Source organism: Canis lupus, chromosome 11 (genome assembly GCF_011100685.1).
Source record: "Canis lupus familiaris isolate Mischka breed German Shepherd chromosome 11, alternate assembly UU_Cfam_GSD_1.0, whole genome shotgun sequence".
In the NCBI taxonomy this organism is placed as follows: domain Eukaryota; kingdom Metazoa; phylum Chordata; class Mammalia; order Carnivora; family Canidae; genus Canis; species Canis lupus.
Window position 1 is genome coordinate 65,665,244 of NC_049232.1, and position 247,950 is coordinate 65,913,193.

The 247,950-nt window shown below is 38.3% G+C and overlaps 1 protein-coding gene, 1 long non-coding RNA gene and 1 pseudogene across 4 annotated transcripts; 1 reads left to right on the top strand and 2 right to left on the bottom strand.

Moving 5' to 3' along the window:
* Positions 1 to 8,549: 8,549 nt before the first annotated feature.
* SVEP1 (sushi, von Willebrand factor type A, EGF and pentraxin domain containing 1) lies at positions 8,550 to 190,231 on the bottom strand. Of its 2 annotated transcripts, XM_038553085.1 has the most exons (48): positions 189,701 to 190,231; positions 163,938 to 164,193; positions 160,553 to 160,729; positions 134,083 to 134,241; positions 132,863 to 133,042; positions 123,851 to 124,030; positions 116,757 to 116,954; positions 114,029 to 114,147; positions 111,386 to 111,515; positions 107,901 to 108,008; positions 106,381 to 106,512; positions 105,586 to 105,780; positions 104,124 to 104,245; positions 102,186 to 102,294; positions 97,846 to 98,010; positions 97,077 to 97,310; positions 95,020 to 95,181; positions 92,665 to 92,826; positions 86,761 to 86,922; positions 86,292 to 86,383; positions 85,074 to 85,170; positions 82,899 to 83,012; positions 81,756 to 81,869; positions 80,615 to 80,816; positions 77,765 to 77,922; positions 76,740 to 76,941; positions 74,555 to 74,730; positions 71,492 to 71,616; positions 70,382 to 70,505; positions 69,439 to 69,609; positions 68,305 to 68,478; positions 67,736 to 67,855; positions 65,833 to 66,009; positions 64,988 to 65,072; positions 64,159 to 64,350; positions 63,064 to 63,231; positions 46,416 to 47,088; positions 42,052 to 44,840; positions 39,450 to 39,675; positions 36,825 to 36,980; positions 28,506 to 28,569; positions 26,724 to 26,897; positions 25,350 to 25,526; positions 21,620 to 21,790; positions 20,000 to 20,095; positions 18,091 to 18,186; positions 13,626 to 13,719; positions 8,550 to 8,935 (listed from the first exon to the last, which is right to left on the bottom strand). In XM_038553085.1, exons 1-48 carry the CDS (start codon positions 190,229 to 190,231, stop codon positions 8,914 to 8,916), a joined length of 10,710 nt encoding a protein of 3,569 aa, XP_038409013.1. In that variant the 3' UTR covers positions 8,550 to 8,913. The 2 variants fall into 2 exon arrangements, with proteins under 2 accessions (XP_038409013.1, XP_038409014.1); XM_038553086.1 differs by lacking the exon at positions 67,736 to 67,855.
* Positions 13,259 to 13,357, bottom strand: LOC119874075 (annotated as a pseudogene).
* Positions 190,232 to 190,343: 112 nt separating the features above from the next.
* LOC119873976 lies at positions 190,344 to 192,309 on the top strand. Of its 2 annotated transcripts, XR_005367150.1 has the most exons (4): positions 190,344 to 190,779; positions 190,927 to 190,953; positions 191,107 to 191,235; positions 192,046 to 192,309. It is a non-coding gene; the product is annotated as an uncharacterized LOC119873976 (long non-coding RNA). The 2 variants fall into 2 exon arrangements; XR_005367149.1 differs by having other exon boundaries at positions 190,344 to 191,235.
* The last annotated feature ends 55,641 nt before the right edge of the window (positions 192,310 to 247,950 follow it).

The following is a 247,950-nucleotide window of genomic DNA, read 5'->3' on the forward strand; positions in this document are numbered from 1 at the left end:
TGACACATGTTAAATATCCCAACTCTTCTGAATATTGTGGCTTATGTTAAAATCTACGTTTAATTGCTACATGCTACACTGTTACATCTGGGGATGTGGTCAGGCAACTCCGGTCAAGATTTTATTAGTCCTTAAGGCCTTATTCTAATACATAGATCAGAATGCTGAACACCAAGCCAGTGGAACTATTAGAGGAGGGCCTCTTGTGCTGTGCTGGTAGCAGTGACACTGGGTAGTAGGGTATGGGAAAATTGATTGTCTTGGCAACTTGATAGCAAGCCACAAGAATGGGCCAAGAATTAGAGTGCTCTTCAATTCCAATTCTGGTGCTTGGCCGTGCAGTTATCTCAATGTCATTCTTTTTTTCGTGGAAGAGGTTTAGGGCCATCAAAATCCATAATCCACAGAATTCACCTGTCTAGAGTATCGGCAACATTGCATGGTGACTAATGTTGTCTGTATTTCCTCTGAAGAGCTCAGTATTCAGTATTGTAATGTTTCCTCCAGTCTAGTCTGGTCGCTTGGACAGAATGTGGAGTCAGGAAATAACAGAGCTTGGGTTACAGTCCCATGGATGGTTAGTGTAGTAATGGGACTCACAAGGAAATGTACTCAACTGAGAAAAATTGACTGATTCAGTGAATTGTGCGAACACTTACTTATTTGTGAGACTTTGTCATCCTCACAACAACAGCCATCAGAGTAGGTCCTATTATTGTTTACATTATGCAGATGAGGAAAGAGAGGCTCTTGGACAGGACCTTGTCCAGATGATGTGGCTCATAAGGGGAAGGGCCAGGATGTGAATGTGGGTGGTTCAATTCCAGAGCCTGTGCTTCTCTTCACTGTATCCATAAATAAGAAATAACTCTTGCCATTCTGGAGACTCAGACACATAAACTAGTCAGGATATAAAGAGAAAATTGCCTTAATAGATATGTGTACAGAGTGCCCAGAGGATGAAGCAATTAAGTTCAGAGATCTGACATGATATGAAAAGTGACCATGAGAGTGAGCCAGCTACATTTTCATTTTAGAAAGCGACTCTCTAAATGTTCTAGAACTTCACACTGTGGTTTCCTAGACACCAATGCATTTGCCTGTTTGTGGATTGAGCAGCAATACCTTCTCTCCAAGTCTCAGGAATATCAAACACAAGGCTCTCATCAGCTACTAGCCAATAAATGTGATGTAAACACATTGGTTGTGAAGAAGAATTTCAACCACACCCAAAGGTAGAGAGGACAGTGTAATGAACCCTGAGGATAACTCACTCAGCTTCAGCTCTTAGCAGCATTCTACTGTTCTTGCTTTAGCTGTTCCTGCCTGACCCCCACTTTTTTTTCCTGGGGCATTTAAAAGCATATCCAAGCATCCATATATTTTCACTAATAAACACTTCAGTATGACTGTCTAATATACCAAGCCTTAAAAACATAATGAAAATACCACCAGCCCAACCACTGAAATCAATGATAATCCCAAATACTCATCTGATACTCGGTTTGTGTCTAATTTTTCCTGATTAATTAATGCCCTTTTAACCGAAGAACTTCCACTTCTTCTGTGTACAATAGAGGTAGACAGTTTTCCCTCACAGTTCTATCCTGGCATATTCCTGAGGAAGGATTTCAATTGCTAGGAAATAAAAATGAACAGTTTTCATAGATCACACATCCACATAACTTTATGTAATAAGGTTAAAGCTGCTACGTAGATTGAAAAATAAATGCCTTGTAATGATGGAAACAAAATAGCATGTGCCAAGGTGAGTACTGCTGAGGCAGTGGCTACAAAAATCCTACTGAAGTATTAGCACATTCTTGAGATGCCAAGGTTCCATTTCTGTATTTTTGGATTTACCCAAGTTTCCAGGGTAGCAAGCTAGGCAGTGTCTTAAGACCAACATCATGGATGATTTTAATATTTTAATAGGAATAAAAAGGATTGTGGGGTGTGTGTGTGTGTGTGTGTGTGTGTGTGTGTGTAAGACAGCTTCTGGATATATCTGACCTGTTGTTTCTCCTTTTGAATCTTATACACATTGTATATTCATTCTGTAGGTGGATAGAACATTGGTTTATCTGTTCTACTCATTGGCATCGTTGACTAGAGGGAATATTGGAGTAAGAAAGGGCAGAAGTCACTCTCCCTATATCCTATGAAGTTGACTTTGGGGTGGAAGCAATGGGGTTTAGGGCACAGTCCATGACATTCGAGAACCCAAGAACAGCGTGGGGGATGGTGATTACCCTGGTGGGGGTTAGGTCAGAACTGGGAGTAAGAACAGTGACACAGGTGAAAGGAATGACTTGTGCCAAGGCCTGGAGATGACAACATGGGCATTCAGAGAACTGAAAAGCCATTCATCATGAAGTCTTCTCAATGTGGCAATTATGACTTATGGAACATTTTGGGCTGCCCTTTAAACATAGCCTACAGTTGTTTGGTGGGACTCTCACAAAAACCAAGGCTGCTTTGTGATTAGGAACATTTTCTCTTGCAAACGCCAGAAACATAGGCTGTCATAATAAACTGGGACTCGATCCCAGGACCCTGGGATCACGACCTGAGCCAAAGGCAGATTGCTCAACCACTGAGCCACCCAGGTGCCCCAGCATTGCTTCTTGGTACCTCAGTTTTCCTAAGGTCAACAGGGAGCTTTGTAGAATTAGCCAAGAAGGGTTGGGAAGGGGCTAAGGAGACGGAGGATGTGAACATTTATCCAGCCACTGGTTAACACAAGGCATCCATATAACTTCCAATTCTAACAACTTTTTGAGACAGCTTGGGAGAAAATATATTTTAAATGCCAAAGCAGCAGGCCGACAACTATTAGGTGTGCAAAAATGAGTTTGGAAATCTTTCCCCTTTGATTACATACTTCAGAGAGTCTCCACAACAGCTCTCAGAGAGTCTCAAGCAACAAACGCACATGGTTTTTGCTTCTTTTTTGTGGTTTTCACCTTAATCCATTCATTCAGGTTTTTCTAGTTTGTCAGTTCACACTCTTTATTGCCTTGGCTGATCGGATACACTTGAACTTACAGAAGCAGAAGCCAGCTTGAAGTACTCCACCGGGAAAGCAAAAGATCCAGTGGACATAATGAAAGGAGGGATCTCAGTGATTCAGAAGGGCGAGGATCAGGCGTGTAATTAGACAGGTTGGGACTCATGAGGGTGGAGGGAACGCACCAGAAAAATGTGTTCTGTGAGGGGTGGGTGTGATCAGCATCTCTCCCCCAGGACAGCAGTCTGTACTGTAACTCTTAGAGACACCCAAGCTGCCCAGCTCTGTGTGGGTCTCTAAAGTAGTGAGGCTTCGTTTCACAAAACTCAACAGGCCAGCAAGGTTCCACTGGAAGAGCATGTATTTTTAAGTGGCTTTGCCCACTGACGACTGCAGCTAGGAACATGTAGATGGGTGGCACTTAGAACACGTTTGCAACCTTGCATTACTTTTAAAACAGTCCATTTCATTCAGGTGCCATCCAAGTCTGCATTTGGGGCCCGGGTTACCTGGAATAGCTGATTTGTAAGATCATTAAGGAGAAAAAAAAATGGAAGTCTGAAGTTGTTGTCACTGCCTTAAGATCAGAGGTAGGAGGGAATCATGAGTAATTAGGTGTAATCCCTTAAAAAAATAAAAGAGTACTGCTGTCACTATGTTGGTTGCTAAGGAAGCATAAGAAAGTAATTCTGATGTAATCTGGCCTGTAAATTTGCAATCTTGTGTCAGTCTCTTACATTCAGTCTGGAGCATGAAGCACAAGGATATACTGTAAAAATACACTTAACAGTCCCAAAAATTAATTTGTTAAATCCTTCAATTTGATCATCAGTGAATATTTTTCCCAGGTGCAGAAATGTAGCTCAAAATTTATATATATTTCCTCTGGGTAGCAGTTTCCATCTTTATATTAACCTAATGATCACCTTAATCTGAATTCTTCTCTAAATATTCCTGAGAAAGTGTTTGTTTTTTGTTTTTTTTAAGATTTTATTTATTTATTTGAGAGAGAGTGTGAGAGAGAGAGCAGGAGCAGGGAGAGGGGAGGGGATGGGGCAGTGGGAGAGGAAGAAGCAGACTTCCTGCTGAGCAAACCGGACATGAGGCTCCATCCCAGGGCCTGAGGTCAAGACGTGAGCTGAAGGCAGACTCTTAACCAACTGAGCCATCTAGGTGCCCCTGAAGAAGTGTTTAAACAAAACTTTATGAAGACAAGATCTTTCAAATTATGCCAATGACTACGCCAGATTAATTAGGGTAGATAGAAAGATGACCTATGCATTAGTGTGGGGCTTTTACTTCAATTAATTTTTATGAATTTAAGATTACTTTTGATGAATATGAAAATATACTTATGAATATAAAAGTAACATATTTTCATTGAAAACATATTTCATTGAAAATATATTTCAAAATATTGCTGTTGGTCCTTGAACCGTACTAATACCTTGCCTGAACTTCTATATGTGACTCTGTTCTTTAAATATTAACATATGCGATAAATATAAATTCTCTGCATGTTTCAGCAAAAAATTAATAAATAAAGGAGAAATTTGTATAAGAGATAAAAATTTCCCAATGTTCCATGTCTTGGGGAAAATCATTGAAAGAAAGTTTGGCAAATCTCTTCCTATGCATACTGCATATGCATATTCTAGGCAATAGAGAACACGCTATAAGCACTTATTTGTTGTTTTTTTAAGAGTTTTTATATTTAAGTAATCTCCACACCCAATGTGAGGCTTGAACTCACAGCCCTGAGATCAAGAAACACATTCCACCAACTGAGCCAGCCAGGCGACCCCATAAGCACATTTCATATACTATCTTCCACTGAATGTTATGCCATAATGATTTTTCATGTTATTAAAATTCTTTGTAAATATAATACTTAATGGCTTCATTATATTCAATCCTATATATATATATATATATATATATATATATATATATACCATGAATTCCATAACCAATTCCAGGATTTTTAGTCATGTAAGCTGTTGCTAATTTTTAATACTAAAAATGCTGTTGAGGTCTTTGTAGATAAATATTTGCCTCTAGGTCAGATATTTAAAAAAAGATTTATTTACTTACAATGAGAGAGAGAGAGAGAGAGAGAGAGCACCTAAGAACACATGAGCAAAGGGAAGGGGCAGAAGGAGAGCAAGAGAATCTTCAAGCAGACTTCCTACTGAGCGTGGAGCCTGACATGAGGCTCAATCCCAGGACCCTAAGATCATGACCTGAGCCAAAATCAAGGGTTGGGTGCTTAGCCAACTGAGTCACCCAGGAGCCCCTAAGTCAGATTTTTTTTATGGGATTGCTTCTCAGACTAGGAATTACTGAGGTAAGAAATACACATGCATATTTTTAAAGCTTGTAATACATGTTGCCAATTGTTTTGGAGAAAGGTTGTACATTTCCTAGAGAAGTTCAAGAAAATGATTCTATTTAATAGCCAACTGCGTATTATCTTTAAAACAAATACTACCACCACCACCACTAAAAATCTTTGCCAATTTGGTAGGCAAAAATCTGTATTATTTTAATTTGCATTTCTTTTATAATTCATGAGACTGCTCCTTTTTCTATCTGTATTTCTTCTTTAGTGAATTGTTTGTGCATATCTCGGCCCCAAACAAAATGTTTTCTAATGGTTATCTATTAAATCATAATATTTTAGAATATTGTTATTTTGTCATGTATGTTTTTGCTTGGTTTTAAAATTCAGTTAATGGTAATTTTTGACTTGTGAGAGAAGTTTTCACATTTTGTAGTCAAATTTATTTGTTTCTTTTGCAGATTGCTTAAAATTTTATTTTCAAATTATTTCTGAAGTGGACAAATCTGTGGTTTTTCATATATTCACAAAGTTGTGCAATGATCACCACTGTTTAATTGCAGAATAGTCCATAACCCTCCAAACAATTCTGTACCCATCAGCATTTACTCCTCATTCTCTCCTTGTTCATCTTCTGTCCCTGTAGATTTGCCTATGCTGGGCATTTCACAGAAATGGGATCAAACAATAAATGACCCTTTGCATCTGGCTTCTTTCACAGAGCATAATGGTTTCAGGGTCCACAAGGTTAATGTCAGTCTTTGTTTTTTGTCTCCTCCTGACCATGTTTGGTTTTGCTACATCCTTTGTCATTTTTGAGAAGCCACAGGAACTTAAGATTTATTTGGACACAGCATACCCTAACCCACTGACTTCAGTTAATTTGTAGTCAGCTTCTACTAAGCATCCTGGATATTAGTTTGAAAAGAAAAGCCTCTCATAGAGCAGTACCTTTCCAGTATGAGTTTTATAGATTTTATTGAAAATGGATATTAAAAAATAAATAAATAAAAAATTAAAAAATTAAAAAAAGAAAATGGATATTAAACTTTGCTGAAAGTTTTTTTTAAGCAAAAAAATTGAATTTATGCATACAGACTATCACACTGATGCCTTTGTGATTCTTGTTCCATCGTGCACTATTTAAATTAGTGCAGCTTTGAATTGTTTTGGTTTTTAGTAAAGTGGGCCTTTTCATTATTTTTCTTTGAAATATTTTAATTTTCTACTTTTCCTCCAATGAACATTAGAGTAAGTAATTTGGTCACGCTTCAAAAAAAATCAAATATGGCAAGTATGACTGGAATTAAATTATGCCTATAATTTTATTTGGGAAAAATCAACTTCTTTAAGACATGTTATTCTCTCATTGAGGAAATGGCAGGCTTCTTGTGGTTTGAGCATTTACAAATGTTTATACATATGATTTTATAATATTCTTCCTTAAGGTCACATGTATTTCTTATCTATATAATACATACATACATACACATACATACATACATATGTATGTATATATTGATATTGTGAATAGGATTTTTTTTTACTATATATCCTATTTATAAATGACATTTAGGAAAGCTCTTTTTGTATACTTATCTGTAACCACTCAGTTTATTTGACTCATTGTTTTTAAATGAATTTTCATGCCTTTGGGTTTTCATTTTATAAGGTATATCACCATACCTTTTGCCAGAATAAAAAACTGTGCCTCTTAATTTTCTCATTTGTATACCTTTTATTTATTTGATAAATTTATGTATTACTACTTTGGTTAAAACATCAGTGGAGATAGCTTTTTTGCTTCACTTCTGATGTGAATGGGAAACATTTAATACTTCACTCCAGGACTAGTTATAGTTGGTTTGAAACAGATATGCTTTAGTATGCTGGACGAACACCCTTACTTCCTTTTTAGAAATTTAAGAATTCACTAGGAATGTATGCAGTCCTGAAAATTTAAAAAGTAACATTCTTCAGTTAATTTTGGTATTGTTACACTGTGACTCGCATTTCCAGATATGAGATGTCATTTGCAAACCTCATTTGCATGATGCTTCACTGTACTGTCTGCATAACACTAATAATTTGACTTACTATGAAGTAAAGATCTTTTCATCTATTCAAAGCAACCCAATACAAATTCCACTTAGTAGGTACATTTTCAGAGCTGAGTTTTGTTTTCAGATGCAGTAGCTTTCGCCAGCTTAGATTTTCTGGTACCATCTTTCTTTTTATTACTTGGCTTTCATTTTGTGATTTTATGATGATAAATGACAAAGGTCAACATAGTTTGGAGGCTGATGGGACATCCATAAGCTAAATAAAAGGTATACTTATAAGCATCTAAAATTGGTCAAGAGAGTGAATGTCAGGAGACAGAAGGAGAAGTCAACGGCTGAGGTGAAGGGCAGTGAAGACAATCACTAGGACAATCAAGATCTTTTTCATTGTTCCTGCATTTCTTCATAGTGTTACAATGCACCCTATGTCCTATTTGGGAGCTTTTCTCCCAGGATCAAGGTGAGTTGATTGTGATTTTTCCTATTTTAAACACAATCTAGTGTTTGGCTTTATTTTCCAGAAGTCTGGGGAAAGTATCCTGGCAGAGGTACAGTGATGGAGTTAGTAGGGACTGAGGGGCAGCCTCAATTCTTTTCCACAAACACACAGTTTTGGGCAAATTCTCCCCTTTGCCTTTTTCCATCCCTTTCTCTGTCCTGCTATTCCTACCTTCCAAAGCAGTGAGGTGTGGGATTATGACACAGTAGTGGGCTCTGTATTAATCTTCCGGTTCTTGCATTTCTTATTCCACCCTTGAGAAGGAAGGGGAAGCACTTTGTTTTGTGAGCCATGATCATACTTTTTTCCTCCATCCACTAAGGTGTTTGCCCATAGCTTTCCAAACGCTGGGAAAGGAATTAGCCAGGATGCCCTCAGCACCAGGGCAGCATTCTGTGTGGAGGATAAGGTCCAATAGTTACCCACTGACTAAATAAAAGGAAACCTTTATTGTTTCCCATTATGTAGAGAAGATGGAATTGGAATGAGAGGGGTCTCCTTTATTGTGATTTGTGATTTCTTGGTACCCTGTATGCTGCATGTGATCCTGCATTGTGTCGGCAGCATGGATGAAAGATCTTTATCCTCTTCATTATTTCCTGGACATCTCACAAAATGGCACTATCCAGCCAAATATGATTTAATAGCAAAATATATTTTAATTGAAAAATCATTTTAAGTAACCGAATAAAAATGTGTAGCGGGAACTTCCCCAGTAGACAGCAGAGTATGTACATTTTGTGAGTGGAGCAGCATCGATTTAATATACTTTTATTTAGAAAATACAAGCATATTTAAAAATGGAAACATGTAAGAAAGTATGTCACAAGGAATAACAAAATAGAACACAAAATACAAAGGCAAACCCCAAATAACAAGTTTACCAAACAAAACAAGACCCAGCACCGTGTTGGAATTTCTTTGCATAAGTTCAAGGATGCCCAGGACTCCCAGGAAGAGATGATCCTGCCTTTAGGAGAGCGGGTTGGCTGTGCAGTTGTTAAAACCCAGTCCTCCTTTTCCTGGAACAAAAAACAAAGAGATTCAACAGAAGAACTGAACCGAAGAGGTAATAGTTTAGGGGCTGATTCAAACAGGATTGAAAGTCTCAGATGCCTGGGCATCATCCATGACATTGTTTTGTACGGATGCGGGTCAGAAGAACACGGAGAACACGTATCATCTTACGGAAAGACCCGAGAATCAGCAGAACCTGAGTTTTGATCCTGGCTCAGTTTCCTGTCTGATAATCCTCTTATATGTAAAACGATGAGTTTGGACTTCAAATCTGAAGGTCCCTTATGGCATTAACAGTTAATAATTTATGGCATTTATTTAGGATCAGTTTTCTGAAGATACACATGGAGATCAGAGGAAAGGCGCTTTTTTTCTGAAAGATGGAACTACCTGGGAACAATACTGGGTCGGTCTTACTCATCAGCAGAGCAGGTAATAGGTTGAGGGAGTTAATGGATGTCACAGGGCGTTTCACCACCAGCAGCTACTGCTGCCTGGAAACTGCCCCATCTGTGAACAAGCTTTATGGAGCATTGTTTTTTTGTGCCTGTACTCAGTAGGAAGGATGCAATCTTGTGGGAGAGAAGGAAATAAAAACATGCTTGGAAACATTTACTGTTTTGATTTCTCAGAAAAGCTTTCTCCTCTTCCCATTTCAGGGAATCACATTCCACCTTTCTTTGTTCATGGAATCTTCAGCCTCCTTTCCCCTTTCCCCAAAAAGTAAAGATTTTGACAAAATGACTCTTCACATTAGTACAGAGTAACTCAACCTAGGACCACAGTTCACTAATCCATGGTGGGCCCTTGAATAGATCTGGAGTAGTCAGTTCTTCTCCTGGAGTTTTAAACTGGGTCAGCACTCTATTTCTGTGGATGCTATGGTATGATCTGTAAAATGTGGAAGTTGTAAGCAGGTCGGTCCTTCCACTTGAACCGAGTAGCAGAGAAAACCACACTGCAGAGGATGGAGCAGGCACTGGAGAGAGGAGGGGAGATGGGCAGTGGAGGGTCTTGGGTGGCTTTCAAGTCTTCAGTCTGGTCCTACTAATGCTTAGGCATCTCACGTCTTTGGGTTCAATGCACGGTCCTTCTATTGGGACAACATATTCCTTTCTTTAATTGAGCAAGTTAAAGTTACGGTGAGAGAGTCCTAACTAAGATGTTTCTCCTAGGATAATCGCTCACAGTACAAGGAGGCAGGGGCTTACCCAGTCTTCTGGGTTGAAGATGACCTTTCCTTAAATGTGGGATACGCTCCCGGAGCTTATTTTGCTGAACATACACATATGGATTCCTTTATTGAACTTTTGCATAAGAAAATCTAGATTTTTCTTCTTTATTAGTAGACAATATTTTCACAAAAGTTAATAGTTATCCTTCCCCTAGTTGAGAAAGAGCTCTTATGGGGAGTATTTTGATGTTAGGGAACCACACAAACAAACTCTGGAGGTCCTTTTCTTAACTACAAGATGGAGTTGAGTAGAGAGTCTAAAATTATAAGAATGTTATAAATACTTCCTGTTCCTTTTTGAGTCACTGCCATTCTTATTCCTTCTATCTTTTCTTTTTCTCTCTCCTTTTTTCCCCAGAACTTCATTCCAGCTTGATTTTCATTTTCTTCAATTCTTTCAACTCTGCTCTCAGGTAAAACTATCATTTTTATCTTGGAAGCTTCTACATATATAATCCAAATTTGCTCTTTGGGTTTTTTTTTCTCTCTGCAAAGGTGGCATATACTTGAGATGATACGGAGAAATTCATTGGCATGTGACTGACTTTTTTAAAAATCAAGTTTGGACTTTAATAAATTTTTGTCTTTGCAAGTTGACTCTGATATTCTCATCACAATGAAATAAAAGGAAATGGAAAAATTAGAGTTGTTTTCAGTTAACTAAATTTCCCACTTTTTAAAGGGAATATGAAAATATCCATTTGTTTTTAATGACTATTATAAGATGAAAGTAAGCATACATAATACAAATCTAAGTGATGTAATACAATAATATATAATGAAAGTCTCAAAATAGAGCTGGTAATATTCTGACATTTCAACATTTCTGAGGACGATGTTATAATATTGAAAATATTTTATCCATTGTATGATGTAGTATGTCTGACATTTCCCAAAGTTTAAAAAAGCTTAAATGTTGAGAGAGAAGAACAAAGCTAGAAGCATAATGTTCTCTGATTTCAAAGTATATTACAAAGCTATGGTATTCCAAATAGCATAGTGTTGGCATAAAAAATAGACACATAGATTGATGAAACAGAATAGAGCCCAGAAATAAACCCATGCATATATGGTCAATTGATTTATGACAAAGGAGCCAGGAAGGTACAGTGAGGAAAGAATAATCTTTTCAACAGATGGTATTGGGGAAAAACTGGACAGCCACATGGAAAAGGATGAAACTGGACCCCTTACTTAAACCATACATAGAAATTAACCAAAAATGGGTTAAACACTTGAATATATGAGCTGAAACCATAAGACTCCTAGAAGAGAACATGGTTGGCAAGCTCCTGACATTGGTCTTGGTAATGAATTTTTTTTTTTTTGATTTGACAGCAAAAGCAAAGACAGCAAAAGCAAAAATCAACAAGTGGGTTTACATCAAACTAAAATCTTTTGTACAGCAAAGGAAATCATCAACAAAATGAAAAGGCAACCTACTGCATGGTATCATATATCTGATAAGAGATTACCATCCAAAATATAGAAAGAGCTTACATAACCCAATAGCAAAAAAAAAAAAAAAAAAAAAAAAAAAAAAAAACCACCCTTAAACCAAAATCAAAAAACAACCCAAACAATTTGATTCAAAATAGGCTGAGGATTTGAATAGACATTTTTCCAAAGAAGACATACAGAAGGCCAAAAGGTACATGAAAATATGCTCAAGGTTATGCTCAAGATTAAAAGGCAAGGTTTCCCTAGATGAAAAACTCAAATACGCTCAACATCATCAGTCGCCAGGGAAATACAAATCAAAACCACAACGAGGTATCACCTCACAACACTTAGAATGGTTATTATCAAGAAGACAAGACATAACAAGTTTTGGCAAGAATGTGGAGAAAAGAGAACACTTGTGTTCTGTTGGTGGGAATGTAAATCACCAACAGTGTACAACTATGCAGAACAGTATGGAGGTTCCTCAAAAAAAAAAAATTAAAAATAGAACTGCCATACAATCCAGCAATTCTACTTCTGGGTAATTTTCTGAAGAGAATGAAAATATTAGCTTGAAAAGATATATGTACCACTATGTTCATTGCAGCATTATTTATAACAGCCAAGATATGAAAACAACCTAAATGTCCACTGATGGATGAACAGATAAAGAAAATGTGATACACACACACACACACAAATACTATTCATTCATTAAAAAAATGTCATTTTGCCATTTACAGCAACATGGATGACCTCTGAGGGCATTATACCAAGTGAAGTAAGTTGGACAGAGAAAGACAAATACCATATCTCACTTATATGTGGAATCTAAAAAAAACCCCAAACAACCAAAAAAACCCTCTTACAGATAGAGAACAGATAGATGGCTGCTAGAGACAGGCAGGGGGTGGGGAGAGGGTGAGTGAAATGAGTGAAAGGAGTCAAAAGATACAAACTTTCAGTTATAAAATTAATAAGTCAAAAAAATAAATAAAATAAATAAGTCATGGGGATGTCATGTACAGCATGGCGACTATAGTTAATAACACTATATTGCATATTTGGAAGTTGCTAAGATAGTAAATCTTAAAAGTTCTTAACAGAAAATAATAACAGAAAACAATAACAGAAAAAAATGTTATTATGTGGGGTGATGGATGCTAACTAGATTTATTGTGGTAATCATTTTGCAATATATATATATATAAATATCAAATCATTATGTTGTATACCTAAAACTAATGTAGTGTATATCAATGATACTTCGTAAAAAAAAGTTTAAATTATTTTTAACTATTTTCCCTTAGACTTATTTTTGTGATAATCTTTTCTTAGCCATGATATTTATCTGGTTAGAAATGAGAAACCAATTGACAGACATATTTTTACATAAGTTTCTTTAGTCAATTAAATACTGCATATACATATACTAGAAATATGAAACAAGATTTTTGACTTGAAAAACAAACATTCATTGTCAATTTCAATACTATTTTTTTATTGTAATCAGGAATGCAAATGAACATCAATATGATGTATTGAGTTTATTATTTATTTTACATCCTTACATATGAATGATGTAATATTCTGTTCAAGAGGGCAGTTAATTTATTTGTTTAATTAACCCCTTTTTGTGGAAAATTATGAAATGTTTATGGAATGTTTCATGAATTTGCATGTTATCATTTTAAAGGGGCCATGTTAACCCCCTCTATATTGTTCCAATTGGAAGAGTTGGAACTGTTCCATCTGGAAACAGCTGTTCCATCTGGGCAGTTTACGTGCTGCCCAGATGAGTACAAGATTATTTATTTTCGAGATATCACTTTGTCAATTCTTAACGAATATTTCTTTGTGTTGGCTCTAGTTCAAATTTAGAGGATCTGAAAATGGACATTTTTGGATGCAAACAGCTTATACTTAAACTAGAGATACCTTCCAGCTTTTGGGACAAACTTAATTTGATTTTTAACTTCTTTACATTATAGATAAACATTCATTTTTAATTGCCTTACCTGGAGCAGTCATGTCCTGTCCAAGCTGAGACACAATGACATCGGTTTGGTCTTACACATTTTCCACCATTTAAGCAGGGAGACTGGCAAACAGCTGGGATGAAAAATCCATGCATTTACTTAATTAATACTTAGCAAGTTGGAAGATGTCCATGAAGGCACACAGAATAAGATATGACTCTGCTTTCTGTTCCAGCCACTGCTATTCCCCATTGACCATTTGTATTACACATTTCTACCACTTTTTTGACCTCACATCATTATGTGACACCATCTCCCTCTTTCCCTCCAAGCTAATCCATTCTCATATTTAAGTCCCAGGCTAAGTCCTACCTATGTATTGAAACCTTTGCTGATAACATTAAATCCATTGATTTTTTTTTTCATTTAATCTGTATGCAACCAATTTGACATATACAGTTTGAACTGCAAATTTTTCATATGTTCAATTAGATTATATAGCACTGGAGAGAGCTAGCAGTGAATTCTATGACTGAGTCATTACACCAGACATCAGATGCCCAGATTATCTAAAATAATGAAAAGCAAGAAAGAAAGAAAGAAAAATAGTAGATGATTCAAAGCCCCTTTGTATTTGCTAGAAAACATATTTCATGGCTTTTACCATCTTTAACTGGAATTATAGAACCTGGAATAGAGTTAAAAATCAGCCACAGATAAAACCCTGAGGGAACACCCAAAGATTTACAATCTGGACATCTTTCTCACAAATCCACTGTGTCATAACCACACTCTTCAACTGCATGAATTTACTTGTTAAAAAACTTGTAGATGCTAAAAACTGATGAGGACCTAACACCCATGAGTTTAACATCTCAAAGAGAAGAAGAACTTCCTCGTGGAAGAGAATAAAATTCCTGTTGAAAGAAGGCTGGAAACAGGAAATGTTTCAGCCTCATGATAGCTTGGAAAAGTAGGTTTCCCTAGATGAAAAACTCATCTTTGGTGAAATATAAATAAATATCATTTCCTTAATCACTCATCCATAAAGCATGGGGAAAATGTCAGCAAGTTCCAGAAACTTGATAAGCAAGCACTGGGTGGGAAGAGAGAAGACAAATGTAAAACCCATCTTCACTCTTGGAGTAACTTTCTTGGGGGTTCAAGAGTAGCAGTGGGTCAAAAGAATGTATGTATTTGCCACAAAATAAAGAGGAAACTATGAAACAAAGCAAGATTAAAAAGCAAAAATAAAACCCAATCATTGAAAACTCACTCTCCATAGATTCTGCTTTTTAAAGATTTATTTATTTTTGAGAAAGAGCACAGATGTGCGTGCCTGCATGAGTTGAGGGAGGGGCAAAAGGAAAGGGAGAGAGTCTCAAGCAGATTCCCCCCTGAGCATGGAGCTCAGTGTGAGGCTTGATCTCACAACCCTGAGATCATGACCTGAATTGAAATCAAAAGTCAGGTGCTCAAGTGACGGAGGCACCCAGATGCCCCACTCCTTTTTAATAGTGTGATGATTTAGTGGTTCCTGACTGTACTAACAAATTCATTTCACCTCTTTGCCTAATACCTTACTACCTTCCTCTTTCCCTATAACATTGATGCCCCCAATGTTCCTTTTGGGCTACGTGCCTTCTGCACCATCTTACACTTTTCTCCATGAATGTTTTCCAGGGATGACTTATGTATCGCTATCTTCAATCTAGATGTATCTTCTGGGAACCTAAACCCAAACTAAACTATCAGACCTCTACCTTATATGTTTCACAGGCTCCTCAAACTCAGCACGTAGCTACTTAACTCCTCATCTATACCTTCACATCTGCTCCTCATGAGTTCTCGGTTTCAGTAAAAGGCACCACTCCCTAAGGTGCCCAAAAGGTGTAATCAATCTTGATGCATCTCAGACTTTTATTCCCACGATAAATCTATAACCAAATAGTGAGTCACCTCCCTAACTTCTCTCAAATCCACTCTTCCTGGTTATCATTTTTTCAGACTTCATTACATCTTGCCAATGCTGCTTTATTAACTTCCTAAGTGGTCTCCCTATTGTATGTCTTGCTTTCTGCCATTTTCCATACTGCTGCCAAAATTACTTTTCTAAAAGAAAATCTCATCACGTGATTTTTTTGTTTAAAACCTTTCAGTGGTTTCTGTTACTCATAAGACATAATTCAGGATCTTGACCTTGGCACACAATGCATTTCCTTCTTTGGCTCTGCCCAACTTTATAGCTTCATTTCCAATCACACCCCTACATTTCCTCCATGGCTTCAGTTCTACTATGTTGAACACACCTGTGTTATGCTTCCATGCCTTTGACTAGAATGATCGTCTCCTGGTGACTACTCTTGTTCTTCTTCTGATTCTATGCTTATGAAGACTTCTGAATGTCTGTGCTGGGTTAGTATGCCCATATTCACTGTTGCCATAACCCTTTTTAGAGAATTTAATTAACCTCTAGTTATCTCTTTATAGGCCATTCCACATCCTTTCTGCTTCTCTAGATTAAATTCCAGAGGGCAGGAACTCCTGTTTCATATGCTGTTTTATGCTTAGTGTGTAGGGTGTGTGAGTAGGATACGTGCTTAGGTAGCTGCTATAAGAAAGGAACATTATGTGGCTCAGTGTCATTAGGGAGCTTATGCTAATTAGGGAGTCAAGGAGCTAAAAGAAATACAAATAAATGAGATCAATGGGGCTTTAGACTGCGTGGTTGTACCTAATTGTGTCATATCTATAGAAATGGAATGCTAGAAAATAGATTATTGTGGTATAAAGCAGGTTTGGAAACCAGAAGAAACTTAGGCAGGGCACCCAAGTTTGGAGAGGGAGGGGAAAGAGGGAGACCTCAAACTTGCGCTGAGAGATGGGGATAAACAGGGAAGCCCTCACTGCAGGGGACAGCGTGTGATTGGCTGGACAAGAACTGAGTTTTATCAGTTTATCAGAGGTGTGTCAGCCTCTGCAGAGCCTTGGAAGTCAGAAGAATTTGTGCTGAAAACTTTGGGCTGGATGTGGAGACCACAGGGAACCATTTTAGGTTCTGAAATAGGGCAAAGAGGTACACCAAAAGGAGTACATAATGATGTTTAGCTTGGAAATAATAGATACAGGAAGATTAACCGGTAGACTCTGATGGTGATCCCAAGAAGAGATCTTCTACTAGCTGGTGATAGCGGGGACACAGCAGGATGGAGGAGGTACTGTGTAGAGAGAAACAGAAAGGTGCTGACGCTGGTAATCTCAGCAGAAGGAGTGGGAGAATCAAGGATGCCTCCACCTGGAAGAGCAGGGCCACCACCTATAGTGTCAGATGACTGGGAAAGGGCCAGACTCCTTTGCATGTGACTTCAATTAGGGGAATGCAGATAAAACAGCAAAGCTGATTTGTTACAAACACTAGATAGAGTACTTTTAGGTTTCAAGTAAAAGCTTCTCATTTAGCCTCCAGTAGATCTTTACTTTTCTACATTCATGGATGGCTGTTTCAGCTTTAGGTAGGGGGACTACACAACTGGTTTTGCCTGTGACAGTACATTTTACTCCCATTTCCTTAGTTCACCCCTTTTGCTTGCAAAAATATCCTAGTTTGAAGGCTAAATTATATCGTCACCCAGCCTTAGAGCTCATGACAAGCTCTGGGACCAACATGCCTGTTCTACTTGGTTTCACCCCACCAGAGAGGTGGTATAAATATTGTTTACAGGAGGGGTGGTGGTATGTTGGAATTAATCTCAAATAAATACAGCAAGTTCTATTCTTTTAACAGTTGTCTTAAAATTTCAGACTTTAAAAAAGGTTGAAACCTATCATTTTAAACTGAATCATTTCTTTAACATGAGAAACTTATCATACACAGGCACTATGCTAGGTACTGGGTATCTAACGATCACAAAGAGGTATCCCTGCTCTCAAGTGGCATATAATCTAATGGGAATAAGGACAGATGGATAATCAATTATTAAACTGTAGAAGAGCAGATGTCTTATTTGAGATAGGTAAGGGTGTTTAGGGGGACGTGTTTATCTCCCATCAATCAACAGTAGTTTGTTACTGTTGTCCGTGAAGGAATTATCTCTTTGATGAGATTTTCACTTTAACTTAGATGGTATTTATGCAGAGCCTTGTTCTTTCTAAATAGTTATGACAAGTTAGTAATTCGATTTCATAGAGATTAAAATAAATATTCTTCTGAACCTCTGTATGTTTTCTCAATGTTCTGCAAAGAGCAGATGATACGAAGAAGGCTGACAACTGAGTTGACTTAGATGCGTATCTTTGGTTCATGGCCCAGACAGGTGTCTCTGGAAGCAGCTATAGAGTCCAGCATTGAGACTCTCATTCAAGAGACCATCTTGAGGAATTCTTGGGAGGTTTTGGCATCTTTTTGTTTCACTGCTACCTGTGAATCTGAGTCACACTCACCAGTGTCCTCTAGGGCCTCTTGGAGCCAAAGCAACAAGAAAACAAGCCCGGAGAGAAGGCCTACCTGTATGACAGCGGGACCCCGTCCAGCCAGGTGGACAGTCACACTGGTAAGGGGCTACACAGCGACCACCATTCAAACAGGGGAGAATGCATATTGCTAGAAAAGATATATATTGAAAAGGATTTAATCAAAATACACTCAGATATGTTCAAGTGTTCAAAAAACATTTTCCAGGAAGATAAAACCCTCAATGACCCACTAGAGAGTCTCCCTGGCTATGTTCTGTTTATTCATCAGTATCATTGGAAAAACACCAGCAGGAAAGTAAGGATGGACCTTTAGCCTAACAGAATGACTCTAGTGCCAAATGCACTCTTTTAGAGAGGATATACCATAATCGACGTCTGCTAAGTGCTTTGCTCTCTCTTCACAGAATAATCTTCTCCATTTATTATCATTTCAAATTTCCTTTTCAAATTACATGAAATGCTCAAGAGGGTTGGCTGTCTCAAGGCTTCTTATTGTCTTGAATTAAATGTAAGAATAGGGTCAGATGGGTATCCTGGAGGCTGGTTTTGGCAATACATTAGTATCTCCATTAGTAGTGATGGGACACCTCACCCTTCATTTCCTTGGAGCAGTGGCACTTACAGCCTCCAAGGCAATCACTCTTCCTAGAAATCATTGAGCTCTTTAAAGAGGAATAGTCCGTTTAAAAGGAGTGAGATTGTCTATTGACTTGCCACACAATGTACGGTTCTCAAGCCAATAGCATTGGCATTACCTAGGTGTAGGCTAGAAATGCCAACATCTCAGGTCCTAACTCAGAACTTCTGAATCAGCATCTGCATTTAAAATCTCCCAGATGGGTTGTATGGACATTAAAGTTTGGGAAGCCTTGGTCTAATGCAGGAGGGTGGGCACATGCTCAGTGAGCTAAGCTAGGCCTGCTATCAGGGTCCTCCAGGGTAAATGTTTCCCTGGTCTTTGGACTCTTAGCATGACAGCAAGTCAAGTTTGGGAGTCCTAAATGGGAAGGAATGATTAGAGAGAAGAGGAAGGAAAAACATAATTTCTCTTCTTTCTTAATCCCTGTGAAACTACTTGTTTTCATGAGTTGTTAGCAGCCTCAATTTATTTCCATTGCATATTTTCCTTTCCAGATTAGTTGCAAAAGCTACACTCAAAACAGTTTTAGAATGTCTTGTAATGTGTCTGGCCTTCAAAAAAACTGATACAGACCAATGGGCATCACACAAATGACTCTTAATGTGATTTACACACACCACTCCCAAAGAAACATGAAATCATTTTATCCCCATATATATTTTTAAAGATACTGAAACAAAGTATAGTTTAGACATTAAAAACACCCTTTTAAAATCACTTATTTTCATTCTCCTGAAAGTTCAAATTCAAATGTATTTTTATAAGGATCAAAATTCCATAATAATTTACTAAGCATTGTGTAGATACCAGAGTGCCAACTTTCCCTGTTTTCTTAGTTGAGAAGAACTACCCCTAATGAAAAAGAGTCAACAGTGGGCTGTAAATACTAGAGTGTGACCCAATGCCGTGAATTTCTCCCAACCGCAGCAATGAGCAGCGTGGTACATAAGTGGGTCTGAGATAGGGAAGATATTGGCTGGGAAATCCTCTATTATAAGTTCCTTCTCAAGAGGATTCTTGGAAATTTGTGACAAAAGGCATTTGGCAATGGCTCTGGATGGATCTTTATAACTGTATTTGAAAGGTCATTTATATTCTAGATCTTTTGCAACTAATTGACATACTCAGATCAACTTTAGGCGCTCTTGTCGGGTCTGCTACAGGATTTAAGCAAATCAATTCCTTCTAATAGTAAAGCCAGTTCCTAGTAACTTCCTCGAGTTGGCAGCTTCCAGGCAAATTATCAGGATTCAAAGTAAAATTTAAGGATATAACATGTAAGGTTTGAGGATAGACTCACGCTCTTCACAGAGGCGCCCCATCCAGCCATCTGGACAGGAACAAGCATTGGGGCGTTGGCAGATACCTCCATTCTGACATGGGAATCGACAGACAGCTGGAAAAGAAGGAGGATGGATCATAAATCCAGGGAATTATGGAAGAGTATTTGTCAGAAAATAAGATTTCTTATTCACATTTCATAATATTTCCTTGAGTCAAGCAAAGAAACAAAAGCAAATCTCAAGATTCAGAAAGGGATAAACATGAGAGCTCTCAGAAAGGGGCATAAACAAGCTTGGGTAGTTCTGAGAATATGGTTTTCCAAATTTTAGTAATTTGGGGATTCAGGGCAGAAGGGAACAACGTGGTTTAGACAAAATGTAAGCTCTTTTGGTCTGGACCAGGGGAAGTGTCTCTTTCAGCAGAGCTGAGAATGCCCTTCCAAAGATGGCCTTTGATGGTCAATAGCTCTTGGGAGCTGCCACCGTCATTCATTGTCTTAAAATAAGCAAGTGAAGAAACAAACAAGTGAGCAAGCAAACACTGAAGTCTCATTTGGCTTCTGTTTTTAAGTGAAGCTTGGGCTAGTCTATGAGGCTGTTACGTCCTCCCTTGCCCTCTCATGAGGAGGTTGTTCTCTTATATCCCATGTGTTAGTGATTTCATTTCTCATTGTTGCTTTCAGACAATTAATCTCCCTTCTCCTGCAAACTCTCTTGCCTCTTTGAGGCCCATGCCATTTGTTCATTGGTTTTTCTCAATTGTCCCATCCCCCAAGGGTCATTAAAGGCTCTGGCCTTTTTACCCCAAATCCAAATCTGACCATTGTTCATGTGGACAACCCACTCAACAATCTGAGTTTTCTTTTAGTTCCTTGTTATATTTGTCTTGTTCACTAGCATAGCTCTTGACTTTCAGTAAATATTTGTAGAATGGAACAATCATGATTTGTAAGAAAGAATTCTATTTTATTAGAACAATGTAAGTTTTAGGACATACTAGAATGGTTCATTATCTATCTCTTTCAATTTTGCAGAATTTGAAGCACAGATCCTTCTTCCCCCAAGAAGATTTTATTGAATGCACACACAAAATTCATTCTTGGGTTTGCAAATTCAATACACCAAGTGAAGGGACAGTAGTGCTTATATAAACATGGAGTGCTTTTCACCAACCCCCAGCATGGCCAGGGAGACCAAGAGGTAGGCTTCATTTCCCTGGGACTGGACAGTACCTCTTGTCTCTTACATTGCCCATGGGATGGACTACCCCATCTCCAGTGGGGTTAAAGGTCTGTTCAGAATGAGGATGGAACTGGAATCTGCTGAGACACCTGAGTATCCCAGAGGTACCCTCAAGGCTCAGACATGCTGCAGCTCCCCCTAGCAGTTGGAGAGTAGAACACTATGAAGAGCCATGATTGACTCAGGAAGGAGCCATATGCCAGGTCAGAGTTCCCTATGAAAGCTTTCAAAACTCAAACCCATAATAAAGTTAAGGAAAATGACATAAATGTCAAAAGAAAATTTAAAGCCACGGAAAAATAAAAGAGCATGCATACAGTTATTGGCTTTGTCAGACTTTCATATGAATTTCACTACAGCTTCACTGAGACATAACCATGCAAATATTTCCTTACCTCTGCAAATAGGAGGTGATGTCCAGGTTCCATTCTCTAGGCAAATACTCCTTAGGGAGCCCTCCAACATGTATCCACTGTAACATGAGTAGGTGATCATGTCCCCATACTGATAATGTATGCCTCGAGCAATCGCATTTCCTACATGAGTTGGTGGACCACAGGATATTTCTACAGGAAAACAAAACCACAATGAAGTCTGTGCTACTAACTCAGCCAGTGGATAGAAGAGAACACAATCTCAAGCCAAAGACTGAATTTATTTTAAGAGCAAGGATAAAACACATAAAGGTACCTTTTTATAATAACTAAAAGATACTAGGGATTAAAAGCATAATCTGCTCCTGTTTAGAAAAATGAGATGTGCACGATCAAAGGTTTGTCTTCTAATTCAAACACTGAAGCTGCGCTGCCATTTTTTACTCAGCCAAGAAGTCTCTAGGAGCCCAATGAGCTCTTGTGGATTGCCAAAGAGATGGCTTCCGAGAGAATGTCAATGCAGGAAGCTTATCAAATTAGAAGGGGAGAAGCCTGGGGATTATTTGTAGTCTATTGTTTTAGAGTGAAGATCATGAATTACAGTACTGCATATTCCATCAAGGCTGTTTTATTAGTGCCTAGGACAGCACCTGGCATGTAGTGGGCTCTTGATACATGTTTGAAAAATGAGTAAATGAATGAATATTGTCTCTAGCCTGTCCATACGCAGTTTACACACCTTGGTGAGACTTATGACATTCAAGGTTTCACATCAGTCTCCTTCTTTTCAAGACCGTGAGGCAGTGACTCTTCGCTTTTGCAATGTGTGAGATTGAATGATAATCCTCTTTTAAAAGCTACATGTATTGTATATTTAAATAAAAAATCTTATAACTAATTTTGCCTTGAGAAGCCCTGAAATAACTAGAGTTATTCTGGGGTGGCTCACAAGACAAGGACTGGATTGGAGCTGGGACTCCAATCAATATCCAATTTGTATAAATGTATGATGATGACTCTCCATGAATTGGCTTATAAAAGGTCACTTTGTGGTCATAATAATATTTTAAAAAAAGATTTAATTTATTTATGAGAGACACAAAGAGAGGCAGAGACATAGGGAGAAGCAGGGTGCCTATGGGAGCCTGATGCGGAACTTGATCCCAGGATCCAGGGATCACAACCTGAGCCAAAGGCATATGCTCAACCACTAAGCCACCCAGGTGCCCTTGTGGTCATAATACTACTAAGAACTTATTTAAAGCGATGACTGATGTGTATGATTTTTCTAAATTTTCTTTTCCTTCTAAGGTGATTATAAACACCAATTCAGTGAGTCAGATGTCAAATATGTATTACTGCCTACTGTCCATCAGAAACTGGAAAGAAACCAATGAAGATAATGCTGTCCCTTTGCTCAGACAAGTGGAAGAATGATGAACAACTTCAAAAGAGCTGTCATATAGGCCTGGATACTACACTATAGGAAAATCAAGGTGAATGCAACTAATTATGCTTAAGATTATCAAGGTACAAATCACAGTGAAAGTGACATTTGAATTGGGCTATAGAGCTTGAGTGGATCAGAAGGAAAGAGCTTCCAGCTTGGGGGAGCAGCATGTAGAAAGACTGTGATAAGAGGATGCCTGGTTTCCTGAAGTGATCAAAACACAGATTTCAGATCACCTATATGGGAATCACCTTGGGTTCTCGCTAAAAAGTGCGAGAAAATTTTGGGAGTTTCTAGTTTATGAGTCTGCATCTTATCTACCTTCCCTAGGTGATTCCCATATGTGCTAAATTTTAATCACTGATTTGTAAGGATAAATATCAGGATGAGGTGAAAAGAATGAGGTAATTTGTTGCTCTTGTCCCTCAGGGAAGAGATTTTCTTCTAAACCGGAAGCTTTGTGTTTAATAAAAAATGCAAAAGAGGGACTGAGGAAAGCAAACAATGGTAGAAATTGTCTCCTTCTCTCCAAGGCAACCCCTGAACCTCTCAAGAATATTGAGGAATGGGGCACTTGGGTGGCTTGGTTGGTTAAGCCTTCCACTCAGGTCATGATCTCAGGCTCCCTGCTCAGTGAGGAGTCCACTTCTCTCTCTCTCTCTCTCTCTCTCTCTCTCTCTCTCTCTCCTTCTGCTCCTTTCCCCCACTCGTCTTCTCTCTCTCTCTCTCTCAAATAAATAAATAAATAAATAAATAAATACATACATACATACATACATACATACATACATACAATCTTTAAAAAAAGAAAAAAGGAAAAAAGAATATTGAGGAATAATCAAACATGTACTCGAGTGCATGTCTCTTCTTGCTCTCCCTTCCAGTGCTCTGAGTGGTACGTCTTAGGGAGCCGAGACCAATGTGGGGATATGTGTGCAGAATCAGGCCACTTGGCCTGCGTTAGTTAGGGCTGCTGGTCAAAGCTTACACATACATAGTTCGTTCCACTTCACTTGGAGTAGATTTTATAAGGCTAAAAGTATAGTATACATTTCCTGGAGTAAGATCTAAATTCTAAACTGTAGTAGGCTGCTAGTTGAAAATTCAGGCACGTGGGCTATTGATGTATGTCTTCCTATCAAAAGACATTGCTAAGATAAATACACTGATTCATTTATTCTTCAAAACAAACCTATAACATAGGTATTGGTGCTATTAATACATGAGAGCCCTGAGGTTCAGAGAAGTTAGGGCATGTCCATAAGTTTACTTAAAAAGTTTTGAGGATAGGATTCAAACCCAGGTCCTCTCTGACTCCACAATCCCTATGCCCTTCACATGCACATTTCTTTACTAATTGGAGCGCAAATGTTCTGAAGATGAAGGCCATCGCAGGCATGGTATAGGCTATATAGCCCAGTGCCCTGCAGCTGGTTAGACTCAATGAATATTTGTTAATTTTTTCCTACAGAGGGAGTTGTTTGGACTACAAAGGAGCCAGAGGGTAGGATGTTGGGCAGAGCAGATGTTTTAAGTGATGGAAGTGTGTGTCAAGAGACGTCAAGAGTAATCACAAGGCAGCAAGAGATGCTGCCATATTGTGTATTATGTACCAACATGGTTCTAGCCCAGACTGGAACCCAAATTGTGGTTCCAGGACCTATATCACCAGCAGCAACACTTGGGAACTTGTTTGAAATGCAAATTCTTAGGCCTCACCCCAGACTACTGAATTAGACTTTCTGGTGGTGGTTGGGGGGGGGGGTGCAGAAATCTGTTTTAAACAAGCCCTCCAGGTAGTTCAAGTTTGAGAACCACTGTGGAATAATTTTTGTATTGCAAAGCATCCACAGCCTATTAAAGGATAGTTTGGGATTCTCAGAAAATGAGAAAAACATGTACTTTATTTTATTTAAAAAATTTTACAATAATCTCCACGCTCAACGTGGGGCTCAAAATCATGACCTCAAGTTCAAGAGCTGCGTGTTCTACTGACTTAGCCAGCCCGGCACCCTGGAAAAAATATATTTTAGATTTAATATTTTGCTCATTCTTAGAAGAACATATTTTGAAAATCTGTTCAGTGAATTCTGGCCAGATAGGTTTTAGCCAACTTCTGGAAAGTTTTTTCTTTTTATATTTGGAATTCAAAGATCTTTTAAAAAAATTATCAACATAGAAGCTGATAACCATGACAGAGATCTAAATATCTACATTTAAATTACTTGACTGAAAATATCTCACAAGGAAGAATAAATATTCTGCACTAATGAAATGAACTGGATTCCATCATTTACTTACTTTCACATTTGGCATTTGTCACCGTCCATGTCTCATCGGGGTTACAGGTAATGATGCCCCAACCCTGGAGCAGGAAGCCTTCTCTACACTTGATGGACACGTTCTGATCAACATAAAACTCCTTTTCAGAAAGGACAGCATTCTCAGGAATCACAAAAGGAACAGGGCATGGATTTGCTGTTAAACAGGAAAAAAAAATGCTTACTGATATTCTTCTTCTCTTCTTCATTTATTTCTCTAAAGATAGAGAACGATGAGCCCTGTAGGAACTGGGTTCTCAGTGATGATAATATGAGGCTTAAAAATACAGAACTTCAAACATTAAAAAAAGTAAATGTGTTTTATAGCCACATGAAATTATCTTTAAGGATAAGATCGGATAAGATCTGAAAACCCCAAGTTATTCAACCACTAACACATTGTCCTAAAATTCTAAGATGGTAAATTAAATAGTTGTTTGAAATATGGCCCAACACTGGGAAAAGAAAAGGTGTGCCAGGAATCAGGGAGTGCATCAAACATCCCCTTAGTTTTTGAAGAATATTAAGAAAGCATAGTAAGTGCTTCTCATTGTCACTTTACTTTCTTTTACTGAACATCCTTCAGAAGGATGCCCCAGAACATCCTCAGACTTTTCTATGTGACTGAATAAAACTTCAGACTCACACTGCTTAAAAAAGGGTATTATAACTTAAATTGTGGAGTTTGTGAGGCTTGTTCATAAAAATGGATTCATTTTATACATCTGAAGCAAAAACAAAATTGATTATAGTGCAAGGATTTCTTAGTGCAAGTGTGTGACACACATATCAACATATTTCAGAAGTTTTGGTTTTTCTGATTTCCAAAGAAGTATTTATGAGTGAAGCAGATGTCAGCTGAATCCTAAAGACACAGTTACTACATTATAATACTTTAAATAACACCAGGGCACTCTCAATTTAGATCTTGCATGTGAATATTGTTTTCATTCTAGTGCTTACAACTAATTATCTTCATTCACTATATTTATATATACTTTATTATATTAAAATTCCATGTAAATATATTCTCTCTTTACCCTTTTACATCTTCAATCAAATTCATTATACATTTGCGTCTAATTTTTTTCATTAAGTTGCATTTTTTTTTTTATTAGTGCCTTGGACTATCTGTAATCATCCAAGGAATCTGGTGAAAGCTAATTTGCAGACTGGATATTCCAGATAACGTGAACAGATTTTAAAAACACCCCATAGTATTTGGTTTGAATATGCACAGATAGCTTTCTTGGGGCTAATTTCACTCAGAGGAGTTTCCTCTAGGTTTTAGACATCTGGGAAACGAGTCAGGAAACTGAATCTGATTAAAACCTCTCTTAGAGTCAACACACACGTTTGCAGAGAGGATGTGGGTGGCTCCAAACTCCGTGTCCGGTGCAATGTATCTCAGGTGCTCCTTCAAGGCTGTACCCTCTGTTGCAGGAATACACTACCCTGAGTCCAGCAGTCGTGTTTTCAACTTCGGCTTTCCCATTCAGAAACCCAAGCGGAGCTTCACACCTGGTCTCTAGAAAGAAAAATGAAAGCCTTGTATGAAATGCTTCTTCCAATCCTCTTTCCTCCTTCTGCTACAATTGCTGGAGGTACTTAATGCATCATATCAAATATTAAAGCCTACTCATTTGTGAGACACAGGGATATGCTTTGAATCAAAGGAGGAAAAAATCCCCAGCATGGGGACACCTGGGTGGCTCAGTGGTTGAGCGTTTGCCTTTGGCTCAGGGCTTGATCCCGAGGTCCCAGGATCAAGTCCCACATCGGACTCCCTGCAGCATATGTTGCTGCCTCTCTCTGTGTTTCTTATGAATAAATAAATAAAATATTTTTAAAAAAGAATTTAAGATTTCTGTATATGTAAAATCAAATCATTAATCTACCCCAGAAGATATGGTAAAAACAACAATGAACAAAGATTTGCAGACCTCAAGTCTTACTGCCAGCCTTGCCACTAACTTAATTTATGATATTGGACAGGTCACTGTACTTCTCCTCGTCCCTCTATTTACTTACTTAGCAAGAGAGATAAATCTAGCTGATCTTGACTTAGTCCAATCTAGACTGGCTGACTCATCTAAGAGGCTGCTTAACTAGATAATTTAAGAGGCCAATTCTAGTTTGAAACTTTGATAACTCTCCCAGGATTATTAAGAGAAAAAGGTTTAAAGCCCGACATTTTAATAGGCTTGTACACTTCAACTAAATATAGCTGATCCTTGAACAACATGGGGGCTAAGGGTGCCAACACCCCATGCTGACAAAAATCCACAAATAACTTAACTTTCCCAAAACTTAACCAAAGCTTACTGTTGACTGGAAGCCTTCCTGATAACATAAACAGTTGATTAACAAATCTTTTGGATGTTACATGTATTATATACTGTAGTCTCACAATAAAGTAAGCTTTAGAAAAGAAAGTGTTATTAAGAAAATCACAGGGAAGAGAAAATAAGTTTCTAGTACCATACTGTATTTATTGAAAAAACCCCACATGTAAGCAGACACGCACAGTTCAAACCTGTGTTGTTTATGGGATCAACTATACATTGTCTCTGGCAGAGGAATCATATGGGCTATGTGTTGGGAATAAACTCATATGGATTAACTCGTATTTTGCTAAATAAACTTGGATGCTCTCATAAAGTGAGTGAATGTAAAATTCCACAAAAATGTGACTTTCATTTATTTGACAGATGTGACAGCATCACTTTAAAAAAATGTCAGCATTGGATGGTACCATCACCAAAAAGCAACAGTGCTAAGCCTTCTAATTTATAATTATTTGGGGGAAAAAAACCACAAAAAGAATGCAAATAGTTAACTAATTACTAAACAAAATCTTTGCCATTCCAGAGTCAGTAATCTTGTGTTCTATTTCAATTTAATCATTCATTTCTACCACAATTTTTGATGTAGATGTGTGGAATCTACATCAATTTTTGACTCTTTTATTAGTTTGGTGCTCTTGAGCAAAAGCCCAGAAAAGATTCTCATACGGTTTATGGAGATGATTAAAATTTTTTTCTGAATTAAAAAACTGGTTTATAAAGGAAATGTGGCCACATTATTATGTGTTCTCAGTATTGTTTTTGGGACTGCTAAATGTCATTTGACTTACTTTTGCACGTTGCTACCTCTCCACTCCACCTTCTGTTCTTCTGACAAACACGTTCCTTGTTCCCCTGTGAATCCATGAAAAAAAGGGTATTTTCAAGATTATACCTCAATAATGGGAAGATAATAAGGGAATACAAAGTAATCTTAGCTATGAACCTGAATCTCCCGGCACTGGAATGCTAAATAAATTCATTAAATAAATAAAGTTTAAGGGCTAGGCTTAGATTTTTAGAAATGCTTTCATCAAATTACTTCAAAATTCATACCTGGGCTGACCAGTGTAATTAAAGTACAGACTTGGTTTCACTTTCTATTTAAGTGACAACTGATTATAACCAATACCAAAGATAGATGAGGAATGTGTCTGAAATGTCAAAGAGGTATATTTGCTTAGTAAATTTTAAAAAATATCTTGGATTGAATTTATTTTTTTTATTTTTATTTTTTTTAAAGATTTTATTTATTTATTCATGAGAGACACAGAGAGAGAGGCACAGAGACACAGGCAGACTCCATGCAGAGAACCAACATGGGACTTGATCCTGGGTCTCCAGGATCACACCCCGGGCTGAAGGTGGCGCTAAACCGCTAAGCCACCAGGGCTGCCCGAATTTATTTTTCAATACTTGAAATGTGCAGCAAAGAATGTGTTTTGGTTTTTTTACACCTTTGAACATGAAACAAGTCAAGGTATCTTATTGGTATGAGGACTGAATTTTTTAATAATGTAACTTATCCACGGAAGATAAACTTATTAAGGGTCCAAGCATTTAAAATTTTAAATATTTGAAGTAAAAGTCTTCCTAAAATTTACTTCCCTGCCCCCTGAAATAAAGTAAAATGAACAGAACTTACTTGAAAAATTATTTACAACTATTATTCTAAATATATTTTTGTATAATTCTTCAGTATCTCATAGCTCTTGGTGGTTATATAGGCTGTTGACCGCCCCCTATAATTATTATAGGCATATATGAGCTAAGATTACTCATATATGAGCTAAGATTACTATTCTTTGACTTCTGGGTATAATTTTTATGAGTCTTTGTTTCTTCCTTCTTTGCTGTTTACCTTTTACTATAATCATCAATGTTCCTACATAGTCAGGGAGCTGGTTTTAATGGCTTGTCATATACTTCCTCAAAATTAATAAAAAATAATCTACAAACTAAAATAATACATTTTGTGCATATTTAAGTATATAAACAGTAAAAGTATAGCAAAAGTTAACAGTGTTTATCTCTGGATGAAGAATCCTGATAAACTCTATTTTTCTTTTGCATTTTCCAACCTTTCTATAATCAATGCATATTGCTATTTTCAATAAGAAAAAAAATAATGACTTTATATTGAGAGACACATTTACTTAATTGATTTAATTATTTTCTTAGGAAGTCAGGATAGTAACCCTCCATTAAAATCAATGGAATCTTAAAAAAATAAAAAATAAAGTCAATAGAATCTTTATAGGCAAAGATTTATCAGTAGTTAAACTGACAGCTCAAAGAAAATATCTTTGAATAGAAGAATAATGATGAGAGGTAGAAGATAAAACCAAAAGAGGCAATAGCTCTTTTTCAGACATCTTGCTAATGTAGAACACAGTTTTAAGACAATATGATGTCTCCAAAGGGCTCTGAGCAATGAAGAAACAGGTTAACAAAATTTGCGTGTATATATTCATTTAAAATCAAGCTCCTTAATACATTACTTAGGATCTAATCTTTTTAAACTATATTATAAAATTTAATGTATTTCATAGTAGATAAGGAATTTAAAGCATGGAGAAGAACTCAAACATGAAAAATATAACAGTAGAAAGAATAGTAACAAACTCCCATGCAGCCATCACCCACTTTACAATGTTAATTCAAGGTCAACCTTGTTTCATCTAAGCTGTTCCTTTTTCCTAAGAACCCACATTATTTTGAAGCAAATTCCAGACATCAAATCATTTAACAGTTATTTCAGTATGAATCTCCAAAAGATGAGGGCTCTTAAAACTATAACCACAATAACCAATAACACTATCACAGCTTAAAAGGTAACAATTCTTTAATATTAATAAAAATCTTGTAAGTAGTCAAATTTCGAATTGTTGCATACATTTTATAATTTATTGCTTTATAGTTCACTTGAATCAGGACCAAAACATAGTTTATGTACCTTTTTAAATAAGTACCTTCTCTGTATTTCTTTCCCTCTTACCCTGTCAACTTATTTGTTTCAAAAACTAGAAAATTGGGTCATTTGTTCTGTAGCTGTTTCTACAAATAGAATTTTACTGATGGTCTCATTATGGTGTCACTTAGCATGTTCTTCTGTCTTTGGTACTGGTTGTTGGATTTAGAGGTTTGATAGGATTCAAATTCAATATTTCTTCTTTTTGGCAAGACTTTTCATATGGTATGTTTTTCAATCCAGAGGCACATAGTGTTTGGCTGTATCTATTTTTTCTAACACCAGTAGCCATGATGATGAGGACCTAAATCTGCTAGTTCATCAGAGTTGCAACCTCTGAGATTTAAATTCTATCATTTATTGACTGAAATAAATTACTTCTATAAAGGAAACTTTTCTTCATCTACTACTGGTTTTGTCATCCAGTTAGTGCTGAAAAGACAATTTTTCCCCTTTCATGATCTTTTATCAAAATAATGAATTTGTTCATGAGCCTCCTCTCATAGTTACCAGCTAATTTTCTTGTGTCCCTATGAATCTGCTGTTAGGGATGCCTGGGTGGCTCAGGGCATGATCCCAGAGTCCCAGGATCAAGTCCCACATCAGGCTCCCTGCGAGGAGCCTGCCTCTCCCTCTACCTATGTCTCTGTCTCTCTCTGTGTGTCTCTCATGAAGAAATAAATAAAAATGTTTCTTATTTTTTTTAAAAAAGAATCTACTGTTATTCATGGCATATTTGATATGTTTAGTCCATTAAAATTATTGCCTTATTGAAGCCCAAATGGTCTAATGTTGGCCTATGGGAACCTTATCCAGTTGGTTCCCAAGTCTTTTTAACATGTAATCTTCAATAAGTTCCCTAATATCTCACATGACAAGCTTTTCTAGGCTAATATTTTATATTTCATGTCCCAGACCTGGCTCTGGTTATTGCTGCAAGTAATTGGACTTATATTAAACAATTATTAAATAATACAAAAATTACTTTGTAATTTTGTAATTACTTTGTATTCCCTTATAAACAATATTTTTTAAGGTTTCTAAGATGATTCTAATAGGTAGCTTAGAATGAGAATTATTGCTATAACATTTCTCTCAGTTTTGTAGTTAATAGGATATTCCCAAATTTTAAGGTAAATTATCTACTTCCTTAAATTTAATGACCCATCTAGTTACTAAATATTAAATTTAAATTCAAAAGTTTAAATTTTGTAACACTTCACTTCTTAACAAATTGCAGGATTAGTACTCTCACATGAAGAAATAAATTTCAAAATCAGAAAAATTCTCCAACTGCAATCAACCATTACATTATCATACTTCTTTTTTTCTTTTCTTTTTAACCTTCTAAGGAAATGAAATAAGATCCATACAAGTCTAGTTCTAGTTTTCATGGACCTATCTTATGACAATCCTCTGAATGTGTGGTCAGAAAACAATGAAATGAGTGGTCAGAAAACAAATTACTGATAACGAATACTTCTGCAAAACCCACACTTAAATATAATAACAATAAAAGCAGGAAGAAGTTGCCTGAAAAAACAGGTGATGGCATTATAAAATATGAATAAGCCTCTCAAATTTCAAGTTTGATGATATGATCAGTGCTTCAGCAAGATTGACTCCAGATAGGATGGGAGCATGGCAGTGAAGTCGGAGGACGCTAGACTTACCTCATCCCACAAATACAACTAGGTAACTATCAAATCAAAATAAATACCCCCCAAATTAACTTGAACATTGGCAGAACAATCTCCACCACTAAAGGTAGAGAAGAGGCCACATTGAAGAAGGTAAGAAATGCAGAGATGCAGTTTGGGAGAGAAAAAGATCAAGGCCACTGCAGTGGGGAAGGGGAGCTGCAGAACAGAGAAGGATGAGCGACAGTCTAGCACACAGGGGAGCACATGGGGAAGATAAATCTCTATAGCAATTGGCTTGGAAAGCAACAGGGCTTGAGTTTCATGAGTTCTGGCAACCAGTGAGGCTTAAAGCCTAGAGTTTTAAAGATCAGTGTGCTTGGCTCTTGAAGAGCTTGGAGGGCACTGGGGTTGTTCTTAGAGAGAAGGCAGGCAAACATCCCCAGACATACAGTGTGGACACAGTGATCTGAAGAACGCCTGACACACACAGTGGGGAGGTTAGTTGCTCATTTCAGAGTGTGTCTCAGAGAGGTAGCATTCATGGAAAGACTACTCTGGGAACAAAGGAACTGGCAGGCACAATTTCCTTCTCCCACCCCTTCTGCTTCCTCAGCAGAAGCGCAGGGGTACCTGCAAGCACCAGCACAGTTCTGACACTTACACCAAGCCCTACCATCCCACATTCCAGAAGAACTGCCCTTCCCAGTCACACTTGGCTGAGTCCCAGTGCAGCGGGCTCCCTACCCTAGAAGATCAGCCTAAACCCCTACCAATACTGCATCTCTTGACCTGGGAGTTTTCCAAGGCCTCAGTTCTGGTGGTAGTGATGACAGATCTCATTTCACAAACATACCAGAGCAACCTAGTTAAAATTTGCCACATTTAGGCCAGGGACAAACACTGTCCACAATAGGCAAAGAGAACCTCTATAGACCACTGGCCTGAAGGATAAAGCAGCCAGGATACAAAAGCAGAGCACACACAGCACATATTGGAGATACTCTCAGAAGTGCCAGGCCGTGGGGAATAAGGGACATTACACTGCAAGGCACTATAGGAACACTTCCTCATAAAGCCACGACCCTCAAGAAGGAGACATAGATGACTTTTTTTTTTAACATAGAAAGGAAACCCCATATGGCTATCGATGGATTTTTCAGCAGAAACTTTCCAAGCCAGAAGGGAATTGTAATATATATTCAAACTGCTGAATGAGAAAAATCTACAGCAGAGAATACTCTAGTCAGCGAGACTATCATTCAGAATAGAAGGAGAGATAAAGAATTTTTTAGACAAACAAAACTAAAGGAGTTCATGACCATTAAACCAGCCCTGCAAGAAATACTAAAGGGGACTCTTGAGTGGAAAGACCAAAAATGACATTATGTAGGTAGGAAACATAAAGCAATAAAGATGAATTTTTTTATAAAAAATATTTATTTTGTGAGTTCCTTAACTCACAGGCTGTAAAATATGAAACCATATACCTAAAATGTGGGGATGGGAGAAGAAAAGGAAATGAGTTCAAACTTAAATATCCATCAACTTAATATAGACTGCTATATGCAGAATGTTATATGCAAATTTAATGGTAACTACAAGTCAAAAGCAACTGAGAAATAAGCTAAGAACAAAGAGAAAGAAATCCAAATGTATTGTTAAAAAAAAATCAGCAAAACATGAAAGAGAATTATGTAAAGGATCAGAGAAAAACTTCAGAAATAACCATAAAATAAGTAATAAAATAGCAATAAATACTTATCTATCAATAATTACCTTGAATGTAAATGGACTAAATGCTCCAATCAGAAGACATAGGATGACAGAATAGATTAAAAAATAAGACCCATTTATATGCTGTCTATAGGAGATTCATTTAAGACCTAAAGATACCTGCAGATTGAAAGTGAGGGGATAGAGAAACATCTATCATGTACCTGGATGTCAAAAGAAAGCCAGAGTAGAGATACTAATATCAGAAAAAAACAGACTTAAACAAAGACTGTAACAAGAGACAAAAGAAGGAAACCATATAATAATAAAGGGGACAATATAGCAGGAAGATATAACAATTGTAAATATTTATGTGTCCGACATGGGAGCACTCAAATATATAAAGTAATAACAAACATAAAGGAGCTAATCAATAATAATATAATAATAGTAGGGGGTTTTAACATTCCACTTGCGTCAACAGACAGATCATCTAAACAAAATCAACAAGGAAACAATGGCTTTGAATGACACACTGGGATAGATGGATTTAACAGATATAGTCAGAACATTCCATCCTAAAACAACAAAATACACATTCTCTTCAAGTGTACATGGAACATTCTCCAGAACAGACCACATATTAGGTTACAAAACAAGTCTCAACAGATTAAAAAAGATTGAAGTCATACGATGCATCTTTTCTGACTACAATGCTATAAAAATGGAAGTCAACCACAAGAAAAAAATCTGGAAAAACCACAAATACATGGAGGTTAAATAACATTCTACTAAACAAATGAATGGGCCATCCAGGAAATAAAAGAAGAAATAAGAAAATAAAGGGAAACAAATGACAATGAAAAAGCATCAGTTCAAAAGCTTTGGAAGCACCAAAAGTGGTAGTAAGAGGGAAGTTTATAGCAGTACATGCCTACCTCAAGAAGCAAGAAAAATCTCAAATGAACAATCTAATCTTAAACCTAAAAGACCTAGAAAAAGAACAACACACAAAACCTAACACCAGGAGAAGGAAGGAAACAATAAAGATTAGAGCAGAACTAACTGATATAGAAACTAAAAAAACAATAGAATGGATCAATGGAACCATGAGCTTGTTCTTTGAAAAAAAAAATCAGTAAAATTGGCAAATCCCTAGCCAGACTTATCAAAAAGACAAGAGAAAGACTCAAATAAATAAAATCATGAGAGAGAAGAAATAATAACCAATACCATAGAAATACAAACAATTATAAGATAATTTTATGAAAATCTGTTGGATGTAGAGATTACTTGAAAATAAAAATCTTAAAAAAAAGCTTCTGTACAGTGAAAAAAAACACAATCAATAAAACTAAAAGGCAAGCTACAAAATGGGAGAAGATATAGCAAATGAAATACTTGAAAAAGGGTTAGCATCCAAAATATATGAAGACCTTATATAACTCAACACCCAGAAAACCAAATAATTCAATTAAAAATGGGCAGAAGACATGAACAGACATTTCTCCATAAAAGACATACATAGAAGGTCAATAGGCATATGAAAAGATGCTCAACATCACTCATCATCAGGGTAATATAAATTAAAACTACAATGAGATATTATCTCACACCTGTCAGAAGAGCTAAAATAGAAACACAAGAAACAACAAGTATTGGCGAGTATGTAGAAAATAAGAACCCACTTGCACTGTTGGAAAGGCAAACTGGTGCAGCCACTGTGGAAGACATTATGGAGGTTCCTCAAAAAATTGAAAGTAGAACCACCCTAGGATCCAGCAATCACACTACTGGGTATTTACCCAAAGAATACAAAGACATTAATTCAAAAGGGGGGTATATACACCCCTACATTTATTGCAGCATTATTTACGATAGCCAAGACTTAGAAGTAGCCCAAATATCCATTCATTGATGAATGGATAAAGAAGATGTGGCGTACATTATAATGGAATATTATTCAGCCATAAAAAGAATGAAATCTTGCCATTTACAGTGACATGGATAGATCTAGAGGGTATAATGCTAAGTGAAATAAATCAGAGGAAGACAAATACCATATGGTTTCAATCATATGTAGATTTTAAGAAACAAAACAAAGGAACATAGGGGAAAAGAGAGAGAAAGAGAGAGACAAACGAAGAAAGAGTCTCTTAACTACAGAGAACAAACCAATGGCTACCTAAGGCGAATTGGGGAGTGGGGAGATGGGTGAAATAGGAGACAAGGAATAAGGAGTACTTATCATAAAGAGCACTGGGTGATTAAAAAAAAAAAAAAGAAAAGGAACTTAAAAAAAAATTAACTGCAGCCTTCCCACCAAAGTAAATAGGGAGACATAGGTGTTGCTGATGGGGTTTATAATATTAATTATAAACAAGGAGTGGAAAAAAAAAATAAACAAGGAGTGGTCTTGAGACCTAACTTGGTATTTGGCTAGAACTGCTCTGAGGATTTTCAGGCCACACTTGCCATAGGCCAAAACACAAGTTTAAATGGCCAACTAAAGTAACAGAATCAGTCTTGTGGCTGGTATACTAGCTTCCTCTTCCTTTTCATGGCTCTGCTGTGTGTTTTTGTTTTTGAGACTTAGTTTGTTTTTTAAAATTATAAGGCACTTTAAATGTTTCTTGGAAAGTGTTAAAATATACAGTAACAAAGTACAAAAAATATTTTAGGACCAAAATCAGAGAAACAAACTGGTGCGAATACTAAAAATTCTCCAATGTATATATGTTGGAAAAACAAATGAATTCTAGCTAAACAATTTGTTCACATACCTGTAATTCATAGCCAGTTTCACACTGATAAATAACTGTGCTTTCAAAACTGTATTTACTGCCAAACACAAACCCATGTTCTGGACTTTCAGGTTTCCCACAAGAAACTGGACTGCAAGATTCATCAGAAAATGGTGGTTCCCAGGTTCCATCAAGCTAAATGACAAATGACAGATTAGAAGTTACATTAAGGGGTTAATACATATGAACTGAGAAATTTGCAAATATTGGCATAGCAGAATAATCCCCAAAATGATGGTCAAAAGAAGCTAGAACTTGGTTCTACTTCTGATACATGTTATCTGTGGCCTGAAAAAACACACATTAATTATTAGATGGCCTCATTAATTATCACTGAACAATTTTAGACATTTCTCAAGCACATAAAATAAGCATTTTCTTCCTAGTAGAATCCATTAAAAAAATCAAGAATACCAAGGAGTTGTTTTCGTTATGATGAAGGACTGGACGGTTGACACAAATATTCCATGACTGATACGAATGTGTCCTTACATTTCACTCTACTTCCCCAACACCACAGTCAGAGTTAACATCTTTCAGCCTTCTGTTTGGGGAAAGTGAGGCATAACCAGATGTTTCCCTTGACTGTTATTTTCTTGCTAGTATTTTTTTGTTTTCTTTGAGGAAATAGTACATGAGCTGGATAACAATCTAAAACAGGACATTTATTCTACATATGATGCATAATTAATTTTATATATCTGTCTGCCTCATATTTTTTTTTTAATTTTTATTTATTTATGATAGAGAGAGAGAGAGAGGCAGAGACACAGGCAGAGGGAGAAGCAGGCTCCATGCACCGGGAGCCCAACGTGGGATTCGATCCCGGGTCTCCAGGATCGTGCCCTGGGCCAAAGGCAGGCGCCAAACCGCTGCGCCACCCAGGGATCCCGTGTCTGCCTCATAATTAACCATTCCCCTAATGTTGGAAATATAAGTTGAACCTAACTTTTCAATATAGAAATAATACTTTGATAAATATATATTTCTGCATAAATTATTCTGGGCATTACTATCCACTTTTAAAAACTATGTAGTATTGGTTTCTTTTGATATACCCAGGATCTGTTTCGGTAAATTTTAATTTTTCCCTATAATGGCTACTTCATTATATCAGAATAATTTATTAATGATTCCCCTCATAGACTTGTGATGATTCCTTTATCAGGATGTACTTTTGATTTATTTCTTCCATTCTACTATTTTTCCTGTCTGCCGAATCTATACCAAAACCACACTGATAGGACCTTTGTAATTCTGTAATATGTCTTAATTTCGGGAAAGGCTGGATCTCATTCAGTATTTACCCTTCAAAATTCCTATTAATCTTCTCATCCATCTATTTGTTCTATGAAGTACAGAATCATTTTGTTGTAGCAAAATAAAATATTTCTAGGCACTGAACAGAGTTTTAGAGAATTTCTGCATTTAAACACTTAGAAAGGACCTATTCTACTTTTCAGACTAAAATTCAACCTAAAACTCAGTTGTGTGAGGGTGAGGGGTTATATCTTATTTGGAGAAAGTAATAAGGGTTGTTAAAAATAAATTACTGAGTCCCCCCCCCCAAAAAAAAAAACCCCAAACCAATAGCAACACACTAACCAAAAAGAAAAAACAACATAGTTACCAATATGTCAGGGTCCTACAGGGGACATATTTAAATAAAGAAAACAAGTTGGGGTAATAGGTCATCACAGAGCCTGTCAATATTTCAGATGGAATTCAAAAGAATGTTTAAGGTAAAAGTCATTTCTATACCATGCAACCTGTCCCGCCTTTCAACTCCTCCCTCCCCCAACTCCAGCACAGAAGACTGTATCAGTAATTCATTTTATTTTTCTTTTTCTGGTCCATCTCATGGAAGCAAGGAGAAGGTGATGTGTTAGGGATGGATATCTGCTCTCTATGGTGATTCAGACACTTTTCCCTGCTTGACTTTCTAGTTTCTTGTTCCAACCATACAAGACACATATTATTATACACAGTTTTATATATTATTATAATTTTATGTATAATTATACATTATTATATACAGTTTTTTTATATACAATTTTTCAAATAAGGAAACAAGGCTCAAACATTTTAAGTGACTTCCTTAGAGTCACACAAGTAGTAAGTAACAGAGACAGAATTTGAATCCAAGTTACTGTTTCTACAACTTTTGGTTTTTTAACTAAAACTGGAAACATTTGGTATCAATCAGGGCTCATTTCCCACACAAGGATACTCTTTACTAAACAACAACAACAACAACAACAACAACAACAACAAAAGGACACTCTTTACTGCATTTATGTGTAGACAATCTAACTTCTGGTTAATTTTTCATGAATATTTTGTTATAGATATTTTAACATTTTATCTCACGTTGGCACTTTTCACCTACTCTTGGAATTTTCTTAAAAATAGGAATATTGAAAAGAAAGATATGTTTTGTAATATTTCTACCAGAAAACTTCTCAAATTCTTGACATGATTGGAAACTTGAGGCATTTTCCCCCTTTTTTGGATAGCAAGGTACTGCTGTGGATAAATATATGTATATATATTTAATATATATAAATGAGTCAAAGGTACATGTCCTAGGACAGAGAGTCTTACCTGGCACGTTGATATGTTAACTCCCTCATAGATATACCCTTCTGCACACGACACAGAAACTTGCTTATTCACACTGAAATCATCCCCCTGAACAAGTATGTGTGCTATATTTGCTGGCAGAGGACATTTTTTAGGGCTGCAAGAGATCCTCTCAGGAAACCAACGACCATCTTTCTGACAGGTGAATGTATCTATATCTGTATCCATCACATAACCTTCCAGACATCTGTAATGGAAAATCAAAATGAGTGACCTAGAGAGTACGATGTACTTGGTGACTTATCCTGGATTTAAGATGCTGTCTACAAAGTTTAGTAGGCATTGTATGCGATATATTAAAACTGATTCAAATGTCAAGGGAATGGCATCACCACGCAAAAACACCAACATAACAATGACAAGCAGATCAGTCTTAGCTGTCCACATTAAGGTTTAGCCAAGCCTAATGTCGATTTAAACATCCTTAGTGAAAGGGAATAAAGGGAAAGGAGAGAAAATGAGTGAAAATATCAGTGAGGGTGACAAAACATGAGAGACACCTAACTCTGGGAAATGAACAAGGGGCAGTGGAAGGGGAAGTGGGCGGGGGGTTGGGGTGACTGGGTGATGGGCACTGAGGGGGGCACTTGGCGGGATGAGCACTGAGTGTTATGTTATATGTTGGCAAACTGAACGCCAATAAAAAATTTTTTTAAAAAGAATACTATAAAAAAAAATGTTCTTGGCAGGAGCAGCCTGGTGACTCAGCAGTTTAGCACCACCTTCAGCCCAGGGCATGATCCTGGAGACCTGGGATCAAGTCCTACGTCGGGCTTCCTGCATGGAGCCTGCTTCTCCCTCTGCCTGTGTCTCTGCCTCTCTCTCTCTTTCTCTGTGTCTCTCATGAATAAATAAATAAAGTCTTTAAAAAATGTTCTTGAAATTATTACCCTTGTAGATTAGATCAACATTGAATTCACTTTTATTCTGAAAATAGCTAACAGTTCAAAAAATTCTAGATGTAGTACAAAACAGACTCAGATACTAATGAGAATATAACAATTAATATTTATTGAGGATCTACTTTGTGCCAAACACTGTTCTAAGTCCTTTATATAGGGTATCTTTTAATCCTGAGTAGTAGATATTATTATGTAACAATAGTATTTGGTGTTCAAACTCAAATCAACCTGGCTGTAGAATGTTCTATGATTTTTAAAGCTCGCATTTATTTATTTGGCATATGTTTACATGGAACTTATTAAATTCCAGCCACTGTTCTAGTGCTCCACAAATATTAATTCACTTATTTCTCATGTCAACCCTATGAGTAGGTATGTTTATCTTGATTCCCATTTGGTTATCTTGATTCCCATTTGAAACTGACATCAAAGACACTAAATAACTTCCCCAGGAAGCAACAGAACTGAGATTCCTGCCTAGGGATTCTGGTTCTAGAATCCATGCTTCCACTACTATACGACACTGCCTTTTAAATTAAACCATTTAGCTAATTAGCATTTTTAAAGTGTATATATATTTTTTAAATTTCACAATTCACTAAGCTAGATAGGAGTCACATGTTTCACAAACTTGTAATCTGTTTACTACAAGCAAAGATCTAAAACATAATCAAACATGACAAGGCATAGCAAACAGGGGGCTCTTGAGAAACAGGTGATGTGATTTTTCTAGATACCTCACACATCAACATCCAAATAGAAAACTGAAAATGTATTTCAAAAGCAAGGGATAATTTTTGTTTTTCTTCTCAGTGCATGAGCAACCGGTCTTCAGCTTTCTGATCATTGATGATACTCCCTTGGGTCTCCTCCTTACTGCAATTAGGAGAAGATGAAGGTAGGCCTAAAATGTCCACAACAAGCATGTTTAAGAAGAGCTAGTGAATTATTAAAATCTAAGAAGCCAATATGTGAAGGATAATCCATAATTCTTTCCAAGATGTGACTAAAATCTACATTGATTTAGAGGGTTGAGATATCTTACGGGCATTTATTCCAATAAAAATTTAATTTATAAGTTTATTCCATATCTCTAATTTCTTTTTAATAATGCATTGTAGAGAGGGAACTTTACAGCAAAAATCACTATTTGTGCATTAGTTTAGTTTGTTCAAATAGCATAGGTTGGAAATTCCCTTAAGATATCTTCCTATTTATATTGATCAATGAAAGTATGTGCCTTTTTGACCTGAATTCTTTAGTGTTTGCCTTATTTCCCCAATATCTGCTTGTATGAATATAACCATAAAGTGATATCATTAAGAAATTTACCAGCATGACTTTTGAAAGGAAAAAGAGCCTGATGACTTAAAAGATAAAAAAGCCAGCTAGAGGATCTCACTGTTTCATGAAGGTCAACAGAATATGATAATCATAATTATTTTAGGAACTACAATCTGAAAATGTAGAAATTTATTTTTTGTAGCCAATGGATTTCCACACAATTATGAATAGAATAAGGCCAAGTGTTAAAAGCTTCAGTTTTTGGAGAGCAGTCTAGAGATGGTATTTTCCCAATTAGCTAAGTTTTTGACCTAGCACTTTTTATTTTACAATTCTCCTGCCTGCATCTTTTGGAGACTCTAGAGCCATGGTCTTACCTGAGTTTCACTTTACTTTCGTAAACGTGTGCCTCTCCAGTTGCCACTGCATTGGCGACAGATGGTGGGGATCCACAGGATAAGGGCTCACAGGCTGGATAAGGCTGGCTCCACGTCCCTTTCTCTGTACAAACCAGATCTGAACTCCCTTGTATGACATACCCAGATCTGCAGTTGTAGGTTATCACATTTTCCTCCAAAGAGCCACTCTCACTGATGAATGCATTTGGTATCACTGGGGGAGAACCACAAGAAGTGTGTTCACAGCGTGGGAAGCCAGAGCTCCACTGATCATTGGCTTCACAGGTGATTTCAGAAACTCCATGGAGCTTGAAGCCTTTGAAGCACTGAATCTGGGCTACCTTTCCACAGCCAAAATCTGTCCCATTGACAGCTCCATTTTGAATTACTGGTGTGGAACACCTGCAAGGCAGGCAGGAAGGTGGGCTGCCACTCCAGGAGCCATCAGAAAGACACCTTCGTGAAGGACTTCCATAGAGCTTATAACCAGGAAAGCACTGATACTGTATATGCCCTCCATGATAAAAGGAGAAGCCATTAGGAAAGCCATGGGGAGGATCTTCAGGAGGGCCACAGTTGACTGGTTTACAGGAAGGAAACTCTGCATCCCAGTTGCCATCTGACTGACAGGTGAGTTTTGGGGCACCATGCAGCATGTAGCCATCCTGACAGTGGAACACCACTTCCTTTCCAAATCCATAGTCCAGGCCGTCCATCACTCCATTTGCCACTTGTGGTGGGGTGACACATCTGACAGGCACACAGATGGGAGTGGTTCCACTCCAATGTCCATCAGCAAGACAAACACGACTCCTGTCTCCCTCAAGGAAGAACCCTACATTGCAAGTATACTCAATCTCCTTTTGGAATGTATATTGGTTTCCTTTCACCTGGCCATTGGCTGAGATTGGAGGTGAACCACAGTCCACAGGACTGCAAGTTGGCTCACTCTCATCCCATTTATTATTTTGTTGGCATGTTCTCCTCTCAGGGCCATTCAACACGTACCCAGGATTACACTGATAGTACAACACACTCAGGTATGTGTAGTTACTTCCTTTGACAGAACCATTCATAATTGGATTTGGTTTTGGGCATGAAATGGCCTCACACCTTGGGGAAGTACCACTCCATTCTCTATTCTGTAGACAAAATCTCATGTCCGAGCCCAGTAGAATGTGTCCAGGTTTGCAAATATACTGTACAGCATTGCCCATAGTAGTCTCTGTAAAATGCAAAAAGCCATTTTCAGGAGCAACTGGTAAGTCACATTCAATTGAAATGCAGGATGGTGCACTGCCATTCCAAGTTCCATCTTCCTGGCAGATCAGCATAGGGCTCCCTAAAAGTTCATATCCTGGATTACAGGTGTATGAAACTATGGTACCATATGGAAAGTTTGCTGAATGTGTAGCAGGAGATCCTTTTGTGTTTTCCCAGGTTGCCACTGCTGCCATATGATGAGGAGGGCGAGGAGTCAGATATGGAATCTCCATCATATCTTCTTCTTGGTCAACATGTCCCTGACCATCTTTGACCTTAGTACATTCTCCAAAATCAATATGAGGAGGAAGACCACAGTCTACAGGTACACATTTTGGTATGGCACTTGACCATCCCGACTCTCCACAGGTCTGCATGGCATGACCAGCTACCTGCCACCCAGGAAAGCAGCTGTAGATGATCATGGCCCCATAGCCGTAATCTGCACCTTCTACAAAACCATTTTCAATGGGTTGTGGGGGATTACAGTGGATGGCACTGCATGATGGGACATCCATATCCCAGTCACCTGTCTCCAAACAAGTCAAGGCTTTGGGACCCTCAAGCCTGAAGCCTCGGCGACAGGAGTATGTAATGGTTTGCCCATAGTGCAGGTGTGTGTAAGAGAATTTGCCATTTGAAATCTCCCTGGGCTTTGGGCACTCAACGGGTTTACAGGTGGGTTTTCCTCCAAGCCATTGACCATTTTCTCCACAAAGGATGGTAGTATTTCCGACCAACTCAAAGCCTGGCTTGCAGGTATAGAGAGCTGTGCTGAGATAGGCAAGACCTTGTACATCGATGATACCATTGAGAATTTCCTCAGGGTGGGGACATTCCACTGGGACACATTCTGGCAATGGAGAACTCCAGGTACCATCAGCTTGACAGGAGGTGGTGGGATCCCCTCTTAGGAAAAATCCATCCACACAAGAATACTTGACAGTACTTCCAAAATGAAGTGCAGAAGAAGGAGCAGGGACACCAAAGGAAATGAGGGGAGGTGGGAGACAAAGAACCATCTTACAAACAGGAAAAGAATCATTCCATTGCTGTGATGGCAAGCATTTCAGGACAGAGGGCCCCTGAAGGGCATGTCCCTCTTTACAAGACAATGTCACCACTCCTACTTCAGTAGCTAACTCCTTTAGGACAAGCTGGTTTTCCAAGAGAGGTGGCTCTGGGCACTTGGCAGGCACACACTTCTGGTTTAGTTTCTTATTCCATTTGCCAGATTTCTGGCATGTCCAAGAATTATCACCAATGAGCTCAAAACCCTCATTACAGAAAAACTGAACCTTGGATCCTACTTCAAAATTTTCTCCTTTCATGTAGCCATTCTGGATTGGGGGAGGTTTTCCACAGTTAAGAGGGACGCATGACAGTGGGGATTCACTGTGCCAGTGGCGATTGGCTTGGCAGACAAATACAGGACTTCCAACAGATTTGTAGCCTGGATTACATTGATATCTCACTTCACTCTCAAAGATCCTGCCAGTTGTATGCTGTATAATAGGGAGAAAACAATTAAGTATAATTTGTAAAACAATATAATTAACTAAATACATTGAATGATAAAAAGTAGATTAAAACGCCTATGTTAAGACAAATCAGTTAAGACATAAGCAAATAAGGATTTATGTTTTTGTTTTTTTTAATAGGTCTACTCTACTTTTAGTGAGTGAAAAGGATGGGTCAAATTAGGTAATTCCCACTACAGAAATGTTTATTCTTGGGCTGAGCCTACAATAAGTAAAAGATAATCGTTTTAAATTGATGATTTGGTGGATCACTACCAAAAATTATAAGTTAGTAAGTTCAAAAAAATCTTGCTCACCAAAGCAATGCTCTAGTTCATTGCTTTAACCACCGAAAAGGAAACATGCACATACAACGTACATTTATTTGTTAATATTGTTTTAAAAAAGCAAATAAAATATTTTTCATGGATATATTCCAAAGAGTGCTATCAAAGTTTTGTGTTCATTCTTAACACAAATTTTAAAATTGTGGCTATAAAGATGGGAAATTAAAAAGCAATATTTTATCTTCTAACCAAAAAGTTGATACTCAGGATCTCAACATTTAAATAAATAAGTAACTAATATGATTAACAGGTCATTTTTAGGCAGTACCAAAGATGAATTAGTTATGAAAACCTTAAGAAAACTTATCATGGTAAAGGCTAGCTAGCTTGCATGCTATAGTGAACTTCTTGTTCTAGTGGACATAATTCTTTGTTTTGTTCACTTATTTATTTCTTGGGTACCCTACATACATGTAAGTGCCATGCCATCACAGACCTAATCTGCATTGTTAAATACTAGTTCTCCACTGCTTACCTGGCACCCAGTAGGAGCTACAGAGATATTTGTTAAATGAACAAATGAAAGCCTACTTATCTATATATACGCTCTTCCAGTGGAACCCTACTACAGCAGAGCAAAGATGTGAAACAGCAAGTGTTTACTGCTGTTTGAGAATATAAAGGAGAAAAGGTATTATGTATATGTGGGTTTTTACATAGTATTTAATTAGAATAGTGTCTCTTTCAAATAGCCCTTAATTTGAAGAAACATATTAGGCACATGTTAATGCGAAAGGAGTAAATGAAAGTTTCACCCTTTGTCCTGGTGAAACTACCTTTAGGTCTGCTGAAAGAAAACCATAAAACTGCATTATAGTTAATAGATGATTCACCCCATCTTTTGTCTAAAAATTAGAAATGATACCAGTTATCTCTAGGTTCCATTGGGCCTTAATTTCTATAAAATATACATCCATCTTGGGATGACTTCTATATAAAGGAAAATAATACTGTATTAAAATTGGCTCATTCTAACTTCATAGTTAGGGCTAAGGTAGTGCTACAAAGCACTTCAACCGTCTATATGCTAGGAGAAGGTAGAAAGCTATAGATTAAAAAGACTTCTCTCTAATATTCACCAGCTAGAGGTTTAGCCACTTCTGTTTTTCAACAATTAATCTGTTCAGTGTTCTGCCTCTGAATCCCAGGTTAGCCATAGTGGTCTGGCTGTCAGTGATGAGAGCCATGGACCTCTTGCTCATTAGTCTCTTACCTCCAGAAAGCCATTCTCAACCTTAGGCGGTTCGTTGCAAGACACAGGGTGGCATGTAGGTGTGGGGCTACTCCACTGTCCTGTAGCTTCGCAGGTGCTCTTCTTCTCCCCTTTGATGTAGAACCCCTTGTTGCAGCTATAAGCCACCATGGCCCCAAAACTGTAGTTTGTTCCACTCGCATAGCCATTCATGATGCTTGGTGGCTCTCCACACCGCACGGGGATGCACTGGATGGACATCGGGGAAGGGTTCCACTGCCCACCTTTCAAACACTCAATCTTTGCCGAGGTATTCAGTACAAAACCTTCCATGCATTTAAAGCTTACAACTGACCCTGCTGCAAATTTTGCTTTGCTCACAGATTCCAAGATGCTATAGGAAACAGATGGAGGTTTTTCACAGAAATGAGCTATACAATGGGGCATGGCCTGACCTTCTGGGGGAACCCACTTGCCCTGGGCATTGCAAAGGAGCTGGGAATTGTCTGCCAAGCTGTAACCATCTGAACAATAGTAGAATGCAATGTCTCCAAATAACCGATGGGCAGTCTCTGGAGAGGCATGTTCCACGTTGGGGGGCTCATCGCAGGAGACAGCCAGACACTGCTGGTTACTTCCATTCCACTTGCCATTGGCCAGGCATTCAATGGTGTCGGGACCAGCAAGGGTGTAGCTATGAGATTGGGAGGAAAGGAATAATAATTAAGTAAAATATGTTTGTATCTTCGTATATTCTTTTTATTTTTTTAATATTTCCAACAAGGACTTTATTTTTTTATTCTTTAAAAATAAAATAAAATAACATTTATTAAGATGGAGGCATAGCAGGAGAACTCTACAGGCTCGTCTCATCCTTCAAATACAATTAGATAATTATCAAATCATTCTGAATACCCAATAAATTGACTTGAGGATGGATAGAACAAACTGTACAACTAGAGGGGGAGAAGAGGCCATATCAAGGAAGTGCAGAGACATGGTTTGGGGGAGAAACAGATCCTGAGTGCTGTGGAGGGGAGACAGCATTGGTCTCAGACAATGGTGAGAGAAATGGGAGTGCTCAGGGGAACTCACACAGAGAACACTTCACCACAGCCATTGGCTGGGAAAATGAGAGGGGTTGATTTTTTGTGAGTTTTTGTAAATAGAAGGGCTTGAACACTGGAGTTTTAAAGGCTGGCAGGCTTGGCTGGTATAGAGACCTGAGGCTGCTGCCCTACTCCTGGAGAGAAGGTAGGCAAGCAGCCCAGGAGTACGTAGCACCATCTGAGGAACGCCTAGGTCACATGGGGAGACTGCTCTTCTTGGAGAACATCTGTGAGAGGTGGCATTTGCAGAGTTGCCTCTCCAGGGACAAAGGAGCCAGCAGGCTCTATTTTGCAACCCTGCCCCTCAGCATAAACACAGAACCACCTGTGGGTAACAGCACTGTGCCGACACTGGCTGCCTGACCTTCTTATACCAGGTCCCAAGCCCCTGTGCTCTGCCAGTATTGCCCTTCTTGGACAAGTGTGCCTCAGTGCCCACACAGCAGGGAGGAGAGAAAACCTGTCGACCCTATCTACACCACATCTCCCAGCTAGAGTTCTGCGAGGCTTCAGTTCTAGTGGAAGTAGTATCAGGGTCTCATTTAACAAACAGACCAGAATACAGCTAGTTAAAACTTGCCACACTCTAGTTAAACTGCCCACTGCACACAAGGAGAACCTCTGCAGACAAGAACAGAGTAGCCAAACACAGCAGCAGAGTGCACACAACACACAGCAGTGACAATCTCTGAAGCACCAGGCCCTGGGCACTATCTAACCATTTCTTCAAAAAGCCATTACTCTCAAAATCAGGACACATAATACGCTTTTTTAACACAGAGAAAAAGACAGAGACTTAAACAATAATGTCAAGATAAAGAAGTTCATCCTTAATGAAGCAACAAGATAAGGTCATGGTCAAAGATCTAATTGAAACAGATGTCAGTAATATGCCTGATGGAGAATTTAAAACAACAATCATAAGGATACTTACTGGGTGAGAGAGAAGAATGGAAGGCTTCAGGGAGGCCTTTACCACAGAGATAAAAGAGTTAAAAAACAATCAGAAATGAAAAATGCAATATTGGAGATTGGAAACAGGATGTAATGAACACAAGGCTGGAAGAAACAGAGGTACATATAAGTGATATAGAAGATAAAATTATAGAAAATAAGGAAGCAGAACAAAGGAGAGAAAGAACAACTATGGGTGATGAGAATAGACTAGGGGAACTCAGTAACTCCATCAAACATAATAACATTCGTATCACAGGAGTCCCAGAAGAACAAGAGAGAAAAGGGCACAGAAAATTTATTTGAGGAAATAATAGCTGAAAACTTGCCTAATCTGGGGAAGGAAACAGCTATCCAGATCCAGGAGGCAAGAGAGCTCCCATCAAAATCAACAAAGACAGGACAACATCAAGGCATATTGTAATTAAATTTGAAAATGCAGTGATAAAGAAAAAATCCAGAGGCAGTTAGACAAAAGAAGTCCCTAACTGGGATGCCTGGGTAACTCAGCAGTTGAGCGTCTGGCTTCAGCTCAGGGAGTGATCCTGGAGTCCTGGGATCAAGTCCCACATCAGGCTCTTTGCACAGAGCCTGCTTCTCCCTCTTCCTGTGTCTCTGCCTCTCTCTCTCTCTCTTGAATAAATAAAAATTAAAAAAAAGAAGTCCCTAACTTACAAGGGAAGACCCATAAGGCTAACTGCAGATCTCTCAACAGAAACTTGGCAAGATAAGAGAGAGTGGCGTGATATATTAAATGTGCTGAATGAGAAAAATCTACAGCCAGAATACTCTATCCAATGATAGCAAGACTATCATTCAAAATAGGAGGAAAAAAAAATAGAAGGAGAGATAAAGAGTTTCCCAAACAAACAAAAACTAAAGGAGTTTGTGACCACTAAACCACTCCTGCAAGAAATATTAAGGAGACTCTTTGAGTGGAAAGGAGAGACCCAAAGTGACAAAGAAAGGAACACAGAAAATCTTCAGAAACAATGACCAAACAAATAATAAAATGGCATTAAATACAAATCTATCAATAATTACTCTGAATATAAATTGATTAAATGCTCTGTGTCAAAAGACACAGAGTGTCAGAATGGATAAAAAAACAAGACCCATCTATATGCTACCTACAAGAGATTCATTTTATACCTAAAGATACCTGCAGATTGAAAGTGAGGGGATGGAAAAACATTTATCATTTATGATGCAAATGGACATCAAAAGAAAACCAGAATAGCAACACTTATATCAGATAAACTAGATTTTAAACCAAAGACTGTAACAAGAGATGAAGGGCCCTATATCATAATAAGGGGGACTATCCAACAAAAAGATCTAACAATTGTAAACATTTATGACACCAGTATGGGAGCTCCTAAATATATAAAATGGTTAATAAGAAACATAAAGGAGCTAATTTACAATAATACAGAAATAGTAGGGGACTTTAACACTCCACTTATATCAATGGACAGATCATCTAAACAGAAAATCAACAAGGAAACAATGGCTTTGAATGACACACTGGAACATACCAATTTAGCAGATATATTTAGAACATTCCATCCTAAAACAACAAAATACACATTCTTTTCAAGTGAACATGGAATATTCTCCAGAACAGATCACATATTAGGTCACAAAATAAGCCTCAACAAATTAAAAAAGATTGGTCATACCATGCATCTCTTCTGACCACAACACTATAAAAATGGAAGTCAACCACAAGAAAAAAATCTGGAAAAACTACAAATACATGGAGGTTAAATAACATGCCACTAAACAAATGAATGGGTCAACCAGGAAATAAAAAAAGAAATAAGAAAATAAAGGGAAACAAAGGATAATGAAAAACATCAATTCAAAAGCTTTGGAAGCACCAAAAGTGGTACTAAGAGGGAAGCTTATAGCATAAGAGGCCTAACTCAAGAAGCAAGAAAAATCTCAAATAAACGACCTAACTTTACATCTAAAGGAGCTAGAAGAAGAACAAACAAAACCTAAAACTAGCAGAAGGAAGGGAATAATAAAGATTAGAGCAAAACTAAATGATACATAAGAAAACTAAAAAATCCCAATAGAACAGATCAGTGGAACCATGATCTGGTTCTTTGAAAAAAAAAAAGAATCAACAAAATTGGGCAACCCGGGTGGCTCAGCTGTTTAGCACCTGCCTTCGGCCCAGGGCATGATCCTGGAGACCCCGGATTGAGTCCCACATCGGGTTCCCTGTGTGGAGCCTGCTTCTCCCTCTGCCTGTGTCTCTCTGCCTCTCTCTCTCTCTCTGTTTCTCATGAATAAATAAATAAAAATCTTTAAAAAAAAGAATACTATATAAAAAAATCAATAAAAATGATCAACCCCTAGCCAGACTTATCAAAAAGAAAAGGACTGAAATCAATAAACTCACAAATGAGAAGGGAGAAGTAACAACCAACACCACAGAAATACAATTTAAGAGAATGTTATGAAAAACCACACACCAACAAATTAGACAACCTGAAAAAAATGCATAAATTCCTAGGAACATATAAACTACCAAAACTGAAACAGGAAGAAATAAAAAACTTGTACAGACAGATAATCAGCCAAGAAGTTAAATCAGTAATCCAAAACTCCCAACAAACAAAAGCCCAGGACCAGATGGCTTTAGAAGTGAATTCTACCAAACATTTAGAGAAGAGTTAATATCTGTTCTTCTATATTCCAAAAAATAGAAAGAGAAGGAAAACTTCTAAATTCACTCTATGAATCCAGTATTACCCTGATACCAAAACCAGATAAAGACCTCATCAAAAAAGAGAACTACGGGCCAATATTCCTGATGAACATGGATGCAAAAAATCTCAATAAAATACCAGCAAATTGAATCCAATAGTACATTAGAAGAATCATTCATCATAATCAAGTGGGATTTATTCCTGGGCTGCAAGGGTGGTTCAATATTCACAAATCAATCAATGTGACACAGTAAATTAATAAAAGAAAGGATAAAACTTTTCAATAGATACAGAAAAAGCATTTGACAAAGTACAACATCCATGATAAAAACCCTTAAGTAAGGGTTTGAGGGAGCATACCTCATCATAATAAAGGCCATACATAAAAGACTCCATGGCTAATATCACCCTCAGTGGGGAAAAACTGAGAGCTTTTCCTCTATAGTCAGGACAGATAGGGATGTCTTCTCTCATCACTATTATTTAACACAGTACTAGAAGTCCTAGTCACAACAATCAGACAACACAAAGAAATGAAAGGCACCCAAATTGGCAAGGAAGAAGTCAAACTGTCACTATTTGCAGATAACATGATACTTTATATAGAAAATCCAAAAGACTCTACCAAAAAAATGCTGGAACTGATACATGAATTCAGTAAAGTTGCAGGAAAGAAAATCAATGTACAGAAATGTGTTGCATTTCCATACACCATTAAAGAAGCAGCAGAAAGAGAAACCAAGAAATCAATCCCATTTGCAAATGCACCAAAAAACCATAAGCTACCTAGAAATAAACCTAGAAGAGGTAAAAGATACGTATTCTGGAAACTATAAAACACTTATGAAAGAAATTGAAGAGGATAAAAAGAAATGGAAAAACATTCCATGCTTATGGATAAGAACAAATATTGCTAAAATGTCTATATTAGCCAAAGCAATCTATAGATTTAATGTAATCTCTATCAAAATACCACCAGCATTCTTCACAGAGCTAGAACAAAAAAATCTTAAAATATGTATGGAATCACAAAAGACCCCAAGTAGCCAAAGCAAACTTGCAAAAGAAAAGCAAAGCTGGAGACATCACAATTCCAGATTTCAAGTTATATTACAAAGATGTAATCATGAAAGCAGTATGGTACTGGCACAAAAATAGACACATAGATCAATGAATAAAACAGAAAATCCAGAAATAAAATCACAATTATATGGTCAATTAATCTTTCATGAAGCAGGAAAGAATACACAATGGAAAAAAGGACAAATGGTGTTGTGAAAATTAGACAGCAACATGCAGAAGAATGAACTGGACCACATTCTTACACCATACACAAAAATAAATTCAAAATGGATTAAAGACCTAAATGTGAGACCTGAAACCACAGAATTCCTAGGAAAAAAACATAAGCAATAGTCTCTTTGACATCAGCCATAGCAATATTTTTCTTCCCTTGGGCAAGAGAAACAGAAGCAAAAATAAATTATTGGGACTACATGAAAATAAAAAAGCTCTGTGTAGTGAAGGAAACATCAACTAAAAGGCAACCTACGGAATGGGAGAAGATGTTTGCAAATGACAAATCCAATAAAGGGTTAGTATCCCAAATATATAAAGAACTGATATAAATCAACACCCCAAAAAACAAATAATCCAGTTAAACCACGGGCAGAAGACACAAATAGACATTTCCCCAAAGAAGACATATAGATGGCCATACACATGGAAAGATCCTCAACATCACTCATCATCAGGGAAATACAAATCAAAACTACAATGAGATACCATCTCACACCTGTCAGAATGGCTAAAACTAACAATACAGGAAACAACAGGTGTTGGTGAGGATGCAAAGAAGGGGGAACCCTCTTATACTGTTGGTGGAAATGCAGATTGGTGCAGCCATTCTGAAATATAGTATGGAGGTTCCTCAAAAAGTTAAAAATAGAGCTACCCTCCCATCCAGCAATTGCACTGCCCTGTATTTACCCAAAGGATTTATAAAAATACTAATTCGAAGGGATACATGCACCCTGATGTTGATAGCAGCATTATCAACAATAGCCAAATTATTGCAAGAGCCCAAATGTCCCCTGACTGAAGAATGGATAAAGAAGACATGGTATATACATAGACAGTGGAATATTAGCCATTAGACAAAGAACAAGATCTTGCCATTTGCAACTGCATGGATGGAGCTAGAATATTCTGTTAAGTGAAATAAGTCAGTGAGAGAAAGACAAATATCATAGGATTTCACTCATATGTGGAATTTAAAAAACAAATCAAATGAACATAAGGGAGAAAAAAGAGGGAGAAAAAACCAAGAAACAGACCCTTAACTATAAAAAACAAACTGATGGTCACCAGAGGGGAGACGGGCGGGGACATGAGTGAAACAGATGATGGGGAGTAAGGAGGGCACTTGCGATAAGCCCTGGGTGTTGTATGTATGTATTAAATCACTAAATTCTACATCTGATACTTTCATTGACACTACTTACAGTATGTTAACTAACTGGAATTTAAATAAAAACTTGGAAAGAAAAGGAAATATTTACTGTTTGAATCCTGAGCTTACTAGTAAGGATCAAATGACCTTCATTTAAGATACAGAAATGCATCCTGATATTAATATTATGCTTGTTTAGAAAGGGAAGTGGATTTAAAGTTTTTTGCTATTTAAGGATCTCTAAAAATTACTCACATTTCTTTAAAAATAAATATGACTCAGTATACATTTAGAACGTCATCTGTCAATAGATGGTTTTAGTTAATTTCATCACTAGTATTTGAAACAAAAGCACTAAAAAAAACATAGGTTTCCCACACATAACTCATGCATTTACTTAAATTCAATGAAATTCAAAGCAATGATTGTAATTCTAGTCTTCTGTGTTTCCTAAACCCTTACCCAACTGAGTGTTAGCATTTCGAGCTGTGTTCTGTGTATGGCTCTGCTATTCAACAAGGATGAATCAATTTAGCTTAATAACTCTCAGTCTTTCTTTCTGCCTTTGACAGGTATTTTCCCACAGAGGGTGATAGATTGATGACTTGCAAAAATCTTGAATTATTCTCAAGTGCTCTTGCAATGCAGGAGAACAAAATATTACGATATGTAGTATTAGAATAACTACATGTGATTCATTCTTGATTTGTTCTCGCTTTCTTACTGAAGAGAAAAATGACAGAATTTTAAAGGAATGTCTAACACCTGAGCCATCTGTCATTTTGATACTAATGAAGGATAAGGGTATTAAAATAATTTGGCACCTAATTTAATTCTGTTAAGACATATTAATTTCTTCATTTTACAGATGAGTGAATGGTGGTTCCACAGGCTAATAGACCTGTCCGGAGCCACACAGTTACATACAACTGAATTAAAAAATCTGAATTTGATTTACCAGATTCCAACAATTATACCTTTTCCTTGACATTGTTCTGTTTCCTTCCTTTTATCTTTTTAAAATGAGATGGATCATAATTTGTGGGTATCCTGTGGAAACTGCACTGCAGAATCACCTAGTACAAATTATTTGACCCACCTTTCAGCAAAGATTCTTATGTCATTAGTTAGCAAACATTTCCCCTAAGGTTCCTTTTAGTTTTATAGGGGATCTGCTATGATAAAGAGGTTGGAGTTCATCCCCCTCACTGGCCAGATTCATGAGATCCACAGGAAGCAGACAGATCAAGAAAATAGAAGAGCATCAGCAGAAACGTGTGCATGCATTCTACCTATGGCCATATATCCTGCTTTGGACAGAAGAGGTCTCGAAATACTCATAGACATCCCTGACAACTATGTGCAGTCTCTAATTAGGGTCTGCTGCAGGTTCATTGTTAAGGATAAGCTCTGCTCTTTCTATTAGAATTCAAATTTAAGAAGTTTTTAAATGGTTTCTGTCTAGGAGGATACAGGAAGACATACAAGATGCTAAAGGCATCATAATCTTATTATTAAAAAATCCATTATCCCAGATTCTACTGTTCCTGTATAGAATGTGCTCTGAGTAGAAGTTCCATTTATAGAGACTCTTGACATTTAGTCTTTCATTAAATAATTCTTAAGGATCATGCTATGGGCTAGAGTCACTTCCTTAGTGCATAATGCAAGGCTAACGCATTTGCTTGTTTCCACATCTATGTCCATCCTGCCCTCCTTACCCCACCTACTGGCTGCTGCACTGTGGGCCCCTTTACACCTATAGCAGTTGCTTAAAGAGGAAATGATTAATTCTATCTGAAGAATGGAGAGGGAAAGAAAGCCTTCCCTGTGGAAATGGCTTTTGAGGAGTCATGAGATAAGAAGAGTAGAAAAGTCATGAGATAAGAAGAATAGAAAAGAGAGGAAAAGTATTTTTCAAGACAGAAAAATAACATGAACAAAGAGCTTGGAGTATGATATGGCTGGGGCATAAGGGGAATTTACAAATAATTAGGAACAGCATCTGAACACCTGAACAAGGAAGTGGCAGTCACTAGGATTTGTGTGTTTTGACAGTTGTGGTGGTTGATGGATAGAGATGTGGCAGGCACAGGTAAACTGGAAATAGTTTTTGACAGCTTCTTTTACAAGGACTCTCATAAGATTTTAGCAGGCAAAATGTCACTAGAACAGAAAGATATTTAAGTGGTTTATTAACTGGATGATCCAAAGAATACTGGTTAATAGAAATAGCCTCGTTGAGAGTTTCATTTCTTATGAATGCCATAAAACTGTCCTTAGACCCCACGTCCCATCAGTTTATAAGCAACACATAACTATAGGGTGGGGAATAGGGTGTTTACGATCCAGTTCAATGTTCTAATCTTACAAGGTAATATTTAACAAAGATAAGACGGAATGTACTGCATATTCACAGTAAAGAAAAACCACACAAATGAAAAACCCAGTTTATCACATGAAAGACTTTGGGTTTAATTGAGAGTAAGTTGAATGAGTCAATGGCGGCATCTTGAAAGGGTGACTGCATTTCTAAACTCATTTATTTGGAAAGAGAAGATGAAAAATGAAATAAATTAATGCCTCTGTATGTGTGTATATGTCAGCCCCTAGATGTGGCATTTTTATCTCTGCTATATTCTAACTTGCATGTGTCAATGTGCATATTCAGCTTTGGGTACTGTAATTGAAAATGGCTCAGCTGGTTGGATGTCTGCTGTCAGCTCAGGTCATGATCCCAGGGTCCTGGGATTGAGCCCTGCATTGGGCTCCCTAATCAGCAGGGGATCCCACTTCTCCCTCTCCCACTCCCCTTGCTTGTGCTCTATCTCAAATGAATAAATAACATCTTTCTTAAAAAATGGACTACAGATCTACTGGAATAGGCTCAGAATGATTCTGAGAGGAACAGACTCAGAGTCATGTTCATTTATGGGAAAGAAGTACAGATAGGAGGCTGAACTGGCTGAAATGTGTCTCCCTGCACCAAAGTGAGAGATCATTTCTCAGTCGGGAGCTGTGGGAAGGGCTGGGATCCTTCACAGAAGCCTCCCAACTTGGCTCTACTGATTCATTTGTAGAATCTCAGGATCAAGCTGTGAACTTGAATGGCTGGGATTTCACAGGTACAGAGAAATGTACACTGAGTGATTTCAAGAGGTAGAACCAGAACCTTAGACTAGATGAAGTACTCAGTTAAGATGGCAACTAAGGGTTATTAAAAATAACCATCTTCCAAAATGCATCAGTTAGTCTTTGAAGGTGGTAAAGAAGTACATATTTTCCAAATGACAAAAAGTGAGGAATTGTTAGCTATTGCCTAGATTGAACTATGACTGGCCTCTGAACCAAGTGCTGTATTATTTCCTTATGTTAGACATCGCAGGGTGTGTTACAATATCTGCAGAACATATTTCACCTGCTTATTTGTTTAAAAGAATCATTTGAGGTACCTAGGTGACTCAGTTGGTTAAGTGTCTGACTTTCGGTTCAGGTCATGATCTCAGGGCCGTGAGAGTGAGCCCTGAACTGGGCTCCACACTGGGTGTAGAGTCTGCCTGAGATTTGCTCCTTCTCACTTTGCCCCTCCCTGCTCACAAAATTTTCCTCGCTCTGTCTCAAAAAAAAAAAAAAAAAAAAAAGAAAAAGAATCATTTAAAAAAATGATAAAGTTTTGTAGAGATGATGACATTCATCCTATAAACATTGGCTACCAAAGCAGAAAAACTGGAACTGGTACAAATCTAAAATGCTGGAATATTTAATTTTATTCTGTGGCATTTTGTATTCTCATTCAAGAGACACTGGGAATGCTATTGCAGACTATTATTTAAAATCAGGCCATATAGGGGCACCTGGGTGGCTCAGTGGTTAAGCATCTGTCTTCGGCTCAGGTCATGATCCCAGGGTCCTGAGATGGGGTTCTGCATCAGGCTCCCCACAGAGAGCCTGCTTTTCCCTCTGCCTATGTCTCTGCCTCTTTCTCTATGTGTTTCTCATGAAGAAATAATAAATAAAATAAAATAAAATAAATAAAATAAAATAAAATAAAATAAAATAAAATAAAATAAAATAAAATAAAATCTCCCTTCAAAAAAAAATCAGGCCATACACATTATAAAACAAATTGTCCTATGCCATAACTCCAAAGAAAAATGGCCCATTGATATTACAGTGATACTACAGAAGGACATATTTCAGGATGAACTTGCAGCAATTCATTAGCATATTTCTGGAATAATAATGAAAAATTCTTTGAAAATGGGCAGAGTAATCTTCAGATACAATTTTCAGTGATTTGATTGACACACTGAGTGGAAGCCAACTAATGAGCATGTGGGAAGCTTTATGAGAGAGCTCCCCAGTGGATCATCAGCTCCTCTCTTTTTAAAAGAACCTTCTAAGAGCCTTAAAAGAGCAGCATACTAGATATTTAAAGAGTTGCAACTTAAAGTAATGGAAAGTAGATATCAGTGTCAGCAGTTAATTCTGTTTTCAGCTAAAAATGATTGAAAAATTTATCTTAGTACATTCAGTAATTGCATTTAAAAATCTACATTTAAGAAGAATCAAAGGGGAACCTTCTATGAGGGTTTTAGGATTTTGATGACCCTTCCTTCCCTCTGAGCTTCTCACCAAGAGAGTAAACACATAAGGATGAAAAGGGAAATGGGAAACAAGTTATCACTTTATTAATTTGGGCAAACAGCTGAAAACTTCCAGCCCTGTGTTTTGGTAACAGGTAAAGGTGGAAGGCCAATTTTAGGGGCAGGAGGTATACTTTTTGCTTTTCTCCTTCCCTGGCAATTATCTTACTACTCGTGTCTCCTAAAGTATTTGCTCTTCCAACCTGAAGTTGAGAGCGATTCTTTTCCCCTTATTTCAAGGGAAGGTCAGGGCAAAGCACAACACCAATATGAGAAGAAACAACATTGGGACCAAAGTAAGAATGTGTGTGTGCACATGAGAAGCAGGCTGGGGTGGCTCACAGAGTGTGCAGGGCAGTGGGAGTTGAAATGGCTGGAGAGGCAAAGAGGCCCTAATCCTCGTTTCAGGCCAACAGCATCTCAGGAAGCCAAAGGAGACGGCAGGTCCATTGCACAAATAGGCCCATTGCACAAAAGCCATGACTTGAATACAGTGATCCCATCCCAGAATAGAACAGACACAGAGCATGTTGGCCTACACCAATCAATTCCTTAGGGGAAAAGAAACAGAAAAGGAGTGAAGAGAGAAAACTAGTTCTGGCTATACCATAATCTGAAAACCTTCCCTATATCACACTTGATGAAACATAACAAGTTATTTTAGATGCACACATTTCTTTAGAAATAAAGAGGAAATTAACAACAGAGAAGTGAGCCTGTGATCCAATGCTGTGACTGCCATCGGATTAAACGGAGAAGGGAAGAGGAGATGACAGGAAATAAAACTCTGGAGTTGAAACAGATTAATAGCTGAGTCTCTGGCATGAATCTGTGTTCTAGAAAAATACTATCAGTTTCAGACAAAGATTTATGCTGATTCTTACTGGAAAAAAATACATAATGGATATACTTCAGGAAGCAGAACTGTTAAACTCCAAAGGGTGGGATGAGATGCAAAAAGCAACGGTGATGAAGAGAGATTAATAAACCTGCGAATAAATCTAAATAAATGCTGGCTATATTAAAAAATGACTAATTTGAGAAGTTGTAAAAGAAGAGGAAAGCAAAATATAGATGGTGATAGGATGTTTATGAAGAGAGAGAGGATAGAAATTTGTGCTTTCCAAGATATTTGAGTCGTTCAGGAGAGGCAAAAATATTCAGTATGACCTCGGGGTAGGATGATTTCTTAAATTTGAAACACACACAAAATAAAATATAAAGAAAACAACTGATAAATATCAAGTACTATCTCATAAAGCTTAAAATATTCGTATTTCATGACTCAACACCTTCTACTCTGGGTATGTGGGCCAGAGATGGTCTTAACTTACATGTACCAGGAGGCATGTGTGAGAGACATTTATTTCAGAACTTTTACATCAGCAAATAAGGTAGAAACAAATTAACCTTCTACCAGTAAGGAAATGGGTAACTTACAGATAGCTCATTCTTCCAAAGGATACCATAGAGCAGTTAAAAGGAACTCTGTTGATTTACATGCATCCATAGAGAAAAATGTAAAAAAACCCCACAAAACATGGTAAACTTCAAAAGGATAGTACAAAGCCGCCACATATACAGCAATTAAAACACAAAAATCAATAGAAAGTTTATGGAGACATAGATATGGAAGGACAAAAATGCACATTTGTTACTTTGAGGAGGATGGGAAGGTGGTGAGAATGGCTTCTTGTTTTATTTGTAATACTATATTCCTTTGATAAAAAGAGAGCTAGCAGAACTATGGCAGATATTAAACATGTGCTTTTCCCTCAAGAATGGATGCCCAGGGGGGTGCCTGGGTGGCATAGTCAGCGATGGGTTCGACTCTTGGATTTGGCTCAGGCTGTGATCTCAGGGTCGTGGGATTGAGCCCTGCCTTGGGCTCCAAGCTCAGCACGGAGTCCGTCTGAGATTCTCTCTCACTCTCCCTCTGCCCCTCCCACTTGTGCTCTGTCTCTAAAATAAATAAATAAATCTCAAAAACAGAAAAAAAAAAGGATACTCAGGTAACTTTAAGTAGAGATTAATTAACTACCTTTTCTGTGTTCCTATATATTTCAAATGCTTCATTAGCTATTTGGCCAGAAAAAAAGAGGAGTACAAGGGCTTTCTTTCTAGTCCGGCCATCCTCGTAGCACCCCAAAGTGGAGTAGGGATATTGCCAAAGGGCGTCACTGTTCTTCCTCTCACTAAAAAGTGTTACTTCCAGAAAAAAACAGGGAAATTTTCTCTTAATAGCTATTGATTTTTTTTTTCTTTTAGAACAAAATGTAGGTGGCACTGATTTGCAACTATAGATACTCTCTACTAATTTGAGTAGTTTGATTAACTATTTAAGAACTCTTAATTCGGTTAACTATTTAAGATAGTTTCCCCTTAAATTATTAAAGTGTCATCACTGTATATAGCAATAATGATGACAGAGAAAATAAAGCTATATATGTACCTAGAACTCCATGGATCTATAAAGCACTTTCATAAGACTGTTCTCATTCCTTTTAACAGGTATGTGATTTAGGAGGGTAGATTTGGTTTCCATTTTTTTGATGAGAGAAAAGCTCCCACAGAGTGCCTGCCTGCCGAGACCAGAAGGAATATGCAGGATAATGTGGTCTAATACCTCAGGTTGGAATACTATTTATTTTGCCAAGCTTCCATTATTATAGTAGGGAGCACATAGGATAATGCACGTGAAAGTTCTCTGAGAATGGAAAACCCTCTATAAATGTATGGACTTGTAATTTTAATTAGTGCCTTTAGTGCTTCTTTTAATAAAAAACCCTCTTGTACAACATAGAGACCTAACATTAGGCAGAACTGTAACTCTTTTGATATATTTTAGGTGAATGATTTGTAAAGAAAAGAAGAAAAATATTAATTTGTATCTATCGCATGATCTCTAATATTAAAAATATATCTAAAGACAGAATTCTGAGAAGAAACATAGTCTAACCCCACTGTTTATCTTTGGATAATGTTTTAAAAGATATCTTCCATTTTCTTGTTTTATATGGTGATAATGCATTCCCTGTTTAATCAGAAAAAAAATCCCACAGGTTGTCAAGATCTAGCTGTTATCTGGAACATGTATAGTTGATAAGACTTCACCAACACTGAGATGACTAATCTCAAATACTCTTGTGCAGTTCGGAAAGTTTTATTTTATTTTTTATTTTTTTTCGTTTGGAAGTTTTATATGGTGATAATGCATTCCCTGTTCAAGCAGAAAAAAATCCCACAAGTTGTCAAGATCTAGCTGTTATCTGGAACATGTATAGTTGATAACACTTCACCAACACAGTATCTCAAATACTCCTGTGCAGTTCGTTGGGAAGCAGTTTTTAAAGGAGTCAAACTGTGGGGGACAGATAGAGATGGAGCCATCAAAAGCTAACTCCTGCAGTGACATTTTATTTACTTATTTGATCCTAGTACATTTAACACACAGTATTGTTCTATCAGTTTCAGGTGTACGTACAAGAATTCAACAATTCTCCACATCACTCAGTGCTCCTCAAGATAAGCATACTTTTAATCCCCTTCTCCTATTTCACTCATCCTCCTCCAATTTAATATTAAAGATTTCTTTTTCACTTCAGAAGGTGTTAAGATTTGGGATTTCCATCAACTATTTAACCAAGTGTTTGACTCTCAGAAGCTTTTTGCAAAAAGACAAAAACAAAAACCCCCCAAAAAATGAACTGTCGCCACCTGCTGGCAGTCTTGTATGACCGGGACTGTCTTCTATCCAAGTGAAAGGAACTTCAACTCTTATGATAGAGTAGAAACTACCCTCTCATTTGGGCTTCAGTCATAATAATGGCAAGGTTGGTTGAATTAATGAAGGCCTTTTTTTTTTTAACCTGGGTAGGCCAGGCTTTATACTAGGCATTTTATTTCTCACAGTATCCGTTAGTATGAACCTTTAATGAAATTGTTTTTATATAGTACACTCGAAGCACAGAGAGGCTATACAATTTTCCCAAAGCCACACAGTAAAGGACAGAGCTGAGCTGTAAATCCTGAAGGTGGCAACTCTCTGCTAGTGCTGCTTCCAACTATGTCAAAAACACCTGTGGTCAAATCTGGAGCACGAAAGCACTATTCATGGTGAAAATATTTGTTGAAGAAGCACGGGGGTTGGGGGGGCGGTGCAGCGGGAATCAATGAAATGCACATCAGGGGTCCTGGGATTCACTTACTCTCACTTGCTTATCACCTTCTTGAGACAAAGCAGACCACCACCCCAGGCCCCCCCTCCCCTTTCTCTGCACCTCGTAGGACTTTTGTAAGGATCGAATGAGACGGTGAGTTAGAAAGCTCCTTGTGATCTGCTTCCTTGCTTTTCACATTTTACCTCTGAATGAAATGAGATCATTCAAAATATAAAAACCTGAATTTTATTATCTTTGTTCTCCTGTGGACACGTCATCTTTAGGTTATGACTCAGAGTCTTGCCTTCAGTTTTGCAGAAATACACAAATGCCTAATCAAGTGTCCTTTTTTGCATCTTTAAGTATAAAGATGGTTTCCACTGCATTGCCCACTGTCCCTTATTCGAGGCCTACTGTGATAAATTACTCTAATTCCAGGAAAACACTGTCACCACAGGAGACTATATGCTCCGTCTCCGCTGTCAGGAAATAAGAGCATAAAGCTCTCTCTGGCTTTGGAGGCCAGGAAACCTGATCTAGTATTCGACGGAGCCCATCCCCATGGTTAGGGGCACGTCCATTCCCTGGGGCTCCCAAGGCTTCTTTCTCCTGCAGGGTCACTCACCCTTCTTTGCAGGTGTAAGTGACAGTGTTCCCAAAAGTGAAGTTCCTTCCGGTGATGACAGCGTCTTTGATGGCCGGCGGCTCTCCACAGACAACAAGATGGCAGGTAGGTGGCGCTCTGTCCCAGCTGCCTGAGGCCGAGCATTCGATGACAGAAGGGCCCTGTAAGCTGGGAAAGAACGGCTATTATCCACTGCCATGGAGCTGATTCTATCCGAGCAAGGGAACCTGAGCAGGCTCCAGAGCGTTTCCGTCAATGAATGGGCTAAACCCACATCACAAGGGCTGCAAAATAAAATGTGCTCCCTTGGGGGTGCAGTAGGGCTCCAGACCTCACAGACAGAGCCCCTGGGTGAGAAGGGGTTAATAGGCTGGTTGGGATCCGGTGAGAGCAGAGAGACATCCAGGAAGTCACAGTGGCTGAGGTCAAAGGGCACACTGTCCTTGTCCTGAGCCTGGGCACCTGCGCTCTGTTGCTCATGACTCTGACCTCTGTTCTTCCTTTCACTTCACAAACCTCGCATCCCAGTGGCGTGGCTTCTCCACCTTTGTCTGCCTACCTGATTCTGACTGTTATGTTTGACTTCCTCTTCACTGCATCTGTTTCACTTCAGATCCCATTGGCCAAGTTTCTGACTACAGCCTGTCCCTACTGTCCCTTCTATTTGAACACACACACACACATACACCCATGCATACACTGTTGATCTAATCAACCTCATGCGGTATTAAGAAACTGGGCCCTTGCCCTGATATGCTTTTTGCAACATCCCATGCAATGTTCAGTATAAGCATGGTAACTTATGTACCAAAAAAAAAAAAATCCAGATATTGTAGTAGGCCTCACAAACATGTTTTTGCTTTCGTGTTTAATGACTAAATGTTTATAGTGACTCAACTAGTGCTCCCAGAGTCAAAGTTAGCTGAAATATTTCCCTATATAAGCTGGTCTTCCTGAAACATACTAATTTGAGAATATCTTTTACATTTAGAAACTTGTGTCTAAAGTCAGCTAGTTACATATAAATGAAACCTATTGAGTAAGTAATGAGTAATAGGGTATTTTAGAAGCTTGGCTGGTGTCTATGGACATTACCTGTATCCACTCTCACATGAATATGATGCAGTAGAAAGGTAGGTAAGCCCACTCAAAATATATTTCCCATTATTTATGCTTTCAGGGCTAGAACACTTGACCAGTTCACATACAGGAAGAGAATGACTCCAAGAACCACTAGCAAGACAGGAAGATTCTTTAGCACCATTCAGAGTATATCCTTTATTACACCTAAAGAGGATAAAGGGAGGTTACTGAATATAATTTGCTTTATTTTGCATAATTTTATTAGTGCCAAGACCTTTAAAAATGTTGAGAATTCACACTTCACAATTTATTGGAAGAGTTGTTTCTTTTTTCTACTGAAATCATGCTTTAAAATTATTGTTTTTCAAGGTTGAATACATCTTCCCCATAGGGACCTTGGTGAGTGGTAGGTAGAAAAATTAAGAATTTGGCTTGCCTCCAGTTTATGTCATGGATTAGTAGCTGCAAACAGAAAATTCTGAGTCTGAGAATGTTCTGGTTTGGTGTAAGTACTTGAGATAATGGGTCTAGAGCCAAAGCTCCAGCTTATAACCAAGAATATTCCTTAGTTTGCAGGACCTTCCTCCATTGCATCCATTCTCAAAGCTCCTCAAGGATGCTGGTGACAATAATAAGGAACTTGTCAGAGGATTTAAGGATTCTACATAGGACTATCACCATTAGGCTATGGAACTTGAATCCTTCATCCTACACATAATTTAAGTAATTCCATATTAATTAAAAGCCATCCTCTGAGAATCTTCTTCTTTCTTTCAGTTTTATATCACAGCCTGCATGTCATCAATGACTTTTACAATGTAGTTTTAACCTTCACACTTACCTATATGTTACTTTACTGCCATAGGTAAATGATGATACATCAATGTCACCATTTTCTGGAATAGCTGGGACACCACAGAAAACAGCTACAAGGTAGAGAAACAAAAGAAGTATGTATTGCTTTTTTCACAGTGTGCACAAGAAGCTTTTTTTTTTTTAACCATAGTTGACTTTTTATTTAAAAAAAATTACAGGGTGCAATTTCCAGCATATTTTATAAAAGTACTGCCTGTATCAAACCTTTATGTCACTATTAATTCCAATGAAGAGCTGCCTTTTTTTTTTAAGGTGCTAATTCCAATTGATGGATACATGGCCTTAAAATAGAAAGTTTCCATTATTTATCCAAATGTCAAAATTAAGATTACCGAGAAGTTTATTGCCTTATGGCAATAATTTATTTTACATAAATAATATTCTTTATTAAAAACTATGAGGTCATCCTGTTTAAAACTTTCAGGGTAATTCACAGAAAATGGATGTATTTATTCAAATTATACACTGAAGCGCTGGGCTATTGGCTATAGACATTTATAAGTAAAGCAGCTCTGTAAAGAAAGAAGACACACAAATGGATCTGCCTTGATATAATATACATAATTGAAATTAATGAAACCTGGAAGACCAATATTGTTATACTATGTTCTGTTAGGATCTTAAAGAAGAAATCACACATTTAGTAATCCAAGGGCAGCTCTGGGTTACCTTGATTGCCTTTAAAAATGAGCCTAAGAGTTGGGTTTTAAATACAAAGAATATTGATACAACCTAACACGTGACATGTCTATATCTTAAATGTTTAGTATTGCCAGACACCCATGAACATGGGGAACTTGTGAAACATACCTTCACAATATGGTAACAGATCACTCCATTCTCCAGACTCTAAACATGTGATTTTGGTGGCTCCCACCAGCTGGTATCCTTCCTTGCATGAGAATGTGACTTTGGCGCCCAGTGTATAAATCTCACCAGAAGAGTAGCCATTTTCTGGATTTCCCGGAGCCTTACATTTTATAGGTTCTTGAAAGAGAGGACAAAGTTTTTGTGGGACAATAAGTGGGTGTTCACACAACCATGCAAGGTCTCATAGCAAAATAATTTCACTACAGTTAAAGTACCAGTTGAATCTTGTGGGAAAAAAATAAAAAAAGCTTTTGAAGGGAGATACAGGAGGGTTTGGGATACACTGGACATTAGAGCAGAACATACATTTAACAGGCATTCAAACTACAATATTTTGAAACACAATGACTAACAAAAATATACAAAATTTATGTGGCCGAAAGGGAGGTGTTTATTGGGTGGTGCCAGGGCATTTATTAAAAGAACTTTAGCTTCTCCTATCTCCCCTCACCTTCACGCCTACTTTTTAAAAGCAACTGGCTTTCTGTCAAATTGATGTAAAGGCTGTATCCTAAGGAGATGGAAAAAAATTCTCAGCCTGCCTTTCTAATCAGACTATGAATCAGAAATCCCTACTATGTGCAAATTTAGGGGTTGGTCACCACTTCTACGAAGGGAAGTAAGTTAAAGGGATATTTAGGACTAGAGTTGGATATGAGTAATTATAAAACTTGAATTATCAAAAAGGGAAGATATATTGATTCAATCTTTCTGAAAGTAATTCTGGCCATATGAGTCAAGGACTTTATTTGTATTTATTTATTTATTTTTAAAATTATTTATTTATTTTTTTGAGGGGGGAGGAGCAGGGGGAGAGAATCTTTTTTTTTTTTTTTAATTCAATTACCCAACATATAGTACATCATTAGTCTCAGGGGAGAGAGAATCTTAGGCAGGCTCCACACCCAGCACGGAGCCTGATGCAGGGGTCAATCTCACGACCCTGAGATCATGACCAGAGCCAAAATCAAGAGTCAGATGCTTAATATACTGAGCCACCCAGGCACCCCATCAGTCAAGGCCTTCAAGTATTTTTTTTTAAAGATTTATTTATTTATTTTAGAGAGAGAGAGAAAGCGCACACATTGAGGGAGGTGCAGAAGGAGGGAGAGAGAGAGAGACAATCTCCAGCAGGCTCCGTGCTGAGCATGGATTCTGATGCGGGGCTCGATCCCACAACCCTAAGATCATGACTTGAGCTGAAATCAAGAGTCGGCTGGTTAACCAACTGCGCCACCCAGGCGCCTCCTCTGCCAAGAACTTTAAATGAATCCTCTCAAAAAGTGAATGCCATTATAAGACTTGATTTTGAGAATTCGTCTTTACTTTCTATTTTATGGGAGTTGCTTTCTCACAATAAATGCAGAATGACATCAGTGAGTTGAGAGATGGCCTGTTTGATCAAAGTTATCACAAAATATAGAGACGTGATATGGCAAGATGTCCATTTCTTTTCAACAATAGAATTCTGTGTGGCTGAGGCAGAAGAAACACACTGATGGTGAAGTATCTTTTTTTTGCTCTGACTGAGGCCATAGAGGCCAGTGATTGTATTTCTAAATCCCCTCTATGATTCTTGTACTATATGGACACTGCTTCAACTTTCTGGTGATATGGTTGGTTCTCAGTTTTTTTTTTTTTAGAGATTGGGAAGTTGGGAAGGGCACAATGCTAATTTAAAGCTCCTTTAGTTATTACTTATGTGTCTTTTTAAAGATGGTTTATCTTCTCTACCTGCCCTCTGCACTTGAAAATGATGTCTTTTTAAATAACATACATTTGAAATAAATATATACTTAAATAAAAAATTAATAAACTTCCCAATGATACATGTACTAGTTACCTGCACAGTTTTTACCATCTCCTGTGTAGGGTGGGATACATGAGCAAATGTAGGATCCATTTGTATTCAGGCAGGAAGCATACTCACTACAATCTGACCCAACTGCGCATTCATCAACGTCTAAAATGAAGATAGCTTACAGGTAGTGAAGTTGATTGATTTTTCTTATGTATCAAATACTTGTTTTTACTCTTAAGTCATTACATATTGCTTAACGTATAACACCAGAGATATTTTCATATAGCAAAAATAAACTATACTCTAGTAAATATAGTAGTCATGATCACATTGCAGATACACAATAAAAGCTGTTATTCTCCCACTTTATAGGTGGGTAAGTAGAAGAACAGAGATAGATTAAAAATAGTCTTGGTATCGAGCCTGGTAACAATTCTAAATATTCTTGGCACATCTAGAGACAGCTGCTTTGTCACAGTGGCTTGCCCAGAGCTTACTGGGATGAGATGAAGTTAACAAAAGAATGTCACAAGAGAGCCTCAGGAATTTGGGATGATTGTCTCCCAGGGAGCTAGAATAAACCCAGACAGTACTGCCAAGATTTATCTCACCAAGGCATGATGGTGAAATGCCATTCCAGCTCCCGTTGTCTGTACAGAACATCCTTGAGTCACCCAACAAGTAGTAGCCATTGTTGCACTGGTAGGTCACTGTGCTGCCAGCATGGAAGTCCTCAGCTGAGTAAAAGCCATTCTCCAAAGGGGGTGGCACCCCGCAGCTAATGCCTGTAACGTGCAGGAAGAGCACACCTACATTAGGAGCGAAATGCTCCAAGGACGTGTGGTTCATGTTAAGCTAGTAGTTGAGTTAAATGGGACTTTTTCATTGGACACGAACACAGATTGAGAGCCCTGGAGGGGTGGAAGCAGGCCGTGGCCGTACCTGTGCCCTCGGCAGCTAGCAGGCTGCCTGGCTCAGAGTGGGCACGCAATTCATGAATTAAAAACCAAAATATTTATGAAGGTCCTGCTAGACACTGTCATAGATGCTGAAGTTACAGTAATGAACCCCAGAGGTACACGCCTGCCTTGGAGCCTACTGTCCAGTGGGAGCAGAGAAACAAGCCACAGGTGAACACATATGTCAGTGAGCATAAACACTACGAAGAAATGTTGCTATCGCCCAACCTAAACAAGCAGTCTCCTTCCACCCAGGCCCTCGCTTGGGATTTTCCTCCTTTGCTTTATTTTTCTCCATAGCCTTTACATCTGGCCCTTGTTCTTATTTATGATAAGTCATATTTACTCATTATTTTCTGTCCCTCCTGTTCCTGTGGAAACTCCACCAAAGAGACTTTCTTCCAACCGCTGCATCACTAGAACATAGGTCGCTGTCTAGCGATGTAGCAGGTGGTCTAAAATCGTTGGATAAATAAATGAATGGATGCACTCAACTCAAGAGCTCTTCTCCTGTGTCCCACCCGGCCTGTAACCCATCTCTCTTTGGGCTCCGGGCCCCAGTTCAGTCTTCCCTTCCCATGGCAGTTCCCTGTTGCATGTGGGGTGCAGCCACAGGGCTGGTCTCCTCATCACCCATGTTCCGCATAGAGAGGGAACTGCTCAATGAGTATTTGCCGTGTTTACTACTGCGGTGTATCTAGCTTTTATCTAGCATTCCTGAAAAATGTTCCTGTGGTGCAACAACTGTCAGGAGCTACTGAAATGCCTTCCGCAAAGGCAGCTCACGTTCGCAGTGGGGGAGTGGTTGTGTCCACTGTCCTTGATTCAGACAGTACTGCACAGGGTTCCCAACCATCTGGAAGCCTGGGTCACAGAACAGACTGATTTTGGAGCCTGGCTTTAAGTCTACCGACGTGGTTCGCAGGTGAGGTATCAATCCTTCTAAGGGTGGGCAATCTGCAGGCAAAGAACACAGGCACAGAGCTTGTCAGTGTGGCAGCATCACCAGGTCAAGTCTCAAATCACATGTGGCACCAGCATGTGAGCGCCACTCTACTGCTATGCTACTAAGACAAGGCGGCATGTGACCAGATCACTGGCGAGCAAAATTGCGAGAAAAAACTATTTGAGTTAACCACTTTTCCTCCTCATTCCTCAGAAGTCAGCTGAATATTTTCTAAAAAAAAAAAAAAAAAAAAAAAAAAAAAGTGGTATTTCAGGAATATTGATGAAAGATACTTAGAAGTTATCAAAACCCATGAATTCTAGGACGTCTTTAGAAATTTCTTCAAATACATTGGATTTTATGATCATTCAGTTTGATTATTTAGTGCGTGGACTCTACCATCCATAGCTTTTCTCTCTATGCTACCTGCCTCTAGATGGCCACTGGGAATTACAGGGTTGCAGGTACCCCATCTCACACAGATTAGGGCTTTCGGGGCATTTGAAAAATTAACCATATCCCTCTTCTCATCCTATTTTCCTAATCTGATTTCCTCATTGTCCAAGTTTCTTCCACAATTTTGTACTCTCTAATGCAGCGTTCATTTGAGTATTAAAAAATAAATCCTTTGGGTAAAGGTAAAGAAAATGTGAATTAGTGGTTAAGCAGCAGGCTGACAGGCACACACTCCTTGACCCACAGGGAATTCTGAACTGTCTCTTTTTTCACTAGAAAATCTTGGGAGTAGTCAAGAGATGCCAGTTTACAGAAGAAAATTCTAACCAGAACAGAATATGCTCTTGTAATTTATCTTCACTTTTCCCATAATTCCAGACAGGAAATCAGGCCAGGCTAACACATTTCCTTTTTTGAGTTCCTCTGGGCATGAGGTAGCCAGTGATTTCACCTGAAAGTGTAAACACATGTCTTTAGATACACCTTACTTGTTTCCATATGACAGAGTTATTATATCTTAACGTAGTCCTATTGAAAACATTCACAGATCTGGGGGTGGGGGTGAAGGGAAGGTGGCTTTTGAACAGTATGGTTTCAGGAGTAACAGATAAGTCTCTTCCCTCCCCCTCTCTCCTCCACTTCCATCATCCCCTCTCCCAAATAGGTCAGTTGCCAGATATTCTGAAATTCTCCACATAGGATTTCTAAAGTTCTGCAGTTTAATGAGGTATTGTAGATGTTCCCTACTCCTCATTCTCCTGTCTTCTGCCTCTGATGTAGAGGTGGGTAAACTGAGGCCTAGACAAGTTCTGTCCCTATAATAATAAGGGCAGACATTGAGGAAGCCCTTGCTGGGTGGCAAACGAGACCACTGCTATACGTGCCATGTTGTGTGTGATCCTGTTGAAACTTCACTACTCACTATGCTATCTGTTCATCTTTCACAGATAAGGAAACTGAAGCATAGAGGGATGGAGTAAATATGTTCAAAGTCATCACTACAAGGCTGTTGTAGAACTGGGATTTGAACTCAGGCTGTTGCACTCCAGCCTAGCTTTAACTGCTGGCCTCTCTGTCACTCTCTAAGCATGATCTTGCACCAGCCCTCAATTTCTGCATCTCTAGTCCAAGGGATTTGAACCAGTATCTCTCTCATTCTCTCCAGCTTGGAGATTAGTTATTTACAATTATCCTAAAATAATCATATCCAACAAAATTTAAAAACAGCACCAAGAAACAGAAGAGGGGATTCATTGAAAGCAACCTTAGGTAACCTCTGCCCAGCTTAGTCTATGACCATAGCATCAAATGATATCGGTGGTCAAGTCTGAAAACCCAGAGGTTACAGTAAGATACGGCAACGTTAGTCTGTTCACATTTTTACTAGGTTTGTACCTTTGTATCTCATTACTGTCATACACTGAAAATGGAATTGACCTGCTGTGGAGACAGGACATAGTCCCAGAGGTTCAGCTGGCTTATGGAGCCCACAAAAGACTCAGCTGGGTTGAATCCTTCTCCTTTCTGGTCTTGCTCTTGCCCAAGAACTAATGCACCACCACCTAAAGAGAGGAGACAAAGGAGAAGGAAAACTGACTTCGTTGTCTGTTATTCCTAAAATGCTAACTGAACGGAAGCATTGGCAATATAAACGTACCAGGGAAAATTGTTGAAAAAACCAAATTACCTTACCAAAAAAAAAAAAATTGCATGTTTCACCTATAAGGACAAATTCAATATTGTATGTAGAGCCACTTAAAAATAATCAGAAAGGTTTATTTAGAATATTACATCAGACTTACAAACACTTCATGATAAAAACCACACATAAACATATGTGCAGGTAATATTTTATGTCAACAAAACAGGTAAGTTCTAATTTGCCTCCTTTCTTCCAGGAAGTTACCCTCCATGACAACTACCACCAGTAGCTGCTCTGCCTTTTCTTCTTCTTAACCCTACAATGATTACATTTCTATCGCCAATTCCAAGGTAACTCTCAATTTGCCAGCGGCCACCTAATTGTCAAATTCAATGGAAACTATTTTATATCCACCTCTGGTGATTTCTTTTTATCATTGGTTCCTACTGGCCATTTCATTCTATTAAACTGTCCTTCCTGGATGTACTGGATGGTCTGTGTTTGCCCCTCCAGAGACACCTGCTACCCTTCTCAACTCTGCTTTGTACCCTCAAAGGTTGACACCGCCTGGTTGCCCAGTTCCTCTGGCTTCTGTTCATACCTGACCAATGGAAGGACCAACCCAAGACAAGAAAGTGGGATGAAAGAGAAGTTTAATTTCCTGGATACCTTCTCCCCCAGGCAACAGATTGGCGGTGGCTGCTTTCCTCTATAGAACACCATGGCTTCTGCTGGGTGAATAGTCTCCAGAACTGCAAGTTTGCCTAAACTCTGGCCACATCTTTGAAAATCGTCCCTTCCTTAAACTCTCTTCAGTTATCCAACTTGGGTATGCCACCTGTTTCCTGCCAGGGGCCTGGCTGATTCCACTTATTTTTCATAAAGGCATCGTTTCCTGGTTCTCCTTGGACCTTTGTGCTAATTCTGTCCCTCTTCTCTGCTTGCCTCTTAAGATGCTGATGCACCCAGGCTTCCACCTCTGGCCTCCTCTTTTCTTCCCTCAATAATCTCCCCATCTGATATCATTCACCTGCCAATTGATACACGTAGAACACCCTTTTGGGATTTCCCAAACTATGTTCTTTTCTTATTAATCATTAAAAATTAATATGCGCATGGAAGAAAATTTGAAAAAATAAAGCAGAAGGAATTCCTCTTATCCAGAAAAAAAAAAGTCTAAACAGTTTTGTGTATTTCCTTCCACATTTTATTTTTATTGTTTTTTTTTAGTGTATGTGTATGTGTGTGTGAGAGAGAGATTTTAAAACACACAACTCAGGATCATACTATGAATGATGTTTGAATCTGGCTTTTTGTCTTAGGTATTTCTCATTTCATGAGTTTTAATAGCTATTTTATATATGAATGCACAACAATCCAATTAATTAATTAACTAACTAAACAACCATTTCTTATTGGATACTGGAGTTGTTTCCAAGTTTGGTACTGAAGTATCACTGAGATCAATATATTGATACATGAGTATTTATTCAGATCATTGATTATTTCCTTTAATCTGATTCCTGGTAGTTGAATTGTTGGTTATGTGCCAAGGGTTTCCCTAAGGTTCTTGATGAGAGTTCCTAAACTGCTTCCCAGAAAGGTTGTACCAGTTTTCATACCAGCACTCTATAAAAGTGTCTGCCACGCTGAATCCTTGCCAATCACATCCTATCACTAAGAATGACTTTGTCAATTTGATATAAAGCGATATCAACCTATGTTTCTAGTTGCATGTATTCCTTTGATTAGAATTCAAACCCAATATTTGTAAAATCAAATGTAAATTCTTCCTTCACCTCTAACCCCTGCTCTGATAATTATCCTTTTTCCTAGAATTCTTCTATCAGCTTTTAGACTCTTTAATAGCCCTAGTCACCCAAACTAAAGCTAGCTATCCACTAAACTCTGTCAGTTGGGAGCTCTGCAATACTTACAGACTCCAATTCACTCTGACTGCTGTGGTCAGACAACCATCTCCTTGGCTGGCTACTATTACAATCTCTGTGTTTTAGTTTCCTATCTTCAGGAAGATAGGAAACCTATCTTCACTCTTTTATCAGGGTGTAATTTTTTTTAAATATAGAAATGTTCTTTTTCTTATCATAAAGGAAATACATGTTCATTATAAGATACAGGAACAGAATAAAGAAGAAAATAAAAGCCACCTGCAACCCCACTATCCAGGGAAGAGAGAGCTGAAAACAAGAATACTTAGACACAAAAAGGAACCACCTCTCCACCTGATAATGCCACTTCTTTTTGAAACATTTTGAATGTTTCCTTATTTACTACAGGGAATCTCCAACTTTTCCTCTTCATGTGATATCTGTCATAGAAGGATCTAGATAGATGCCATGTATGATACTAAGAACACCGTATCACCTAATGCTTTTGTATTCCTTCAAAAGAAAACTCCTTGGATACATTTTTTAAAAAGTATTCTTAGAAGAAAGTTGGAGTTCTATTTGAAAAGGGCATAAAGATAGTTTTAGCAGTGCTGCAGCTTATACACTGGATATACTTGTGTACTATGTATAAGATCACAAAACAAAACATACCAGCAATTCATCTCCTCCTTGGAAGACAGTTTAGTAACCTTCCATTGATAGCTCAGCCTGCATCTTCCTAGTCTTACTAAAAGTCCCTAAATGCATTTCTTACACAGAGAGTCATACAGCTCACCTAGGAAAAGCTTGTAATAATTCAGTCTGGATAATCAGGGAGTAGAAAATGGGAGAGATAACTGTTGACCTTTGCGTAGAACCAAGGACAACAAAGCTAGCAAAGTTGATGTTTATCTAAGCACCTAACAGTCTGGTATCTAACAGAATTATATTCCTTTAGCTAAGACCTACCAGGTATGGCTGAACCAACAGAGAGGCCCAGGCCACCATCAGATAATTTCCCATCGATATAGACTTTCCAGGCTCCATCAGTACTCGTCCAAGTGATTGCAATGTGATGCCAATGGCCATCATTCACGGAGGGACAATCTGTAATCTTTTCCTTGCCATTCACATAAAGAACCCAGCTGTGAAAAGATTCCAGACAATACAGTCATCAGTCATATGTCATAATCTCATCTATGGGGCCACATTACTATTTTTCTTCTTTTTCTTTTTTTGTATGTAAAGCACTTCACGTGAAACCATTACATCTTTTTCTCCATTTGGTCATATTTCATATGGCAGGGTTGATTTATAAATTATACTTCATTGTAGCTCACTGAAAATTACTTTATGTTTCTTGGGCAGCCCGGGTGGCTCAGCAGTTTAGCACTGCTTTCAGCCTAGGGCGTGATCCTGGAGACCCGGGACCGAGTCCCACATTGGGCTCCCTGCATGGAGCCTACTTCTCCCTCTGCCTGTGTCTCTGCCACTTTCTCTCTCTGTGTCTCTCATGAATAAATAAAATCTTTAAAAAAAAAGAAAATTACTTTATGTTTCCTAAACACGAAGGGGTAGGAAAAAGTCTTAAGATAATGAGAAAAGTTGATCCAAGTTGAGATAATTTACCAACTGTCTATTCCGGAGAAAGTGAATCAAGAATGGAAGGAATGAGAGCTGTACAAACATCAGACTGGTTTTCTTCCTTCGGAATGGATGTTTTCCTAAGACTAGGAACAAACTTTAGATGTCTCACAGAAAGTAAGCTCTGTCTGGATTGCCAAAACAGTCACATAGCAGACAAACTATGTCAATCCAAAGGCAAGCATAAATAGAACAAAGATGACCAACAGCAAAAGATTCTAACAATCATGTCACATTGGGGAATGTCAAAGATACTAAGCAGTTTAAAATGAAATATCTTCAATAGCAATTGGAGAAAAAGAAAAAAATAGGGAAAATTGATAAGGAAAAAAAAAGAATTCATTGCATACCTCTCTCCATATCTTCTCAGTTCCTATTCAAAGATATTTATGGAAAAAATGGTATTTTTATCACACCAATCATTTCCCTCTTTGTGTTTTCCCATCATCCTCCCCTATTCAAGTGGGTAACAGGTTCTCTCTTTGTATACATTATGCCTCAGGGGAGCTTTGTGCAAATTTCTTGGATTTTATTTTTAAAAGTTCAGTTCAGTTCAGAAGAATAGGGTTTGGGGATGGGGAGGGTTCCACCGGAATAGTGAGTCCCATGGACTGAAGAAAGGAAAGAGAGCTCAGTGGGGCCTGCATCCTGCTCAGCAGCAACAGGACAGAAACTTGAGTGGATCTGAGATGAAAAGGCCACCACAGAATCTGTCTATTTTGAAGATTGGGATTCCATGCGGCAAAGAGCTGTGATTCTGAAGGGCCCACAGAGGCTGAAGCAGTTCACACAGCCCCGTGATAAGCAGTATGGACAGAGGACAGTGATGGAAGTCCTGGCCCAGTCTGTGGCTCTTTAGCAAGACCCTGTGGGTCTTGCACAGTCTATGAGAATCTACGATAGGAAAAGCATTCAGTAGAGAAAGAAGGAGGGAAACAATTGAGGTTGTCCTTTCTGACAGCCCAGAGAGAGACGGGCCCTGCTGTTGAATTAATAACTGACCCAAAGAGAAATAAATATCATCTGTACACCTGAGACTGTAGATGGAGTCATATTTAATATATGTGTCTTCCATGGGTCAGTAGTATCACTGAAATCCTTAAATCCCCACAGGCTCTGACATATAAAAGAAAGAGCATCAGTCTTAAGAGTTAGAGTCTGAGACTTAGCTCTACCACTCCCAGAATGTGAGATTTGGGGCAAATCATCCAGTCTCTCTGAAACTTTGTTTTGCTACCTATAAAGCTAGTTCCTCAGGACATTGTGAAGATCAAATGAAGTAACACTTAGCAAAGAGCAAAACATAATTCATGCATAAGGTGCTATCGCTGAAACTTCGCTTTCTTACAGAACTTGTCCAGATGCTTTGTTTGGTCACTGGTCACTCATCACTCTGTTGTCCTGCTGGAGCACCTGACCCCCTTGCTCCTCTATCCCCCACCCCCATGTCAGTTCTAACTTGGTGCCAGGATAAGATCCAGAGTATGTCTTTCCTGACATTTCTGCTTACCCATTGTAATCAGTCAGGAGGAAGGTATTATCACTGCCATTCTCAAGTGCATAGGAGATTGGTGTTCCATAATTATTGATGTCAGAGGATTTCATCCAGAACGTGCAAGTTATAGCCCAGAGAGATGGAAGCACACCGTCTAGCATGACATAACCATAGGTACCCGAAACTTCAAAATCCAGGTTAAAACCTGAAGACTGGTCTGTAACAAATAAGAAAAGTGTGTAGACTATGGCACTTATGAGGTATTTCTTCAGTTGTCCAAGGTAAGCAGTAGATACGCAGTACTATTGTCAAAGAAGCCCATTTCAGTCAATATGATGATCTGAGATGCAGTTTCAACATTAAATATCTATATATTATCTACAAAATATATCACACATCCTTCTAAATAAAATAATCAGTGATATCTAAGATAGGGAAAGAATTCAGTAGGGCAAAGAAGCAGAGAAATAGGAAAAAGCTGGGAGGAGAGGTGGAATCAGGAAGTTAATAAAGATAGAAGACTCTAGGGCACATCCATATGCTGATGGGATGACTTCACAGAGTGGGGTAATTGAGGCTGCAGGAGAAAAGGGGGTTAACGGCAAGAGCCACATTCCACTTCTACTCAGGGTCCTCATTCTTCCCTATTTCATGAGCAATTCAGCTCTGCCCCAGTCGTGCATACCCCATCAAGAAAATGAAAGTCCTACAGCTAAAAGTCACCAGCACCCTGAGAAAGCAGCTTAGCACTGGTTCTCAAACATGTCTTTGAACTCTGAGCTCCTAAATCAAGTGTCCTTTCTAAACATGTAGAAGATGAAGAGTTTTACTCAATTCAATTTTCTCCTCTGAGCTTCATTTCCCTCACCTTTGCCATTAGGGTTAATAGGACATAGTTTGCTGGATGGCTGTCAAGATTAAATAAGTATAAAATGCTTAGCATCATTTTTAGTATGTAGACAGGGCTTGAAACAGGCAAAAACTAACATTGTTATAATTATTTTTAGTATTGTTATTAATAACATTGAGCTCCTATATACCTGTTTCACACCTGCTGCCTGAAAATCCTGGCTGGCATTTACAACTGTATGAGTTTAATTCATCCACACAGGTGGCCTGATTTCTACATGGGTTAGACTGACATTCATTGATGTTTACTTCACAATGTGGCCCTGTGAAGCCTGCTGCACATTGGCACCTGCAAAGAAACAAAATATTAATAACACATAGAAGTGCATTTGAGGAAGTCTTGCATTTATGATGACAATGTCTCAAAGGACTTTGAAAACTGAAAGCTCACAGATGCAGAGAACAGACTGGTACTCGGGGTCAGAGTGGGGTGGGAGAAAAGGGTGAACTGGGGTTCTGTTTTGTTTTTAGTTTAGATGAATTGAGTAAACTACTCTGAAATGATGAAACATTTTCCACATCAAAACAGTGCTTTAAATATCAGTTACCTTTTTTTTAAAGTTCATTTAATTAACCTATTTAAGATAATATATATCTGAAGTGTTGTAGCAGCAAAAATAGTGGTTCTGGTCCAGATGAATTATTATTTACACACTGGGAGTTTCTTTCCCTGTAGAAGTGCTAGGAAAAAATATAAAAAGTTCACATGCTGTTCCAAAGGCTTTATATATATTAAACCAGTCTTTATAATGAGGTAACATTATCCTCATTCCCATTTTACAGATGAGTAAACTATGGCTCAGGTTAATCTGCCCAAGTCTCCTGGTCACTAAGCGGTGGAATAGGATTTTAAATCCAATCAAAGTGCCTTGTTCTTAAACAGTATGCCATACAGTCTCTGCGGTATGCAACCTAAACCTATCAGAATGGAAAATGTATCAAATGTTGAGATCAAATGTTGACAAAGGTGTCATGAACTGGGAAATCTCACATAGTGAAGAGAATTACAATTTGGCAATGTCATAGGAGATTGAGGGTTTGCATTCCCAGAGCCTGTATATCCATCTCTACTTATGTGCTCTCAGAAGTTACTCCCCAGGCACAAAAGGACACAGGTAATGAACATTCATAACAGTATTATTCTAAGTGTTTATGAAGAGGAGAGTGGGAAAATAAACTATGGTATGATCACGGACTACTGATCAGCAGTTAAAATAAATGAACTAGAGCCAAATGTATCAACCTTGACAACACATGATGTTGAGTGAAAACAAAACCCAAATTGCAAAAGGATATATATAGTATAATACCAATTATGTAACATGTAAAAGTATGCTATGCACTGTTTATGTAGTAATATATGAAGTCTGAATGAGAAAGATGTACACCAACTTCAGAAAAGTGGTTACTACTGAGGAAGAAGAGGAAAGTGTATGTGTGTGTGTGCGTGCGCATGTGTGGTGTATTGGATGAACTCTAAAAGTATCTTTAGAAGGTGTTTCTTTAAAACAAAAGATGTGAATCAAATATGGCAAAATGCTAAGATTTGGTAATTACTGTGATGAGTGCGTGACCTTTACTGTTCTTGGTAATTTTCTGTATGTCTGAAATATTTTTTTAATTAAAAAGGACCTGTCCAATACATGCTAATTAACATTGTCATTAGCATGTTTACATTGGAATTGGGGTGGAATCACTGAGTTCTCTGCATCTGATGATAAATCTATTTTGGCTAGAATTTCACTCATCTTTATCTGCCCATGTTGGACGTCATTCTAGCAATCCAATATCCTTGTCTACGAAGTAAGTTCACTTTGGTGACAACTCACAGTCCCTTTGAGTTAGGAGAGTTTACCTTCCCTTTTCCTCTTTAGGATTTAGGCAAATTTGGTATTCATCAATTGTTTTTGACTCTGGGGGGGAGGGCGGAATTTAGAACTTTTATTTCTCTGGAAATTTCTCATTGCCTATGGTTAGGCACTACAGGCTAGAAGAAGCAAAAAGCCTCTGAAAAGATGAAACAGTTATACTGCTGAGACTTCATTTCCATATCAAGAGTAAAAGTCTCATTGGCAGAATGGGTTGCCTATTTCTTCTGGATCATGCCCTGGCTATCTGTTGGGGGAACAGTATTGAAGGAGGCTGAACCACACGAGGACTGGGAAATGGTACAACTGGGGTGCTTTTTTTTTCCCTTTTAAGTTTCATAAGCTTCCAGAGCCAGTGGCATGTTGAGGATAATAAAGTTTCCTAAGATTCTGCAAGCAAGAACAGTCTGTCTTTTGTACTGCAGAAGCCACAGACCCTGCAAGGGGAACGGATGTAACAGAGTTAACTTGACAGTGATGAAGGAGAGTACTGATTTTTAAACTGTATTCTACTGGCACCCCAAGAGCTGCCTCAGGAAGACAAAGTATGTCTCCTCTACAAATCCTGCTGTTTTCAACCACAAAAGGTTAGTTTTTATTATTTCACTTGTTTACATTCGTATTAGATTTCTTATGAACCAAGGGTTACTAAACCAAAAAAAAAAAAAAAAAAAAAGCGTTTGAAAACCACAGATAGAGAATGTCAATTGGGACTGTAACAGAGTGATGGCACAATTCCTTTTGACTTCAGCTAGTGCAAAAACTCCAGCTCAAATTTAAAAATGAGTTTTGTCTAGTGCTTTGGTGTTACTGTGTTTTCTTTCATCTTTTATGACTTCCCAATGACAGAACAGTGGTTTCGCAATCTGGTCATGCATCAGAACCATTAGGGAACTTAAAACACATAGGTGGTCTATTTTAAAATTACAGACTGTACCCCAGACTTAGAGAATCAGAACCCCAGGTGGTGGGGAGCATCTACGGCAGCCTATCCTTGGACTAGAATTAGGGAGTGGCTGACTTGGGACTTAGAGTAATACTCCATAAAGGCTGCAGGATACTGAGTGGTTGAGAAAATAAAACTAGTGCGAAGAACCAGACCTAGGGCTTTACCTGAAGCTATTGGCACCATCTTTACAGGTAGCTCCATTTTTGCATGGTTGACTGAGACACTCATCCAGGTTTTTTTCACACCGGGTACCCAAAAATCCAGGAGGGCATTTGCACAAGAATCCTCCAACCTGATCTTCACAGACTGCATTATTTAAGCATGGGCTTGACTGGCATTCATTGACTTCTGTTTCACAGTGCAGGCCTGGGGATGGAGGACGGTGAGAAAGAGCCCAAATGTTAACCCCCCTTGGGAAACTAGGATCCAGCCATTGACCTCTTGGAGGATGTTGCTCCTCAAGGATTGGAATGGAAGCTGCAGAACTACTGGCCTCTCACACTGGTTTGAGATCCACTCTTGAGTGAGATTTGGCTTTTGTAAGTCATTTTAGGACTGTGTTTTTGATAATCTGCTCTTTTGATCTTGGGTCTCTCTGAAACTAACATTTGCAATGGACATCTAACTGAGATGATGCTAAAAAATGAAACTAACAAATTTAGTTCAAAATTTTCCTCTGTTTCTTTGACCTTGTCTTTTTTCCTACACTGGTCATTTTTTGGGAACTTTCTCTTTATATATATTTCTTCTTATATATATTTATATCATATTGTTTAGCATCTATTTGCAATATTATCCTAAATGATTTATTTCCAGTGCCTTCTTGAATGTTAATCTTAGCACATAAACTCTTGTCTCCTCTATGTCTCCTTCTCTTTCTGTGTCTCCCTTCTCTCTCTCTCCTCTCTCTCTCCCTCTCTCTCTCTCTCTCTCTCTCACACACACTCTTTTTTCTAACCTGTTTGAGAGTAATTGCACCCCTGATGCCCTTTGACCCCAAAATCCTTTAGTGTGCATTTCCTCAAAAATAAGGACTTTCTCTGGATAATCACAGCACAGTTACAAAATCAGAAAATGAACAGTAACATAATATGATGCTTAAAAATGTAGTAATTCGACTGCTAACTCTGGGAAACGAACTAGGGGTGGTGGAAGGGGAGGAGGGCGGGGGGTGGGAGTGAATGGGTGACGGGCACTGGGGGTTATTCTGTATGTTGGTAAATTGAACACCAATAAAAAAAATGTAGTAATTTTTGGTGCCTTGCAGAACATTAAGACAATGTAGGAAGAATGGAAACATCTTACCCGTGTATCCTTTCACACAGGTGCAGTGATAGCCAGCCAAGCCATCAGTGCAGGTTCCCTTATTTAAACAAGGACTAGAGTTACACTCATTTATATTTTCTTCACATAGTTGGCCTGCAAAAAAATCACAGAATATGTTAGCTGGAGAAAACCTGAAAGGAATTTAAGGCTAATAGTTTTCAAGCAACCTGTTCAGGTGTAAGAACAGGATAATCATAAATGATGGTTAATATGCTTGTGAAAAACTTTGCTCTTTGCCAAATACATTGAAATAAGACGTTTTCTTCCATTCTATTTATTGCAAAAATTTTCTAGCAAGAAATCTGACATTTTCAACATACAATGAAAAATGATAACCATGGATATCTAGCTTTTCTTTTAGTTAGTATAAGTGTTATCTATCTTAAAAATTTTATAGTATTTGCTAGTCGTTTACCTCTTTGCTGAATTTATTCCTTGAGTTCTTAAACATGACTTGTTTATCAACTAGTTGCAGGTTTGTAGCCTTATAAAACATATTCCCAATAACCCCATGCCCAGCCCCTGGCAACTATCATTCTACTCTCCATTTGTATGACTTTGGCTTTCTTAGATTCCACATATAAGTGAGATCATACAGTATGTCTTTCTCTGTCTGACTTATCTCACTTAGTATATGACCCCAATTTTTATCCATGTTGTTGCAAATGGCAGGATTTCCTTCTTTTTATGGCTGAGTAATATTCTATTATGTATAGCTCAATCGTATTCTCTTTATCTTGAGAATACACTTAAGCTTGCTTCCATATCTTGGCTCCGGTGAACAGTGCTACAATGAACAAAACTTCCAGATAATGATTTCATTTCCTGGGGATAGATACCCAGTCGTGGAATTGCTGGATCATGCAGTAGTTCTATTTTTAATTTTTTGAGGAGCTTCCATACTGTTTTCCATAGTGGTTGTAACAACTGACATTCCCACCAACAGTACACAACAAGTGTTCCCATTTCTCCATGTCCTCACCAAGATTGTTATCTCTTGTCTCTTGATAACAGCCATTTGAACAGGTGTGACATGATATCTCATTGTGGTTTTGATTTCCAGCAATGAAATGTTAAGGATTCCAAGGTTTATATTGTAAAAACAAGAAACTTTCCTCTTACCTGTGTAACCAGATGGGCATTCACAAATGAATTCCCCAACTAGGTCTTTACAAATTCCATTGTTGAAGCATGGCAGTGAGCTGCATTCATCAATGTCTATTTCACACTTTAAGCCTAAAATGCAAACCAAATACTGAAGGACAATCAAAGAGTGGGATCAATAAAAACAGAACCATGATCATTTAAAGGTAATTATCTCAATAATCTGAATTTATAGGGAGTGGTGGGGGTGAAGGAAAGGGAAATATTCCTTAAGTGCTACTGTCTAGTTAAGCATTTAACAAAAGTATTGCCTCTTTCTAGAGATTCAAGATATCTTGGGGTACCTAGGTGGTGCAGTAAGTTAGGCATCTGACTCTTGGTTTCACCTTGACTCTTGGTTTGGGTTTAGATAGTGATCTCATGGTCATGAGATTGAGCCCTGTGTCAGGTTCCGTGTTCAGTGTGGAGTCTTCTTGGGTTTCTCTCTCCCTCTCCCCCTGACCCTCCTCTCTGCTCTCTCTCTCAAATAAATAAATAATTTTAAAAAAAGATATCCTTATAAGGAGGGGCTCCTGGGTGGCTCAGTAGGTTGGGTGTCTGACTCATGGTTTCAGCTCAGGTCATGCTCTCAAGGTCCTGGAATCTGGGGGCTTCAAACTCAGCCCAGAGCCTGCTTTTCCCTCTCCCTCCCTCTCAGCCCTTCCCCCCTTACTTTCTCTCTCTCTCAAATAAATTAATAAATTAAATATTTTTTAAAGGATATCCTTATAAGAATACATAAAAGATAGCAGAAAATCCCAAGTTAGAAGTTGGTGGTAGGTAGTGCTGGGGGAAGACTTGGGAGCATAAAATTAATTTAACTCCAAAGTGCAAAGTATAGAGTCATATATACTTGCTACCAAGGCTGAGGAGTAGGGGTAGGGCTAAGTCCTGCCAGATATCAGCTCATATGCCAGGTGTCCTAGAGTGCAGACATATTTTCTGAGAGGGTGCACACAAGCTATCTGTGGGTTAGCTCTGCCAGAAACCCATGTTCTTCCTCTACACCAGGGGGTCTCCAAGTGTGGCCCCTGGACCAACAGCATCAGCAATTACCTGGGAATGTAATAGAAATGCAAATTATGAAAACTTCTTTAGAGCTACTGAATGAGAAATTCTGGGGTCAGGTCTAGCACTCCGTGTTTTAAGAAGCCCTCCCAACGATTCTGATGCACATCAAAATTTGAGAACCACTGTCCAAATTATGCCCTTTCTCAATCACCACTTGCTTATAAAATTCTGGGACAAGATCCATTATGTCTTACGGAATGTTAGGACAAAATCTTTTATAAAAATCGAGACACACATACACATATAAATGGAATGAAATAAATGGAATGCCAATATTCTTGATAGCCCTGGGCTACATTCTGTTTTCCAATTTTCCTTTTGCTCATTTTGTGGTAAATTCTTTTATTTTAATTTTGTGGTGAATTCTTTTATTTTAATAACATCTTTCTCATTGAAATGACATTTCACGTTGGCTGTACAAAAGTCAGAAAAAATGCAAAAACTGCATTTCTAGGAGAAAATCGTGAATTAGTTGAAATAAATTGCAGTTTTCAGATATAGTTCATTTCCCCCTCAAAAAGTATATTTCTGAACTGAACTGGAATGTGAATTACACTACAAGAAGATATAATTGTTATATAATTGCTACATAATCAAGTTCAAAGCCATATTTTTTTTCCAAGAACAGCTTCCAGAAAGATAGAAACAAAGCAACAAATCATAGCCATTCATAAGAACTTCCATTAATGTGAAGCCAATGAGAGAAACTGGAGTTTGTTTAAAAATATTTGTGCTGGACAATCTGTTCTATGTTGGGTATCATATTATACATTTGTTTTAGTATGGAACCTTGGTCATGGCTCTGAAACTGTATTCCTCTTTAAATGGTGAGTTATGATGTGGCTTTTCATAGAAAAGATGATTCTTTGTTCTTCCTTCAAAATGTGCAAGGAGAACTGCCATTTGTAAGATATGTATACTTTTTTTCACCTTGGTTTATCTTGTTTGACCAAATTTTTTTGCACTGATATAGCCGAATGTATTTATCTTAAAGGGTTAATTTTTAGGGTTCCATAGTTTGATATGCAAGTTACAATGATTTCATCTGAAAAACATACTAAAATTTGCATTTCTCTATGTTACCTGTATATCCAGATGGACAGAGACAAACATAACCACGCCCAAGCTGTTGGCAGGTTCCACTATTGTGGCAGGGATTTAAGAAACATTCATGGAAAACCTACCAATGGCAAAAAAAGAAATCTATCAGAGACAAAACACTCCAATCATTTCGAAGTAATTCTGACTAGGAGTTTGAAGGTTTGCAGGATTAGACAGGTGGTCCCTGTTTCCAGGTGAGTTCACTCAAACTAGCTGGCCCACTGCTTGCATCATGTAGGTGCCTGCCATATATGAACACATATGACATTTAATCTTAAGTGATGATTTTAAGTGTTTCTAAAGGCTGGATGCATGTTAGAAACCATTTGGGATGCTTTAAAAGTATAAAGGATAGGGCCCCAACCCAGACGAGCTAAATCAGAATCTCTGGGAGTGTGATCTGTGCATTATTATATTTTAAAGTTGGCCAGTGGATTCTAATATGTCTCCAGGGTTGATAGTCACTACTCTAGCAATTCTTACAAATGTCTGTGTCTGCTAGGCTCAGTTTCAAATATGACTTTCAAAGCCCTTACAAGTTGTATGTTTGGACGAGACTGTAGGAAGTTGAAATAAAAAATACAACCTTATTATCCTTCTTAAAAATACTTAAAGCCAAAGAATTTATCATGATATTGAGCAAAGTCTATTCAGAGTAATGGCTGAATCTACCAAAATAATTGGTAATCTTCACTAGTCTTTTTTTTTTTTAAAGAAAACAGTTTAGTTATGTTCATGAATTATGTTTCTTAATTTTTAAAAACCCATACATTATTCTAATAAATGATCTTTTATCTTTTTCTGACAAAAATTTAAATGAACATTATTGAGTAACTCTTCCTGCCAGTCAGAAAAGGCCTTTGGCTAAACCAGAGGCCTCTTACTCAGATGATAGGTTATGCTTGACGTAAGTGTTAATTACTAATGAATTTAAAGGCTCCCCACATTTACACATTCTCTGTGCCAGACATTGCTGGGAAAAATTCCCAATTTTTGATAGTTAGAACTTTTCTAACGCTGCATTTTTGGAAAGTTCTTATTGGAAGTCACAAGTAAATACTATTGTTCATTGATAATGATCCTGAGACTTGATTACTTAAGGTCCCAACTTTGGTAGTATTCCTCTGTGCAATGTGTAATGACAAAGTGTTTTCCAAACATTCCACTGGAGATGATTCTGTAAGTATAAAAGGGACTTGCCTGACTGCTGGTTTCATACTTCTTTTTGATATGTCCAGGAGAAGCACGGGGCACTACACTTTCCTCTGCTGCTGAGAATGTTGAACTGAAACCTAATAAGATTAATAAGAAAACATTAGAAAACCCTCTTAGTGTGTGGTAGATATTGCCCATACAGAGACTCTGCCTAAATACTATGATCAATATTCCAGTCTCAGAGCAGGTAAAGTCACATGTATTCTGTTTTACTAGTAGTAAAAATAGAGAGTGTATAGATGGATGGGGTCTATTATTAAATTCTAGACTCTTAGAAAGAAATTGGGAAGCTGTCAAGTTCAGAGTTCCCGAAGTAAGAATCTTTGAGTCATAAAGGCCTCAAAAGACCAGACACCCAAATCCCCTGAAAACAGGAATATTGAGAATCGAGACTATCACAAACACAAATCTCCAACACTCAGGATTAGGTAAGAAATAAAGTATATCTTCTTACTGGAGCAATCTGTGATAGATCTTGTACCACTGGTGGCTGTAGTTCCATAAAAGGGACAAGATAAGCAGAAGGACTTCCCTGGATCGGGTTGGTAGTAGTCTTTAGGACATGGATGACAAGGCATCAATCCAGAACGAGAGAATTCTCCTACTGGACAAGGTACTGCAAAGGTAATAACAAATTGTTTGTGAGTCTGGAACAATGTACTCTATTTTTGAAAGAAGTACATTGATTCTCAGTTGTAAGAAAGCTACTGAATTGCTAATATAATCTCTTGTGCATATTTTATACCTATACTATTTTATCACCCAGAGAAATATTTTGTTGTTTCTTTCTTCTTACACAAAACACCTTTAACTCAATAAAAATCTGAATTGACCATGTAATATTGTATTCTGATTTTTTCACTTTACTTTATATCCAAAGCATTTCCCAGATCGTTAAATAACATGGTGTCTAATAAAAAAAATATTGCATGCCATTGACAGACCATAATTGAGCTAACATTTCCTCTACTATTAGACGTTTAGGTTGTTTCTATTTGTAGGCTATTATAAATAATGGTGACATGAAATTTTCTGCATAAACCTTGTATATAACTCTGATTGTTTCCTAGGGATAATAGTTGAATTTGAACAGCAGAACTTGAGTAGTTGAATCTATAGATCTAAAGATAATGGAAAATTTAAAGCTATTAATATATAATGTCAAATCTGCAAGAAAAAATAGTTCTAACTTCCAGCCCCATTAGTAATGTATGGAATTCCTCTTGCTTCATACTCCTCATCACTGATAATGATCATTTAAACATTTTTTTCCAATTTGAAAGTGAAAATGGAATTGCACTGTTATTTCAATTTGCATTTCAATGATAAATTAAGGGTCTTTTTCATGTTTATCAGAAATTTTTATTTCTTCTGTGTAGCCGTCCCTTCTGCAGAAGAGGGCTTTTCTTTTTTTTTGAACTTTCAAACCTTTTAATGTCACTTTGTGTTAAATGTGCTTTTTATAAACAACAACCAGTTGAATACTATCATTTAACCAAATCTGAAATTCTCTTGCTAATAGTTGGTGGAATATTAACTAAATAAGAAACAGCTTTGAACATAATATGAACCTGCATTTTCTTCAGTAAATTTTGGCTGCATCTACCAGAGGGACACTGGAGCAAACCAGTCATGACTAAATCTTTAGGTTGGGATTTTAGTTTGTGATCCAAAGATGAAGTAAGTCAGGCGGAGCATGTTCTTTATTTGCATGAACTGGGGTCATCCGCAGGAGGCCTTAAACCATTACAAACTGAGAAAACCACTAAAACTATTAAGACTTGTCTTTTACATTTAAATATAGAAGATAGAACACAAGGAAGTAGCTATTTGGGAATCTCTGCACATTTATCACGCAGACTTTGGGTTTTTGTTAATAAAAATTAGTACAGCAGAAATAATTAGCAATATGGTTGAAAAATTTAGAAATGCACTCAACTCCAGGGAGCAGGATACTCCAAGTAATGTCATGTCTTTTTTTTTTAATATGACAATAAACATTAAATAAACAATAAAGCATTTGTGGTAATCTCAAGATGTTTAGATCAAAGTTTTTAAGAAAAACAGCCAGCCACATCTTTTGCAAAATTGCTCTTTTACATACCCACTGACAAAAAGTCAGGAATCAAATCAAGAGATGGCTGAAGATATCAATAGATATTAATGCTTATTTAGAAAAACTTATTTCTTCCATCTACATTTGTTATCTTAAAACTTAATAAGTATCTTGGTGAAACAAGATACTTGTTATACCTGTGATAAACAAGATACTTGTTATAACAAAAATATTTGTTATATTAAAACTTTTTAAGCATTAAAAAATATTTTATTTATTTGAAAGAGAGAGTGAGCACAAGCAGAGGGAGAGGGGGAAGCAGACTCCCTGCTGAGCAAGGAGCCCGACAACGTGTGGCTTGATCCCAGGACCCTGAGATCATGACCTGAGCGGAAGGCAGACACTTAATGGATCTAGCCACTCAGACACCCCCAAAACTGTAAACTATAAGTATCTTTGCTTCACCAAGAATAAATTAATCTATTCTTTGTTGCTAGACCTCAGAGTTCCAGACAGGGCTTTGCACAAACATATTACAAAGCTGCTGAGTTTAAAATGGGTTTTCTGAATCTCAAGTTTCAAAAAAATGATTACCTATTTGGAAAAGGTAATTAGCTCCAGATAGCTAATTAAAGGAGTTAATTAGAAGCAAAGATCTTCTACTGGCAAAGTTATGAAACTTCTGTTTGAGAGAATATCTATGAGTGTGTATGATAGGGCAAAAATGTAAATTCTGTCAGTGAAACCAAGATCTATGATGAATTGAACTATTTTGCACCATTTTTTTCAGCACAACCTTATCCTCAAAAAGAAAAAGACAATGCCCCAGAAACTGACAGAATGTCAAAAATTATACTAATATGTAATAATAAAATCTTGATTAAAAATCAGAAAGCTCATTAGAGAACATACTGTTGTGATGTCTATATTTTGTCTTTTGATATATAAAATATAAATTTTCATGTAAAAATTAGTTTATCTTACATGTCAAAGGCAGATGGTTGTCATCAGAAATATACTTTCTAGGGGTGGACAATCAGTACTTAATGTATTATTTATGTATACAGATAGTAAATATATGTATGCAGTAAATATATAAATGTACATATAGTGTATATAAGTGTAAATATAACACACATGCATAATAATGGCATTATCTGTAGTATATAATACAGCATTAAGTACACACACATGCACATATACAGAGGGAGTTCCTGATGGTCTAATTCCTAAGAAGAGAGAGGAGAAAGTTTCATTTTGAATCTTGGCCAAACTGTGATTTCTGAGTCAAGAAAAATGGGACAAAATCCTTTTGACCTCTCATATTGGACAGAGAGAGAGAAAGAGAAAATCTAAGTATGCCAAAAGTGATATTAAAATAGAATTAAAAAGAGTGCCTTGAAATGACTGGGAAAATGTAATCTCACACGTCTGCTCCTCGATGGTGTTAAGGGTAACACATATAGCCCTGGAGTCAAGTGAATTTTGCCTTTTAAATGGGTTTCCTAAGACAAATTCAAAGGTCAGAAACTCTCATCCTAAGCCTCCTTTTAACTTTGTCCTATAGGGTAAGGGTAAGAAATATCATCCTGTCTCTGCAATAATCTTTCTTTTTCTATAGGACCATATGGAAACAACACCATCACCAAAAAAAAAAAAAAAAAAAAAAAAAAAATCATTTGCAAGACTTATTCCTCAGATAAAAGTCATTTTTTAAAAATGAAAGATTTCAAGAGTCCCTGGGTGACACAGTCGATTAAGCGTCTGACTCTGGATTTTGGCTCAGGTCGTGGTCTCAGGGTCATGGTCTCAGGGTTGTGGGATCAAGCCCCACATCAGGCTCCATGCTCAGCAGGGAGTCTGCTTAGGGATTCTCTCTCTCCCTCTGCCCTTCCCTCATCTCTCTAAAAAAAATAAATTAATTAATTAAATTTTAAAAAAAGAAAAATTTCAGACTCTTGAGTTTGTAACCATGAACCTATGGATATTTAATATCCTAAGTAGTGATAAAAACGAAATACATGGAAAATATATTACTTTAATATAGGAATATGCTTAAATATAATAGCTGTGTTGATTATATTTTAAGTTCAACATGCTAAAGAATGCAAAAAGTGATACTTTAGTAAAAAGTGAAATAAACCATAAACATACACATAAAAATAAATCACTACAGAAAGAAAAAAAAATAAAGAAGGAAGGAAGAAGTTTAAAACTAAGAAAAATATATATGGGGGACTGTTTTAGAAACACACGTGTAAGTTTAAAGTAAAATGGTATTTATTTAACACCACAGGACAGAGTGCTGAGTGCTGCTGTTCCCAACTCACTCATGACAAGCAAATGTGGTTAAACTTGTGCTGGGAATATATTAGGAGAAATACAGCAGTTACCAGAAATCTAGAGACTTTCTGGGAATTATAATTACTTAATTGGAATAATTGGTATTAAACAAACCTCAAGGCTTCATTGGAAAGCTAAAGGGAAAAAACATCAAATATGAATTGGTTTTACTGTAAAAATCCTAGTTACTTTTGTGGTTGGAGGGAGAGAAAGAGAAAGAAAGAATTTTTCACTGCAGACTTTCTTCCAAAATTCATTTGTATATTGACAAAATAAAAGAGTGTCTAGTAGATCTATTTCAACCATAATGTGGGGCCTTATTTGCCTTTTAATAATAATTAAAAAAAAAACCTCAAAGCTGGTATTACACAACAGACATGGTTTATGAGTTGCAACCAGGTCCTGGTTAAATTCTTTTCTCTTTAGTGAAACATCAGGTTGATGACTACTGCTTGCCCGATTCCTCAGGTCTAAGAGACTTTATCTACTGTGATCCTAATATGTTGAGATAATTTAAACAGGTGGAGTATGTAAAAATCTGTAAGCATAGTGTGCTTCCTCATTTTCTCTCTGCTACACTAACTTTGAGGACTACATCTCCCAAAATGCAATGTACTCCCCTCTCCCCACAACAAAAATGTCCTATACAGTTGTTTTCTGGGAATTTGTTTCTAACTATATGCAGAGGTATAAATGCCTGGGGTACAGTGAGGCCGTGTATATGTATGTGTGTGTGTGTGTGTGTGTGTGTGTGTGTGTGTCTTAGGAGAAATGGAGAGCTAACAGATTGGTTTCTTAAAAACATCACTATTCAATAAGGGAACAGTTTTTAAGTTTTCAGATGGGCATAGGTAGACCTTAGATTTTTTAATAAGGGTGTAGTGAAAGAGGAAGATATGTAATTTTTAAAAAAGTCATGTTTCAGCCAGCATGTTTGTTCTTTTCTCAGTGATGTAGCAGAGGTAGGCCAACAACTTTTTATTTTTAGTCAAGTTCCATTGACTTTGCAGAGTACGTGGAGTTTGGAGTTCCTGGCAGCAGAATGACCTTGACTCTTAGTCCCAGTTTCATGGCCATTTTAAGTTTTCATATTTTTGTTTTGTTGACACCTTCCAGCACCTTTACCATGCTGGAAAACTGTACTTGGTAGGGATGTTAGAAATATTTGAAAATTGGAACTCTAATCTTTCCATTTCCATTGTGATTTGTACCAAATGGTCCCTGGACCAAGTAGGAGCAGCATCTCTTCTGAACTACTTAGAAATACAAATTCTCAGGTCCCACATCAGAACTGCTGACTTAGAAATTCTAGGGGGTGGGGCCTGGCAATCTGTGTTTTTAAACCCTTCATGCTGACCTTTGAGATCCAAAACTAGTCATACTCAACTTTTCCTGTTACTTTAGAATCACTGGGGTGGGGAACCTTAAAAAGAAAACCAGACCAGTTAAGTCAGAATATCTGGGAGTGGAGATCGGCCTTCAGTATTTTAAAAATGCTGACGTCAATGTGCAGATGATTCCAAAGTACAGTCAGAGTGGAGTGGATAATCACTCACAAAAACCTCCAAACTGTAGAAGATGAAATATCGTAATTCATAAAGTGTCTTTTTAGAGTTTCAAGGGACATGAGACAGGACCTCACTTTAGAAAGGAGGAGACTCAGTTCCTAGATGAGAAGTATTCCTAGCATATAATGAAGCCACATGTTTATTAATGTTGAATACTAGGACCAAGTCTTGTACTTTTTGTGTGTTCCTAAAGGCACTAGCATAGTGTTTATATTGAGGGTGTTTATACTTAAGTATTTACTGGCTGAATACATGGAAACTTTCCATGAAGAGACAGTTATTTACATTCTTTGCATAGAGTAGACATATGGTTTTGCTGAAAATATTCCACTCCGCCATGCATAGAACCTATTAGGTTTGAAGAAGTATCAGTGTCTAAGGCTTTGATAACCTCCACAAGCAGAAATGTCCACGGCTCCTCTTTTCACAGATGAAGTGTTTTCTGGACACAAGAGGCAGCTCTGGGAACCAAATGCTGGCTGATAACTGCCCAGAGGACACGATTCACACGTTTCAAGCCCATTTGATGAGTAGGTGCCTGGTTTGCACTTAGCTGAAAAGAAAAATGTAATATGGTTAAGAATGATGCCATTAAGCTATACAAAACTTGCACTGGATAAGATAGGGTTTTCCGTAATTCAATTATTCAGGACACAGTGAGTGACACAAAGAATTCCAAGTATATAGATTGTATTTTAGATCGCCCTATGCTTTCCTGTACTAATAACATTTAGGCTGATTTTCATTTACTTTCTTTATTACCAGTTGCTTTCTTTACTCCAGTTACTTTTTTTATCACACAGAAAATGCTAATAAATGGGGATTTTTTTTTTTAAGATTTTATTTGAGAGAGAGAGATAGCAAGAGGGAGCATGAGCAGGGGTAAGGGGAGAGGAAAAAGCAGGCTCCTGGGAGCCCAATGCAGGGCTCGATCCCAGGACCCAGGGATCATGAATTGAGCCGAAGGCAGATGTTTCACTGACTGAGCCACCCAAGTGCCCACCAATAAATGGTTTTTAATGAGGTTAGAAATCTCATCTCAGAAAGTACAGTCAAAAGAACAAGTTATACACAGGAAAACTTGTTCTTGTATAAGTTCTCAGCTCGTATACTATTCTCTGGAGCGAGAGAAACCAAACCTCAAACTGGGCTAGAGCCTCATAAGTTTTGTTGCTCTAACAATTGGCCCTCTCCTGTCCTCCTTCTACCTACAGACCTCATCTGAGGGCTGGTGGAGTAGAAAGTAAAAGTAGTCTTAGCATGAGGCCCAGGGATTTTAAGCAACTTTCTAGGATTCATAGCGGTGGTTTTGTGGGAGAGCAGGACTAGGGCCAGAATCCTCAATCCCCAGTACACTACCCTTTCCTTCCACCCCTGTTCTCCCCTGCAAATGATTCTCATTTGCAGCATTGCTAACATTTTCAGTGCACTTTTAATCACTTAGCACAGTTCCCAAGTTTATATTTGTCATTAAGCAGTCATACCTGCATTTGTAACAACAGCAAGGGGCACAGTTCTGAAATTCCTTCTTTTAGGTGCATCTCTTTTTTTTTTTTTAAGTTTGTTTGTTTTTTGTTTGTTTATTAAAGTCATCTCTACACCCTTTTTGGGGTTTGAACTCATGACGCCGAGATGAAGAGTCACATGCTCTACTGACTGAGCCAGCCAGGCACCCCTCAGGTGCATCTTATTGTGACCTTAATCACGAAAGAAAATGTTTCCATCAGAAATGTTTATTCGGAGAAGGACAATCATCATATGGTTTCACTCACATAGGGAATATAAGAAATAGTGAAAAGAATTATAAGGGAAAGGAAGGGAACTGAGTGGGAAAAATCAGAGACGGAGAGAAAACATGAGAGACTCCTAACTCTGGGAAATGAACAAGGAGTAGTGGAAGGGGAGGCGGGCGGGGAGATGGGGTAGTTGGGTGACGGGCACTGAGGAGGGTACTTGATGGGATGAGCACTGGGTGTTATATGTTGGCAAATCTAATTTCAATTAAAAAATAAGAAAAAATAAAAATAAAAAATAAGAAAAAATAAAAATAAAAAAATAAAAATGACAATAAAATGTTTTTGAAAACATTGGGTATTTTAGTAGCAAGAATACATGCATATGTACCTATGGTTATTAATTTCCAAGTAAATGGAGAGTTGATCTCATTGTATCAAATATTATTCTAAGAAAAAGCAAGTTTCTAATTGCTAAGTGTTATGAAAGTCCTTTCCACCAATTAATTTGAAATCCAGTAAAAAAAAAAAAATCTGAGTTAACTGATAAATGTGGATTAGAACTAAGGCACACGGGTGGCACTGTGAGTTAAGCGTCTGACTCGTGATTTCTGCTCAGGACGTGATCTCTGGGTCATGGGATCGAGCATCAGGCTCTGCGCTCAGCATGGAGTCTGCTTGAGATTCTTTCTCTCCCTCTGCCCCTCCTGCTTATGCGTGCTCTCTCTCTCTCTCCCTCTCTAAAATAAATACATAAATCTTTTTTTTAAATATGGATTAGAATTATGGACAGTGGAGTCTCACTTAGAGCAGCAGAATATTCCAAAGGGAAAAAAAACAGACTTCTTTAAAGTGAGAGAAACATTAAGATACTAATTTAAAGTTAAAAGAAAAAATAATAAGTGAACGAAATTGCTTGTAGTAATGCTCTTATTTCATCCTCTTTGCCATTTAGACTTCGTAACTGAAGATAAAATTCAGGCTTCTGGTCAACCTGTGCATTGAGCCATTACCTTTGCATTCTGAGCTGCTTCTTGAATGAAGATACTCGGTGTAAGTCCCAGCTGGACAGAGTTTGCACTCGAGTTGTCCTTCTTCATCTTGATAGTATCCGATCAAGCAGCTTTCACAGGCGGAATGCTCCAGAGAATAATAGGTTCCCAAAGGGCAATTGACTGAAAAGAAAACAAACAGGAGACATAGTAAGCTGTAGAACTGGAACACATTTGGGTTCCTTTATCCTAAGGCATGAAAATAATAAAGCATGCTTCCAAGTACTATTGTTTATGCATTAAATCTTACTGTCAGGGGTTTACTCACAAGATAAACCTTCCAGAAATGTATTCCTAGAAAACCGACAGTAGATTTTTTTTTTTTAAGAAAATGCAAATTCTTATCGACCAAGCTTAGGGCTTGTGTGATAGGAGCTTTAAAGTGTGGGTTAAACCAGATCATCCTGGGAAACACACAGCTAACAAAGGGAAGGCTGCTGTAAGGAAAGAATAAAACAGTGAACATTTAGGTTAATTTGAAGCTTCAAGATATGAAAAACACTTTCTTAGCTGTTCCTCTGAATGGTTCCCCTTATGAAAGTGACAGCTTGTCTATTACGGCATCATTTCTAGAAACAAAACCAGGCAAAAGTTGTGGGACTAAGCCGGGTGAGTTAAGTAGACTCTTGTCTCTGTTTATAGGAATTCCTGTCCAGTGAAGGCAAGTCTGAGACATCCTCAGACTCCAGGATCCCGAGGAAACAGGCCAATTTTAGGACCTCCCTTCCTTGGAGGTTTTGGTCTACTACTTGGCAGGCTCGAAGTGACTCAGGATTTCTGAGACCAGAGTGGAATGCTAACCCCACGAAAAGGCTGCTAGCAAAGTTAGTATTTGTAAAGAGAGGATACTTGAAATTAGCACCCAGATGGTTCTGATGATAATGTGTATAAGAATTACCTGGGAACTTACTAAAAATTCAGATTCCAAGGCTCTGTCCCCAAAGTGCCACATATATTAGTTCTGAGATGGGGCCTGAGTCAAGATGCATTTTGATAAGCACTTCAGGTGATGCTGACACAGGTGCTTTGAAGACCATACCGAGAAATGCAGAACACTGACCAAGGTGATTTCTAATTTTTACTCACAAGGTAGGGAGGAAACACGAACTGGTTCAGAACGACCATTTCAATGTGCTTTCATTGGGCTGAATTTATCACCCAACTGAGCTCTGGGAAAAACAGTAAGAACTGTTGAGGAAGGATTTCCTGAACAGGAGGCAAGATCCCATGCCTACAGAGAGGTTAACGCCAGGCTCATGTCATCTGGTTCAGCTGAGTGTTCAGAGTTTGGGGAGAGGAATCTTCCCTATCTATAAGCAATGACATATTTAGGAAACAGGCTGGAAGTGATCCAGATTGTGGTAGTCTGGGTTAAAAGGTAAGGGGCTGTGTGTAAGGAGGATAAGGAGTGGCTGCTTAATGGTTATTGGGGTGGGGCTCCTTTGGAGGTGATGAAAATGTCTTGGTAGCGGTGATGGCTGAACAACACTGTATCATGAATGTGCTAAATACCACTGATCGGTACACTTTAAAAGGGTTGATTTTATGCTGGTGAATTTGGCAGTGGCTACTCAGGTGGAAATCTTAGCTATACCACTTACTGTCTTAATGGGTAACTTCCTAGCCTCTCTGACTTCAGTTTTGCCATCTGTAAAATGGGCTTAATTGTAATAGCACTTCATGGAGTTGCTAAAACAATTAAACACGAGAGATGCTCAGCCAGCCTATGGAAGTGGTCAAAACGTAGTCATTATTTTTATTGGAGATGCTGCTAAAAGTTATGAGCTCTAGAGATCTATAAGGAAAACTAAGATCTGAGTCCCTTACCTGAGATAGTTTTCTTGTCCTGAATAATTGGTGGTTACTTAGAGGCCTGAGACAAAATAATAAGAACAAAAACCACACAACAATTGCAAAATGTTTCATTTCAATACCCCTGGGTAGTTGCAAAGAGGCTCTACTCATCTCGCTTGACCCACTACGAGCCAGATATTTTTTATTGCAGGGAAAAGTCTTACCACACATACGCCCTCTCAGCACCGAGCCTGGTCTGCAGAAAAGGAAAGCCTTTTCTGTCTCTAACGAATTGCTGTCGGCTACAAGCATCTCAGATGCAAGCTGAAAGGAATACATGGGCTCCTGACTGAGGGTCCTTTTCAGTTGATTTGTAATGGTTTCCAAAGTCTTAATGAGTCGCTGTTGATTTTCCAGCTCAAGGGTATCATTCCTTTCATCGGGTAATGGCACACTAGCTGAGATAAAAACAAGACGAAATAAAACATAACACACACACATGGTGTTTCAGGAAACTGTAGTTTTTTTTTCTTTGTTTGTTTTTTAACCAAAGAAAGATGGCATATTAAAAATCTTCTGGGCAAAACAAACTCAAACTCAACCACTACTTACTGAGCAACTAGTATATGGATAATCTTAAGAACAATGCAATTTGTTTTAATCCTTCCCTCATATGCTGGATCTACATCACCTTTTTTGTGAAGTTCTTCCTTACAGCATGTTAAATTTCTGTAAATTCTTGCTTTTTAAAAACATGCCTTAGTTCGTCATGCCAAGAGGAGTACAAAGCAGGATGCTTGTTGCTGCGAGAATCATAAAATACATCTGTGATATTAAATTGCAAAAAAATGACGAAACTTAGGTGATTGGGCTCTCCCTAATTTTCAGTTCCAGGATTATTTCCTAAGGATGATAACAAATGGAAACTTTGCAAAATAGGTTTCCCACCAAGAATGTCACATAATATTGTTTTTCCAAACAGTCTCTCCTTACCTGTGATGTTAAAAATTAACTTAATTTTGTGGTCAGATAATGGGGCATTTCTTTTAATTCGTGAAGATCTGGCTTTGCCGGCACCTGTGGGTGTTTCTTGCACGGAGTCCAAGAAATCATCATAAGAGTAATCCAGCCTATTAGCTGCGCCCCAACCACCAGGTCCTGGACAGTTGGGGCAGAAAAACAAGATTCTACAGTTGCCTCTTTATCAGCACTTAGGTTCTAATGGTAAGCCACAAGTCAAATTGTTCCTATTTCTTAAATCGTCCATAATGTGCTGCATACAGGGATTCATCCAGAATCTCATTTTTCACCTATAATCTTATATTGTAATTTTTAGGCACTTCATTTTAGATTTAGATTACCAATGAATTGCACAAGAAGAAGAAAGAAAAGTTCCTATGGAGCCACCTAGGCATTTAAGCCATTCTTATCTTTGAGTTAATAGCTAAAATTACCTTAGCTTTAGAGGTAAATAGGATGTGGGTGCAGAATTTTAATCAATCTCTATTTTCCACCAGGGTTGGCTCCATTCTTTTCTAAAAAATTATAGTATCAGATTTATAAACTTAATGCAAATGAACAGGTTTCCTTTTGTGAAGATTATTCAAGATACTGCATCATTTTTTAACGGTGGGGACATTCAGTTAAGCAATGGTGGTGCATTCAGTTAAGCAACAGACTCTTGGTTTGGCTCAGGTCTTGATCTCAGAGTTGTGATCTCAGGGTCATAAGATCAAGCCCCACTTGGTCGTGGAGTCTGCTTGAGATTCTCTCTCCTTCTCCCTCTGCCCCTCCTGTTCATGCTCTCTCTCAACAGATAAATAAATCTTTAAAGGTGGAGGCAGTTTCTAAAGGTAACATGTAAGCTAAGTGTGCATGTAGCCACAGTGGACTATATCACACAGATATGTGAGATTCTTCAGATGCCCCAAGTGTCATCGTGGTCACCATCTGCATAGATTCAGATTGTGGCTTCTGGATGTAGGAGATAAGGGTGTACAATGCTAGTACAGTTACTTTCACCTCTCTGAACTTCAGTTTCTTCATTTATAAATTGAGATCATTATTCTTACTTCACAGGTTTGGGGGATAACTGAGACAATGTATACTAACCATCTAATTCAGTATTTGACTCCTTCTAAAACCTCAGTAAGTGATACTAATATTGGTCTGGGTATATTGTTGTTGCTTGGTTATATGCTTTAAATATCAAATTATATTTATACAGGCCTGTCTACCTAAATAAACTGTTTAAAAATTTTTAAATAAAATTTAAAATAGAGTTTTAAATAAAATAAGCTGTTTAAATTTTTTTGTGTGTCTAGTTTATGTCTTTGGCCTAGGATAAAATTACCTAGGATAAATATTTTTGATTTTCATTTAAACATCTTTTCTACAAATATTATGTAGCCATTATAGAAAAATGGATGAGCAAAGTCAAAAATTTTTTTTGATTACCTATAATTCTACCATATAGAAATAATGACTAGAACATATTAGGCAAGATTTTATTTTATGAATATATAAACACACACATATGTTTATGCATACATAGATGCATGAATCACTAGAGTAGAAATAAACATACCATATCTTCAAAAAATGATTACACTCTGTGTATTTTATTTAGTAAAATTTTTCTAATTTTCTCAATAATATATTATGGCATTTCTGTATCAAATGGCTTCATAATATTCTCTTTTATGGCTATACCACAAACTAACCAGGTTCCTATTTTCAGACTTTTAGGTTATTTCAAAAATCTAGAACATCCTTCTGCATAGAGGATTTCATAAAATATAAGGCACCATCAATGAGAAGATACATTCCAATCTTAGAGATGTCCAAATGAAAAATGTACATCTTAGAATTTATGAAATGTAGTACCTATTTGCACACTGGCATGATTTTTATACTGAGAAATATTCTTAGAAGTAGATTTCTGGGTTTGAATATTTTTAATCTTTTTGATATATATTGTCAATTGCCCTCCAGTTTCTCCCCTGTATACAATATATGCATATGATTTTTTTTCCCTTATATCCTTACCAGTTTTGGGTATTATGATTCTTACTTGAATTTGTTAATCTGACAGATCAAAAACAGCATCTTGTTTTAGTTTTTTTTTTAAGATTTTATTTATTTATTCATGAGAGACAGAGACAGAGAGAGAGAGGCAGAGACACAGGCAGAGGGAGAAGCAGGCTCCATGCAGGAAGCCTGATGTGGGACTCGATCCTGGGTCTCCAGGATCACACCCTGGGCTGAAGGCAGCGCTAAACCATTGAGCCACCTGAGCTGCCCTCATTTTAGTTTTAATTTGAATTGCATGACTATTATGATGTCAAACCATTTTAATATATTTATTGGCCCTTTGGTTTTCATACATTATGATTTGCCAAGGTGTTTTTAGAAATATTATGCTAATCTTGTGACTTTCTACTGTAAAGATATTCAAGGAGAAAGGCTTATCTCTTAGGATCAATTGTACCATATTGTCCACATATGATTCTAGGAAACTGCCACTTTATCCTTATTAGATGACAAATATCACTCATTTCAAAGCCATATGATGACACCTGGCTCCCTCTAGGTGTATCCTTATACCCTTAATAATCTGCCTCAATAATCTGGGAGGTGAAACCTGTGTCATGTGTGACAGAAGAGTCATGCCACTGCCAACTCTATTGCCAATGCCACTTCATGTTCTTCTAAAACTTTAATGTCCAAAATCTTCACTGAGAAGTTTTACATAATAGTTAAAAATGGGAAAAATAGCAAAGCTTACCAGTAGGAAATTGTTTACATAAAACTGATTAAATATGTGGCCATTAAAACTGAAGCATAATATTTAGTGACAGAAAAATGTCCTCAATATAATATTAGGTAAAAATTCAAGTTTATTTATTTATTTATTTATTTATTTATTTATTTATTTATTTATTTATTTTTAAAAATTCAAGTTTAGAAAATAGTATGGCCATATATACATATGTGTGTATGGCCATATATACATATGTGTGTATAGTTATATGTATGTATGTTAATGAGCATATAGTAATACATATACTAGTATATTAACCAAATTTTTTACGGAACTGTGGATTATCTTGATTTCATTCTTTAGGTTTTAGCATTTTTTCAAATTTTTGCATAAATATATATACTCAAAAATGATATTTTTAAAATTTAAAAAGTGTAAAGAAAATGTCAACATCAATCTAAATGTTAAGTCACTAAAAATATTACACATATGATTAGTGTCAGAAACAAAAAAGGATGTCTGCTGTAATGTCAATTAATATTGTCTCAGATAGCCTTCCAAGGACTTTATGTGTACTTGTACTTATTCATTTAATCCTGAGAATGGCCCTATGAGTACAGTACTTTTATATAACATCCATTTTATAGGTGAGGAACCTGAGGTACAGAGTATGAACTTGCTAAAGACCTCAGAGCTAATAGGTGGTAAAGCCAGAATTTGAACATAAAAAGTTGGTCTTAGAGTCCATGTGTTAAACCATGATACTTTTTGTTATTGCTTTTTCTTTTCTTTTCTTTTTTTTTTTTTTTGAGAAGAAAAGGGAAGAGGGGGAGGGACAAAGGGTAAGAGAGAGAGAATCTTAAGCAGGCTCCATACTCAGCATAGAGCACAACACAGGGCTCAATCTCACAACTGTGAGATTATGACCTAAACTAAAATCAAGGGTCGGACGCTTAAGTGACTGAGCCACCCAGGCACCCCATCATTATTATTTTTAAAAACATTATTCTGGAAGTGTTTGACAGTTTTATAATAATGCAACAAAAATGAGAAATATAATTACTGGAAAGTTTGATGATTTTACTAATGAAAGAACCAAGAGTGACTACTGAAATCTTCCAGAAATATTAAGGCAATTAGCTAAATGGCCAGCTACACCAGCATACAAATCACATGTCATACTTAGGAATAACTTGAATAATAATGCTCAAAGATAATATAGAGAAAACATGAGAATAGATTTAGAAGGTATATCAGACTTGAATAGGTTGAGTCTTAACACATTCTGGGTAAGAAATCTGAATATTTTAAATGTGTGACTATTTTAAATCAATGACTTAGTTGCAATTTAAATTGAATGCCATATAAAAATTGCTTTAGTACTAATCTAAGATATCATATACATATTGAAATTTCACCATCATAATGTGACTTATTTTTCTTAGTTTTTATCATCTCAAGAGTTTTGGTTTAAAAAAAAGTTAATTTGTCTAGTTTGCCCCACTCTTCTGAAATTATGTTATACTGTGGATCACTCTTGCAAACTACTGACACTGTATAACTTTATTACCAATTGCAAAGCCGTTTTCATAGTCATAATTGTATTCGAGGCAATATTTTTTGGTCAGGTCCTCCAATCTGCAGTCAATGTCATCAGCATCACTACAAAATGATGGGACCTGCAAATGAAAAATGAAGAGCGTGAAACGTCAATCACATATCTGTGTGGTCTGGATAAGCCCTTTATTCAGCTAGACTTCACATTTCTCTCCACAGGAGGGAGGAGAGAACCACAGGTCTGCTTGCTCCTGGACAGACTCCCGTCCTTTCTCCATGTCCTCCCCTAGAGGCTCTGCTGCTCATGGACCATCAGGATTAGTTTCATGGCTTTTCTCTGTGTAGGTCACAGATCACCAGAAGCCCAGGACTCCTGGCATATCTCTTATCTCCAAATTTTCACCCCATATGGGTCCTTAGGTCCCTTTATCTGGCTCTATCTCCCACTCATCTCTAAGTCCTTAGAATCTTCCTCTGCCCTCTGAAACTCAACAGTCATCAGTGAATCCCCTGTTATTTTTTTCACCTCTATTTATGGTCCCTTCACCTTAGTTCTCAATGACACCTCACTTTTCAGTTTTCTCAAACATGGGCATGGAGGCGGAAGAAGTGTCTTCCTCACTCTTGCCTGCTGTTTCCAGATTACACTCCCTCACCCCTCCTTAGAGCCTCACAATCCTTAAACTCGTGGTATAGTAGACAGCCTCTCCTTGTGGCAGCTGCCTACAGCCTTTCTCCATTCTGCATCACCCCCTCATTCCAAGAACATCCAGTAACTTGCTGTTATAACTGGTGATTTCTATATCCAAGATCCAGCTAATCCTTCCTTCCATCACCATGCCTTCTCATTTCCTTTTCCCCTTCTCCTCTAGTATTTCAGCCTTACTTTGTCCCTTGCTCTCATGATCATACCCTCAGACCTCCTCATTACCAGTAACGGCATCCTCTTGTACTCTTGGAAGTCCTTGACGTCATCAGATTTATAATCCATTGACCCTATCATCTCTTCACTGTCTCTCAGCCTGATGTCTTCACCTTCTTATTTATCTATCTTAGATTCTATGGCTCATCACCAGAAATCACTCCCTGATGGGCCCCATCCTCCGATGATTGTCTGCAGAACGCATAACCCTAGTTAAACTAAGTGCTTTGTTTTCTCCACAATCCTGCTTCCTGCCAATCCTACCACCTTTCTTTAGCACATTCATCTGTGCTGTCCTAGAAAATTATTTTATACCATCAACTCTCTTTCTAAACCTCAACAACTCCTCCCCATCCTTACTCTCCCAGCTGATCACTCTGCATCTTTTTCCACTGAGCAAATAGAAGTCAGGAAAGATCCTCTGACACACTTCCACCACCATGTATACCCACTCCAGCATCTGTGTCTCTGTGTACACTGCCTCCTTGACTCCCCTCTTTCTCTCATACTGTACATCAAATCTACTCTTAGAACCTATCCAAAAAACTAAGCTGCCTACTCTGTTAGGGATACAAATATGTATATAACACATTTTCTTCGAGATGCTCAACACAGTTAAATACATCATTTTGCTTTCCTGTAAACAGTAAAAGAATCCTAAACAAAAATGCATGAAAGAGAAAATCCTCACAATGTTCAATTATCTCATCATAAAACAAATACAGTCTACAATGGCATTTTTGTCATACTTAAAATAACAAAGCAGATATTTTCAAACCACATGGACCCCACGCTTCTCTAGCTTTCTGACTCAGAATGTTATAAAAAATTCAAAATGTTTTAATAAAGATTCACTTATAATTCATTCCAGAAGTCCAAAACCTATGGGTAATTCTAAATATTAGGAGCAAGTTTGGATTACAGGGGGCAGGAAATCATCAGGACACAGAATTCCAGTTATAGGTAACTATGAGAGGCTATGAAAAGCTCAGTATTGTTAAAATATGACAAACAATACTCCTGACATACCATTTTCCCCAGGGTAGTCTCAAATGCTTCGGAAAACTTCTTCAACAGATCTGTATCATCACAACGAGTTGCTTTGTACAGCATCTCAAAGGATTTGAACCCATGGTTTGCAAAACGTTTTACTGGAAAATGTTAGAGAAAACAGCTTCAGTTGGTTAAGATTTTTCAACACAAAGATTTAATTGTCTTTGGAGTAACTGTAACTTAGTACTTTGATTCTAAAATGATCTGTGGGATTCCTTTAAAAACAAGAGACAGTTGAAAAAAGTTTCTAGGCATTAATTGATCACAATAAACCATGATGAGCCAAGCAGCACTGTACCCAGTTACCCAGTGATGAGGTTTGCTTTATTATTCCTTAGCTTGCAATCACATTAAGAAAATGAGCATTTAAGGGAAAAAGCGACTTGAAAATTTTTAAATTATATTTCTGGAAAGTTTTGAAAAGTCTTGCCTGGGTCAAAGATATCTTTTATGTTTACATAAATTTGTATCATATATGTTTTTATTATATTTTTAGCCAATATACATTGAAAAATTTCTAAATATGATGTACAATCATAGTCCTTGAAAGTGTAATTTTCATAGAGAATTTCTCCTTGGATCAAAAACTTGCATGGTTAGACTTAGCAAGATGTCCCATAATATTCTGAGACAATGAGTCCTAAGAGCATCAACATTAAAATCCTACTGTCTAAATCTGTGATAAAGGTGAGTGATACTGTAGAACTTTTAATTACTCCCCACATTTGGCGGGGGGGTGGAAATAGCTCAATTGGGCTTTACTTTTTCCAAGAAGTTGGTATTTAAACTCAATCTATGGTACTGAATCAAAGATTCATTCCAAAGAATATTTACTTACACTAGACAGAGATATTGGCTATTTTTATAAAAATACATATATTTAAGATTATAGAATAGTTCTAAATCTAAATCAGACCTAAAGAGATTGTGACTCATCTTTCATTCCATCACATATTATGGATCTTACTTTAAATACAGCTCTTTTGCGGACTATGAGACTGTAAGTTCAAGTTTACAGATCAAGAACATGCTGGCAAGTCTCTATTTCTGGTAAATAACAAGGAGAGGACCAAGATGGGTTTGCCTTAAACTGAATCTTGTCCTGTTGCAATCCAATCCATAACCAGACTTTGACGGGCTAACATTTTAAATCAGAGGCTGAACATTTCTCTTACTCATAGACATTTCAAATTCATGGCACCAGTTTTTAAAACAATAAGCTCAATGCCGAATGTGGACCTCAAACTCATGACCCAAAGTTCAAGTGTTGTGTGCTCTCCTAACTGAGCCAGCCAGGTTCCTCTCATGGCATCATTTTTCACTAATTAAACCCAATTCCTATAAAAAGGCAATTTTCCTCTTACATGCTCAGAAACGTACACTCACCCAAACACACACTCACATATATGAAAGGAGCCCAGAAAGAAAGAAAACATACTAGCACAGTCTGGCCATTCAGTGGAATATGGTGGGTTCCAGATACCATCTTCATAAGCACAGTAATACTTCTCAGTAGACCCTTCTGTGAAATCGTAACCCTCCAGGCAACTTAACGTGCAGTTAACTCCGGCGCTATCTTGAGTACATATAAAATCCCCATTTACGGGTGTAAATGGAACTTCACAGGGAGAACCTGCATTAAAAAAAATTGTACTATTTACATATGGTGGTATAAACAATATTAATTAAATTCTATGAATCTAAGCTGAATTTTGAAGAGGACTCCTCCTGTCTACCAGTATTCCAGGAAAAACTTCCTCACAAATCCTTAGTATGGGAACATGACAACATATCCTTCTTTGTTCCTAGGTGGGCGCAGCTGAAAAGCTGTACCAATGTGTGGTCAGAGGCTGTGCATATTTTACAAATGCTAATTTATCTCTGACTTGGGGTTGTTACTGGTGGCATTTCTATAAGAAGAGTATAAACTAGATAGCATTATGTAGCAAGTACAATTTCAGAACCTGTCTCCTCAGTTACCCAAAAGAGAATTATGACAATAACATTGTGTACCTTTGGTGAAGATGTTAATGAAATGTTAATTAAAGACTACCCTTGAAGAAAATAGTTCTATGTATCACAGAGTGAAGCAATGACAACTGGAAATGTAAATAAGATCTGTCAGTATTCAAACTTAATGAATCTATTGCACACAGTCCATTTATTTTCACAAAATACAGAAATTACATATAAAAATGTCAACTAGATTTCTGGAACTTTATGAAGAAAATACCTTTTATGACAATGTGGATGTCACAGCTCCTGTTATTGCCCGAGGGGTCAGTGGCTGTATATCGCACTATAGTCTCTCCATGAGGGAAAAGTTCTCCTGGTGAGTGGCTCCTGGTGATGAGTAACACGGCCCCTGGAAAGGAAAGAGGGGACGTAGTTTTGGGGTGACTAGTCTGCAGTCACTTTACCAGTTTGTTTATTTGATTTGAATTTTCATCTTCTATTTATACAAACCAGCTGGGCATTCAATTTGTGTTGATTTGGTCACCAGTAAAAAAAAAAAATAAAAGATGTAATATTTATACTACAAAATAGAAGTATAAGACTCAAAAACCTCGAGGCACCTGGGTGGCTCAGTGGTTGAGGGTCTGCCTTCGGCTCCGGTCATGATCCTGGGGTCTTGAGATTGAGTCCCACATCAGGCTCCCCATAGGGAGCCTGCTTCTCCCTCTGCCTATGTCTCTGCCTCTCTCCCTGTGTCTCTCATGAATAAATAAAATCTTAAAAAAAAAAAGACTAAAAAACCTCATTAGATTAAGACATTCTTGAGGTGTCTACATGGCTGTCAGTTAAGCGTCTGCCTTTGGTTTAGGTCATGATCCTGGGGTCTTCAATCCTGTAGGGATAGAGCCCTCCATCGAGCTCCCTGCTCAGCGGGGAATCTGCTTCTCCTTCTCCCTCTGCCCCTCCCCACACCGACTTGTGCTGTCTCTCTCTCTCAAATAAATAAATAAATAAAATATTTTTAAAAAAAGATTAAAGCAAAAAAAAAAAGATTAAGACATTCTTGCTAAATAAATGATTTTCCTTGAATAGGCCAGTCTATTGGAATATTGGAAAATTTTTAAAAAACTCAATTTAGTTAACATATACTATATTATTAGTTTCAGAGGTAGAATTCAGTGATTTATCACTTGCATATAATATCCAGTGTTCATTACATCAAGTGCCCTTCTTAATGCCCATTACCCAATTATCCCTTCTGCCCTAATCACCAATATTGGAAATTTAATTAAGAAATTTATTTAACTCGCATTTTCCTATTGTTGCTTACTGGGTTTTAGTGAGACTTTTAACATGAACTTCAACTGTATCTACTCATTTTTTTCTGCTTCCCTATGAACTTTTCTAATTTGAGGGGCACATGCTTAAGGAATGAATATGAATACATAGAACTGTACTAATGATATTAATAAAATGAATAGTTTATGCCTTCAGGACAATGTACGCTTAGAGACTCAATGAATTTATTAGAAATCTTCAAGTACGACAACTAGTATAGGTTTAATAAATGTGCATTGGATACTGAATGAAGGGAACTCTACGGGTAGGTAGGATTAATGATATTAAATTATATATAATTATCCTAGCATTAAAACATATATTACCTTATATGATTATTCATTCCATTTAGATAAGACGTAATTTGCTTTTCATTTCTTTTATCCATTTAAAAAGCATTTAAAAATGAAATAAAATTCAGTGTTAACCATGCTGACCATAAAATCCTTGTGTCCGCACCTGAGTTGTCTGAGAACTGAGGCTCATCCCATGTTGCAGAATGCTCCTTCTCTGAGACCTGCATCGGAGGTGGGGATCTGCACCAGTCTATGCTAGGTGGTTCTACATCTGAAAAACAAGAAAGCAGAGAAAGAAGTCACAACTGATACTCAAAAATAATGAGGGGGTGTGCACAAGAGAACTGAAGTCTGCTTGTGCTAGCAGAAAACCTTGACCTTGTTAGGCTGGCCCTGGAGCCTTTTGGACAATGAGATCTGTTTTATTCCTGGTCTCAAGGCAAAAGAAAGAGCGGATTCTTATTAGGTTGCTCTCTGCCTGTTGAAGAAGAAATACTAGGTTCCTAAAATCACCCTGAGCACAGCTGTGTAAAAGGCAATTCTGGGGGTGCCCGGGTGGCTTAGTTGGTTGAGCATCCAACTCTTGGTTTTGGCTCAGGTCATGATCTCAGAGTCATAAGATTAAGCCCCTGCCAGGTTCCGTGTTCAGCGCAGAGTCTGCTTGACATTCTCTCTCTCCCTCCCAATTGCACTCTCTCGCTCTCTCTCTCTCCACCAAAATATATAAATAAATAAATCTTTAAAATGAAAGATTTTAAAAAGGCAATTCTGGATGTGATGGCCATCCTACCCATAGTAGTTGTACTGATCAACCAGGAAGTGAAATGAACCTTCCCAGAGAAGCAGAAGGAGTGAAATGACCAAATCTCAGACTATGTAAATTTAAGGGGCTTATCTGAGGTCATTAAGCTAGAAGACTGCAATCACAGGATTAAGACCAGGGTATTTCTAACCATGATACATGAAAACACGTACTTGGAAATTAAATGAGCTGTATCTGTGAGAATATATAAATTTCTGTTTTTATGCTACGTCTTTTTTCTTCATGTTTGTCACTTCATTAGTGCAGTCGCCTTTGGTTTACTACTTTCCTAGGCCATAAACTCAGTGGACCAGTGCCGAAGCCTCTCTTGCTTACAGTGAGCTTTCCACGGCAGAGCACAGCACCAGGTCCATAACACATGCTTAGAAAAAGGTTGTTGAATAAAGAAAAAAATTAAGAAATGTTCATTGGAGGTCTATGTACTTGAAAAATGCTGAATCAAGTCAATTCATAGTTAAACTGACCAATCTGGCAGGGTTTACTATTTTTCCAAAAGAAATTGCAAAAAGGTGTTTTCAAGATTTTCTAAACTTACCTGATTCTAGACAAACATTTTAAAGTTGAACTGCACGTACACAAGAGCACTAAGACTCAGTCAATTACTGTCAAAAGAATGGGAGGTACTAGCAGAGGCACTGTCTCCGAAAGAGAGGAAAAAGCCTATTTCAAAGCAAGGGAGGCAGCATTCCCTGGAATGCTAAGCAAAAGCATTCCTGCTTCCTCCCCTTTATCATCAGTAAGACATCCACACCCTGTCATCAGAGGAAATAAGAAAATGTAGGCTTTAGAATATTTTCTCTGTCTCTCTCTTTCCCTCCTCCCTCTCTCCTTGTCTCCCTCTCACCTTCTCCCACTTTCTCTTCTTTCTCATATCATCTCTCTTTCATAAGCTGAAAATTCTCCTAGTGTCTAGCTAGACACTTGAGTACACATTTTACATTTCACTGCATTGACACTTCATTGTGAAAAATTAAAACTTGGCAAACGCTTGAACCACACTTCCATGTTTAAAATCACAGTACCATAAACAAATCCAGCATATTTTCCATATGACTGGCAAAGTTCATGTTTAAAACAACACTGAAAAAGCAGTGAAAAAACCCTAAGTACTATGAAATGAATTAGACTGGTTTTTTATTTGCATTTCTTTTTACCTACTTTTACCAATACCTGTAATTTCTAGGGTAAGGAGCAAGTCTGATATACATTAGTTACTTCGAGAAGTTATGTAAAATTCTTAACACAAAATGAATTTAATGTGTTGGATTTTTAAACAGACATATTAAAATATGAGATGAATGTAGCAAAATGTCAATATGTTTACATAGATCTGAATGTGCGTCCGGCACCAGTTCAAGTGGTTCATGAATTTTAACTAACTAAAACCCTCACAACAACCCAATGATGTAAGATGTTTATTAATTCTATTTTTGGATAAAGAATCTGAGGCACAGGGTGGCTACTTGTCACACTGCCTTTAAGGGGTAGAGCTAGATGTGGACTCAGATTGGGCTCAGAGTCTGTGCTCTTGACCACACTACAGACTGCTTGCTACATATCCTATTTCTCCATGTATTATATCTTAGTGGTGGGTATCTGGTATTTGCTGAATATCTACTGAATTGATTGAACATACGAAGACAAATTGGAAGATAGAACAGCAAATCAGTGGGCTCCCTTCCCCCTGAAAAGACTGATGTACAGCAGTGGTTGTAAGGATGAAGAGACTGGGGCAGATTTCAGGGACAATAAGTAGATGAAACCAGCAGACCTGGATAACTAATTGGATGCTAGTGATGGAAGGAGAGGAGTCAAGGATGAGTTCCAGGTTTTTGCATGGTGGACAGGGGGTTGGCTGTGCCATTTTCTGAGCTGAGAAATAGATAAGGCATGAGTGAGAAATACACAAGGATGATCTTCCATCATTGGGTTATTGTAATACATTGGTTATTCCCAGTGTAAGACAGCTCCACGGAAAGCTCAGTAGGCAGTTCTATATATTGGTTTGAATTTCAGAAAAGAGATCTAAGCTTGAGACAGAAATCTGAAAGTTGTCAGTTAACTAAAACACTGGGAACACTATAGAAAGAAAGACAAAGAGGACTAGGCTGGAGCCCTGGGGATGATCCACAAGATGATCTGAGGAAGAGAAGCTATGTAGGAAAGAGATAAACAAGGAGAAATGAGAACAATGTGTTGAAGAACCAAGAAAGACCGGTATCAGATAAGGAGAGTGTGGTTAACAATGTAAAATCTAGGGGCACCTGGGTGGCTCAATCAGTTAAGTGTCTGCCTTCAGCTCAGGTCAGGATCCCGAGTCCTGGGATGGAGCTCCTGCATCGGGCTCCCTGCTCAGTGGGGAGTCTACCCCCCCTCCCCTCTGCTTGTTTCCTCTCTCTCTCTCAAATGAATTAATGAAAAATCTTTTAGAAAATTAAAAAAAAACACTATGGAAAGATTATGTAAAATAAGAACTAAGAAGTGTGCAGTAGGAGTAACTCTAGAGACCACTATGACCCTGTTGAAAGTAGTTTCTGTGAGTGAAGGGAACAAGAGCCAGACACGCTGAGTGACTGAGATAAACGGCCTGTGAGACAAAACAGATGGCAACTCCTGGGAACTTCAAAAGGCTCCTATTGGAAGAAATCAAAGAGAGATGGTGACACTTAAAGAGTATGTAGGTTTCAAAGAGGGAGTGGCTTGAGCAGGCTTCAAGACCAGCGGGGACAATCAACAGGAGGAAGGTGTTGAAGATAAAGGAGTAGCAAAGCCCTTGGAGTGCTGGATTATTTTCACAAACCTACTCAAGTAATTTTATGACTTACCAATAACCTTGACATGGAAAGTGCAGCTGGCTTGGTTGTTGGATAGGTCAATGGCTGTATATGTGATAGCAACATCTCCAATCGGGAAAAGGTAAGGTGGGGTGAAAGCTGGATGAACATGGATTGATACCTTTTAGGCACAAATAGATATTTTGAAAGTTAAAGTTAATAGCAATAGTACATTCATTCTTTTTTACTTAAATATCATCAGGAAAAGTGAGATTAAAAATGGCACAGTATTTCATAGCAAACAGAAAAAAAAAATCAGGCACAGCCTTTTGATGTGTCTCTTTCCAAACTATTAGTCGATTTACATAGTTTATACAGTAGGCATACATATGAAATGTTGTCCCTTGTTTTTTAAACATAATGTCTTAAAACATTCTTTAAGCTATTATATAGTCTTTAGAACTTAAGGAGACTCTTAAATGTCTCCATAGTTTTCCATAGAATAAATATATGCTGATTAAAAAAAAAATCAGTCAAAGGACATTTAAATTGATCCCAGATTTTCCTATAGTGAACAGTACTGGGATAAACAGTTTTGTACAGGTAATTCTAAAACATTTTTATTATGTTTCTATAATAAATTTCTAGGCCAGAGTTACTAACCGCAAAATCATTAACATTTTATTGATGATACAAAATTTCTTTCCCAAAACATGGTAACAACTTGCATTCCTATTTGTCAGTATTTGGTTTTTTTATAATAAATTTATTTTTTATTGGTGTTCAATTTTCCAACATACAGAATAACACCCAGTGCTCATCCCGTCAAGTGCCATCCTCAGTGCCTGTCACCCATTCACCCCAACCCCCACCCTCCTCCCCTTCCACCACCCCTAGTTCGTTTCCCAGAGTTAGGAGTCTTCATGTTCTGTCTCCCTTTCTGATATTTCCTACCCATTTCTTCTCCCTTCCCTTCTATCCCCTTTCACTATTATTTATATTCCCCAAATGAATGAGACCATATAATGTTTGTCCTTCTCCAATTGACTTATTTCTTGCAGCATAATACCCTCCAGTTCCATCCACGTTGAAGCAAATGGTGGGTATTTGTCATTTCTAATGGCTGAGTAATATTTGATAAGTGTCAGTGTTAAATTTCCCACTAAGTTCTCTGCCCTGTATTAAATTCCATTACTTTTTGGTAACTAAAAAATATGACACAAGGTCACTGTTTTAATTAACAATTTCTTCATGCCTTATACTAAGATTAAATTCTCATATGTTTACAAGATATAGATATATTCTTTCCTTTTTTGAATTACATGTTTGCCTTATTAGTCTGTTTGAAAATTATGATAGAAAAACATTTATAACAATGTGTAGGTAATAAATATTCTAATGTCTAACAAGTTGAAAAAATTTTTCTCAAGTTTACTTTGTCTTTAGAATTTTTTTAAAATATAAATTTAAAAATACTTTTGTAGTCAAATACATTCATTTTTTTCAATTGTACTCTTAAAAATATTTCAACATACAGGTGCTATATTTAGTGTGAATGCTCATTAGATCCTGAAATACATCCCTGTACTCAGTGCTTGTTGATGATCATGACAAAGGAAGCAACAATGAATGTTTTCATGAGCCTTTTTTTGGAAAGTAGAAACCACACATGATAAACTGATTATTCAGCACATATACCACCTACTGTACATTTAGCCCTAAATGTTTTATTTGCGCTTTTAAAATGATCTAAAAGCTACCTTGTCTTTAGTTACCTAAGGAAAAATACCATATGATCTTATTTAATGTGGAATCTAAGAAACAAAAAACAAACTCCTAGATTCAGAGAACAGGTGGTGGTTGTCAGAGGTGGGACGGGAGTGGGGAGGGATGAAATGGGGTAAAGTTGGTCAAAAGGTACAAACTTTCATTCATAAAAGAAATCAATTCTGGGAATGTAATGTACAACACGGTGACCACAGTTAATTTTTTTAAGTCACCCTGATTCTATATATATTCAACAGAATGATCAGAACAGCTTTTGTGTGTGCGCTGGGGCTCCCCACCCTGATATATCCTAGCTGGCACAATTTATACATGTTTACAGGCAGTTGTGAAAACAATATACCACAAAAGCATCTTTGTGTAGGTGAATACTAACGGTGTGGATTCAAGTGGAGTTAAATCCCAAATGAATTCCTTTTCTAACATCTGATGGGTAATTATCTTAAGCTGACACATATAATATTGAAATACTGTGTTCTGAATAAAACACTGTGTTAGAGAAAGCTGAATTCAAAACACAGTGATCTCTCCTTCACATTGGCCAAAATGCAATCCTTTGAGGTTCATATGTTAAAAGTTATGCTCATGAGCAGGAATTAAGATTGTTTCCACATTTTTTCCTTAAAAGATCATCCCAGCCTCGTAAGGAGCAAAGAATTCTTAGTCACGTTATCTTAGTGGGTACGTAATACATCAAATCTATGCAATAAAAAGTTTCCGTTTCAGAGATTTTTATCTGAGATTTCTAGTCAAAAACGCAAGGCTGATCATTCTTCTATCCAATGAGATATTAATATGCATGAGTACAGTTTATATAGGAGTGCTATCATTAGTGTATTAGTAAATCTTCAGGATCACACATATTTAGAGTCTATTTGAAAAGAACACAAATATTCACATAAACCTTACCTTTTCCCCAGAGTTGTCTTTAGCTGTTGGGATTTGCCAGGTGATATTAGCAGAGTCTTGCTGTTCCTGAGTCTTAGCCTCTATGTCCTTAGGACAGCTGATTTGAGGAGCCTCCACATCTGACGCAGAAAATGCACAAATCAGTGAGAAGATTGATAATGTCATTCTAAGTCATTTAAGAAAAAGGTAAAAATATATGAATACTCTATGACTCGTTTTTTACATCCCAACTCCAGATTCATTTGGAATATGCAACTGCCTTGCAGCGTGGCTTGTGAGGCCTTTCCTGAAATGGTACCCACTGACCTCTTAGCTACCGGAAGTCATTCTCCACACTGGATACTCACGTTCCCATGAAAATGCCATGGTCTTTCTTGCACCTGGGCCTTTGCCCATGGTCTTTTGTGTGCCTGAGTCAAGGCCCTCTTCCCACTTGGGAACGCAAGGCTGATCATTCTTCTATCCAATGAGGTATTAATATGCATGAGTACAGTTTATATAGGGAGTACTATCATTAACGTTATCATTAAATCTTCAGTATCACACATATTTAGAATCTATTTGAAAAGAATGCAAATATTTGCATAAGCCTTACTTTTAATAAGGTAATAGCTTTAATAATAGCTCCTTGTTCTTTCTCAGCTTAGACACAACACCTCAGGAAGTGTTCCCTTGGCTGGTTCTCACAGCCCTCCATCCTTCCTGACCATAAAACTCAACATGCCATTTTGAAATTGAATTTTCTCCCCCTAACAAGAATTAACATTTGTTGAAGGCCAGGATATCTCTTGTCCCATTGGGTTAAATAGTGCCTGGCAAACACCCGAAGCTTGGTTAAATATTTTTGAGTGAAATAAAGAAACAGAGAAAACAAATGTTGACTGTGGTGGGAAGGAACCACATGAGAAAACAAGGCTGTTGAGTAGAATTAATTAGCAGTGCTAAAATGCATTGTCAAAAAAACACATTTAGGCCAATGATATTTTTTGCAGCGTGGAACTTTGCAATACAGATACTGAGTTAGAGGTGGTAACTTTAAACGTATGCACATCAGTCACTGTAGAGCTAAGTTCTTTTTTTTTTAAGATTTTATTTATTTATTCATGAGAGACACAGAGAGGCAGAGACATAGGCAGAGGGAGAAGCAGGCTCCCTGCAGGGAGCCTGATGCAGAACTCGATCCCAGGACCCTGGGATCACGACCTGAGCCAAAGGCAGATGCTCAACCATTGAGCCACCCAGGGGCCCCTAGAGCTAAGTTCTTAATTTATAATGTAAGAGTTGCCTTCTTTTAACTTCTGTTAAATTAGGTCTTCTATAACTTGCAGCTGAATATATCAGAGTTGATAATTATACTTTCTTGTTTCTTGAAAACTTTATACAATTTATATTTTCTCTTTCTTAGAGGGGCTGATACTCGGACATTTTTTCCCTACAAATATGCATTTGCATACTGACTCTGAAAATCTAAAAAAGTAGTTGATTTTTCATTCACACTTGAATAATAGCTTAACTTGGAGTTGGAATTTAAAGTTTCTATCTATTTCCTTTCTGTATTCTTTGGACATTGCTGTATTTTCTTCAGGCATTTATAGTTGTAAATGAGAAGTAAAGTATAATGTAGGTCCGGTTCTTGTTTCTTTTGTGCGATTTCTCTTCTCTCTCTGGAAACTTATTTAAGATTTCCTTGTTAAACTCTGGACCTCAGAAATTTTGCCAGTAGTGAAAATATGCCTGTCTAATAGTCAGGGGCTCTGAGTGATCTCACATTTCAAGTTTGGCTCAGAGAAGCTTCCTTCAACCGGTAAGAAAATTCTTCTCCATCTACTTCCCCCTCTCCTTCTGGAACTCTTTATTAAATGGACACTGGGGCTTTTTCCTATAATAATAATAATAATAAAATACTTTAATACAATATATACAATAATATATAATAATATAATATATTGTATTATATATAATAATATAATAATTTCTCCAATCTTAGGGAACTCTCAATTTGGTTCTTCAAATCACTAATACCATTTTCAACAACTTCTGTTCTACTTTATCCTTCTCCTAGAGATAGTTATGATGTTTTTACTTCTAAGAACAATTTCTTATTCTCAATACCCCCTTTTTCATAGAAGTCTGTTCTGGTTATAAGATGGCAACATCCTCCTATGAAAGTCATGGGACACTGACTTCAAAGGGCTGATAACTTGCTTATTTGGGCTCCTGGGGGGCTCAGCTGGTTAAGCGTCCAACTCTTGGTTTCAGCTTGGGTCATGACATTAGGGTTGTGGGATCGAGCCTTGCGTCAGGCTCTATGCTGAGCATAAAGCCTGCTTGGGATTCTCTATGTCTCTCTCCCTCTGCCTCTCCCAACCTCCTAAAAAACACAAATCAAGGTGCTGATAATTTGCTTCTTTTTAAATTGATTCAGCCCCATGGGCTTTATATGGACCAGAAATTCCTCAGACATTTTTATCTCCTGATTGAAACCTTACCTGATTTCCAGCTTTAACATTATCCTTATATTCTCTTTCTTCTGTTATTGCCTGGCATTTTATTGTTGGATTTTGTAAATCCATCATCTTGACACAGAAACCCTAAGTATATAAGAACAATACCTACCACTTTATTATGGATTTGCAGCAAAAGCTGCAAAGAGAGACTGCCCCACACTGTCCCAACATGTCATTATATAGAAATTTCGTGTTCAAGCTGACTGATGTAGGGGACCTACCTTTACAAACAGCCATCTGAACTTTGGCACTCCACTTTCCAGAGGTGGTACATCTCACTTCTTCTCTGACACCTGATAAGATGAATCCTTGGCGGCAACTTAGTTGACAAATCGTCCCAGGTCTGGCGGGCTGCTTGCCACAGCTGGGCGGGGAGATGATGACACCTCTGGGCTTCTGGAAGGTGGAGCAGTACCGCTCTATTGTAGGGAAATGAAAAAAATGTTATTTGAATTCCCACAAATTCCAAGAAAAACATAATTGTGCTGCCTTGGAATTGACATAAGTCACTAAATGATATCTGTTTACGAGGCTGAATATATGACATATTATAAATAATGTATAAACTGTATCTCTTTGGTTATCTCATGTTATTTTGTCAGTGTATCACTACCTTGGAAAACTTCTAACTGATATTTTAATGAATGCCAACTGTGACTTTTAGTACTTGCTTGGCTCACATTCTTTCAGTTTGCAGAACATTTATGGCTATAAAATAGAAAATAGAAAATTAAGGCACTTGGGTGGCTCAGTCAGCTAAGCGTTTGACTTCGGTTCAAGTCATGATCCCGGGGTCCTGGAATCGAGCCCAGTGACAGGTTCCCTGCTGAGCTCTCCCTCTCCCTCTGTCTGCCTCTGCCCCTACTTCCCTGCTCATGCTCTCTCTTGCATTCTCTCTCTCTCTCTCAAAGAAATAAATAAAATCTGAAAAAAAACCCCAGTAAATTAGAGTTCCTCTTTCATGGATTAAGCAATGTATTCAGCAACCAATCTCCATTTTATGAGTTTTTTTGCTTCCATCTTTAAGTGAGCACATTATGAGAAAAGGTTTATTCCCTCCCTCAAATCATAGGGTCATAGTTGGGGCCCTGACCCTTCATGTTATCTTTGAAGATAGATAATATAGATAGATAAATAGATAAATAGATGAAGGAGGGAAAATGCAATGGAATGGAAAATCACGACAATGACTTAATGAAGGGTGTGTGTTCGTGTGTGTGTGTCCCCACCCATGTGTGCACATTTATTTGTTTTGTTATGACTCTATTGGCAGCACTGCCAGCATCTTTAGTCTGTATTTCCCGTCTAATAATTGTTAACATTTACTCGGCACGTACTATGTGCCCAGCACTATTCTAAGTGCTTTACATGTTTTGACTCATTCAGTCCTTTGCACTAAGGGGAATTGTTCTCATTTCACTTACAGATGAGAGTATTGAGATACAATTATGGGGAAGTTACCCACAATCAACGTGGGTAACAAGGTCACCTTGCGGTACGTGGCCGACTGTGTTCTCCAAACACTTCACTACCATGCCTCCTCCCTGAAATTTCTTTCAAACCCCTGTGCCATCAAAAGCAATTTTTCCTGAGAAATTGGTTTGTTTCTTCATTTTTGCACAGTATGTGCCAAATGACTGCCCAGACTTTCTGTTCTGCTGTGATGAAGAGGAAAATTAGAGGAAAATTTGTGGTTCAAATGCAATGACCATGCGAGGCTCAATATCCTTTACTTAAGGGATGGTTCTTTTTAAATTCAGAAAATTATCATTTTGACTGTGATAATCATTGAAGATTTTGTTCCCTGTTAATATTCTCTTTTTTATTGTTTGCTTATTTGGGTATTTCGGGTAAGCATTTCTTCAATTTTTATATAATCTAATCTACTGATTTTATTTCCATTGCTTTTATGCTTAAGTTCTGAAATTGGTTAACAGTCACATGTTTTATCTATACTCTCTTCTCATTTATAATGGGTTTATTTTTTTAATTTATATTTTAAAATTTATGAAGAATTGATGTCAGGGTCTGGTGTAAATTAAAGACATACAAGAATTACATTTTGTTTCATTTGTTTTTCCCAAGGAGCTAGCCAATTGTTCTATTTTATAAATTGAATAAATCTTTTCTTCTCAACTGACCTGTGATGCTTCTTTAGTAACATGAAACTCCTAAGTTTCAGGATTTATTGTCCTCTTGAACTTATGGCAGTATTTGCAAACTCTTCACTTTTGTAGTTTTAGTATATATTTTAAAACCCAGGAGACCTTTCTCTTTACTATTCTTTATTACTCTTCCCTTTATTCATGATTTTTCCTATATCTTCTTCCAGATAAACTCAAGAATCACTTCCAAATTCCAAAAGGGGGGCACAAAGAAAGTCTCTTTGTGGGTATTAATACCCTCTTCAGGGTATTAAATGAGATTGCATTTTACCCATATACATATCTAGAGAGAACTTAGGTTTTGATAAAATTTCATAAAAATTCTAAAGTGTTCCTTTTTGTCTCTAACATTTTGTAATCTGTGTCACAAGTTCCACACGCTGTTGTTTGAGGTTATTCTTCCTTATTTTTTATTTTCCAGGGATCTTCTGATTGTGATTTTCACTGTGTACTCTGTTTATCATTGTATATGAAAAGCTTTTTATTTGGTATTCTTATGACTTCAGTGAACTCTCAACTCTCTTAGTAGATTCATCTCATTTTGGGGTAGACATGTAATCTAGAAATGATGATGGTTTTAAGTCCCCAAAGCTCCAATCCTATGATTTATTACAAGTGCTCCAGCTCTGAGAACAATGCTAAACAATATGGATGATTCTGGGCATCCTTTTCTCTCCTTGGATTTCATAAGACTGCCTATACTGTTTCCATAAGTGGCTGCAGGTTTAAGAAGGACATTCTTTTTATTATGTCAATTATCAATATGAGTTTCTTAGAATTTTATTGAAAATGTGTTTTAAATGATGATGAATGACATTTTTATCCTCTGCTAAGTAACCATATGAATTTCTCCTATTTGTTATAATGAAATAATTTATTATATTGATAGAATATATCTAATTTTATTTAAGCCCTTCTGCATACTTAGGATAAACTGCTTGTTTTGACAGGCCATTCTTTTGAATATGAATTGGTAGTATACTTGATGTCAGAGTTTACTATCTGCTTTTAGCTATCAAGTTGGCAACTTGTAATAGTTTGATAATATATTTAGTTTCCCATTATTTGGGCCAAGTTATATGGTATAGAGTTACTGCTTCTGAGAAGTTTAGAAGAGTTTCACTGATCCCTCCATCATTTTTGGGGAAATCAATACTCTAATAACATTTTCTGTTTTTTTTTTAAAGATTTTATTTATTTATTCATGAGAGACAGAGAGAGAGAGAGAGAGAGAGAGAGAGAGAGGCAGAGACACAGGCAGAGGGAGAAGCAGGCTCCATGCAGGGAGCCTGATGTGGGACTCAATCCCAGGTCTCCAGGATCAGGCCCTGGACTGAAGGCAGGTGCTAAACTGCTGAGCCACCCGGGTTGCCCACATTTTCTGTTTTTTATAAGTAATTATACACTTGCATTTCTACTTTTTTCTTGATTCATTTAAAAAATTTCATTTTCATAGAAAATCATAAATAATGTCATGAATTTTTAACTTATGTGCACAAATTTATGTACAGTTTTTTATTATTCTTTGAAAAACTTCAGGCCTCTATATACTTTGTTATAGCTTCTTAGAATAATTTTAGTTTTGTATTTTTCTTACTTATATTTAAATAATCTATTACTACAGGAGCACCTGCATGGCCTAGTCAGTTATGCATCCAACTCCTGGGTTTTGGCTCAGATGATGATCTTGGGATCCTGAGATCCAGGCTCCACATCAGCTCCACACTTAGCATGGACAGAGTCTGCTTGAGATTCTCTCTCCCTCTTCTTCTGCCCCTCCCCCTGCTCATGCTCTCTCTCTAAATAAATAAATAAAATCTTCAATAAAATAAAATAAATATCTATGACCTTATTCAAAGATTCCCTCTTAGCCATTCTATGGCATCCCATCTCCCTTTATAACTCATTTTCCTTAATTATTAATGTGTATTTCTTTCAAATTCTATTGTAATCATTATTTTCCTAATTTTTGGATTAATGTTTAATTATTTTCATTCTTTCTGTTTAATAGTGTAAGGATTTATAACTATAAAATTACATCAGTGTATAATTTAGCCCATATCTCATAACTGGTTTTAGGATATTTTCTTTTTTCTTTTTTTTAAAGATTTTATTTATTTATTCATGAGAGACACAAAGAGGGAGGCAGAGACACAGGAAGAGGGAGAAGCAGGCTCTACACAGGGACTCCAGGATTGCGCCCTGAGCTGAAGGCAGGTGATAAACCGCTGAGCCACCCAGGTGTCCCATTTTAGGAGTTTTTCAACTTCAATTTTTATCTTTGAAAAATTGTATTTTTTAATTTCTCATTTGTCCACTTAACTTATTTCCCTTATCTCTCTTTGTATCGGAATCTATACACTTCTGTAGTTTTGTCTGGTTCCATAATTTAGAAAATGTTAAGAACAATCACTAATAATGATTTTTAATAACACTGATACTGTTACATATATTTCAAATAACCAAGCTTTTGTATGCTGGTTGCCTTTTAATAATGTAAAGATGTAATAATGTAAAGAATTCATTTAAAGTACAGAAATTTAAATATTTATGTATTCAAATCTATTCTTCTTTTCTTTTTAGTCTTAGGAAATTCTTCTCCATTAAAAATTCAGATTGTTTTTTATATTATTAGAAAGTTCTCCTCCATAAAATCTGTATCTTTTCTTATATTTCACTCCTTAATTTGCCTGATTTAATAAATTAAAATAATTTAGTGATTTTTGGGGGTAGGTATATAGTGGAGTCAAAACTAATTTTTACATAAACATTTTTCCCCATTAATATCTGGAATTTATTGAGTGTTATAGTCTTCTATAAATGAATGTTTATTTCTACATCATATTTGGTCATATGTAGCTCCACTGTTCTGTGCATCCTTGTACAATTAATGTTCTATTTTAATTACTGTGGGTTCTTATGATGGCAAAAATAAGTTCTCCCTCATTTTATGTCATGTTCAAAATTTTTCTATTTTGTGCTGGTCTATTTTTCAATACACATTCTATTCATTTCTATCAACTTTTTAAAAGCAGAATTTTCACAGTAATTATGGTTGCTGTCAGAATTTGGAGGCTCCAGTAAATTGTTCCCCAATTAACTGTAAATAGGGACTCAATTTTCTTTTGATAGTTACACAAATCCATCAAGATTTGCATATGCTTTAAATCGTTACAGAGACCTGCACAATGATTTTAAAGAGAATTGACAACAGGAAAACCTTATTAGAGATATTACTATTTTTAATGAAAGATTGGGTCTCTCATAAGAAGAGGCAGTGAGTCATGGAAACAGGCAAAGAAGTGATTCTCAGGAGTAAACATTAATATTTACATAGAAAATCTAGCCTAAAGAGACATTATCCCAACTAAAGAGGTTTATTGAGATTTATTGCCCCATTTTAAAGGCATCTTTTTTATGGTGATAGATCCATCACCTTCACTTCATTTAATTCTGTGGAATATCTGAAGAAGCTAACTCCTTTTATTTTGGTTTTATGCAACCTAAGTGTGTTCTCGATTTGGGTGTCCTTGTAGCCTCTACCTACAGGGAAACAGGATGCTTCTCAGACCTAAGTCTTACAGTCCCATTAACAGTAGGTATCTCATTGCTAATGAATTGAATTTTTGTTTCATAGTCAATTTCATTTTCCTATCCAGGAGAGATTAATCTCCTCTCAGTATGAGAATATCAGTTTTTCTGAGTTTACACAGTGAGAGTCAATTCTTGGACTCTTAAGTGAATCCCCCCACACCCTGTAAAGTCAACGACTTTCCTGGTGATACCTTCCTTTTCTATCAACCATGGATTCAATACCAGATTATAATAGAACAAACCTGTAAATCAATTTGGGAGGAATGGACATATTTATAATATCTAGTTTTTTTGGAAGTTGTTCATTTTTATATGGGAAACAAAGGCAAAAGAAAAAACTTAAATTTCCTGACTACCTACAGCTCACTGACAAGTCCTTGAAATAGGCAGAATGACATTCCCTAGGAGCTCAGCTGCCCTGATGTTGACTCTTTGCTAAGGGCAAAAGACAATCTTAGCCTGACTCCCCAGGATTCTGTAAGTCTCCTCTAATATATAAAAATTCCTTTGGAAACTTCTTTTATCTCTATGTTCCCCATGATATATATTAGCAAATCATCCTCCAAGCATATGGCCCACTGATACTTTTCTAAAGGGTCTCATAACTGAGTTTTTACTAAACAGCAATACATCACCTTTTCCTAACAATAGTTGGCCCCCTCAGGATCCTTGTTTCCAAACTACCTTGGAGGCTTGTGCTATCCCTACCCTCTCCCAACTTGGAAGTATATAGTCAGTCACCTGTCACAACCCCAGTGCAGCTCTTTCTGCCCATGGGTCCTGTCCCCATGCTTTAATAAAATCACCTGGTTGCACCCAAGACATCTTGAGAATTCTTTCTTGGCTATGGACTCCCAGCCCCAACACTTCTACATCAATTTAATTATACACCTGCCATGCTCCTAAATATACTATATCTGACATCCAATAAGGATTCACTAAATGGCAGTTATTCTCTCTTTCATCATCATCATCATTATTATTACCATTGTTATTTGTATCTACAATGTAAAAGAAGCAACAAACTGGAAAAGTTCCTAAAGTTATTCATTCTGGACCCAATTTCGGTAGTGAGATGTCGTGAGCTTCATGAAGGACAAGGCAAAAAAAAAAAAATATTCCGATGAAGGAGAATATTATGGTCTATCCTAAGTTTCACTGGTTCTTAATCTTATCCTTTCATCAACAAGGTAAAAGTCACTGGTGTTTAACAAAGCAAGGGATCACACAGCATTTTCTTTTTTTAAAAAAATCTATCCAAATTGTTAGATTTGTTAAAAAAAAAAAAAGTTAAAAAAAAATCATCACCATTTGCAGCTGTAAATGTCAGTGACTTGGAAAATGGGATCCTGGCGTAGAAGTGTTTTTACCAGTGGAGAGAAATTAAACAATGTATTAGTTTATGTGCCTGTGTCTCTGTGCACCCATATATAGGGATGTGGAGTTATTACATCCATTATGAATCAATTTTTGGTTCTAGGTCTTCACAGAAAAGAGTCGAAATCAGAGAGCAAGAGAAATAAATCACCAAAGGCACCACGCCTTCCATGACTTACCCACACACCGGGGTTCTAGACCATCCCACTGGGCATTTGCTTGACAAGTAAGCTTAGCGCTTCCTTCTAGTCTGTACCCATCATCACAGGTAACCAAACACATCGTCCTATAGGACATTTCCCCTGTAGAACAGCTGATGCGGCCATGTTTGGGCTGGCGGAGATGAGGGCATGTTCTTACTATATAAAGTGAAAACAATTAGGTCACATTTTACTAAATAAAGACAAAAATTAGAAGTTTAATAATGCCTACACATTGCAAGCAAGAACATACATTTTCTTAAAATGGCAAGGAGTAAGTAATGCACCACCATGTTCTGAGCTAGTGTGAAACAATTAAAAACATGTGTTTTGTCAGGCGTGCTGCCCACGCAAAAGCACTGTGCTCAGCCAGCCACCTGCCCACAGGAGGGAAACTTGAGTTATCTGAGGAGTCTGGTCCTAGATGGATGATGACACCTGTAGATTGGAGGTGGCTGACAGTGGGAGGTATCTGCAACCCTCAGCTGGGCTTTTGCTGTGATTTTCCAGAATATGATCGAACAAAAGGAAGGAGTCTTTTCCAGCACTGGGAATCAGGTTCATGATTAACTCCATTCTCAGATCTCATGGGCATATGGGCATATTCTGGGTCTTTTAATGTTCCCAGCCTCTGAAAAGCTGTCCAGCCTCTGCAATCTTAAATTTCAGTACCTTCCTCCCTGACCGTAACTCTGGTCCTTTTAGCTTTTTAACCCAAGACACTTACTGCAAATCCTCATTCATGATGCCAATGTTGATGTATGGGTTAACATTGTTTTGTTTGTGTGTTTTGCTGCTATGGCAAAGATGGCCAGTTGCCAACCCAATAACATTCTCCCAGTTTTATTCAACATAGACTACAAAGAGCTAGAAGGTAATAACTGCTTACCTCCATCACTACAAATGACAGCCAATGATATATAGGCTGTGTGGGATGTCTGGAAAAGCTTTTAAATGGAGACTTTTTTTTTTAAAGACTTAGTATGAAATTTTATTTTTTTATTTAAATTCAATTAATTAACATATAGTGTATTATTTGTTTCAAGGTAGAGTTCAGTGATTCATCAGTCTTATATAAAAGCAGTGCTCATTACATCACATGCCCTCCTTAATGTCAGTTAATGAAGACTCTTTCAATTGAGAGTACTTTCTGCCATCTCCTCCTCTTTTGTCCTGAAATATGGACGTGAGGGCTAGTACCCCAGCATATTACAGTATAAATATAGGATACTATTACAGGATAACTATCATGCACTAAGATGGTAGAGCAAAAAAATTAATGAGCTACTGCACCAATTTAGGATTACCAGTTTCTCTTCTTCTTTTAGATGAGATAAAAATAAACTCTTAATTGGTTTTGTTATTTGGGTCTTTGATACCAGTAGCTGTACATAATTCCTAATTTCCTGTGCCCAGCACCCATTCACTTTTCCTTTGCTGATTTCCTAGGGAAAGATCTCTCCCCCCTATCAGTTCATGGGATTTGTGTGTGCTCCAGCCCTGCTCAGAGGTAGAGCGCGTGTGGCCTAGGATCACATTTCCCTGGTCTGGTAAGTGAGCAGATACGACTGGTGACATAATTCCTCTTTCTATTAGCTTCAAAAATCACAATAAGAGAGCAGTTAGAGGGTATTTACTAGGCCCTTGATGCTGGAAATGCCCCTGTGCCTCAGTCAGGCTCAACACCATCAGCAGGAGTGCCATGGGGCGTCCAGAGAAGCATGTATTTTCCCAGTACTGCTAATTCTAGCTTGCTAGCCTCAATACAAAATCAGAGAAGCTCTAAGAGGGCATCTTACTGCTCCTGCCTCTGCAGGCCCCCAAACAGCATCTGTGCTCTAAGGTCTCCTGGCAAGATTTTTCTCACTGCCCAGCTCACCAGAATCCCATACTGTCTCTTAGGGTCTATCTCAATGAATCCCATGACACCCTATATTCCTGTTTCTGATGATCTCTTAGGAAGCCCAAGGCTCCAAAGCTATCCCTCAACTACCAGGATCACCCCCATGTAGTTCAAATCTTTTTTTTTTAAGATTTATTTATTTATTCAGAGGGGGGAGGTGGGCAGAGACATAGGCAGAGGGAGAAGCAAGGCCCCATGCAGGGAGCCTGACGTGGGACTTGATCCCCGGTCTCCAGAATCACACCCCGGGGCTGCAGGCGGCGCTAAACCACTGCGCCACCGGGGCTGCCCATGTAGTTCAAATCTAATTTACAAACTCTTGCACCTGTCCTCTGGAATACATGATCAGTCTTCAGTAAATCTTCTCATATCCTAAACTTCACTTATTGTCTTTTCTTTCACTTTCTTACCCTCATCAAAATCTTATTGTCTCTTATAGACAAGGCCTACAGGTGAAAGAGGTGTCTTTGTTCTTTGTGCCTTCCCAGAGTTTTCTCTCTCCCTTCCTCTTTTCTTTCTAAAACCCTTAAGCTCCCCCAAAGTGTCATATCCAATATTCAACATCTTTTCTCTCCCCCTAATCATCTGCTGACCTCTGGGCCACTTCTTATTCTTCGAAGATTTTATTCTTTCTGTTTCTGTCTCTGTCTCTGTCTCTCTCACACACACACATACACACACACTGGTGATTCATATATTTTATCTAGATGATCATTATAGTATCCAGGAATCCTATTCTTCACTTCTTCTCCAATAACCATATCCTTCACCCTATCTCAGCCCCGCTTCCACTGCCTTATCCTCTAGATCGGGCCGTCACCACTTAAGCATCCCACTCTGTGACAACAATCTCCTATCTTCTTGGATCACTCCTTCAAGGGCTTCAACTCCATGTATTTCCAGATCCCCTACTGGGATCTCAAATCTATTGTATGTTCCTGTAGATAAAAATCATCTCTGAAGAGTTGCTCTTTCTACACTTCTTTTCCTCCAGTTCTAGCTTAAACCTACTCTGTTCAGGATTTCTAATCAGGGGAAGGAGGACAAGAGTGAAGGAAAACGGAAGTGGGAGAATAAGAAAAGAGGAGAAGAAAGGTAAGAGAAGGGGAGGGAAAGTTAGGTAGAAGAGAAGAAGAGGAGGGGAGAAGAAGGAAAAATGAAGTAGGGAGGGATTGTGCAGAGAAGGGAGGAGGAAGCTGAAGAATGGGGAGAGAGAGATAAATTAAGAAGAGGGGGAAAGGAGAATAAAGAGCAGGGGGTCGGGGAGGATGCAGAACCCCATGGAAATTTACCCTTTCAGTCAGATGGCATGTACATCCCTATCATGAACAGAAATATGGACAGAAAAAGCGCGTTCCTGTTGGATATGCCAAACGGTGGTCACATACACTCATTTGCTCACAGATATAATCCTAAAAACACCAGACATAACACAAAAAAACAAAAATGATCTTTACAGAAGAGCAAAGTTTCATTATCAACAATAGCATTTCAACAACACTAAAGACCAGAGGATAACATAGCAATCTAGATATTTTTGAACAAAATCATTTGGGACTCAATTTTGGAGGGAATCTGGATAAGATGTATTTTTCTTTCTTCTACATTTCTCTATTTGCCAATTTTTCATATCAAGCATATATTTGTAATGAAAGCTTAACCTTGTAATAGTTGGGGCAGGATGTCTAGAGCATGTTCAACTGAAGTCACTGTTTGGCAGGACCTATTCTAAAGGAATTATTCAAATGATATTAGTCAGCAGAGCATAAATATTGGGTGCAATAAATACATATTTAGGGGATGCCTGGGTGGCTCAGTCGGTTAAGCATCTGTCTTCGGCTCTGACATGATCCCAGGGTCCTGGAATCTAGCCCCACATCAGGCTCCCTGCTCAGCGACACCCTGCTTCTCCTTCTCCCTCTGACTACCACTCCCCCTGCTTGTGCAATCTCTGTCAAATAAATAAATTTTAAAATCTTTTTAAAATAACAAAAATAAAAAATCAATATATATTTAGGATTGAGTATTCTTAGAGAAAATTCAAGAATCAGATTAAGGGTTAAACCATAAGCCGTAGCCTTTCAATCCCTGATATGACTTGGATAGAAGTCAACTACTAATGACAGATGAGTAGACATATTTTCCCTTCCACATCTTGATGTTTATTGAATGTGTCCATTGCATAAGTAGAATCATTGTTGAGTGCATCAGATGCATAGAAATATTTTGCCTTCCACATTTTGACTATTGTTGAGTGTGTCCATCATACGCAGCACAGTGCCAAGTGCCAGGTGAACAGATAAATTCCTATGATCAATACATACATAAAATCTGGAAAGCCATATTAACAACTACTTTTAGGTTTAGTAAACTGCTGAAATCATTTCAGCTTTCCAACTCAAGATGAAATGGATTTGCAACATCTCTCAAGAGTACTGATAGTAAATTAGAGTTGGTGTTTCATACACATACAAATTATATTGCTTCTCAAATGTTGGTTTCAATAAACTTTCATTGCTCCTCTGGGGAAACAAAGCATATGCAAGAATTCCTATTTAGTCCTTAAACATCCTATATTCCTTTTCAACCAAGAATGTTTTTAATAGAAACAGACTTATTTATTAGTTTCAATTAAAAATGTTTTATTTCAACAAGCTGAAAAATTCTGCAATAAGTGTTTCTTGATGTACATTCATGTTAAAGCAATCCTTACATTTTATTTGGCCTTTTTAGAAAATAGCAATTTAGTCTCTCAAGAAAACAGTCTACTTAGAAGTAGACAATGTGAGAACTGCTCTGGTTCTGATTTAAAGACTAATTAGATTTTTCCCCAGGTAAACAGCTCCTGTCAATCTTCCAATTGCAATAAAATCTATATTGAAAATAAGACAAATCTAATATTAAATGCAGGATTCTCATTGTTTAAACCATTTTCTGAGGATAAATATTATCACAAAATTTAATTTACCATGATGTGGTTTAGCAAGTTCTCATTAGGAAACCACAAAAAATCCTTACTAGTTTAGAAATAAGTGTATAGTTCCAATAAAATTGAAAAAGAATATAAATGCTTAATGATGAATACAGAGTAGGAATAAGACAAGCTTATTGAGTATTATTTAACACTATAAAACATTAACAATGCAACATGAAATTTGTAAAAGGCTTTATATTATACACTGATCTTTCATTTCTGTCTTACTTTCAGAAAGATTTTCAAGAAAAAGATAACTGTTCCTATGACTAGATTTAAATTTGGTCTATAAAATACTACTTTTTCTATGTTACCACCCTGAAACAGAATTGAATCCCCACGCAGCTACCATATTTCATTGAATCCCAGATGCCTCAGTTATGACGCACAACATTACTGTATGTGCCACTAATAAAGAAATAATAATATCTAGGAAAAGATTTAATGCCACTGATTTTAAAGTGTGTCTTAGTTTTTAGAGATGTTAAAATGTAGGGGAATGTGCTTTTGAATTAATGAAATATGGTATATATTTCAAAGAACAGTATCTCAAGTAACTAAATTCACTAATGATGAGCCAGAGGAAGGGATTAAGTATCTTCATTCAGGACAGCTTTGTACACCGGTAAGTTAAACAATAGCTTTGGGGATGAAACTGAAACTACCTTAGAAGAGCCATGATCCTATAGCCTCTCTCCTTCGATTAAAATTATTTTACTTATATATCAACTGAAATTAAATAAATAAGAAAGAACAAGAATGCTTTTTAAAAATGCATAATGGGAAGTGACACAGGCAGACCGCCAATTTATCTATTTATCAGTGCACTTATCAAGATGTATATTTGTCAAATTCAAGTTCTTGATCATTCACCAGAGGTATAACCAAGGACTGAGAGGAAAAGATACATTCTGTGCTCATGAAGAACTCACAGTCTTGCAGAGGTGATAGATAAGTTGATTAGTAAAAGTTAAGTGTATTGGTTTGTATTATAACACATTGGTTAAGCTGAGAAATAGGCTGTGAGAATCCCCTTACTGTAGGCCAGGTTAGGGTTGGTCAAAAGAAGAACCTGCTCTGGGTTTTACAAAGTGCAAGGGAAGCAGTGGTCACTGTATCCAGACTCAGTGATGGACAAATGCAGACAAGTCCCATGGGTTCCAGCTTGTCTTTGCTCGCCTCTGTTCCAAGTCCCAACTGCTAACTGTGTAGACCTAAGAAGGCCCCAAGCTCACTGCCAGGTTCTTGGCTGTAGAGCCATGGGGTGTGGTTACACCCAAGCAGAGCTTCTCTTAGACCTCCTAACACATTTCCCCTTTAGAGTTCCACCCCCGCAGCTGGGCAGACCTGGTCTCAGATTGAGTTGGTAGTAACACCCGATGCTCCAGCTTCTCTTCTAGATCTTCAGTTTGCCAGCTCTTCCAAAATTGGGTAAGGTCTGATTCCTAAAATAAACCCCTTATCCCACAACACTCATGGTACCTGTGCTTCCCTGACTGACCCTGACACACAGAGCACAGAGGCTCTAATGAGGGCAGAACAGATTTGTGGACGTGCATACAGAAGTTAGAGGCCATCCATCCAAGCTGAGAAGCCTGATAACAGCAGAGGGTTTATATCTAGGGACCGAGAGCAAAGGCAGGGCCCTCAGACACTCAAAGTTGTGGGAACAGCTTGTCAAAGGATGGCTTCCTGAGAGGACACTGCCACTTCTTACCGCGTTAGTGTAGGATCTGAGGCCCAGGGTACGTATAGACTATGGAAGGTAAAGAGGCAGGGGTCATATCTTATCCTAAAGGGGCTGTCTACCTGCTTCTCTCACTCTTCTTTGGAAGGCCAGTACGTGGAAAGTTAAAATGCAATGTCTTCCACCCTCTGCCATGAAGTATTTGGAAGAAGGGGTAGAGATCTTACACAGAGCTTACCAAGTGTTGGCTTTACAGGAGGCTTCCTACGATTAATTCTCTCAGTAATGGCATGTTGGCTTTTTACCATTCGAGATTGCAAGATGGAAAATGTCTTTCCTTGGCCTTCCCACATAAACAGTAGCTTGTCTGGGTTTGGAAATCTAGGGTCTGATTTTTTTCCCCTCAGAATTCTGGCAACATACTCTCATCCTCTCATATCTACAATGGCTAATCAGAGGCTCAAGTCTGATCCTTTTGCCTCTGTAGGTAATGTTACTTATTTCTAACTGTGAAACAGGGACAATTTTCTGTTTTCCTAGGGCATTCAGAGATTTCACTGAGATTATTTCCAGACATGGATCTGTTTTCAATCTTTTTTTTTTTTTTTTCAAAATAGCCCTCATTAAGTGATGTTAAGCTGAATATCAAAGATTTTACTTGTGTGTATTTTCAAGATTGCAGCTCGGGGATATGTTCTCCTTCATGCCATTCTCTCTCTAGGTTCCTAACATAAGAAGAAGAGTCTATTTCCTGGAACTATTCGCATGTCACTTTATTTAGTATTTTTTTAATCTTTGAAATTGTGCTCTACTTTCAGAAGAGTTTCTTGAGCTGGTTTTCTAACTTATTAATTTGGCTTTTAACTATGGCCATTCATTGTGTTCTATAACCTTTTCCCCACTCCCTCACCCCTTGCCCCCGAGAAGTCCTTTTGTTTTCAGATTTTTCCCATTTCTTGGAATCCTGGCCTTAGTTACCACTGTAACTACCTTGGAATCTCAGTGATTCCATTTGATCCCCTTTTCTTTCAGGTCCCCCTTGTATAATTTTGCTGATTTCTTCTTGTTTTGTAGATACAGAGAAGAGAATGGCTTGGGACTTGAGTCAAGCAGGTTCGTATTTATGGATAGGGTCCATGCTGGTAGCTGATAACTGCAGTGGTGGTCTCCTGGGGTTCACAGATGACCTCAGAACCTGAGTGGATCACCTTCCCTGATGAAAGGGGAGAAAGCTCCCTACTGGACTCTAGGGAGCTGTGTGCTGTGGGGTCCTGGAGCAATCAAATCCCAAAGCGTACTGCTAAAAGATGCCTGGGGGACATGGTAGGGGTGAGGCTGCCAGATGTAGCAAAACAAACACAAATGAGGAGAGTCAGGTAAAACTGAGTTTTAGAAAATCAACTCCTCATTTTTAGCATAGTAAGTCCCTAATCTTGTATGAGCCTTACTTATCCTAAAAACTGTTGTTTGTCTAAAATTCGCATCTCACTGGCTGTCCTGTGTTTCATCTGGCAACTGTAGGCAGAGGGTAAATTCTCAAGTCCTTTGGCTTCTTAGATAACCCTCTCTTCCAACTCTACTTGTGAAACCTTAAGAAATTGTCCAGGGACACCTGACAATTCATGATCTCAGGGTCATGAGAGTGAGCCCCCCATCCAGCTCTGCACTCAGCAGGGAGTCTGCCTGAGATTATTTCCCTCTGCTTCTCCCCACTATTCACACATGCTCTCTCTCTCTCTCTCTCTCAAATAATAAACCTTTTTTTTTTTTTAAACTGTACTTATTTAAAAAAAACCTTAGGAAGTTGTGTGTGCAGGAGATCCTAGGTATGGCAAGAGTGGAGGTGAACTAAAGTACCATTCTTATTTGTTTTTTTCTCTTTATTTGATGTGGGAGCCTTAGGTTCTATTCAAGGTACCATCTCTGTATCAACTGGCCTGACTAGGCTCTTTGGGATCTCACTTTAGCAAATTCCCACTTTCTGTAGCATGCTGTCTTTCTGAGCAAAGGCTGGAGACATACAAGTTGGCTCACTGCTCACGTTGCAGGACCCTGGTGTAGTTCCCAGTCCTCCAGTGACATTAGTCATCAAAGCCCTCATTCCAACCATTCCAAGACTCTCCTTGGCAACCTATCTTGGCTGCTTGAAATCTGAGGTTTGGGGTAACCTGTCCATTTCCTTCCCAGGAAGCCCCTTTCTTTGCTCTTTGCTTGTTCATAAAAGAAACATAGAGGGCATAGTTTATGATGATGTGGTCAATTGAACTTGGTAGTCCTGACTTCAACTGTCCTATAATTTTTTCTCTTTCTGTGGTCTGTGGTCTATGAAATTACAAGAAACAAAGAACTCAACTGGTCCATTAAAGTTTAAGTCGAGGAAATCAAGCAAGGCAATCAATAAACAATGTGAACTGGCAGTTTGCATACCTCTGCAGGAGCTCTCTGAACCGGACCACAAACCATTGGGTAGACACAAGAGGATGCTGCTTCCCACGAGGTCAAATCCAGGGTGACATCGGACCCCACAGGCTGCATTGAAGTGGTTGTTACAAGTGTTCTGGATAAAGTAACCGTTTTCAGGAGGCTTCAGGGCAGGGCAGTGGACCACTAACATTTACAGAAAGAAAATAAAAAAGCAAAATTAGCCTTTGAAGCAGCCTCCTTTTCTTTGTTTGTGTAAGAGGACATTTTATACACACAGCTCAATTACCCACATCATTCCTATTTACTGCATTTCAATTTCTAAGTGCATATTTGGAAGAAAAAGCCTTATATCTCACTCCTATTAGGTATGCATTTACTTCCAATTATATTTTTTAAACAAACTAAATATTATCTTTTAAGTTTGTTTATTTATTTATTTATTTATTTATTTATTTTTTAATTTTTATTTATTTTATGATAGTCACAGAGAGAGAGAGAGAGAGGCAGAGACACAGGCAGAGGGAGAAGCAGGCTCCATGCACCGGGAGCCCGACGTGGAATTCGATCCCGGGTCTCCAGGATCGCGCCCTGGGCCAAAGGCAGGCGCTAAACCACTGCGCCACCCAGGGATCCCATCTTTTAAGTTTAAAAATGTTTTGTTATCTAGGTGTATATGAGACTTTCCAGTTCTTGATCTTCATATGTCACTAGCTATTTTCCTTCTTAATTAAGGTGACATGAAACAAAGAATAAGTCAAACAAAGTATGTCTGCTTCAAATCCCACAGCCTCTGGTACATTGACAGGCTAATTAAATAGTTTTAACTTTTTATATGAGTAACATCAAGATACTTTATTCATAAAAATATTCTCTTTAAATGGATTTAAATATCACTAGAGCCAAAACCCAGCTCATTTGTTATCAAATTTGTTATTAGATTTGTAGCTTTTAGATTCATCTTAGATCTTTTTCAAGTACTAAATTTTTCTGGTTTCATGGTTCTAACCTCCTGGGGGTCTCAGATCCACTTTCTCTGGAGCAAGATATAGGTCTATGCAATGATAAGAAATGTTACTGAATAAAAACAAAGAACTTCTCCCAAATAAGATTAGAGAAAGGAATACTAAAGATCACTTAAAATGAATTGGATGGAAACACTGGCATCATTTCTCTCAAAGAGATCAGCTTTTATATTTCTTATTTGCCAAATGTGAGAAACTGACCTTCACAGGTCTGGCCGGATGCCCGATATCCCTCCTTGCAGACACAGTCTTCCGGGGATGTACTTCCAGGTGGAGAGGTGTGATTTTCATCAGGACATGGAAGGCAAGTACTGAGTCCTCCTGGAGAACCTTCTGGTTTGTACGTCCCAGACGGGCAAGCTGTGGAAGTCCATTTTACATTAATTTATGGCACATGAATTGATAGTTAACAGCATTTTTGAGACTAAGTAGGTAGAAAAAAATGCAATGAATATCTTTTCATAGAAATAATAGTATAATTCAAACAAAGCCAGAGACAAAGATTCTTTCTGTAAGAATGATGTAGTTTTGAGAGTTTTTTTCCATTCCAATTTTTATTTAAATTCTAGTTAGTTAACATATAGTATAATATTAGTTTCAGGAGTAGAATTTAGTAATTTTCACTAATATATAACACCCAGTGCTCATCACAAGTGCCCTCCTTACAGCGCATCACCCATCTAGCCCATCCCCACCCATTCCCTCCATCAACACTCAATTTGTTCTTTGTTAAGAGTTTCTTATGGTTTGCTTCCCTCTCTCTGCCCCCACTTCCCCTGCGTTCATCTGTTTTGTTTCTTAAATCCCACATATAAGTGAAATCATATGGTATTTGTCTTTCTCTGACTGACTTATTTCACTTAGCATAATACACTCTAGTTCCATCCATGTTGTTGCAAATGGCAAATATCCTTTTTGATGGCTGAGTAATATTGCACTGTGGGGTGTGTGTGTGTGTGTGTGTGTGTGTGTGTGAGTGTGTGATATCTTCTTTACTCATTCAAGGAGTGATGTAGCCTCCAAAGTCCCACAATGAGTTACAATTACAACACAACACAGCATGAGATGTCTGGGCTTATTTGTGGGGGAAAAAATAGCAACGCACCTTGGGAACTAAAAGGAATCAGTGATATGTGACATGTGAAAAAAAACTGAATAAAAATTGCTGAGTCCATATTCTCGTGACCTGCCCTGTGCAGCCCCACCACCCCCAGAGCACTCCTGCACCCTCTCCCAGCAGAGGAGAACTACATAAGCAAAAAGCACTGAGCCCACTGTTTCTATTCAAATCATGTGATTAAAGACAGGAGAAAGTGAAGAGTTTGAGGGAAATAATCCAACTGCTGGGAAATAGGCCCTTTGAAGAAAAAAGAACTAAGACTCTGCTTTCCTCAGCTCAGAGAAAGGCACACAAAGATAGTGAAGTCAGCATCTAATTGACCTTGCTTCATACCCTCCCTCTGCACTGACAAAGTAGCTTTGAAGCTGTAACTTCCTCTCTGGAGTTATACATCAATAAAATAACTCAAAATTGAGAATTCAAATAAAAAAGGAAATTGCAGAACAGAGGGACTGGCAATGCTCAGCTAATTCAATGTGGCACTGTCAAGTATGCATTTGAGTATTTAAAAACAGTAGCACCCAGTAAGGTGTGCTTATAGGATGATATTTATATAAATTGTCTCATTTAGTCTACACAGTATTAGTAAGTAGTATTAATGATATTGTTATTAATAAATGCATTAATTTTCTTAGTATTATGTCCATGTTAAAAGATGAAAAATTAAGGCTTAGATTTTTAGACTTGATGGAGGTTACTAAGTAGGTGATAGAGCTAGAGCCTTTTTTATACTTAACATTGATTTACTGCATTTTTATAGCAAAAAATTCAAAATTACATTTACATTTTTTAATTAGCAAGTCAAATGTTTTTAAGTGGTAGCACGCTCCTTTCCTCTTCCTTGTTGTCAATTTGTTTAAGGCTTGTTTCTGGGGACATAAGGTCTGACTTACTTATTTATTACTCTTATCATTTTGGTCTGGCTTATTTTGTTTTTTTATAAGGAATTTTTTAAAAGATTATTTATTTACTTATTCATTAGAGAGACACAGAGAGAAAGGCAGAGACATAGGCAGAAGGAGAAGCAGGCTCCCTGCAGGGACCCTGATGAGGAACTGGATCCTGGAACTCTAGGATCATGACCTGAGCCCAAGGCAGACGCTCAACCACTGAATTTATCCAGGTGCCCCTATAAAGGATTTTGTTAAGGTTTACAACAAAATTGAGAGGAAGGATAGAGCTACAATATTAAAGCAAATATTTATATGGCATTTACTATGTCCCAGGAAATGTTTTATATATTTTTTAAATATTATCTTTTTAATCCCCTTAAAAGCCTATGAAGTAGTTAGTATTATTAATCTCATTTTATAGAGGAGAAAAATAAGGCAGTAAGTAAGAGGTTATAACTTGCCGAAGTTACATTGAGTAAATGGCAGAGCTGGGATTTGAATCTAGATAATTTTTATCGAGTCCATGTTCTTTACCACTACATGTGCTGTGCCTCAAAAATCATCCAGGCAGGTCTCTTGGATGTTAAAATCCTTGTATTAACCACTATAATAGGCTAAAATAAGAAAAGACAAGATTCATAATATAATGTAATTATCAGAAAAAAATAATCATGCTTCTGCAATTCTTGATTATAAAAATAGTTATAATGGTATGTGACCTATGAAAAATACTTCAGCAGAAAGACAACATTGCATCCAAGGAGAGAACCTATTTGCTCACAGGTTTACTGGCAATAGGATCCCCCCAACTCTGTAGGACAAGCTAAAAGTAGACATCGAAAGCCTCAAATGGAGCTTTCCTTTTGATAAAGCAAGTGCTTTATCAAAAGCACTTTTCCTTAGAAAGGAAATTTCTAAGAATTTGACCCACATAAAGGTAAGTAAACATGTATGTATAATTGTTGTTTACAATTGCACATTCTGTACTGGCTATCAACACAAATGTCAAGAGATGAGGAGTTTATTAAATTCTTACGACACATCCATCCAGTGGAATATTAGCCACAAAAATAACAATTCTTGACATAGAAAATCATCCAAATTATGTGGTCAAGGGTAAAAAAAAAAAAAAGCTGGTTTCAAACACTATGTACATTATGTGATCCTTTTTTGGCTTATAAGTACATATATAAGACTTGAAGGAAATGATCTTTAAGGCTATATTATTAAGAAATAATATCTATATTCCTGGTAGAATTATGAGACTTTCAGGTTCACTTCTGTTGATCTACATTTTCTAGTTTTGCTACACTGAATAGGTATTACTTGGGCAAAAACAACGAAAAGTAAATTAAAATTTTATGTAAAAGAAAGTCATTGTTCCCAATGCTATATTTCATTTCATGGTTACTAGTTCTCTGACCTCAGAGATCACTTTGATTCCTTCTTCTCCCTCTATCTCCTCCAATATCCAAATGAAAACCATGATGTTTGGCTTTTACTCCTTAAAAATCCTCATTTCCCCCTCCCTCCATCAGCATTGCCCTCTCTTAGATCTGGACTTTCCATCTCTCATTCAGGCTTTTACAAGCCCTTTACTGATCCTTCAGCCTTCAGACCTGTTCTTTATTCCACCATGAATGTTGCTGCCTGAACATCTTCCTAAAATATAAATCTGATCAAATAACTTTCTACTTAAAAACCGCACCACCAGGATGAAGCGCTCTCTCTTCACTCTGACATCTAAGGACATCTTTGATCTGTCTGTAACCTTCCTGTACCTCTGATACAAGGGACCTGTGAATTCTGTATCTTGGTTAGAATCTGCTTCAGAATCAAGGAGAGCCTATTCTTGCACCACACCTCCCCTACCTCAATTTACTGGACTGGGGAGTTTGAACAATTGCTTCATTTCTCTGAGACTTGGTTTCTTTGTGTGTAATATCAGTAGTACTTCCCTTATAAATTTTGTTGTTAGGATTGACCTAAATAATATAAGTAAAGCAACAATGTCTGGCGTGTAGTTAGCATTCAGTAAATTTTTAGAATAAGGTCCCCAACTCTGAACTTTCTCAATAAAAGAGACAGTTATACTTCCTTTCTCGAGTTGTTGCACCTGGTAGATGCTCTGATAAATATCACCTCTTTTTCTTAACTTCTACTTAGCTTCTGCCTTTGTGTATGCTTTCCTTTTTCTGAGTGAACCTCCAGCAGCCTTCAAGACTAACTCATTCTAGATAGCTCCTCCAACTTTTTCAGATTTTGTTGCCTTAATTTCTGAGGCCCCAGAGTACATTTCCCTTACCTCTGTTCTGGCACATGTCACACTGTATGTAACAGATGCACTTGTCTCTTTCTCTCAGTAGGCAACATGTTCTTGTATGTTCAGAGAGGCTTCCAGTGATCTGACCTAGTCATTAGCCATCCCATTTCCTGATCAACAGTCACTCAATCAAAGAAGGGCAAGGGTAAACAAGCTCTTTTGGAAGGCAGAGGTGGGCCTAATGTGGAGGAAGGACTATAGTCAGAGAGAATAATAATCGAGTGAAGTGAAAGAATGCTAGACTTGGGGTCAAGACAACTGAATTGCAACCTTGGCTCTTCTACTGGCAAGCTATATCGTCCCTGGCAAGTGATTTTCTTTTCTTTTCTTATAAAATACAGACATTACAACTAATGATGACTATGGCTTCTTCAATTTCTAACATTTGATGATTCTATAAATAGAATAATACTAGAAAGTAAGTTAAAGAAGTCTTCCATATGAGCAGTAAGATTCTGTTTACGGATTTTATAATTTATTTGAAAATATTATTACATAAAAAAGGAAGCAATCTTAACAATATTACCTTCCAAAATGTTTTGAGTAATCAAGAGTTGACAACACTGGAGAACAGTGTTTTGGATAAAAATATCCAAAAGTACATTTGGAAACGTATTGTGAAATTCATAATGATAATGGAAAACAGACTTTAGGAGAACTATTTAAAGGCATTGCACAATTCTAGTGGGAGAGGTGTAATCAACTTCTTTGATACCCAAGGGGGGGTGGGAAATTCCTCATCTAAAACCAAGCAAAAGTTGAAAAGACGAAATAAAACTGTGGTTTGAGCAAGTTTCACAAGTGATGGTAAAGGGCTGGGGGTATGTTCTTTTCTTTTTAATATGAAATGTTTCCTTCCTGGAAATGTACCCAATATTGTTTCTTAATTGCTCTTTTAGTTGTTGGTAAAATAAGCACGTTCTCTTTTCAGAAACATCTTGGCGGTTATCAGCTACTATTACTGGAAGTGTGATTCTTGAAGTTATGTTGTGCTAATGTTAGTTTTTCTTCGGCTGACAGTGCAATTCTTTGACTGAAATAAATTAAAACGTCAACCACTTTGGAATTTGTGAAATACAAAGAAGCCTCCATTCTTTCTAATCCATCTTACTCACTAATTTGTTAGATGACTATTTTAGTTAATATAAATAGCATATATTATACAATAACAAATATTTTATAAAATTCCTTCATACACATAATCCAAGATTAATTTTTTAAAATTTGTTAAGTATTAAGACCTCTTTTCCTTGAACAATTCCTTGAAAGGCTAGTAAGTTCCTTTGAAGACTATAGTGGTAAGGTAGCTGCATTACACAACTACAAAGGTGCCTATTCAGATAGATTGTAATGCCATTCAAGAGACATGCAACTCAAAAGCCCTAGTTTCTGTTCTCTCTAGGAAGGACACCAAGCAAGTGTCTGGGCCCCCAGAGAAAGGCTCTTTATTATTACAACATCATGCTCCTTCTAAACTTTATGGATTTGATCTGAATAAGGATCTGTTCCTACAAATAGTTGTGCGAAGATTTTGAGGATTCACTGCCCTAGAAGAGAAGCAGTTTTCCCCACATTGAGCCAATATTTTCCCAATTACAAGACAAGGACGTAGGCATGATACGAGGAAACTTGCCTTTACGAGACAGCCAAGATCCTTTCCATTTTCATTAATAAATTAGATAAGGAGACTTTTAACTGCCTTGGATGCTGCACAACTGAATCTGTGGCAAATGAATTGGCATCCTGTCAATCTTCCTGCGATTGCTTAGAATTGGCATCCTGTCAATCTTCCTGCGATTGCTTAGCTTATTTGGCTGAAGTACAGCATATTTGGACAAAATTGTGAATTTGAGCAACTGTGTAGTGCCAAAGCAGCAAATGGCACACTGGTTGTAGGATGCCATGTTGCAAATATAAGCATCTGTTCAGAGATTACTGATGGATCAGGACAAGTCTGTCAAAAAACCAAAAAATAAAACCCTCAAAAGACCATGTCTGAAAAGAGGATGCATCAGCAAAGTACTTATTATACGTTAAGAATTAATATATGTAACACACACACACACACACACACACACACAGAGAGAAATACAACCTGGCTAAGTCCAGAATACTTAGGCAAAGTGTTTTTGTTGAAAACTCTGTGTTCTTAATTGTCTTAAGGTGTTTACTGTCTGGATGAGAAAAATGTGAGATCATCCAAAGTTTTATAACAGAAACTTTGTAGGCAAGTACTTTTAGGAGAGGCCATGGAGATTTAAAAATTATCTTTAACCTTGTTTATTCTTTCTAAAATAGCCAATAACTCAGAATCATATAACGAAGAAAATAAAATTTACCGTAAGCTAATCCACATTGGTAAGCTGATTTCAATTTTTTATCATTATCAACAACTTGCTTTGTTTCCTTGTTTCTTTCATCCACTGAAATTCTTTTTCTCAAGCAAAATAATATTAACTTTTCAAACTCCTCAGCCTACTGCCAAATTACTTTATATTTCCATTATTAGAACTAAAAGTAAGTATCACACTGTATTCTCACTGGCACTGGGTATTAATAGTTTTTAAAATTACCAATTAATCAGGCCAATTTGGAGCCTGTGGAGGCCTGCTGGGAACAGAACTCCTAAAATGACAAAAATGTCTGGAAGGCTGTGGTCCAAGGCCATGTTTGCTGGCTACATGTGGGGTTTCTGGAACCAGGGGAGCACACAGCTCTCCATAAAATTGAAGGTGTTTATGCTTGAGGTGAAACTGGATTCTATTTAGGCAAGAGATGTGCTTCTTCATATAAAACAAAGAACAACACAGTGACTTCGGGTGCCAAACCAAAAACAAACAAACAAACAAAAAACAAAAAAGCCCAACAGAATAATCTGGGGAAACTTAACTCATGCTACCAGAAACAGTGGCATGGTCCATGCCAAATACCAAAGCAACCTTCCTGTTAAGGCCATTGGCCACAGAATCCATGTAATGCTATATACTCCTCAAGGATTTAAACCTACTGAAAAGTAAATAAATAAAGGCATAGATATGTTCTCTTTAAAACAAAACAAAACAAACAAAACAACCAGCTATTTAAATGTGAAATCCTAGGAGTTTCAGCGTAACAGGATTTCAACTTGAACATAGGATAGATCTATCCCTGAGATTCAGACACGTATAGGAATATATGTATAGGATACATGTATAGGAATGTCTATTGCTTGAGGAACTTAAGAACCTTCTGGAAGAAAGCTCCAACCATGGTAAGGGTACTATTCAAAATATTACAACTCAGAACGACACAATCATTGATCAATGACAATAGACATCAGCTGTAGCATCAAGCAGACTTCTATAGGCCCCCTTGTCTGCCAGATGTTACCCCTACAGGTGCTAGACTGTGACACAGGTGCCAGGGAGCCTGGGAAAGGGCTCAGATCAGTCAAGGAATATTCAAGAGACTTAGAGTGGTAGCTATTCACCAACCAGAACATAAGTATTTCAATATCTTAACAATGTTTACAATGGGACTAATGCACAGCTATTGAAATGTTAACTTGTCCGAAGGAAAGAGAAATGGCACACTTTGGATCTAAGAACAACCTTGGCAGTAAGAAAGCAAGAGAAATTCTGGGTATGGTTTAGTGTTTGCTGCCAAAGTCATTTCCCTGTGGTCTTACAAGGAGTGGTGAATTACGAGTAAAGTCTTAGGCCATACTTGCCTTCCCTCAGCATCTCTACTTCGCTTCAATGAGACTTGAAGATCTTGGGGAGTTTGCAGATGTGGCTACCTTTTGTTTTCCATTGTTGTTAACGTTAAATTAGGATCTTATGACTCGATTGATTCTGTAAAATCCATGCATATAACTCTTCTAGGTTTCTCCACAGGCAGTGATTTTTGTCCACAGATGCCAAATTAATATCCCTATAACACAGCTTTCTTGCTCAGAAATCATCCATTCTTTGCAGTTGCCAATTAACCAAAGGCCATCTCTGTAGCCTGGAATTTAAGTCCTAGTACAATCTAGTTCCTACTCCCTACGTTTCTTGCCCTGAACCCCACTATGTTCATAGATGTAGGCCATTCACCCGTCCATACAAGCTACTACTAATCCCCAACACAGGTCTGAACATTCTGTCCTCCACAGTGGTATCTCCTATTTCTAACTGTCCAAATCCTATCACTCAAACCCGGTGCAAATCCCATAACCCACATAACTGAAAGCAAATATTTTTAGAACAGCTATAACATTTTGTATATGATATATGTCATATCATTTTAATTTTCATTTAATCTCAGCTGCTTAGAACTGGATTAACCATAATGCTTTGTTTATACCCCACATTCTGACTTCTGTATTATTATAGCTCCATTTCATAATAAGCCACTTTAAGGCAAGTACTATGCAAAATCTTATCTTCCAAAAATACCTAAAAGATATTTGATAAAGAAGTCAATGCATAGATTCAAATTATTTCCTTCTGTAGTTTCCATAAAACCCAATTCAGAATGATCTGTTCCACCCAGCATTCATTCTGATATCTGTGTGGTCTAGTCTACTGTACCTCGAAGTAGTCCACTCATCCAGCAATATTTTTCCTTCCATATTCCCATATTAAGATGTTTGGATTATTTTCTGAATAATGCATGTGTAAATAAAATTGTAAGTGTTTTACTTTGGCAATTGCACTGCTTTCAACACATTAAACCTCACCATGTCACCACCTTTCTCCCATTTCGTCCATTAAAGTCAGGTGTGGTGCAAAGGATCAAGTGAGAATCCTTAGATGAGAATTCTGGTAATTATTCCTGGCTCTGACACTGTCTGCCCTTCTCTAAGTTATATAACCAATTAAAGAACTGGTTTTTCCATTACAACATAGTTGTAACACTAAAATTTCATGACCCTCTGTAGGGATGAGAAGGATATTACAGGTAATGGAATACTAGAGATAGAGAGTAAGACAGGACTCCATCTGTACCCTTATAGCCATTGTAGTCTTATACAGATGATTAAAAGGGCAAAGTACCATGTTATATGACAGCACATAAGAGAGAGATTACCTAGATTTGAAGCAGGGAGGGTGGTCAGGTAAGCTTTGTCAATCAAAGTGATTTCAGAATGAGACCAGAACCATGCACACAAGTGAGAAGCAGAGGTGTAGGGTGATGGCATTCAAAACAGAGGGATCAACACGTGCAGGCCCAGAGGCAAGAGAGAGCATGCTTGAGAAAACAAGCATTCACTCTGGCTGGAGTACAGAGGGGTGAGGCTAGAAAACGAAGTGGGTGCCAAAACCATGAAGATAGGATAGGTCGCATTCAAAAGCTAGGAGTTTATCCTTAAAACAGCAAGAATAAGGACAATGTTCAAGTTAAGGTATGCGACAAGATCATTCTGGGTGACTTCTGGAGAATTATTTTGAGGGACAATAATATTTCATTCTCAAACACATGATATGATTCAGTCACTCTCATTTTTCCCCTATGCATAAGGATCATTTCAGAACTTTGAGCTATGCTGAATGCTTTTTTTTTTTTTGCTTAATTGCAAACAAAAATCAAGATTTTTTTTCTCAATAACTTTTTTAAAAATTGTTATCCTTTATTTATTGGCCATTAGTTTTTTTTTTTCCTACTTTACTTTTGGTTTTAATAGAAATAAATCATTACTGGGCATAAAATGTGGGAAAAACAGACATTACCATACTTCCACAAAAGGTATTCCTAATTAAGATAACACATAAAAAGCAATACCACTGTTGGATTGATCCAACCAATGTGGAAAAATCTGTAACCAGAGAAGATACGATACACACAAAAAGGAAAAGAATTTGTTTCTGAGAAGATAGAGTAGATGTACTTTTTCTTAGTCTTCCTGCTAAATCCAACTAAAAACCCTGAATGTTATATATAAAATAAACATAAAATGACACTATTAAAAAGGCAGACAAGCTAGGCACTTTGATAATCAAAGCCCAACATGGTAGTGAATTCTTTGGGGTTCCTTTTTTCCTCACATAGCCCTGACTGAGGGTGACAAAAACTGAGTGACAAGACACCAACAGGAATGGACCGAAACAAAACAAAACAAAACAAAACACCCCAAAACAACAAAATACTGCTCTCTCCAGGCAAAGGGTGAAGAAATGGCATTAGGACATTTTTAGACAAGAACCAGTCAACTCCTCTACTCCAACCAAACACCACTGAAAAACTGTGACCCAGTGCAGCCATACCAGGAAGAGACCAAGTGGGAAGTCTATATTTGTACTCTTGCAAAGCTCTAGCAAGGCACCCCAATACCTCTGCCAGAGTGGTATCAGAGAAGGCCAAGTAGAGAGAGGAGTCTTTCACACCAATGGAGATGACAGGGTAAGGGTTAGGTCTCACTTCCACATTCTCCCAGACGTAGTGGTGTCAGGTCCATGGAGAGTCAGAACTTTTATCACCACCAAGCAGCAAAGAGGTCCCCTCTTAATAGTGTCTGAGAAGGCAATAAGGAGACCTTCCTAGAACCAGAAATTCCATCCACATCTGGCAGTAATGAGGATCCCTCTCACACACATACATATTAGTGTCAGTGGGGGGGGCAAAATGAGGAACACAGATATCTATGTTCACTTGGGAGGAATAAGGCAATGCTCCCCACCCTTCTTTCTCTGTTGAGGGAATGATTATATAACATTCTTGAAATGACAGAATTCTAGAAATGGAGAACAGATTAGCATTTGCAAGAGGTCAAAGTGAGGGCAACTAGCAGCAGAAGGAAGTATTTGGGGCTCTAAAAGAGTACATTATGAATCCTTGTGGTGATGAGCCTGTTCCGTAGCCTGAAGGCGTCCCTGTCAATATCCACATTGTGATGTTACTCTACAGTTTTGCAAGATGTTACTATTGGGAGAAGCTAGGAAAATGATATAGGGGATTAGTCTGTATTATTTCTTAAAACTGCATGTGACACCATCATTATCTCAAAAGGAAAAAAAAGTGTGATAAAAATGAAAAAACAAAAGGCAGAGAGGCAAAATTTCAAAGTACATCCAAAAATATCCAAGATTGAGAAGCTGCATTTTAGAGTTTGGGCTGCCAGGTCCAGTTTGTGGCTGGTTGGTGGTCAGGGATATTTCTTCATGCCTAACTATTGCTTTACGGATACCTTGGTCCATGAAACAGAATACGATGAAGAGTATACATGAGTATTAGAATGACTGGAAATTGGGGTACCTGGGTGGCTTAGTTTGTTAAGCATCTGCCTTCAGCTCAGACCATGAGCCCAGGGTCCTGGGATCAAGCCCCATGTCAGGCTCCTTGCTCAGAGGAGAGCCTGCTTCTCCCTTTGCCTCTACCTGCTTGTCCCTCTCCCTCTGCCTGCTGCTCCCCCTCCTGTGTGCTCTGTCAAATAAATACATAAAAATCTTTTTTAAAATGACTGGAATTAGTATTCCTTCTGCATAAATTCATAAATTGACCTTCTTATTCATATATCAGTTTCAATAAAATTGTATAGTTCCTCATGAGGAGCACATAATTCTCTTTCAAGTTATTCTTAGAAAATGTGTATTTTTTTTTACTATTGTGAATGGGATGTAATAAGATTTTTTAAACTTAATGTTCTTGCATAAAAATTTATTGATTTTAAAGTATTTATCTTATTAACTTATAAATCTATTAATTCTAGTGACTTCCAATTTATTTCTTTGTATTTCCTAGGTTAAGAATAATACTTCATACAATGGTAAAACAACTCTTTTTGGTTTAAAATATTAAGTATTGATGGTGAAATAGTAAACTTGCTTTATTAAAATTTATGGTCGTGTTTGCAGTATTTCACATATGAAATGCATTTGATTAATTTTTTCTTATAACTTATTTCATGATCCGTGACATATTTTCATACACCTGCTTCCATATTTTTTTTCCTGCTTCTATATTTTGACAAAATTTATAAATCTCGAGTTTTAATGGAAATTTTCCCAACTACTAACATTATACTACATATAGTAATGATGATTTATTTGCTTTATATATTTGTTAAATGAGTGCTTAAATGGTAAAAATTCAAAACATCCTGGAATGCTATCTTGCATTGCTACATGAATTAAAATACTTCTCCAAGCCATCAATCATCAATACATGCAAATAGCTACACACACACATACACACACACACACACACACACACATACACAAGCGCACACAGGCTATAGTTTTAGGACTAGATTTGGAAAATAATGTCAATATCTAGATAACATGAAAGAGATAAATGTGTTATTAGCTACTTCCTATGTTGAACTCAGCCTTCCAGATGGCTTGCTTTGATTCTAAGCCAGTGCTTCTCAGGGTCAGTAGACTTGTTCACCTTCACTTCTCCAAAAAAGGAATGGAAAATTCTCAGGAAGTTGGGAACCAAGCAGAGTTTCCATATGCTGTGTTCTAGTATCTGAACACACAGTTTGCTTTATTTATTTACTCATTCATTCTTCACTCAAAATGTATTAATGCTGACTCCAAGTCCCTGTGCCACTTAGCAGCGGCTATTAAAAAAGAAAGAGACGTTGAACATAATCCTGCACTAAAGGGATTCATAGAATATTAAAGAAGAAAGACCTACCCCAAATGATCATACAACAGGGCGTTTTAACAGAAAGAAAGTTTTTTAAGAAAACCAAAAAACTCTAAGTTTATTGCTCAGGCAATGACTCTGTGGAAGAAGGGATGAAAGGGAAAGTTTCATGAAAAAAGTGAAATTTGTCATGAATCTTAAAGTACTGGTAAGAAATTACTGGACAGACAAGATGTGGGATATTCTAGGCAAAGAAGACAAAGATGCACAAGCACAGAACCATAAAAGGCCTGGAAGTGTCTGAGAAGCCACAAGCAGTTTGGGGCAGATGGAGCATTCAATGTTTGCAATGATCATAATTAAGAGATAATTTACCACTAATAGAATCACATGGCTTTGCTATTTCCTCTAAAACTTTACAAAGAGATACAGTAATGCTTTTTTAATCTTATGCTAAAACATTAACTCTGTCAATACAGGACACAGTTTTGCAACCTCAGTACTATTGACATTTGGAACCTGTTGATGTATTGTAGGATATTTGGCAGCATCCTGGCCACTAGCCACTAGATGACAGTAGCTCCTTCCAGCTGTGACAACCCATATTGTCTCCAGACATTGCCAAATATCCCTTGGGGGGCAAAATCGCTCCCTACTGAGGACCACACGGGTAGAGTAGAAAATTTAAATTAATCAAGCAGTTGCTATATGCCAAGCATCCTAGCAAGCTTTCTGTACATATTATCTCATTTAATTTTTATAACCATCCAGCTACTTACTATAGACTAGAAAAGTGAGGTCCAACAGAGGTCAAAAAACCTGCCCAGAAAAACAGTCAGTGACAGTCATGAACCAGGATTCATGAGTAGGATTCATGCCACTAATGAATCAATAACTATATGTATATATGTATATGATATATAGATGCTACGATATACATATTTTACCAGTACCTCCATTTAGGATGCTACATGGCACATCATGATTTTGCTGAGTCTGATTTTCTGTAGCTTGTGCTATCATTTTCAAATTGCTAACACTGGCTATCATCCAAACTTGGCTAGTCATCTAACATTTTAGTAAGCACCAACCCCACGCAGACCCCGCAGAACCAAACATTTGGGATGTTAAGCTACAACTTAGAAGCAACAGTTTACTTTCAACATAACCTAGGAAGATTAGTAAAATATTTCTAGATCATTTCTTTGATGGATAATGACTGTGCAATGAGTGCTATGGATGGACTGTAGGCAGTGTAATGGCTAAGAGGCAGCGCAAATTCTGGGATCTGAGAGATCTGAATTTGCATGCTAGCTTCTTTCCAGTTGAATGACATTAGAGAAATTTCTTAAATTCTTTAACACTGTTTCTTCGTCTGCAAATGAGGAACCTAATTAGGCAAAAATTTTGCAAGAGGTTTGTGGTTCTGGCATGAATCATTTTAGAGAAATTACTTTCAGAATCTCAACCCTGATAGGTACCCTCACCTAAGTTGATGTATCAGAGAAAGCGCCTAGCACACCTTTGCGCAACTGCCCTTTATTCATTTTTCAAACGAAATGTGTATTTTTCATCTCTTCTAAGTCTTACTAGGGCGCATCATCCCAAGGCAACAAACCTCCAGCACAATTCAAATCTTGATACCTGGAGACCTTCTTTCATTAAGGTACCACAAGCAAGTCCTCGAAGAAATGTTCCTTGTTTTACACATATTTCAGTTAAATATCATTCAGTATTTCCTGACATTGGAAATGGGAATATTTAGGCTCATTTCTTGGAGATTCTGAATTCAGAAACATGTTAAGCTGGGGAAGTAAGAGTAAAGGCATTGTTCACTTACCACCTTTCTTTTTCAACTTCCTGAATAGTGTCAAAGAATATGTCACTTTTTCAGAAGAGTCTGATGAGGGCAAAGCTAGGGAGACAATGTCCACGGGAGATACTGAAGGTGGCAGTAACTTACTCCATCCAGCTGAGACATTCAGAGCAGGGTCTCTGCCTTATTTAACAATTGTGGAAATCTAAGGTAATATGCTGGCCACCAAAATGTGCATTAGCTTATTTAGCCTTTTTCTCTCAGAACATAAGTCTGATTGAGAGGATAGGTTTGACTGCGTGAAATATTTTCATAAAAGGTTACATATAGATATTTGTCCATAAATTTTTTTTTAAAGATTTTATTTATTTATTCATGATAGTCACACAGAGAGAGACAGAGAGGCAGAGACACAGGCAGAGGGAGAAGCAGGCTCCATGCAGGGAGCCCGATGTGGGATTCCATCCCGGGTCTCCAGGATCGCGCCCCGGGCCAAAGGCAGGCGCCAAACCGCTGTGCCACCCAGGGATCCCTGTCCATAAATTAAATCAGCTAAATATTGGCTCCAAGATTATGGTAAGAATATATTAATGCCCATTCTGGGGCACCTGCGTGGCTTAGTCAGTTAACATCTACCTTTGGCTCAGCTCATGGTTCCAGCGTCCTGGGATCGAGCCCCATGTCAGGTTCCCTGCTCAGCAGGGAGTCTGCTTCTCCCATTGCCCCTCCCCTTGCTTGTGCTTGCTCTCTCTCAAATAAATAAAAATAAGTAAATAAAATTAACGCACATTTTAAGTAAAATAGTTTTATCAGAAATGACTGGATTGCTAAAGGTTTTTAAAAATTTGTATTGTTTTGATTTTCCCAGACGTGATCAGATTTAAAAAAGCACTTCCATGTGAGATAGTAACAGGTAGTCCTTTCACGGGTCCTAGTAAAGTCTCTTTGGAGCACTTCCAGAAACTAGTGAAATAAATGAATGATTATAACAATTTTAATGATTGGGTAACAACTCCTTTTGCAAGTCAAAAGTATTCCAATTCTTCAGTTTCGATAAAATTGGAAGAGGACCTAAGGGAACAGTCAGCTAATAGATCATCTGCAATTTTTTTTTGATGATAGATAACTCATGTTATTTTTGGCACATAACTCAGGAGGAACTCAAAGAACTGAATGATGTCAATATAACACAACTCCTTCAAGCTCAATCCACATATTTGTATGAAGAAGTGTTTTCAGCACTAAAACCTACAAAAATGAAAAACAGAAACGAAATTGATACTGTATGCTGCTATCTTATTCTAATGATACAAGTCCACAGACACATGAAGTAATCAATGATCCATCTCATGAAGACATGAATCTCTCGTAGCATCTTATTTCTACAGGTAATAAGTATCAAAATAGCTTTGACAAATTACATACAAATAACAATAATAAGGATCTAACAGTACTTTTGGTCACATAAAATTTAAAAGTGAATTTCAATGTATATCCACAATTTTTGTGGCAGAGTAGAATTCTGTGATCAATAAAAGGCTAAAATATAAAAATACATTGCATTTGAATTATGTGGCTCAAGTAGCATGGAAGAGATCTAAGAAAACAAGAAACTATGCAAAGTTTCTGCATTGAAAAAAGCTGCTTCACAAACAGCTACCACTAGAAGGAATCAAATTTGTTATATATTTCAATGGGTACATTTAAAAGTGATATAATAGTTTTACTTTAAAAGCCAATAGAGTGTTATGGCAATACCATCTTTTAAAATCCCGCTGAAAAACTTCCTGTGGCTACTTAAAAATCAATAAGGAGAACATGGGTTTTCCATTTTTTTAGGGGTTACATGAGCAAATATTTAAAGATTGCTAATTGGCAGATGTTAAACGTTTTCCTTTGTGTCCTCTTCATTGTTAATGGAGTTACCTCTAAGGGGGCTAAGGAATAGAAGGAAAAAAGTAAGATTTTTATAATGTTAAGAATTGGTTATAATCCTTATTTTGATAATTTTAGAATTCTGGATACATTTTTATGAGTATTTTAAAAAACACAACATACTAGGACGTCTGGGTGGCTCAGCGGTTGAGCATCTGCCTTTGGCTCAGGGCGTGATCCTGGAGGCACGGGATCAAGTACCACATCAGGCTTCCTGCATGAAGCCTGCTTCTCCCTCTGCCTGTATCTCTGCCTCTCTCTCTGTATCTCTCATGAATAAATAAATAAAATCTTAAAAAAAAAAACACACACATCATACTGACTTTGGGAGGTCCCTGTTCAAGATGGCAATTTAGGAGGATCTTGGGCTCACCTCGTCCCAAGGACACCTTGACTCTACAGCTACCGATGGAAAAACTTCTGAAAAAAATCTAAAAACTGAGCAACGCCTACATATCAGACAAATAAGAGCAGGCCCACATCGAGGAGCATAGGAGAGGTTAGGACACAGTCTCGCTTTAAACCACATCCCTGCCTGGGGTGACCCACCACTGTGAGGAAACTTGAAGCCCAGGGTTTCTCCCTGAGGGTTGAAGGGTTTGAAGCCCACATCAGGCACCTGGACTTTTAAGCCTTGTAGCTGGGAGCACCTGGGTGGCTCAGTGGTTGAGCATCTGCCTTTGGCCCAGGTCGTGATCCCCAGATCAAGTCCCGTGTTGGGTTCCCCACAGGGAGCCTGCTTCTCCCTCTGCCTGTGTCTCTGCCTCTCTCTGTGTCTTTCATGAATAAATAAAATCTTTAAAAAAAAAAAAAAAACAAAATGAGACCTGTACCTGATTTATGAGGCCCAGAAACATCTAGTTTAGAAAACCAACCAGGCTCAAGGCTTGGGTCCCTGTTACCTGACAGAGCTGAAGCTCTACTAGGCTGTAAGCAACAGAGAAGCAGCTCTCACAGGGCTCCTGCCACTCACCTGCCCCACCCAGCCACAAGCAGACAATCCAGAGGCACCCATACTTCCTGTGATGAGGCTCATTTGCTAACCTTCAAGGGTCAGCCTGGGGGGCAGGCATGTCAAGCAGCGCACAGCTAGATGCCTGCTGGCCGGCAGGCGCCATCTTCACGCTTGCTCTAGCCAGTGGGCACCATTTTGTTTATTTGTTTTAAATGCTAGGCTTTTTTCCTCCCCCTTTTTCCCAGCAGGCACCATCTGTACTCAGTCTCTCTGCCACACTCTACAGTGACAGTATCTCCCATCTGGTGCTCTGGCTTTGCAGCTGCCATCCAAAGGCTGCTTCTTGATCCCCTGGCTCTGGGGGCCTGGGGCTTGTGCTCTTGGGTGCCAGAGATGGTATCAATGGGAGAGAGAGTTTTGGGTAGGCTACCACCCCCAAGGTATTGTACAGACTGCAGACTGAAACACATCCCCTGTCCTTCTTTCAAAGAGGCCTGCTACTTGTCCTGGAGCTTGGCTTGCGGGCACAGGTCTCAGGTTTGGCGCACAGAAGCCTACCACTCTGAGGGAACCAAGGCAGGTGGACACAATCTTGGCGCTCTCCCTCCGTCTCTGACAGCTCACCAATATCTCCCCGAAAGGAGCTTATACACTCCACTGGAGCCTCAATTTTTTATGACTGCCACCCAAGGGACACCTCTAGACCCCCTCTCTGTGGCTAGAGGGCTTATGCAAGCATTCCCACAAGACTATATATATTTGCATACTTTAAAAGCTGCTGCCTGATGGTCTGGCTTCTAATCAACCTGTAATCAGATGTCAACTGAGCTCCTCCCCTTTGGGACACTGTCCTGTCTTGGCTCACCCTCAACAACTAGGAGCCACTAACAATAAAAATGGCTGCTTGGACAATCACAAAATTTTGAGAGAACCAGAATTAAGGTTCATCTCTACATGAGGTCATTTCTTCAAGACTGGGAGAGGTGGCTGTTTTATCTAATACACAGAAACTAACACAGAGAATCAAGCAAAATGGAGAAATAGAGGAATAGATTTCAAACAAAAGAACAATATAAGACCTCAGGGGGAAAAAGAAACCTTAATACCTTAAAGAAATGGAGATAACCAATTTACCTGATAAAGTTCAAAGTAATGGGTCATAAAGATGCTCACTAAGCCCACAAGAAGAATGGATGAGCATGGTGAGAACTTCAATGGAAAGAGAGAAAATATAAAAAAGTACCAAAGAGAGGGGTGCCTGGGTGGCTCAGTTGGTTAAAAGAGTGACTCGATTTTGGCTCAGATCATGAGATAGAGCCCCAAGTTGGGCCCAGCATGGAGCCTAATTAGGATTCTCTCTCTCCTATCCCTCCCCCAGCCACACAGGCATGATTGTGTTCTCTATCTCTCTAAAAGAAGAGGAGGAGGAGGAGGAGGAGGAGGAGGAGGAGGAGGAGGAGGAGGAGGAGGAGGAGGAGGAGGAGAAGGAGAAGGAGAAGGAGAAGAAGAAGAAGAAGAAGAAGAAGAAGAAGAAGAAGAAGAAGAAGAAGAAGAAGAAGAAAAAAGAAGGAGAGAAAAGTACCAAACAGAAGTCACAGAGATGAAGAATACAATAACCAAGCTGAAAATAAAATTAATGACTTTGGAGTTTGGTGATGTGTCACACCTGTGATTATATGCATCCAATTCTCTACATTTCCCTGTTACAAAATCATGATAGACTGGAAAATGCACCATCAGGACCAAATACCTACCTTATTCAGTAGAAAACTGAACAAACTAGCCTATTCCAGTTACCCATGCTCCTTTTTAAGGTAATGGTAACCAGTGTTAAAACGATAGCAATATTCCCTCACAAAAAGCAAATATGTTGTACAAATTCCTTATACCTTACAAATCCATTATTAGGCACCACTGGGGATGTTTTTGGGGAAAAAAAGTCAGCTAAGCTCTGCTCAGAGAACAAGATTTCCAAATGTTTTGGTTTCCATTCAAGAATTTCTAGAGCTCTCTGTCCTCTCTCTTTCCAAAGAAATGACATAATATTTATACAGGAAAATGTCTGTGTGCAGCAGGAGGATGGGGATTTATGTTCATAATTTACATGTATAAGATACTTCCACACAAATAATTTAGTGTTTCTATTTCTACACTGTACCCTCCTTTTATGAAAAATAATATAGCTGGGGCTTTTGCTCATTGTCTAGCCCTCAGCCTTGGCCCTCATCCAGCTATAATTTTCAATCTGCAAATCATTCCAATTTCACTGAAATGGAGTCGATATCTGCAAAGGAGCAGTGTCCTCAAGATGCCTGTTGTCTTCATACTCTGCATCTCTCAAATCCCTCCAGGGGAAAGCTTAGAACATCTGCCATTGCTTGGATTTATAAGAGTTCACTGACTATTCACAACTGATTTGATGATCTAGCCATTAAAAATGACTCATCCAGGATATCAAACATACACTGAATTTGATTTATTGTTGTCAAAGATTAACCAAATGTAAATATTTAATATTAAAAAAATACATTCTTAAATTTTTCTTACCATATGCCTTCTAGCCTAGAGATCCTTTGGTGCTTCAGGCAGACATGGAATTTATGCAATTGTCTGAGATTTCAATATTCAGTTCTCACCCATTTAAGATTCTGATATTAAACTTGACCTCTGACCTACATCCTCTTTCCTGAGCACTTATTAAATGCCTCTGAAAGTAGGCAGTGGGCATACACAATTAATGTGTCAGTGGCTGTTAACGATGAAGGACATCATTATGAAGAAGGACAAAGAAAATAGCTGGGTGTGGTGGGGAAGGGAACCAGAAGAAGCATGAAAAAAGTTCTGAGGAATGAAATAACATGATATTTGGTGGAAACTATAACTAGCTTCAGCTTTTATCTCAAAGGGTAAAGACAGGCCAAATCAGGCAAAGCCTTTATGCCATGCTAAGATGCTTGAAGTTCATTCTATGAATGAGTAATAACTAAAAAACACTAAGCAGATCTGCATTTTCTATAACTCATTTTCTTCTTTTCCTTCCTAGTATTCAGTTAAAACATTATGAAGCTGCTATTTTGTGGGTAACAAATGATCAAATACCAATGACCTCGTAAGGGTCAAACTATGAGATTAAGTAACAAAACTTGAAATTGTATTTTTAATTGTGTGTTCATTTGTTAAATATCTGTCTCTATAGCTGGACTGTAGCCTCTGGAGCCAGACAACTTAGGTTTACTTCCCAGCTCTATTAGTTATATGACTCAGGACAAATTACTCAACCTCTCAGACTTGAAGTTTTCTTGTCTCTAAAATGAAACAATACTCTAAGAGTTATTATAAACATTAAGTTAGTTAACATATATGAATGCTTGGGGAAGGGCCTGGAATATCATAAGTGCCCTTTAAATATTAATTATTATCAGTTATTATTGCTGTCATCCTCATCACTGTCTAAATGCCACAGATGCAGGATGAAGAAAAGAATCCTAGAGCTAGAAATGGAAGCAACACCTTTTCATTAGACTCTACAGTTCTGTAGTACAGTTCCCTTGGCTGAAGTTCAATTACTAATCCTAAAGGAATACCGTCTCAAACCTTTAAATGTGGATGTGCAGTGTTAAAATTCCACACCTGAGGGACACCTGGGTGGTTTAGTCAGTTGGGCATCTCCCTTCAGTTCAGGTCATGATCTCAGGGTCCTGGGATCAAGCCTAGGGTCAAGCTCCCTGCTCAGCATGGAGTCTGCTTCTCTCTTTCACTCTGTGCCTCCTCCCCATTGGTGCTCACTCTCTTTCTCTCTCTCTCAAATAAATAAATGAAATCCTCAAAAAAATTCCATACGTGAATTCTGAATTATACAAAATATTTACAGTAAATGAAGTTGACTTATGTAGTTCTTTAAAAAAAAAGAAACAAAATATCATAGGCCTTTTATAAAGCACTGATTTACAACAACAAAAAAAGGATTGATTTGCAAGTGTTCCTGGCCTTTCTCCATTTGTGGTTCCCCAGAGAGTGATGCAGACTCTAGAGGAGAGAAGGATAAGGAGTTTGAATTAGGGCTTGGAAGGCACATGTGTGCTTGAGTATGAATATAGGGAGGGTGTAGGGGAGGAATTTGAAGAGATAAGTACAGAAGAGTTATGGTTTCTAAGGGAAAGGATGATGAGAAAAGCAAGGCTTTAAGAATTGCTGTGGTCTACATAACCCTGTTTTGGAGTTAGAGTCAAGAAAAGGACTTGCACTATTTTGAAATTTATTTAGTTGCTGAACTAGATTTCTTTTATTGCAATGCCTCTCTGAGATTTGTCTATCTGGGGGATGAATCTGTGTTTCAAATTACAACTGTGTTTCAAATTCTCTTTCCCTAGCAAACTTTTTAGTATTAGTTGAACTTCTATCAGATATGGTTTCTATAGTCAGTGCCATAAACAAATGAATGAGACATACACGAACAAAGCATCATTCTACCTCGGATTATCTATTTATTTTATGGTCCTCCCTTCTGTAAAACCTATTAGCACATGCTCTCTAAGACCACCAGCTAAAAGCCTGTGATTGTTTTAAAATGAACTCAAAGAACTTTTGAGCCAAAGGAAATAAAAAACCAGTTCAAGCCTATTAGGAAATGTCTCATAAAATTGAACTCTTCGGTCAATTTCTTGCTAATATCTTCTAATGAATGTCTTCAAGCTCATGTTCAAGTTAAGATGTTCAGGATATAGGATGGATCCACAATGATTAAAATTGTTTTGTGCATCAAGGTCTTGTCCATGAAGCAGCTGCTTACTGTGACTGTGGTGCCCAGGCCATTTCAAGCAACAACACTGCCTTGCGTGGGGTTTAAGAGAGTCATTGTTTGAGAACCCAGGCAGTCCAGGTTGCTAATCACCAGAACAAAGAGGGAAAATGAGAAGAGCACAGTCATACCACAGTCATGGGCTTTCTTTGAAGTCTCTCAGCACCAGTGGAGACAATTGAAAGTGAAGGAGGGACCACACAAAGTTGGGAAACCTTGAGTCAGCTTCAGATCTGCCACTTACATCCCCTATGATCATGGGATGGAGTTTCCTCATCTCCCAACTGAGCAGTGAGCCAAGCCCTTACAATTAGCTCTAGCATTCTTTTCTATGAAATGAATTAACAACTATAATTTACCTCAGCCTATTTTTCCCTAATCAAACAAGCTCTGCTTTCTTCAACATCCTATGGCATATTATCCTGTTGCCCTCTCTCAGTATTCTTGATTTTCTTTTTTTTTTAATAATAAATTTATTTTTTATTGGTGTTCAATTTGCCAACATACAGAATAATGAATATATTATTATTATTATTATTAATGAAGATATTATTACCCAGTGCTCATCCCGTCAAGTGATTTTCATTGGATACTCATCAGGTAAAAACTGCATTCCAGGGGTGGCTGGGTGGCTCAGTTAAGTGTCTGACTCTTAATTTCAGCCCAGGCCATGATCTCAGGGTCGAGGGATTGAGCCCTGCATCAAGCTCTGCGCTGAGCATGGAATCTGCTTGGGATTCTTCTTCTCCCTGTCTCTCTGCCCCATCCCGGACTTGTGCAAATTCTCTCAAAATAAAACAAAACAAACAACTGCATTCCACCTTTGGTAGGTGCAAGGCTTCTTGATGGTATTCACCTGCATGCATAGGTCTTCCTTATCTTCCCATAGCAAAGTTTTACAAAATACACGGTGTCATTTATCTTCAAGTATCTCATACATGAGGTAACTACTTTAATATTCATTACCTTTCTCATAATAATATTTATATTATCTCACAATGATTAATAATAAAAGTACCACTGATTAAGAATTGATGTACCCGATACTACCAAAGCAATCTAAGTATATTCTCTCGACCTAAATATGTATATGTACATATATATATATATACATACACAGACAGACATATACCATTATTAAGCCCATACAGAAGAAACTGAGAATCAGAAAACATTGTCTAAAATCACATAGCTTCTAATTTGCAGGGGTTGAATTTGAGCCAGATCCTCCCATGTTTTTAAATACTCTGAGCGCAGTTCAGTGTCGATGGTCTCTAAAAAGCAATGTATATAAGAAGTTATTTTCAAAAATGCAAAATAAGGAGTGTAAGATCTTGGAAATAAGAGAACTTAGAGAAAAGTGTCCCGGGTCCCTTTTGGGGTCCTGCTGATGTCTGGCTATGCCATCTTGCACAAAATATTCATCTTTCCGAAGACCTCAATTTCCTCTTGTAGAATAAGGGAGACAATCTCTAAGGTTCCTTCTGGCTCTACGGAGGAATGATTTGTTTCTGAAAGGCATTGTTTCTACAATGAGGAAAAATACTCAGAATTTCAACTATTCAAAGCAAAGGTAACATCCTCTCTTGAGGCAAGAAAACAGCTATCGTCAAGGCATCTTCAGACCTTAGTTACAGGGACGATCTTAGTAGATCTTTCCCTGCAATTCCTTCCTTCCAGCACGGATCTTTTTACTTAATAGCACATATCACAGGCTGTGATTACAGACTGATTTGTGTGGTAGACTGTAAGTTCCCAGCAGGTGAGAGGACCATGTCAGTCTGCTCACCATTGAATCCCTGCCTGGTACCCAGCACAGGGCTTGGCATGAAAAACCAGCTCAGTAACATTTGTCGACTAGATCGATTTTAAGAGGGGCTCCTGGTTTCCAGGTTTTCCGTACTGGATGATTTAGAGCTAATATTTCTTTTCGCCTTTCCTAAAGAGGTCTGGTGATGAGTCTTTCCTGCCACAGGGAAGATGTAATTAATTAATTTTCTCTTAGTTCCCAGCGTGTAAGAGAAGCTAGTGACAGGTGCTGCCTCCCACAAATCTACAAATCACAGCAAACACATTGGGGTTCCAATATTCCTTTTCCTAACCCCTTCCCAACAAATACTAAAGATGACAATAGGCACATTTGTATCGATGCAGTCATTTAAATCTCACTTGAAAGAAAGTAGTAAGCTGAGGCTTCCTAATTTAGAAGGGATGGGTAAATTAATCCTTTTGTGCTTGGTGTTCTTGGCAAGAACCAGCTGCAGAAGTACTCCTGTCCCCTCTATGGGCTCTACAGACAGGCCCACACAACCTCACTCATATTTCAGCCTGGAATGTGCAAGGAAGAGCAGCCACAGCCACTTGGGGAACCAGGGGTGGTGGGTTTGTGAACTGCCTCCTGTCTCATCCTGTCACTTACCCCTTGGGATGTGAGATTATAGGGCCATGGGGCTGTGGGGGCTGTAGCCCAGCATGGCTGAGGCTGTTGGGCAGCCACACAGCAGTGGCTTCTTGGCAAGGGACAGTTCAGTCTCTGACCACACGGAAAGCAGACATGCTGACTACAGCACAGAGCAAAGAAAATGAGAGCTCTGCCTGTGTCTGGTGGGCTAGGATGAGAGGAGAGGAAAGGAGGGGGCGTTGGGGCGCGTGCCAAGCTGGGCTGTTGATGAAAGTGTGGGAAGATTCCAGGGGAGGCATGTTGCCAACTCGGAGGCAGTTGGGCTGATTTCTTTCCCCTTTCTTCTGCTTCAATGAGAATTCCTGCTGGGTGGGGTAGGAGCAGAGCCAAGAAAGGAGTGATTTGCTGGGTGAGCATGGACGCGCGGACCTCGGAAGTATGTGTCTGCCCACTGGGACCAGGGCCAGGGGAGGAAGGAGAAGTTAAATGAGGGGAACTGAGGGGCAACGGGAATAAAGGAGAATAAAAGAAGGACACAAAAGCAAATGTCCTATGAGAAAGAGAAAACAGGAAAGCGAGACAGCAGATCATGTAGACAGGGGAGAGACACAGTTCTGTGCCATAGAGCAAGCCTACCTCCCTCCTAAATGTCAGAATGAAATAATGCTCAAATGAAACAGGCAGCGAAAGACCACAGGGTACAGTAGAAAGTAAACCTACTGCTCCTAAGTTTTCCTGGTGGCTGTTCATTGCCATGAGAATACATGCTTCCCAAAGAGCAAATGCTGCCTTTTAGGCAAAACAGAAGAAGCAAAATGTTAACATGGAAAGCCACATACTACTTCTAAAGATTAGTAGAATATCATTTACAAGTATTTCCTTACAGAAAAAAAAAAAAAGGACACCAGGGTCCTTAAATTGCTCTTCTTGGCCTTTCTGATAAAATATTACAAACATCAAGATCCTCTTGCAAGAAAATCTAGAGCAGGTTAAAATGACAAATGTCGATGAAGTGAGTTCTGCTGTGAAGTGATGCCACTTTTAGAGCTTTCTGAGGTCCCTTTGTGGAGATCTGTGAAGAGCTGTAAGATCATCAAGTGAATGTGGCATTTTTTGTGACAATCCCACAAGTTACATGCAGCCCCAGCACCAGAATCCCACCAGCTTCAATGTCCTACAGAGACAAAGGTATATTTTGGCTTAAGTGTCTATAGGACAGATTCGGTTATTGGTTGATGATAAATAGAAGACCCAGGGCATCTGGGTGGCTCAGTCAGTTAAGCGTCTGCCTTCGGCTCAGGTCATGATCCCAGGGTCTTGGGATCGAGCCCTACGCTGGGCTCTCTGCTCAGTGAGGAGTCCACTTCTCCCTCTCCCTCTCCCTCTGCCACTCCTCCTGCTTGTGCACTCTCTCTCTCTCTCTCTTTCTCTCAAACAAATAAATAAAATCTTACAAAAAACAAATAGAAGACCCCAAATCTTCCTCTTCCCAGGTTTCAAGAGGCCTTGCAAACTTCCTTTCTCCCTCTTAGACTTCAGCCACCACCATGTGAACAAGCCCAGGCTAGCTTGATAGAATCTGAGAGGCCACATAAAGGCCAACCTAATGGTGCTAGCCCATCATTATTGACCAGACTCCAGTCAGCTGATCCCCAAAGAGGTTAAAACCCCCCTCAACCTAGCTAAGATCAGCGAGGCAGCCCCCCCAACTCATAGCCAATGACAAATATGAGTCAGCACAGCTGAGACAAAAGGAGCTGCTCAGCTGACCCACAGATTCATGAGCAATAATCAATAAATGTTTTAAGCCATGGAGCTTGGGGATCTCTCTTATACAAGAGATAACTGATCCAATTACTCACAAACCGGAGACTCACCTGTGCATTCGTACTGCAGACCTTTCCCATAATAGCCCTTCTCACAGACGCACTCAAACTGACCCGTGTGTGTCCCACATTTGCAGCTTGCCATGCGGTCACAGCATTCCTTGCCAGCTTCACACAGATAGGAGCAATGGGACATATCCTCTTGAATAAAACTCCCAGAGGGCAGATCTATCAGTGACATATGACAGAGGGTAATAAAAAACAGATTAGCAGCTCGATGTCACATTCTCTAGTTACTAAAATTTAGGTACAAGTTGCAGAAAACATCTTTTCATATCCGTCCAATTCCCAACTGCACCCCACTCCCGCCCAAATATGAATGTGTGTTATTTGCACCACACAGGCTGGGGATTTGTTTCGGCCAGTTAAGCTATTTCAGTCTGGGACCTCATCATAAGCTTTCGAGGCCATGCAGGGTCAGGCAGAAATTAAGCGCTTCAGCAAGGAATCTCCAGATGCGGCAGGAAGTAACATAGTCGGTGCCACAGGTCACTCCCCTGGTTTCCACGCCAGCAGTGTTCCACTGCTTCAGTATGAGGTCGGGCAGCAGTAACTAGATTTCCAAAACTCTTTTTCCAAAAGATAAATAAAATTACAATCTTGACTGCCGCACGAGAGTTTTGATTATGGGCTGCTGGCTTTAGATACCATCATTTCTATACTTATTGGATAAAGACTTAGCAACCCCACACAGGTGTAATCATAGAATCAGAATATGGCTTATTTCTCAGTTGTGAGTAACTTATCACGTTTTACGTGAATGGAGATCATGCTGATTACTTGAGCCATGTTCTGAAGTGAGGCATGCTGAGAATTCAATAACTCAGGCAGAGTTGTCGAGAAAGTGACTTCACAGGGTCACTGGCTGATCCAGAATGAATGGCCTAGAATCAGGCAAATAATAGGTTCCATTCACTCTGTTGAAGAAGTTCAAAAGTCTTAGCCCAAATCCCTGGGCTGGTGCTCGGACCAGATATAGTGATGGGCCCCTCCTAGGAACTCAGATGCGGGAGTTCCAACAAGACACATGCACTGCAATTGAATATCTGGCAAGAAGATTGGTGATGGCTTCATTTAGGGAACATCTGTGTCTATTCATTAAGACTCTGAACAATACAGAGGGGCAAAGTAAAAAAGAAGACGCCAGCCCCAAGGGAAAGAGACCGGTACAATCAGGTACCCTATTAAAGCTCCATCTAACAGACTGTGGTGTGGGTAAAATGTCTGCAACATGAACACTTAGTTCTAAGGCACTGGGCCATGAGACGATTTGGCAATAGAGCAGCTTAGGAGGCAGAAAGATCTAGCTACCAAGACTGGTACACTGGCATTCAGGTATGGGAGAGGTTAAGTATATGTTTACACGAGGGGGAAAACTATTATTCTGTAACCCATGTTGATTGAGGATGGCCAGAAGCAGGCTGACCTGCTTCTTCTGAACATGGATGGTCTCGAGACCAAAAGTGGATCCATCCAAGTTGAAAGTAGCTTCACAGAACTTAAGGGCAGGGAAAATGAGACTCATTTCCTTTGATTTGATCATGTCTTTGCAGTAGGAACAGGATCTTTCCTTACCAAACCTGGAAACTCAATCGGAGAATTATGCATTCTAGATACTTGCTTATTGTAAAAGTGATGCCTTCCAAAACTCTGTTGCAATATTGTAACCAAAAGAACATTCTGTCCCACCGAGCTTCTGGGTCAACTTGGCCTTAGAGTTCTAGAAGAGCCCACTCCTAAGAGCAGAGGAATGGTATGACTGGAAATTAGTCCTCTACAACACAGCAGGTAACACCCATGATTTCAGAATCCATTTAGTCACAGCCACCCAGCCTTCCCACTCAACCTATCACTTTTCCCTGAGAAAAGGAGAAACAAAGGAAGCCCCAGAGTTACTGAACTGCTGCCATGTAATAACACTATACTTGGTAATACTTAAATATTTTATTTAATCCTCTTGACAAAACCATATGGTACACATTCTAATACTTCCATTTTAAAAGTAGAGGGGGACTCCTTGGTGGCTCAGTGGTTGGGAATCTGCCTTTGGCTCAGGTCATGGTCCTGGGGTCCTGGGATTGAGTCTCTGCATCAGGCTCCCCGCAATGAGCCTGCTTCTCCCTCTGCCTATGTCTCTGCCTCTCCCTGCGTGTCTCTTGTGATAAATACACTCTTTAAAAATAATAAAATAAAAAACAAAAGTAGAAGAAGTAAGGCTTGTAGATATTAGATAAATTGCCGAAGGTAATAATAATAGTGGACAGTTAATGAGGGCTTCGGTTAATATGCGCTCGGTAATTTTTCTCATCATTTTATATGTATTAACCTATTTAATCCTTGTGACAATCCTATAGAACAGGTACTCTTCTCATTCCCTATTCTATTTACAAGAAATCTAAGGGGTAAAAAGTTAAATAACTTGCCAAAAGCCACTCAGCCAGTAGGTGACTAAGATTTTTTGCTGTGTCCATAGTTACTCTGAGATCCTACTCTTTTTTTTTTTTTTTTTTTTTTTTGAGATCCTACTCTTCAATGCTTCTCTTGGAACTATGATAGGGCTGACCTGCTTCTTCTGAACATCACTAATTGCTTGAAACTTCATGTGGCCATGATTTGCCCATCAAACTGAGTCTTTCACATGGATACCTGCAGGGATCAACTTGCTGTTTGGCTTTGGTCTGGGGCTGGATCTCCTGTCGTTTCCTCCCAATCCATACTTCCCCTCGTGGCTTACAAAGACACATGCCCATACCATGCCTGGAAGTTTGTCTAACCTAAATCATACAACTAAATATCCTTACAAATGGAGTATGAAGAACCCTACTAAATGGGTTTACTGACTTCATTCCTTTTTGTGGTAATGCTCTTCAACTTGTACATAATCTTACGTGTCTTAGAACTGTCAGGTCAAGAAGTATGCGTTAAGTGTTTATTGTCCTTACATCTTCATGTCTATTTCTGGAAACATTCTGGTGAGATTCACGATACATGTCTCTGAATGTTTACTCCCCCTCTCCAGATAACTGTAAATAGATCTAAGTCACGGCTTCCCGCTCTGTGTGTGGCCTTAAAACACACCTAAATTCATTCCATTGATTCTAACAGTTCCAGGTGGGAGCAGACGGGTAGTCTAGTAAAAATCCATCCCAGCTGTTGAAAAACAAAATAAAGCAAAGCAAATACTCTTGTTGCATGTCAGACTGTCACCTCTATTTAGGAAGCTCAACACAGCTCCTGCTACACTGAGGATACATGGGCATCCTGCTCAGTGAAGACTTTCATAGGGTTTGGTATTAGCCTCTAAGGGGTTTTCAGCCCTAAGAAAGAAGGAACTCCCATTTAAATGCATCACGTCAGGCCACTGGGTCTCCCTTACCTTCATGCAATGCACGGCGAGCTAAAGCCTCAAATTCTTCAAAACTGTGGAGAAGGTAGCAGTGCTCTTCCTTTGGGGTGGAAGCCATGTCATTTAGTTCTCGAATGTTCCCTTGCCATATGCCAAACGTGAAGATCTCTACTCCAAAGTCTCGCAGGGATGCTGCGACTGGCCTGGGGTCTCCCCCATTGGAATATCCATCAGTAATGAGGAATATAACTTTTGTTGAGTTTTCTCTAGAGTGACGAAGAATTTGCTGTAATGAAATAAAGTTAGCATGAGTTGGTATTGTGTTGGCCTATGTGCTTCCCTTCTTACATAAAACAGCATTTGTGAAGATCGTTAGCATGTCACAAGAGGGAGAACAAACACGGATCATTGAGAGTAAAACAGAAATAGGCACAGGCTAGCACCTGCAATAGTCTTCTCACAGACCCACAAAAAAACCTAAAAGCGCTTACAATGGGTCATTATCATCAGTGGCAGCATGCTCATCACTGCCATGAACCTTGGTAATGAAGAGCAGCACATGTTTATGGAATGAGCTCTTACTCATATTATCACTTATTGTTAAAACTACTTTTTACAAATTTTCAGGCTCTCAACACACAAGCCAAATCTGAGTCCTATGTGTCTATTTCCAAGTATATCCAGCTAGCTGCCCATCCACCTAGTTAGCTGAACCATTCCATGATCATATATCAAAAGCCTACTTAGAAGAAAATGTAACAGAAAATGTCTTTTCCAGAGTTAATAATGGCCAACCTACTTTCCATATTTGTTTTTCCACTGCTCCTCCACAACTGTAGAATTCATTCAACCCTTCATCTTTCCTGGACCACCCAGCATTAGCACAAAATCAGCTGGTTTTGGTGCTGTCCTATCTTTATGAGAAAATACTGATTTATTCAATCTGACACTTGGGCTTTATTTTATTTTAGGACAAGTGAGTTGTCCTTTATAATGTTATATGTTATCCCTCCTCTATAGATAGAAGGGAAAAAGTGAAACCTTTTTTTTTTTTTCTTTAAAGGCATCTATTTATTGCCATTGATGCTCCGTACATCAAACTGTGAAAGCACAAGGAATCCAGCGGTGAATCTGACATTGTAATTAAATTGGCTGTTTTGCTTTTCATCAGAACTGGATAGGAAAGATAAAGAAGTGCCAGGGTATGTTTTCTGGCAAGTTCTTAGAAAGAATTCAATGTCTATTAGGCAATAATTCATGTACATTCAGTAGGTAGGAAGAACGACAATCATATCCTATGTTTTGCTAAAATTAAAAGGAGATGATAGGATTTAAAAAAAATAACAGCCTCAATTCACTTTAAGGGGCAGACTCAGCGACAAGCTCCAGATTCTCTCAGATTGTAAGATCCATGTCTCCATTAATATATGATTCATAGCTATTTATTCTAATTTAACGACTCCTACCAAATGTTACTGCTGTTTGTGAGCTAAAGATAAAGCCATTAAACATGAATTTAAAGACAATTCAATCAAACTAAAAATGACTTTGGAAAACATCTGGAAAACCAGCAATTTGCAAAGAAGTATTCAAACACTTCACCTCCTTCTCTCAAAAGCCTACTACAGCTAAGGACCAAAGAGAATCCGAAACTAGCTTGAAGAAGCTCCTTCTGGCCAAATAAAGGGCAATCTGAGTATCAATAAAAATAATAATTGAAGTGAATTTAAACGCATCATACATATTTACATTTTATCACAAACATTTACATTTAAATGTGTATAAACATTTATAGTTTCAGTTAGATCACACTGCAGGTGAAAAGCCCTATTGGGATGCCTGGTTGGCTCAGAGGTTTAGCATCTGCCTTTGGCTAAGTTCCTGATCCTGGGGTCCCGGGATCAAGTCCCTCATCAGGCTCCCTGCATGGAGCCTGCTTCTCCCTCTGCCTGTGTCTTTACCTCTCTCTCTGTGTCTCTCATGAATAAATAAATGAAATCTTTAAAAAAAAGAAAAGAAAAACCCTATCAATAAAAACAATAATTGGAATGGCCTGAGATATACACACACCCACACACTTTTTTCATTCAGGACAACCTCTGAGGGGAAATCCAATGATCTGTAATGGGTGGCCTGAAGTGAGACATTATTCTATTTGTCTTTAAAGTTATACAACAGGCTTCGAAGGGTAACTCCTAGTTCCAGTAGTCCAAGATGTGGCAACTTGTGTTTATACTGGCTTTGCTTTTTACCACGTGATAAACTCTCCCTTTCTGAGTTGTTCTACTCTGAAATCATAACTTAACCTCCACAGACACTCCCCTAAGCTTCTGCTCATTTCGATTACTCTCTCTTCTACAAGACCATGGGAGCAAACTGTGAGCAAGACACTAAGAGAGTGAGAATTTGGATGGAAGTAGAGAGAGGGGAAAAAAAGCAAACGGTCTTGTTCAGTGTGGTACTCTGGACATTGTCCAGCACAGAGTACGTGTTCATAAGTATCTATTCAATGAATGAATTGAGGAGGGGGTGAATGGATAAACTCTAGGATACTCTGAAGACTGTTACTTGAGTGAGTTGGTCTTGAGGGAGCCGTAGGAATGTGCGAAATATTTGCGTGCACACACATAATTTATTTTGTATAGATTTGTACAAAAAAGATGAGGTTTTCTTGGTGTGCCTTTATTGTCCTTCTGAGCAAATACTATTTTATAACATTAATTTTGGCTCGCATCAATAATATTCCTTAACATTCAGGTTCGGATTTAGGGATTTAGCGGAGGTTTCTTGCCCTCCTGCTCATTGCATGCAAAACACATTAAGCTGTGATTCTATTTTTCTTCTCTTCTTGCAGGGAACTGGTAAGTATTTACAGGAACCATTATATCTGTTGGCACGACAATATATTAAGCTTAAAATAGTCAGAAGAATAGCAGGACTACTAGTCCAAGCAAAGAATTACACAAGATCTCGGTTTGGAATGCACTCTAAAAGACAGAGGAGGAGTGGATGATTTACTGAAAATATTTTACCCCTTTCCCCCAATCTTTCTGCTCTATCATACTTGAATAAAAACATAATTCAATAAAAACATTTTCATCCCACAGATCTAAGAAGTAAATAGATCTGTGGTAATGTTTGTGGAATGTGGTAGAAGCCTGGCACTTGATTCTCCTTTTAGTATTCCTGAAATAGTTTACATCATCTGCTCTCCTCTTGTAAGGCATTTTAGAAATAGAATTTTCTGGTCCAGACTATTGAATGAGCCAAACCCTCTGCTGCCCAAGTACAATGCAACATGGACTTCGTACGGCAAAAGGTTATCACCATCTGTATTGTATCAAGCCTCTGATTAGCTTGTATAAATATCTGGCAGGGAAGTAAGCTCCCCTTGTCCAGCAAAAGTCATTAGAATGATAAAAATGCAGGGTTGTGTAACATTGTTCTAACACCCGAGATCCATCACCATTACACAAGACTGCAACCCCACCCCTACCCCCCAAGGCAGGCCACAAGAGAACTGTTTTGAAAAATGGCCTTGAAAGAAGAAGAGAGGTCACCACAAATCTGACGTGGGGACCATATTTACCCTTGGGTTCCATTAATTAAAATACATGTAGATAAAATACCAACAACCCTCCGGCTCTCCACCATGGCCCCACTTGCCTGAAGAGAAGCTCAGAAGTCATCTTTGAAACTGTTTAAGTTGATACCTATTGTGACTCTATCAGAGCCACTCTCTTCCAGGGAGCCAGAAAGTAGTAAATACTGTCAGTGTTTCAACTTGTTTTCCACATATATTTTTTTCCTTGTTAGGAAACGTTAAGTACAAATAAGACATCATGAGCTGCTTCTAATACTTTCGACATCCTTCAAATTCTAAGATTTCACCAAGCTGCATCTGTTAGCTCATATTTTTCATTTGAATACTCAAATATTCTTCAATTCAAGCAATGTTTACGGTCCCGTACTTTTGCATAACATTTCTGGGGAAGTTCTTCATCTGTTGGCTCATCATTTTCTGGACTTCCAATATTCTATCCGTTTTTTCACGTTTATCTCCTCTTCCTTCCTTTGGAGCTTGGTAGAAATGTCTGAAGCTTTTGTTCCCTACCACTGTCTGTGCTTTATGCATGCTTGTGTCTCTTCCTTTGCCCTTCTAATTAAGAATCAATTGCAAAAAAAAAAAAAAAAAAAAAAAAAATGAATTGCATTTTATTTCTCTTGCGACAATATTTCTTTATCTTGCATAGTCTTTCTTTCTTCCAGTTTCCCAGCCCAGTATGTCCTCATGTCAGTCTGTAGTCTATCCCCTTGTTGTTTTCTTTAAAGATTTTATTTATTTATTCATGAGAGACACAGAGAGAGGGGCAGAGACACAGGTAGAGAGAGAAGCAGGCTCCACACAGGGAGCCCAATGCAGGACTCGATCCCGGGACCCCAAGATCACGCCCTGAGCCAAAGGCAGTCACTCAACTACTGAGCCACCCGGGTGCCCCTAGTTTATCCCCTTGTATCTCATCTTCATTTCACTGTGCTTTCTAGGATCTTGTTCTATTTTTCATAGGGAATTCTTGTACTTTATCTGTATCTTACATTCTATATTTTACTATATATAAATACTACATATATTTACATATAAATACATATTTTACTATGTATATAAATAAATATATATATAAATACAGATAAAGTATCTGATCAAATAAAGTATTATTTGAAAACCAGGGGATGCCTGGGTGGCTTAGCAGTTGAGCATCTGCCTTCGGCTCAGCATCTTGGGATCCCAGGATCGAGTCCCGCATCAGGCTCCCTGCATGGAGCCTGCTTCTCCCTCTGCCTGTGTCTCTGCCCCTCTCTCTGTGTCTCTCATGAATAAATAAATAATTTTTTTTTTAAAGCAGAAGCTTTTCAAAGAAGCTGGAGGGAGAGGTTCTATCAGACAGCACAAGTAAAATAGATAGAACCTCATCCCAGGAGGAAAAATTACTATAAGCCAAGAGCAGGCCCATTGAAATAGTCTGTGAACCCAAAAACTGCAACAACAACTTGAAGATTTAGAAGAATACATAACTTAATACCAAGAGAGGAAGAAAGTAGTACAGTGCAGTGGGGATTGCATCACTAGGATTTAGGAAGTCACAGCCTCTATGAGAACAAGAATGGAAAGCCATGGAAAGAGAACAGGCTAAGAGGGAAACAGAGAAGTGTAGCACAGAGGATTTTATGAGAAAATTATGAAGGAAACACAAAACACAAGGAAAGACTTAAAAATCTACATTGTGGTAGTGAGATAAAATGTCAAAAATTCTAACTGATAAATTTAGTGCAAACTTTAATGTACAAGGCTGCTGACTAGTCTTACTTATAACTATAGAAATACAATTCCAAATAAATACTTCCAAACCAAATTCAAATAATACTCGAAGAATCTTTCTCCCTTATTCAATAAGGCTTATTACTCAAAGACAAAAATTGGTTAAAATTAGTAAATCCTTTGCTGTACTACAACATTGTAACTGTCCCAATTAAAAGAAAGTGATAACCCAAGATGCTAAAAGCACATTCAATAAAACTGATTTCTGCTATTTTAATAAAAAATTATGAATAAGACACCCCATTAATACAATTGTCTATTTCAAAGCAACACTATAAATCATGCTTAACTGTGAAACACCAGCTAATATCCTAATGAGATAAGAAGTGAATCTGTGATTCTATGTATTTTCACTATTATTTAAAATCCTTTTGAAATTCCCAGCCAAGGCAAAAAGACAGAAAACCAGAATAAATATTACACTTCTTAAAGATTTTTGCTGCTTCTTAAAAAATCAAAATTAGAAACAAGGAACAAACTGAAAATTCCATTCATCAAGCTTATCAAATAAAGTACTGAGGTCTTTATAAAAATCTTTTACACATCTCTAAGGAAAAATAAAGAAAAATAACAGAAATATAGGTGAGTGTTTTAACCAAAGAAAGCAAAGACAAAAAAATTCTATTTGTCAGAAAATGTACAGAACATTTAACTTCACTAACCAAAATAATGTATAACAGTAATACTACTTTTTCACTTCTCAAATAGCCAAAGACCTTCTTAATTAAAATTTGGTAATATTTATGGGGAAACAGATCTTCCTATTAGGGATGCAATGTGGACTGGTAATATTTGGAGTAATTGTGACAAGAGCTTTAAAAATTTCACACAATTTGAACTAAAATTCTACATCTAAAAATATCTTAAGGAAATAACTATGGATACATAGAAAAAAATAATTAAAAGGATACATAACCCAGAATAAAATGCAATATAAGAAAATGGAAACAGTATAAAATTCCAATAATATATATTGGTTAAAGAAATTACAGAGCAATCATGAAATATCATTACTATGATATTGCTGCATAATAATAAATTTTAAAAGTAACCAAATGTGACGATTTCATTACATTAGTGCACATGTATGTGTGCACATACTGCATGTGTGGGCATGTATGTTAGTACGGCTGACAGTATATACATCAAAATGTTGACTATCTCCTGATAATGTATTTAGGGAGTTTTATTGACTTCTATATTGTAATTTTATATCATTTCTAAATTTTCCACTTTCTCCTCTCTATTCTTCCCCTAGGAAAGTCATGTGAACTCAGAACTTTGAGTCTCACCTATAGATAATGACCATTAAATCTATGTCAAATCAAACACTTTAACTCTCAAAATGAAGTTCCCTTGGCCCAGCGAATACCTTTGCCTGTGTTCCATAGAACTTTCAAACTCAACATACCCTCTCCATGAACAAATTAGGGTTCCTTTCTCCTGTTTTCAAGATACATCAAATGTGGCACCAGTGTCTATCCCATTGTACAAGTCTACATCCAGGAGCTATTATGATGACTCCTCTCTGATCTATCACCTTTAGTAATCCATCCAGACTCATACCTTTATACTTCTGAATTATCTACCTACCTTGAAATCCTATATATCTAGCCTTGGTTCAGGTACTACTGTCTGGGTTATTGAAAAGCAAGAGTTCTTTCAGGTGTCTCTAGCTGAAGTTGCTCTTCTTTCAAACTCATTTTTGGACCTATCCTCAAAGCTATTATTCTGAAATAGTAATCCAATCATGTTTTAAAGCTTCCATTATTTTCCCTCTATCTATAAAGTTTAAATTTCTTTACATGTCCTTAGACTAATCAGTCCTATACTTCCAACCACATCCCCTGGCACACTCATCTCCTGTGTACTTCCTATGTTCCTCTCACACTATGTTCTCACCACACGGATCTATGTAAAGGTTTTGGAACATCCATTCTTTCCTTGTGTTTGCAATACTTGAAAGTTCTTTAAGATTTTATTTATTTATTCATGATGGACACAGAGAGAGAGAGAGAGAGAGGCAGAGACATAGGCAGAAGGAGAAGTAGGCTCCATGCAGGAAGCCCGATGCGGGACTCAATTCCAGGACCTGAGGATCACACCCTGAGCCAAAGGCAGACACTCAAGTGCTGAGCCACCCAGGCATCCCAATACCTGAAAGTTCTTAACAAATCTTTCTCATCTCCTAATATGTCTATCTTAACTATTTTTTTAAAGATTTTATTTATTTATTTATTCATGGGAGGGTGGGGGGAGAAGGAGAGACACAGACAGAGGAGAAGCAGGCTCCATGCAGGGAGCCCGATGTAGGACTTGATCCCCGGATTCCAGGATTACACCCTAGGTCGAAGGCAGGGGCTATACCGCCGAGCCAACCAGGGATCCCCTCTATCTTAACTCTTATCGACCTTTCAAAATCTAGATCAAGGTTCACCTTGTCTTTGAAACTTTCCCAAATTCTTCTGCTGTGTAGAAAATATTAAGTCCAACTCAACGATTCCACAACATTCCATTACACTAACCCCATCATAATTGTAGTTAACTTATCTGACTATATCCCCAAGCTAAACAAAAGATACTCTATGGCAGGGATTAATTCTTATATTTTCACCTTGTTGATGATAAAAAAATAACTATGAAACAAGTGGATGAAAGAATCAATAAACGTGTGCTTTAGTTTTCACTAGTTATATGTTCAACATGAAGAATAAACTAATACGTTCTAAGCCAAACACTATTCTCACAGTAAATCCTTTTCTGCAGTTTGTGAAATGAAAACTCTTATAAATGTTATATCTAAACTTATTTCACCAAATCTGTATGAAGCCTATATTACATATGAGGCCTGTGCTAGGGTTTTTACTTATACTACTTGATGATACAACAGAACCATTAACTAAAAACCAAACCAAAACTAAAACAATGACAAAAGTAACCTGGGAAGAATATTCTACAGTACCTAAGTTTTCCTATTTACATTATAATACAAAATAGATCATATTTAGGTATTTTTGTATGTCTCATTTAAGTATTTACTCAGACTTCACAGACTGCAATTCTAACATAAAAAAAAAAAAATCTTGGCTCAAATAACATTAGGCTATTTGTTACAGTCTAGCCAAATTACAGAAGAACCAGAGGGTCAAAAAAGAGCTTAAGCTTCAGATTTATGGTCACAGAGTTTTTCCACCCACATACATGCTTTCATTATTAAAACATGGACACAAATCGTTATCAAATGGACCCAAAGGGACAGTACATCAAATTGGGAAATGGTGTGCACAGGAGTTGATGAGTAGCAGACTAAATTCAGACTGTAAAAACAAGGATAAATAGGCAAAAGACCAAGCAAACTTCCCATAATGCTGAATTCCACTATTCATTCTATAGACACACAAAGAATAAAGAAAATCTGAATAGCGAAGAGCATAGTCATCAGAATCCAAATAAAAATGAAAAAGAGCTAAATGACATGTCACTTTAGGCAAATTGTTAATTTGCTACAAAGATAAAATCAAACCCAACTTTACTATTAATTTCATTATGAATAAATGCATAAAGTGATTTCAGCTGACATGTTAAATGCCTATGCAAGTGACCAAGTAAGAGCCTTTAAAGTCAAAGATAATATGGAACTTATTCATGTTCTTCACATTAAGGAGGGCAAAGGAGAAAAAATAAAATGATCTCAAATGATATTTGGACATCAGTTTATAATTTTACAAATGACTGAGGAAAAAATATAGCAGCAATTACTTAATAACACAGTTATTAAAAACCAGTGGGCAAAATCGTGTTTGAAACATTCTCACTAAATTCAGGAAGAAGACAAGAATGCCCCATCACTTCTATGGGAGAAGTCCAGCTAATCTAATGAGGCAGGAAAGAGATCTAAGTATAATTTAAAAAAATTATTCCTATTTCAAAAAAAATCAAATTGGAAGGAAATATTGAGAGATGTTGAGAGTGATGCATGAGAATATTTTAACTACAAAATTATGTAGTAACAGCTGACCAATAATCCTTGAAAATTGAACTGTGGTAGATCTACATGGCAAAATACATTTAAAAGGTAATTTTAGGTACCATACGGGAAAATTTTCATTAAAATAAAATAAATTAAATCAGATTATAAATTAGAAACTGCAGCTTTACTGCATATTTACATAATTATATATGCATTTACACATATACATAAAAAGAGAGATAAAACTATAATAGTTACTATATTTTCCTATTTTATCTAATATTATTAATGGGGACATGACTCCTATAAAAAAGGAAAGAAACAAAAATTATTTTTTAGAGAAACACATGCAAACGGAAGTTAGCAAAGACTTTGGTTACCCCCAAAATTAAAGGTATCTGCACAGTTTCAAGATAAAAATTCAGAAATGATGTTTTAACCACACTTGGCTGGCAATAAAAATTGGATATTAACTGTATTAGCTTAAAGAAAGTAGGAAATTTATTAGAAACGTATAGAAATATCTCTTCAAATCCAAGAGCAGAGAGAAATACTGAGGCCCAAGAGGGCTAGAACCAGGGGAAACCTGGGTGGCATAGTTGGTTCATTGTCTGACTCTTGGTTTAGCTCGGGTCAGGTCATGATGTCAAAGCCTAGAGTTGAGTCAGAGTCCATGCTCAGCAGGGAACCTGTTTGAGATTCTCTCTCACTCCCCCTCTGCTCCTCCTACTCATGTTCTCTCTCTCTCTAAAATAATAAAGTTTTTGTTGTTTTGTTTTGTTTTGTTTTGTTTTATAAAGGGGAGGAACTGGAACCGGGAACATTCAAGCTGCAGAAACCAGTGGCTACTCCTCCAACCTTCCATCTGTGTCCTTCTAGGGCCATGTTGTATCTTGTCTCGGTTTTTATCAACACATCTTCATTCTCTCCTTACATTGATAGAATTCCTCTGGTTTTCTGTGCACAGTCTTAACTTTATATTCCCCACCTACTGGTCCCCCCACCCCAAAAAACCTACTTTCTTGGAGCATTTTTATGCCCTACTTCAAATTCTCGAGAGAAAGAATATAAATGATCCATCTCAACCTCTGAATTGCCCCTCTCAATCCAAACAGAAAGGGGCAGCCTCTCTAGGTGGGCAAAGGACTCAGGATGGGTACGATTCTCTGAGAAAATGACTGGTAATGGACTCAGACTATAGAAGAAATGAGCTACAAAGAAAAGAGAGAATTGAATGCTATGCTTGGACTTATCCAGTAGAAAAACTGTTTTGAAACAGTTTATCAGAGTAAACTGTTCTTCCAGAAAAGCAGCAAATGCCAGGGAACAGCGTAGATTTTTGGGAGAATTCAACTGTAAAAAATTTCCTCAGAAAGCAGAAAAATCTTATTTATGAATCAAAGCTGTCAGGAAAGAAATGATGTCTTCTTACAAGGTATATTAATAGCATCTATGAAGAAAAAATTTATCAGGAGCTTAGACAATATAAAGGGCACAGATAACCTAACCACTACATTGCAAGTATTTTGGCTTCAGGAAAAACCTAACTTTTCAAAAGGCCAGATATACTTCAAATCAAATGTACTGACACATGGAAATTCAAATGAGGTCGAGGTTGAGGGGAGATTTTAAGTTCGTGAACCTACTGTGTATTTTATTTGTTATAGTTATCTTAAATTTATCAAAAAACACATTTAATTGGGATATTTATTAGCGTTCCAAATAAATGACACTTTGTTTTGCTTTTCTTTTTTTTGTCTGTTTTGTTTTGTATTTTGGCTTGTATAAATGACCACATCAATTACTATTCTAGAGCAAGACTCTGTATTTCATATATTTAAAAACAACAAGCCTGAAATTAAACCCCAAACGATTTAATGTTGAATAAATTAGAAGACCTATTATACATATCCTTAAATCATCTATCAGTGACTCTAGTAATGTACACATTTGTAATTACTCAAAAATGTTGACTTTTAAAACTACTTTGAGAGTAATATAGTCTGGTGGATTAACCTATTCTTATAATTTAATTACATGCTTGCACTTTCCACAGTGACAGTGTTCCCTAACTACGCACTAGATACATAAATAAATCTAGTTCATTGCCTAAGGTATTTAAAGAAAGATTTTTCCAAGCATTGATGATCATGGAGCTGATTGCTAAAGCGAGGGTTCTTTTTACCTGAAGAAACAACTAGAATAGTCATAAGGAGATTTTCTTTTTGTTTTGTGATATGGGATGGCATACAAAAAAAAGAAAAAAACAGAATGTGATGATGCAGGGGAACACTGTGTATCCCAGATTAAGAGAAACTCAATTTAGTTTTGGAAGACCAAGTTTGGTATGGAGGTTTGGCATATACATGTATAAACTTAAGTTTGGGCCATATAATTTGAGAGAGGGACTAGATGTACCTAGGACAAAAGAAATGAATTCTGTTGAGTCATATCTGTAGTTTAATCAGGAGTGTGAAGTTGAGTACTGACTATGGATTAGAGAAAGCTAAGAATACAGGAACTAGATAAATGAAGAGGACAGAAGCAGGTATGTTGCAAATAGAAGATGATCTTTCACTGCCTCAGTGCCTTGGTCTCTGCAATGGTTGGTAGACATATCTGTTAAGGCATATGAGGTGAGAGATGCAAGCCAGTGAAAATATATTACATAAAAGTGGCTCAGGAAAGTCAATTCCCTGGACTAAATGGGGGTCAAGGGGGTGGGGGATAAGGGTGATGACTTGGGACTAGTAGATGTTTAGAGAGTGTCCAAATGACAATCTCCAAATATTCACTCCTCCTGGTCCTGCATCTGCTCCATGTGGCCATCTGCTTGGTCATCCCCAGACCTAGTCCCCATGATGGCTGCCCTTTCTGCCTCAGGTCTTTGCAATGAACTTCGACGATAAGGATGTATCAGAGGGCCCTGCACCTACCAGATCTCCAGACAAGATAGCACAGGGTAGTACTACCTGGTGGTTAAGAATTTAGACGCTGGCTCAGACTGCCAGGATGTGGATCCCAGTACCTTGACTTACCAGCAGCATAACTTCGGTCAAATTACTTGTATTCTCCGTGTCTCAGTTTCCTCATCTGTACTTGGGGATAATTCTAACCTATTGGGGGAGATTTTGCTCTTGCAAGGATTTAATGAATTCATCTGGGGAAAAGGGCTTAGAGTGGTACCTGACAAGCAACAATTACTCATCATCATTATCATGATTAGTAAAAGAAATTGCTAGCGTGTTGCTGGAATATGTCAAATAGATAAGCCAGACAATAAAACCAGCATTTTGTTCAAAGCTGTGAATGAAAACAAATAATCCTGTTTGTGGAGGCTGAGAACATAGGTCAGGGGATTTAGGAAAACTAAGACTTTATAACCAATGATGATACAGCCCCACCAGAGGCAGGAAGGAGGTGATAAATGCCCTGGACAGAAAAACAGGAAAATAACTGCTTGACCTTTGCTGTTATAAGGATGACGTTGGAAGATTGGTTAAAGGACAGTGTGGACCTGATGTGGAGAGGGAATGCAAATTCACAATTCAGATGCCTGGAGAGTCCCTTCTGAACTCACTGCATGCAGTTCTCCACAGAGATGCTGTGGAGCCTGCCCCCTTGACCAGATTTGGGGGCGTAGGTGGGGTTGCAGGTAGCGATTCACACCTGCCTGAGATTCTACTCAACACTTTATATTGTTCCCTTAGGAAAATGGTCTGAGAGGTGAATTTGCTAAAATTATTATACTTTCAAAAGTCAGGCACCTCCTAAACAGTCCTTTGAGAAGATGTCATAAGCATCCTTTCGTTAGAGTTTGAAATCAGATAAGCACAACAGTATCCTTGATATACTAAAATTTAAAATGCTAAATATATGAAGATATGTCTTTTCCAGAACTCCAAGGTTATAATAAACATCACTTTTTTTATCCTGGAGCATATATAAAATCAAATAAGATGTGACCTTTGTCCTCATCAAGCAGAAGGGAGACAAACATCCCATCCCCTCCAGAACAAGTGCTATGATGGATTTACTACACTGTTTCCCTATAATTTCCTTATTTAATCAGGTATGTCCCTATAGTGTTCCTCCGCATTTGGGCAACATGTCAGATCGATGAATATGGATTACTCTCCAATCCCTGCAAAGTTGTCTATTGCTAGGACTGCAACAATCTCTGTCTATAAATCCTGATAGTAGGTCTTATGCCTTGAAACTGTAGGAGAAAAAGGAAATTTTGAAAGAGTAAAAGTAATAAAAAATAAAGAAAAAGCAGGTGCCTGGGTGGCTCAGTCAGTTAAGCATCTGCCTTCAGCTCAGGTCAGGAGCCTGCATTTCCCTTTCCTCCCGGCTCATGCTCTCTCTATGTCTGTCTGTCTGTCTCTCTCTCAAATAAATAAATAAAACATTTAAAAGAAAGGAAAGAAAGAAAAGGAAAGGAAAGGAAAGGGAAGGGAAGGGAAGGGAAGGGAAGGGAGGTAAGGGAAGGTCCAGGTCGAAGCCCCAACAAAACAACCCCAGACACTCCAGCCGAACATAAACAAAGAAAATACCAAATAACAACAGAAAAAGAAAAATAAATAAAGAAACCAATGAGCCATTGGTGCTTCCTGGATTTGTGGGCTACCAGATGTGGTCAGAGGGCAAGCTTTGGTGCCTGGAGACCACTCTGCCCACTTGCAGAGGAGGTGACAGTGACAGAGAATCGATGCCTTCCACAGAGCAGCTCTGAACAGTGACAGGTGAGAGTAGGTCTGTAAATGCCATAGATCCTCCTCAGTTGTGGTTACTGTACGGCTGGAACTCCATGCTGCCCCCTACCCCACACCCCTGGGGGAGTTTAGCTCTAGTTACCTTTCTTATTGTTGGTTCCTATCTCATGTTCCTAAAGTTTAGTAGGATCACCTCCCAAACAAGCAACTTGCTCTTGAACCCTCATCTTAGGTTCTTCTGCTTCTGGTGCCCCCAAAACTGTGACATTGGCCATGCCTCTGGCTTGCTTCTTCTCCATTAAGTAGGCACAGAGGCAACTGAAAGCTTCTGCCCAAGTAAATTTCCAACCAGTGTGTAAGATGCTAGTCTCGTCTCTTCTTTACTGAGTTGCTGGAAAGGAAAGTATTCCATGAGGGGCAGAGAGATCTGCTTTCAGTGAACCCTGCTCTCCCCAGGATCCCAATGCCTGTTCTGCTTCTCCGTCTCTGTTTACCTCTCACTCCTCAATCCTTTAGTGATAGAGACTAGAGCTGGGTGCTAGGCATGGGGGTGAGGGCCAGTTGATTTTGTAGGCTCTCTTCTGCACTGTGAACTCTGAGTGAATATAGCGTTCTCAGTTATTGATGGCTCTCTTAAAAATGTGGAATGCTCAGTGTTCTTTTGTTTTGTTGAAGATTTTATTTATTTATTTGAGAGTGAGAAAGAGAGAGAGAAAGAGAGAGCATGAGTGGGGGAGAGGGGCAGAGAGAGTAGACTCTCTGCTGAGTAGGGAGCCAGATATGGGGCTCAGTCCCAAGACCCCAATTCCAGGATCCCAAGATCATGACCCAAGCTGAAGTCAGATGTTTAACTGACTGAGCCACCCAGGTGTTCCTCGATGTTTAAGCCATGGGTCCTGGTGCCAAATCTGAGACAAGAGAGTCCCACATAACTTCTGCTGCAGGTGAGTATTTACAATACAGATTTTGAGGCCACCTGGGTGGCTCAGTGGTTGAGCATCTGCCTTCAGCTCAGGTCGTGATCCCAGGGCCTGGGAGTGAGTTCCACACCAGGCTCCCCACAGGGAGCCTGCTTCTCCCTCTGCCTGTGTCTCTGCGTGTCTCTCATGAATAAATAAAATCTTTAAAATAAAATAAAATGCAGATTTTTACTACTGACTAGATTAAAAAAAGCCTAAATTTTGGTATCTTTATTGCTAGAAAATTCCAACAAAATAACTGCCTGAAATCATTACTTTTGAAGCAACATTTAAAAGCCAAGCATGCATATTTTGAAGGAAATCGTGACTAAAAAGAGAGCAATCTTGGCTAGAAAGATGTGAAAAATGTGAAAAACATAAACAAAAATTGCTTAACTTCTTTCAAAGTGAATTTCAGATTCATCTGGAAAGGTAAAGCCTATAAAATAGGATTAAAATGACAAGGCTTGCAGATATGACTCAACTGGTGTAGGTCAAAATATGTGAGCCAAGCTGAAAGAAATGCCAGGATCAAAATACACCATCAAACAACACATCTGAATGTGCCTGAACATTCTCATCAACAACAGCAGGCAAACAGACTGTCTTTTACTGCACAGGACCAAAAAAAAAAAAACACACAATAAAAAAAAAATGAAGCTTGAGAGTTAGAGAATTAATTGAGGAAAATGGGTCCTTTGAGGCAACCATTTCATTTACATGTGATAACATTACAGGGTTAGAGCCCTTCTTCCCTGAGAATGTTCTTTGATGAGAATTACCAGCCTGAGTGAGAGACACTGACAGGGCAGTGGGTGAGCATCCCTCTCGGTGTGTGACAAGACAGAGGAGGGCCACATTCTCCAGACCTCTCAGCAAGGTGATGGAGTCTGTTTCGCCCACCATCTGTGGCCTCACCACCCTGCTCTGCAGCACATCATGGCCAGCTGTCTAGTGACAGTGTCCCCTCCTCAGTGAATAACTAGCTTGCCAAGCCATGGGAAAAAAAAGAAAAGCCACTATCTTCTGTGTGCAGAGTTGTACATGAATCTGGATTCTCAAGATCCAGTGTGGCACTAGGAGAGTGAGTAACAGGTCTGGAGGGCCAGTGCTTTCAACTCAGTAGATTCACCTAAGAGACTCAATGCTACAGCATTTGGCATCTGATGAAGAAAAGACTAGAATTGTATCATTTCAATTTCTTGATAATAAAAGTGCCATTTTATTTCTTTTTTTTTTTCTAGTTTCTGTGTGGAGTATCAGCCATCACTTACCCCCCAGCCCCGCTACGTCACCATTTCTCACTCTTCTCCTGGGGAAGAAGGTTTTCCCCAGCCACTCCTTTTCTCCTTCTCTTTAGCCTTTGGCTGCCAGGAAAGAGCTCTCTCAGTTTTACAAAGGCGAGCTCCCATGGGCCTAGAACTGTCTGTTCCTGGAGAGGCAAGTCCATTTAATTTAAGATTCAATATCAGAAAGCTATACACCTAAGCCACAATCTCCATGAGCAGGAGACAAGGGCATGTTTGATTCTCCACCTGTCTTTGTACGTTGTTTTATAATCCAATTGATCTAGAACTCGGGAGAGGTGAAGAAAGGTATAATTTACTGAGCCCTCCCATACCATAGCCAGATTGTTTCTAAATTTTGCCTACTCCAAGTAATGCTGGGATGAATGTCCTTTTACAGGAATCTTTGAGTATGTCTTAAGTTAATCGTTTGTAAGAAATTCCTTGGATTGGTGGTAATTACTTTGTTTAAGATTTTCTTACTTTGAAGTCTGTAAACATATTGACAATTTATCATATTGCTCTCGAAATATGCTCTGAAGTTTTAAATATATAGATGTATCATGAATGTTCTACATTGAGAAGATATTGAAGACACAAGCAAGAAGGATAAAGACTTGGTGGAAGGTCTTCTTTGGCTGAGGGAAGAGACCCTCACTCTAATACGCACAAGGAAAGTATGGGTGCACATGAGTTTAGAGGTGGAGCTGATGGAAACTTGAAAAAGTTCATATCTGAGAAAATTTAAGTGTATATATCTTAACCACATACATACATTTTAAATATCACCTTTGAAATTGTTTTAAAAATTAAATCTAAGAAATAGTGAAAGGGATTATAAGGGAAAGGAAGGGAATTGAGTGGGAAAAATTTGAGAGGGAGACAAACCACGAGAGACTCCTAACTCTAGGAAACAAACAAAGGGTTGCAGAAGGGGAGGTGAGCGGGGGGGATGGGGTAGCTGGGTGATGGGCACTGAGGAGGGGACTTGATGGGATGAGCACTGCATGTTATACTGTATGTTGGTAAATTGAATTTAAATTTAAAAAAATGTAAAAACAAAACAAAAAAACCAAAAAACCTACATTTTTGCATTAGCAGCCAATATATCCTAACCAGTGTTGTGGGATGGGCAATACACAATGAAGGCTATTCGTAGTGGTTCCCCAGGAATGAAGAAAATAGTGCATCGAACACATGTATCTATCTACCTACCTATCTATAATATATTTTATATATTCTAGTAGCAACTTACAACTGGAAAAATATCCAACTTGGACCTTCCTTATTCAGCGACTGAGTAAATTCACCAAGTTAACTAGCTTTACTTAGTAAATGGTTCAATCATGGAATAGGTCCTGCAAAGAACTTTCTTCAACATGTTTCTCTCTACTAATATTGCAGAAAGTTATTTTTTTCCCTTAATTTTGCATTACATCTATTCACATCTAGAAACAAAGTAGCTAGCACTATTACGACATACATAGTAATGAGACTCTATCCTCAAGTGGGTAGCTTTCACATTTCCTGCACCTCTGAAAGAAATATATGCTCTGATTTGAAAAAAAAAATCTTTATTGCTTAACTATTTCTACAAATAAACAGCAACTGCTTGATGACCTCATGAGGACAGATGGCAAAGACGATGCGTACTTTAAAAATTGTCTTATGAAGATTGATAAGAAAACACACCTTAATGTGTTGCAGATTTCACCTTCTGACCACTATCATTCATTTCAAGTGAAGCACTGTGACAACACCCAAAGCACATCATCAGCTCTCCCAGAGTTTTCCCCATCCACAATTGGCCTCCAAACCAGAGCAGGTTACCGTATGTAAGCAGAGTCTATGCCAGAAATCCATTCTTCATATGGTCTGGGGAGCTTTAGAGAACAGTCTCAAAAATCAGGGAAAGGCAGACACAATACAGAACAGGAAATTCCTTGTAATGTAGATGTCTCTTGACCTGACAGCTTACTCTAGAAAAGCCAAGGAAGCTACCATGTTTTTCTGAGAAATGTTAACCTGGGTTCATTAAATAAATGATAAAACACTGATTTTATTTTGTAGGATGCATTTTTCCCATCACGTTCGGTATACTATTTGATTTGGAAGTGGATGCCACATTATTTAGAAGCTTCTGGTTTCTGGGAAACTAACACAAGACGGTTTTGTTGCCAAAATGTAAATGGATTGCTCTGGAACTTTGATAGTTTTTACTACAAGAAGTGTAATCTAGCACAAGGATGAAAATGTTTCAGTCAGGCAAGGCCTGACTCTTCTAGCTTGAGCTGAGTCAGGCCAGTGCCATTTGCAGAAGAAATGAAGTGGGATTTCTACAATTTCCCTGGTTAGACTCATGCTCTTCCAGGCACACCGGTATGGCAAAGGCTGCTTAACCTCTTCAAGGATGGGCATGAGCCCAAGCTGTCCCGAAAGAGATCTACACAGAAGTAATTTTTTCTTTTTCTTTTCTGTGGGAAGTGCTTTAATTCTTTAATATTTTATCTAATGTTTTATTTCAATTTGCCAGCATATAGTATAACACTCAGTGCTCATCCCATCAAACGTACATAAAAATATTATGTGGATTGCCACAGAGTCTCCTTAATAATGGTACTATCTTTGCCCTGTGCTCCTCCCCGGGGTCTGGCATAAGGCCCTGATAGTAGGAGCTCCAACAGCTATCTTAAACCACTGAGGTGACCTATAGATGGTGGAGCAGAAAGAAGAGACTCTGGATCCCTGAAAACATCACAGACCTATGATATTAGAATTTTCTTACAATTTTCAAAACAATTTGAGACAGAAATAAATGTTTATTGTGTTCAAGCCAGTGGCACTTTAGATTTTTCAATTACATCCAGCTAAACCTACTTTTAGCTAATTCACTGGTTTATAAGGAAGCTCAGAAGGTAAACTAGAAAGGATTACACCATTTCAGGGTCCACCCATGATTGGTGTGTTAGACCATGGAGTAGCAGTCAAGGACCAGGAAAGGAAATCCCATGAGCCAAGTGTGGACTCTGATGAACTGAGACAAATCCCACCCAGAATTGCTACATATTCCAATTAGTCAAGAGTAAGACAAAAAGATTTTTTTTTGAATGCTATCTTCCGATTTTAAAATATCTGTTAGAATTAGAAAATATATTGTATGGAAGGGGTGAGGGAGGAAAAAAGGAAATATATATATACACACACACACATATATCCAAATGAATGCATCCATTGAATGAAAAGGCCTAAAAGCCACTATTTAGGTCTTCTGGGCTTGAGTGTTTGGCTTTATGTCTTTTTTAAAAAAAGATTTATTTATTCATGAGAGAGAGAGAGAGAGAGAGAGAGGCAGAGACACAGGAGGAGGGAGAAGCAGGCTCCATGCTGGGAGCCTGATGTGGGACTTGATCCCGGGCCTCCAGGATTGCGCCCTGGGCCAAAGGCAGGCGCTAGACCACTGAGCCACCCAGGGATCCCCAGGCTTTATGGCTTACGTAACACTTTTGCAATTCTAGAAATGGAATCCACCACTTCTCCCTAGATTTTGATATAACCCAAGACATGGAGGTAACATAGTAAAATGTGGGTGAGGATAGGAAATGGCAGGGAGGGGAGGAAAAAGATGACAAGTCGGAGGACTGGATTGACTGTGACATTTACTTAGTTTTGTGATGAGCATTTAGTTATCCAACTTCTTCTAGAATCTGATGCTGCTCCTGTAAAACTTGACTCTGCACAACGGATTCTGTAAAATCCTAACATGAAAGCACTTGGTGCATTATAAACCACTTTACAAATTAAAGGTATATTTGATCAAGAATGAATATATTTAATAATTCCATGGCCACTATGAAGAGAGAGCCTCTCTGAGCACATTTGTGCCAGGAGGACCTGGTAGGGGGCAGGGGATGGGAGAGCCTTTCCTATCCTTTGACCATGGAAGTGAACTAGAACAGAACAGTCCAACCTCTCTCTGTGTCTAGGCATTCAGGTCTTAGACCAAGAGTTCTCATGCTACATTTCAACCAAACATAACGTACCACTGGCAGCCAATAATGATAACAGAAGCAATAGGTGTACATTTTTTAAATAAACCTGTAATAATATAATACAATGCCCTATGTTCTGGGAAAAACAAAACTAACACATGCAAGTGGTAGATTCAGAAGACATTTGGATTCAATATTTGAGATTTGCTCTCTCTGCTTCAAATATGGAATTCTGGTACCATTTTTGCCTGGGAAATATACATCAGGTCTGGATCTACTTTATGCACCTAGGACTCATTCAATTCACACTTCTAAAGTTTGGATGGGATTACAAAACAAGTTCCAAGCGCAAAAGGAGAACTGCTTAAAAGTTTAAGAAACACCAAAGAGGAAACATTTCCAGAGCTACATTTAGGAATAGAGCTTTTCAGCACTGGAAAAAAAAAAAAAAAAAAAAAAACTTAGCTTCTGCATCCATGAGCAACTCTTGACATCTAAATCACGTTCTGAGTTTGGGACAGCTGAATCCACTGCAGACTGTATGACTCCCCTCAACCTTTCCCTCTAGGAAAGGAAAACTCAAACCTTCCCTATTCCTTCAGCATTTGGGCCATCAGGAAGACTGCTGCAAAATGCACAAAGGCTATTATTGGTCTATTGTTTGGAAACAAAATGGCCCTAATTTCCTTTATCAGGCTTTTAGTCTAGTGTCATCTCACACATCTCCAGATTTTATTAGAAAACTTACAAGCAGATTCTTTCTTCCCAAAAGGCTGAGGGAGTAGATCTGTCTCCTGGTAAAAGTGTGAACGTATACCAATGCAGACATATAGCAATGATGCTCTTTCCCTAAAGCTGCTGCCCATCTATTCCCAGTCTTCTGGCCATCTAGAGCTCGAATTTTTTGGTGAGACAGCACATTCCCCGGGAGAGGATCATATTTCTGGAACTCTGGAACAATGGAGGAAGCAGAGATTTTTTTCAAAGGAAGTTTCGTGCTGTTTGTTTAATAGATATTTAACAAAAGTTAAGTAGGAACAAGGGGCTCTGATTTTCTTACACCTTGAAATGCTGAAGAGGTGGGGAGTCTTGCGTTCACATTGGGGCCAATCCAAATACATAGTTTAGGAAAGGCAATTTATAAACACCCAGTGGGGAGAAAAACTAAGAAGAAAGGTAAGGGAAGAGTCATTCCTTGGAAAGGATAATCTGAAGAGCTCTCTGTTTATTTTGTAAAAGGTTTTCCTGTAACTAAGTTCAAGGCGCTAAATCTTCCTTCCATTCTACTGACTGTGTTTCTGGAAGGATCTGTGCTAACCACAGATTCACTGCTTTAGTCCTTGCACGCTGTGATAAGTGCTCGGGGATGATGTCTAAAAGGAAAAGATCTACGATGCAGTTGACCATTGAAATAAAATGTGGTAAGTGTGCACACATATATACCTCCCATCAAGCTGTACAATTCTGATGCCAAATTAAAAAAAAATGAAGCCCACTGTTATCCTCTTTGTTTAGTCAATCACATATGCTGAAAGCTAACAGCAAATTGCACGCTTGGTAAAGAAAATTCTACATCTTGAGATTTCTACGTAAGAAGAATAAGGGGTCTGGATGTGAGGGGTAGCTATGAACTTGCAAGCACGCATGTAGGTCTACATTAATGTGTTTATGTATTTGTCTGCCTGTGTTTGTGTCCATGTATAGTTGTGTGGACGTTCAGTTTCAAGCGGAAAAGGCTTGAAAAACTAATTTTTCTGGGGAAAGTAATTAACCTCAAAAACGTTCCTGTGATGTTCAGTTTCCCAGCTCACAGTCTGTTCTAATAATACCGTTCTGCACACACGTGGGAATCTGACAAACTGTCTCATTTCCATGATGAAACGTATCAAGTTTCATATCCAAACCCAAACGACACAGCTTACCATTTTCAAACTAATTCCGCATTGAAATAGGCTTGCCTGATCCCCACGCAGACATCCATAGTCAAACCTCCACTCATGTCATTTTTAAACATCACTCCTCTTCTATCCATTTTCTCCCAATACCATATTTTAATTATACCTAAGAATGCTCATCAGAGGTCTGGAAAAGGTACAGTAAAGATATGTTAAGTTTCCAGGTTAGCCAGGGACTGAGTCCAGCTGCACCTTCACATACCCCGATCCAAATGAGAAAAGAAAAATAAAATCAAGCGGAAGTTCAGCAAACACCAACTTTTGAGAAGTCTCGGCCTGCTAGATTACAAATGGATCCAGACCGAAGAACAGCACTGGGAAACCTTGTTGGCAATTTCACTTTCCAAGACAGGATGTAGTACTTGGAAGGAAAAAGCTGAAGACAGAGCAGGTCTTGAGGCGAGCCATGTGTACTCGATTCATTACCCATTTAACTGTTTTGGATCAACGTACTCAGAGGCCCCACGCAAACCTGGCCAATCCAAACAGAGGAGCTGGTATATGACAAGTTTTTCCCTGATGCAGCAGGGCTCTTCTCAGATGGAGTGGGTGGTGACATCAGGAATGAGGCCAGCCCTAAGATCTCCTGAGTCCTTGGTGTGGGACCAACAGAGAAACTGGATCTGCAGAACTGAACCCTGCCTGGTGAAACTACTTCAATTAAAGGGGAACATCTTTAAGGAGTTACTTCATCTCCTAAATGCAAAGGTTTTGCAAACTTCATAGAGAACGAAAAAAGCACAAAGGAAATGAAAAATCAACTGATAAAATGAGAGATATTATCACCATGAACAAATTTAGAAAGTGAGTGAAACACCAAGAGAAACTACTTGCCTCATCCTTAAAAGTGGGAGGGTTAATACCACTAAGATGCAAAGAGCATTTGCAAATCAATAAGAAAAAGAATCACCTTCGAACAAAAAATAGATAATCCCAAACATTTTAATGAATATTCAAAAAAGAAGAGTTATATATGGCCAATAATTATGAAAAAAACGTTCGGCCTCACTAATAAGGAAATGCAATTCAAAATAGGATTCTATTTTTCACATATAAAGTGGGGTGGTGGCGGGGGACAGATTGTTTAAATGATACTAGCCTATGTTGGCTGCATCCTAGGTACTAATCCAGGCCCTACAAGAAGTGCAATTTGGTACCAATCTTCTGCAGGGCAACCTGGCACATGTACCAAAAGCCATAAGAAATGGGCATGCTCTTTGATTCAATAATAGCTGCCACTTTAGAAATTTGCATTGAGGAAATTATTAAACATATGAGCAAAAATTTAGTCAAACAGTGCTGTTTAAAACAGCCTAAATATATAATAATAGATATTTACATGATAAAAATAAATTTATATTCTATAGTGGAATACTATGTGACTTTGAAAATGGATAAAGCAAGAGTCTATTTCTTATTATGGAAAGAAAACTGAAAATACGGTGGAATAGAAAGTCAAGTGACAAAAGAGAATGTACAATATAATCCTTTTTTGGGCAAACACTTTCCGCAAGCACAAAACATACCTTTCCTCTAAACAACTGCAAAAAGTCAAGAAAGGTGTGTATCACAATACTACAGTGTACTTATAGGAATTTTGTCTGATTATTTTATTTTCTAAAACAACCACTTATTATTGGCAAAAATAAAATGTATTCCAATATTTTCTGTATTGAAATCAAAATCCTGGTTGCTTTCACTTGAAATATGTGAAAATTAATTAAAAATTAATAGTAGGTAATAAATACATAAGAATTGATTTCAAAGGGATATGAAAAAGGGAGAATTTGCATTGCCAGATATTTACATATATTGTCAAGTCATAATAATTAAATCACTTTTGCAAAGCTTAAAAATAATAGGTAAGACAAATTAATAGGCAGCCAGAAGATCAAATACCCATAAGCATTTAGTGTATGATAAAAGTGGCATTCAACTAAATTGGAAAGGATGGATAGCTTTCAAGCGAATGATACTAGGACAACTTGTCAACTATTTACTAAAAAGTAAAATTAGATATTGCCACACCACATGCTAAAATAAGTTCCAGGTGGATTAAACTGTTAAATGGGAAGCCATTTCTCCAATTTGGGAAATGAAAAGTCCATTCTAAGAAGATAAGCAAATTTAGGATCTTAAGGACAATGTTTAGAAGATTTGAATAAAGTTTACATCATCCATCTAACGACACTGCAATAAACAAAAGTAAAAGGCAGTGACCTGGAAAAACATTTGCAACACATACAAAAAGGAGTTACCGGTCTTACTATATAAAGAGCTTTCACAAATCATTAAGAAAAGAAAAAAAAAAAAACTAACACGTACTAGCAGTGCAAAATAGGCAAAAATGATGACCAGGTAGTTATTAAAGGGAAAATACAAATGCCCAATAAATGTACTGGAAAATGTTCATCCACAATAAAACTAAAAATGTGAATTTGCTGAAATGATACCTGTAGATAACTATGACACTGGCAGATATTTAGAATAACTGTTCAATAACAGTAAGGCAGCCTTACTGCTGTGATACTCTACTGGTGGGAATGTAAATTTAATAACCCTCCAAGGGAGACTTGGGCAATATGTTTCAAGAAGTTTACAAATGTTCATAGTCTCTAAATCAGGAAGCTCTATAGAATTTCTTCCTAAGGAAGTAGTCAAAAGGGCGCACAAGTATGCGTGGTTTGCCGTAACTTAGTTAATAAAGACCCTAAATGTCCAATAATAGGTGACAGGTGAAATAAATTGCAGTGTACGGATTCAGTGGAATAGTATGCACCTGCTGTAGATCTCGAACACCTATATTAGATATAATAATATACTTGCGTAGATCATTTTTGATACAACAAATGAAAACCGCAGGCTACAAACCAGCGCGCTACCGCTTTGTGAAACCTATGCCCAAACGTGCCACGGTGGTTCTTTTAGGGGGAGGGCTGGGGTTACAGGGTTTTCCCTTCCTTTCTTCCTTTCTCTTTCATTCATTCTACCAACACCGGCTTGCCGGTGCGGTGCGTGTCAGACAGCTCTGCGTGTTCCAAATGTTCTTCGACATTGGAGTATGCATGACTTGGTAATCAGAAGAGAAAAAAAAAAAAGTGATATTGTGCAAAAGTCCATCCTCTAAAAACCGACCTCCTCTTCCAGATGCTATAACCCAAAATCCTATGGAGGTCCCAGACTCAGAAGAGGAAAGGCGTGCAGGGAGAGGCGCACCGGAGGCGCAAAGCCAGGAGGAAGGACCCGAGGAGCGAGGAGCTGGCCGTGCGGCTGCTCTGACCTGACCTTCCGAGGCGCTGCGTAAAACGCACTCACCTGTCCCAGCCCCGGGCGCGGTGTGCCTCCGGCAGCGGGGCGCGAACCGCACCCCCGGGACCCCTTCGGAAGAGGGGAAGGGGCCTGCCCTCCGCTGGGCCCCCTCCCCGGCCCCCCAACCACGGGAAGGAGAGGGCGGCTCTGCGTCCGCGCGCCCCGGGACTGGCCGGGGGCGCCCGGGCGGGAGGCGGGAGGCGGGGGGCGGGGGGCGGGGGGGGTCCCCTTACCGCCGCTTGCTGGAAGGCGCCCTTGGTGTAGGTGCCGCCTCCGCGGTAGGCGATGGCCGGGATCTCGCGGCGGAGCAGCGCGCACTTGTGCTGGTGCGCGCGGCGGTGGGAGATGTAGTCGACGCGCGGCACCACGTTGTTCTTGGACGAGAAGGTCACGATGGCCACGCGCGTGGCCGTGGGCACCACGGGGAAGTCGGACAGCAGCTTGCGGACGAACCGGAGCTCGCTGAGGAAGTTGGCCTGGCCCACGCTGGACGACTCGTCCACCAGGAAGACGAGCTCCAGGCGCCCGCTGAGCTCCCGCAGCCGCCGCACGCGCCGCCGGAACGCCTGGCCCAGCCGCTCCACTCGGCGGCCCGCCGCGTCCTCGGCCGGTGCGGGCTGCACCGACAGGCGCCCCGGCGCCCCGGGCGCGGCCTCGGGGAACAGGCGGAAGCTGAAGTTGCGCGACGGGGACAGCTGCTGAAAGGTGGCCCAGCCCGAAACGAGCGCCAGACCCCAGCAACAAAAGGCCAGGCGCGGCCACATCGCGCTGGGGCCGGAGCGGCGGGCCCGGGAGCCCGCGGGGCGCGAGGGGCGCGCGGGGGGCGCGGGGGGCGCGCGGGGCGGCCGGAGCCTGGGCGCTGGGGTCCCGGCCCCGGGGACGCGGGCGGCGGGCGGCGGCTCGGGGGCTCGCGGGCTCGCGGGGCTCCCCGGCGGGGCTCTCCTCCGCCCTCTCTGCCCGAAGCCTATAAAATGTTGGAAGGAAAGGGGGCAGTCAGGAAAGATCTCCCGCGTGGAGATCCCTCCCTCGCCCTCTTCCTCCTCTCCGTCTGTCCCTCGCGCTCCCCTCTGCTCTCTCCTTCCTCTATCTCTGCCTCTATCTCTCTCCTCCCCCTCTCCCTCTCCCTCTCCCTCTCCGCCCGGGATCAAGCCAAAGCCTCGGAGATTCCATGACACCAGAACCCCGCGTCTGTCAGCCTGTCAACATTCCCGCAGCAAGCGCACCAGCGCCGAAGCCCTGATTGATCCCATATGTCTGGCAGGAGCTGCAGAGGAATTCGCTGGAGATGGATCCAGATACCGAGAGTGCCACAGTAATTGGAAACACTTTGTAGAGGAAAACACACACAGGCTGGCCAGCCAGGGGAAAGCATCCTTTGAAAGCCGCTTGCTCACCTTTTTGGGTCTCCTTTTCGGTGCCCCACAACCCTCTCCACATGCATGTTTATTTGCCTTTCCAGGTGGGGATTTCTGATGCGTGCTGTGTGGTGAGTGTGTAGACTCTGGAGGGCCCCCTCAGGCCACACCATGCGGGGATTGCAGCTACCCCTCCCGCAGCAGCGCACGGGGATTTGTCCTGCTGCTTCACCCCTGCGTTCAATTCTTTTGTTCGTTTGCTCCTTCATTCATTCAACAAATAGCTTTGAGCACCTATTATGTGCCAGGACACCAGGAGTATAATGAGGAGCAGAAATCCGCATGGATCTTGTCCCCAGGGAACTTACAGGGTAACAAGTGAGATGGTCTATTAGCCGGATACTCCACCGAGGGTATGTAGAATTCTAGCCCTCAATACCAAGCCCTGTAAAGGGGATCTTAGATAGCCAGACTTGACCTTGAGGAGGTCAGGGAAACCTCTAAGGACATCTGTGCTGGAATCTGAAGAATGAATAGAGGTCCTCTTTCCCCAGTCCCCTCTCATGTCTGTTTCAACAGGCAAGACCCAGAGAGGTCTACTTCCTTGACTTTGAGTGGTACCTGGCACACAGCTGCTGTGAAACATAAGTTGCCACCTGGGTGTGGTTTTTCCAAAGCAAGACCCCAAAAGTAAGGGCACACTTTGCATTAGAGGCCGGGCCCTTGGTTAAAACATTAACCATTAAAACACTCTAGCTAGCAGTCAGGGGTCTTGTGTAGAAAGGCCCCCGCAGTTACATAAACCACCTAAACCAAGTTATCTCCCATCCTTGGAATCAGTTTCTGCATCTGTTTCATGATGGAATTCAGTGATCTTAAAATCTCCTCTATCTCTAGTATCAGAAGATCTAATGCCATCTAAATTTAATGGAATTCCTTCACTGAGAGATATCACCGTGTATTGGTTGAAATGTGAGGGTTCTGGAGTCAGTTTGGGATGAAATCTCATTCACTAGTTGTATGACCTTGACATCAGTTAGCATATCTGGAAAATGGAGTAATTATAATAATAACAGTCTGGTAGGGTGATTGTGAGGACTTAATCATAAAAACCTAAAGTTCTTAGGACAGTGCTTAGAATATGGTGAGTCCTCTATAAATGCTGATTCTATTATCACCACCTTTAATCATGAATGTTCTTCAAATTCTTATTTTCCCAACAGTATTTATTGGCCATCGATCATATGCCAGAATGTTCGATACTAGGTTTTAAAGTTGAATAAGACTCAGATCCAGTCCTCCAGAAGTTCAAAGGATATCAGAAGACAATATAATTGGCAAACACTGACAAAGCAGTAAGACGACTGCAGGAATGGAGAATGGGGAACAGGAAGGAGAAAGGTCAAAATCCTCCTGGGGAATGAATGAGCAAGACCTCATTTGAGCTGAGACTTTAAAAAAAAAAAAAAAAGTTTTTCCAAATTGTATCTACTCTGTGTTATTTCAAACACATCATTAAGAGCTAACATTTCAGGACTTGGATGTGCCAGGCACCATGGCAACTACTATGTGAGCTAGCTCATGTGCTGTCCACAAAACTCCAGGGAGGTAGACAATTGCTCTAGGACTGTTTGGTTGCAAGCAATAGGCACCCAGCTTCTCCTCGTTTAAACAAAAGGGGATTTTTTGGCTCATAGAGCTAAACTGGGGAAAGGCTAGGGGTGGAGCTGGTCTCAAAAAGGCTTGGAAAGGAAATCAAGAACTACCTAGGTCTTCCATTTTTCTCTCTTCTCTCTTATGCTTCTCTTTGCATGCTACACTTGGTCTCTGTCTTCACACTTAGGATCTGAGAAGGAAAGACTCTTCTCCTTAAGTTTGAAAAGTTATTAAGATAACAACCACCATGGCCTTAAAGAAGGACTCCACTAGAGCAGCCATGAGTTATATGCCCGTCCCTTAGCCCACTCTGTGATTGAAGGGATGGGCCATCATTAATTGTCCTAGCTGGGCTCATATGCCCACTGTGACAGAGACTCCTAGTCACCTACCCACTATATCGGTCTCATATTCTTCAAGTAATAGAGCTCCTGAGTTTTAGCTGGGCATACAGTGTTGATATATAAATATATATATAAATGTATATGGCCTACATATCCCAGCCACCCAGGCAGCTGAATGTGGCCATATGACTAGGTTCTAGGCAATGATAAACATATATATAGTGGTTTTGTGTGGCAGTTTCCAGAAAATCTCTTTAAGAGGTAACTGCTATCTTTTATCTGTTGTCTCTTCCTTCCACCCCATCTTTCTACCTAGAACATGACTATGGTTGCAGAACTCTGGTGGCCATCTTGGACCATCTTGGACCGTGAGAAGAATAATTGTATTCTGAGATCCCTGGGTGGCTCAGTGGTTTAGCGCATGCCTTCAGCCCAGGGCGTGGTCCTGGAGTCCCGGGATTGAGTCCCACGTCGGGCTCCTTGCGGGGAGCCTGCTTCTCTCTCTGCCTCTCTCTCTCTCTCTCTCTCTCTCTCTCTCTCTGGGTCTCTCATGAATAAATAAATAAAATCTTTAAAAAAAAAATAGTTGCATTCTAGCAATGGGTGAGTAACAAGCTGGAAGGGGCCTAACTTCCTGCAGACTTTATGGAGCAGAACCACCATTTTCATCTCAGATTTCCCGTCTACCCACTTTGACGTTGACTCTTCTGTCACATTCAGCTGAACTTGATCCCGACTAATAAACCCAAACCTGTAGCCGGAGGCTATGTTTCATTGCCTTACAAGAGTGCTGTGGCAGAAAAAAAGAACATAATGAATTGCTCATGGGCTCCTACAGTTGTCCCCGAAGGTGACACCCCTCACTTCTGCTCCATTTCATTGGCCATCTCTAATTCCAAAGGGAATGGGGACATACAATCCTACCATGTTCCCAGTAAGCAAAAAGCTAGAAAGATTTGATGAACAGAACAAATAATTACCAGATTGAGTCGCATGACAATGAGAAGACAGTTGAATTCACAATGCGAAGGAGAGGGGGAAATGGGGTGTGGGAAGCAAAGGAATGCTAAAAGCCTGGAAAGCTTAGCCTACTCTAAAATTTAGGAGGTTCTTACAGGAAAGAGTTATAAATCAGTTTCTGCAAGGGCTTTCTGATCTTTAGTTTGGGACAGTGAGTGTACCTGATGCTGCTTTATTTACATATAACCATTATGTGCATTATGGAACAGTGCCTGATTCTAACAGGGGATTTAACTGAGCAGCCATGGAGATTAGGTTATAGTCTTCTTTTCCACCTTTTTCATCCCAGCTCATCTCGGAATCTATGCCTCTTTGCATTGAAAACCACTGGGTTATATCAAAATACAGTTATTAAATTTTTTTTTAAAACTAAATGTGTCATAGGGGTGCCTGGGTGGCTCAGGTTGTGATCTCTGGGTCATGAATTCAGCCCTGTGTGGGGTTCCATACTGGGTGTGGAACCTGCTTAGGATTCTCTCTCTCCCCTTCTCCCTCTGCCCCTCCCCAACCCCTGCTCACACTCACACGCACTCTCAAAAAAAGAAAACAAAAAACAACAAAAACTAAATGTGTCATATAGGAATATGCATACTTCTTCATGATCACATTAAATGACATCACCTATCAACTGTTCCAGAAAATGCCTTATTTTCAAAGCAGTGAAGGCGGCGGGATTTTCAGGTATTTGGCATGGGTCTAGGCACATTTAAAGCTCCCTGGATAATCCTGACAAATGCCCTCAGGGTGAGCACATAAGCCAATGTGGCATCGTGTAGTTGCAATGAACTGAATGAGCCGGACTACGTTCATCGTCCTCACGGTAAGAGAGCGAGGGGCCACAGAGAACATTGTTAAGACTGCAGCTCCAATTTTGGCACTACTCTTCCGAGCTCCCTAGTGCATTTTACTCTCTAGTCTAAAGCAGTGGTTCTTAGTGAGAGTTGGCTTTGCAGGGAACATTGGGCAAAATTTGGAAATATTTAGGGGGAGAGCAGCGTTACTAGTATCTAGCGTACAGGCCAGAAATGCAACTAAACATCCTAGAAGGTACCAGACAGCCCCCACAACAAAGAATCATTCACACCGACATGTCCATAGCACCAAGGTTCAGAAACCCTGGCTTACACCACAAGAATTAACAGGCACAGAAAACGATAAACTTTCACTAGATCCAAAAACTAAGGTTGAGAAGCAACCAACAGGTACTGAAATGATAACTGGAGTTAAGCTCAGGGGAAAGAAAGAAACAAACAAACTATCCTGGCTTCATTCCACGAAATAAGGACTTCTGTGAAAAAACCTGGGTGGATGCAGTCGGGGGAGGGGGATGCATTGTATTTTTCTCACCACCTGCATGTTGACTCAGAGTACCAGAGTTTGATTGGCCAGAGACTGAATTTCCATCCCTTTCTATTGAGACCTGTGCTAGCAGACACCCACCCTGCAGTCTAGCCATCTTTCCACGTAAAATCAGGCGCTATAAAAAGATAGGACGCATGTGTGTTTGGGGAAACGTGGAGAGGGGGCCAAGGAGGAGAGCAGAGGCATACCGGCAAAGATCCTTCTGAGACATCAAGCATTAAGTCAGGTAAATGGAAGTGGAGCAGGAAATTTTTCAGATTCCATGTGTGTTGGGAATGGTGTCTTGTTTTAAAATCTGTTACAGTGTTAGCTAATCACAGGACAGGCATTAATGACAGGAGGAAGATGCCCCCTTGTGACTGTTGTCTACAAGAGTATCTTTTTGTTGTGAATTTAACAGAGATAGTCTCCTACATCCAGAGGCTGGAAAAATAAACCACCCGGTATGTTTCTTTAAGTGGAATTACCTGAAGATGGAGTTTAGGATAGAAAAGCCCTAGCAGTAGACATTGCGAACAATTAGAAAGCAATATGGGCAAATAAATGTTGTAAATCTGGTTACAACACTAGATACAGCTTTAAAACATTTTCAATGCACTTTATTTTATGTGTTTTAGCTCACTTAATCCTGCCATGAACCCGAGAGGGCTATCATGGTCACTCTGTTTCTGTAGGTGAAGCAATAGATCTATAAAGTGCTCAGAATCCGGAAATATAAACGGTTTATTGCCATCATCTTTCAACGCGTGGAGTGTTCAACATGTTGTGCTTTGGTAGCAATGCAATCTTGCGGTGAGTTGGTGCACTAATGTACTGTTGGTGTCAATCTCTGCATTCCTATCTGTGATGTACTGCCCTCAGATAATTTAGTATCTGATTTCCACAGGATAAACCTGAGCCTTTTACGAACCCCCGAGGAAAGAATCAAAGGAGTTCTGATCTGGTGGTCTACTCCACACAACTCCATCAGCCGATGCAGTTCTGGAAATTATCCAACGAGTCCCTTCTCTCTCTGGCTCACCAGGGTGATGTGCCAGCCTGTTGGAAGCACTCCTGGCACCCCGCCCCAAGTCTGTCATATGCGGGCACTAATTGGTCATTTTACATGATGAAATTCATCTCTCCAGACATCTGGCTTCAAAGAAAATGGTCCCAAGACATGTCCTTTCCATAGGTCACATCACACCGTCACCTTTGCCTTGTGTTTGGGTGGCCCAAGTCCAGTGCAAGTTGTCTTGATTGTCTCCTGACCCAACATGGCATCTACTATTTGTTGGCCTCCCTATTCAAATGAAAAGTAGCTTAGTCTCAAAACAGTCTTGGGAAAAGCAGGTGTTCTTATCTAGGAGATCCGAGCACCAGGACCAGGAAATGTGCCAGAAGCCCATTTCCAAACAACAGTTGGGCTTATCCTTGGCTAAGCTTTTCAGGATTTGCATCTTGAACAGGTGAAAGGCACATGTGTTGAGAATCTTACATGTGGTACTGCCAGACACCCGAAGCTTCTAGAATGCTCTGTTAGGCTGACTTTCTTCAGGCTGGCCATTACATTCACAGTGACCATTTCCTTTACTTCTTCAGGAATAGTCATCCACAAAGGAGAGGGCCCCACACATTGCCTGTATCCTTGATACTATCTTTAGATTCAGAGACAGGACCAGCCCTTGTGTGCACTCAGAGGTAGCAGCTTCATGTGCTCATCCTTCATCATCCTCAATCTATAAAAAATAAAATAGTTTCATCTATGTTTCTAGATCTTACAACTGAGGTCAAGGCTTGAACCAAACTCTGTGATCTCCAACATAATCCTAGAGGTTGCCCTGCTAATAACAAATAGCAATCACGGTAAAAGTTTTAAAAAGGCATCTCTTTTCCTTCTCCCACCAGTGTGGGAAATACAAAAGGATCAGTAAAGGTAACTAATTTCCTATTGACAAAGTTTACCTCCACCACTCTCATTTGGAGGCAGCTCAAACTATGGTTACATTATACATTTTATTTTTAAGATTATCACACAGTAAAATTGACTTCACATGTGTTACTGTTCACGAATTCAGACACCTCTAACGGATTCATATAACTACAATCTCAATCAGTATATGGAACAGATCCATTTGCTCCAGAAAACTCCCTCTGTAGTTATACCCTCTCTTGACCCCAACCCCCAAGCAAACCACTTATCTGTTCTGTATCACTATGGTTTTGTCTTTTTTTGAGGATCATATAAATGAATCACACAGTACATATTTTTTGGAGATTTTTTTTCACATAGCGTAATAACTTTGAGGTTCTTCTGAGTTTATGTACAGGTTTTGTGTCAGCTTAAGATTTCATTTATTTAGGCTAAATATCCAAGGATGGAATTACTAAGTCATACAGTAAAAGTATATTTAATGTTATAAGAAACTGCCAAAATGTTTTCAGAGTGATACATGGGCCATTTCTTGTTCATGATAGAAAGAAATGTGTGAGACTAGTAGTGGCTATGTCTCCCATCCACATTTGGTATTGTGTGTGTTGGTGGGCAGGTCTATATTGCATATATATCACCATTCAAATAGGTTTGTAGTGGTATCTCATCATGGCTTTTTTTTTTAATAATAAATTTATTTTTTATTGGTGTTCAATTTGCCAACATACAGAATAACACCCAGTGCTCATCCCGTCAAGTGCCCGCCTCAGTGCCCGTCACCCATTCACCCCCACTCCCCGCCCCCCTCCCCTTCCACCACCCCTAGTTCGTTTCCCAGAGTTAGGGGTCTTCATATTCTGTCTCCCTTTCTGATATTTCCTACTCATCATGGCTTTAATTTACATTTCCAAATGCTTAATCATATTGAACATCTTACTCTTTCTTCGTTCCCGAAGTTTCAAGTTTCTATCTGTCTGTAGAACTTCTTTTATAAACTTTCATAGAGCAGATCTGCTGGCACAAATCCCTTAGTTATCTTTCATCTGAAAATGTGTTTATTTCACCCTAATTCCTGAAGGCTATTTTGCTGGAGATGTGTAGTATATCTATAGATACAAATCATATAAAGATCTATAAATATATAAATAATAGGCAGATCAATAGATATATCCTCATATATATAATTATAGAATTATGTATAATTGTAAATTGATAGTCCCCCCCCTCCTTTTTCTATTATTCCTAGTCTTTCTATTGGGCTCATTTAGTACATTTTAAATTTCAGTTCTTACATATTTCAGTTCTCAAATTTTCATTTGATTCTTCTTCATATCTTCTATTTGCTGGAGTAATCTATTTTTTCCATTTGTTTCAAGAGTACTTGTTTCAAGAGTGTTTATAATTGTTGAGACATCTGTAAGATACCTTCTTCAAAGTCTTTGTGATATAATTTCAATTATATAATCCTAATATCTGCCATATTTTCCCATGCACGTTGTGAATTCTTTTTTTATATGGTGAGTAATTTTAATTGCATCCTGAATATTTTTAAATATGTGATGAGATTCTGGGTCTTGTTTAATTCCCAAAGAAAGTGTAGATGTTTTCGTTTTTGTTGGCAGTTAACCTGAGAAGTTTCAGGTCACAAGATCCAAAGAGCTTTTTGTGTGTGTTAGTTTCAATGTTAGCTCAGATTTCAAAGTTTTTGCAATGCTATTGGACTTCTCCCATGTGTGAGCTCCCTAGTGGTCAATCTGGAACCTGGGTGGTGTTCAGTTCCTAATCAAGATCAAATCCATGCATGAGCAGCCAGTAGGACCCCAAGCCCTTTGTTTCCCATGACCTCCCTAGTATATTCCTATTTTTCTGGAGCTCCCCTTTTCAGTCCTCTATCCCAAAAGCTGAAAATTTAGTTATTCTGCTCTCCTGCATGCTTCTGGGACTACGTTTGCATTTGGACCAAATGGCAGGAGCACAGATTTTGGCACATCCTCCTGGATTTACAACTCTGCTAATAAGAGAGAAAGGTTCTTGTTCTTCTTCCAAGATTTGGCTCCTGCAAATTCTGGTTGGTTTGCAACCTCTGCAATCCTTGCAGCTGCCAAGAGATCGCCTGAGGTTTGGGAAGTATGAAAGCAGAGAGAGGAAAAACAAGCATGCTCTCTCTCTCTCTATATATATATATATCTCTCTCTCTGCACCAATGTCTGCCTACTTCGGGGTTTCATACTGCTGCATTCAACCCTGAAGAATCCTGGAAGGCAAGAAAATGGTAAACTCATTGCTAGCCTTTTGAATTCCAGTCTTCTTCCCCAAGTCCCCTGCTACTATTAACTTTTCTGAGTCCTCAAATAGTGGCCCCATGCCTCCTGTACAGACTTTATAGTCATATTCAGTGGAAGAGAAAGGGTGGAGTAAACTTATTCCATCTTGAGCAGAATTGGAATTATTACTTTATATTTTGAATAATTATTTTCTTCCATTACTCTTCCAGGATTATTAGTTCATTTAAAGTTTTATATCTTTTCTTAAGAAAGTTAAGTTAACTTAAGTTAAAGTTAATTAACATTTTCTTAGGAAATTGTCCTTAATTAAAATGTAAATTTAAAAATTTATTAACAGATTTAAGTAGCATACATTTCCAATTATTATATTCTGGTCTACTTATATGGCATCATTTAGTTTCTTTACAATAATAGACATGGCTCATTTTACTTATTTTCTCTTGATTATTTGCATGAACATTTTATCTATTGTTCCTTTCAGAGACCCAACACTTGGACTTTTTGTTTTCTGATACATTAGCTTCTGCTTTTACCCTGAACAGTTTCTTTTGTAGTTCTTTGAGTCTTCTGTTCATTTATTTTGACTTATTCTGTTTTTTAAATAGAGCTCTTAGAGATACTACTTTCCACTGAGTCTAGCTTTAGCTAAATCTTACGTGTGTGCATGATTATTTTCCAAACACCCTATAATTGGACATTTATCTCCTCTTTGGCCCAGAAATTATTGAAGTGAGTGATTTATTTTATTTTTATGTTATCATTTTAACTCCAAGTGTTTGTATATTTTGTTAACCTATCTTAAAATTAATCCCCAAGTTTATTTCATTGAGGCCAGAGAACAGGTCTGTTCTTACTGAAATCTTCTATGGCCTCGTATAGGTCCTAGGAGTAAAACATAACATTAGGTCTTGAGAAAAATAAGCATTTTTATTTGTAAGATATAGATTCTTCTCTTATAAATAAATTTTATTGTACATATTATCTAAATGCTCTATATCCCTATTCACTTTAATCTGTCCCATCTGTTCAAGACTGAAAGTATGTTAAACTCTGGTACAGTCATTTTTTGACAATTTAACCTTGTATTTTTAGCTTTGCTTTATATTTTTGTGATATGTTGTTTTATGCATAAATGGTCAGAATGGTTATATATTCTCTGTGAATAAAGATACACTCATTAACAAGGTGATTTCAAACTTAGCAACATAAAATTAGTCTTTGTTCATTTATCATATTTATTTTTTTTAAGATTTTATTTATTTATTCTTGAGAAACACAGAGAGAGGGGCAGAGACACAGGCAGAGGGAGAAGCAGGCTCCATGCAGGGAGCCCGAAGCAGGACTCAATCCCGGGACCCTAGGATCACAACCTGAGCCAAAGGCAGATGCTCAACCACTGAGCCACCCAGGCATCCCTAGTATATTTATTTTGAACTTTACTATGTCTGGATGGCACCTCAGCTTTATTATAATTATTACTATGATTGTTATTATCGATATCACTATTTTCAATTTGCTTGCTATTACCTTACCTCAGTCTTTTTTATCCCTTCTTTAAGTCTGTCTCTCTTCAATATGCCTTAGGAGGGTATTAGATTTCTGATGAACTTAAGAGATAAATATATATTAAATCTTAAGAGAGAAGAATATGCAGATGAACATTTATAAGATTTTAGGGTAAGAAAGCATGTTTTAAACATGCAAACAAAAGACAAAGCCACGAAGAGAAACATTAATTGATTTGACCACATAGCAATTAACACTTTTATTCATCATAAAATATCATTAAACAAGTTAGAAGGAAAAAAGATTAGCAAATGGCAGAAAAAAATCTTGTTATCCTTACATATAGAGCACCCTTGTAAGTCTACATTAGCAAAGACAAGTGAAAATATGGACAAAGGGCAATGGAAAAGAAATTCACGAAAGAATAAATTCAGATGGACGCCAAGCATATGAAAAACCATCCAACCACATTTTTAATTGTGAAACTAGGCATTATAATAAAAACAAGAAACTTTTTTCTTTGCATTTCATGTTGGCAAAAATCACCGAATATATATCCAGCCCCAGACTGGCTAAGGCTGAGTAGCGGACACAAAGCCGTGTGCTTCTATTCTTCCATTACCTCATCAAAGTTAAACCTCACTAATTTACCTTAGCATTCTTTGCTGCTGGCCCCAAATGTGGTCTTACAGTCCTTCTCATAATGGAGTTCCAAGTCACCACTACTAATTAATTGATGCTGGAATCTATCTGCCATCCCTAAAATCTGATAAAAGTGGGTCTCTAAAAATGCTCAATATATCCTGCTAAATTGGGAGGGGGGAGGCAAGAAACACACTTGTGTAATGTGAAAGAAAAATATACACACAGAATAAAGAACAATGCAAGGAAATATATAAATATGTAATAATGTTTATCTTAAGGTAGAGCAATTGCTATCAATGGTTATTTCATTCGTTGTATTTTAAACTACAGACTATACCTTTGTATCTACATCCAGATAGTGTTGAGGAGGTCATATAGAGGATACGACTGCCGGTTGACCTTGAGCAGGACCCAGGCAATGGGAGGCTGCCCAATACCTCCCCTGTCCTTGGCATGTATCTTTGCCCACCATTCCCCCCAGCATCTTAAAGAAAGCAGCCTTGAGAGAGCAATGTGTTGTTGAGACCATCTGGATGGTATATCTGACTAAACTCAGTTAAAAATCCTCCATATAGGGGATCCCTGGGTGGCACCGCGGTTTGGCACCTGCCTTTGGCCCAGGGCGTGGTCCTGGAGTCCCGGGATCGAGTCCCGTGGCGGGCTCTGGGCATGGAGCCTGCTTCTGTCTCTGCCTCTCTCTCTCTCTCTTTCTATGTCTATCATGAATAAATAAACAAAATCTTTTTAAAAAGTCCTCCATAAGGGTATTATGCTGAGTGAAGTAAGTCAATCAGAGGACAAACAGTGTATGTTCTCATTCATTTGGGGAATATAAATAATAGTGAAAGGGAATATAAGGGAAGGGGAAGAAATGTGTGGGAAATATCAGAAAGGGAGACAGAACATAAAGACTCCTAACTCTGGGAAACGAACTAGGGGTGGTGGAAGGGGGGGAAGGCGGGGGGTGGGGGTGAATGGGTGATGGGCACTGAGGGGGGCACTTGACGGGATGAGCACTGGGTGTTATTCTGTATGTTGGTAAATTGAACACCAATAAAAAATAAATTTATTAAAAAAAATGTCCTCCATACAGGGCACCTGGGTGGCTCAGTGGTTGAGCATCTGCTTTCAGCTCAGGTCATGCTCCTGGCGTCCTGGGATTGAGTCCTGAAGTGGCTCCCTGTAGGGAGCTTGCTTCTCCCTCTGCCTAAGTCTCTGCCTCTCTGTGTGTGTCTCTCATGAATAAATAAATAAAATATTTAAAAAATCCTGTATATAAACTTTTGAGATTCTGGTAAGTGGGTGTGGAGGTCTACTGATCTTTCCGCTGACAAGTCTTGTATATAAATTCCCTCGCTTTATTAAACCTACCATCTATCCATCTGGAGTGGTCTTCCTCTTTCTTTGAGCTCCCTCCACTCTCCATGTATAGGGGCAAGCTTCAGATGACTCTTGGGAAACTTTCAAGTCTGAGAACCAACAATATAGATATGATGAAACATGTATTAGTGGTATCCTATGGTTAAGTAATTTAATACTGCAAACCTTCCAAAATGTCCATGTCTCATATAAAATTTTTTTTTTCAAATTCTGGCTTTGTATGTAGTGGTTTCTGACAATCTACTGTGTATAAGCCACTCTGAAACTTAATGGCTTAAAACAGTTATTATCTTTTATGATTCTGTCAGTTAATTGGGATCGGTTGACTGGGACTCATCTGGTTCTCATGTGATTCCAATTACACAGAGGCTGTGGCTGGATTTACCTAGAGAATCAACCGAACAAGACGTCCAAGCTGGCTTCTTCACTCACATGTCTGAAACTCAGTGCATCTCCATGTAGTTCTCTCTCCAAAAGAATAGCCCAGACCTTTGACATGGAAGCTCACAGCTTCAGCAGGCAGGAAGCAGAACCGCTGGATCTGTTAAGCGTGATGACTAGAGATGGCATGGCATTGCTTCTGCCATAGGCTAATGGTCAAGCAGATAGAAAGCCTATCTAGAGTCAAGAGGGTGGAGAAATAGACTCTACTTCTTGATTGGGAAGTAGTGAGATCACACTGCAGAAGATCATGTGGAATGAAAATTACTATATTGTGGACGTCGTCGGAAAATACACTCTGCCAATGAGTATTAGAAGCAAACTTATCACTTTTAAGGATCTCTTACTTGTTCTTCAACTTGCCAGTCTCATACCTAAGGATTCTAATCCTTCAAAGATCTTAAGGAAGGACTCAATCCTTTGATGGGTCTTAAGCTGATACAAAGTCTAAAAAAAAAAAAAAAAAAAAAGGAACTTTTATTTGCAGTAGCTTAACTTATCCCTTGTGGAATGTGATTTGATCTAAGACTTACAATGTTTGCAAACTTGAACAGTTTAAAATGAAATAACATACTCCACTAACTTCTGTTCATCCTGTTAATCTGTGCCTTGTTTTCTTCTAGCCAGATGTTTCTTATACTTCATTTGCCTAACAATATTCAGATTCGGAAACGATTCTAGCATGAAAACGATGCACCAAACATACCCACATTTATTTTCCATATCCCTGGCTCTTTCTTGATCTGTCTTGCATTTTTCAACATCCTTAATTTCTATTAAACCCAGATGGAATCTATGTTTGCCAGGAAAGAAAGAAAACCAAACACGTGCCAATATTTTATACTCTTCCAGGCTATATGGAAAAGGTCTGAAGATACATTATGCTCTTTAAAATCATGCACACCAGGCTTTTAGTTGAAGAAGGTGTGGTAGGCAACTTCTGAAATGGCCCCTAATGATCCCTGTCTCCTAATATCCATGCCCTTTTGTAATTCTTTACCTTTGAATATAGGTTGGACTTAATGACTTCCTTCCAACAAATAAAATATGGTAAAGGCATTGGGATGTTACTGTCAAGATTAGGTTACAAAGGACGCTGTTTTCCATTTTGTTCACTCTCTTTCACTCTCTCCCCGCCTTGCTCTGAGGAAAGCCAGCTGCCACATCATGAGATGCCCTATGGAGAGGTCTACATCGCAAGGAACTCACGTCTCTGGCCAACAGCCAACAGGGACCAGCAGCCTGTCAACAGTTATGTAGTGAGTTTCAAAGTAGAACTTCTGAAGCCTGTCAACAGATGTATGTTCTGAAGCAGACCCTTCCACTGTCAAGCCTTGAGATGACTGCAGCCCTGGGCAGCATCATGACGGCAAACTTGTGAGATGCTATGAGTCAGGAAACCCAGCTTAGCAACACCCAAAATCCTGGACTCCAGAAAATGCCAGATACTAAATGTTTGTTGTGTGAAGCCACCAAATTTTAGGGCAATTTGCCATGGCAGCAGCAATTTGGATACCTAAAATCCAAAGAGAAAGTTCATGTCTTTGGTTATGAGACCAAAGAAAAGAGCCCCTGTGGTCCAAAGAACATGGGGGGAAGTAGCATTTTTTTTTCTCTTTTCTCTTGCTACTTCATCCTGAAGGCAGTCCTGGTGGCACAGTCAATACACAGAGTGGGAGGATAAAACTTCAAAAGAAACTCTGGCCTTCTAGATGGTGGACCAAGGAAAGGCACCACAAAAGACAAAAAGTATAGGGGAAATCCCAGGGAGTAGACAGCCAGAGAAAGATTCCCTAATTCTATGTACAAACTGATACACATTCTCATGCATGAGCTGCAGGTGAGTGAACAGACACAAGGAAACATGGCTTTGAGAACTGAACTACAATATAAACCACTGCTCACAGCACTGACTTAACCTCTATACCGTGCATGTATGGAGCAGACCCAAGCAACACAGAAAAGCTTTTGCAAACTAAATTTACACCAGAATCACCACCCCCCACCCCCCGAAAGAGAGAACTTGTGGTCTAAAGCTAACTGGATTGTCTGCCAAAACAAAATAAAACCAAATGAAAATGATTGGAATCTCCAAAAGATTGTAAAAGGACCCAGAATCTCACAATATAATATCTCACAATATAATATTCTAAATACTCAATATACAATCCAAAATTACCTGGATTGTAAGAAAATGAAAAATCTGATCTCTTTTCAAGGGAGAAGACAATCAACAAATGCAAATCTCAAGATGGCCTAGATGTTTGTTATCAGACAAAAATGTTAAAGCAACTATTATATCCATTCTCCCTAAGGTAAAAGTGAATATTCTTCAAACTGTTTTTTTTTTTTTTTTCCCTCTTGGCTTTACTATTGCATGCAGAGATAACACTTCACCTACATAGACGCATTTCTTCCATAGAGCCTTTGTGTTCAAACTGAGGATTTTTTTCCCTTTTTTCTGTTTTCTCTAAAGTTTTACTGTTGCATGCAGAGATAACACTTTGCCTACACAGAGGCATTTCTTCCACAGAAACTTTGTTTTCAAAGTTCAAAGCCACCCCCCCGTCTTTTTTTTTTTTTCTTAAGTTTTACTGTTGCATTCAGAGATAACATTCCACCTACATAGAGGCATTTCTTTCACAGGAAGGTGATATTCTTAAAATGCATAGAAAAGTAGAATTTTTGAGCAGAGAAACTATAAAAATGAGCCAGATAGAAACTTAAAAACTAAAAAATACATTATCTGGAATTTTTAAAAAATTACTGGATGGATCCATTGGCAGAAAGGGATGACAGAGGAAATATTTAGTGAACTTGAAAATAGATAAAAATTATCTAATCTGAAGGGCAGTCAAAAAATTTTGGGAAAAAATTTTTGGAAAAAAAAAGAACAAAGTCACAGTTACCTATGGGATAATGTCAAAGTTTAATATTCATGTCACTGGAGTCTCAGAAAGAGAAGAATATGACTGATGCAAAAATACATATATTTGAAGAAATTATAGGTAGACACTTCTTAAATTTTGGGAAAGACATAAACTTATAGATTCAAGAAGTTCTGAGAACCCTATATAGAATAAACTAAAAAACTAAACAAAACAAACACCATTCTTAGCCAGATATATCATAATAATATCATAGAATAATCAAACTATCAAAAACCCAAGTCACCTAGAGAAACAATCTGAATGACTATGGATTTCTCATCAAAAACCATGGACGCCAAAGACAGTGAAATAACAACGTTCAACCACTTAAAAAAAAAAAAAAGGAATTATCAACCCAAAACTCTATATGCAACAAAAATGTTCTTCAGGAACAATGGTAAACAAAGACATTTTCAGCTGATGGGAAACTGGAAGAACTAGAAACTAGCAGACCTGTTCTAAAAGATACTAAAGTAAGCTCTTAAAGATGAAGAAAAATGATACCAGAGGGAAACATGGAACTACAGAAATAAAAGGTGACTATATCTATCTTTATATAGATATAAAGGTAAATATAATAGATTACTTTTCTCCTTTTGAGTCCTTGAAATATAACTATCAAATGCAAAAAGTATAAAATTGTCTGGTGAGGCTTTCAAGGTGAGTATGTGAATATTATTACAACTATAACATAAAGAAAGAAGTATAAAGGAACTTATGTGGATGTAAAGCTTCTACATTTCTATATGCTCTAATTAAAAACAAAGACTGGCAGATTATATTTTAAAGCAGACTCAGCTATATGTTGACTACAGGAAATCTACTTTATATATAAGCATAGATTGATAAAAGTAAAAGGAAGGTAAAGGATATATTATGAAAACACCAATCAAAAGAATACTACAGTAGCCATATTAACATCAGAAAGAGTAGACTTTAGAACAGGTAAATATTATCAGGATAACAAAGGACATTAAATTAATTATTAAATACTAATAAAAAGGTGAATTCTCCAAGACGTAATAATCCTTAATGTGTGCTCGTAACAGCAGGCATCAAACTACATGAAGCAAAAACTGATAGATCTAAGAGGAAATAGACAAATTAACAAATACAGTTGGAGATACCTACAGTCAATAATCAATAGAAAAGCCAAATGTAAAAATCAGCAAGGATATAGAAGACTTAACACTAATTGCCATTTATAGAACATTTCATCCAACAACAGCAGAATACACATTATTTTCAATCATTCATACAATAGTCACCAAGATAGATCATATTCTAGGCCATTAAAAAGTCTTAGTCAATTTGTAAGAATTGAAATCATACAAAATATATGTTTGCTATCAACGGAACTAAGCTAGAAATCAATAACAGAAAGGCATCTGGAAAATCCCAGGACACTTAAAAATTAAACAACCCATGGGCCAAAGAAGAAAACCTCAAGGGAAATTAGAAAATATTTTTCAACTGAAAGAAAATGAAAATGCAACACATAATTTATGGAATGTGGCTAAAGTGGTACTTACAGAGAAATTTGTAAAATTAAATGCTTAGATTTTAAAAAAATGTCAAGTTGGTTATCTAACCTCACATTAAGAAACTAGTGAAGAAGAATTAAACCAAATCCAAAATAAGCAGAAGGAAGGAAATAATGTATACATTACTACAGGCGTGTACTCTCCAAACATATGAACAGATATAAATGGATTGGAAAACAGAAAAATAGTAGAGAAAAATCAATCAAACCAAAGAATAGATGTCTAACAAAATGCTAGCCAGACAACACATGGAAGAAAAGATATGCAAATTATCAACATCAAAGGGGGGATAACACTATAGATCCCACAGATATTACAAGGACATTAAGGGATAACACTACAAACAGCTCTATACACATAAATTCAACAACTTAGATGAGATGGACCAATTTCTTGAAACTATCAACTACCAGAAGTCATTCCAAACCAAATTTTTGCTGACTGAAAGGCATTCATCTCATAAAACTCTCCAGGTTTTATTCTGGACAGTTGCCTGCTCCCAGGTGCTGTTTCTTTAGCCTCAGGCTGATTTCCCATCACCACCCTCCAGCTATCAACAAAGTTTAGTTCCAAATTTAGGCCATTGATTCTTTGGTCTCCCCTTTTCCTTATAAACTCTTAATTTCATCCCTTCACCACTCACCCTGTCCCTATTTTTGTTGAAAGGAGAATTGATATCATCTTCAGAACCTTGGGCAGCCTAGGCTTCTACAGAAAAAATTTTGAAGAGTGTCTGATTAGCTTCTCTATCTAGGAGTCCTCTCCTTACTTATTATCTGCTGCCAGAACTTTCTCAGCAGTGATGTGTGCACTTTGTATTACTGTACATTCGGGAAGGATCAAAGCACTCGCCTATTACTCTGCACATGGACAAGCCCTCAATCGAAGGCCTTTCTCCATCTAGCCACACTACTCCCCATATCAGCCAGTTTTCAGCAGCATGTGGCTGGTCTCATGAGCTTTATTTCCCACTTTGAAGAACCAACAGAGTCCTCAAAGGAACTAAACTCCTTGCTAGAATAATCATGGTAAGGTTAGGACACTGAAAGGACATCTGCTATAACTCTTTCTTCTAATTTATACAACTTGTCTGTAGACTCTGGTTTATGGATTAACTTCTAGGGTTCCTCCCCTCTTGTTGGCTTTCCAGTTAGTTTCTGTGTGTTTATAATAAGATGGAAAATACATATTCCAAAAGCACAATTCTCATCTCTGTTTGAAAAATGATTAAGTAGCTTTTTACCAATTTCTTATAATTTTGGGTCATATCCCCAAACTAACACTGGACAAATACATATTTGCAGCTAAGCATTTGCCACTACCTTGACAGGTATGATACAGTGCATTCCTGGCAATATTTTAAGAGAACACAAGAGCAATGGAGTTTGTAATAGATTCACTAATGAAGCCAAAAAGTTATGATGTTTGAACTTCCCAAGAGCCACCCCCTTAATTAATATGAATTTTCTTTAAACCACCAGAACTGGGCCTCATTCCTCTCCCACACTCCCCGGAAATTCTGACTCCATCCAGGATCTTCCCTGTGATTTAAGACCATGAGGACATGGTCTTTATGGTGTCTCCCAAAGTGGAGTTCTCCTCTTAGTTACATGTTGACTATTAATTTGTCATGGAAGTGATCCCCAACTTTACAGAAACACCTGAATGCTGACACCAAAGCCTCTCTGAGCTGAGCCCTTGCCCTTTTATTTTCTCTTGTAACAAGGATCTGTGGCATATGCTTCTCTAAGAAAATACAACTCCAGATCCTTTCTTTTCTGTCTTTCAACACCTAGCAGGCACGGCTTACCCTTCTTTTTTCACATAATTACCTCTTTATGCTCTACCTCTTTTGTTCTTGTTTCCCTTTTTAAATCCCTAGGAGTATTAAGTTCAGAGCTAGATTTTCACTTGGAAATATTTTCCATATTTGTGGCACCAGTGCCACCAGAGGATTTACAGTAGGTTAAATGAAGAAAAACAGAGTGCAAGGTGAATGAAGAATTAAAAAAAAAAAAAAAAAACACCTCATCTGCAACAGATAAATCAAAATGCAAGTCAATTATTTTCTGCTAGAACGTATTTCATGAAATAATTCATAGGTATTCTGAGAACTATAGCTGGTTTGATTAGTCAGAAAAATGAATTTGTGTAGTCTTTCTCCTTTAAAACAAAGATTTTCAAATTGGAATGCCTAGGGAATTCTTTTAAGCTTAAAAAAAAAAAGATTGATTGATTTCATAGAGAGAGAATGCACGCATGCACACACATGGGGTCAGGGTGGGGAGAAGAGAGAGAGGCTCTCAAGCCGACTCCACTGCTGAGTGCCAAGCCCCATACAGAACTCAATCCCACAACCCATAAGATCATGACCTCAGCTGAAACTAAGAGTCGGATGGTCAACTGACTGAGCTACCCACGCTCCCCAAATGCCCAAGGACTTTTTAAAAACACTAATACCTGAGTTCTCAGCCACAAAGACTCTAAATTAACTTGTATCAGTTGCAACCTGGGCAACAAGAATTTTTAAAATTCCCCAGGTGACTCTACTGCGCAAAGAATGACTTTCTCGTGCAGCAAATTTATCATGATCACAATCACCAGGAGTTTGAGAAAACGATTGATTGTTCGAATTCCTGATTCAGTAGGTTTAGATGGGGCCTGAGGATTTCCGTTGCTAACAAACTCCCAGCTTAAGCTGTTCTGGAGGTCATACTGTGAGAGCCACTGCTTTAGAGCACTTTCATCTGTGTATGAATCACCTTCAGAAGCAGGAGATTCTGTTAAAAGGCAGGTCTACTTCAGCTGGTGTGGGACTGGAGTAGAAATTCTGCATTTCTAATAAGCTTCCAGGAGGTACTAATGCTGTAGGGCATTCATGACATAAATATGCGTTTGTGAAATAGTGAGAAAAAAAATAGCACCAAGCACCATTTTAAAGCAATTCAATATCATTGAATTTTAATATTATATGGATATATGAGAAAAATTTCATGATCTTTGAGAAATTACCAAAAACTGTTTAATGTCATAGAATGAGAAATTCAAAATTACATTTTTTCCAGGTCTTATATGTTTATTCAGAAAGTGATATAACTATGGAAAGATGCATTTTTAGCACTATAAAATCCAATGTTTTAAAATCCTTTTGTCCCTGTAATTCTGTTTATTACATTTTTATAATCCTGAAGAAATTCTCTTATCTGAAGTTTTTCATGCATTCGAGTACTTTGCATGATGATGTCTGATGTGATCAATAATAAAGGATGCAGTGAAGCTGTGGCTATAATCATAACCCTCTTGTAATCTAAAAACAACAGGGGCTTTCTTTTCTGTGCTGGCAGCTATGAACTTACTGGGCAGTGACTGGGAAGAACTACTAATCTTTTCCTTGATCAATTAGTATGTCCAGCTGAGCACCTGGATAGGACTTTACAAGATGGGTAGCATCATAAGCCCTCCATTTACTTTGATCTGTTCCCAAATATCCACTAAAGACTTTTTTGTCCCAAAGACAGAGCACTGAGTTGCAAACTGGAGCATACGCTGACACAGATTTGTACTTTCCAGTATTCTTCAAAGCACAAATCAGAGTTTCATGGTCCCCCATAGCTTCAGTTTTCGGAACTGCCTGATTTTTTGGAAACATCTGAATGTGAGACTTCCAAATTCTGAAGAAGTAAGCAAAGAACCGAACAAAATGGCACTGTAGTGTGAAAACTGAACCTTTTAGACTTAAGATTCGAGACTTTAGAGGAAGCAACAGATATAAAAGTGGTAAGGAAGAGAAATATTAGAAAATGATAATTTGATAAGGCCATCTTTCAAAAGTAGGAATAAGATATTTAGCAGATTTTAGTAAAAATAAAATCAGTCATACGTATATTTCTCTCTTGCGAATTAGGATTATTCTCAGCAGCCTGAGAGTTCACATGTGATGGTAGAGAGGCTCTAGGTGATCAGTATAAGTCAACAAGGCCTGACAGGGTGACAGCTCATCAGGGCTCTCTGTAAAATGAGAAGGTTCTATTCGACACTGCTTCTTAGTCTCCGGGGGCAGAAGGAGGGCACATAATGCTTTGAGAAGCTTATGAAGGCCTCTAGGCCCTCTCTCCAGAAAAATTCATAATTTCTATGTGATTCCATAGATTCCAGATGCCCTAAAGATGATGGATGAGGATACCTAGAACCCCAGTGCACCATACACTTCACACAGTACTTGGCATAGAATAAGTTCTATATGTTGGTGATGATGATAAGAAATAGCTTTGTTTCATGAGGTGAAGAATGAGGAAAAAAAACCCCACTAGTTTCATAAACGGAGTTTCATTCAGGCTAGGGATTAGTGAAAATTCCTCCGAGATTCTGGCAACAGGCTGTCAACCTGTACTGTCAACATTTGTTATTTTGAATTCTCATTCTTTTCTGTTTTTAATCAATAACTTTTGGCAACTTGGGAGAAGATCTATTTAAAAACTACTGACGATTTATTTATTAATTCCTTTGTACCAAGCTCTCTGATAAGCAATTAGTCTGCATTAGCTCATTTAATCCAAACAAATCCTAGTAGATAAGGTTTACTAATGAAGAAGTTGAGGCTTCTAGTAACTCCCAGGGGTCCCACAGACTATTGTGTGGCAGGAGCAACTCTGTTTCACAAAGTGAAAAATGTGTGGAACACAAATCATTTTTGTAATAAACACATCTTCATTGGCTCAGGAATTACTAAAAATTCTAGCAAAGATCTGTTAATACTCATTTTCACTCTTTGTTGTTTTAGATTGTCATTATCTCCTGGCTTTCGTCAATATTTTAATGTGAACTCTGGATGAGGTTAACTAGGAGCTGCTAGCCAGAGGGCATTCTAGCCCTTGGATACAACATTCTGACCAGACTTGTCATTTCCATGGCATAGTTCCAACACTGCCATTTGGCTTCTTTTTCTTTGGCTTTCCTCAAGAACCTGCTACCTGGATTATAAACTGAACCTTCTCTATGCTCTATACTTGCATACCTTGTTTTCTTTTTCATTCATCTTGGTTTCATGCTGGACATGAAATTAGCTAGAAAATTCCACTTCAAAATGTCATTGCAAGGTTGTGAAGAAAAGAACACCAGATTTTATAAGACTATCATGCCCAAGTTTATTTGGTAAATATTTGCCATTAATATCAGTAGGTAATGGAAACTGCTCATCTTGTGATCATCTGCTTCTCTTTTTAGGCTTCCAGCCTCTCCTTTCTCCTTCCATCATTGAAAAGCTTTCCTGATGCATATTCCTATTTTGGCCCCATATTTTCATACTCTACACATTCTCCTCGAGTGACCACATCCACTCTTGGACAATCATGACATGCAAAACTCCATTCCCAGCCCAGACCTCTTTCCAGACTTTTGACTTGTTTAATCATTTACAATCTGGAGCAACCATCCAGTTTTTCATGGGCATCTCAAACTCCACATGTCCAAAATAACGTTATTATCTTCAACAATCCTTCTACCTCCTGAAACATCCACTTCCCTCCCATCATACACCCATGAAGAATTAACTTCTGATGTTTCTCACAACCCCATAACGATCACCTGCATTAATTTATCCTTGTGAAACTCAGAATCACCTACATTCATTGATCAATGAATTATTAATCTCTACTTTCTGCATATGTAAGTAAGAAGAATAACATCCACTTATCCCAGAAGGATGGAGAGATGAGAGGAGTTCCATTTGTGTAAAGGCTCTTTCAAATATATCTTTGTGTGATTAAAATGATGGAATATCTTTGAATGGATTTAAGTATAAAATGCAAAATAGTCTATCTCTGTAAGTTTTTTTCCTTTTGGCTTAGAAAATGTTAATATTTTTACTCAAGCCATCTGGGACTTGGAAACATCATGTGCTTTTGATGACTATACGTGCAAACTATTTTTTGCATCTTCAAAAATCACCAAAGGAATGCTATTACTATGTTTGTTTTTCTATTTTTCTGACAACAAATTACAATTTACTTGCAATTCAAACAATTCTTGAAATATATTTAAGCAGTTCCAAGTGAACATCACAGATATCAAATGGTCAAATTAAAATATTAATAGCTATCGATAACTCAAGGGCTTCCTTGACTTACTGTCATTTGTTTGGGTGTAATTTTCTCTCATATTTAAAAAGTCCTTTAGCACCATCTGCTCCTATAATACTTTGCCATGCTTAAAAAATTTTATTCCCAGGCACGGCAGTTTTGAAACTACTCCATCAAAGTTTCTTAAAAAGAAAATAAGTTGGAAAAAGAATTTCCATTCCTCCTAGCTTATTTCTTAACAAACAACAGATGAAGAAGACGTTTGTTACCCAAGAAACACAGAGCTACATGAATATTTTGTTATAATCAGACATTTCCCTTCTGATTTTCCCTCTGACCCCAAGGCTAAGATGCCTGAGGAAACAATATTTTATGCGCTATATGCACAATCTGTGCAATACTTTTCCTTTAAGATATGCAGATCTAATTTTATAATCTAAACTATAAAATGAAAAAAATAAACTATAAAATGGGGTGAATTTTCATGTAGTCTCATCCATTTTATAGATAAACATGTAGACTAGATGGCCAAAATAAATTCCCCAAGGGAAGTTGATAGACTGAAGCAGTAACACCAGTAAAAGAAATCCAACAAAGTAAATAGATTCTTCCTCTATGAAACTGAAGCATATTCTTAGATAAAAAGCAGACCTTTCAGGGCAAATCATGGCTCAGTCGATGAAGCATCCAACTCTTGGCTCAGGTCATAGTCTCTGGGTCAGGGGATGGAGCCCTGTATCAGGCTGCTCAGTGGAGCCTCTTCACACTTGAGATTCTCTCTCTCCCTCTGCCTCCCACCCCACCCCCACTCGCCCACCCATGCTTTTTCTCTCTAAAATAAAGAAACCTTTAAAAATAATCAAACTTTTCCAATTCTTGACAGTGGTATTAGAGAATGAAGCAGCTGACTTTTCCAACGTGTCCAACTGCAATCAGTGATACTGGTTTAGAAACATAAATAAGTGGTGTTGGGATAGCGATATTGAAATTGTTGTAGATGGAATAAGAATAGGCCAATTGTCTTCTTAAGGAAGTCCAAGTATGGATGTTAAATTGTTTACAGACCTCTTCATCCTTTCAGTCAGTATTCAATATATATCAAACACCTGCTATGTCTAGATTCTGTATTGGTTTCCGGAATGAATCAATAGTTTTCTTATAACGTATCATAAAATGTATCCATCACCTTGTAGCTATAAATATAAATGGACCTCCATCCTCTGGCACTTTCTACCTGAATCCATTTTCCACCCACTAGCCAGAATTAACTTTGTAAAGTTAAAACTAAATTGCATGGTGAAGTTCAAACTCCCTAATATGGTTTACAAAGACCTTTATGGTTTGACTCTTGCTTACCTCTCTCGCTTTGCTGTTCTACTTTGTTCTCTGGCCACAATGAATTATTAACCATTCACAGAATAAGTCAGACCTCTGCATGCTGTTTCCCCTGGCCAAATGCTTTTCTGCCTCTCCTTGTCTGACTCTTTTCCCCTGACTTTTATTTCTAGCCTAAGCATCTCTTTGGCTAAAACTTCTTCAAGGACTAAAGCATGGTCAGGTGAGCCTCTTCTGCAGTCAATGCTTTACTCCTGAGCTATAGCCACAGGTGAACTTCTTATGCACCACGTAACACTCTAGGCCTTTCACCTTGTAGCCTCTACCACAGCAAGTGATTTATTCGTCTGCTCCAGATAGACTGTATACCCCTCAAGGACAGGCAATATGCCCTGCTCGCTCCGGAGATCTCATGGTGTGAAATACAGCCTTGGCACATCTTAGTGATGATAATTTGCTAAACGAGTAAATAGAAAATTGAACCATGCCTTCTTCCCATTCATCTTCTAAGGTCATTTTACAGTGGCAAGTGTGTAAGGAACAGTATTCTTAGCCTACTTGATTACGTGAATTGAGACATCTGATGGTAAATGCACATACTTAAGTATATTCTCTTTACCCCCTCACACATTTTAGTTCTAATTTATCATGAAAATTTTTCATCCTGAAATCAATAATGCCCAATCTTCCTACTGAGAATATTTTTTTTTCCTACTGAGAATATTAAGTGGCTTCTTCTTGCTTTATGTTTTATGCTGGATCAAAATACAAGGCATCTCCAAAATCAACTTAAATCTTTTTTTTTTTTTTTGAAAGCAGGGTAGAAACTAAAACAAACTACTCTAGAGAAATAAATATGCTCTTGGTAGAGAGAGAGACTAGTCGGTCTGGATAAATTGTTTTGGTCTGCATGACCTACCATATAAAAAAATACTGAAAAAGTTTTATTTCATTGGTAGTTTTCTTTAAATATTTGTTGATATGGCTATAGCACCCCAGTGTTATAGCATAATTTTAAGTGATAGCTATAGATCTCCAGAGCAAATCTATAAACATACATCTACATATATTTGGGAGGACTTAGATCAAAACACTAACAATAGTTACCTGTGGTTGAATTTTATTTTCATTTTCACTCCTCTATATTTTCCTAAACTTTGTCAAAAAAAAGTCCAAAGAAAACCAATAAACACTTTACACACGGGAATGAAGAGAAAAGATAGTAATATTGCTCAAGAGAGAAATTAGTAAATACGGGAATTCTGTACGTTTCATGCTATCTTTAATATTCTATAATTTTATGACTTTTCAACTGCACTATGCGAAAATGTAGATTTCAGTCTATATGAGACACAGCAGGGATTCAGATAGAAATGTCTGTCAAATGTTCTTTCACAGTCGAAATAATCAGTGAGATAGTTTACATATAACTTTGATCATAAAAGGTGAATGTCTTGCACGTGGTGGGCACTCATGTGTTAAATGAACAAATCCATCAATTAATTGATCAGTGAATGTTAAATGACCTTGCTGTTAAAATTCCGTCTCTGCTGCCCTCCAGTGGCTCGTGTACTGAACTCCTAAAGAGAAAATCCAGTGCCTTCCATTCCCACACCCTTATTTCAGGGGAGTATGAATGTTCAGATTTAGGGGCTTGGTATTCTTTTCGGGACAGAGTTTTGTATCCAACCTCTGTGATATTACCTTGGTAGGTCAAGGCCAAATGCATTATCGGTCCTCCTTTCACTTGCAGAAAGTCAAACTGAAGCAATAGTAATAGATGGTGCCAATAAACACTAATATTCTTATGTTCAAACTTCCTAGAGATTTTTCATTTGTGTCACTGCACTCAACTTCTAGCAGGAAATTGTGGTGAGGACTGCGTGGGTGGCTCAGTCAGCTAAGTGTGTGACTTCAGCTCAGATTATAATCTCAGGATCCTTGGATGGAGCCCTGCGTCCAGCTCCACGCTCAGCGGGGAGTCTACCCCTCCCCCGGCTCATGCTCTCTCTCTCTCTCTCTCTCAAATAAATAAAATCTTTAAAGAAAGAAATTGTGCTGAGAGTAATGATAATAATTGCAATTATTTTATTAGAAATAGCTCTGGCCCCTTATTAAGGGGTAATGGTGTTGTCCTGTGCCACTAGGCATGAAGGTTCCCATCAATGGTACATCTTAATAAGCAGCCTAGAACTCTAAACTTACATACCATCTAGGGGCAGTACTCAAGAAAAATGTTAATTCAGCAGCAGGTATTATCAGCAAATATCAGCACTGCCACTGGTGAACGTTAGAAATATATTTTAGTATTGCCCTGGTCTGTGAGAGTTATATCTTGAGTTCTGTTGGTCATTACAGTGATGGCAGGAGGGAACCTAGATTCCAGAACCTTTAGTTTCAGGTTTTTTGACATTGGCTATGATCTGTTCTGAGATATCCTGTGCTTCAGGCCTCATCCTGCAGTTTTAGACAATAATTTTGAATTGAGTTATATTCTACATGACTTTTTTTTAAAAAGGGATTTATTTATTTGAGACAGAGCATGAGAGAGTACGAACACAGGGAGGGGCACAGGAAGAGGGAGAGAGAGAATCTCAAAGCAGGCTCCCCACTGAGAGTGGAGCCCAATATGGCACTTGGTCTCATGACCCTGAGATCATGACCTGAACCAAAGTCCAGAGTCTGACACCCAACCTACTGAGCCACCCAGGTGCCCCTATATGACTTCTTAATATGTTTTTCTTCCCCTATTATTGTAGTTCTTCTGGAATATCCTTTTAGTGTTAGCCAAGGAATCTCTCAATTTCTCCCTCACCTGCTACCACCATACCTCCCGGTGAGGTGATTATTTCTATCTTTCTGCTTATCTGCAGTCTATCTTTTTAAATTATATTTAGTCTCTTACTTTATTCATTTTTATTTTGTCTCTTACTTTCTTTTTTTTTAAATTTTTTATTGGTGTTCAATTTACTAACATACAGAATAACCCCCAGTGCCCGTCATCCATTCACTCCCACCCCCCGCCCTCCTCCCCTACTACCACCCCTAGTTCGTTTCCCAGAGTTAGCAGTCTTTACGTTCTGTCTCCCTTTCTGATATTTCCCACACATTTCTTCTCCCTTCCCTTATATTCCCTTTCACTATTATTTATATTCCCCAAATGAATGAGAACATATAATGTTTGTCCTTCTCCGACTGACTTACTTCACTCAGCATAATACCCTCCAGTTCCATCCACGTTGAAGCAAATGGTGGGTATTTGTAATTTCTAATAGCTGAGTAATATTCCATTACTTTCTATCTCTTACTTAAACAATTTTTTCCTTTTTGGTAGTATGGAAGTAGGAGGTACCATTCTTCATAATAATGAGTATGTGTGTTTTCCTCATTCTCAGATTACTAGAATTCTGTGCATGGTGTTAGTGTTTTCATAAACACTTGGATTTATTTAGCAAATGTATCATTTTTGCACTTTTCACTTCATAGTAATTTTGTGACTTGTTTTCAACTCTACTGGGAATATTATAAAAGAATATTATTTTTAGAACTAATCCTAAGAGAATAATTTTCTCACAAAAGGCTTTTTTATAATACTGAAGCATTTGAAAAAATAAATTAAATGTCCAATAAGCAATGTATGATATAAACTCAGTGGTATCATAAAGTATGATAATATTCAGGAATTAAAATTGGTTTTTAAAAATACTCATTTGCTTGTTACAAATCCGTAAGATATCAAGTTAAAAGTTAAAAATTATAAGACATTTTGGGAGTTAAAAAATAAAAACAAAGTAGTAAATTTAAGCAGAATTTTCCCCCATTTTTAGAAATGAAGGTGCATGTATGTCTTGTGTCTATGTGTTGTGAACATGCACACAAAATGTCTGAAGGAATATACTCTAAGCTACCAACAGTGTTTTTATCTGTGGTGCAGTCGTCTTTATCTGACTCTGGAAGCAAAAACTATCCCAACTCTTATTATTCTTCACAAGGCTTTTTAACCTACTCCAATTGTGCCTTAAACTTCAGCATGTATTTTCATACAATTTCCTAAACATTTTCAAAAATTTTTATTGTAATGCAATAAAATCTAACACATCCCAATACTATCTCTATTCTATCAGTTCCCATCAACTATTAGCAGAATATATTTGAAATTAAAACATTAAGATAATTTCACTGACCAATGGACATTATTGAATAAGGGGAGAAATTCAGAAGTGGAAATTGCACTGCATTTGAGAAGCAAAGACATCAAGCTTGGTTTGTAAGTATAAACTGATAAATTAAGATGACATTTGTCCTTAAGAACTTATGGAGAGATACACACATAAAAAAAGGAAAAGACTTAATTAACTATGGTGTGCTTTTCATTCTTGTTGCAACAAAAGTGAGCCTTGAACACAATGAGAATTTGTTTTAAACCACCAAGTTCGTGATACTTTGTTATGGCGGCCCTAGGAAACAAATATAATTTTCTTAGGAAATTATCCATTTTTATCAAAGTTTTAAACTGTTATTTGTATAGATACTGTAAAGCATTCCCTTGGGATTTTTAATTCCTTTCTGCTCGTTTGTTTCCACTCAATTAAATTTTGTATTTTTTAACTTTCTTTTTCTTTTTGTATTATTTCTTTTTCTTTCTTTTTTTTTGTATTTTTTCTTTCTTTTTCTTTTCTTGTATTTTGCCTATTATTTTGCCACAAAATGGAGACTGTATTTATGAATTAAATGTACTGTTTTCTATTCTGAACCTCAACAATTCTTGATTTTATCTTTACTACTTTCTTATTTCTTCCTTTGGTTTGTACTATTTATGTTTATTCCTTTTTCTTTTTTTTCCCCTTGAATTTTGATCTGGGAATTTGATTCATTTCTTTTCATTCTTTCATTTTTATTCATAAAAATGTTTAAGGCTACAGAATTTCCTCTGATCAATACTTTAAATACATCCAATAGATTCTGATATATAATGTTTTCATTATCATTATTTTTAAAAAATTCTTTAATTTCAGTTTGTATTCCCCCTTCACCTAGTAAGCAAGAGTTGTTGAGTGGAAGTCTTTTAAATTTCCAGTTGGACTTTTCTTGTAACTTTTATTTTTTGGTTTTGTGATAGATAATGCATATTTCTACTTCATGGTACTGACTGATATCTTCTTCATGACATGATATATCACCAATTTTTGTGACTGCCATGTGCCCTTGAGTAGGTACACTCTATTACTAGAGTTTGAAGCTTTCTATATCCTTGAGATCTCATTATCACTTTGGTATTTGTGGTCTCAAGTCTATCGTATTATTTTATAATTACTATATATGTCTGCTGAGTTCTTTTTCCAGACATTGTGTCTTTTCTTCATTCTTTTTGCCTTTTAAAATCTCTTTTGCAGGACACCTGGGTGGCTCAGTGGTTGAGCATCTGCCTTCGGCTCAGGATGTGATCCCGGGTCCGGGGATCGAGTCCCGCATTGCGCTCCCCATGCAGAGCCTGCTTCTAACCTCTGCCTGTGTCTCTGCCTCTCTATCTGTGTCTCTCATGAATGAATAAATAAATAAATAAATAAATAAATAAATAAATAAATAAATAAGATAAAATCTTTAAAAATAAAGAGAAGTAAAATCTCTTTTGCTATTTAGAAAGTTCTAGTGTTATCCTTCTCCTTTTTTTAACGTCCTTAGTCCTCTCTTTCTTCTTTATTAACCTTTTACTCAATATTTTATTTTTTTCTGATATCCATTTACTCTCCCCTACTCCCCATATTAAAAAAAGAATGAAATTATTCTACCTTCCTCTTTTGCTGTGCCTTATCCTCTCATATTTTAGTTGCATTGTTTATATTCATCAAAGAATAACATAATATATACCATACAACGAATTTTTTCTACCACCTGTGTCTTCATTTTTCTTTTGGTCTTACTTAGATCTACAACCAAACATATTAAATGTGTGCCATTAGTCTTTTTGGCTGAGCTTTAACCAGTCATATCTCTGGTTAGAAAAAGCTCTTGCTCTAGTAGATTTCTCAAGAAAGGCTGTTGAGTATAGAAATATCCTATTCTCTAGTATATTAGCATAGATATATGAAAGACAACTTGCCTTTATATAATTTTTCATTCACACCTCCTTTCTTTGAGCTGTTTTAAAATGTTGCCAACTAATCCTTTGCTTTATATGCATTTCTCTAAGAAATATGATGCTGGTCTAATTATCTTGTCCTTGTAACTTATTTGATTTTGATTTTTTAACCTGGTGGCCTTAAGAATCTTTTTCCTCATGTTTAAAGTCTAATAATTTTAGGTCTAATAGGGTATATCACCACATTTATCACTGTGGGTCAATTTTCCTTGGTATCTGATGGCCCCTTTCAATATGTAAACAGAGGTCTTGTTTATTTCCAGAAAGTCTAGTTTATAATTTTAAGTATTAGTTCTGTTGTATTTAATTTTTCCTCCTTCTGAAACTGCACTTATACATAAGTTAGTTCCTCTTTGCATGAATACCATCTCCATCACTCTTCTTTGGCCTTTTAAAAATCTCTTCTTTATTTTTCATTGCCATGGTTGTTTCCATACTATTAATCATTGCACTTTATTAAGTGTTCACTCATATCTTTTCTTTCTTGGGTTCCCCATAATTTAATCTTTATTTTTTATGTGATTCCCTTCCCCTCTCTGGTTCAAGCAACTCCCATTTCATTTCTTCCTATTCTTGGCTCTTGGATTTTTTATGCAACCGGTTTTTTTGTTTTGCTTTGTTTTAATTCCCAGATGCTAGTTTCAGAATATTTAATTCAGCTTGGAATATTGTGTTATAGTTTCCTTCTGCTTTGCTTTTCTTCTGTTTGGGGAAAAATTCATCAGATAAATTCTATTTTCATTTTTGTTTTCTTTTAAAAGTAATTTGTACAGATGAAGACTGTGTCCCTGCTTGGGATAGTTTATGAGATTCTTTTATTTTTTTAAGATTTTATTTTCAAGTCACCTCTATACACAATGTGGGGTTTGAACTTATGGCCCCGAGATCAAGTCATATGCTCCACTGACTGAGCCACCTGGCATCCCTTATGTGATTCTTAAATCAAAAACACTTTCTGCTGTCAGTATAGCAAAGTGTAACAATTCTTTCTAGATGGTGCTTGTTTTTAGTAGGGAGTAAAGAAAAAAATGTGTGCTCTTTATTTTTATTTCGTCTTCCAGGGTCTTAAATTTCCCTCTTTTGCTTCTATTTCTCATTCACTCTGAAATTTCCAAGACATGTCTCTCTCGTCTTTTTAAACCTTATCTCCCCCTCAACTTTACTCTTTTCTAATTGTTTTCTTACATGCTATGCACATTTTTAAGCCCCTTTAATGAGGTCACTAATCTTCTACAGTATTTTCATGCTTAGCATTGATTTTCTTTCTCTGGAAGTGATTTTTAGATCAATCTTAGGTCTGCTGACAGGTCACTTTTTCTCTCATGAAGTTTCTAATGGGCTGCTATTACTCTCAAATAACATTTCTGTCAGGAGTATGAGATAGAGTTCCCTGGTCTTTTGGTTTTATTTTTCTAATTTTACACATAATTTAAACTTTGGACCATCTCTGCTACAAAAGTTCTGCATGGTTTTATTTGTTTTGTTGTTGTTGTTGTTGTTGTTCTGACTTTTTTTTAAAAAAGAGGCTATGTTGAAAGATTTGAATTTACATCACTGCCTTTGTTTTTTGGCTCTCCGGATTCCACCGATTTTAAGTGATGGATTTTAATATATTGTCGTCAAGTTAATTAAAACTAACTTTGAAAATAATATATATTTTTTTAGACAAAAACATACCACAAAGCTGCACAAGATGCTTTTCAGCAAAAGACATGTTTAAGTCTTCAGGTCTCTGCTCAAAGGGAAATTTCTTTTGAGATATCAGAATCACTACCAAGCATCTGTGAGATATCTAAAGAACATAGGACAGTTGCATGGGTATTGCAAGTGGGCAAATACTGTTGAAGTTTTCTCAATGTGAAAGATGGATTGGGTAAGATAATTATAGCAATTTTGATTTTAAGTCTCAATAGTGTTATAGAATGGTTATTAAAAAGGTAGTGTGCAACTGCTAAGATGAAGCACTAGTTGAACAAGAGTTTATTGTGAAGAAGTACTATCAGCTTATCTAGACTACTTTTTTTGGACAGGATGGCTAGATTTAGGGATTAATGTAAATATAATATATCTGAAAATGAATGCATTTGACAAATCTTTTATTAAATCCTTTGGGAGAAATTAGGAAAATGTAGGCTGTATGTTTCTTATTGTTTCCTATAGGCTATTATGCTTATCTTGGTGACAGATACTCTTTCCTTCATATAAAAGAAGTCCATCGACACATTCTTTTTTCACTATCATTGTCCTAAACAATTTTTCCCTTATTTGTTCCTTGTTTATTTTTATCCCAATTTCTCACCCATTTATGACTTTGCCTTGAGCTTTGGAATTCATTACAATTTGCTGGCTAGCAGCTATATTTGGCTAGAATTCATATTCTCTTGGATGACTCCTATGAAAAGGGACAGGTATAAATTGAAGATAATAAAACTCTAATATAAAACAAAGGGATAAAAGAATGATAGAGTGCCTATTCAGATTTTGAAAACTATTTTAAATGCTGCACACATAAGTTAAAATAAGTGAAGTTCATGAGATTTTTTCTTATATATATTCCTCTTTTTTCTTAAATATGTTATAATGTTTAATTTTCATAATTATTGACCCCTAGGTTCTGAAATTTTTTGTTGTTTTGAGGAAACACTCCCAACATGATCAGCAGATGGCACTGCTAACTTAAAGAATCAGTTTCTAGATGCATTAAAAATTGGAGACCCGCCTTCTTAAAACAGACACTATTTTTTCATCGCACATGCAGAATAATAAAATAATAAAGTTAAGCAGATGGAAGAAATTTAAAATCACCCATAATTACAGATAAAATCACTATGAACATTTTAGTGCGTACCTGTGCTTTATATTCACATATTTAACAAAAATGGAATATATCTTATAAAAGCTTAGTAAGTAGGCTTTTTTAAATGAACCATGTATTATAAACAAATTACCATGTCATATTTCAACAACATATTTTTTATGGCTGTAAAACTATATCATAATTTAGTTAACCAATAACATGTCTGAAATTTGGGTTATTTCCAATTTCTTATTCTAATAAACAACACTGTCATGAACATCCTAGTGCCTAATTCCATACTTCTAGGGTCACATACTTGTCCCTATAGGACAAATTCCTAGAAATAGAACTTCTGTTTTAAAATATATCTATATTTTAAGGTAATATTTTAAAATTGATCCCAAGAAAGGAAATGCTAATTTACACACTTTTTTCCCTTTGACTTATATACATTGTATATTAAAGTATCATTTGCTTCAAAATAAGTACAAAGTATAAGTTTTTAAAAACTCTCTGTTTTGATTAAATATTTTCAAACTTTTTGTAGTTTTATGACCTACTTGACTTTTGTGAATTTCATAGAATTCATGTCTTTTACCCCTTTTGAAAAACAGAATAATTCATGGTCTCTCTATTCACTTTGTAAGAACTCTTGACATATTAAGGTTTTCCTTGCCATTAAGTTATCCTAAATATCCCAATGCCATTAACCCAAGAATAATGTGGGAAAGCATTACTTTACTTCAGAAAGAATATATTTCTTATTTTTAAGGTGTACTGAATTATTCTTTGAGTGTTTTCTAGGATTAATTTTAATAATTATCCTCAGGGACTATGAAAAGAGTTAGTCTATACTTGAATGCTATAGAATTCAAAATTTATAATCCTGTTATATTTCTCAACTCCTCTACATAATGTTATTTATTTTTTGACAACTTAGTTTCTCGTGGAAAACAGATGCTGAAATTTTCTACAATTATGTTTCTTTTCACTTACATTTCTTTTTTTTTCTTAACGTATTTTACCATTATATTACTTGATGCATTAAAGCTCATAATTAACATTTTCAGTATGGATTTTGCCTTTGGGTCAAAAAAAGTTCTTTGCCTAATTTCAGTTGTTTCTCTTTCTCTGTCTCTTTTTTTATCTCAAAGTACACTTAGTACTTCTTAATGTACTTCTAATGTATCAATTAGTACAATATTAATATATCAATCAATAGATACTTCTAAGGTGGTCAAAAAGTTTGATCTTTTCAATAGCCTTAAGCATTCTACTGATCAATGCTATCTATGTTTTTTCAATGCCTTCCTTCAAATTGTAGCCCTACCATACATATTGTGGATTATTAGAGTCTAAATTCCATAATATAAATGCTATAAAGAAAGATATGAGTGTCTCTTATGTACTCCCTGCTTAGGGAACTGCCTATTTGGAATAGAATATTTCCATTGAAATTAACAGATTTTTAAAAATAATGGTCATTCACTTAATGGCAGAGTTTTCAGGAATAATTTAAAATCCTTGAGCATGAGATAGGTGTATTTCCTTATCAAAACATCCATAAAAAGTAGGAATTATTATTACAATATTTTAGAGATGAGGAAACAGAGATTAAATTATTCCCCCAAGGTAAGGCAGCCAGGATCCAAACCCACATGACAAAAATATCTGAGTTTGTGGTTTTATTTCCACAACCATGCCAAAAGGGAAAAGCCTGTGATTTTTATTTTTTTTTGTCTTTGTCGAATCACCTGTTTGAATTTTTTATTTTATATAGTTGACATAAGCTCTTTATGCACTGTAGTTAGTAATCCATTACAGTGTCAGTGACAAATATTTACCCTTAGTTTCTCTTAGGTAGAGAATGGTTCTACCTCATTCCTGATGTCTATGTGTGAATTCTGTTTGCATAAGGCTCCTGGATATTTTCTGACCTTGTTATCACTCTTGCCAAAAGAGAAGAAGCATCATGATCCTATCAATGAGTTTCGGAGCAAACTTCTCCCCCAGCGAGACAAGAGGAACAAATTGTGTTCTGCTCCTTCATGTTGTGAGTTTGACAGAGGCAGGCACCATATGTAAAGAACTGGGTTGGTTAAATGTTGTCTGTGAGTGGATGGGTATATCTGCTGAATTCAGGGACTTTATACTAGTAACACAGCCCATAAGTGTCCAGCAACATTCTCCAATATTAGCATAATAATAAGAAAGGTGAGGAGCACCTGGGTGACTCAGGTGGTTTAAGTGTCTGCCTTCAGCTCTGGTCATGATCCCAGAGTCCTGAGATTGAGCCCTGTGTCAGGCTCCCGACTCAGCAGGGAGCCTGTTTCTCCCTCTCCCTCTACCTTGCTCATGATCTCTCTCTCTTTCTCAGTCTCTCTCTCTCTCTCTCTCTCTCTCTCAAATAAATAAATAAATAATCTTTTTTTTTTTAAAAAAAAAAGGTGATCTCTTTTTCTTCAGCAAGTTCAGAAGCTGGACAGAGTAGAGAGGTACTATTTATTGGACACTTTGAATTTCAATAATTGGTGTTTTCTTCTTAATGATATGTTTTTTACAATATAAAATATTTTAACTTTTGTGAAGTCAAATTTATTGCTTTCTTTTTATTCCTCAGATTGCTTTTATCCTTAGAAAATCTTTTGCCATGCTCATTCAGATTTATCTATATTTTCATCTAGCTATTACATAGTTTGGCTTTTTGTTAAGTTCATGTGAAATTAGCTTGTGCACATGATATGAAGTGAAAATTTCTTTTCTAAATAAAGTACATTGGCACAAATTTTAAAAATTTCCTTTTTATTCATAAAACTGCTATAATTTCATCATATACCAACTATTTGTGTGTGTGTGTGTGTGTGTGTGTGTGTGTGTATGTTATTTGTTTACCCACATATTAGTAAAATCATGTCTCTGGACTGTCAGTTACATACCCTGTTCATTCTTCTGCCAAAGTTTTATTTTTCAATTACCATAGCCACATATATATTCTTTATTGCAGTATAGTTGACATGCAATACATATGTATTTTTTAATCATGTAAGGAAAGTTCTACTTTGCATGATCTGATTTTGTGAATACAATGTTATAATCTACAACACAACCTAAAATACTGTGTTTCAGCTACCAAGTTTGCAAGAAAATATTTAAATCAATTTCCTACAATAGCTTTTATTATTTTATAAGTATGATATTTAAGCATGATTCCTGTGTACGAGGCGCCTGTGAGTTAGGCCATAGACCGTATTGTGGATTGTGCTACCAGCTGGCCTGTTGCATGACAGAGAATGGTCACCACCAGTCACAAATTACATCTGTTTGTGCCTCTATTTGTTAGACAATCTGGCACCAGTAACAGCTGAGAAGAAAGATTTGCAAACAGCTTGCTTGATTGATGTGTCTAGAGCTATCTCTAAATCCAAATAAAATGTTAAGTGCTATCAAGAAATCATAAATCAGGCATATCTCTCTTTGAGCCATGAGAAGTTCTTGCTAGAGCTTTTATGACACCCATGTGTAAGTGTTACGATTGGCTGATATTCAAAAAGAGAATCTGGAACTGTTGTTTCACACAATTAATTAGATCACATTTTTAACCTGATTGAGCTGAGAAGTGTACCACAGGGCCTACCATTTAAGTCATGATGATCTAAAAAAAAAAAAAAAGAAAAAAATAGGGTTTTTAATCAGGTAAGAGGAATATAACATCAACTAAAAATGCAGAAGGTGGTTGATACCAAGGAGTATGTTGGGAAAGCAGGTAACCTGTGGTCTAGGTTACCTCTGTTTGGGGGTAGCCAGACATCAATCAGGACAGGCATGAACAATGCAGGGTAGCTGAGCACGAAGCAGTAAGACACAACCCTGAGGAGATCCCAGCACTGACACCTCATCGGTTATGACAAGAAGTTTTCACATTTTTATATCTATGAAGACTCTAAATGCCCATGAGAGAGTGCAAAAGTACCTCTTTTCAGGCAAAACTTAAAAAAAAAATCCTAATTTGTTATATTAGATGCCACCAATTAATACCACTTCTGCCTAATTTCGGGGGGAAAGTAATATTCTTACTGGAAGAATATTATGAAGCTCACAGAACCAACCGGAAGGCTAGACAATCAAACTTGAAAAACGGGTAAAAATCAAAGAAAGTTATGCAGGAGGCACTAGATCAAAGCAAGGTCCAAGGAGTCACTGGGGTCTGGTGACATCTTGGCACCAGCACTTCTGTCCTGGACTTTGCTGCTGCCATGCACTCTGACAGTGAATAAATTCTAAGTAACCTTTGGTTTTTGTTTGACTCATTCAAGACTCTCATGATTGGTTAGGAGCATCTGACTGGCCAATCCTGTGCCTGTGCCCACTTGGTTTGGAGGCAAGGGGGAAGAATCTGAAACCTTGAGTCTCTTTAGCGTAAGAAAGTGCCTTGACTCCTTAGGAAGTCCCAAAGAGTAGGAAGGGAGAAAGTCTTAGTGTTGAGTAGCAGAGAAAAAAAGGAAAAGAAAGAAAAAAAAGAAAAAGTAAAAATAGACAGGCACCCCCCCCACACACACACACATAAATATATCAACAATGAAGTTCTACACCCAAAATTTAAACATTGTGAATATTCGTTACTTATATAACAAAATTGTTGCTCATAAAACTAAAAAATAAAAATAAAAAAACTTCTTTTTTTCTGCAGTAATTTGTTTCTAAAAGGATATTTCTTAAGGTCTGGGTTTTTTGTTTTTTTTTTCCTACTTTTAGTGAAAGAAGTATCTTCTGTTTATTCATTCTTTTGAGAAGTAGCTGGTATATTTCCTAAAACGAGGGTCCAAGCACCTTGTTTTGGTGCTTGGAAATCCTCTTGGATTTCCCCAAGTAAGGCTGATCTCTAGCTCTTGATCCAGTAGCCCAAATGGAGTGCAGAGGGATCTGGCGTAGTGGGCAGTCCTGGCAGATAAATCTCATTTCTGAAGAGTTTCTTACCTATGCCTCTCAAAACTTACATACCAAATACCTCATCCTAAAGGCTGGATCTCACTCCTGGTGCAGCCTAAGCTATGGCAACCCATGCATAAGTTGTGTCGCCTACAGGAAAACTATTCCCCACCTCTGCCCACCCCTATTTTAGCACTCTGAACAGTTAGTGGCCTGGGCCTTGGTAAAACTTTTCCAACATCGCCATTGTTAGCATCCAGTTCTGTGTCTCAGAACTCTCAGTATAGCTAGTCTTGAACCCTGTTGGACTCCCCTACAACACCTACACCATTAAAGTCTGTAAGCACCACTGTCAACGGCCTTCTGGGGCAAGGATTTTTCTATGATCCGATGATCTATTTCGAATTCAAGCACTGGACCATATAAACTAATGTGCGTTTATAATTCTTCATAATTTTTGGAAGGCTCTAATTTCTAGGGCAATGTCTTCTTAATGTTCAGAAGGCTCTAATTACTAAGGCAAATGATTTGCAGGTCAATTCTGACTCATCTTTAAACAGGTCCCATGTGCCCTGTAATTAATAGAAATTCTAGCATTTGGATGGTACCCTTCCCTAATTTCTTATATGAATGCAGTTGTTTCTCCATTTCTTGGCTGATTCCACTAGTTACTGGGAAGGGAAATGCTAGACATCTGTTGTCAAGTAGCCAACTTGTCCCACAGATGGCAATGTGATCTGCAATTGTTATTTTTTACATTTTTTTTCACCTCCTTCTTTGAATTCTTGTCTCCTTACTCTCTTTCAGCATTGACAGAAAGGTAGGAGGCAGAAATGAGTTAGGCAAGAAGGGAAATAGCACATTTCTGTCATATCCCCACTTCTAGGAAAGCCTGCTTCCTGTGAGCTTTGCTTCTCTCCCTGCCCTCATATCTACTTGGTTGACAACTGCTCAGCTCAAATGCCACCCTCCCTAGGGAGTCCTCTCACACTGCCCTCCCCATTGCTGGACTCCCCATAAATGCCTAGAGTGCTCCGCTAGAGTGCTCTAAACATGACTCTCTAGCACTTATCCAGGTTATCTTAATTGTTGATTTATTTACTCATCCCCCACCACCACCACCCCCCCAGACTGTGAGCTCCCCGATAGAGATGGGCTCATCACTAATTCCCAGGGTCAAATTCAGTTGGTTAAAAGAACGAACAGGTTTGAGACAGGAGAGTCTAGAAGAAAAGTTTCTTTAGAACCTCTAGATTGTTTCTAAATTGGTAACATTCAAGGTCTCTCATGCTTTGTTCGACCAATTTGAGAAGACAAATGTGAAGAATAAAGAAAGAGCTGGATCACTGGAGCTGATAACCATTTTTGTTTATATTCTATTAAAAGCATTAGTGCATGGTTAATTTATTAATCGTAGATAGTTACTAATAGCAAATAATTATGTAACAGAGCTTTTGATAATAGTTTCTATATAATCCCAGTACTTGATAAATACATGCACTATTCTGAACTGGTGGGAAAATGAATCACTCACTGTGAAAGTGCCACCCATTAGTGCCACTGCTCCCAAACGATATACAATCTTGTGTTTTATGGCTCTCAGCTGCACACTGCCTGGAAGATGCTTTAGATGTGAGCCAACTTTTTACATCTAACAAATGCCCAGTAAAAAACACTTAGAATTCCAGTTGGACTAAACTTGCCCCTTCTCCAGAGGGCACATAAATGAATAAATACAAGGAAATCCCCTCCCATCGCACACACACATATGCATGCACGCAAGCCTCAGAGCAGCTGTGTTATATTATAAGTTGGAGGCCTTTTGTTAGTTCAGATGTTTCAGGTCTGCAAAGGCACTCTGGAGAAGAAATAAATATTATGAGTAAGTCTCGTTTCCATGCTTGTAGTGGGGAAACACTTACTAGTACCATTTACTACAGTCTTATAGTGAAACAATCTCGTAAAAGAATACCAGCATTACTCACTCGGCACATGACTGCTAAGACAAGATGGTGTCTGTTTTATTCCCTAAATATTCAAAACATGATTTCATTCAGACTCTCCCAGATGGACTTTATTTTCAGTAAAACTAATCAGAATCATCACGGATCGTGCGCTTGCTAAATCTATCCTTGTTTTTATTTTTTTCTTAAACCATTCATCTCTCTTTTACTTTTACTGAATAGTGCATATAAATAAAACCTCTCAAATGAGAAAGATTGTATATTAGCATTGAATTGCCAAAGACAAAGGCAGACTGGAGCTGTGTGGGAACTCAACCTAGAATCCAGGTCATTCCACTTGAGGATTTGGTCTTCTGCTGTGAAAGCTTAGAGTCTGAGGTTGACAAATTTGGTAAGAAGACAATGTACTGGAGACTGATATAAATGTGGATTTAGTCATTTACGAGGAGAAAGGACTCTCATAATAACAAGAATACTACAGGTCTGCACAATCATTGCATTCTCTTATTATTATTAAAGAATGTGTGAAGCCAAAGCATAATAAGATTGTTTAGTGAACATAAAGTCAGAACAAAGGGACACAGAGAAATTTATTTTTAATGACACTGAGAGCCTGATATGTCCATTTCCCTATGAAGTCCTGTCAAAGGGATTACAAACACTTTGCCATGCTCCTGCCAAAGCCTGGTACATTCTTTTCCCATTCTTCACTAACTTTTACTAATCCATCTCATCTTAGCTTAATAATCACTTTCTTAGAGACACCTTTTTTGGTCTTCTCATCTAAGAAAGAGTCCCTACTGAACACTCCAGAGCACTCTGATTTCTCTTTATAGCACTTACCTCAGCATATACCTAAATACTTATCTGTGGCTTTAGGGGCTGTCTGCCTCTAGGCTGTAATCTCTAGGAGAGCAGGAACCATATTTGTTTGGAGTCCCACTAGCTTCTCAGTGCCGACCAAGTGCCTGGCACATCTGCAAGCATTCAGCACATACTTGATAAATGAACAAATGAGAAAAGCTCATCCAGGAGGTGTGTGGGGCAATGGCTAAGGGCACAGGTGCTACATTGTTTGAAATCCTGCCTCTGCTTCTTTAGTAACTATGCGAGCTTAAGCAAGTTACAAAACAAGATTTGTTATAAAATGAGTGATACTGCCTGCCTCACAGCATTCTAATAAGGATTAAATAAATTAATAGATAGAAAACACCTGGAACAATGGATGGCACAGAGTGAGCATTCAAGCAGAATTAACTCTTAATATTATCTAACAAAGGATAATTCTAAGAGAAACTGAAAGCCTGATTGCTAAAACTGTTTCCTTGGGATGTTACAGGGATGGGTACAATTCGTATAAACCTCTGAAGATATTTATTCATGTTTCCATGGTTTAGTAATTATCTTCCTGATTAAAAATACTTCCACTAAATACGGAATGTATTAAAACATGTTACACCCAAGCCCTTCCAGCCTGGAAGCCACTTTATCCTCTTTTCATAGTGTTTTGTGACTATGTACTGATCCATCGGGCATGAGCATCAGAACTTAACTCTAATGGCAGCTGTATTTTATTTTTTTCTCCAAGTTCTTGGGAGGGTCATCTCTATAACAATTATGGACAACAATATTCAAGTTGGGTTTTATAAAATAGCATTCAGAAAGTAGAAAAGGACATAATAAATATACACAATTCTGTAACAACAGAGGTAATCGTTGTATTTGTCTTATCTGGTTTTAAAGACTTTACTGATAAATACTGTGGGGCAAAGCAGCATATTTAACAATTACATGTTATAATGTCAGGCAAAACTGGCATGGTTGTTAGAGTCTTAGTCCCTGGTTCATTTGTTGAACCTGTATTTATTGAGTGCCTAATTATACTAAGGGTGGTCTATAACACTTTGGGTTTGAATTGAAGAATGATACAAATAGGACTCTCGTTATGTGATGAATTGGCATTTTGGTCATCAACACTTAATACATTTTTGATATATTGTTGTCTGGTATTTTCAATGACAAAATGCTGGTAACCACTGTGTGTGAGAATGTAGTGCTAAAAGAACTAGTGTGGGGGGACCACCTTTTTTTATCCCCCCACCCTACATACACATGAAATATGTCCTTTGATCATTAGCCATAGGTGCTACTCAAAGAGCCTGTTTTCATGCACAATTGAGCATTATTTACTTGAAGTTAAAATACATCTATGTCGAAACCTACTTCTTCCTTTCTTTTGATGACATTTTGGGATTAAATCCCAAATCAGGCCTTTCTGATGTACCTTTCTATATTTGAGCCTTGATTTATTCATCTTCTCCCTGTTTGGAATCCCCATGTTCTTATTCTCTCATATAGGAGACCTGCTGTTTTTCAGCCCATAAGATACGATTTTTACTTGTGTCCACATGAATATCCCAAAGATTAAACTAATGCACTAAAAAAATAAAAATAAAAATAAACTAATGCACTGAGTCTCAGAATTGGGCCAAACTCAAAGATGTTATATGATTACTCATTCATTGCTGAATTTCTCCTTGCAAAAAAAGAAAGAAAAAACAGAAACAATTGATAAACAAATTGAAGAAGACACAAATAAGTGGAAAAAATTTATATTCATGCATCAGAAGAACTGATATTGCTAAAATGTCCATAGTACCCAAAGTGATCTATAGATTCAGTGTAATCTCCATCAAATTCCAAGGGCATTTTTCACATAAACAGAAGAAACAGTTCTAAAATTTGTCCGGAACCACAGAAGACATCAAAAAGCTAAAAACCTTGAAACAGGGGATCCCTGGGTGGCTCAGTGGTTCGGTGCCTGCCTTTGGCCCAGGGCGTGATCCTGGAGTCCCGGGATCGAGTCCTGCATCGGGCTCCCGGCATGGAGCCTGCTTCTCCCTCTGCCTGTGTCTCTGCCTCTCTCTCTCTATCTGTGTCTATCATAAATAAATAAATCTTTAAAAAAAAAAAACCTTGAAACAAACTAAATTAACAGGAGAAAATTTAGCAGTGTATATAATACTTAAAGTTCTTAATGTATAAATATCTTATAAATTAAATAAGAAACAGACAAATATCCTAGGGGGAAAACAAACCAGGAACAAACTCATAAAATTTACAAGAGAAGAAGTATTAATGGTAAATACACATATTTCATGAGGTTACTTTCACAATAAAATAACATGAAATATCTTTTTTACCCATCAAATTACCATGAAGAGTTCAGAAATGAGAATGTTGTGACAGAGGGCACATAGGCAAAAATATCCGGAAGGAAATTTGAAAATACATACCAAGGGCCTCATAAATATTCACATGCTTTGACTCAGCAATTCCATTTCTATAATGATCCATAATTAAAGCATCATATGAAATAGAATGATGAGGTGCTGACATTTTATTCCTAATAGAAATTGGAAACTAAAACAGGTGAATGGTTACACAGATAATGTGTCTGTACATTAAAATCAAGGTTGTAATTATCAGTGTTGATAGAAAGAACATGAAACCATATGCTGTGTGCTTCAGATTTTATTTAACATGCATTTTCTATATATTTAACACGAAACAAGTTGGGATATAAATGTACAAACATGGTGATACTGTTGGTTTTCTAAGTCTGAGCTTGACTATGAAATGACTGGCTGTTGTTTTTATTCTCAGTATTTTATGACTGTGTTCTTCTAGTGAATGGCTAAAATCAGAAAAAGACTTTTCAGAAGAAAATGTCAGAGAACAAAGACTGCCTAAAAATCACATCAGTTTATTGCAGCTCTCAAATACTTCCTAATCAACCACTGTCTTATTAGACTATTGCCAAAGAGACATCTCAGAAACTTTACTTTGCTCATGTGGATAGACTATGTCTCCTTGAGTATGTATTTGAAATAATGCAGAAAGGCCTGTACTCACAACTCAAAATCTCTAGGACTTCCCTGGTCAGCACAGTTCAGTCCAGCCTTGGCCCTGGGCTAACCTAAAGCAACCCTAAACTCTGGTCCACAGGCCACACACACCCAGGCTTTGAGAAAGAGCCAGAGGCACTGTTGGTTTGCCTACCCTAATCCTATGATTACCAGAACATTACAAAAATAAGACTTATCTGTGGGTTTATATTTTTTATTAAATTAAGTCTCCTGAGAGCATCATGGTTATGCATAAACCGCATTTATTAATCCTGGCATAGCTCAAAGAGATTACTGCAAAAATAGACTATGAATAAATTGACAACGTCATCCTTATGCAGTGTGCAGTGTAATTTTCCTAGTGTTATTTTGTGCTGCTGAGCCGCTGAGCTGCTGAGGGCCTAAATGAAGGATTCTCTTTCCCGGAGGTAGTATAGTTTTCAAAACTGGAAAATTCCTTTCCACACAGTGTTGACATGAATACACACTTCCTGAGCCCTTATTCGTCTAGCATGGTCACTTTAAGTGTGCTGCACTATTTATAGAAGATGCGAGAAGACGCATCTAGCATCTAGAATTCAGTCAAGATGGCTGAATTCAGGAATATAAAGAAGCATGTTCATAATCTATGTGTGCAACTAGCAATTATTAGCTAGGGAAGGTGAGGGGCAGCTTGACTGCATTCATTTTCTGATCTTTCAAACGCATGGCCAAAAAGAAGTTTTGGGAAGTTTTGGGAAGCAATTTGCAAAGCTACTTTAAATAGGGTTTTAGCAGCTCAAATACATTACGCTTCAGATTTCTGAAATGAGGATTCCACAAATCAAATTAAGTCAAACTGAAATTTAATAGGTGCATCGATCTCCTAAGGATGAGTCACCGGAAATATGGTCTGCAGTCTTGGGTTTTTGTCCCCACGTTAGCCATTAACTTGGTAAATTTGAAATATTCCTCCTGTCAAGGTCACCAGCAACCACCATGCGGCCAGATCGGATGGCCACTTCCCATTCCTAAACTCTCTCGTCCTCTCGGCAACCTTTGACCAGGTTGACCACTCCCATCTTCTTAACGAACTTCCTCTCTTTCCCCCAAGAATGCACAGGCCTGGATCTCTTCCAGCTTCTCGGGCAGTTGTTTCTCACTCTCTTCTGCCCTATTAACTTGCTCTTCTTCAAAACAGCCTCTTAGAGCCGACATTACTAAGAGCTCAAGGCCCTGGGCCTCACTTTTACTCCATCTGTATGCACCCCTGACAATCTGTGCCTTCTCATGATTACACACCTATGTGCTGAAAACTCCCCAGTTTATACTCAAGCCCAAACTTCTGAGCTGCAGACCTGTATCAGTCCTAATACTTAGCAGACATTTTTATTTGGATGTCACATGAATGTCTCTGACTTCACAGCATCTAAATCAAAAATCATGATTAAGAACATTTTCCTCCCTAAACCAGTTTTTAATTTGGTCTTCAGCATCTTAATACATGACACCATGTCCATCTGGGAATTCTCTCCCCAAACCTCAACATCATTTCTGTTCCTCCTTCTGCTTCACCAAGTCCTGTTGTTCTGAAACCCCTGATAGGAGCGGCAATCTTTTTAGAATCTAATCTCAGAAGTGACATACCATTGCTTCTGCTGTGTTCTGGTCATTAGAAGTGAGTCCTTTAATCCAGTCCACACTCAAAGAAAGAGAATTCCACCATTGGGGGCCATCTTGGGGGCTGCCTCTACCACTCCAGCACTGTCAGGGCAGCCTTGGCGAGGCTTGCTCTGACCCTTCTGCAGTGCTCTGAACCCTGCCAAGAGCTTCTCTCCTTACACCGCCACATGGCCTACTGGAAGCAGTTGTCGATGTTTCCTTTGGACTCCAGTGTCTGGCCCGGTGCCTAGCCATGACCTGCTGAACTGAACTGAATTGTGCATCTCCCAGTCAGGGTCAGAATATATAAACAGTACTGGGACTCAACCGAGAAATGAAGCTCCTAAGACGGGATGTTTCCTTTGGAGGTGATCTCACAAGGTCCTAAAAACAAATCTAACATATTTGAGGAATATGTGGTAGGAATCTGGAACACTCCAGTTATAATGAAGAAGTGGAAAGGAGACAAGCAGTGAGAAAGGAGGATGAATCTGTCATCCTGGCAGGAGCTTACATAATGGTTTTCAGTCTTCTGGGTCTCTTCGTAATATCGTGGGAAACTCTGAATGAGGTTTGTGATAGAAGGAAGCAGAAAAGATGAGGCTACAGAAGGGAAGTTTGCTGGGTACTCAGGTACCAGCTTTATCATAAGAAGAACCAAGGAAGGAAGGACATTTGCTTACCACCACCCTCAGGTTCCCAAATGGCAAAGGCCAAAGAAGGCCCAAATCAAATCTGCTCTTCTCCTGTACACAGAATGTGCCTGGCATTTCTGCTCACCCTTTCCCCCCCTAATTTAGCTGGGTAAGTAACACAGATGACCCTTCTTCTCTACCAAAGCACAGACGTCAAGTGTGCAGCGCTCCACAGCTCTAGCTCTGCTTTCCCTCCAACATTTGGTGGGCCTCCAAACCATCACTTCCCCAAGCTAAAAAAATGCAGTTCTGCATGATATAACACTCCACATGCTACTATGAAGGAGGGGGGGGGTACCTAAGAGACTAAACCAAGGAAATCTCACTAATGCTTCACCCCTGCTGTCAAGAGCAACCACTAGCAAGGCCTTAAATTCTTAGGGAGAAAGGAGGATATGGTTCCATTTATTCCCATTATAACCTGGTTATAATGCATCAGGAATTCTGCTAGGTATAGGAATCACAGGCATAATGGACCCAAAATTCACCCGTCAACAGGCTCACCTTCTTGTGGAGAGACAGAGCCAAGAGCAGCTTAAGAATTCCCCCCATCCAGGGTCCTATGGGTTAAAAGAGAGGGGGGCACAGAGTCTGGGCTCTCAGTGAGCACAGAAGACGTCCAACCTGGACAGGGGTACCAAATGGAACTTCTCAGGGAAGGAAGAACCAAGTGGAATCTTGAAGGACAAGCCATGATTGGCTGAAAATAAACGGGAGCAACATTCCTGCAGAAGGGAAACAATGCGGAGAGGCATGGAGATCAGAAAGAGCATGTCAGTGATTTCAGGGCACTAGAAGTTACTCCTCAGACAAGGAGTGTGAGGAAGGCAAGAGGAGGAAGGAGACAGGAGAGGGTGACCAAGGATTGCCACACCAGGGAGTGTAGAGGTTACCCCAAAAGCAGCAGGAAGTCATAAAACATCCCAAGCTGGGGAATGACGTGGCCACATTTATATATAGAAGGAGCTCTCTCTCACACATTAGTGTAGAGACCTTATTGGCAGGGGGACCCATTCCCTGCTGCTGTCATAAATAGACAGTAAATTAATGAGAGCTACAAAGTAAGGCGTGGGGGCAGTTGAGGAAGGACAATTCAGAAAGAATGTAAACTTGCTAAGCCTCAGATAAATACAGGGTTAAGGAAAAAGAAGGGGGTCAGGGATGATTTGCAGCTTAATGGTTTAAGAAGCTGAGTAGAAGATGGTGGCATTCACTGAAACAAGAGATAAAGGAACTCCCAGATTTTAGGAAGATGATGAGTTTAGCATTGAGCATACTGATGTTATAGGTACTTAGGACCAATTTCCCCAGGTACTAGGATCTGTCTTAAATTAAGACAGACTCTTTGGCCAGTAGAAATTTAGACTCTAGGTCTTGAGAGTTTTGGGAAAAAAAGTTTGAATTTCGTCAGCTCTGAAACTGTAATACCTTCCCTAAGCTGTCTCCCAGTACTCCCCACAATAACATCCCTCTTTTATATAGGGCTAGGGTGGTCAGGAAACAAACAACAGAGACCACCATAGCTGAGGATACAGCTAGCTATGTTGGGTTAGCTCTTCTCTCCTACTATCTGACCCCCGGGGGCACTTGAATGTTCAGAGTCACTTGTTACAGGTCAACTTAGAGCCGTGTCAACTTGAAAAAGTTCTGAATTTATATACAAGTTGTATATAGTCAGTAATAGCCTGTGATAGCCAGTCACAACTCTGAAGTACTTGTTTTCATAGAACTCACCAATTAAGAAAAAGCTCATATTCTCCAACTTTCGCACGGCTACCTTCATTTACAGGCGCTTGGAGCCAGGTCCAAGGATCTGGAGGTATGTTGGTTTCCAGATACATTTTAGCTCAATGAGAGCACTGGCCTTTAAAAATGCAGTGATGGGGAGAGAAAGCAAAGTTTGAAGGTTTTCTGTCCTCTCTGATCTCATGGTTAATTGTAGTTGAACGTTAGATATTTTTAAGATTAATAAGATCAACATTAAATGTCTTTAAGATTCTATCTCAACTGTTGAGTTTCAGTTGCTTGTGAGATAGCCATACAGGTGACTAGAGATACACGTATTTCCAAAAGAGACTTAATTCAGAGCTACAGGTGCAGGAGTTATACATATTTAGATGCTGTCTAATGCTGTAAAATGTTTGAAACCACTCTTCAAGTATTGTATAGCCAAAAGAGGTGTGCCAAGGACTTAACTTGGGAAAAATCAACATTTTAAATTCTGCATGGGGGAGCAAAGTGGGGGAGGGGTAGTGAAAGAGACAATAACAACAAAATAACAAGAAAACCAGGAGAGAACTCTATCAAGAAAAGCCAAGTGAAAAAGAACTTTAAGTAAAAAGAATAGCTAATACTGCGACACATTGAGGAAAATTCAAGTAAGGTACATCCTGAGTTATCTATCAGCTTAGGAAGTTGGGTTATCTTTTATTTCATTTTGATATTTAAGTTTTGGCAATATGTTTTCCCAGGCAGATTTTAAAACTTTACGTAGTCAAATGGAGTCATCCTTATATGACTTCCAGGTTTTGTATCATATCAAAGGCTTTTTCCATGATACATGTATGTATGTATGTATGTATGTATGTATGTATGTATATATTATGAATTTATTCACTTACTTATATTTTAGAAGTATATACATATTTCCTACAAGTAAGTGTGTGTGTACATATGTGTGCACGTATCACATAACTTGAGAGAAAAGCCTAACTTGGGGAAAAAGAAGTGTTTTTGGAAGGATACTCAGTAGTTTATGGAATACTTGGGAACACCGGAGAGCCAGGCAGGAACCAAGGCAGTCAGGTGGCAAGTACCAAGGCCAAGATCTCAGCACAGGAACAGCCTGGTCAGGGTGACACAGCTCCGCTGCTGAATGCTGGGCACAGTCACTGGCACTGCCATCGCCGGACACTGGATACTGCTGAGGCACTGCCATGACTGCATGCTGCTCTTGGCACCACCACCACCGAACACTTCATGCCACCATCCCTGGAACGAATTCTAACCACCTCCTTCTTTGTGTCACTCACTCCAAATTCAAAGTCCCAGCAAAGGCGTCCCATTGTCTGAGCTTAGGTCACTTCTTATCCATATCTAGCCATCGGGGCTCACGAGAGTAAGTGTTCACTTCTCTTGGCTTATACAGAGAGAGCTGGGGCCTGCCTCCTCCCCAGACTCACACACACACATCAGAAGAGGTTCAAATACTGAGATTTTTTTTTATAATAAATTTATTTTTTATTGGTGTTCAATTTACTAACATACAGAATAACACCCAGTGCTCATGCCGTCAAGTGCCCCCCTCAGTGCCCATCACCCATTCACCCCCACCCCTTGCCCTCCTCCCCTTCCACCACCCCTAGTTCATTTCCCAGAGTTAGGAGTCTTTATGTCAAATACTGAGATTAAAGAACAAAACCAAAGATTAAAAAACCTCTTCGCTGTAGAGGATAAGGCCTTCCTTATAAAGATGCTTTATGTGGTCAAAAAATGACACCTACAGTTGCCATAATTTTTTATATGTAAAAACTTCAGTCAAAACACGAATGGAATAATATCATTGTCCACTTGAGTCTTTACGTACGTTCTTTTCTTTTTTAGTTAGCAATAATCATGCCTCGTGGACTGACGGGCTACAATTCTGCTAGTGCGCTACGTACGCTACAAATTATTTTTTTAAGCCTTTATTTTTTAGGATAGTTTCAAGTTCACAACAATATTGAGAAGGAGGTACAGAGGTTTCCCATAGTCTCCCTGTCCCGACATGTGCTCACCTGCCCCATCCATTATCAACATCTCTCACCAGGGTAGTAAGTTTTTTGGCAAAGATGAACTTGTATTGCCCCATCACAACCACCCAAAGGTCCATAGCTTCCCTTAGGAACTATGGGAATACTCTTGGTGTTGTATTCTCCGTGTGTTTGAACAAATGTGTAAAGACACATATCCATCATTATTACACATCAAGAATATTTTTACTGCCCTAAAAATCACCTGTACTCTGCCCATTCAGCTCTTTCCCTCCCCTCCTACTGTCCCCAGAAAGCGTCGATCTTTTTATTGTCTCCATAGTTTTGCCTTTTCTAGAATGCCAGATAGTTGGAATCATAGGGTATGCAGCCTTTTCAGATTGGCTTCTTTCACTCAGTGATATGCATTGAAGATTTCTCCACGTCTTTTCATGGCATGACAGCTCATTTCTTTTTAGTGCTGAATAACAGCCCGTTGTCTGGATGGGCCACAGTTTATTTATCCACTCACCTACTGAAGAACAGCTTGGTTGCTTCTAAGTTATGGCGATTATAAATAAAGCTGCTATAAACGGCTGTGTACAGGTTTTTGTGTGAACATGTTTTCAACTCCTTTGGGTAAATACCAAGAAGCACGATTGCTGGATCATATGGTAGGAGGACGTTTAGCTTTGTAGGAGATGCCAGGCTGTCTTCCAAAACAGCTGAATCCTTGGCATTGCCACCAGCAATGGGGGAGAGTTCCTACTGCTTCGCATCCTCACCAGCGTCATAGATTCTGGCCATCCTAATAGGGGTGTGGTGGGGGAATTTTTAAAAGTAAAAAAAGTCCCCCTGGCAGCAGCATTAAGGTTCTGATCAGCCCATGGCTGCAGATGGAGGCAAGGTGGGCGAAGCCTGCAAGCTTTCTCTAGTACACGGCTGATGAACCCAGCATCCCCGGGAGGCAGGTGGAGGGCTTCTTCCCTCTGTGCTATTTAAGCCACATGTGTGAACTTCGGGGTCCTTGAGCTGTAGCCACATCTGAGTTTTCCATTGGGGTTTTCAGACTAAGGGTGGGCCTGGATGAACCAGGAAGAGATGCCGAGATCATAATGGTGATCACCAGGTTAGAGGTCTCAGAGAATAGTTTTGCCCCGTAGTACGGAAAATCCCTACAGACAGACCCATACTTGAAAAGCCCCCGACACACACACGCACACAGTACCAAAGATGAACTTCAGAGGGGCCCGGGGTGATATGACAGAGAAGCAGCATGGTCAGTCTCTGGGAGCAAGAAGAGAGGTGGGTTAAGGTGGGATATGCTGACTGAAAAGGTAATTGTTGCAGACAAATGGGAGTCCTGGCCTGCTCCCCTTCTGTGTCTGACTTGTGCTCTGGGAAAAGTCAGAACCCTCTAAAGAGACCAGTTGGGGTAGCCTTCCATTCGTCCTCCAGATCTACTTGTCCCCTGCTCTGTGCCTTTGGAAACCGACTTCTATGAACTCTACCAATGGCTGGCCCTCTGGTTTCCTACTGGTGAGAATCTGCCAGAAATCAAAAGCACTCCATGAGCTGGCCAGATCCCTAAACCAAAGGTCTCGGTTCCAAATAGGAAGCTCTCCTTCAACACATTCACCACTGTCTCTAGATTCCTGTAAGTGGCTTTTGCCGCCCTTTGACCCTCAGGCCTAGAGATGGCAAAGAGCACTTGTTAGTGCTTGACCATCTCCACGCTAATTCTGGTGGTTTCCCAACACCGTACACCGTACACAGAACTCCCTCTATTCTATTTGAGTAGGCCATCTATTTCACTTGGAGACCCAGAAAACAGCTCAAGACATAAATTAATAAATTTTAAAGGGTATACATTGACCATTTTAGTAGACAATTTTTCCTTTTGGAAGTTCCTGCTAGCATATAATTAAATATCCTACCGCCTACATTCATTCACAATTTTTCTTCCACCCATCCCCATCTCCTCGCTTGCCCACCCCCAATGGGTTCTCCAGGTCTCCACACTCCAGCAGCCCGACTCCACTCAATTTTTCAAGTTGAATATCTGGTATTCATTTTCACTTTATTCTTTCCATATTTGATCTGCCCTTTTCTCTGTATCCACCTACCTTATTGTCCCTCATGTGTAGTAATAGTAGCCTCAGAGCTGCTCTCCACTCTGAGAACTGAACTTAACTGCACATAAGCAAAATGGGTCCAGGTCATGGGCTGTGTTCCCAAGATGAAGCCCTGAATTGGCTTAAAGCTACTCACATCACTGAATTTCTCCCTTTCCAGTTATTGCTTCTTCCCTTGTCCACACTCCTACCTTCTCTGTGCTGTCGGTGTCATCACCTGTTTATTGACTGTGTCTATTCTCAATACATCCACTTGCTCCCTAGCATCACATTTCCTTCTCTCTTCTGGAATGCTGCTCCCCTGGACTGACATATCACTAATAAATACCCTTTCCTTCCCCCAGCCCCCAAAATAAATCTAACCATTCAACATCTGCCATCTGCGAAGCTGAGAAGTGCTGGAGAAAAAAAAAATCACACCAGGACATATGATATCAGCATAACTTTATAGTGACAACCTCAACTGTGTGCTCTCTTATTTTCCAGAATAACTGTTTTAAATCTTCTTCAACCTCACCTGCCACATCACAGAGATAGTAGAAGTCAATCAGATGAGGGCTCAGTAAACTCTGCCATTCTCACCTACAAAAGTGTCTACTTATCCTTTCATCACCATCTTCTATTACAAGATCCGAAGCTCAGGACTCCAGAGCCTTCCACCTTCTTGGAGACCTTGAACTATCTATTATCTCTCCTTTTTCTGTGTCTTTAATCTCTTTCTCTCTACAGGATCGTTCACAGGATATCTTCAAAATAAATAAAGAATAATTTCCAGGAGCACCTGGCTGGTTGAGTCAGTAGAGCATGTGACTCTTGATCTAAGGGTTGAAAGTTCAGGCCCCATGTTGGGCGCAGAGTCAACCAAAAAAGAAAAAAAAAATAGAATAAATTCTGTCTCTGTCCAACCTCTCCCTCCAGCTGCTGCTTAGCTTTCTCCTCCTTTCATGGTCACCCTTCTTGAGAGAATCCTACTCACACCTGGGACTGTCCTTCCCCAAGAGCATAAACCACTTCTATGTTGCTAAGTTCAGTGGAAACCTTTCAGTTCCTTCTTATTGAACCTCTCAGCAGCACTCAACATAGTCCATGCTCTCCTTCTGCAAACGCTCTCTTCCCTTTCCTTCTCTTCTGTGACACTCTACTTTATTAGTATATATCTTTCTACCTACCGAGCTGTTTTATGTTAATCTCCATTTCTCACTCTTTATCTTGCATTTACTTTGAAAGGTTGGAATGTCCCATGGCTCAGCTCTAGGGCTTCCTCTCCTTCCACACGCCTCCCCACCCTGGCAAATCTGCTTCATTTCTGTAGCTTTCCCTGCAATCCACATTCCCACAGCATTGTACCACTCTTGGGATGAAGCTCTTAAGGAGACATGCAAGACCCTGAGTGATGTCTCCTATCTGCCTCTGAAGCTTTTGCCCTCACTTCCTGCACTCCCAACAAACTGACTTTTTTCATTTCCATCACAGCACCGTGACCTTCGTACCCCTGGCCATTTGCACATTCTTCTCCCACAGCTTGTTACAGTCATCCCCATACCTCTCGAGTTTGGCTGTCTGACTTTTAGTCATTCTGCAGGGCCGAGCCTCAGTGGCACTTTCTCAGGGAAGCATTTCTTGCTTGTCCAATTAAGACAGGCTCATTTTCTTTTCAGGTTCAGTTCTGGTTTTTCTTTTAAGATTTTATGTATTCATGAGTGACACACAGAATGAGGCAGAGACAGAGGCAGAGGGACAAGCAGGCTCCCTGCATGGAGCCCGATGTGGGACTCAATCCAGGACCCTGGGATCATCCTGAGCCAAAGGCAGACACTCAACCACTGAGCCACCCAGATGCCCCATCAGGCTCAGTTTTTATATAATTTTACAGTATAGTGTATCTCTCCAGATTATAATTTATTTATTTCTAATTGTTTACTATTCATTCCCTCACCAGACATTAAGTTCCATTGCCTGTTGCTGAACGTCCCACATATAGTAGGTATTCAATATAATTCATTAATTCACTGAGCAAATATCTTCTTTCAAGAGTCCTTTCCAATTTTATAAGGTGTAGCCCTCCTGATGCATCTCTAATCGCTATCTTGACAGTTAATGGGAGATCCCATTCATTTTTAAAAGTACAACCCCACTCTATCTCTTTGACTCCCCAGGAGTTTTCTGGAAAGGGTAATCCGTGTGGCATTCATGACCCACTGCCTGCTGACCAGTGAGGCAGGGAATTCGGTCATTGCCCTTGGTGATCATTAGAAGGGGCTCTTTGCAAGCTTCACCAGATGTATGAGAGCCTGGTGCAGACCAGAAGTGCTAAGGTGGTGATGTGCTGACTCCGGCATGAATGGGGCTAGTTTCATCAGCTGCTGTGCACCTGAATGCTGATGTCTAGATGAGGCTCAGAACGATGCTACTTGCTCTTTGAGCCTCCTTTCCAGGAGTTTGGGCCAGCTTTTGAGATGAAGAAGCAGACAGCAGAGGTGGTGAGGCAAGCTTCATCGGTGATAGACTGTCTTTTGTAAATAGGAAGACTGGCCATCAGCCCCACGTACTCTCCTCATGCCCTGAGGAAGCCTGAAAGAGTGGTACCCAGTCTCACTTTCTGTGGCTGAACAAGCCTACTATTGTAAGGAATAGATCTGCTGGCATTGTAGGATGGAAGGCCATTTTGTATCAGGGTTATAAGAAACTGCTGCAAGGAGTGTAATTGGCTGGCAGCCCCTGGCTGCCACACTTTGGAAACGGCTGCAATGGGCTTCACTCAGCCAATAGCTGGTTCATTTTATGCCAGCACTCTCCCTCAAGTCCTAGCTTGAATTTTCCCTCAAGTTTTGTCTCCCCTTAGCACTGCATGTACTGGGGTTGCCTTCAGACACAGGTCGTGGTGGAATTTGATGTAGGAGGTAATTTCCTAGGGTGACTGGTCTAGAGGGTGCAGTTCTATATTTTAGGGGAAAGAGGATGAAGAGTGCTCCCTCAAAAGTCCTCTTTCTGGGTATCTGAAGAACAAAGGCCCATGAGGGAGGCTCACCTTGGACTTCCCTTCATTGATGGCTGGTAGTGATTTAGCTCACAAATCAAAGCCAACCAAATTTCTAGAATCCTGTGCTTTTCTTGGTGTTATTTATGGAAATGACAGGTAGCCACACTGTTCATCCTGCTGATTCCTAAATTTCATATGAAATATGCACTCATCCTACTAACATTCAAGTTTCCCATGAAATACACAGCACTCACAGGATATTCTCAACAGAAACCTAATCAAATCTATATCTCTTCGGGGTGTTTGGGTGGCTCAGTAGGTTGAGCATCTGCCTTTGGCTCAGGTCACGCTTCCAGAGTCCCAATATCGAGCCCCACATCGGTCTCCTTGCTCAGCAGGGAGCCTGCTTCTCCCTCTCCTTCTGCCTGCCACTCTGCCTGCTTGTGCTCTCTCTCAGTCAAATAAATAAATAAAATCCTTTTTAAAAATCTATATCTCTTGGGATCCCTGGGTGGCGCAGTGGTTTAGCGCCTGCCTTTGGCCCAGGGCGCGATCTTGGAGAACCGGGATCGATTCCCACGTCGGGCTCCCGGTGCATGGAGCCTGCTTCTCCCTCTGCCTATGTCTCTGCCTCTCTCTCTCTCTCTGTGTGACTATCATAAATAAATAAAAATAAAAAAAATAAAAATCTATATCTCTTCTATTACTTTAGAATTATTTTGCTTGCAGTTTGACTCAAACTCATTATTTGCCAAGCCCCCCCAAAAAAGATGAATTTATTCATTTAAATAACAAAGAAGTCCAGTAGATAGATGTAGCTTTGCACATTATTTCTTATTAATGGAGCATAAAAGCTTCCAACAGCCCCAGCTTACCTGGTCTTCACAGGTGCTGATCTTAAGAAGGAAGAACTTATTTTACACTAGGACTGGTAAACTACAAGACCTTGGACTGGCCAGTATAAGCTATAAGCCCATTTCTGAATCAATCACTATGGTTAGGTAGTAGAGGCGTTTCACTTGCAATACATATAACCGACAAATGACATAATTTTTTTATATTGAGCATACATTAAAAACTCCTATTAATAAGAAAAAAGACAAATGACCTAGGAGGAATATAGACAAAAGCCACAGAAGAGGAAAACAAGGAACAATAAAAATATGAAAAATTCTCACTACCAATAGTATTTGGTGAAATAAATGTAAATTAAAATGATGAAATACCAGTTTACTCTCTTCAAATGTAGGAAATCAGAGGCAAATGATGATGAGAGTGTGGGGAAATGGGGCCCCTCCTACACTGCTGGGGAGTAAATATACCATCATATATCCATAATTCATGCCTATGTTGTCAATAGATATAATGGAGAGTGTAGTACGTGTTAGCATGGTAAAGCCTCTAAGACATTGTTCAGTGGGAAAAGGCAATTCGCACAGTGGAATGTTTTGGAAGCTGTGGAGGTACACCTTCAGGAGACCTTGCTGCAAATGTGACGGGCTGACAGCCCACAGCTGTCAACTCCATGGACTCATAAGCCCAATGAATGAGGAGACATTAACACAAGGCAAAAAATCTTAAAACAGTGAAGGAAGAACAATGATAGAGATGTGTATGATACACACACATACACGCACACACACACGTATTATGTACATGTGTGTGCCCAGAGGAGGCAAATCCAATGCCACTTGGGATACGGGAAGAAGATAGGGGACTTTTAGTCTGGGATGGCTCCCAGGAGGAGCTAATGATCAAGCTGAGATAGATGTTAA

Coding starts and splice junctions, on each gene's coding strand:
- SVEP1 (XM_038553085.1), bottom strand. CDS start 190,231: ATGTGGCCGCGCCTGGCCTTTTGTTGCTGGGGTCTGGCGCTCGTTTCG. Junction 105,781..106,380: donor CATCCACATTGTCATAAAAG/GTATTTTCTTCA, acceptor TTTTTAATGCAG/GTTCTCCCTGTGAAGTTCCA. Junction 26,898..28,505: donor AGAGGTAGCAACGTGCAAAA/GTAAGTCAAATG, acceptor TTTTCTTTCTAG/AGACCAGGTGTGAAGCTCCG.